The sequence below is a fragment of the Diplotaxodon limnothrissa genome, linkage group LG22 (genome assembly GCF_057381915.1).
Source record: "Diplotaxodon limnothrissa isolate DT_005_m linkage group LG22, D_limnothrissa_male_GT1.1, whole genome shotgun sequence".
Lineage (NCBI taxonomy): Eukaryota > Metazoa > Chordata > Actinopteri > Cichliformes > Cichlidae > Diplotaxodon > Diplotaxodon limnothrissa.
The window spans coordinates 5793892-6038796 of record NC_140616.1 but is presented as its reverse complement, the minus strand read 5'-3'; the positions used below and the strand labels follow the sequence as shown (position 1 = coordinate 6038796).

Below are 244905 nucleotides of genomic sequence, written 5' to 3'. Positions count from 1 at the left end.
ATGTGACTGCTCACAGAAACAGCGCCATTAAATCTGAAGAGTCCAGGTCTATGATCTCTGCTCGGTTCAGCCAAATGCTGCGAAACTGATTGTGCCTCAATACAAACAGATAATAACCCAACAGCTCCATAATCCAAACTACATCTTATCACTGATATATATGCATATACATTTTTTAAAATGACCTTTTGTGATTCCCATTGCGTTTCCACCAGGTATTATATTTAAACTCTTTTTACATTTTCTTCTCATTCCTGTTAATGTGCTGTGTTCATGTAAGCTTTACATCAAAGTGCACTCCTAAAAATTCCAATGACATGCAGATAAATGAAGCAATCTTTGCTTATATGTTTCCTTTTTAAATACACGATTTTGTTTTATTTTCTATGGAGAGCTGAAATCCTCATGTAGTAGCCCATATTTGTACCTACTTCACTGCTTCTTGCAGCTGCTTTTAAACAATCTGCACACTTCTTCCTCACTTCCTGATGAGTGTATCATCTGCAAAAGCTGACTTTCCTATATGCCTAAAGGGATTTGATCAAAGGGTAAGAAAACACTTAAAGACAAAGCTTACTTTTATATTCAGCAGTACTACAATCCCATTGCTAGATGGCGCCATTTGACAAACAAAACCCAGAAGCACATTCTGGAGAAAGCTAGTCCTGCAGCAGAGCTTAATGATAGTCTTTGAGGCTTAGACAGGTTTATGTGCAGAATTTGTGGTTTAATCATGAACAGTGGGATTATAGCTTGAAGTGAGTTCATATGAGAGGCAGCAAGTTATGAGAAAGAGTCTGTGAGGGCAGAGGTCAGAGGTCAGATGAGGACAAGAGAATCAGAAATAACAGAAAGTCTTAAAATCCAACATTATATAATATTCAGTCGTAGACCTTCGATTTAGACAACAATACTTAAATATTGCCTCTTTATTTGTTTTTATACATAAAAAAAATTCAACATTTCTGATTTTAGGAATTGATTGTTTCCTTATTTTATCATTGCAGCAACGTTGCAGAAAGAGAAGGACACACAGCTATTCCAGCTGATTTGGCTGGAATAGGTTTCAAGATGAATTTGTGGCGGATGAATAATTGTATCTGGATTACTTGGGGAAGTTATTTTCATATGAGTGTAAACATGAGCATAATTTAAATTACTTTTAAAATGGATTTAGTAAGAATGTGATTAAGTATAAATAACTTCAGAAAATATGTGATAACAGCTGTGAAGCAAATAGACGGCCTACAGTGAGGTAGTGGTTAAAGACGAGGCCCACAGACTACACACCACTAGCTCTTTGTTTCTGAGGTCATTCTGCCTGATAAGTTTCACTTCGAGAGAAAACCTTGGTTCCCTTTTTTTGCCTGGTTACTGTTAAGATGCAGCCAGCTTTGAATTCCTATTGGTCAGAGAGGAGCTACTGCGCATGCGTCAGTTTTATTTTGAGTGTGGTGGAGTCTAAGCAACAAACAGACATTTTTTCCTTCTTTGTTACAGTCAGGTCTATTAACACCACCCACTGAATTCTGCTGCTGACCCACATCTCAGAAATCCAAATCTTATAAATGAGACAGCGAGAGAGAGATAAATATATTGGATATTGTGGCAAATCCTACTCAAAAAACAAATAAAAAATATCAGATGAGGACAAGAGAAACAGAACTAGTAAAAAGTCTTAAAATCCACAAATATACAACTTTATTTTTATATTCCAAATGTATAATATTATGTCTGTAACCCTTGGATTCAGGCAATAATACTTAAATATTGTGGTTTTATGTGTTTTATACATACATAGTTCTACATTGCTAAAGTTTTTCTGATGTTAATCATTATTAGCTTCATTTCTTTATCATTGCAGCAATGTTGCAAAACCAGGAAGACAAAAAGCCTTGACTACCTGGCGCTTAAATTAGATAACAGCCTCTTTGTTTGTGTGCCAACGCTTGCAAATCAAACCAGATCCAGCTTCATAAACACAAAAACGAAACCTAACAGAGTCATCACGTGGTTTCTCAGAACAGCACAGATGGATGTGCTGTTTGAGTCCAGTGGTGGCGCTCTAACACCGTGAATGATCAGAAGATTTGCTGAAGTTTTCCGCTGGCGCTTCAACTTATGTCATTTCTTTGTTTGCAAGTCACAGCCCAGAAGAGCATCAGCTGGGTGTGTCACAGTGACAACACACACCAGTATCTGTGTGAGGGTGATGCTGTGTGAATCTAAGTTTAGGAAGGTAACAAAGAAACACAACCTCATGCTTCAGAAGGGTGTTGTGTTTTTATAACCTCTCAAAATAAAAACAGGAAATGCATCAGAACTCTGTCTGATTTTAGGTGGATTCCTTTGTTCTGGTGTGAAAACAATATACTTCTTCCCACTTTAAAGACAGGAGAAATTAAAGAATGACAGAAGTTGTAAGTTTACATATGTTGGCAAATTAAAAGATAAAGAGGCAAATCTCAAATTTAAAAGATGTGATGTTGCTGGAAGCTAAATGAGATCACTCACTTTGTTCATTTGTTCTTTGACATTTCACATTCTCTGAATTCATTTGAAAAACCTGCTCGTTTTCTCTACATAATTAAAGCTCTAGTTCATCATCGTCATGTTATAATGCTGAAAACAGCCTCTGTAATCTGGTTAAACTGGTTACTTTGCTGCTCTTCTGAGATAAAATATGAGAATCTCTGAATATTGGACACCTTTACTCTGACTGCTTTCTCCTCACATTGCAGCATTTAGTGTCTAACCTTACCCAAAGTTATTAAGTGTATACGTTTTTCATCACTACGTGTTTTTCTCTGGTCTGTCTATCCCAATATTTTAGAAATAAAATCTTTTCTTTTTTGCTTTGGTTTTTATATTTGACAGCTTTGTTGACTTTTCTAGACTTTAAATCATATTATAAGCTCATGAAATACAACAGTAACAAGCACATGACACCTCTGAGTATGTTCTAGTTAAAGAGTCAGCAGTATCTGATCTTGACCTCTTCTCATGTTTTCAGTGTGCAGGCTTTCATGTCACAAACTCTCAGGTTACACAGAGGTGGTGACCCCTGTGGTTGGCCAAGCTTTAAACTGCTGAACTGTATTTGATGGACCTCAACCACATAACGCAGTATTAATACTGCTTACAAATCAATAATCTCTTACAACTTAATTTATGATAAATATAAATCTTTTACTTATGTTGGTGCTTTGTGACTTTTATTTAAGCGTGATTTTGACTGCAAGACTTTTACCTGTAAAAACGTGTTTTTACTTTGGTATATTGTTGGATGCTTGTTTGTGGAACAATTCTTTTACACTTCTTTCACTTTGACTTGACCCCAAAAACGCGCATTTTAGGTTAACTGGTGATTAAATGAAGCATAGGTGTGGATGTGAGAGTGTATGGTTTGCTCTTTCTCTCTCTCTCTGGGCGAGACCTGTTAGAGTGTACCTTATCTCTTGTCCCAAATCAGGTGGAATAGGTTGCAAGATAAATTTGTGGGTGGATGAATAATTGTATCTGGATTACTCTGGGAACTCAAGGTTAATTGCATAGTTGTGTAAACATGAGCATAACTACTTTTAAAATGGCATTAGTAAGAATATGATTAAGTACAAATAACTCCAGAAAATATGTGATAACAGCTGTGACACAAATATACATGATTTGTATGTGTCTTTAATCCCTACGTCACTTTAGGTCTCTGATCAAAATCACAGATTAGGCGCTACTAGCTCTTTGTTTCTGCCTGAAGCCTTTCACTTTCCAAAATAAATTAGTAAATAAATAAACCTCGGTTCTCTCATTTTGCCTGGTTACTGGTGAGGCGCATCCAGCTTTGAATTCCTATTGGTCAGAGAGGAGTCACTGCGCGTGCGGACTCAGAGGCTGTAGTTTCATTTTGTGGCAAAATTCAAACAATAAACGGTTGTATTAATTTTTTTCTTCTTATACTGCAAGTATTGAATTGAAAATGAGGACGTTTATGATGCTGCTTCTTTACTGGACAGCGTCTGTGTCTGCAGGTAAGCTTCATAAAATGAAACTGTTCTTTAGAGATAGTGTTGCTCTCAGGTGGCTCAGGTGTTACTGTAAACAGACTCGGCTTGCATATATTCAAGAGTCAAGGTTTATTTTTATTTCGCAGGGTTGTTGTTGTTTTTTTTTAACAGAAATACACAGGCTTCAACAAGATGTTGCTTCTCGCCAGCATCTACAGTACAATGATCAGTAAAACAAATAAAATACAGCGATAACAAATCTAAAATAAGGATAAATAGCAATGACGCAGCAGCCTGCAGAGACACTGAGCAAACTCCAGTGTAAATAATCAGATTGATTCAGCTAGCAGCAGTCCTCTCACAGAGAGTATTAAATTAGATCAGATTAAGTGTGTGTTTATGGATTGTAAAGGGAGGGGCCAAAGTACATTTATCAGTCCCACAGTTTGTGCAAAGAAGCCTTCCAGCATCCTGCTGGTTCTACAGCTGATGCTCCGTCACCTCTTTCCAGATGTTGGAGGGAAAACAGGCCGTGAGAGGGCTGGTTTGGGTCCCTGGTGTTTGTAGCTGTTTGCAGAAAGCCTACAAACAGCTACAAACATCAAAACCTAAATGAGTGTTGGTTTACAAATTATTTTTGTTGAAATTAAATTTCCAATTGTAGAAGAAGAAAAATTTAAGCTGCTCATAATGTTTTATGGTGTAAGGTATAGGAGTGTAATATTAGCAAAAAGGGAAAGAAACAGTTGTAATCTGCACAATACTAAAACATGAATTCATTGGCAGCCTATGGTCAGGTTAATGCCATAATAAGGACTGTAAATCATTACTGATGCAAAATGAAAATATAATTAAATCAAAATGACCTACAAACACCAGTTTTTACAAAACGAATTGTAAAGGTTTCTAATATAAGATGATCAGAAAAGATAAAACATTGATTCATAAATCTATTTTTGTATTTATAGAGGAGACACTATATTGTTTTAAATTTTGAAAATACTGTGATTTTTAAAGCCGTGTCTCACAACATTAAACATTTCTTACAGTGAAGCACTCTCTGAAGTATTTCTACACTGCTTCCTCTCAAGTCCCAAACTTCCCAGAGTTCGTGGTTGTTGGGATGGTTGATGAAGTTCAGATGGTTCAGTTTGACAGCAACACCATGAAAGCTGTGCCCAAACAGGACTGGATGAACAGAAATATAGATGAGCAGTACTGGGAGAGAGAGACTGGGGGCTTTGTAAGTGCCCAGCAGGTGTTCAAAGCCAACATTGAAATCGCAAAGCAGCGCTTCAACCAAACTGGAGGTTTGTTCATGTTTTATTGTTTTTTTTACTGATATTTGCTGTTAATGTTTTCAGCATTAATTTTAGTCATAAACAGATTTGCATACATACACTTTAAAAATACTTCATTCAGATTAAAGATTTAAATACAGGATGACTCACGATGAATGTAAAGGGCAGATGGAGGGCAGCTAGTGAATCAGGAAGTGCAGGGGATGAGTAAAGAAGACGTGAGGGCAGCTGTAAGACGATGAAGAGTGAAAAGGCAGTTTGTCCAGATCATACCTGTGGAGTTATGGGGATGTTTAGGAGAGACAGCAGTGGACTTTTTAACCAGACTGCTTAACGTCTGGGGAATGGGGAAGCGGCAGTATGGCTTCATGCTGAGAAAGAGCATCACAGATGTGATGTTTCTTTCAGTGCTGATGGAAAAGTTTAGAGAAGGTGTTGCAAAGAAAGCATATGATAAGATGCCAAAAGATGAACTGTGGTGCTGCATGAGAAACTGAGGGATGGCAGAGAACTATGTGAGGGTGGCACAGGACATGTATCTGGACAGTGGTGTGTGTGGTTGGAGTGACAGTTGGGTTCAAGGTGGGGGTGGGATTACATCATGGATCTGCTCTGAGCCCCCTCATGTTTGTAGTGGGGATGGACAGGTTAACAGATGAGGTCAGACTGAAGTCTCCATGGACTTTGATGTTTCCAGAAGGTGTTGTGATCTCTAGTGAGAGCAGGGAGCAGGTGGAAGGGGTGGGGTTATACACTGGTGAGAAGAGAAATGAGAAATCAGTAGAAGCAACACAGAGTGCATGTGTGTGAATGACAGTGTAACAGTGTTACAGAGAGGATGCAAGAAGCAGAAATAGTGATGATTATTAATTTAAATGCCTGGGTCAACCATCCAAAGTAGCAGGCAGAGCACAACAGAAGTGCAGGGTGTGATCTGTGGTACAAGCAAGAGTGAAAGGGAAGGTTTACAAGAGGGTTTTGAGACCTGCTGCGATGCATGGTGTGGAGATGAAGGCACCGAGTTGGAGGTAACAGAGCTGAGGATGATTTTATTGGGAGTGACCAAGTGGCAAGACTGAGATGGTTTGGATGTTGAATGTGGAGCTGAGAAGAGAAAGACCTTGGAGGAAGTTCATGGATGTAGAGAAGGAGGATCTGCTGTGGCGACCCTTAAAGAGAGTGACCGAAAGAGGAAGAAGAAATGAAGAATTGTGAAGTCAAATGACGTTTTTCTCTCTTTCATTTAACATTTTGAAAACAGTATTTGTACTGAGCTCACATCTTACATAACTTGTCTTTAAGGATATTTATTATTATGTTTATTGAAACCAGTTGTAGCAACTCACTGCTGAACAGGCTTCTCTGTCCTGAAACCCTCCTTCTGTGGAAGCTGTGTTGAATCAGGTCAGGTGTTTTAGTCTCTGTTGACTTGTGTCTCTGTGTTTATATGTTGGACCTCACTCTGGTTCACTGTCGTCTTCTTCTCTGTTCTTCTTTCAGGTGTTCACATTGTCCAGCGGATGTACGGCTGTGAATGGGACGATGAGACGAATGAGGTGGACGGATATGAGCAGTTTGGTTATGATGGAGAAGACTTCATAATATTTGACCTGCAGACAGAGACGTGGGTCGCTCCTAAACAACAGGCTGTGGTGACCAAACACAAGTGGGACAGTAACAAGGCTTTTATAACCAGTGTGAAGAACTATTACACTCAGATTTGTCCTGAGTGGCTGAAGAAGTATCTGAACTATGGGAGGAGCTCTTTACTGAGAACAGGTATCACATGACCAGACTTAGTGTGATAATTTACCTCATTTTTATTAAGTAATACAACTATTTTATGACCAACACAGTTAAGTTCAGTGTATTTTCTCTCTTCCTCTCTGTCTGCTAATCTCATGTGTTTTTTTAAACAATAATCAAAATGTAATTTATCCGTTAAATTTCAAAACCATCACTTCAGCCTTTTACAATGTGTTTCCCCCTCCCTTCAAATATTTTTCTTATTTCTTTATTTTTATATTACAGAGTCTTTATTTGACTCTGTAATATCCTTCACATGGTACTATATGTACATTAATATGTGTTAGCATGCTGTTAATACAGAAACAGTGACCTGTGTGTCGCTTTACTCTCCAGTTCTTCCCTCAGTGTCTCTCCTCCAGAAGTCTTCCTCCTCTGCCATCAGCTGCCACGCTACAGGTTTCTATCCTGACAGAGCCGAGATGATCTGGAGGAAAGATGGAGAGGAGACTCATGAGGGTGTGGAGATAGGAGAGATCCTCACCAACAATGATGGGACCTTCCAGATGAGTGTTAACCTGGATCTGAGATCTGTTCCAGCTGAAGACTGGAGGAGGTACGACTGTGTGTTTCAGTTCTCTGGTATAAATGAAAACGTCACCACCACACTGGATAAAACAGCCATCAGGACAAATGAAGGTAAGAAAATTATCAGAAATGATGAAGATGTGTTGTTTGTATTGTTTTGTGTTTGAGCTGATGGGTGTCATAAAATATTGACTTTATTTTCAAAATCTAATTTGACTCATTTTATAGCCCACAATGGACCTCCTGTATGAACTCATGATATATAAACAGTCTAAAACAGAAAAAAACCCACAAACACAAATAATTTTTATTTATAATAAACTAATCAATCATGGTTTGCAGTTGTAGCACTGACACTTTAAATGTTTGGATTTAATATAATATTAGTTTAGTATTAGTATAAGTCAAAGAAGTTAAAGACATTAAGGACACAAATTTCAGTTTTGTCTTTCTCTTTATTTTCATTCAACATTTTTTGTTAATCATTGAACAAAAATTTTAGTGGTTTTTTTTTGCAAAACAATATTTAAAATTAATAAATCAGTTGTTTGCTGCTCTTCTTCTTTGTTTTTTCGTTTGTTTGTTTTTAGCCGCGACAGAAGTGCCCAACATCACGATCGGCCCCAGCTCCAGCCCCACTGCCGTCCCCATCAGCGTACCCATAGTCACTGCTGCTCTTGTTCTTGCTGGTGTTGCACTAATCGGATTCATTATTTACAAAAAGAAAACTGGTGAGTGAACCAAAGTGATGAATTCAGTATTTTTAGTGTTTTTCCAGGTTGCACATTAAGACAAGCTTCAGGTCCTGGTACAGCAATGATGTTTAAAGCCCCAGAGTGATGAGACTGTAACAGTATTATCACAGTGAGAAGGAGCCATTAGTAAATAAAGTAAAAGGTAAAGTAACATGGAGAGCTTTGTAATCCAGTTTGAGTTAGTGGTGTAGGGATCAGTGTTCCTGTATTTACAGCTATGATCACTGACATGTGATTCTTTCTTTTATTTACAGCTAAACCTTCTAAACCTTGTAAGTAAAATTCCCATGTAGACATTTTGAGCTAAAATCTGTTCACATAAAAATCTGTTTCACTGAATGTGAATTAGAGACTAAAATTAAATGCATGGAAACAAGGCAGATGTTGGAAATTAACAACAGCATCACCACAGAGCAGCTCAGCCGGTTGCTGAAGTTTTTATGTTTTGATTTTGTCTGTCTGGTCTGATTTTTGTAGACATGAAGACTTCACCTGAAGATGATGCTGAAAGGAGCCCTTCAGGTGTGTCTGTGCTTGGATTGGAGGATTTTTTTGTATCCTCATAAAAATTGTAATGTAGTGGCTTTATTTTTACATTTTCTAAATATGAAAGTAGAAGGTTAGATATTCAAACCATGTGTTCATATAGTCAGTTATAATAGTTTATAGTTACACAGCACTAAACAGAACAAAGCAATTAAAGCATCAGTACTAAAAACAGGTACCTTGGAAACATAGACGGCCCTGTCTCTGTTCAGTATGTTCAGTAATATTTTACAGTAACAAACTAAATCTGTGAATCACTGCAGGTCCTGTTACTTTAATCTGTTTGGCCACAAATGCTCATCCGTCTCTTAGCTTCAACGTTTCCCTGAACTCCTCAGGATCTTCATTTATTCTGCTCTCTGTCATTTTTCACCACCACACATCCTCATTCTTCTTCTTCTTCCATGGCCTGGATGTTGCCCAATAAACTTTTCTCCATGTTCACTAACTGAGATTTCTGTAGTGCTCACATAAATATGTTTTATAAGCACTGCAAAATTTTCTGACCTACACAATGAAACAGTGCTCACATATTTTAAAAAGTTAAATATTCAAGTGACAGAAACAGAACGATAAACACTCCTGCAACTGAGAAAACTTTCTCCTCGTGCCTGCGTTTGTGTTCATGCTGTTTGTATTTAACACTATCATCAACATCAACAGATCATTTTATTTTTTAGTTGAACATAATCATTTTGTTAATCATTTTGTGTTTTTCCTCCTCAGATTCAAAACCTTCTTCAGACATAACCATCAAAACTGAGCTGATGACAAGTACGTACAGGCTCTATGTGACACACAGTCTTAATCTTTGTGTGGTACTGCATGTTTTTACTCATGGATTTTTATACTTTGATGCATTTCGAATTATTAAAAACATTTCTGAACTGTTCAGCTGGTCTGACTCACCAGCTGTAGATTCCATCACCATCATATCACACGTTTCTTCTCCTACAGTCGATTGTTTTTGGATTTTAAATGCTCTTATCTAAACAAAACAACATCCTCAGAGGGAGCAACATACATGCTGAACATGGCAACCACTCGCAAAGATCTAGATATAACAAACTAGACATTTTTATGCTCTTTCTTATCTGGGTAAGAACCAGTCGCTTCCACTAAAACCTCATATATGATGAATAACGAGGCCATCTAACAGATTTTTACTGAGGAACAAGTAACTAGTTAAACTGTATCACTAGTGACATGATAGACGAGGAAAGTTTGTGTGGAGATGGTCGTGGCCCAGTGTGTGTGACAGCTCTTCTATCATGATGAGCTTTTGACCTGAATGTTTTTTTCTTTAGAGTAATTCTGACAAAGAGTGAAATCTGGAACAAAGGTAAGTGACGTCTCTGAACACATCACATGTACCACATACAGTCATCTTTGTGTTGTCCTGAATGCATTTAAAGAAACCCTGAATTTTTCACACTGACTGCATTTGCTGATGCATGAAGAATTTTTCATTCACTCCTCATTAATGAAAGCTGAATCTTTCTTTGAACAGGAGACACTTTGAACACTTGGACTAACTTCACTTGATGAGGATTCTGCATCACTGAACTCCTGAGAAAACATTTCTACTGTAATGGACATTTTTTATTCCAGCCAGGACACAACTGTCCTGACACAACCGCCCTGGGGCACGGGGTGGCTGTAGCTCAGGAGGTAAAGCAGGTCACCTACTGATCGGAAGGTTGGTGATTCGATCCCAGGCTCTTCCAGTCTGCATGCCAAGTATCCTTGGGCAAGATACTAACCCCAAGTTGCTCTCTGATGCATCCATCGGAGTGTGAATGTGTGTGACTGTAGTTAGAAAAGCACTAAGTACAGATAAAGTGCTTGTGAGAATGGGTGTGATTGGGTGAATGTGGCTTGTTGTATAGAGCGCTTTGAGTACTCCGGGAGAGGAGAAAAGTGCTATATAAGAATCAGTCCATTTACAATTTGTGACTGAAACATACACGAAGGAACCAAATTTTTACTTTTATGTCACAGGAAAAAAAGAGAATCACTATTTTCTGTGAGAAAAAATACTTTTTAGCCAAACTAACTTTATAAAGTGCTTTACAACAGCAAGTCCTGACCAAAGTGCTTAACATTAAGAACAGAATAAAAATGAAAAAATAAAATAATTAATTCATTAATAACAACAACAATTATAATAATATTAACAATAATTAGACCATAACAATAACATAAACACATAAAAATAAAACTACATAAATAAAAACACTGAAAAAAACATTACAAACTATTTACATTTTTTAAGTATAATTTTATACTGCAGGTCTCTTTTATGCAATAATAAGTAAAGATGGTCCTGAAGAAGAAAAACGACATCTGTAGGAATTATGTGTTTATTTTCCTCAGTGTTGGGTCTGAGTGTGTATTAACATTATGCAGTTTTAATGCTGCTTTGCTACAGCAGTTAGTTCTGCCTGTTTGATTTTAGTTTAACTCTGGATGACTTTTCTGACACAACCTCAAACGGTATTTGTGTTTTCAGCTGGAATTGAACCATCAACCTTTTACTGACAAGGTCAGAATGCTAACCACTGCACCTTTGCAGGCATCGTGATCTAAGGTCAATAAGTTGAAAATAATAGTTCTGTGATTTGCTGTGCTTTGAACTAACTGCAGATCAGTTCATTTACAGTCACTTTACAATCACAGTTTTTTTTATGAGCAACAACATGAGGTGTCTTGAAATACTGAGTTTAAAATTCATAAAAGTTGTCATAAATAATTTGTTTCATCTTTAATAAAAATATGAATACGCTGATGAAAGCTATAAATAAGGTATTGCAAAGAAAAGCTGTACTCTATTATTGCCATTTCTATGTTTTGTTCAAACCCTGTTACATGTGACAGTGATGAACAGTCATGACTTTAATGGTAACTGTATCATATATACTACACAGAAATGTATGTGTATATTTTATTACTGTTTGTTCTGTTAGATGGTCAATGCAGCTGCCAAAAATCAGGTTTACAGTGTGTGTGTGTGTGTGTGTGTGTGTGTGTGTGTGTGTGTGTGTGTGCGTGCCTCATGTGGGATTTATTGTAAAGATTGTTTTATGTTGGATGTTTCAGGTCAGCTGTGTTTTGATCTACAGAATCAGGGGAAAGAGTCTTTGTGTTGTTAGACTACTGCACTGTTTCTACACTTGAACATCTAAATAAAAGTTTTACATTGTGGTCGTGCATAATGTCGATTATTCAGAGTGTGGAGAGGAGAGTATAATAACATGAGTGAACAGAAACTTTGTGAATACGAGTCATGTTCCAACCTGACACCACAAATATTGAATTACTGAGTATGTAAAGGTGGGTGCATCACTACTTTCAGCCAAGGAGATGATGTACTTTATAATTTTAGTTTGTTAAAGATTTCTGTTCCAATTCTGGATGAATTGGGCTTCAGATCCAAGTGACAGCAGGTCAAAATGTTACCTGTCAGTGTCCAGCATCAGTCTGTATTCAGTTTGAATATTACTATAAACTTATATGGATGAGTTTATGTCCTTTATTCACTGTAACATTTAACTTTTGAGAGAGCAGGATGAAGACAGCAGAGAGCAAAAAGAAACAGAGTGGACATGTGGTCAAATTCACCGAACAGCATAAAGTTGTAGCTTCAGTATAAAGCAGTGTGTTATACTGTTATCAATTATGGATCCTAAACCTGCCCTTATCATAATAATAATAATAATCTTATCTTAATTGTTCTAAGATGATATTTTTGTTATTTTCTAGTTCCTAGTTAAGTGAGGATGATGCAGAGAGAGAGGACAGAGAGGTTGTATAAGAACAGGAAGACTGAGGGAGCAGACAGCGAAGGCAGCTGAAAAACAAAATTAGTTTTTCATGTATTTCATGGAGACTTTGTTTTCCAGTAGCACATGTAAAACATGCCAGTAGACATTCTGAACAGGGGATATTGGTTTGAATAGCAGCATTTTACAGGATTCACTCCAAACATGGCTGAACAGGATGGCTGCCACTACAACAATGTGATGGGCTACAAATCTGTTCTCCACGTATAAAACTGGAGTACATGATGCCCTGTGCTGTGTTTGCATGATAAAGGGAGGGTTCGATGAATTCAGAAATATTAATACGAAACAACTCTATTACCAGTTTGCTTCACGTACTGGTCTGTGGAGTGGCAGCGTGATTTTCCAGTGTCTGTACTGAATAATGCCACTTAAAGTACTTGATGATTTGGTGGAAGCCTCTGTGTGGTTAAGAGACTGAAATACTGTTTCTTATCTTATTGCTTTGCCACAAGTAGTTCTTTAACTCAACAAGTCTTCGCTTGGGTTGGGTAACTAAAGGCTCCGCCCTAAAACAGGTGGATGAGATTACAATCACTGATTATTCACTCTGATTCATTTTTAAACATTACAATACGTCATCCAACTAATTAGGCTGCTTATGAAGGTAACGTTTTAATGTGTATCAAATAGAATTGAGGTTTGAAAATGTGAAAAGGGTTGATGACATTTGCAAGTAGCATTTTCTCCTAATATTAACGACAAGGTGTTAAAATGCTCAGCCCCCAGTCATAATGCGTGGCGTTATGATTGGGGGCTGAGCTCCTTTAAAAGTCTGAACCTAGAACCCCCCCCAGTCTACTACATGAAGTCTTGCCCCCATAATTTTGATTTAGGGGCTTGTTGGACCAACTTCTCCTCTTATTTACTTATTTTGCTCTTTATGTGAAATAACAGTGGCATTAACCTACTACTGTAATTATGTTAGTCTTCATAAACTTTACACACTCAAAGCAAAAATAACCACACTAAGCTGTGTTGTGAAAGAGAAAATTAAACTGCAAATAGAATAAAGAAACAGTTCCTGTTATAAGATTTTGCTAATGAAATTGAAATTAACCGCCACAGAATGAATGCACAGTTTTTTGGGGGTAATTGTGTCGGGATGAGAAAAGTGTGGGCTTCTCTGCTCAGGCTGCTGCCCCCGTGACCTGAACCCAGATAAGTGGAAGGAGCTGGATGCCATGTTTGAACTTCAGCAGGACGTTTCAACCGTGTCTACACAACTGAATGCATCAGATTGCTGCTTTGTGATTGGCTGATTAGAAATGTGTGTTAATGAGCTGTTTAACAGTTGTACCTAATAAAGTGTCCGGTCAGTGTATATGTATAACCTGTTTTCCTTTTGAACCACTGAGGCGAGCACTTCACCACGGTTTTAGTCCTTGTAGTGTCAATAAAACACTGTGTTTGTCCTCTGGTGACATTTTATTTGGGAATGATTTCACTCTAAAGGGAGCCGAACAACACAGAGACAATAGAAACAATAGAAACTTTAAACTACAAAAAGTCTGAGCAGCATGACTCATAAACTAAACATACTTCTGTGTGGAAGCAAAGGCAGAAGCACCCGGCCTCTCTCCCCGCCTCCTTATTTCATCACATTTTGCAGACTTTACTTTCAGTTCTGCGGATAACATCAGTGGTTTATTTTAACCCAGATATTAGTGACGTTGGCACTGAGGATGGTTTTCATTGGCTGATGATGCAGCTTTGACCTCAGCTGTGGGTCTCCATGCAGACCCACATAGATAATAAGATATTAGCTGTTAGATTATCGAGAGGTCACCATGAAACTGTTTATTTTTCTGCTTCTCCTGGAAATACATGGCACTGTGGGACGTGAGTTAGAAATTTGTATCACTTACAGTAAAGTTTTTTAAACTTTGTTTTGCTAAGAAGGACACATTTAAGATTATTTTTAAAAAGGCTATTAATAGGTGCGTTTGCCCATGTTTAAATAAAAGCCATTAATATCTCTGCTAGTTCTGGGAAAATGCTTCAGGAAGCTTGATTAGCATCACTTTCAAGTCACAAACACCAAAAAGGTTTGTGAGTTTTAATCACATCAACGTATCAGTGACACCAAAGGACTTCCTGATTCCTGCGCAGTTCAGGGTGTGTCGGCAACATCACTAACAGTGTAACATGATCCATTACTCATCATCTGTTATTAATCACATCAATTTAGACTCTCAAAATAAAGTTGAACAAAAATACAATCTGATATTTTCTAATCTTACAACATTTGAAAAGAGCCAATAATGAGTTATTGATTATTTGATTCATAATTACATCGGTATTAGTCTCAAACATAGTAAAAAAAACCTTCGTGTTGGACTGTGCCATAGTTTTGTTTTGTTTATAAAAACTGCCCTTAACTCAGCACTGTTAGAATGATAATAGGATGATTAGATGAAATATGAACTGCATGCACTGTTTTTGAGTCTAAAACCTGAAACAGTCATTGTTTCTTACAGTGACTCGCTCTCTGAGATATTTCTACACTTCTTCCTCTGGAGTCTCAAACTTTCCAGAGTTTGTAGCTGTTGGTTTGGTTGATGATGTTCAGATGATTCACTATGACAGCAACACAGAGAAAGCAGAGTTTAAGCAGCAGTGGATGGAGAAAGCTGCAGAAGATGATCCAGAGTATTTGTCCCGCCAGACTAACAGGCTCATGAACACCCAGCAGGTCTTTAAAGGCAACATCGACACTTTGAAGCAGCGATTCAACCAAACTGGAGGTTTGTTCCTGTTTCACTTTTTTACTCTTAAAATGAAGCTTTTTATTAACCCAGCTGCTGACACTGAATAAAATCTCTCCAGGTTTTAAAGACCTTTGTTGTTACAGACTAGACTTGTAGTCAAGACCGCCTAAACCAAGACCAAGACAATACCAAGACCAGAGGGTATCGAGACCAAGACAAAGACAAAGACGAGACGAGACTGAGACAAAAAAGTCTTTACACTGTCACGTCTCTCACCCTCTCTTATTTTTCACATAATGATAGTATCCTATATCCTCGCATGTGATTGGCCAAAATATGGAGGGATTGGAGCATAGCTGAGCCACTGTGTGAGAGCTGAGCAGCGAAAGGAAATTAAGTGAGGAGCCAGCTCTCGCTCAATGGGAGTCGACTCTTCTGATTCGCTACAAAGCACTCTCTAAGCACGGCTCTTAGGGCTGATGCTTTTGTGCACGACACATTATCGAACGTTGGTTTGTGTGTCATGGGTACACAATCACTATCTGAGACAGCAAGACAGAGACAGCAAGACCAAGACAAGACCAAAGTCCGTCGAGACCAAGACCACGTAAAAGTGGTCTCGAGGCATCCAACTCTATTACAGACACAAGCTAGCTTGTTAGCGCCCTTAATGGAAGCTTAACCAGCCAAATTTTCAACATTATGCACTCCACACTGTATATAAATGCCACTTGTTTTGCACATATTCAACTCTGTATATTTTATATATTTTACTATTATTATTATTATTATTTTTTTTTTACTATTTAATTTGTAAAAATGTGTATACACACACACACACACACACACACACACACACACACACGTAGGAAAATATTTAGTATACACATCCAGAAATGCATACACTATTATATATTGTACATATATTTATTAGTTTCAGGTTGGCCATTCTTGTATTTTGCTCGTTTGTGTTGTTGTGTTTGCACATCTCTGTTGCTTGTGGGGCTCGCACACAAGAATTTCACTCGCATGTGCTGTGCCAGTGTGCCTGCACATGTGATGTGACAATAAAAAGTGATTTGATTTGATTTGATTTGATTTTAAAAAGCTGATTATGTGTATTTATGTAGTTTTTATCGAAGCTCTTCAACTTAACTCCCTCATCTGTGGGCAAATGTCAACTATTTCCTGCCCCTCTTGGTTTCAGGTGTTCACATTAACCAGATGATGTACGGCTGTGAATGGGACGATGAAACGGCTGAAGTTAACGGATATCATCAGTATGGTTATGATGGAGAAGACTTCCTATCATTTGACCTGAAGACACAGACATGGATCGCTCCAGTAATGCAGGCTGTAATCACCAAACACAAGTGGAACAGTGACAGATCTCTTTCAGGTGATCTGAAGAACTATCACTCCAAGCTTTGTCCTGAGTGGCTGAAGAAGTACGTGAACTATGGGAGGAGCTCTCTGATGAGGACAGGTAAAATCACATGACCTGATTTATTGTAATACTTTTAATTAACAGGCCACATCCTGATCTTCTCATACATTTATTACCACTTCATCACATTTATGCTTTTCATTTTTCCCAATTTCTGTTTATTTTACTATCCAGTCACCATCGCTGCAGCTTTTTACAGCACTCCCTTCACTCAGTTGTGTACTTCTTGTAATTCTCCCATTTTCTTAATTATTCTTTAAATGGCATGTATATTAATTTGTGTGTCTAAAACATTCAAAATACATCAAATGAAAATGGTAAACTCAGTATGAACTGTGATTTTAGATTTATTTTTTTAATTTTTTAAATCTCTCAGAGCTTCCATCAGTCTCTCTCCTCCAGAAGTCTTCCTCCTCTCCAGTCACCTGCCACGCTACAGGTTTCTATCCTAACAGAGCCGAGATGGTCTGGAGGAAAGATGGAGTGGAGCTTCATGAAGGTGTGAACAAAGGAGAGATCCTCACCAACCATGATGGGACCTTCCAGATGAGTGTTGATCTGGATCTTTCATCAGTCACACCTGAAGACTGGCACAGCTACAGATGTGTGTTTCAGCTCTCTGGTGTGAACGAGGACATCGTCACCAAACTGGACAAAGCAGCGATCAGGACCAATGAGGGTAAGACTGGAAAAAGAAGGGAGTAAAACTTTTATAAATACACCTTTATTTGATCTTATTTGGATTTTCCATTTGGCCCCATGTGAAAGGAGGAAACTGGAAGAAGCCCTTTTCACACATGCTTAAAACAAACCACGTGTTTGATAGAGATTAGGGAGCAACAGGACTAATCATTCAGTATTTGATTTTAATAATGGACGATGTAGGAGTGAAAAAAAAAACAACCAAAAAACTTTCATTTTTGGGCTTTAGTACAAAGTTAAACTGCTGATCCAAAACTTTCAACAAAAATCTAAAACAGGCAACAAACTGGTAAATCTAAAATACACTCAGAGAAATCACACGAGGGAAGACAAACAGACACTAAAACAAAGACTGAAGGGAGAGAAGAGTGTTTATAAACACATGAGGTAATCAGAGAGTGGGAAACAGGAGGGTGACGAGACACAGCTGACGTAAAACTAAACGGATGAAACACTGAGTGAACTTAACGCAGGGACAGAAACAGAGACCCTTCAAGGACCAATAACACTCTGTGACTACAACACTAACAAGAACTAAAACACAAACAGGTCTGAAGGATCCACTAATGCAGCACAGGTGAAAATAAAGATCAGACAAGTAAAGTAAGTCAGACAGGTAAAAACTAGAAACTTTAATTTTAATGTGTTTTTTTTAATTTTTTTTTCTGGTTTTATGTGATCTGTTTATAACATGGAAGAATCAAACCTGCTGTGATACTGTGTTCATTCACCTGTTGTTGATGACTGGCTCAGTGTAACTGCTAAACATCAAACTGTGATACAGTTTGATTATTCACTAATCTACATTAAAACATTGTCTGTGGTGTTTTATAGATAAAGGTCTGTTGTGGTCTTAATGAACGTTGGTCCAACAGTGAGATGAACTACAGAATGTAAATGTGTTGGTTTCAGGTTCTTCAGTCTTCCCTGCTGGTGTTGTTGTCCGGATTATGGGCATCCTGCTCCTCCTGACTGTCTGCTTCTCTGCAGTCTTTATCTGGAGGAGAAAATATAAAGGTGAGAAATATGAAACACATGTACCTTCAACAGTTTCCAACATTTTGATGTTTATGCTCTTATAATTTGATATGTTTCATGTCTGTTACTTCTCATTTGATAAAGTTCATAATGTGTAAATATTTGATATTCAATCAAATGTTTCATACAAGTGGTGCAAACAGTGCCTTTATTCTTATGTGCTTTTGTATGTTTTGAATAAATAACTGTGTTACTGTCTGTGTTTTCAGAGCTGCACTGACAGTAAGTATTTAATTTATTATATATATGTATATATATTTTATTAGATTTTCTTAAAAATAATTTTATTTGGTTTTTATATTTCAGATTTAAATGCTTATTTAAAATGTTTGAGACTTAAGATGTTTAAAAGATTTCTCTGTGTGTCATTCAGTGCAGCTTTAGAAAGAAATTTATCGCTCAACCATCTCAGCTTCGCATGAAGTCAGCCTCTCCCAGCTGAATGACTCAAAGCTACATCCAGGACGAGATGCCAGTCTATCTGAGAATGGTAAATGGTAAATGGCCTGTATTTGTATAGCGCTTTTCTAGTCCCTAAGGACCCCAAAGCGCTTTACACAACCTGTCATCCACCCATTCACACACACATTCACACACTGGTGATGGCAAGCTACAATGTAGCCACAGCCACCCTGGGGCGCACTGACAGAGGCGAGAAAGAGAGAGACAACCACACAAACTCACACGTGCAGGGAAAAATTAGAATTAAAATGATTAATTAATTTATGGTAATTAAATTATTTTAGAATAAACATTTAACCTACAAAAGGGTCTTTCTGTGTGGAGCTTACATGTTCTCCCCGTGTTTGCGTGGGTTCTCCCCGGGTACTCCGGCTTCCTCCCTCAGTCCAAAGACATGCAGTTAGTGGGGATAGGTTAATTGGAAACACTAAATTGCCCATAGGCCTGAATGTGAGTGCGATTGGTTGTCTCTGTCTGTGTGTTAGCCCTGCAACAGACTGGCGACCTGTCCAGGGTGTACCCTACCTCTTGCCTTAAGACAGCTGGGATAGGCTCCAGCGCCCCCAACGACCCTGAAAATGATCAGCGGAAACGAATGGATGGATGCATTAAACCTGTCATGCATCTTTTTATACTGTGGATGGAAACCTACACAGTTACAGTGAGAACCTGCAGGAACTTATGATCAGGAAGCTTCCTGCTGCATCCAAAACGGAGAAACTGAAAATAAAACAAGACGTTATTTGGTTTTAATTTACAATGCAAGTCAGATTCAGTTTACATAAAGTGTTTGCACTGAAAACCTTTAGTTTTGGTGAGAGAGATCACTGCAGGAGCTCTCAGGCAAAGCTGAGCACACACACACACACACAAGTGCTTTTAAGAAATTAAAGAAAACTGATTTGCTCACGATATGATTTACAGTGTAAATAATATCACAGAATATGATGAGCTTATGTTAAGATGAACTGAAGAGGAGGAGAGGGACAGGTGCTGCTAGGGCGAGACTCTCGTGGAGTCCTTTAGTGCTGCAGGCAGGCAACATGCTCAAATAGCGCACAACTTCAGGTTTTTTATTTCTATATGATAATTCTGCATTATTAAGCAATAAGAACAAGTAGTCTGATGTCCTGTAATCATTATGAAGCTATATTATTATATTATTATTACAATTACATAATCCAATATATATTGTATTATGAAATACAATGAAAAATTACATTTTTGTACAGAGTATCGGTATCTGATCAGTATCGTCGTTACCACCCTGAATTTTACTTGGTATCTGATCGGAAAGCAAATCAGTGGTATCGCACATCACTACAGAAGTCCACAGGAGCTCTCCTTTAAAATGAAAAAAGGGACATTTTAAAATTCTTTATCATTAAAAAAAAATCACTGAAGCAGAAGCTAAATATAACACAAACATAACAGTTTGCCTCCAAAAAGTGTCTGTGAATCTGGTACCTGTTTAATTAAATAAACTTGCTTTTGGCTATACACCCATAACTCTTGTGATGGGACTCAAGGACACTTGGAGTACAGTAAAAACAAAACAAAAAACAAGCCTTATAAGTGTTGCTGCCACAGAGCTGCCCTTGCTTGCTTGATCGCTGATCTAGAACTTTCTACGTGTGTAAGCGTGTGGGTGGGGGAGGGGCGCATTGACTGGGCAGGAAAATCAAAGCCTCCATGTTCCGTTTATAAATGGATGGAAGTAGAGCTAGCTAAACTGAGCTCACTAACATATCTGTACTGTATTACAGAGCACAACAACATCGCCTATAACGTGCAGTTTAAGCAAATTCAAGCAATGCAGACACATTACACCACCCTACGTCACTTAGCTTCTATGATGGCTGCCAGAGCTGTACCGTGTGTTATCGAGCATTTTCCCGATGGGCCGGCCTCTGGACACTGGATTGCCCAATCCATCAACTGTGACTCTCTCCTGTGTGCAGTTCCCTCGTTATCCCTCAGTGTATTTAAGCCCCGTGTTTCTGTCTGTCACTGTTGCGTTGTACCATCATCCTACACTGTATGTTCGGTCCATAAATCTGCCTAATTTATTTGTGTCTTTAGTTTAGTTAGCTTTTTCCTTGTTCAGCAATAAAGCTGTTTTTTTAAGTTTACGTTTTGTGTCCTGGAGTCTGAATATTGGATCCTTTTCCTGGCTTCCTGCACACAGCACATGACAAGGAATTTAAAAAATGTGGGATTTTATCACAGGACAAAAAGGGCCTGTGTCCGGAGAGATCTAGCAGTATACAAATTTATGAATCTGTCATGTATCAATAATCTTTACAGAGAAAATATGGGGAGATCAGATCAGTCACAGAACATTATATGGATATTATATGGAAATGAATATTATAAAATATCTTGTAAAATACAAGATATACATCCCAAAGATCACAGATCTGGCAAAAGGTCTTTAAAGATTTGTGTGGAAACATTTTATATAATAAACGAAAATCTGCTTATAGCTCCAATGGCAAATTGGCAGGCCTTCATGTCAAAATATGAAGGGTCAGACACAGATCCTTCAGTGGAGTGTTTTTGTGTTTGTTTTTTTATCTCGTCCTGCCTGGCAGCTTTTGCAATCAGAATAATGACCTGAACGGCGGTGCCAAACCCATTTGCTTCTCCAAGGTCAGGTCTACAAACACTCTATTGGCTCCTCTTGTTCATGTGTTTCTTTTATCTGTTTATTTATTCATTTCTATTTGTGTTACTTCAGTTATTACATTATATGTGGTATAGTGTGTCTAAGGCACGGGAGAAAAAAGGAAAGAGGGAAAAATCGAGAAAATATAATATTACTATGACCCTGATGAAGGCCACAAGCCGAAACGTGTTGGTCAGTCAATAAAGTTGACTGACCAACGCTCTTCCTCCTCACATGTGGTCACAACTCTGCTAACAAGAGCTCAGACTGTCCCTCTGATATCCTGAAATATGTCAGGATTTATACAATTACTTCAACTCCTGAATTAAACCATGAAATTATCACTGCTGCTGCCTAAAAAAGGAAGAAACATCTTCCTTTTTTAGTTTTGTTTCTTCCTTTTTTTGTTTAGTAAAATCAGGATCAGCTGATCTTTGCTTGATGTCATCTCCATTTTTTTCACAGAGTGTTTTTTCACATGTGTTGAGTTTCTTACACAGCAATTACACATCCGGAAAATAGAACCATGGAACAAGACAATGCCTGACTTGAGAAAGTGCTGCATTGGATTGAGTTAACTGTCCTAAAGCTCACTGCCACTGCAGTAGACACTGGACTACAGACTACCATCAACTACATAAGAAGAGGATGGCCCAATTACAGTGGTAATTAACCACTAAACATCAGAACTTACATGAAAGTGAAAAGTTAGCTATCAGAGGCTGATGCCTTTTGTCATACAAGGATGCAGGAGCATCATTCCAGGGTCACAGAGAGCAGACATTTTAAATAAAATATGCTGGGAAACAATGACTCATCAACTGCAGAGATGTGACAAATTAATGGGTTTGGTGGCCAAGGCTCTTGGTGGAGCTGATTATGTTAATAATAATAATGGATTGGATTTATATAGCGCTTTTCAAGGCACCCAAAGCACTTTACAATACCACTATTCATTCACTCTCACATTCATACACTGGTGGAGGCAGCTACAGTTGTAGCCACAGCTGCCCTGGGGCAGACTGACAGAAGCGAGGCTGCCATATCGCGCCATCGGCCCCTCTGGCCAACACCAGTAGGGTAAAGTGTCTTGCCCAAGGACACAACGACCAGGACAGAGAGCCCGGGGATCGAACCGGCGACCTTCCGGTTACAGATACGCTTCCCAACCCCCTGAGCCACGGTGATATAACTGCTGATACGTTATGTTTCATGTTAAGGAAACTGCTCTATAAGTTTTGTAAGTGACTTTGGTTTATTTCATTATCCTTATGTGATAACTTGCAACTTGCAAATTACATGAAGCTTATAGGTGAGTACTGTGAGGAAGATCTGTAATCACTCATCTGCCTGGTTTCCTGTGTGTTCGGGTGCTAATCAGTTCCTTACATCGATTCCACTTTCCCACACTGTCAAACTCAATGCTGACATCATCGTACATCCAGCTTGTTATCAGTGCTTACTTCAAAAGTCTGCATTCTGATGGTACGGTGGTGGCATCAGTGCCAGTGGAATTAGCAGCTTGCACATCTGAAAATAGCAACTGTCAGTACTGAAAGGTATATACAGATGTAATAGCAACATATAGTCTCATCCTGAAGTGATATTTTTCATTGAAGACTTTGCTTATTTCAGCAAGACAATGGTAAACAACAAACTGGAGCTATTACAACAGCATTTGCTGTTACCGGGTTAGACTTGAGTGAATTGTACACATATCAGTTTCATTGTTCTGGGTTGTTAGTAGTTGTACCCAGTGTTATCTTGTTTTGCTGTAGTTCCTCTGTTTCACGGTTCAGTGTGTTGTGTGAGGCTTTATTTCAGGCAATTTATTTTTATTTGGTAGGAAAGTGTAGAAAGTAAGAGGGAAGTAGGACAAGAATGAAGACATGGAGAAAATAGTCTGGGACAGAGTTGAACCGATGTCCCTGCAGAAGGCCTTTGGTAGATGGGTCACCTGTTCTTTGTCTGTTTTTTATGTGGTGTCAAAGTCTCAATGTTCAGCTGAGTTTATAAATAACTTCAAGGTGTATAGTATAATTAAATAAAGGTTATAAATAAATAAAATCATTTATATATATAAAAAATGTGTCTACAAACGTTCTTGATTTTCACCACACAATGGCCCACCCATTAACTTTATTTGGAAGGTATCAACATCCTTAAAGTCTGACACACAAACAAACAAGAAAACTCAGACTTTATTATGAAAACTGTTCTGTCTATAGGTGGGGTATTCCACCTACACAATCAAAAGTAAAGATTTGTCTTTTTTTGTTATTGCTGTTCAGTCTTGACCTTGTGAGCATGACTTGCATCTAAAGATTCAAAGGTTTAGGCAACAAAACAACACAAAATTAATCAGAATGTTAATCCAGAGGGAGGGAAACACAGGAACACTCTCGACATTCCTTAGGGATGGGACACCAGGGAAGACCTGTGCACAGGGAAACATACAATTAATTGCCAGAAGTCGTAGAGGACACGGTCATATATCTCAGCGATGGTTTCACTCACAAAGCAGGTCAACAATTTAGAGTTGAGTGACTGTCAGTCACTGCCTCAAGAAGGTGGGTGATGATCCACATGTGAGGAGGGCGGGGACTTGAAGTAAAGGCCGCCCACAACGATTACACACAGACACAAAGCTGCCAGAGGAATATCAAGGCAAGAGAATGATTAGCCTGACTGGACAAAGGGGCAGGACGAACTTCATGTGTTGTGATTCCTGGCACTTTTAAGACTACATTACTACTGTCCTGTACTGCGTATAATTGAAGTTTATTTTCTGTTAATGTATCGCACAAAATGTCTAAATATTTTGACTCTCCTTTTATTTTGATTTTATTTTGATGACTTTTTCACAGACATTTCAAAATGAATAAAGTTTTTCATTGAGTTACAGGTTTTTTGCATGTTAACTATTGTCTTTTGGAAAATGCTTATTCAGGCTTGAAAACTTCAAATATGTTGTGAGAAAAGTGCCAAACTGAAAAGAAAGCTGTAACAATCGCGGAATTGGTCAGCAGGGGGCGCTGTAACACTGTTTATGTCTCTATAACAGCTATCCAGCTTATCATTTTCAGGGTCGCGGGGGGGGGGGGGGGGGGGGGGGGGGGGCGCCGGTGCCTATCCCAGCTGTCATAGGGCAAGAGGCAGGGTACACCCTGGACAGAGGGAACCATTTGCACTCACTTTTACTCACATTCTATGGGCAGTTTGAAGTTTCCAATTAGCCTAACCCCACGGCATGTCTTTAGACTGTGGGAGGAAGCCTGAAGAGAACCCACGCAAACACAGAGAGAACATGCAAACTCCAGAAAGACTAGTGATCCTTAATTTTTTAGGGCTGTCATGGTTTTCAGTTTTATTTATACCCCAAATATATAAATATATGGGTCCCACCACTTTAAAACTGAAAATCATGCCAGCCCTAAAAAAAATTGTGCTTAGATAAATATTTTTTTGATTTTGTGCATGATTAATTAGATATCTGAAAGCATTTTCTGTTACATTTTACTATTTTTAATGATACGGTTATTAGATGTGATATTGAAAAATGTCACATTGGGTTATAGGGTGAAATGAAGTAAGCTAACCAACACTAGGAAAGTCAAGCAGCTTCTTTCATTTGGACTTTGCTGTGAGTTTAATTACCATCTGTCTCTGTTTGTTTTTTGAAACCCAGACTTGACTCTTAACATCCCCTAACGTCAGCTAGGAACGCACACCTGGACCAACCCAAATCATGAAATGAGGAGGGGGGAGGGGGCTCACTGAAATTAATATTTGTTGACCAAAACAAAACTAATGTCAGGAAACAAACACGTTTATAAGTAACTTGTGAAGTAAACATTATTTAATGGTGATATGTTAAAAAAAAAAAATTGTTTAAAAAAAAGAAGACAAGCTGACTGTTATACTGTTTTATCCACTGGAGGGAGCCCCACACCACAACTCGGTGAAATCATATTTGATATGCATTCTCCATCAGTCATTCTTTACCTTTAAAGACACCGTAACCTCACAGACTCCAGGGGCAGTATGTACCAAACAGCTAAATAGTGAACCCAGATTTATAACAACAACAACAACAACAACAACAACAACAATAATAATAATAATAATAATAATAATAATAATAATAGATTATGTCTACCCAGCATAACACAAACTACGCCTGTCATAACATCAAAAATAATAAAGACCAGATGAAACTAACTTTAACCCTTCCCTTTATCATTCATGGTTCATATGAAGATATTTTACTTTCACTTTCGTTGATAACCCTAAAGGGTGCGTTTACCCCAGATTTAAGTGACGTTTACTGTCAGAGTAAATTCTTATTGGCTCAGATGGAGCCCAGTGGTGACGTACCTCCTGGTTCTCCTCGTTTTCTCCTATTTTTGCGTTGATACTTGAGCTGGAAGCACAGACGCGCTTTTTCTAGACAAGCGAACACACAAAGTCTGTTGAAGGTTTGGATGTTTATGGTCACAATGAAGGCCTCCATCTTCCTTCTTCTCCTGGGATTTCAGGGAGCAGCGGCAGGTCAGTTTGACTTTTATGTTTTTTATATGTCAAATTTATGTAATTTGAAATACAAATGGACAAATTGTTTGTTCCCCAGAGACTTCCTGTACGCTAAACATGTAGTTATTATAGATACTTGTAGATAATATCAATGTTAAGAAACAATCGATCATTTTATACATCCCTAATAATGAACATTAAAGTTTAGATTAAAAGTTACGCTTAGCTAATATAAATAAATAAATAAATAAGGCAAATATTAAAACAAGGCGATTTCTGTCCAAACTATTTGATGATTTCCGTCTTTAAATTGTTCATGACGCGTTTTTAAAGGTTGTTACTCTGCTGCGTTTCCAAACAGTCCAACAAATAAAAGATGAGTGAGGAGGCTCGTTGATAATCTGGTGACAGTAATCAACACTGTTCTTTAAAAACGAAGAACCATTTTAATTTCACGAGGAAATAAAAACATTTTCACAAAACAGTTGATTATTAAAGTTCACTAAAGTGTATTTAACACAACGTATCTGTTAAAATTTAAGAGTTTAATTATTTAATTATTTGTTCAGTATACGCTGTATATGTAGAGCCACATGTTATTTGATGGAGTTTAATAAAAGGTAAAAGACTGCTGCTTTACACTGTATTGAATATTATTCACCAGCGTCATCGATGTAAATAATTTCTGTTTGAAGAACATGCGCACACATGATGCAACGAATTACGCCCGGATTTAAGTTCACTGTTTTTCTGATGTTATTGATTCAGTAACAGCTCAGTGATGTGACTTTTGTTGTGATTTGGCGTCATATAAATACAATTAAATAGAATTCAGATTAACTAAATTGCGATAAAAATTAAGTCATTATTGCTTTATAATATCGTGGAGTTACCAGCAAGAGTTAATTTTGGTATCACTGCTGAATGATCAATAAGAAGCTGCAGGTGAGAAATCCCTGAAAGGTTTTGCAACACACTCGCTCCTCCACCAGGGGGCGCTAATGAGAAGCGTTTTAAACTACTGTGTGCGTTGGTCAGTAATAAACAAACAAATCCATGTACTTTTGATAACTGAAAACTCTCCTGCAAACCTAATTACAGAATAAAATATAAACTCAAAATGCTTAAGATAATATTCCCCCAATAATATTAACTTAACATTAGCTTTTTATTGATAATATTGTTGATCAAACATATTGGAAAGTTTCTGTAACAATTTTGAATCTGCATTAATTGACTAAAGTCTGTGAAAATAATATAAACAAAGAAGAAGCATGGGAAACCCAGAAAATTATGAAAAAAAAAAAGTCTGGACAGTCACATCAAAACAATGAAATGAACTCATATAATTTATAATATAAAAAACTGAAACAAAAAAGAAAACAACTCACTTTAGAAGTCCTGCTGCTTGATTCAGAAAAAGGAAAGAAGAAACTTTACGGTTCATACAGCGGCTAACAAAAGCAAAACAGATTAAAAATAATGCGTACTTTCTTTAACACTGAAAATAAAAAATATAGTCAAATTAAAGTTATAAAGAGTTCAAACCATTAATCATGAAAACTGAATTAAACTAAACTGAAGGATAAAAACACCAGTTTTAAAACTTTAAAGCTTTCTGTGTAAATCAGGTTCAAACTAGAATCTGTTGCAAAACACAAAATTACAGTTTTGAAGAAAAGAGGATCAGAAAATGACATTAAACACTGAATATCTGTTCATAAATCTATTTTGTGTTTATTGAAGGGACAGCAGGATTATTACAGGATGTCTTTAATGTGCTGTAGTTTTTCTTGTTGTGTTATTTAAAAAATAACCAGATTTATAAATCTGTGTTCCTGAGATCTCACAACATTAACTGTTTCTTACAGTGACCCACTCGCTGAAGTATTTCTACACTGCGTCCTCTCAAGTCCCAAACTTCCCAGAGTTTGTGATTGTTGGGATGGTTGATGATGTTCAGGTTGATTATTATGACAGCAACACGGAGAAAGCTGGGCCCAAACAGGACTGGTTTGCCAGGAACACAGATCAGCAGTACTGGGAGAGAGAGACTGCAAACAGGATGGGCGCCCAGCAGATGTTCAAAGCCAACATTGAGACTGCAAAGCAGCGCTTCAACCAAACTGGAGGTTTGTTCATGTTTCATTTTTACTGATATTTGCTGTTAATGTTTTCAGTGTGTTTTGTTTACAGTAGTAAACAGGTTTGCACACATTAAATGTTTCATTCAGATTACAGATTTAAATTATTAACATAATAATTCATAATGAATGTAGAACTACAGTCTGTGAAACTTTAATTTAATTCAACCAGCTTTAAGGATCATGTTTGTATGAACTGATATAAACTGTCAGTTAACTGGTTAGTTGATCAAAATATTAAAATAATAAAGTAAAAATTAATTATATTTGAAGTTTTCTGTTTATATTTAGGATTTTTTGTCTCTGAAACTTTGATGGTTGTTTTTGCTACAATTTCTCAATGAACTGATTAATCAGAAAAAAATCTCCTGCAAGATCTAAATAATCAGAGATTTATTTGTTTTACAATTATTGTGAACTAATATTTGACTTTTAATAAAAACAATCCTGGACTGAAACTCTCCTTCAGTGGAAGCTTCTAGAAAGACCTCAGGACAGTCTGGTGTGTAGTTTCTCACAGTTAGACGATTCTGTTAGAACGATAGGAGGCTGCAGAGTTTCAGAGGATGGAAACTTAAACCAGGACCAGGATCTGAGTTTGCTGCTCAGGATCCATCTTACTGTGTTTGTCTGTTCCTGCAGCTCACAGGAAGTCGCTCCGTGTCTCAGTTTAATCGTTACAATCACGTTGTAATAAATAATAAAAAAGGAAATATGTCAGACACATAATTTATCATCCAGAGTAGATGGTAAATGTGCTGCAACGTCACAGTTTTTACATTTGCCTCAGATAATATTTTCAGATTCCATTAAACACAAACTGATGTTATCTTTAATATAAAAATGGAAAAAAGTGAAAGTAGAGACAGCTCAGTGAACATACCCTCTTTATGAATCATCTTAATGAACATTCATGTGAGAGTAACACTCGTAACACTTTAATGTGCTGAAGATCACTGTCACATATTTAAGTTATTTATGAGGAAATTCACTGTTTTCTGAGATGATTTTATAAACCAGCAAACGTCCTCATTAATAACTAAATATATTGAACTAAATGCATCAAATATTGTGAAATTAAGCAGACATTCAGGGGGCCTAATAGCACAATCCCCTAATAGCACAAGAGTTTAGTGAGAATTAGACCAAAAATAAGAAACACAAACTAACAGACAGACGATACAAGCTGAGATCTGACATGAAAATCAGATTTTTTTTTTTAAATTTCAAACTGATTTTTGTCTAATTTTTAAATGACATTAAGTTTGACTTTCAGTTTATGTTGAATATTTTTGGTCCCAGATTGAATTAATTTTTTACTAATAGACAACAGCCTGAAAATATAATGGGGAAATTAAAGCGTTAAAATGTCTTAAATTTCCCATAAAGTGGCTGAAGGTTGATTATTTAAGGCGGCGTTTTTAAATCAAGTCGCTGTAAAACTCAACGAAAACCCCGACAGAAAACGTCCTTACGAGCAACGAATAAAAACGACTGATTTTCTTCGGGCATTGAACTCCACTTGAGGCTGCGCAACGTTTACGAACGACGGGAAAAACAGCGTTCTTGGCCGTTCACTGAGCTCTGTGACAGCTGAGAGCGTTTTCAGGGCCTCCCGGTGGTTTAAACTCCAATCAAAGAAGGAGAGGAGACTGAATTTCACTTTGAGCATTGTGATCACATAAGTTTGTCTATTTTATCTACTGACACCAGCACCACTGACTAACAATGGCCTGTGAGGCCGTTCCCCAACTCTCCGAATGGTACTCATGTCATTGGTCAATCATCATGACAAATTTATGATCATGAAACTGATCACAGCCCATTGTTACTCAGTCATTATGCAAATGTACTGTTTATAAGATTGGAGAAACCTGCAGTCAGCTGAGACTGAAGAAGTCACCTGGATGATGATGAAACGTTTCTCCCATAAAACGCTTCGTCCAGATGAACAGAATCAACTTTTCGCAGGTCCCCACTTGTTTCAGAAAGAGAATTCTGTCTTTTGTTTGATGTGTTAGGTTGAAAAATCATCAGAAATGCATACTGGGATTTGTATTCAAGTAAAGATTGTGCCAAAGATTGCTACAGAATCGATAAAAGAAAGCGATCATCTGAGATGATTTGGTGTCTGCACTTCTTCTTTGATTGGACTTTAAATTAAGTAAAGGATAAACCACCGGGGGGCCCTGCAAACGCTCTCAGCTCTCACAGAGCGCTGAGAAAAGCGAGCTCAGGCCAAGAAAGCTTTTTTCCGCTGCTCATGAACGTTGCACAACCGAGTGACCTACAAAGCGGCCATCAGTGACCCAAGAAAGCCATCTTTTCCCCCCCCCCTTTTTTTTAAACATCTCATAAAGAGGTGTTTAAAAGCACATCGCTGTTATAAAATGCAGCTTTCTGACGGGCTTTTCACAGACTTTTACAGCATCCTGATCTAATAAACTGATTTTTACATAATTTCTTAACCAGACTGGCTGGAAAAGCGGTGAATTTTTCCTAAATGTAATGTAACTCTCCATGTTCATGTGAAAAAAATAAGTGATCATGCTCTGTGGCGTTTAAGCCCTCTCACATAGGACGCGGCACGCACAGCGCTCTGAAACCCATTCATGTCTATTATTTGCACCGAGCAAAGCTGTGGCTTGCCAACGGCTCTGCAGACCTCGGTGGGGGGAGAAGCATTGTGGAAACGACGCACTCGTCACTAGTTGGGATAGTTACAAAGCTTTCTTCTTTATGAATGAGCGATACATGTTTTTATTAAACATTTGAACATAATACAACACAGACTCACATAGATGATATAAAGTCAGAGAGATATATGTGCAGAGCGTAGCACGTCCCAGCTCCGATGTGAAAGCAGCGATGTTATAAAAGCAGGGACGAGTCCTCGTGTCGTCCTCACCTGTAGACTGTCTGCTCTCATCACAGCATCAGCAGCGCTCACGGGTCTCTGTGCTGCACATCCAATAATATCATCAATGTGAATGTTTTAATGTTTTTAGAAGAAAATTTTGATCTGGTCACGGCGCTGAAAAACACCAAAGTGGCCCAGAGTCAAAATCATGGTGTGAATTATTCTTTCAGCCAGATTTCAGCAAATTAAATAAATATTACAAATATTTAATGACTTCTAACAGTAAAACAGCACAAAGACCAACAGGAAGATTTCACACTGATTGTTGTCTCATTTTTACATGACAGTAAATCTGAGTTTCAGTTTATGTTGAATATTTTTGGTCCCACATTTCTTTAAGTTTTTATTAACAGACAACTGTAACAGTTCCTTCAGATACTTAAAAACCTGAAATTAAGGTCTTAAAATGCTTTAAATTTGCCATAAACTGGCTGAAAGTTTTCAGATTATTTAGGTGGCATTTTAAGACTAGTTTACAAAAATAATAACTCTTAACATACATTTTTTTAATTGGTCTCATAAAATTCACAGTTTCATGTCTCTTTGAGATCACCCTCATTCATCCATTATAAGATGTAGTTACCTGGACAGACACACAGGGGGCGCTAACATCATAGCATAAGGGTGTAATCTTCATTAGCAGCTTCTTCACAGCAGCAACATGAACTAAACATAACTTACGACATGGACGCCTACTTTCAAAAAACTGTCACAGGTTTATAACTTTCTGTGAAACTGGATTAAAAAATAAAGTTTAAAGTTTTTAGCCATCTTGTCTGAGCACAGAGTGTGACGTCAGTGCTGGTTGCTGTGAGCAGTGCTGCATCAGTTTATGTCAGCTAACTGGAGACAGAAGAAGCAACTTAATGGAAAACAAGGAAACTAAACAGGAGGATCCAGCTGTTAGCTGTGATGCTGGGAGCTCTTTATAAACGAGGACTGAGAGGAGCAGAGAGAGTTTGAGTCAGACCAACGAGCTGAGCACCGATGCTTCCCCCCCTCTGAGTTTGATTCTTCCTCCTGGGCGTACAGATCGTCCCACCCAGCCTGTTAGCAAAGAAACATCTGCATGCTGTAATTAGATGACTGAGCTTTGCAATTTGAGCGTCGGCGTGATTCTCGTGGCCTGCGCTCGCATCGAATCGCTGCGCCGAGAATAACCGCGCTGCTTGTTTCTGTTTTTTATTATTATCATTACTGTTATTATAACACGAGCAGAACCACAGCGGCTCGAGGCCACGAGGACGGAGCGCCGCCGGGAGTCGAGTCTGTGGAGCTTCCTGTTAAAGAGGAGAGAGCGTGAATGTGAACAAACATGGCGTCAAAGGCTCCACTTACACTCTTAGTTTATTTCTAGAAACTTCCAACAGGAAGTGATCACAGACATGTGCGACAGGGATAGAGAGACGGGGGACATAAGAGGGGGAGGAGCCTGACTCCTGTCTGTGTGGCTCACCTGAGCAGAGCGAGCACAGACGCGCTCGTCATCAGCTGTGACGTAACCCGAGTCTAAACTCACGTCACCAACGAGCCGAAGACGACGTCAGTGAAACAAAGTCTGTTTCCTGACTCTGAATATATTCCTGGCTGCGACCTCACGTCTTATCAGCCAATCAGCAGCAGGCGCGGTTTGAACGGTCATCAGTGGAGCAGCAGCCGTGGACGTGGAGCTCAGCTTAAAATCAGCGGCTCGTCTTAAACCGTGCGGTTTGATTCACGTTTCAAACGTCGCTCTGTCCGCTTTCAGACGCTGACGTTAAGCTGTCGTCAGCAGACGTCAGAGCGCCCGCTGCCGATTGGTCGCTCCTCCGACACGCCCCTCTCACAGCGAAGCAGCTGATAACAGGCGGTCACACAGGACGACCCCGAGCAGCTGATCCACAGCAGCTTCTTGTTTTTAGTGCAAAACAAAATTATTTTTGAAAATGAATAAACACAAAACAGGGAAACAAACATGTTTGATGTCAGTTATTAAACGTCTACAAACATTTATTTAAATGAAGAAACGCCGAGAAAGAAAAAATCAAACAGATTCTGTTGAATCTGTTTATCTGTCACAAACAGCAGAGTTTGAACAGCTTCAGGATCCTTCGAGTCTTTAACTGATCGAACGTTCGGCCTGAACTCACAGCAAACACAAGAAAGGAGGGACGTCTCCCAGTATCCTCGCTGTGATCCCAGTATCCTCGCTGTGATCCCAGTATACTCGCTGTGATGGACGTGAAACTTTGCCCATAAAACAACGAGGTCCATTATATCTCTGCTGGTGCTGTTAGTTTGTTCACGCTCAGTTTTCAGAGCAAATAAAACATCTTTCCAAAATAAATCAAAACCTTTAGAAGATTTTCTGCAACAGAAGCTTCACAGATTCGACCAAAAGTTCTGAACAAAAGTGCAAAAAGCAAAACGTGCGACAGCTTCTGGGCGACTCTTCCAGAAACTCCAGCTCACATCAGCGTCTGCTTTCAGTCCAGCTTCGAGCTCGTTTTCACATCAAGTCTATGAACGAGTTTAAAGAAACTTCTTGAACTTTGTTGGCAATCAGATGCTTATCAGGTCGCTGCAGGTTTCATCCACCAAACGGCTCCAAACACAAACTGCATCTGGTGACGTGCTCGTGTTTCTCTGGAATAAAGATCCAATAGATTTGTTTTTATTTTTAGAGCCACCAGAAAAAACCTGTTTTCCCAGTGGGAGTGTGTCACAGAGAGAACAGGACAGATGTTGAGTCTGAACTGTTGCTGATATTTAAATACGCTGTGACATCATCTCCTGGAGCCGCAGATGATGTTTAACTGGAGTTCTTCACAGAGAGCAGCTCAGCGTCTGTGTGGAACAGCTGATTTACCAACATCATCATATTATCAAACCAATATCCAGAAAAACAGATTTCCTCTTGGACAAACATCCTTGTTGTTCCTCATAAAATAAGTGTGAGGCTCAAACTGTGTTTGTAGACGAGAGTCTGTGACGAGGAAGCCCGGCGATGAGAGGCCAACGTGTTCGCGGGGATTTTATCCACAAAGTTACACACGAGGAAAACTCGATGCTGCGACTCGGAGAGAAAACGAACAGGTGTAGCGCTCAGGATGGAGGCGGGGCTTCTGATCAGCTGTTTGAGCCAGTTTATCTTAAATGTGCCATTTAAAGTGTGGAAATCTGAAACATTCAGCCCACCGTTTACATCGAGTTCATACGAGCTGTTTTTCTAATGTGACGTCTCCTGTTCGTCCACATGAAGCTGAAGAGCAGCCTGTCAGTGTCTTTGATGCTTTATTATGGAGGCGTCGAGCCAGCGCTGCCTCAGGGACACCAGAGATTCCTGCTTTAGTCAAAACTCTTCCTCTCAGTGAGAGCTGAATTTGTTTTTAACTCTTTTTGTAGGAGGGATCAGACTTAGATTCATTCTTTTGTTCCTCAGTGATTCACATCCTTAAATATGGAAGCTGTTGTTTCATGGAGATATTACAAAGGTCCGATTTGGAGCGTCTGTGATGAGTTCACGTTTATTAATATTCAGGTAAAATCTGGAAGCTTTGGAGAAACTGTTCACTGCAGCAGCTCAGACTTGACCTTCATTTGTCTAAATCAGAGCGGTGTCGTCAGCTGTGCTGCGATTAACTCTCTGCCAGTGACGCAGATCCTTTTACATCACCTGATTTTACTCGTCTGATAAAACACTAACAGGAAGAGGTGCAGAGAGGCGGAGCCGCCTCGTCTTCTTCCTCCGTGCAGGTTAAATCTGTGGATGTAGCAGCCATCAGTTTATTACAGCTGTTACTGTTTGTGTAGAGTTTTGACTGATGTAGAGAAATAATTACTGAAACTAAATTAGTTTAAAGATTGAAAGATGAAACGATGCTCCGTGTATCAGAGGCTTTGAGTCCAGCATAACTGAGTCCAGCATCATCGTTGTTCTGCAGCTACGATAAGAGCAGAAACAAACTGGACGCTAACAGTCGATCAGTAAATGATCTTTGTCAGGTTGAGTCGGTGTAGTTCACCTCTGAGTCGTGGTGGTGCAGCTGCTCGTTTTCTAACCTTCTGTCAGACTTCATAAAGAAAAGGAGACGACAGGTTAGAGACGACTTTGACGTTCAGATGTCAGACCGTCAGCACCTGCTGGATCCACAGCAGCTTCCTGACAGCAGCTCGACTCGCTCGCCGTCTCCCTGCAGCGTTCACGCACACGACAGGTGGTGTCGCTCGCCCTCTCCTCACCTGCTCGCTCCACCTGTTGATCCTCTGAGCTGTTTCCTGTGGTCACTCTCTCTCCTCCTCACTGGCTCCAAAGCTGAGCTGTAAGGTGTGTGGGCGGGGCATCAAAACAGCTGTCGGCTTCATCTTCCGCCATTTTATAGTTTTTGATGAGCTCACCTCTTCCGCCATTTTATAGTTTTTGATGAGCTCACCTCTTCCGCCATTTTATAGTTTTTAATGAGCTCACCTCTTCCGCCATTTTATAGTTTTTAATGAGTTCATCTCTTCCGCCATTTTATAGTTTTTGATGAGTTCATCTCTTCCGCCATTTTATAGTTTTTGATGAGCTCACCTCTTCCGCCATTTTATAGTTTTTGATGAGTTCATCTCTTCCGCCATTTTATAGTTTTTAATGAGCTCACCTCTTCCGCCATTTTATAGTTTTTGATGAGCTCACCTCTTCCGCCATTTTATAGTTTTTGATGAGTTCATCTCTTCCGCCATTTTATAGTTTTTGATGAGCTCGCCTCTTCCGCCATTTTATAGTTTTTGATGAGCTCGCCTCTTCCGCCATTTTATAGTTTTTAATGAGCTCACCTCTTCCGCCATTTTATAGTTTTTGATGAGCTCGCCTCTTCCGCCATTTTATAGTTTTTAATGAGCTCACCTCTTCCGCCATTTTATAGTTTTTGATGAGCTCGCCTCTTCTGCCATTTTATAGTTTTTGATGAGCTCGCCTCTTCCGCCATTTTATAGTTTTTAATGAGTTCATCTCTTCCGCCATTTTATAGTTTTTAATGAGCTCACCTCTTCCGCCATTTTATAGTTTTTGATGAGCTCATCTCTTCTGCCATTTTATAGTTTTTGATGAGCTCGCCTCTTCCGCCATTTTATAGTTTTTAATGAGTTCATCTCTTCTGCCATTTTATAGTTTTTAATGAGCTCATCTCTTCTGCCATTTTATAGTTTTTAATGAGCTCATCTCTTCTGCCATTTTATAGTTTTTGATGAGCTCGCCTCTTCCGCCATTTTATAGTTTTTGATGAGCTCGCCTCTTCCGCCATTTTATAGTTTTTGATGAGCTCGCATCTTCCGCCATTTTATAGTTTTTAATGAGCTCACCTCTTCCGCCATTTTATAGTTTTTGATGAGCTCACCTCTCCTGGGAGCGCTGCCCAACCAGCCGACCTGGTGACGTAATGAGTGATGTCACGACCACAAATCAGCGAGCAGTAAAATGACTATAAACAAGAATCACTTTGAATCCAACGTTTCTCCCAGAATAAATCCCAACGCTCTTAATTTTGTGTCAAAGCTGTAAAATGTGCTGTTTCACGTCCTCTTTAACTCGACATGTTTCCTCACTTTAACCCAAAAAACTCACAGCGACTAAATCCTCAAGTAAAAAAACTTTAATCAACTTTCCCTCGTACAAAATAAATGAGACGAACTGAATTAAAAATACTGACGCTCATCTCCAAAATCATCCACAGTACAGACATAATTACATGACCACAGCCCCGTGGTATCGTCTAGGCCAACATTCGACACTTTTCCAATTCGTCTGGTTAAGAAATGATGTAAAAATCGCCATTTAATAAATCAGGACGCAGTAAAGGTTGGCGAAAACCCCGCCAGGACACCGTATTTAGCGCCAACGGGCAGTGTTTGAAAGCCTTCGTGTGAGCAGCGAAAGAAACGACATTTTTGGCGGGGTCTTTGAACGCTGCATTAGACATCACGGGTGTGCGCGACATTTAAGAGCTGCGGAAAAACAGCGCTCTTGCTCGGTCACTGAGCTGCTTTACCCGGCGCTCAGTGACAGCTGTGAGGCGTTTTCTTAAACTATGCGGGGCCTCCTCATGTTTCTCATCCACTGTAGTTTAACTCCAATCAAAGAAGAAGGAGCGCAGACACCAACTCATCCCTCAGTCCGGTAAAGTGATCGCTTAAGTTTGCCTATTTGATCACCAGCAGCACTGACTAACAATGGGCTGTGAGGCCGTTCCTCAACTCTCTGTACGTGTTACTCAGGGCCACTGATCAATGATCGTGACAGTTTGCGTGTTTATGATCAGACACTGACCTCGCGGCCCGTTGTTAGTCGGCGGTGTTAGCATCAGGCATTATGCAGATGTCCTGTTTCAACGTTGGGGAAACCTGCAGTCAGCTGAGGCTGAAGAAGTCATTTAGATGAGCGATGAAACGTTTCTCCCGCTGAAAACACGACGTCCAGATGAACAGAATCAACTTTTTGGGACTGTTTGTTTCACAAAGACCGTTCTGCTTTTGTTCGGGTCAAAAACGCTGTTTTCCTCCATTCAATGTCTGAAAAAATCTGTATTAAAAAAAAAAAATGCTGTAATCATTTAAAATGCTTTAAATTTCAGCATAAACTTAGGGAAAGTGTGTAATCTTCATCAGCAGCTCCTCCTTTACAGCAGCATGTAGCAGTTTTGAGCACTAAGCTGAATGAATGGCGCGGTTTCATTCAGCGTTTTAAATGTCGCTCTGTCCGGTTTCAGACGCTTATCTGACGTTAAACTAAATCTAAGTCACTAAATCCTCCTGTGGGTAAAAACAACTTTAATCAACTTTCCCTTGTACAAAATAAACGAGACAAACACAAACTGAATTAAAAATAATGACGCTCATCTCCAAAATCATCTGTTTTTTTCCCAGTGTCTTTTTCTAAAATCTCCATTGTTAATGATGAGTCGTTTTAAAAATCTTCCACTGAGACAAAAGCAGCCATAAATGTAGATCCTCTATATGTTGATCACGTCTCTGTGTCAGTATAAGACTTTAGTGCAGCCTCTCTCTGGTTCACTGCAGTCTTTGTCTCTGTGTTTCTGTCAGGTGTTCACATTGTCCAGCAGATGTACGGCTGTGAATGGGAGGAAGAAACAGATAAAGTGAATGGATATCGCCAATACAGTTATGATGGAGAGGACTTCATAAGCTTTGACCTGAAGACAGAGACGTGCGTCGCTGCAAAACAACAGGCTAAGATCACCAAAGACAAGTGGGACAGAGACAGAGCTTTGATCACACAGTATAAGAATTACCTCACCCAGATTTGTCCTGAGTGGCTGAAGAAGTATGTGAACTATGGGAGGAGCTCTCTGATGAGGACAGGTAAAATCTATGACCAGAATTAGATTAAAAGTTATGTCTCCGTTTATTACTTAATATGATATTAAATTAATATAATAACACTTTGTATGGCATTTTAATACATTATTTAAATTATTTAAATTTCATTTAATTATATAGACTACATCACATCAAAAATAAATCAGTATGCTTCTAATAATAATAATCTTCTTCTTTTTCAAGTTGCTCCTGGTTGCCACAGCAGATCATCTTCCACAGTTTTAGCTCTGATATACTCATTTCTAATCCTTCTCACTCCTTATGATAATTTTAATATCATCAGTTCTGTCTCCTGTATTTGTCTCAGTGCCACCATCCTCAGATATTAAATCACAGCAGGTCTCACTGCCATCTTGTAAACCTTCCTTTCCACTCTTGCTCGTCTCCATCCACTCCACCCAGTCTGCACTCTCTTCTTCACGTCTCGTCTGCACTATGCACCTCTCCAGCTCAAATAAAAGTAATAGTAATAATACAGAAAGAATGAACTGTTTGTCTTTACTCCACAGATCTCCCCAAAGTGTCTCTCCTCCAGAAGTCTTCCTCCTCTCCAGTCACCTGCCACGCTACAGGTTTCTATCCTAACAGAGCCGAGATGGTCTGGAAAAGAGATGGAGTGGAGCTTCATGAGGGTGTGAACAAAGGAGAGATTCTCACCAACAATGACGGGACCTTCCAGATGAGTGTTGACCTGGATCTCTCATCAGTCAAACCTGAAGACTGGCACAGATACAGATGTGTGTTTCAGCTCTCTGGTGTGAACGAGGACATCGTCACCAAACTGGACAAATCAGAGATTCAGACCAATGAAGGTGAGTCTGGAATCAGGATCAGATGAGTGATGAACATGGGAAACACACACTTGAATTACTGCAATAACCTGTGGTTCATGTTGGATGAGGTAATCTGTTTGTTTAGGTTTTCTTTCTGTCAGAATAATTTTAAAACCTAAATCAGTTTAGACCAAGTTGTGTTTTTCCACCACATATCTTTCTTTCTACATAGCACTTTAATTCTTATTGTTTGCACTGAAGCACCGCAGCAAATTCCTAATGTTGTAAACCTCAACATCTGGCAATAAACCCATTCTGATTCTGATTCTGATTTCTGTTCTTGCTGAACATTGATGAATATAAAACATGTTCATGTGTGGCCACTGTTAAGCAATTATAATCTCTGTATTTACCTGACGAATGGACAGTTTTAGAAGATTTCATAAAAAATGGGGGAAAATGTATATTTTGAAACATTGCCAATAAATTTGAGTGTAGCAATGTATTGAAATTAAATTTAATGTCAGAACTTTTATTGTTAGAATGAAAACAAACATTAGTGGGACAAACATGTAGTGACCATAAACGAAGCTGTTGTACATGATTGTTATCTGTTTGTTGAAACTTTTTGTTCTCACCTTTTGTTTGTTCTGTGATCCACAGGAAATTCCATCTACATGATCATCTCTGTTGTTGTTGCTGTGGTTGTTCTTGCTGCCATCGCTGTGATCGCATTCATTATTTACAAAAAGAGGACAGGTGAGAAACAAGAACTTATTTACTTTTTTTCTGCATCATCTTTCTTTTCTTTTTTTTACACCTGAGCTACAGTTTGGTTGTCAGGGAACAAAATAACCACCAACTAAGTTATTGGAAACCAAACATTTCTTCTCTTTTCTTAACCATCAACTCTGCCAAACAAACACAACCAAGGCACACCTTTACCTGCATTAGAAAGGTGTGCCCTCTCCAGCTTCCTCCTCAGACACAATCGTTTCAGTTGCTTTACTCACAAAAATTATTTAGCTTTTTTTTTTCTTAGCGGCCAGGTTTCTCTTTCAGAACAGCATTTCCAAAGTTATTTTCTTATTTCATTCCTTTGTTTTATTTTATTACAGGTTTTGACAGTAAGCTCATTATAAAAACTGCCTGAGAGTAAAAAATGATCGTGGGTCGTTGAGCTCTTCTTTAAGTTAACAACCATCTCTTTAGTCTTCTGAACATTTAGAGACAGGTTGTTATTCTGACACCAGTCCACCAGGTGTTGTACCTCCTCTCTGTATTCACACTCATCGTTGTTGGTGATGAGACCCACCACTGTTCTGTCATCTGCAAACTTGATGATGTGATTTGAGCTGTACTGTGCAGTACAGTCATGTGTTAGCAGGGTGAACAGCAGAGGGCTAAGCACACAGCCCTGCGGCGATCCTGTGCTCAGTCTGAGGACTTTGGAGGTTTTATTTCCTATGAAGACAGACTGGGGCCTGTCAGTTAGGAAGTCCAAGATCCAATTGCAGAGGGAGGTGTTTATTCCTAGTAGGCCCAACTTTACCAGCTTCTGTGGAATGACTGTGTTGAATGCTGAGCTGAAGTCAATAAACAGCATTCTGACATAGGTGTCCTTTTTGTTGAGATGGGAGAGAGAAAGGTGAAGAGCAGATGAGATGGCATCATCTATGGAGCGGTTTGGGCGGTAAGCAAACTGTAGCGGGTCCAGATTCTGTGGAAGCTGAGTTTTCATGTGCCTCAATACCAGCCTCTCAAAGCACTTAGTGATGATGGGCGTAAGTGCCACCGGCCGGTAGTCATTGAGGCAGGACACAGTGGACTTCTTTGGCACTGGGATGATTTTTGAGGTTTTGAGGCATGCAGGTACCACAGCTGAGCTCAGTGATGTGTTTAGGATGTCTGTGAAGATGCCTGCGAGCTGGTCAGCACACTCCCGATGCACCCGGCCAGGTATGTTGTCAGGTCCTGTAGCCTTTCACTGGTTTACTCTGCGAAGTGTCATCCTGACATCTGCTGTGGACAGAGTACTTGGTTGTTGGGGGAGGGGGGCATCTTCCTTGCTGGCTCTTTGTTCTCTGCCTCAAAACGTGGGTGTTAGCTTGTAGCCCGTGATTGTTTGGATGCCCTGCCACATGCACCGAGTGTCCTTTGTACTTGTGAAATGTGTGTTGATCTTATCTGCATACTGCCGCTTCGCCTCTTTGATAGCCCATGATAGGTCTGCTCTGGCTGTAGTGTAAGCTTCTCTATTTTTTGGACTTAAAGGCAGAGTCTCTGATTTTCATCAGGTTGCGTAGCTTTGCAGATATGTACAGTGGAGAAAAACACATTAATAAGTGCAAATGTTTCAATATTTTGACTAGAATTGTACATGAGCACATTTTGTGTGCAAGATCAGAATATATCTATAAACACATTAGTGAGTAAGCCCACTGTCTGTTTTTAACTTTACAAATTAAGTTAATCCAGATTGCAAAATGAAAATATCAAATTATGTTTCCTGCCTTGAATAATACGTGAAAAAATTGTGTTAACATTTATAACAAATTACTAACATGATGTATTTTTTCTTTTTATTTCAGAGAAACGTCCCCCATCTCGTAAGTTAAACTTTGTCCTTTTTCTCTAATCTCTTGTCTACACTAAATTAAAAAGGGTTTCTGTACTTTAATCTAAGCAGTCTTTCAGGGCTGTTTCCTGTTGTGTTCGATTGTTGTAAAAGTGACAGATGAGAGCAGGATGTGGACTAACATTGTGTTTCTGACCTACAGCTGTAGAGAACCGTGAAGTCAAGGAGCAAATGCTTCCTCAAGCCTAAACCACAAACAGCTCTGCACACAGTGAGTTACTTCATATTTGTATCTCAGGTTTTAGCTTTCTTTTTAAACTAATGTAAAATACTGGCTGTAGTAAAATCTCCTGTTTGAATATATTTTAAAAAGTGCTTTCGTATAACTTTAAATCATATTAAAAGAAAAATGCTTTCAAAAAACAGTTTCATGAAATGATTTAACTAAATTTAAAAAAATTTGTTAATTCCCTTCAAAAACATATGAAGTAAATATTTGACTGAATCAGGAGTATTTTAGATCTTAATGAAACTATAAGTAGGTTATTTGTGGATCTGAACAATCCTAACATTTATTGTGTTTCTTTTTATCTCTGTAGGTTTGGAGCTGAAAGAAGATGTGGTTCAGCTCATTCTTTTCCATAAACTAGAATTCATTGATTGTTCACATCATAAAATCTGTTTAAAAAAAATCTAAAATATAGTTGCAGATGCTGGTTAATCAAGAAGTTTGAAAATGAGCTGGCAAATGTTTAACATAAACATCATAATGGTGAAACGAAATTATTCTGAATTTGTTGTTTTCAGTTTAAAAAAGTCTTTCTTTGAAAGATTTAACAAAGATGTGACCGCCTGGAAAGACATGAAGCAATGGAATCATCACAGCAGTTGTAGTACAATCATAATTAAGCCTCTGTATGTTCATCTTAACTCAAAAATCCAATAGTTTAGTGTTTCTGGGGTTTTCTTGTAATTTGGTGCATCACTCATGAATGCTGAGATTCCCTCACTCTCAGTGATAAAGGAATCATAATATATTTCTAAATTTTGTACATGTTTACTTATGTTTTTCGTAAAATTAGATTTAAAAGACAATCTTGTGTTGAATTCCAGGAGACCTTAAAAGATTTTTCTGTATGTCTGAATTTTTTTCTTAATTAATGAAGATTATGTTGTTTATTCTCTGTTGTTTGATTTAAGACATGTTTTGAGTTTTTTGATTTTAGAGTTTAGTTTAAGTTGAGATTCTGGAGGGTTGTGTGGGTTATGTTTTTAACACATTGGTAGATGTGTTTCTGCTTATAGTTCAGGATTTTTCAAGGTTTTCCTCATTCGTCTGTAAACTTTAAAAAATTAATTAGTAGAATATGTATCAGTAAAACGGCATTGCTCTTTCTCTCCTTTTCGTACTTTGGTTGTCAATAAAGTCCCAAATAATCCAAATTGCTGTGACTTTTTTGTTATAAAATGTGAATTTAGCTACAGTTTCATGAATACGGCCTAAATATTAATGGACTAGATACAATATAACTTGTGATAGTAGGTCAGTAAGCTCAGGTGTCATAGTGACAGCTCAGGTCCATTAAGTGTCCTTGTGACAAAGGACCCCACGGACACAGCGTTGCAAGATGGTTCAATGTTTATAGTTTTTTTTGTCTCCACTCTTGGTTGTGCAGCTTTGCAGCGGCTGTCTCTAGCACAACCCCAAGAACTGACTCACCTCCTTTTTGGTCTTGGGATGCCCTGCCAGCCTCCCAAGTGGTACTCCAGATACTGTACCTCCCTCCTTCCAACCATGCACTTCTTTGGGTTGGCCATGAGACCCGCCTGCCTCAGGGACTCCAGGACTGCACCCGCTCCACATTCTCTGCCCAGGTGTCACTGTGTATGATGACATCATCCAAAAAGTAACAGAATATGCAGCGTGACGCCACAGCACCCAGTCTAAAAGGTGCTGGAAGGTGGCAGGGACTCCATCCAAACAGAAGTGTGACAAATTACTACAAACCAAATGGATGAAATTTGACTGAGTCTAACCCCTCTGTTGTACAGGCGCTGCTGATGTTCCTGGGCCTGGAGCAAATTTTCCCCCACAAAATATGAAGCTTTGCTCTCTGGTCCAAAACATATTGAATCTCATTCTTAGCTGGGTTTGGACTTTCCTCTGAGTTCTCCTTAATTAGTTCCAACACCTCCTGTGGCTTCCTGCTGAACAATAATTCAAAGGGAGAAAATCCTGTGAAAGCCTGGGGAACCTCCTGCACTGTAAACAACAGAGGGTCTAAACAGCGAGCCCAGTTGCGTTCATCCTCATGAATGAAATTACAAATCATGGACTTTACAGTCTTATTCAGCAGTTAAACAGTTAAACATTCCATAATAAATATGCCTGGCAAAATATCTGCAGTTATTTATTGAAATGTGCAAACATACATGAAAATACAGCAAATAAGGCAAAAACAGAGTTTGTTCAACTTCTGAGCTTGAAAGTCAGAATTTGGTATGACCACCTTTATTATTCAACACAGCCTGAATTCGTACCCTGGATGGCATTACCTTGGCCTCCAGTAACGCTGTGAGGAACCTTGGAGTCATTTTTGGCCAGGACATGTCCTTCAACGCACATATTAAACAAATATGTAAGACTGCTTTCTTCCATTTGCGCAACATCTCTAAAATTAGAAATATCCTGTCTCAGAGTGACGCTGAAAAACTAGTTCATGCATTTATTACTTCCAGGCTGGACGACTGTAATTCATTATTATCAGGATGTCCAAAAAACTCTCTGAAAAGCCTTCAGCTAATCCAAAATGCTGCAGCAAGAGTCCTGACAGGGACTAGAAAGAGAGAGCAGATTTCTCCTGTTTTGGCTTCCTGTTAAATCCAGAATTGAATTCAAAATCCTGCTTCTCACATAAGGTCTTAAATAATCAGGCCCCATCTAATCAGGGAGGCAGAGCCTTCAGTTTTCAGGCCCCTCTTCTATGGAACCAGTTTCCAGTTTGGATTTGGGAGACAGACACTATCTCTACTTTTAAGATGATGCTATAAATAAAATAAATAAATATAAATAAAATTGATTTGGAATAGAGGGGGTATTGATCAGTTTCAGTTGCTTTGATGTTAATGAAATTAAAAACAGGTAAATGGGCAAGGAGTTGTTCTTATTAGATGTGATGTGTTTTCAAAATGTTACTGTTTTCTTACCACTACATATTATCAAGAGTCATCATCAAGTAGATTGGTTATATTATTATGTAGCCAATGAGCTGTTACTCAGTCTTTCTCCCAGTGTTTACCTTTCAGAAGACTCCCTCCTCTCCACTCACCTGCCACATTACAAGCTTCTTTATCAGCAGAGCTGAATTGGTTTGGAAGAAAAATTGAGTTGCGCTTAAGGACATTGTGGACTTCCTTTCTCTCTCTTCCTTTATTAATTTTAATGCCTCGGCCTGTATTAAATTGTATTTTTTCTCCCCTGAGGATAAAAAAAATCTCACTACTGACTGAATGACAAAGACACGGATAAAGAAACACATTTTAAAAGGCATATTGCTACTAGAAACAAACAAATGTTTTACAAATATGTTCAAGCTTAGCATAAAAAAGTTCAGAAAAACCAAACATTTTTCCTATTTTCTTATTTTTTTTCCTTCAACTTTTTAATGACATACCATCTAAGGTTGGGTGTTGTTTTGGTCACATGTTAAATAGATTTTATTCACAAACTAGAACATGTTACATTTCAAATAATGTCTCTTCAAATATATTTACATTTGTTTGTTCTAAAGAAGCAAACTTCTGCACAAAAAGGTGGATATTAAGTGCATCCTCATCCTACTGCGAGTCCAAAGCCTAGCTGGGTCATTCTTGAATAGGTTAGAGGTTAAAATCTCCAGCTGACCAATAACAATTTCAAAGTAGGAAAATTATGCATTAAAAAAATAAACGGTAAATGTTTGTATGTTATACCATAAGGTGTAGGCTGCTGCCAAATCTGGCACATGAAAACTATTCATAATAAACAAAATTCTATTCCATAATTTCACCATAAATCTTGAAATCATACCCGTTTCCATTTCAGAACCTTTTTTATTATATCTGCCAAGATATCCACATTTTGAGTACAGCGTTAAAAACTAGTGCACATCATATGACCCAATGCCTTTGGGCTTTGACATTTCCTCACACAAACTCTAAATAAGGGAAAACTTAGCTCATGGTATTATTCATTCAGTTCCAGCAGTTCATCATGTTGCTGGAATGAGCAGTAACAAACTTCAACTTAGAAACACTACTCTGAGAGCCTGTTCAGAATAATGTGACTGTCTATATGCAATATATAATCTGTCTTCAGGGCTCTATTGAAACAAATGTGTAGATCTCAGAAAGATTCTCTGATCAAACTGACATTGAAATCGAACTAGCTCTAGATAGTTTTTTAAATAATAAAAATTTTATTAGCACTATTTTCCCAATTCAGTAATAAGCATTTGCATTTTAATTGTTATTTATATTTTGTATATTGTAATATATACCAGATATATATTTAACTACAGCTGAAGATAATTATTTTGTCTCTATACTACTTTACCTTATTATTCTGAGAGACATGCCAATCCTGTTAACACACATGTGAGTCGGAAGGAATTTTTTCAATTGTGTACCTAATACTTTATAACACAGTGCAACACAACATAGTTAACGGGAAATATTACAGAAGTCTTGATTTGAAGTCATTTTAATAGGTACAATCTTATAAAGAAAACATCTTAACATTTAGTACAAAATCACAATTTTCAATAAATTTATTCTAATTGATTTTCTTGGAATTTTCTCTACATGCATCACAGTGAAAACTGTTTATAATGAGGTTTGTGGATCATTTCCAAAAACATCAGTATTGTTTTGGACAGTTTACAACATGCTGATCTGGATTTATTGATGAAACTCAGAACATTCCTTTTCTGTACTGATGGATCAGCTCCGACACGTCATCCTTACACACCTTTATCCAGCCGTCTTCCCTCATGTGATACACTAGACACACGAACAAACACACAAAATCCCCAAAACACAACAATGAGTAAACATATACACACACAACAACTAACATACAACTAATAAACAAATACTTAGAAATTGTATGAAAATGTAACATACAAAAAAACACTGAGTGTACTCACTGTTGACCACCCCTCCAGAGTAAGCATCTCTGTGTGTAGCATGTGTAATGCCTCGACGGCCGAGCTCATACGCCTCCTCTACTGTCATGTCTTCCCTATAGCCGCTGTCCACCACACCGTAGGCGTAACTATTTCCACAGCCAGTAGAAAACATACGACCAGACAGACGCGTCCCATTATCATCCACGTAGTACAGACCAGGACCCTGCAGGACACACAATGTTTTGTTTCTAACATTTGGTTCAGAATAAAATGGCAAAAATTACAGATCTGACCAGCAAAGATGCAAGAATAATTTCTCTGGCATTTAGACATCTGCCCAAGATTTATTAAAAAACATAATTAATTTGTTTAGAGATTTTTCCATTTGGGGATTTCCATCCTGTGACATACAGTGGCATGAAAAAATGTTTGCCCACCTCCTGATTTCCTTTTTTTTTGTATGTTTGTCGTACTTAAATTTTTCAGTTCATCAAACAAATTGAAATATTAGACAACGATAACACAAGTAAACACAAAATACAGTTTCTAAATTAAGGTATTTCTTATTAAGCGGGATAATAAAAAAAAAAAACAGACCTACATGGCCTGTGTGAAAACGCGATTCCCCACCCTCGTTATAACAATCATTAACTCTGGTGTATCGCGCATCACATCTTTGGAAAGCTGAGGTCAGTTTCTTCAGCCACACCCAGGCTAGATTACTGCCACACCTGTTCTGAATCATGAAATCACTTAAACAGAACTGCCTGACAAAGTCAAGACCAATAGATCCTCAAAAGCCAGACATCATGCCGCAATCCAAAGATATTCAGGACCAAATGAGAAGCAAAGTAATTGAGATCTCTCAGTCTGGAAATGGTTATAAAGCCATTTGTAAAGCTGCGGGACTCCAGCAAACCACAGTGAGAGTCATTATCCATAAATGGAGGAAACTCAGAACGGTAATGAACCTTCCCAGGAGTGACCGGCCTACCAAAATTAAGTTAAGTTCAGTGTTCATGACTCCACCATAAGAAAGAGACAAAAATGGCCTACATATAGGGGTGGGTTTTGATTATCGATTTATCGATTAAAATCAATTCTAGCTTGGATAACATGATATCGATTCATTAAAATCCTGAATCGATTTTTAAATATAAATTTATTTTGCCCGAAATGTCAGAATCTCGCAGTAAACCTCACAAAATTTCAACAACCGCCAAACAGCTAAAACAGTAAATGAGAGCAGGAACACGGATTCTGCACAAAGACGTAAACACAAAGCGTGGACCCGCCGACGGATCAGAATCAGTGAGATGTCGCCTTTCTCACCTGATGGCACGGACACGGTCGGGGCTGAAAGCTGACAGCTTGCTGATTATGATGCGTCTGTGGGTTTGCTCTTTGTGTTTACGTCTTTTTTGCGCTAGATTCACGATAAAATACACTTCATGCACAGCTCTCTCTCTCTCTCTCATGACCAGTTTCCCATCTAAAAATCTGTTTTCTGCATTATTCACTTGCTTATTACCCACAAGCCTACCATTGTTTACAGCGCAGTGCCACTGTTTTTTTTTTTTCTTGTTTAACTGACTTCTGAGAAGAAAGTCTAATTTATGCTGTTCAATACTAAACAATTTCAAACTTTATAAAATTAGGCAAAATTGCAAAATGCTTAGCTGTTTCTCTAATAAAAACCTCTGTAACTTCACTTCAGCAGCATCAGGTAATATTTATATGTTGATTCATGGTTTTCTTCCCTTTTTGTTCTACTGCAGAATATTTATAAGGTTATCTGCTATAAAAATCCCAGGCCAGGAAAATCTCCTTCATGTGTTTCTGTATTTTACCTCAGTTACTTTGACACAAAGGCATCTGCTGTGATGTTTGCACGTTTGATAAAGTCTTGCAAGTGTCAGTTTTCTTTTTATAGATATAAAAATATGGATATGTACTAAGTATTCACAATTATAATATTCCTGACTCTCTGAGGCAAAATTTCCCTGATTCAAATCGAATCGAATTATGGATCAAATCAATTCGGGACCCTACGAATCGTAATCGAATCGATTCTAGAAATCAGTGACGATACCCAGCCCTACCTACATAGCCAAATTCCAAGACAAAGACCACTGCTGAGCAAAAAGAACATAAAGGCTCAACTCAGTTTTGCAGGAAAACATCTTTATGATCCCCAAAACCTTTGGGAGACAAACGTTTAACTTTTGGTGTGTGTCTTGTTACATCTGGCATAAAAGTAACCCAGCATTTCAGAAAAGGAACATCATACCAACAGTAAAACATGGTGGTCATGTGATAGTCTGGGGCTGTTACTGCCTCAGGACCTGGAAGGCCTGCTGTGCTAAACAGAACCATTAATTCTGTTGTCTACCAAAACATCCTGAAGGAGAATGTCCGATTATCTGTTTGCGACCTCACACTGAAGCGCACTTGGGTTCGGTAGCAAGTCGACCTTTGAATGACTTAAGAAAAGTAAAATGAAGACTTTGGAGTTGTCTAGTCAAAGTCCTGACCTGAATATCTGATTGAGATGCTGTGGCATGACCTTAAAAAGGCGGTTCATGCTCAAAATGCAAATGCAAATCACAAATGCTTGATTGCAGTTGCTGCTGGTAAGAATAGCCCAACCAGTTATTAGGCTTAGGGGACAATCATTCTTTCACACAGGGCCATGTAGGTTTGGATTTTTCCCCTAATCATAAACACCTTCATTTAAAAACTGCATTTTGTATTATGTTTGTCTCACATTTAAATTTTTTTGATAATCAAAAACATGTAACTGTGACAAACATGTAACAGGGGTAAACACTATTACACACCACTGTACAGATATATAATCAGCAACCTGACTTCACCTATTTTAAACCTTATCCAGGTTAACTTTAAAGTGACATATATTTCAATTAAGTAACCGTTTCATCAGCAAGCAGCCATTGTTGATAACTGTCCACCGTGACAACATGAACAAGACAGGATAAATTTTTACCTCAGTTCCTCAGATGTCCAAGTCATTTCTAATATATTTTACTCATTAAACTTGCTGCCTTACTTGCATCCCACACATATATTACCTGCTTGTCCCATCCACAGATCATGCTTCCCATGGAGAGGCCCATTCCTCTGTAACCCAGCATCATGTTGGACAGCAGCTTAGATGCAGCAGCCACAGAGATCCGATGATTGTTTCTCAGCCTGTACAACCTGAGTGAAAGAATAACAACACAGGACCAAATCACTATCAGAAAAATCAAGCCTGACTTGTGCCTGTAGCCCTTCCTAATCCATTCTGCTGATGGGTAGCACTACCTTTGGAAGCTTTCAGGGTATTATGCAGCATTCTCTCTAGACATTTTGTCATTTTTGAAAATTTTACACACTGTTTAACACTCATTAGTCAAACGAACACTTACATTAATCTTTTTTTAAACTTCAAACACTTTGGAAAACCTTGTAACTTCCTTAAGTGTGTGGTGGGGTGTGGTTTGTGGCTCATCAGTGGGTTCAGGGTGAGGTGTCAGGGGAGGCTGGACATAAATTTAAAGACTACACAAATATAAATATAATAATATACTCTTGATTAGAATCTGTAAACTTGATTCTGACTGGTAGAATAGTTTAGAACAGAAAAATAAATTCAGGAGATTCAGGAACTGTAAGAAATATTCTAGTCTTTTGAAGGTTTAAAATATGGGGTTTGATATATTCAAACTGGACATACCTGCACTCTTTGGCCAGGAGTCTCTCCCAGTGCTGGCAGTCTGCAGCACTGCCTGACATGGTGCCCAGCAGGTAAGAGTTGATCTCTATCACCTTGTTGGCATCTTTTGATGCTGCACACACATGACAAAGGGACTGGTTCAGATACAGGAGCGCACTGAGATTCTCTAAACAAGCAATGCATGTTTTCCTGTTGTTTGAAGCCAGAATTTAAAGTTGTCATTCATGCACAATATTACTTGTTTCTCTTTTCACCAACGAACTCTGAGCACAGATTAAGCTTTTGTGAACATCATTTCTCTCAGAGAAGAAAATGAGTAGTATGTAGTATAAACTGTTTTCTGATACAGATCATCCAGAAACTTAATGCTTAGGTTTTGCTAAGTGAAATTCCACAATTTTTTTATGTATGTTTCTTAATACTAATTACTCTATCTCTGTGTGTGTACACTCTATGGGGGCAAGTTGCTAACACAGGTTGGTAGCGTATCAAAATACAGTTACTTTTCACTCCAGAAAATCATTCTCTGCTCCGTAGAAACATTTTCACAGAAGCACTACAGCTCTGAACATTTTTTTTAGAATTAACTGAAGAAGCTGTAAACCCTTCCTCCGCATGTCAATGTTGAGCCATGTGAGAATACAGTTAACTGTCCAGAGTGAGGGAGTTGATTTCCTTCTGGTATCTATGGTAAACCCTCCAACCACTAATGCACCACTTACATACTGTTAATCAGATACTACAAATACATTATCACCAACGTTAGCCTGTCTGATTCTGTTTGCTTGGAAAGAAATGGACACAGTACTTTGTAGTTATAGTTCAATTCATTATGAGGAAAAGCATTTTTTTGTAAAGCTAGTTTAATAAACAGTGGGAGTGCACAATCAATACTATAGAGCTCTAATTCTTTGAATTACCAAGGTTTGTTTGAAATGGTTGGTATTAGTATTGGTATTATTAGTTGTGTATTATGACCAGTTAAATGACAAACTACAGCTTAACATACTTTACTTGTTGATTCAGTAACATGGTATCCATTTGTGGACCCTTCTAATAGCCTGTATCGAAATGTTATTATTTGTTTTATTCAGCATGTTTGCTCTGGACAAGAGCAGAATATAAAGCAACAACTCCACAGACTGTGCCCTAATGTAACAATGTAGGATTAGGTAAATGGCCTGTATTTATATAGTGCTTTACTAGTCCCTAAGGACCCCAAAGCGCTTTACATCCACACACTGGTGATGGCAAGCTACATTGTAGCCACAGCCACCCTGGGGCGCACTAACAGAGGCGAGGCTGCCGGACACTGGCGCCACCGGGCCCTCTGACCACCACCAGTAGGCAAACATGGGGTTAGTATCAAGGATATTTGGCATGCAGACAGCAGGCAGCGTGGGATCGAACCACCGATCTTCTGATTAGTGGCTGACCTGCTCTGCCACCTGAGCTACAGCCACTCCATAGTTTAGGAGCAAACTCTATCAGCAAAATCAGTAAAATCTGGATTTAAATACTGCTTTCATCCTGGAAAAAACATTTCATCATTACACTAACCTTATGAATGAGGCCAATTATATCTTTGGAAGAATGCTTAACTATTTTTTAGGTTCTTGACACATGATTTCCACCGTTTACTTAACCTTTACTTTTGCTTTTTTCATTTATGGAATTAGAAATGAGAAATGAAAAATGTAATCACACATTTTCAGACATGTTTGTGTGGTTGGCAAACTGCAGACAGACTCTACCAGTTATTCATCATACCTAGGTAGTTTCCTGCTGAGGCTCTGGAGTCCACTGCCACGATGACTCCGTGCTTGAATTTGAAGGCCAGGGTGGTGGTACCGTGGTTCATTTCAATGCACACGCCTCCGTCATGGTTGCAGGACTTCAGAAACCCTGAAGGCTGTAATGAAACCAAAAAGGGAACTAATGGTCTCTAATGGTGAGTATACTAAACAGAAAGTAAGAGGCCATATCTAGCATATGAAAAATGAAATTAAACAGATCATAACTCCAAACTTTATCTATAGACCCTAACATTGTGAAGGTCTCTGCTTACAACACCAGAAGCGAAGAGACGCGTAAAGCTTTTTACCACCGAGTTTAATGTTTGGATTCTGTAGCTGATTTAAAAAGGGGGGAGAAATGTTGAATTATACTCACGTCCACACCCGGAGGAACAGCAAACTCCTGGGTTTTAGTGCCAAAGTTGTAGTGGTTGGTTCGGTCTACAAGATGCGTCAGTCCTGCTGGAAAGATCTGTTCACGCAGTTCACAATATTTTTTATAACCGCTCACATCAAAAATAGCCATCGTGTGTCCTAAAGTTGGGAGGAATTTAACTTTGTATTTAACACAAAATCAACCAAACGCCGGCGAAGTCGATTGATTCGCAGTACGAATGATTTCCTCGTAGCTTACGCGACAAAGAAATCGAAAGTGAAAGTTTTTTTTAAAACTCTTCATCGGTGCAGGCTTTTTTTTTTTTTTTTTCTTATGAAACAAAACATCTTCGAGCAAGAAGTAATGCTCTGATGTTTCCATCCTAAGTCCCATTAACCTAAAAATTGGAATTTTAATATTCTATCGAAGTTCAACGATCAATTTAGATTTCAGCCAATAGGAAGGCTTTATTCTTTTACACAATCAGTATCTAAGCGGAAGCGCAGCCGACAGGTTTTTGGGAAAACAGCGCAGATCAGGGACATTAACGCATTTGATCAAATACAGCATTTAATGTGTTTAATTAATTGTGTAGAAGTAAATGTAACATTCCTTTCGTATTATAACTGTTATTGTTAGTTCATGTCTGTTGTTTGGAGGATCAAATACCACCGTGTACTTAAAGATAATAAGAGAAAGAAACACCAGGAAGCATCATAGTGTATCATATATTTTATTTTTTACGTTTTTATCAGCAGTCAAACCCATAACCAGTGTCAGTCACATGTTTGCCACATTGATCATTTATGTTTAGATCCTGTGGTTCTGTGCTGAAATTCAGGCCGTTTCCATCTTCTGCACTGTTTCCTGCACAACCTCCAGCTTTAAGGGGACGACTTTCTCTGTCAGAATCGGTGTTGCTCCTGGTGGATATTTGTATTTTGTTTTCCTGGGAGGAAAAAGAAAGATAATCTTACATTTTCTACACAGGGAAACTGTTGTAAGCACAATACATGTAATCCAAATTCACACTTTCCCTTTATGTTCCTGCATAATAAGAGTGGACACCAATGTGCTGTTCTAATCACATATTGGGAGCTTGGAAAAATAATTTTACAGCTTTTACAACAGCCATCGTGTGCTGCATGTACAGCATAAACGAGTAGACGGTCATGGTTAAATACTCATGTCAAACTATAGTTTTGTTTTTTTAACTGATAAATTGTTAATTTTTAAGTTTCTTCTCCTTTTTAAGATGATGAACTAAGTCATACTGATACATGCGCACCTCTTGTCTTTGAACTGGGACTCCCGGTACGGTCTGATGTAGTCCACTCCTTGTTTGGTGATGACACAGATGTCGATGTTGTTGCCTGAGCCGAGGTCGTTCATGATGCCTGCTTGAATAGCAGCTCGCACCAGCTCCTTCGCCGGCTCCAGCTGAGAGAGGACAGAAATTGCATGAAGAAAAAAGCAAACGGAACATAAAAGAGAAAAAGAGTCAACTGTAAGCTTTAAAATCCAGCTGCAACAACTTCCAGATGGCTGCATGCATTTTCTAATAGTTGTGAAAGACACAAAGGACAGGGATGAACTGTTTTATTATACAAGTACAGTATCCTGTCACACTGCAGTTAAAGATCCACAAAAATGAATTGAAATAATTCTTTGATCAAGTTTAAATGAGCAGCTGTCATTTCACAGTATTTAAACCACTTTTTTGTGTGCGTGTTTTTTATTTCTGGTTTACCTCTAAGTCAGGTTTGAACCCGTCCTCTAAAATCCCAAGAGCAGCCAGATCTCCAGATCCTGCATGAACACAAAGCAAAGTCAGCTAAACACAGAGTGAATCAAATACCTGTATGATGTCATTTATATTAGTAACAACAACCCATTGCTGACATTTTTATGTAGCTCTTATATGCTGGACTGAACAGCCAGAGACAAAAGGATTATAGAAACACTAATCCACTATCCCAATAAAAAGACTAATACTGTTACTGAATGCAGTTATATCACATACCCATTGAAAGGTAAGGCACCTTATTTACACTCCCATATGGCCCCACAGTGTACAGGTGGTTCCCAGTACAATCCACTCCCCCGAGGATAAGATTGGCCCCAATTTGACCGTGGTACCTGAGACCAAACATATATGATTAACACAAACTTCTATTACTAATTTAAAAATCTTCATTAATGGTAAACTCACCTCCAAGTCCTAAAAGCACACCTGAGTGTGTGCAACACTCACCTGTAAAGCATGTCCTGCAGTATGTTAATGGCCATGACGACACGAGGGTTCCTCCCACTGTTCAGAGAGTAGATGGTGAGGTTGGACGACAGAAGGTCTGTGGTCTTTTCTGTATCTGCTGCTGTACCTGCTCCACAACAACTACAGACACACAGAGACAGAGAACAGATGAGTTAACAGACAAAAAACAAAACATAAAGGACGAATTAGCAAGCTAGAGATAATGAGAGAGAGTGAAAAACCAAACAATGACTAGAGAAACAATGGGAGGACCCTGTTCTTCTCCCACAGCAGCCATAATATCCCAGAATATCATCAGTAGCATGAAGCTATTGTAACCTACTACAGCTGCTTCGTTTGAATGTTTTATATGAACAGAGGATGCTATGTCATTCTTTTCTCTCCACATGTAACAATGTATTAAATTGCTTAAGTATAAGTTTAAAGTATAAGTGTCAGTTAATGGTAAAATGAGCTGTTCAAAGAATAAATGACAGCAGTTTACCTGAAAACTGGATGAAAATAACTGTGAGAGAGTCAGGAGGCATTTCTCTGCTAATGAAACTTACTATATATTTGGAGAGATGTAATGGATTTTAGCGCACATTTTGTCGGCCACCACTTCACCAGATGTAGCTCTGGTATCTGCTCCCAGCACCACCCCATCCTGTAGAAACACAGTCACTTGAATCATATGCATGTGCCTGACAATCATTATGTTAACAGCTCCATAAAGTAAATGTTCATAGGAATATTCTTGTAGAGCAGCATTCAAACAGCTTTTGCTTTTAGGCAAAAACAGACTGAAATGCAAATTTCTAAAGCAAGAAATAATTAAATCCAAGGTAAATATTTAGCAAATGCTGGAATATTGTTTGTCTACTGCATTTATTTTTCATTCATTCATATGTCATTCATTACATGCTATTGTGGGTTAGGGTTAGGCAGGCTTTGAGTGTAATGCTTTGGAGAATCTGCTCACAGCACCATGCCAGATAAGAGCCTTTGAATTAATAAAAATAAAACCTTTTGTAGTTTAGTGTTTAAGTTTCTCTAGTAGAATAAATACAAAACAAAGGCAGCCATGGGAATGAGTTAGTTTGTTATCCTTTTAGAAACAGTGGTTTTTGTATTTGGACTAAAACACGCAAAGTTAATGTTTTTGTTTATTCGTGTTTTTGTCAGCGCAGTGTCCCACAGTTATACTCACCTTGAACACCACTCCTGCGATGGTGGTGCCTGTTTTCATAGGTTTGGGAGTTTTTCCTCCATCAAAGAGACCCTTTAATGCAGCGTTTCTATAAGGAGGAAGATGAAGAGGAGAAAGGAGGGGTCAGGGGTGCTGAGTATGTGGTGCGTGTGTTTGTGCTGGGCTGGGGTAAAGCAACTTTTCAATAGCTACATTTCGAAAATATACTTGTAATAACCGTGAACAAAGGTCTTTGTCTCTGCGATTAATCTGATATAAAATCAGGAAACGTTAGTTTCGTTTTTGATCTCGATGTAAGTTCAGTCTTACCGACGGTTTCATTTGATTTCTGTCGTCACTGATTCAGTCTGCAGCTCTGAGAACATTAAAAGAAGCTCTTACCTTCCTGCGTTGTCGAAGTTAAAGCCAGGTGCGGGAGTTTCGAAGACATTTGCTAGCGCCATTGTGGAGGTGAGTGCGGCTCCTCTGCGCGTCTGGGAGCGCCTGAGGTCGCTGTTCTGAGCGTCAGCTCTTCCTCTCTTTCGATTTTGGGGTTAAAATGGAGAAACACTGCACGGACTCACGAGTCAAAGGAGTCAGCACTGGGGTAAGTAAACCTGCACCAGGGGACGAGTGTTTTTATCTAAAGATGAAACACTGAAGTCATCGTGTGTAAAACAGGAGGTTTGAACTCTAGCCGATGTCGTGTTTGAACAGGTGATGCGTTTACCTGAACACGAAGCTAAAACTAACTGAAACCACATCACCTGGTTATCTAACTAATAATGTTATCAGTAAAGGTGAACTTCTAAACTATGAGCTCGTTTGCTTTTAGAGTTTTTAATGCAGAAAACTGTCAGCTATACTTTCATTTTCACAGCCTCATCATTTTCTGAACTCCAAATCCCAGAATTCATAGCGTTGCTCAGTCTTCATGAATGAACAGGAAAAAAATGTTGTTATGATGCGGTGTACCTCAATGATAATTTAGTCATATTTGTTTAAAAACTATTTTTCTCCTCTCCTCCCTCAGACCACCATCCTGGCGGCCGTTTTTGATGGCGGGGTTGTGATTGGTTCAGACTCCAGAGCTTCAGTGGGAGAGTAAGGGGTTTATTTATGCAGTTTAACTGTAAATTAAAATAGAATCACACTGCAGGGACGCTCATTCACTCCCTGTTGTGGTAAACGTGGTAAAGAATAAAACTGTTTAATTGAAATTTAATCTTCACGAGTGGTCTGTGCTGATACAATTTAGTACTTTTGTTTTCATCTGTTTCATCACCACCAAAGCCAGTACCTTATTTTCCAGTATAAACACATCTGCACCAAAATTTTATTTGTATAAAGTTTAATCAAATCTGGTTTTGTAGTTTTTGTGTAATTTTACTGACAAGTGAAAAAATAATCACATACACTGGGTCCCAGGCTTAGGGTCTGTTTGGGTGCTTTGTCATCAAAGGGATGGACAGCTTGGACAAGTAGTTATTGTTATTTTTATTGTTATTTTCAAGGCCACATGCTTGCTTAAAGTAGGCAGGCACAGTTTGTATGTGTGGAAAAGTCTGGAGGTCACTATAAATAAGCGTGGAGCGTTGTGCTCCACCTTTAAAGACAGAATGTACGTGTCTTGGTCCTAGATGGATGTGAAACAGGTGCAGGGCAGGGGTATGTCTAAGGTAGCCATGGCACAGCACCAGCACCCCCTGAAATGGGTTGACCCCCTGTCAGTGCCAATGGTCTGTTAAACCTACAGTGCCAAACTCATTGGATAAGACCATGAATATGCTTAGTATACATGTAAGCAAGTATTTTTACTCAAGTACTTTACTGAAGAAGAAAGTGTACTTTATTGAACCCCGTGGGGAAATTCCTCTCTGCATTTAACCCATTCACTCAGTGAAGCAGTGGGCAGCCATTGGGCGCCCGGGGAGCAGTGTGTAGGGACGGTACCTTGCTCAGGGGTACCTCAGGGTAGCTGTTAAGGGGAATCGAACCCCTGACCTTCCGATCATGGGGCAACCACTCTACCTACTGAGCTATCCCTAACTACAGGTTTAATGTTTTTTTACTGAAAGTGTTTCTTATAAACCCAAGTAGTACGGTATAAAAAATGCTGGCAGCAGTGCCCCTCAGCACTGGAATAGGTGCACCTGTGATATAAATGTGAAAATCCTACATCACCTCATTGTTGAGTTATCACATTCACATACTTTGATGTCCACACCATCTGCTACAGCCACAGATTACACATCTCCATGCTGCAACTATGTGTGTCGTGTCTATGTCAAACACTGAAACACTGTTCATTCCAACTTTCTCCTCAGGGAGTATGTATCGTCTAAGGCCATCAACAAGGTGATTCAGGTTCACGACCGGATCTTCTGCTGCATAGCTGGTTCACTTGCAGATGCTCAGGTCATCACCAAGGCTGCAAAGTTCCACCTGTCCTTCCACAGGTATGTGCACAGCACAGGTTTAAATTACTTTGCTCAACAGTTCAAGTCCCATGAGGTTTGTGAGATCACAATAATAAGATAATGAATCCACCTTGCCAAACTTCAGACTTGTAGTGGACTGGTGCAAACACAAATGTTTGTACCAGTCAGCGTCTACAGGCATGACCAAAGTTGTTCTTGTCCCCAGTTGGTCCAGAGTTGTTAGTGTAAGCACTGCAGTGGCTTCAGTTAGACCTGAATTGGAAAGTATTTCTTTATTTGAAGAAGAGAAAAAAACTACAATAATGGATTTCCTCAGTGTAATAGACGCTGTTTTTAGGCTCATTTCCCAGCATGCTTTGGGAACAGTTTAATTTATGAGAGGGCTCCGTTGAGCTAACTATACCTGGTGATTGATATTGAGCCCACATTTCTTTATATTTTGCTGGAAAATGTTCTTGAATTATTCAAACATTTTTCTGAACATCACATTATTGTAAATACTACATTCAATAATGTTAAAATAACATTTAGCTGTGTCTGCTTGTTCTCACTCTTCTGCAGTGTCCAGATGGAGAGCCCTCCACGGGTGATGGCAGCAGCATCTGTGTTGAAGGACTTGTGCTACAAAAACAGGGAGGAGCTGCAGGCCGGCTTCATGACAGCAGGCTGGGACAAGAAGAACGGACCACAGGTAGGAGATCTCTGTGAAAACTGTCAGACATCTCAGAAGAGCTGATGATGACTGTAAACTGAGCAAGCTGCTGCACTATGATCTTCTCCATCTCTTTCCAGGTGTACGTTGTGGCTCTTGGCGGGATGTTGATTAACCAGCTTGTTACCATCGCCGGCTCAGGCAGCACTTATATCTATGGCTACATTGACGCTAAATACAAACCCAACATGACGAAAGAGGAATGCCTGCAGTTTGCCACTAACGGTACCGTCTTTTCACCATGTTCACATCAAGATGTTAAAATGTTTTGCAGGGAAATTGTTGATTGCATGAAGAGGAAATATATGAATCACAGTACAGGAGAAAATAAGGATTGTGCTCGGAAAATGTTTGCTGGGATTGTGATGAATTTAACATAATTGAAAAATATTTTAGAGCTTTGAACCACATCTTACACTCTTAAGCAAGAGCTTAAAAGAAATGAAAATGAAAGAAATGAAAGAAATGATCCTAAATTATGAATAAACTGGTACTCATCAGGTGTTTTCTGCTCTAAATGTGCAAAGGACTTACTACATGCCACACACAGTAGACTGAATCATAAGCTTTGTGTCAAAATGCAGTTGCAAAGGAGACTTTACATATAACTTTATATGTCATATGTAGTCTTTATATTTTATGCAAAAACTACTTTTCAAGGTTTCTGTATTTAATTATGAGGAAACAGATCAAACATCCAGAGTATCAGTACTTCTTTCTGTTACTCTTTATCACAAGCATTAAATTGGCATTAAAGTTTTTCTATATAAACTATGATATATAACATGAGACTGAAATTCAAATTTGGGTGTAAAATTGATTTGGTTGCTCCTGTAGTTATCAAATAGTTTTTATTTTAAAGGCACAAAAATTCAACCCACTCCTGTGAAGTTGGAGGGTCTGTAACACAAAAAACATCTAATATACATATATAAATCTTATATATAAACTCACGTTATTGTAAAAAAAATAAACAAAAATCAGCTGGTTCTCAGTGGGAGGCTTTCACTGGTGTTTCGATGTTATATAAAAATCAAACTTTGTGTTTGTTGGTGACACAGTTGTTAATGTTAGAAGTTGTATATATGCTGGAAACTGATGACCTCTTACTGTTCAACTCAACTAATATTTTTATTCCTGCCTTTCTTCTTCTCTCCTGCCCTGTTTTTGTTTCATCCTTCTCTCTCCCTGCTCACAGCTCTTGCCCTGGCCATGGGCAGAGACAACGTCAGCGGGGGTGTCGCTCACCTGGTGGTGGTAACAGAAAAGGGGGTGGAGCATGTGGTTGTACCTGGTGACAAGCTACCCAAGTTCCACGATGAGTGACCGCCTTCGTTCCTCCTACCATGAAACTACCAATGAAATCAAAGAGCGGTTATTTGGAAGCTGGACTTGTATTACCTGTTTTGTCTGTTTAGGATGTAACAAGTTAAACACTCAACTGAAGTCAGACACCTGAAAAACAAGTTATTTTCTACTCAGTGAAGACGTGAAAATCTAGAAGCACAGTTGGAAAAACAACTGTTTAATCTTTATTACAAAATTGCAAGCAGATTCAGAGATACTTATACCGAAATCAACTTTCCACCCTTTTATGTGACCTTTTATGTCAAAAGAAAAGAATAAAATATTTGCATTTCCATAATCATTTCTTTTTGTCTTTTCTTGCAATTGTTGCTGTTGTGATGCTCTTTAAATATTGTAACTGTGTATTTTTAAGTGATAATAGGATTAATAATAACTTTATTTGTATAGTCCTTTTTAAAACAGAGTTGCAGAGCTTCACAGTTTGAGTTAAAGCCACACATTGAATTAGACATGCTCAAACATACACATAAAAAGACACTTAATCAGCCAGAGGTTCACACATTTATTCCAGCATACACACAAAAAGATGTAAACTATTGCCCCAAATAAAGGAGAAAAGATTAAGGAAAAGAAAACCTATAAAAATGTGTTTTCACCAGTCATTTAAAACAAATCACAGAATAGTCTGAAGGATTGCAGTTTGACATGAGGTACGGAGGACTGAGAGATGCATGTGAAAAGTGAACTGTAGTAGAAGAAGAAAGGCAGAAGAAAATTAAAGTGTGTTTAAAAGTCCAAGATGATTGAATTCCAGCAAAAGTTTGATTTTTAAAATATTTCTGAGGTGAGGAAAATAAGTCTGAATGAGCCTTGAGCGTATATGAAATTCAAAATCCAGATGTTGGTGATGATTTGATGTTACTGGTGAGGGACCAGTGTACTGACCAACCTCCTTAGAGAAACTGTCTGGGCCTTAACAGAAAAGTGCAACTGTGTGTCATCTGAATAGCAATGGTAGGAGAGTCTATCAAAACCAGAAACCTAGGGGTAACAAATACACATAATCAAATAAACAGAACAGGTCCAGGGATTGACTCCCTGGGGGACTCAACATACAAGAGGTGCAGAAGACAACATACATCGATTTATATGATTTCTAAATGATCTGTTTGATAAATTATCTGTTGATAAAAGTAGCATCAGCAACACTATCAAAGGCTGCAGATAGTTGATCAGGTCTAAAATCTAATGTTCACCCTCATCTGAACGCGTTAGAATAACAGTAATTTTCCATAAAACTGTTTCAGTGCTGTTGTTTTGTCTGTAAACTGATTGGAATTTATCAAAGATGTTGTTTCCTTCAGTGAGCTGAAGGAGCCAATGAGCAACAACTTTCTCTGAGATTTTAAACATGAGTTTGGTAATTGACCTGTAATTATCTAAAACTTTGTGATCTAAGGAGGAAAGATGTTGGCTATTTATGCTGGCTGGAAAGCAGCCAGATAAGCATTGTTACTTTATAACAAAGAGAAGGCACGGGAAGATGACAGGTCAAACCTTTTCAATGAATTTAGGATAGTTAATGTCCAGTGGGCAGGAAGAAAAACATATGTGTGAGAATATATAAAAAAGATTTGTTGTAAAAATCAGTTTAAACTTGGACAACAGACCTGGGTGAGAAACTCGGGCCAGTTGACAGGGTACAGACTTGAACTACAACCTGATACTGTTGATTTCATCATTAAAGAAATGCAGATTTTGTCATAATCATAAGAAGATGACAGAAGACAGCAAACTGAGAAGGAATCTCCTATGGTTTCAAACAAGAACCCTGGACTATGTTTATTATAGTTAATTAGCTAATTAGCAAAATAAGATGTTCTCACACTCATGAGTTGGATGAGCGTGATTAGTAACTCCTTCGTGTGGAGGTAGTGAACGTGGAGATTCATTCTGCACAGTCTTCTGTGGTGACTGATGTGATCACTGATCCAAGGGGAAGAACTGATGACTGAGGCTAATCTGACTTTTAACTGTGCTATCCTATCCAGAACTAATGAACAAACACTATTAAACCAACGAACTAAGTCACTGATATCTGAAAAAAATAGTTGTGGATACAGTCATAATAGAAAGGAGAGCAGAAAGTCTGGCTGCCCAGTGCTCATTAAAGATATAAAACTAAACAAATTTGTCAAAAATGACACATTTCTGAAGTATGCAAATATTATAGATAAACCAAGAGTAAAAACCTTATCCACTGATAGAAGTGTGGCCATGGTTATGTGTGGGCTCAGTAACACTGCACTGAATTAAAAAATGTTAAGGAATTATGTGGCAGCGCAGTTAGAGAGATCACTGATATGTAAATTAAAGTCACCTACCAAAATTATTTATAAATTTAATATCACCAGATAAGAGAAGATTAGAGGATTCACGCAGCAAATCATTGCATAATGTGGGAGGTAAAGGGAGTAAATTACAATACAACATAAACCGACAGTGAGTGGAATACAGTTTAGGTATAAATACGCCTTTTTGGCTCCCCTGTTCAGCTGTTATATTTTCTCAGTGTTGACCTACTGAACTGCGTGCAGCACAATGAAGCTCAGCTGACTGAAACACAGGCTGTTACTGGTGCAGCTCAGTGCTGAGGGTGAACAAGCCTGACTAACTTTCAATTTCGATTTTATCAGGGAAAACATGGCGTCCGTCTAAAACCTGACTGCAGAAATCGTTTGGTAAATCAAAGCAAAAGAAGAGTAGCAAAAATAGAAGTTGAAGCATAAACGAAGGCTTTCTAAAACGTAAAAAAGTGAAATCAAACCGGAGCTGCTCGACCAAACGCTTCGGTTTACGTGAGGAATCAGACTGCTGTCGGTGTGTAGTTATCTCTGCAGCAGCATGTTGGAAGAAGCAGCACCAGAATGGTTGTCAGAGGAGGTGAAAACAGGAGTAAGTATAAAGTTTTATGTCTTTTATAGGTTTGGTGGACTGTTGGTGTGCGCAGTGCTGCGCTCTTTCTTATTTCGTGGGTTAAAGGCGAAAATTACAGCTGCGTATTAAGCGGAAGTAATTCTGAATATTGTTTTTTTCCTGTTTTATTCGCAGACAACCATTATTGGCATAGAGTATGATGGTGGGGTCGTGTTGGGGTCTGATTCCCGAGTGTCTGCTGGGTAAGTCGTGCCCGCGCAAACGTGCGCGTTCGCCGTGTGACCGTTTCTGCCTGGATAACAGTTCCTCCTATTTTAACATATTCACCCTTCAATGTGAACCTCTCCTTTCATCCTCCACACAGAGAGACGGTGGTGAACAGGGTGATGAACAAACTGTCTCCCCTCCATGATAAGATCTACTGTGCTCTGTCAGGATCTGCAGCAGACGCTCAGACCATGGCTGAGATAGTCAACTACCAACTGGATGTGCACAGGTAAATGCACAAAGTACTGAAAAAAGGCTGATACACTGTGATCCTTTCATAAGTAAGGTTATAATTTAATAGTAAGATTGTAAAAAAGCTTAAAGTCTGATTAAGCTTGTTTGCATCCAGTCCTAACCGTAACCCAGAATGTTGGGATGCTGTGTAAAATCTAAATAAAAAAACATTATGAATGATTCACAAGTCTGATAAACCACTATGTTATTCACAATTAAATGTATAAAAACATCACACAATTGAAGTGAGGAAGTAAACTATTTAAAAATATATTATCTCATTTCACATTTCTATGGCTGCAGAACATATGAAAAAAACATAGGGCCAAGTTTACCACTGTGTAGTTACCCCTCTTATTTTACCAACAGTCTGTAAGCATCTGGCATATGAAGAGAGCACCTGCTGAACTTTTGAGAGAGTAATATTGTCCCATTCTTCTATGGTAGAGCATTTTAGCTAGACTGGACTGCATGCAGGTCAGTTCAGCATCCAGACTCTTCTACTACGAGTGACGCTTTTGTTATAGCTTCAGTATGTGGTTCAGCATTGTCTTGCTGAGATATGCAAAGTCTTGCCTGACAAAGATGTGGTCTGCATGGGAGCATATGTTCCTCTAAAATCTGTGTATACCTTTCATCATCAACTGTGGCTGTAGCGGTTGTAGCTCAGTAGATAGAGCAGGTCAATAACTAATCGGAAGGTTGGTGGTTCGTTGGTGGTTCCTGTAGTATCAGGTAAATGATAAGAGGTAGGAACGTTTGTGCTGGGTTGTTGTTGGGAGGGGGATTAAAAATAATAAAGGATACTCACTGGAGTAATGGTGGGTCTTGTGTGTCTGTGAGTTATGCCTCCAGTTAGATAACACCCACAACCTCTAATAACGGAACAGTTCCTGCCTCCCCCAGTCTGCATGGCAAGTATCCTTCAGCAAGATACTAACCCCAAATTGCTCTCCGATAATTCCATCAGACTATGAATGTGTATGAACGTTTAAATTGAAAGCACTTAAAGTATAGAAGAAAGTGCTTGTGTGATGGGTGAATGTAGCAAGTTGTATAAAGTGCTTTGAGTGCTCCAGGACAGTAGAAAAGCACTATATACGAATCAGTCCATTACAGTGCCTTTTCAAATGTGCAAGCTGCCAACGCCACAGGCACCATATCATCAGAGGGTCAGACATTCGAACTAAGCCAGTAACAAGCCAGATGGTCCCTTTCCTAGTCCGTAGGGACCGGTGTCCATGTTTTCCCAAGAGAATTTCAAATTGTGATTTATCTGACCAGAGAGCAGTTTTCAACAATTTCTCAGTCCATTTAAAATGATCCTTGGTCCAGAGAAGATGGCGGCGTTTCTGGCTCATATTCACATAGGGCTCCTTCTTTGGGTGACAGAGCTTTCACCTGTGTTTCTGGATAGCACTGTGAACTGCTTGCTCAAAGACAGTGATTTTTGGAAGTGTTCCTAAGCCCATGAAGTGAGTTTGATGACAGAATCATGCCTGTTTTTAATGCAGTGCCACCTGAGGGCCCAAAGATCACAGGTATCCAGTACTGATTTTCAGCCTTGTCCCTTGCACACAGAGATTTCTGCAGACTGACTTTTTTTTGATGATATTATGAACTGTAGCTGATGAGATATTCAAAGTCTTGAATTTTACATTTAGGAAAATTATTTTGAAATTTGTAAAAAATAGTCAGCACTTTTGTTTTTGCTGATTGCTGAACGTATGCCCAACTTTACGTCTGAGTAACTCTGCCTCTAAAACATGTTTTTTTTGTAGCCAATCAAGTTACTGACTTGTTGCCAGTTTACGTTATTAGCTGTAAAATGTTCCTCTTGCTTTTTCTTTTTAGTACTACTTACTTTTCCAGCCTATTTTGACCCCATCCCAAACTTTAGCTCATTTTGAATTTGTTACTGCCATCAAATTCAAAATGAGCTAATATTTTTCATTAAACAGTAAACTGGCTTAAACTTTTAGTGTATTTTATAGGTTCTATTGTGAGTAAAATATGACTATGAGATTTTTAAACCATTGCTGTCTGATTGTATTTACATTTTACAATGCACAACAACTTTATTGGAATTGGGGATTTATAAGCTTATTAAAAATTAAGAAGTTTAAATCTATCTCTCAATATTTTTTAACTCTAAATACCTTTAGTTGAGTCACCTACATTCCAGTAAATGTTTTGGAACATTTTTTTTCTGGTTTCTTTATTGTTCAAACTAAAATGGTATTCAGAGTAAAAGTCTAGATATTATTGTGAAAAAAATGATAAATACTAACACTGAGTATACTATTTTCCTAATGAATATCTTCAAACTTTTTATGCTGAATATTTCTTAGAATTTAGCCTATTAGAGCGTGTAAAGGTCTGCCTGAAAAAAGGAAAATAAAATATATCATATTACCACATGTTGGTATTGTGTGTAGGAATCTGTCAGGCTTAATAATGTCAGGCTCCATTCAGTGCATCTAAATACATGCAGACACTTGCAAAACACGTGAGACCATACACTGAAACATTTAGAACTAAGACTTGGTAATTATCTAATTAATATTTAGAAATTGTACTTATCCTTCCTTATAATATTGTACATGGGATTTCCAGCTTTGGACCAACAGAGTTCTGTCATCGTCCTGAGTCTTTGACCCAGTATTTTTGTTTTCAATTTGTGATTCAGTCTTATGGAATTAAGAGATGTTCAGGTTCTAGTTCTGTATTACTACTCTGTCTTGAGTTCAGTATTTCTTAGTGCCTCTGGGTATTTTGAGTTCTTGGTTTTTTATGCTAATATCCTTTTTCGTGTCCTGTCCTGTCTCATTGTGTCAACTGTGTCGCCATGTTTGTTTACCTTCTGTGCCCCATGTCTGTCCGGCTCACTGTGTTCTGTGTCCGTTACTGTCTGGTTTTCTTGTCTTGCCAAATTTCTGTCTTTAGTTCTAATCTCTGTTTTTACCAGTTGCTATTCCTATTATCATATCGTGGTTAGTCTGTGTCTTTATCTCCAGGGTCTGTGTGAAGTCCACGTGTCTAAGTCTGGTCTCACTGTGCTTTATTTCCTGTTTTATTTTGATAGTCTTCTGTCTCGTGTATGTAATGTTCAGTTTGCTTTCTCGTGTATTTTCATAAAGTATGTATTATTATGTCTTCTTCTGTCAGTATCGAGGTTGGTGAGGACCCTCAGGTTCGCTCAGCTGCCACTCTGGTGAGGAACATCTCATACAAATACAGAGAGGAGCTGTCAGCACATCTGATTGTTGCCGGCTGGGACAGAAGAAATGGAGGGCAGGTCAGTAATCACATGTTGGTGGTTACAGTTTGAAAGGAACAAATAGAGCCTTTAAAACAAAGGTGTCAAACTCCAGTCCTCCAGGGGCGCTGTCCTGAAACTTTTCCATGTTTCCCTGCTGCAACACATCTGAATAAAATTAGTAGGTCATTAGCAAGACTATAGAACTTGAGTGCATGCTGAGTTACAAAGTCAGCCATTTGATTCATGTTGCAGCAGCTCATAAGTGAATGAACATGGTGCAATACAAGTACTTTTACAAGTACATTTTCCAAACACTTTACTTCACTTTAATTTACTTGAATAGGGTTAGGAGTTGCCACCTCAGCATGCACTCAAGTTCTATAGAGTCTTGCTAATGACCTACTAATTGTATTCAGGTGTTTTTGCAGCAGGGAGACATGTAAAAGTTTCAGGACACCGGCTCTCGAGGACTGGAGTTTGACACCCCTGCTTTAAAAGATCACTGGGAAAAGTTTCATTAATACATTAATGGTTCAGCAACATCTGCTGCTTGTTGCTAGGTGCTTTGAATAAGATGCCTTAATGAGCCAACACACTTGATGTTATTACAGGTATCATCCATATAAATGACATTGCTTTGTGATATGATCCCTCCTTTACAGGTGTTTGCAACTATGAAAGGGCTCCTGACACGTCAACCGTTTGCAGTCGGCGGCTCCGGCAGCTCGTATGTTTACGGGTTTGTTGATGCTGAGTATCGCAGAGGCATGAACAAGCAGGAGTGCCAGCAGTTTGTTGTCAACAGTAAGATTTTTTCTTTTGTTTTTTTCTACAGGGCTTCTGATGATTTGATGCTCAGGGGAAACCAGACAGTTGATGTTTCTTATACTGACAGCTCACAACACCTACTCTATTATGTCATGTTACAGCTCATAAATATGTTAATAACTTGCGTTGTAAAAATAATATTGTGTTGTTCATTTCCCTTTCTCGTAGCTCTTTCTTTGGCAATGAACCGTGATGGCTCCAGTGGTGGCGTGGCTTACATCGTCACCATCGATGAACACGGCACAGAGGAGAAAGTGATTCTAGGAAATCAGTTACCCACCTTCTTTGACCAATAACACATTAGTTGTCCTCACAGAAGCTGTGGCTCACAGTTTTGGCACAACTGTCAATTAACTCAGCCTGTGATGAAACCATTAAGGAGCGGTATATCTTTAATAACAAGTTGCTGCATATCTCACTAATATCCAAAGGTATTTCAAGTTTATATCAACAAACCTTTATGTTAATAAAACCCTGTCTTTACAGTTGATTACATTTTTGTTTCATCAAATGAAATAAAATTGAAAAATAAGTTTTGCATTAAATGATGTTTGATTTCTCTGCAAAATACAAATACATTACACTGCTGCTTTTGTTACTCTTCATCATTAAGGGCAACCTTAGCCTCTTAAACTTACTAAAGATTAATTATTTGAATCTTTTAATGCAATAAATGGGTAATATTTGGAAAATATTCAGAGTCCCTGATGTTCCATAGCTCTACAGGGTTAACACAAGAAGAATCCTTGGTTCAAACCTGAGTGGGAATTTTGTCATGAATGCATCTGGAATAAAAATATGTGCCAAATCAAATATGTGAATCTATCTGCATGTGTTGACCACTTGTAAATAAGGGAGTGGCTGAAACCCCGGATGTTCCTGAAGCCTCAATATAAGTAACAGAGAAATGTTACCATCTTTTATGAGAGGCCTCTGGTCAGAGAAACAATTCTCCAAAAACAAATCACAGATTTTCTTCATTTCACTCGACAGTAAAAATCTTTAAAGGCTGCTTTATGTTCTAAGGAAACATTAACCTTTGTAACATTCAGTGTCTCATACACTGAATGTTACAGTTGCAAGTTTAATCCAGGACAATGTCGGTTGTTAGTTTGCATGTGCAGTAAAAAAAAAAAAAAAGAACTGTCCTGCTTCAGTTGGTGTTGCTTTCTGCATTTTGGATTTAAGGGAAACCCCTCATCCTGTGAGAAAATGAAACTGAAAGTACATAAACCTAAAACTGTGGTCCTGCGACACAGCAGGTCATTTGAGGACGAGTGTTGCCGAAAAATGGCAGCGATCACAGCAACAACAATGCGCCAAGTCGTTGCTTTTACTTTATCACTTTCTGTCGACCTTTTGTTGTTTTACGCGTCAGGATTTGCGGTGTTTCACAGCGTCTTTGGACACTTTACGCGTCTCTGGCTCTGTGCGGCTCTCCGCTGGTTGGCTCTTATCGGCGTCTGCCTGCTCACACTCGGGGTTCCCAAAGCGCTGCTGATTCGGTTTATAACTGCGCACAGTCTGCTCCCCGCGGTGTTTGAGACCGGGACCAACGCGCTTTACAGAGAGGAGAGCGAGTGCGGCCAGCTGGGAGATGTACGCTGCTGGCTCATGTTCAGCGGAGCTTCGCTCGCTGCTGCGCTGTTTTGGGAGATCACCATCCCGGACACCGAGGAAGAGGCCGAAGGTAAAGAGCAGAAACAGAAGTCGAGAGTGCTTTTCATGAGAGTCGTCCGACTGTTCAGACCAGACTATCCCCTGCTGTTTGGAGGACTTGTGTTCCTGTCGCTGGCTGTCATCTGTAAGTATACTGTGATACTTCATCTCTAACAAAGGTGATGCTAAGATAATAAGACTGATGGGTCTGAACACAGAAAAGAATGTTGTGGCTGTAGCTCAGGTGGAAGAGCGGATCAGCCACTAACCAGAAGGTCGGTGGTTCGATCCCAGGCTGCTCCAGTCTGCATGCCAAATATCCTTGGGCAAGATACTAACTCCATGTTGCTCTCCGATGCATCCATCGGAGAATGAATGTTAGATACTTAAGCTTAGAAGTGCTTGTGTGATTGAATGAATGATACATGATTTACCAATGTTAAACACTAGGAAACTTTATTATTGTACATATTTTAAAATAGTATGGTCAATATGGGAGATGTTATCCTCTGAAGAGCTACGATTCTGTTTTTGGAACTAAATTTATTCTGATAACAATGATGGTGGTTTATTTTATTTGGGATTTTTATTTGTGCATCTCTTCTCAGGTGAGATGTTCATCCCTTTCTACACTGGGAGAGTCATTGACATCCTTGGAAGTAATTACCAGGAGAATGACTTCCTGTCTGCTCTCCTCTTCATGGGCCTTTACTCTCTGGGAGGGTAAGAGGCAGACAGTGTATTTTCTTCAGGTTTATTCTGTCAATCAAATGTAATATATAACTGACTTTTCCCCCCAATTTATTGATGGTTTGATTAGTTCTGTCAGTGCTGGCTGCAGAGGGGGTCTTTTAATTTGTGCCATCAGCTCCTACACATGCAGAATCAAAGTTAAGCTGTTCGGGGCTTTGACTCAACAGGAAATCGGATTCTTTGAGACCATAAAGACAGGTAAGGCTGTCATGTGCGCACAAAGGACAGAATAAGTAAAGAAGAAATTAAAATGACGAGGCCAAGGAAGGACAGAATGACTTCAGTAAAGGCTTTTATTAATTTTCCATGCAGGTGAAATCACATCCAGGCTGTCTAAAGACACTAACCTGATGGGAAGAACAGTGTGTCTGAATGCCAACGTACTGCTGAGGACTTTCCTTAAAACACTGGGCATAATCTCTCTAATGTTGAACCTCTCATGGAAGCTCACATTCCTGGTACTGATGGAGACTCCCATCACTGGCCTCTTACAGAACATGTATGACACACACTACCAGGTAAAAGCAGGTTTAAAGAGACAATAAACTGATACCGAATCCACATAGTCATAAGTGTGTGATGCCATGGACGTAACCTTAATTAAAATAAAACAAATGTGAGTGATTTACAAAGGTTTACAGTAAATTTGTTTCCTTCTCCTTTATGCTTTCCTCAGAGGTTGACCCTGGCTATGCAGGACTCCATGGCTTTAGCAAATGAATCTGCAAATGAGGTAGTGTCTGGAATCCGAGTAGTACGAAGCTTTAACACAGAAAAGCATGAAATCTGCCGCTATGGTGACCGCTTGATGGTCACACACACCATCAAAACTCGCCGGGACACTGTTAGGGCTGTTTACCTGCTTGCACGAAGGGTAAGATGTTTGTCTTTTGTGTCTTTTAGAGAACAGGGTGTGTTTGTACAAATTGTTGTGTATTGCCGTATTCAGCAGCATTGGTGTGTGTGTCTATACAGCTGACAGGGTTGGCCATGCAGGTCTTTGTGTTATACTATGGACGGCTTTTCATCCAGAAGGGACAGATGACCACAGGGAACCTGGTTTCCTTCATCCTCTATCACTCAGATCTTGGAGACAACATCAGGGTATCCCATAATGCTTTCTGTTATGTTATCATTCAGGACTTGTGATTACAAACTTTCAGGTGAATTAGCCTGCAGCATCAAAATTGAAGTTTCTGAGCTCCAAAAATTCCAAAATCACAAAATAACTGGAGACAATTTTTTGCTGGAACATAAAATCTAAATGCTACCTCACCAGGTTTTTAACTCATCCTCAGCACAGGCAGAAGAACGGTGTCAGATGACTGACAAAGTGTTGATGGTTCAAAGATTTTACACCATTTTTCACTATTTTAAGTATTTGATTGCAAAATATTATATCATATGCAATATTGAACATACATGCATCTCTGTTATTATTATTAAGTGATCCATTTACCAAAGACTGTCATCTCTCAGACGCTCACCTTCATCTTTGGTGACATGCTGAACTCAGTGGGGGCTGCTGGGAAAGTGTTTGAATACCTGGACCGAAAGGCTCTGGTCAGCACAGACGGCAAACTCCAACCTGATCAGCTGAGAGGACACATCAGCTTCAAGAGTCTCAACTTCACCTATCCTGCAAACCCCAACAAAACAGTGCTGCAGGTGAGAATGCAATACAGGCGGGTTGGTTAATGTGGGTGTGATTGTCCTATCCATTTATTCTGTTAGAATAACCACATTTATAACGTGTTTCAGGACTTTTCATTGGAGCTGAAGCCTGGTCAGATGATGGCACTGGTGGGTCCATCTGGAGAAGGAAAAAGTACCTGCGTGAGTCTGCTGGAGCGTTTCTACGAGCCTCAGCAGGGAGAAATCCTGCTGGATGAAGAACCGCTAAAATCCTATGATCACCAGTTCCTCCACAAGAAGGTGATTCATCATGAATCCTGATGCTTTTTGAAAGCTTCCGTCTACTGTCTGTTTTTAAAATGTCTATTTATTCAAATATACTAAAACACATGATTTTTAGATCATTATATTAATAATCTGTCTCTGTAAGAAAGTTGTCTCATTCTACATGTATAATGTGCTATGTGTGTTTAACAGATCTCTGTGGTGAACCAGGAGCCTGTGCTCTTCTCTGGCACCATCAGACAAAACATTGAATACGGGCTTAAAGGCTGCTCATTGGATGAAATCAAGGACGCAGCAATGAAAGCCAACGCCCACGACTTCATCATGCAGCTTGAGAAAGGCTACGATACAGGTACAGGGTTTAAACTTCCTCTCAGGCTGTTTTTCATGGCTGCATGCAGACCTGCTTTGCATGAAGTTCTTCATCACTGGGACATCAGAACATTGTAGATTCACTCTGTATTATAAGATATGAATATGTTTGCATTAAAACTTAATCTGTGACTTTATGTCCGTTTCTCAGAGGTGGGTGAAGGTGGAGGTCAGTTAGCTAAAAGTGAGAGGCAGCGCATCGCCATCGCTCGGGCTCTCGTCAGACGGCCTCAGGTCCTCATTCTGGATGAAATCACCAGCTCTCTGGATACTGAGAATGAAAATAAAGTATGTTGCACATTTGAAGGTCTCGCCAGCAGCCAGAAGCTTCTAGGTTTACGTTTCAAAGATGGACTCAAAAATTGAAAGTTTAATGTGCTTTTAACCCCTACATGATGAATAGTCAACTAAACTCAAACACTTATGACTACATGTTGTAACTTTAATACTACAAAAGTCACAAACAGTCTTCAGTCTTCTGCAGGCGACTAAATCAGAGAGCATTTTGATTATCTGCTCATTGGTCTTGCATGTTTGAAAGAAACCCATCATAAACATGTATTTATTTCATAACAAAACAGTCATTTATTTAACAGAACATGCTGTGAAATATTCTTATTTTTCTGTTATATTAACTAATGTTATAAAAATTAATTTCTTTTAAAATGTCCTACTAATAGGAACTGTTTTTTGTTGTTTGTTGTCTGTGCTTTCAAATAGAAAAGATAATTCACGAGGTTTATAACTAATAATATATTTTCTCCTTCTGCCTCTGCACAGATTCAGCAGTCCCTCGCTAGCATCCCCAACCAGACCCTCCTGGTGATCGCTCACAGGCTGAAGACCATCGAGAACGCAGATCAGATCGTTGTTGTAAGTGGTGGAAAAGTTGAAGAGCGAGGGACTCACAGGGAGCTGATGGACATGAAGGGAAGCTACTACAAACTAAGAGAGGAGCTCTTCACTGAAGGAAACTGAGTCTGTGCTGAAGCTCGATGTCCTGAGATCTTTGTCTGTAAAACTCTGCTGCAAACAGATGTGTGAGAACGAGCCGGAGGTTATGTAAATATTGAATATATGTTGTTTTGTATATATTTGGTAATAAACCTTTGATTAAATTATACATATGTTTGATTTTTTTTCTTAAATATGTATCTTCATGATATAATCTTGTTCCATTTCCTGGCTTTTGATAAAGGTGAATAAATGTTTAACACGTCAAACGTATGAAGCCATAAACCTTCATTTATCGTTAATCAGAGAGATCAAAGGTTACTTTATTTCCCTCCAAAAACATCATAGAAAATTAATCACAGACTCATCTAAATGTGCTGGATTGTTTTCCCATATTTACTTAAAAAAACTTTCACTGGACATTTAATGGCTTCGGCCATTTGATAAATTTTTCCCAATGAAGGAAAAACTGAGATGGTCACATTTTCAAAATGCCACAAAATCGGTGCAGCTGAAATTAAAATAATAGTAACCTGTTACGTTACTGTGACGGGAAAAACAATTAAAAAATAATAAGTAATTGTACTAAACACCCAAATTACATTAATACTCATGCTTGTAGTAATCTAAAGGTTTCTGTGATTACATATCGGTGCCTCTCCTGTTCATCGCGTCTCTGGTATCTCTGCTTTTGAAGGATCTAACTGCATTTTTTGCCCAGAATGAAAATGAAAGAATTTTAGATACATGCCATCAAATCTAAGCGAGGGTTGGGTTTTATTGTTCGAGCTGATGGAAACTCCCCGAGTGTCAGAGCTGTTTTTACTGGCAGGGAAGTTTCTGGAAAGTTGCCTGATGCCATAAACACAAAACACAGCAAAACACCAACCCCCCCTATCGACAAAGATCAGGCTCACCTGAACCAACCTGTCGCCATTTGGTCATCAGTCTGTGAATCCACAAAATGGCGGCTGAGGTCAGGTGACTCAAACAGGGTCAGAATTTGTTTCTTTTGATCATTAATGAACTTTAAAACTTAACCAGCGCTGTGACTTTAAAGTTTTATGAACATGTTGTATTTGTACTGCAGCCCACAGCTAAATGTGTTCTGAAACCTTGTTAACACTGCATTTATAAAAGATGACATGAAAACTCAAACGATGGAAACATCACTGCTGTGTCTGCTAACGACAGGACATTTAAAACAAGTTTAATCATCTTCATTTTTAGCTCGTTTTGGTGCCATATTTTCCCCTAACATTAGATTAACTTATTTTCATTAGCGTGGAGGTTAATATTCTTGTTCAGGAGTGACATTTGGTCTTTTATTTTCACCTAAAACTCCGCGTCACAGTCCATCTGAAAACAAAGACTTTTCTTCGATGGTTAAACTCTGATAGTTTGGAGTTCCCAGGTTTCTGCTGCAGGTGTGACTCATTGCTAAACTTGGCTGTTTCCCATCCACAATCCTGCACCGCCTGCAGGTTAGGAAGGCAGGAGGGCACAAACTCCCATCCGCCATCTTAGGCCGACACTGAACACTGAGTCACAAAATGGCTGACGAGTGCAAATAAAGTTAGACACTCAGTAAAATGACAGACGATTCCCCACACAGCGTTGGCATAAAACCAAAGAGTTGTGTGTTTGGTGGAGACTCAATGTGCACCTATAAATATGTTTATGTATTGTATACACACATGTGTGTGTTTCTGTGTGTGTTTCTCTGCGTGTTTGCGCCTCGAAGCTTTTGCCTAATCACGTCAGCACCACACGCTGCACCACACCACCGAGGTGGAAAGTCCCCGCTCTTCATGCTTTCACTTTCTTTTTATTTGATAATGCTTTTTATTCTGTGCCAAACTTATCCAAACCACAGACACGCCCAAAGTCTTGTGACCAAAAACATTATGTCTGCGAGTCTCTTTTAAAAACAATACATACACCAACAAATTATTATCGACATTAAATTGAACGATATCGATCATGTAGCTGCAGAGGATCGCTCTAAAGGTAGAAATTTCCTCCTGGTGTTTATGTGGATGTTACTTTGGCACGCACCACCCACTGAAACACTGCTGCAGACCGAGTGTAACTGGTTTTATTTTTGCTTTGTGCTATGAAGGCTGACGAGGTTTAATCTGACACAGACAATGATGTCACTTTTCTGGAAGATGCATCTAGAAGAAATATAAAAACACTCTTGTTAAAATGTGCACTAACAGCAGCGCCCCTCCACACATCGAAAATGTGAACTGAAGCACAAACTCACAGATCCCAGTCTGAGCAAGGAGTCAGATCCACAGAGGGTCGACCTGCAACCCACCCAGACCCAAAGCCTCCATCACCAATGTCCAGACACAGCAGGACACCTGCAGAGCTCCTGTCTCCACCCATGCCCTGATGCTTCACAGCTGCACATTATTGCATATTCTTAATTATAATCATTATTCCAAGTGAATCTGTTTGTTTATTCCAGTACAAAAACACCAATCAATCATTTATCCAACTAAACTGATCGTGTAGTTACAGAGAAAATATTGTGTTTGCAGGAACTGGTGCATTGGTTTGGCAACAATAACAGACAGCTATCAGGCGCCATTTATGATCCTGGTGACTGATTTTATTATAATGAATAGAAAAAGAATGATTGAAAATCACATTTAACAGACATAGTTTGATGAACCCAAACTGAGTTTGACGTTTGGTGGATTTGTCACCTGACAGGTTGTATTTGTGTTTGATTCTATATTTGATATTATTTAGTTCAGTCTGCAGGCCAAACAACTAAAACTGAACTACATGGATGTTTTTCTGTGTTGACTCTGCTGAGTCATCCTCACAGACTGGACTCAGTATAACATTACACTCACTTCTCTCTAAATCAAATGCATCAAATCAGCCGATGCAGCACGACGCGCAACAGAATGACACCAATGCAGCTTTACGTCATCACATGTTGCTTGAAACATGAGAACGTGAGTTTGAACAAAGCAGAAATGAGCAGAAAAGGATTAGAAGAGACATGAGGAGCGTGCTGCTGTATTAAACCTGAAAAACTTCACTGATCTTAGAGAAATAAGGTGATTCTTGACAATTATTTTGATCTAGTTTTTCCTGAAGTAATAACAGCTGCATATCTTCACTGTGGGGTATTTTATATTGTTTTACTGTCAGGTAAACCCCCCCAGTCTTCTGTGAATCCCCCAAATTCCCCAGATGATCGCAGGAGTTGCAACATTTAAGGCAGGACATTTGTAAGATTACAGTCGAGAAGTCGTTTCCCAGCTTGATAGCAATGAAATCTCCAATCAAATACATGCTGTGTCATGCGGTCAGCTGGGGGAAGTCCCGGCAAAAATACTGAAGCACTGATCTGAGATCTGCTGTTGAGTCCAGAGAAAAAAACAGAACACATGACCTGGATCTGTGATACAGGCAGAGTAAGAGCGCCGCGCCTGGCTGTATCTGGCACTTTACCAGCAGACATGTGATTTACTGTAAGTCAGTTTGGTAAAGTTCGGGACTCTCAGAGAGCTCAGCACTGAGAGGACTGACTGCAGATGACTGACATCTAGTGAGAGAAAAACAGCTGAACATGGAAAACAAACTGCTCTGACTCATAAACCACAACAAGTGGTTATAAGCAGCGCTGCCACGCTTCTCACACCCGTCAAGGGTCTTTGTTATAAGATTTATTTTTCCCACGCGTGGGAAATTTCTTATTGTGTTATGATCAGTGACAACAGTGTGTGAATCCACAGCAGCTCACAGAAACCCAACAAAACCAGATCAAACAAGACAGAGAAAGCAACTTTTCCTGCTTATAACTATAATGTGATTTATGTGCGTGAGTCACTTTACATATAGTTAAGCTCTCTATATGTCAGCAGCTCTACAGATAGACCCTCATTATGTTCTTGGACTCTGTGAGAGGGCCTGACACAGAAGCTTTATTCAAAGGTCACACGAGGACAGGCAGACGCTCAGGATGTCGGGGCTGGTGGGAGGATTTACTTAAAAATAGAGCTGTGATAAAGAGCATTAGAAGACCAGCAGACCCCCAAAGTGCTGATCTGCAGAACTTTCACCACAAAACCGAACACGTGACTTCCTGTAATTCAGCTGCTCAGCTTCACTCTGTCACTCTGGCTGGGTTATATCTGGGCAAAATATTAAAATAATAGATATTTAGTTTCCCACTGAAAATATTGTATTAACACTGTTGTATTACTCAAACTCACACTTCTATTTGAAATTCTTACCAAACTGCCCAGAAACACCAGACAAAGACAAACTGGGACACCTGTGGACCAGTTAGATTGAGCTCATCTGGTTTTTATGCCAGTTCACTGGAACTGATTCCAAAATCCACAGACTCCTGTTTTAAACGTTCTTCAAATTATTTCGTAACAAAAAATTTGCATTATAATAAACAGGATGCTGTTTTTAGTAGCAAATATTCTTATTCCAGCTTTGTATTATTACAAATAGATTCAACAATTTCTCTCCAACATTCCCAACCAGATCATTTTGTTGATCACAGGCTGAAGACCATCGAAACGCAGATCAGGTTGTTGCAGTTGGGAGCTGATGGACGTGAAGGGAAGCTACTGCAAACTGAAGCTTTTCTCTGAAAGAAACTCGCCACAGTAACAAACTGCTGAGTCTCTGCTGAGATCATTGTTCTGCACAACTGTGCAGCATAAAGCTGTGTGAGAATGCACTGGAGCTTATGTGAATATTTAATAAATGTTGTTTTGTGTTTACTGCAATTACAGGTGAATAAATGATTGACACACATACAGGAAACACCATAAACCTTAATTTATGATCAGAGAGACCAAAGGTTGCTTTATTGGTACTTTATATCCCAAATAAAGATTAATAAACAGCATCAGAGATTAATCTAAACGTGTTATGGAATTATTTTTTATGCTTTGTGTCCCACATTTATTTAAAATAAAACCTTAAATACATTCACAGGACATTTAAATGACTGCGCAGTGAGAACAATGGATTTGGCTGAAAGGTGATCCTGTTTCTTTTACTGAAGTAAAAACCGATGGTGCCACTAAATGGGTGTGACTGTAGTTTGATGCAATGAATCAAAGAACGAAAGAAACTGATGAATGCCTTCACATCTAATGGAAAGTCCCTGACTATCAATGCTGTTTGTTTTTGGAAAACTACCAGATCTCCTCCCACAAACAGCACAACACCAACTCCCTCTGTCGACAAACATCAGCCTCAGTTTGACGAACACGTGTCGCCATTTTGTCACCGCTCCACAGAACGTCACCTCAGGTCACAGCCGGACATCAGTCAGTGTTTGTTTCTACTGAACGTTAATAAACTTTTATCATCTTTAAAGTTTAGCCAGCGTTGAAGACTTTATGAATGTGGTTTTCACAGCTAAAGACAAGCTTCTGAACAACACTGGTATATTTAATATATACCTGTAGACGGGTTTTGCTGCATTATTTTTCCCCAAAACTTTGGAGCTACTTATTCTCATTCGCTGAAGTGTAATAGTACTTAAACTCTGACAGCTGCCAGGTTTTGGGGCAGCATGACTCATTATTATATTTGGCTGCTTCCCATCAGGAGTCACGTACCGCCTGCGGGTTACGAAGACAGGCGGGCACAAAATTACAGACCGCCATCTTAGATTGACAATCAACACACATCCAGTCACAAAATGGCCGACAACCATGTAAAGAATGATAGATACCTAGACTGATGACCACAAAAGAAAAGAGTCGTGTTTATACTCAAACGTGTGCGTGTAAATATTTTAACGTACGTGTTTTTGTGTGTATGTCTTCGTATGTACGTGTGTTTGCGTCTCGAAGCTTTTGCCTAATCACTGTAGCGCCATATCACCACACTTCAGAGGCGGGAACTCCCCGCTCTTCATGCTTTCACTTTCCTTTTTGTGTAATGCTTTTCATTCAGCGCCAAAACTGACCAAACTAAAAACACGCCCAAAGTCTTGTAACTGAAAACATGACGTTTGTGATTCTCTGTCACAGTTTGTGTTTTGGTTTTGTTTTTTGCAGTGCTTTACATCAAACAGCCACATAATTAATATCACTAAAGTGAATAATACTGATAATCTGATTTCAGAGCTTTGTTCTGCAGGTAAATATTTCCTGCTGGTGTTTATGCAGATGTTTCTTCGCCACGTTCCACCCACCGAAACGCTGCTGCAGACCGAGTGGAACAGGTTTTTACTCTGTGCAGTGAAGGCCTGATGTCTAATGACAAACACTGACATCATAAATTTTACTGAAACAAATATCTCAGAAAATCATGATGAAATATGAAAACACTCATGTTAAAATTTATGCACCTCCCCAATGGCAGCGTCCTCCACTGAACCCAGCACACTTCAAAGAAACTGACCTGATGGCGTTCACCCGACTCTCAAACTCACAGATCCCAGTCTGATCTGATGGATCAAGGTCAGATCATCTGAAGCCCACTGTGTAAACTCCAGGACCCAAAGGATCAAATGCCAACGTCCAAACACAGCATGACACCCTCCACGGGTCCTGTTTCCATCCTCGATGGTTCACAGCTGGACCGTGTTAGGATCTGTTAGGATGTGAGGATCCTAACATGGAGGATTTAAACTTCAAGTCACCAAGTGTGTGCTACACCATTTTCAGTCTTTAAAGTATTTCCTACCATGATATGGTTCATTTATTCTCCAACAACTTTTCATAGTTTTCACAGGGTCGTGGAAAGTTCTTGCTTAATGCCCAAAGTGTCAATGCAGACAGAGCAGAGTAATTTCCTTTGGGCTAAAAATGACTGAAAGCCATGTTTGATGATATTTAAGCATTTTTAGAATATCAGTCGCAGATAAAGACGAATCATTTTATTGTCATTGTGTCTTCATACAATAAGATTTTATTTTGCAGGTCTCAGCACAGAAAAGATGAGACACTAAGCTCGCCCTTTTACATGCACATAAACACGCACACCTGGACATACACACAAAAAAGAAAGACTCTATATAAAGCAGCGCTATCAAACTCCACCATGTGTGCGGGTCTGCAGAATAAACATGAGCAAAAAGTCACAGAACTGAAATGGATTTCACAGCTCTGATCAAGAAGCTGTCTCTCAGTCTGGTGGTGTATAAAGAGTCCATTTCCAGGGTGGGTGGGGTCTGCAGCGATACATGTGGCCTATTTTTGGATCCGTCCAGCGAGTCCAGCTGTTGAAGTTGACTTTGAACAATCCCCAGTGCTGTTCTCACCACCTGGGCCAAAGTCTTTCTGTCTCGTGGTGCAGCTGCTGTACACTTTCATACTAAGACAGAGGATGCTTTCTGTTGTTGCTCTGTAGAAGTTCAAAAGCAGCTCAGAAAGTCTGGTCTGTTTTAGCTTCTTGAGGAAGAAGAGCCTCTGTTGGGTTTACTTAGCAGTTTGGTTTGATTCGGTAGCCTTTAACCAGGAAACAATGGAGTCAAAAATTAAATCAGCTGTGCAACAGAAAAACAACATTTTTGGATCTTTTGTATATTTTATATTTTTAATATCCAAAAAAACTCTGGTTGCTTATCTCTGAACCTTCACGGCCCGTGTAGGATAAAGAAAATACTGACTTCACAGACTGGTTTCAGCATGCATTACACTCACTTCTCCCGCAACTGAAACTAATAAAGCAGTCGATGCAGCACAAAATGACACCAGTGCGGCTTCATCATCACGTGTTGTTTGAAACATGAGATCATGAGTTTGAACAGAGTAGAAATAAATGGAAAAGGACTGGATAGAATAATCAGGAGGAGCATGGCGCCATATAAACATCACTGATCTTAGAGAATAAGGTGATTCTTGACAGTTATGTTGATCTGTGTTTTTTCCTGCAGTAATAACAGCTGCATATCTTCACTGTGGGGTATTTTTATTGTTTTATTGTCAGGTAAACCCCCCCGGTCTTCTGTGAATCCCCTAATTTCCCCTGGGTATCGCGCCATTGCAACATTTACTGCAGGAAGTTCGTAAGGTTACAGTTGAGAATTCGTTTCAAAGCTTAATGTTAATGAAACAATATCCAGTCAAACACGGTCAGCTGAGGGAAATCTGGGAAAAAATACTAAAGCGCTGATCACCAGAGAGGAAAAAAATACCAAACAGAAACTGATCGTCCGTCAGCAAAACAAAACCCATGACCTGGATCTGTGACAAAGCCTTTAAAGTAGAGTAAGAGCGCCGCGCCTGGCTGTGTCCGGACCTTTACCAGCAGACATGTGATTTTCAGTAAAAGCTGTGAGCCTGGCAGTTTGGTAAAGTTCGGGACTTTCAGAAGGCTCGACGCTGAGAGGATTCACTGTGCACGACTGTCATCTAGTGAGAGAAAAACAGAGCTGAAAATGGAGAATAAACAGCGATGACTCATAAACCACAAGAGGTGGTTATAGGCAGTGCTGCCATGCTTCACATGCCTTTGAAGGGTTTGTGTTGGTATGTTATGTGAGGATCAACAGGAAACCAAAATCATGTGAGTGACAGGAGTGTTTGAAGCCACAGCGGCTCACAGAAACCCAACAAAGCAGCTCAGATAGGAGGCAGCAAGTTACAGAGAGCAGCTCCTCCAGTTAATGAAAACACTGCTGTAATTTATTTTTGAGTGCATGAGTCACTTTATATGTTCAAACTCTATATTTCAGCAGGTCTACAGATAAAAACTCCATGATTTTGTTTGACTCTTGAAGCCTCGACACAGAAGCTTTATTCAGAGGTCACATGAGGACAGCCAGACTCTCAGTGTGTCTGGAGTTCAGCAGCCTGGTGGGAGGATGATGTCATTTACTTAAAATAGAGTCGGGATGAAGAGCATTCAAAGACCAACAGCACCCCGAGTGCCGATCTCCAGTATTTCACCAGAAAACCGACCACGTGATTTCCTGTAATTCTGGCACAGCCGCTGGGTTGGTGTTGGCAAAAGATCTGAATGATAGACTTCGACTGTCCCAAGTGGGAGGAAATAAACCTGAATTAAATGCTATGAATGTTGTACTGACACTAATACTCTGGTACTGGAACTGGTGTTGCTCAGACTGCAAAGCAGTTTGGTTTTATGTCAGGACACAGTAACAGTGTGTGAAATGTTATCTCATTAAAACTGTTGTCGTTACTGGTTACTGGAGGAGCAATAGCACCTCATTTGTTGATCCGAGACATTTTTCGAAACAAGACAACCACCTGATTTCCTGTAATTCAGCTGATCGGGAGAACCATCAGCTGCACTCTGACTGGGTTTGGTGTTGACAAAATGTTTGTACGTAGATCTCGAGTGCCCCCCTGTGGGATCAAATAATAGTGAATAAAAGGACACTAACACTCAGGTGTTGTTCAAACCAACGGCTTTTAAATTAAAACCAAACTACTTGAACAACTTCAGGAGCTTAAAAATGAAGCTGACATAAAGTGTGCAAAACTATTGTTTCTGTATAGTGCAGCAGATCATGTAACATTACAGGGAACTCATTCACAGGTGGATACGAGTACCAGAGTGAATCCACCATCTGACCGGGGCCTTTCTGTGGAGTCAGCATGTTCTCGCCTGTTTGTGTGGGATCTCTGTGGGTACTTCGGCTTCTTCCCACAGTCCAAAGACATTCAGTTAGCTAGGCGCTAACTGATTATTCTAAATTGCCCATAGGTTTGAATGGTTCTGTGTCTCTCTGTGTTAGACCTGCAACAGACTGGTAACTTGTCCAGGGTGTACCTCACTTCTTGCCCTTTAGCTGATGTAAGATACCAACAAAGTCAGAATAAGTTTTTAAGTAATATATTTGACCTCCTTATAGTCAAAAGCATGGATATCCAGAATGAAACCTCTACATTTTTATCTAGTGGTTGAAAGTCTGTAGTAAAGCATCTGTTTCCTAAGATGGAAATTAATCTGAAAATGTAAAAATTAAAACAGCTACTAGGATTTTTCAAATTACTGGAACAAACAAAATTGTGGACATGTATCTGCTTTTGAATGATTATTTCAATTATCTACTTAATTTAGTGCAACATGTTACTGGCCCCTCACATAACATCACATGATGTATTCTAACTTTGTTCATCTCAGTTCCAGTAAAACTGAGGTTCTTGTGTTTGGCCCTGACAGTTTCTTCTACGGAGGTCAGTCAGTACATCGGTCCTCTCACCAGTAACATCAAATTACCTGCTAAGCACCTTGGTACCATCTGTGGTCTTGGATCTCACATCTCAAAGCTCATCCAGCCTTGTTTCCTTCACCTCAAAAATAAATCAAACCTTTACTGTCAGTTTTAAATTCTTGGGGGTAACTGTGACCGAGGACCTGTCCTGGGGCAACCATATCACCTCAGTTGTACGGAAGGCCCAACAGCGCCTCTACTACCTGAGGAGACTGCGGAGCGCACACATTCCCAGATCTCTGATGTTGAACTTCTACAACTGTGCCATCAGCAGCGTTCTGACGTATGGATTTCTAGTGTGGTTCCCCAGCTGCACCAAGGCCGATCAGCAAGCACTCCAGCGGGTGGTGAAAGAAGCTGGCAGAATTATTGGAACAAGTCTGCCAGAGATCAGTAATATCTTCCCCACTCGCTGTCTGAGGAGGGTGCACAGTATCCTGCGGGACCAACATCACCCTGCGCGCCACCTTTTCCATCTGCTGCCCTCAGGGAGAAGGTACAGGTCTATACAGGCCAGAACATCCAGACTGGCCAACAGCCTGTATCCACAGGCTGTGAGGCTCCTGAACTCTCTGCCCCCCTCTCACGGACAATAACCATATCCAACTTCTTAATAGCAATGAACTGGTCTGCATTGGTGCATCATATCTTTATTCTCTTCCCCCTCCTGCCCCCCCCCCCTCTTTCTTAAATAGATAACTATCATATCTGATATCATATCTCACAGTACAATAATATTGAATGGGTTGCATTGTTGTATTTTGTCATGTTTCTCAGGTCTTTGTCTGAATTTCTACGAACATTATTGCTAAGGATTGTCTTATTGCATTGGAGTCACACTGGGTTAAATATGTACACTTGGGTTTTAAGGGGTATTTATTATTATTATTATTTTTTTTATTTTTTTGGGTTGTATGGAAGCCCCAAACGCAATTTCATTGTTCTTGACAATGACAATAAATAAATAAATACTTAAATACTTAAAGTTAATCACCTGAAACTTTTAATTCACCCTTTAATTTTCTCCTGCCTTGATTATTGTTACTCACTTTTCAATTCAATTCAAATTCTTTATTGTCCCAAAATAGAAATTAGTTTCACATCTCTCAGTCCTACATAGTTTATCGTCTCAAAGAATCACAGCATCGAGACCCCTAAAAAAACTAGCCGACACACCTATTCTTGCATCACTTCATCTTCCAGTGAAATTCAGCGTCCACTTTAAAATCCTGCTAATTTGCAAAGCTCTACATGGACAAGCCCTCTTTATATTGCAGAGGACTTATCACTGCAGCTGGCCTCTCTGATCCCCCAACCAGGGTCTACTAACTGTCCTACTGATTTTAAAAACAGAAGCAATTGTGGTTTTAAGGTTGTGGTGCCCAAACTACGGAACAACTTTCCTCAACCTACCTGGTCGGCTGAGTCTGTGGTTAGTGTTAAATGACTGCTGAAAATACATTTTTACAGGTAAGCCTTCCCATAATCTTTTCACCTTTATTTTGGGCCATAGATTACAACAATTTGCATGTATGGAAGTTAAGAGGATGAATAACAGCCTGTTTATAATCTTGAGGGACGGATGATAATCAGTGAACTGTTGTTACTGTAAACACACACGGCCCAACATTACAGAAAACGTTGAGTAAAAAACATGGATCAAACATCAGGAATATTTATGTTATCAACCGCAGTAAGGATGATATCAATATTAGCTGAGACATGGGACGGGATGAGAAACAGAAGGATTTATGTAGCTTTGATATTATTAATTTTTCCAATAAAAACAAAAAGTTTTCAGTCTTCATTATGCTGAATGGCTGTGGCATTTTTGGATTCTCTCTACTATTACAATCGCCTGAGAGGAATAAGCAGCCCTTGAATCTTTCAAATGTGATGTTAAAAGAAAATAGAAGTTCCTCTAAATGAATGAGGTGGAGCTGTGTTGTTTTCCATAAATGCTCCACTATCAGCTTTGCTGTGGTTCAAGCTGCGAATCTTGGTGTTCATCCACGAAGCGTAATTGTTAAAAGCAGCATTTCTCATTTTAAAAAGAGCTTTTCTGTGTAAAACAGACAAACCCTAATATTAACAGAATCTACAATAATGTAAAATATTTACATGAGAAAAAGGAGAAGCAAATTTATCAGCAGTAAGGTGATTAAAAATCACATGTGGAACACAGAAAATCCAAATTAAGAGACAATAAAAAAAGCATGATGAGAATAAAATGTCCACAGAATAAAGAGAAAAATAACCCAGAGTAATAAGAGGATCTGAAACATGTCCTTTGTTATGTATAGGGCCAGCACACGTTGGGTCAGCTTTAAAGATTACATCAGTGTGAGGACCTTTCCAACATATTTATCTAACGTTCATCTATGTGAATGTTAAAATCTCCAACAATAAGCAGTCTTGACGGGATCAATGTGGAAGACAAAGAGTCACAAAAATCCTTCAATAAGGAGGTACATGGACCAGGTGGATGGTAAATAACAACAGTAAAACAGATTATTTCTTCCATCTTTAAAGATCTTAGACTCAAATGAAAAGGTTTTGGAGCTCACAGCACATAAAGCTGCAGCCAGGCACCACATCCTGAAGAATATGAGCTGAAGAATAGAAGAGAGTTTCACAAGGGAAGTGTGTGTTAGCCAGAAACAGGAAATCCATCTCCTTGGACACACTATAATCATTCAGAATGAAATTGAGGAGGCCCCGAGGCAGACCCAGGACACGCTGGAGAGATTATATCTCTCGGCTGGCCTGGGAACGCCTTGGTATTCCCCCGGATAAGCTGGAGGAGGTGGTTGGGGAGAGGGAGGTCTGGGCCTCTTTGCTTAGGCTGCTGCCCCCGCGACCCGGCCTCGGATGAAGCGGATGAAGATGGATGGATGGATGGAAGATGAAATTCTTATTTGAGTTCCTGAGAGGAGATGAGCTGGGATCTTCACTGATGACAGCTGGGCAAAGAACACGAATCACCGTGCACATAAAACTCATCGGTGGGGAGACCACAAGACCTGCAGAATTTTTCCTTCTGTGCTGATCAAAGTTTGACTGAGGTAAGTGCACTTGGGACAGAACGCCTTTCGTTGCAGGTCGATTTTATAACTGTATGATCATATGTCTTTAACACTGAGGTGAAGAGAGGCGCAAAGCTAACAACTGATCACTGCCTGGTGGTGACTTGGATCAGGTGGTGGGGGAGGATGGAGAGGCCTGGTGTACCCAAACATATAGTGAGGGTGTTTGGGGAGAATCTGACAGCATTTCAAAGGAGGCTGAAGATATTGAGTCCAAGTGGACTGTGTTTCACACCCCACTGCCAAAGCAGCTACAGAGAGCTGAGGCGGGTGATGGGCGCCTGTCTGGTCAGTAATTCCAAAAACCAGATGGTGAACATCAGAGGTGAAGGGAGCTATTAAGGTGAATTATATTTATCTTATCAGGCTCGGTTGTGTTCTACTGTGAATAAAATATGTATTTATGAGGCATTTTATTTAAATTTTACACAGTGAACCAGCTTTTGAAACTTGTTGTATACTTCCACCCTCACACATGGTCACAAGTTCTGAATAGTGACTATAGGTCACTGAGAGGCCACCTGATACAAGTGGCAGAAATGAACCCCCTGAGAAGGATGGCTGGGCGATAGAGTGAGGAGCTTGGTCATTCATGGAGGCCTCAGAATATCTTATTCACAGTATAAACTACATACAGCACTTTGTAAAGCACACAAACGCTGATGATTCTCCCATTTACACAGAAATACTGTACATGAAAGCAGGACACGACCCAAACACAGCCTGAGGCACAGCTGCTCCTATTTGAATAGAAGTATGTTGAACAATACCCACGTATAGTACCAATACAACATATTAATTGCATTTCATTCTTCTCCTTCTTTTTTTTTTGAATCCCGCCAGGGGGCACTCGTGTTCAAATCTTTTGGCAAGAACAGTCCCACCAGTGTACTGTTGACACGTCACCAGGCATGAAATCAAAGGGTAATCTGGCTTTATGGTGAAAATGAGTAGGCTGGTCATTTAATGCGTTTCCCACCCTTTCTTTTAAATAAACGAATCTCCCAATTACAAACAAACACACACACACACACACACACACACACACACACACACACAATGAGGTTCCAGTGTCTTGACTTAAAAACAAGCGCCAAACCAAACTGTTCTCGTTTTGTTTATCTGTGCTGTTTTTATTTGTTAAAAAAATGTAACTATATAGGATAAAATTAAACTTAAAATGTTTCACACATTTATTTTAAATTCAGAGTTACACAAAAATATTTACACACGTAGCATATTTGTAGCGTTCATGCACCTATAGCACCTTATAAAACCACCGTATCAGTTTTACTTCATGATATTAAACTAATTTATCCATAAAGGTTCAGATATGCATTATATCACATCATCACATCGCATAGTGATGGACTGACATGACGTATTGTAGAGCAGGACCTTAGCATTGCTGAGGTCCCACAAAAACTGGCAAATTTTTCCCAACAAACAAACTCTGTTTCTCAAATCAGTGAATACAACTGCTCAAATGTATATAGACATTTATATAGACACAAAAGGAGAAAGTGTGACTGTAGAACAGTGAATAATAGAGCCTGAGGTCCAAGAAGGAAGCCAGGCAAGCCTCAGGTTTCCAAAATGTTTAGATGGGAGTAAACAACACTCAGGCTAAAATAATGGGAGTGCTCAATATCATTTCTCCTGAGACACTCATTAAAGCTCTGGTGAAAAAAGTTTTAAAAAGACTAACAGACTACAAGAAAAAGAAAACTGGGTGATTACAAGGGCCATATGATCTCTCAGGCTGAGACGAGGAACTCACTGCAATGAAAAAATACATTAAAATTCTCCAGCATCAATGGGACAGTGCCAGAAATTACACCATAAGTGACAACATAATTTTAATGAGAGACAAGAACATTTAGTATACGATAAGATGAGATGATAAGGTGTCATAGAACATGTCTAAATCAGCAGATGAATCTAGGCTGCTGCTGCAGTGATACGGATGGTGCACCGGTCCCTCAAGGTAAAAAGCCACAAGGGACCAGTATGTCCATGAGCTTTAGTAACCAAAAAAACCAGGATCGCGATACAAGCGGCAGAAATAAGCTTCCTGGGAAGGGTGGCCTCTTTCTTAGAGAAGGGGTGAGGAGTTCAGTCATTTGAGAGGCGCAACACTAGTCCTCCACATCGAAAGGAGCCAGTCGAGGTCGAAAGTTTTAAACAGACTGCTCCCAACTGTCCAGCATAAGTTACCACAGTGATTTAACCAGGTAAAGCTGGGCAGACACTGTGCCATTTTTTTCAGTCGCGTTATTCAGCTTCTGCTCAAACTGTACGATTGACTCACAGGGGTTAGAAGTTCGTAGGTCACGATGCAGAGGCTCACACTATACGGCCCGATGCTCTGATGCGACCTGACCGCTCGCACTGTGCGTCCATAGCATGAAGGTTATAACACAAAATCTGTCTTTTCCTCTCTGTCTTTCACTCACACAGACACACACACACCACCATCACCTTTGCTAAATTGCTAATGAAAAACATTGACCAGGCAGCTGCAACTGAGCAGCATCCAACTCTTTTCACGGTTGTTGTGGTCGTGATAACTTTGTGAGGCCACATCGAAAAGGCTCGGATGAGCTTGCCAAAGTTCTACGACCTGGGCATCCATCGCTTGTGTCCAGATCACACGCTGCACTGTTGTGCTACTCCGTCTTTTTCACTTCAATTTCTGTGTTTGCACATGCAAGAGAGGTTGCGTTGACACCCTCATGAGGGGCGACAGGATTTCAAACAGGTTTGATTTTCTTGCGATCCCGATTGCTGATCGGGAGCTGGTTGTGAGGTGTTAATCGCTTCTTGTTACCCCATGTATACAACACGATGCACGACACACGATTAAGGTGAAACTCGGGTCGATCCCCAAAACGGTCGCACGACTGAAAAATCTTCTCACAATGGGCCAAAAATCGCACAGTGAATGCCCAGCTTTTGTGACACTGTAAACTCTGACTTTAAGCTAGTTTACGTCTCTGGCAAACTGACAACATGGCTCAGTTCTCACACTAAACAAAGTCGCACTTGCTAAATCAGGAAAATAAAAACATGTGGGTAGCAGCATGAAGCATTCCCTGAGCAACCTGGGATTTATAACAAGAACTTTCTGATTATTAGAATTTACTGAACGTTACAGCAGCTTACAGCATCAGAACACTTTTTAAGTTACATACTTGTTAAAATTATTAAGTGATTATGATATAGCTTACTTCCTCTTGGGCTAATAATGGGGCAAATAAGTGAAAATGAAACACTACATGTACAAAGGCTAATCTACACCATGGAGCCTAACTCTGAAAAAAATAGAATTTTTCAGGGTTCTTTTTTTGTTACTGCTGGCTGCACTGAAACATGAAAATCCATTTGTTATCCACTTTATGAATGAGGCCTGTTTTCCCGCAAAAGCCTAAATCAAGCTCAAGTCTATAAACTGCGAGCAACAAACTAACCAACCCAGTGATGCCACATTCTGTACTGGCACAAGATGGCGCTAAACATGCTTAAAATCTTTAAATTAAAACACTTTGTAATTCCAGCTGTTTTTTTAGTGAAGCGTTGTTTGTGAATGAGGTGATTCTTCATAGTGAACAACAAGAGCCGAGTCCCTCCGAGCAAACCCGAATCTTCAGCCCTGCTGAGAATCCATGCAGGCAGGGCCGGGGCTACGGCTCCCCACACCCTCCAGCAGATGGAGAAACCTTTTGAAAACAAGCGCGCTGATCCAAACAGGTGTGCACACAGGTGTACACACAGGTGTTCACAGACACAAACCACACCTCTCTTGGCTGCTACCTCAAAGCACATTGTGCGCTGTCGGTCCTGCGTGCTGCACAACAACATTCAATATTTAGTATTTACTGTTATTTACACTCAGATGGATTAATGTGATGGTGCTGTGTTTATTATGTTTCTCTCTTTTTTCCTCTCAACAGGTGATCCGGGAGGTTTTTTCTTTTCAAGTGTCCTTTCTCACTGTCCCTCTTCCCCTCTGTTTTTCTTTTCCTTCATCTTTCTTTCTCCCTTTCCTACCCCCAGCCATGTCTGTCAAATATTCAAGCTAACATTGATCACAGCATAGAGATCAGATTGTTTATGATAGATAACTAGCTAGCAGCTTTGTTGCTACCAACACAGATTCCTGGAACTCAATAAGTTATTTATTGTGAAGCAGCGGGCCGGAGTTTGCTTCAGTTCACGTCGCTGCTTCATTCACACTGAATATGTCGGCTGGTTCAACATGACGGGCAGAGCTTTGAAACTTTGGCACAAGACTGTTTTTAAGATGACTGAAACACTTTTTCACGTATTGTACCATTTGCACTGTGCGTTAGTAAAAAAGTGTTGCTTTAGTGTATTTTGGACCCATCAAGGAAGCGTTCGCAAATGTGGGAATATTTTGAGTTGGCGACACCGAATAAGATGAAATACATTTACTCTCAGTGTTTAGTCAAATATACTCGTGCACACTAAAGACATCCTAAACAACTCTGATGACCCATTTTAACATTTTTATTGTAGAAAAAATAAAAAACAAACATCAGTACTTGTAGGCTCTGCTCTCTCCTTTGTAAAACTGAGATATAAAAAAATCATTCACTGCCTTCAGACTTTTCAGTTTTCATACAATAATACGCGAGCTGTGTCAGACATATCAATTTCCCTTTGGGATCTATACATTTATTCTTATTCACAGTGTTATATTATCAAGGGGTTCCTTTCTTACTGACTGTAAATAAATAAAAGATGAAGATAATGTAGGGAAATAAGACAGAAATCTGGAGTGAAAGCAAAAATAATGACACGAGTACAGACTTTCCATATAAACACATCACAGCACATCAGTCACACCCACTGCTTCATTAACATCTTCCCTGTCCAATATGTAATGTATAATCAATGACAAATCCATTTCTCAATGCTTTTATAAAATTATTATTTTCTAGATGAAATTATTCAGGCAGGTGGTTTTTTTATATGGAATACAAATAACAAATATATAAAATTATAAAATTAAGTCAGATTGGGAGGACATTTGAGTGATTCTTGCAACATTAGTTACAATTCTAGAAAATGTTTGAAAGGTGAATCACATATGTGAGGCTTTATGTGGCAGTGCAACAACCACTGTTGCCACTAGATGTCGCCCACCTTCATTTTCATGCACTTTCATTTTTACTGCTGCACCTAATGAGGAATGAGTTATTTACTCATTAATCACAGAGCTAATGCACTAAATCAAAGCTCTGAAGACAACTGTCTGCAACTTTGTGATTGTGACAGGACAGCAGAGCATGTGGTCTCCTGCTTTCTGATATATATATATATATATATACATATTACATCTATGTATAATTAGGGGACCACGTCAACTGTTCAGTGTATAAAATAGATTTAGAGCAGGAAAACTGAACTTTTGAAGTATTGAGGATAGAAACTGGATAGATGTCATGGAATTAAACTGATACCATGGTTTTATAAGGTGTTATAGGTGCATGAATGCTACAAGCGCTGTGTTGTTGTAGCTCATTGGTAGGTGGATGCCAGTTAACATGATGGAGCCATAATATGTGATATAGATCCTCTAGACTTCAGGAACAAGATATACCTGTGTGCCAAGTTTGGATGCTAAAGTTTAGGAGAAGTTTCTAGATTTTTTTGTAATATATTTCAGATCTGTCACTCTAATTCTTTTTCTAGATTTACCCTGTATCCAATGAGTGTGCTGTTAATGGTTCAGAAGGATGACTGAACTACAGGAAATCATATGATTACATAGTTTTATGGTAAAAATGCCTGAGCTTTGAAATTGGGGTACAGTTTGTCTTCTACTGCTCTTCATTGTAACTATATTTTACCCATTTACACATAAGTCTACAGCACAGAGAGTATAAAAGATGGACTAAAATATTTTAGCATTTTGCAATGTTGTGTTTTTGGAACCAGAAGTTAGCGCAAACAGATGAAAGGTTAAAGAGCGAATTTAATGATTCATTTAGTTACAACTCCAGCTTTGACACACATCATTACAAACTATCATGATAAATATAACTTAATCATTATCATCATTATAAATTACAGGGGTGCAACGCACAGCCACACATATCAGCTAATCAGTGCCAAGTAATACACTAATAAAATAATGTAATTTCACTCATTAAAACTGATGCACAAACCTCTTCGGGTAACATTAGTCGGATAATCCATGAATCTAACTTTTGAGAGGTTACAAAACTGCTAAGCATAAATGATTTGTTAGATATAAGGCTATACTGTTAAGCAGGGCAATAACTGCAGGACAGACAGAGGCTTACACCGCACAGTAATTAGATTATTAAGCCTGGGTGTGAAATATGGTCAATGTGAGGTGATAATAAACTGGAACTGGTAAAGATGAGGTGGCTGACCTTGAGACTGGGAAGCCAGGCGGAATAACAGTGGTTTGTGCAGTTGGTGGAACAGCAGCCGTCCAGGGACCAGGTCCAGGCAGACTAATTACGCATAATAATTAAGACTGACTAATTGGAGGAACAAGTACCGATGTTGAGAAAACACGTAGGTCCTTAGCTTGTGTGGTGGCCACGGGCGAAAACTCCATGATAAACTCGTTGTTATTCCTGAAGTCCAGCTTCAGACGGGTATCGTCCTGTAACACTGAGTAATGTCCACACACAGCATCGCTTGAGGTTAGCAAGCTGCTAGCAGACAGGCTAAAAACAAAGCAAACCAGGGTAGCCTACGTAGCAGACAACGTCAGGAAACCAGCCTAAAGGGGCGTGCTGGGCAGCAGCCGTGACGCCGAAAGAGCTGAAGAAGATGTTACAGTCTCACCGCGACCCAAGATTTAGTAAATCCATAAAAAAACGTTAAAAGCCGGACAAACTAGGTATCCCCGACAGAATTTGTTTCCCCTGCGTCGGGAGCACACGCTGGACTGTCCAAATCACGGACAAACAGTATCCCACATTGTTGGTTTTTAGTTTACAAACACTTCTTATAATGACTAACTACTCCTGACATTTTTGAGATGTTAGCTCTTTATACAACGAAGTTATAGTGGGATACAAATAATACCAGGCTGATCCTGCCACAATTTGTTCCCCCTGTGTAAATCACGGACAAACAGTATCCCACATTGCTGATTTTTAGTTCACAAACACTTCTTATTATGAAGCATTACTCCTGAAACTTTGGAGGATTTAGCTCTTTATATAGTAAAGTTACAGGAGAATAAAAATAGTTATCAGCCAAAAAGGTAATGGTTTATTAAAACAATCCCATCTGATACCCCATGAGCAATAAATATATAATTTTCTGTTGTAACCCTCAAACTGAATGGTAATGTAACGATACTAATTTTTCACTTTTTCACAAAATGAAAACATCAGTACTTCCTGCGTGCTCCCAGCACAGGGGAAACAAATTCTGTCGGGGATACTTTGGCACGAAACCGGTAAGATGGACAAAGCGGTCCGGAAGTTACGTCAATTAAAAAAAGCTATCTTGGCTCAACAACAACAAGAATATTCCATTCAATTTTATTTATACAGCCCCAAATCATAACAACAGTAACTTCAATTCGCATTACACACCTCACTGCAGTTTGTATTGAGCAGAAGGGTGGAACAGTATGAGGTTTTTCAGGGAAAACCACATGCTGGTAAGTGTAGAAAAGCTTACTGAACCATCAGACCACATCATCCACATAACAGAGAAGTGACAAGTTTAAGAAAGCCCTGCAGAGCCCTACACAGGAAGTGGTGGCACTTTTGATTTCTTTCTTTTTCCTGCCATGGGCATGCTTACTGTTTAAAATAAACAGTGAAAAGAAAAGAAAACAAATGAATCATAATAATAATTTCCACTGTTATGCATTTAATATGTACATTTTAGGAGTTGCAAGTTCATTGGTGCTTCACTGAGCACAGCAGTGGCGCACAAATTAGAGGGGAGACACTTGCTTGTTGAAGTTAAGGGAATCTATGACCGATTTACAAGCTCAATAAAACTGGATCTACAGAACATTATTTTTTCCTTTTTTCAGCTTTAATTGTTTAGAAATGTCTGTGTGAACAAATATGTATGAAAACCCAGCCACTTTTACAGTCAGCCAGACATTAACTTAGGCTACACCAATCTTAAGATGTATATTTACAGTATTTTATATCTTAAGTCTGCAATTATTTAAGTTTGTTTAGAACAACAAAGTTCTCATAAGCAGAAATGTTTTCTTTTTCTTCTCCTAATGTTCATTCAAAATTCCATCACAGTCTGCCTTTCTGCAGACTTTCAGCCATTTGGGAAGGAAAATCATTTGTCCTCATTTAGTTTAAAAATGTTTTCTCTCAGTTTAACTGAAGCTGATTTGAAGCATCAGCAAAGTTTATGAAATCAGGTGGTTAACTTAAAAAAAAAAACAATGGCTGAGATGCACTGGAGCGGTAAATAAAGAAAAAAAAATGAGCATAATACTAAAGAATAAGATAATACCTTTTTAATTTATCTCATTTTATTCTGAGCTGTAATTTGACCAATAATAAAGATTTTAATTAGTTTTGAGAAAATATGCTGATTCTAGAACATAATATTATTTTGCTATTATTAGTCTGTCAAAGCCAAATTGTTTGGAATAAAAAAAATAGAAAACTAGTATAAAAACTACTTTTATTTCATTTTCCATAATGCCTGAGCTTATTTAAAATAAATAAATACAGTTTGCACTTTTGGAGTGACAGTATGCAGGAAACCAGGAGCATAAAATATGTTTATTTTAAAGTTTCACATAGTCGCCATCAGATGGAGACATAATACAATTTAAATACCAAGTGTGACTTGTGGTCAGTAGATGGCGCCATATGTTTTTCTAAACAGGTTAGTCGGTCATGCCCACATCAAGTTTCAGGTTCAGGCTTTTTCAGTAATCAGAATATCGTAAATGTGAGAACACGTGCACACAGATGAGCTCTAAATGGAGAGACTGTGAATGTAAACATCAAAACAAAGCTTCACATGGCTCATTCACAAGAGGGCGCCGCATCATGCAGCTCCACATGATTCACTAAAAGCTTTGAAAAATAAAGCAGACAGACTCATGTTTTTATAAGGATAATAAAATGTTTAATTTAAGGGTCCATAAACAAATGCAGATACTTGTCTAATTTCTCTCTCATTATCTACATCTTAGCCTTTTGTTGGTAGCTCGTGCGACTTCTCCATTCAGAGCTTTTCTTGCTGCTGTGTATATACAGACTATGAAGATGCATCAGGCCTCTGCAGCCACAATGGAAGCCCCGAACGAAAAGTTAAGCCTCAATATATGTGGGGATGATCCGTCCGATTTTGTAGGCAGCTAAGCCCCTTCGAGTGTTTAGTAAAGAACTTATATGTCTAAAAATGAGAAGTAGGCCATAAATGAAACTAAGCTGCAATGAAGGAGAAACTCTGGTTTGTGTTTGTGGGGTAATAATTGCAAAATCATCATTAGGCTGTAACACAATGAGTGATGTAGTAGGGTTTCAATGGCAACACTATTGTCTTTGGAACAACAGGTCAAGGTTCAAATTTTGCATCCAGCAGGGGTCATGAGGCTTGCCCCCCCCCCATGCTACCCAAGCATACCTCAGAATATGAGCAACATACATAACTGAATGCCAGATTAAAAGCAAGGTAAAAAGGGTTCAGTAAGTGTAGTTATTTGATATTCTACAGACTGCAGCTGTGAAGTACAAGATCTGCTTGTAAGGCCTGCAAATAGACTCATATCCAGATGGAACTACAGCGGGGAGAAGACAGTTGTTAATAAATATAAATGTACTGACATAAAAACATTCATAACTTAGTTTTAAAACACAATTCAGAAAAGTTTAGGATTTAGATAACTGAGCTCTCAAAGATGTAGATCAGATCTGTTATACGAGCTCCTGTTTTACAGGTTGGACACAGACAGACTCGACCACACAGCAATTTATACACTGAATGCTTAAGTTCAAAAACAGATAAAAGGTCAAATTAATATCTGTGTAAAATTCTAAATAAAGATCTTGTTTGTTAAACTTGGAAACATGATTAGACTTGCAGATATTTCCCCTCCTCTTAATGACTTCAATGCACAAAATAAAAATATATCCACACCAGAGGAGAGCTTGTTGAAGGCTACCGTAGCGTTCCTTTTCCACTCTGTAAAGCAGTGGTTAATCAAACATGTCATAACTGTAAGTCTCTGTTTTAATAATTTTCTGTGTTTTAGACATTGTGTGTTGTGTGCCAGTTTTTCAGTGCTTTTTAATGTTTGACATGTAACGTTATAGTGCTAATGTTTTTGTTTCACCATTCCTGTGCTTCGTTTCTTAAACATGTTTAGATGAATCTGTATCTCATTTACAGACAATATCTTTCTTTATTGTCTGTAAATGCCATCAATCTGCAGATGAACATTAGCTTGGATGATTAAAGCTGATATATTTATGAACTTAAGGGCTTGTGCAGATTAATGTGCACTGTCGCTTTAAATAAAGTAAACAAAAACACAACTCAAGTGTCTCAAGTCTGAAAGCTCTCCCTAAAACTGAATCTCCATCATTTTGATTTACGACTGTGGTCAGAAGTTTACATTCACCCATTGTGGGCATAAAGTCAGTAATTTAGCCTTTTAATAACTTATTTGAACTGTGTTTTTTTTTCCCCCACGGTGAAATGATTGTACAGCATACATCAGAATCAGAGGATCAGAGGATGTTGTCCTCATTTTGGACAACATCCGCCTCTGACACCACCTTAAGGGAGTCCAGCTTCATTCCCACAACATTACTAGCCTTGAGTCTGCTGATATCTGCGACCCTCAGCCTGCTACCCCAGCATGCAACAGCATAGATGATGACACTCAGCCTTACTCTGTTCTTTCCTGCAGGACTGAATAAACAAGCCAGTTAAACTTTCTACCAAACCGCCGTTGGAGAGTTTCAAAGGTTTAACAATTGCACTGTTTTGCATATTCCTGTGAGAGGTAAACAGACGAGGAGAGGAGGCACAAAGGGATGATAAGCCTGCATTCACACCTGAGGACAACCGTTTTTCTGGCTGTTAAACAGACTGAAACAGTTCTGTCTCTATGTTGTCTTTCACTTTCTTCTTTCTCTGTACTTTGTATATTGTAACTTTCTGCTGCAGCCTTAAAGAGTGTCCAGCAGCAGTTCACAGCTCCACCCTTCAAACAAAACTAGCAGCCTCAGAGGCATATGCTCCAAAAGAGATTACTCGTGTAGGATTAAGCATGATAATCTCATCTCTTGTTCATGATTATCTTTGTTGATTTTGCTTTGGTGTAGCTGGTTTATGAGCTGAACAGTGAGCAGAGTGCAGTGAAAACTGTTCTAAACACATTGATCAGAGCACTTTCATTTCATAGACTCCCGTCTTTATCTCCACCCAGGAAACCTTCCTCAAGAGAGAGACCATCTCTATTCATTTGGAAATGTCTCACCTCTCTAGTCACGACTACCCTTTTGTTTTTTTGTGAAGTGTCCTACTCAGTTTCACACAACTCCCATTGCATGAATGCCTAATTAAGCTACTGTTGTCTTCCTAGTCATTACTTCTTGCAGGAGTCCAGCCTGTGAGTCTTTCAGTTTCAGGATCTCTGCTCTTTAAACTGCTGAAAGTATCAATGAGTAAATCTCAACGTGAATGTGATACAATAAGAAGCTTAGAGGACTTTCTGTATCTGTGACAACAAAAGTGAAAGGGATGTTAGAGAAAGTGTAAAAGCTGCTCTAAATGAAAATGTAAATGACACTCAACAAGTGTGTGTGTGTGTGTGTGTGTGTGTGTGTGTGTGTGTGTGTGTGTGTGTGTGAGAGAAGAATCAATATTCATATTACACCTTTAGGGCTGTGATCATCATCCTAATATCCTCCTGTTGCTGCCTCGACAGGATTGCGCTCGTTTGTATCCTCCTGATTCGTATCTTCTAACAATGAGACCGTTTTGAACCTCTGGTGGGGATTTTGTACCTAATGCAGCAGTGCAAAAATCTTCACAGCTGCATGCATGAGTAGGCCTACCCATTCATTTCAGATATTTCCATTCAATTATACACTCACACTGAAAGTGAAGCATTTACAACACTTTTCTAGTCTTAGAAAACTATTTCCAGTTTATAAGACCAGTTAAGCTAAAATGTGTTATATGAAGCTTATCTGGAGCACCTGGAAAAAAAACAGCAGGAACAAGAAGAACAAAGGCAAACAGCCTGCATCCATCCAGTCTTTGCTAACCCAACACTGACATACAAGACTGACAGAATGTATTTAAAGTTTGTCCTGTAACTTAAAAACATAGAAAACTGTGAAAACCTAAAAACTGCAAGATATAATATGCTGTATATTGATGTATCTTTTACCTCAATATCTCCACACCTTAAAATGGTGCTAATATGGAAACTTACATACACCTTTGTGGTCCTTGAAAAGGCGCATTGTTGTCTTGAGGTGCATTAAGCCCACATTTGTGTAGACGGTACCTGTAGGGACAGAAACAGACTTCTGCTGAACCCCAGGTTCTGTGTTTCTGTCACGGCTGTCGAGGCGAGCCGTGTGGTGTTGGAAGGAAAAGGACCCAAAATGCAGGCAGTTGACTGATAATGCAAGTGACGTTTATTTACATGTAATAGGGTGACAGAGCTGACAGTGAGAAATGACTAAAGAAACCTAAACTGGAAAAACTAATTAACAAACCTGAGAACATAAGAAACGGGGTGTGGCGCAGAGAGAGGAACGAAACGCCATGGAACACAGACAAGCACAGACCGACACCCACTCACACACAAGCAAATCAGGTAATCACACACAGGAGGGAAGAACAGCTGATCCCAGTACACAAAGACGATCTGGAGGATACAAGCTGAACACAATGACAACAGACACAGACCTTCAAAATAAAACAGGAAATCCAGAACACGAACAGGGCACAAGGGGAGGACACAGAACAACAAAATCAGAATAACTAGAACAGAAGAAAATAACCATAAAACACAAAACGCTGGGTCAACGACCCAGCACCATGACAGTTTCTGTGAGTGCATGTTAGCAAAGTGAAAAATGAAATAATAGAGGCATGTGCATCAATAACACAATCAGCCCAATGGAAACAGTGCAAATGTGTTCAGCTTTGCAAAGCAAACAGTGGCACATTGGGATGCAAATGAAAAAAGCAGCGAATGGAAAATCAGCAAGTCATATGATTCTGCACATGTGAGCCCGGCTGTTGACATAGTAAGCATGAGTTAGCATGTGGGTGACATGAGCGTTTGTAGGGAGAAGGATGTTTAAGCGATATCAGCACAGAAACGCTGCTGAACGGGAACCTGAACTGCACAGTGAGCTTCTGTATCCGAACACTGCTCCTCACATCAGCAGTAAAAGGAACTGTTGTTGCTAGGGAAGGCTTGTCAGCCATAATGAGTGAATGGACTGAAGCAGAGAGCTGTACATACAAGGTTACGCAAACACGGGGACAAAACCCAGGCACTCAGAAAGCGTTTATTGTAGTGCAATCAATTTAACAACATCTAAGATCCCCGAGTCTGTCTTTTTGTAAGGAATGAAAAAGCTTCCCTGGCAACTGTTTCTGGACTGATTGCTCTCATGTGACAAGATTACGCAGTCAAACATGGAAACAGAGGGGGGAGTGTGTGTTTGTCAGGGAGAGAGCAGGGCTGATGAGTCAGAGGAGGCTGATTCTGACGCAATCCTCCCTCCTCTTCCTCTGCCTACATTACTGCTTCTTGAAGGCTGATCCTTCTTCCCCTGCAAGAAACAAACATAAAGGCATTAATGTAACTGACCTACTCTTTACCATCGCTGATTCCATATGTTATGTAATTCTGGATATACTTCACAGTATTTCTTCAGGTTATCATTATATGAGCCTGAGCATTAGTCTTATGCATTACATTTGGGAGATTATTTCAAGATATCTCCAACTTTAGACGTACACTCTACTTAAATCTAATGCTATGATATCTAGAGGTACACCTAGTTTAAGTGTACAGGCCTGTGGATTGTTGATTATTTGGTAATTCAGTTCTTTTTAGTTAAAAAAAACATTTCAGATATCCACAGGGACATTATTTCCACATCCACAGTGGTTATACTTACACATCCATGTTATTTGTCCATGAACAAAAATGACTCACGAGTCGTTCATGAGGCTTTCACTTTCACTAAATACAGTTTCACTTTTTCATTCTTGAAAAAAATCCTACGGTTCAAATGGTTTTCTTTTATAATTTTTCAGATAATTTCAGATACAAATTAGATTTTAACAGGTAAAAGTTTCACTTCAGATGTTTAAAATTAAAAGTAAAACTTTTTAAGATAAAGTTGCAAATATGTATAAATGTTTAGCAGTGGACAGAGGATTAAAAAGCTCCACTGACTATTAAACTTATGACATCAACAACAACATGTGTCTCAGTCAAAATTATATTCTTTATAGTGAGAACCAAGAAAGACAAAGTCAGTAACTGTACTATAAATAGAGTATCTGTATTTTCTATGAGATACTTATCAACAAATACTGCAGTACATATACACCACCTATCAAATTTCAGCTTGCACTGGTGAATGCAAGTGTTTACTTTTAAAATGTGATTTACAAAAGTTGCAAGACTGATAAAGAAAAATTATGTAAACAAATTTATGAAATGTGCATCTTTGTTGTCGTTATCAATATTGCCTCTATAAGCTCACCAGTAAAAATATTTGTTTAACAATAAACAGTCAGTCGATACAAAGATATGATCACATACAGGATGTGCAGTTCAGTTTCCATCCACTGTGCAACATTTTCAGGCCGGTTGCACAATAATCACACCCTTATTGTGCAGATTGAGTTTTTATCTAACATCCAACAGATCACCGGCTGTTCCCTGAGTGTGCCTGGGGGAACATGGTTTTAAATAACTGCTGTCTAAATGAATTACATGCTAACTGAAATCTGGGATCAAAAGATGTTGCTTTTATTATTTTGATAACACAGTTACGTGTCTGATAATCTCATTGGAATCCAGCAGTGAAATGATAACTCCACTTTAACGTGATGCAAAAGTCTCGACTCATCAGGGACTACTTCAGTGAAGCTTATTGTCCATTTTCAAATCTTATTTGAAATACAAATACTAAGGTGCACATAACACTCCACAGGCACATAATACCTGAAAAATAACAAGACTAGAGAAATACCAAAAACATTTTTCAAAATTACATTAAAAAATAGAGACAAAAGCGGAGATGATGGATATGCGTCTAAAGAGACATACATACTAGATAGGACAGGGTAGGGGAAGGAATAGATTGTAGTTTAATGTCAGAACAAGTTAAATTGTTGTTAAAAAACTATTTATATAAAATCCCCAGTTTATCCCCTTTTCCTGCTTTAATCTGTAAAATAACACTCATCACTTCCAGCTGAATCCCACCTCCTTCCAGGGAACACTAAGTGCAGAACACAAGAACGTATTTTATGGGTAAAACTGCTCCTGGATCAGCGTCGCTCTCGCACACTGGGGGCATTGTTGGCAAGGCGTCTACGTGGGATAAGCGCATGCGCCATGTTTCATGGTGCAACGCAGACGCAGATCGACAGCAATCACGATCAGAAGAAAAAAACAGATGTCAGTATTTTTCTTTGACAAACTCCGACAAATGAGATGTGGATTATTACGGCGATCATAAACGGATTACAGGTGCAAGAGTTCGGCAAACAGCGCAATCAATAAAACTGCAATCGTTTTTTAGTCACGTGGTCACGCCTGGCCAATCAGAATGAGCCAAATCCTACGGAAAGTATGTCCTTTGTTCGGATATTTCGACAACTTTATTCGCCTAATTGTGGCGAATAATCTGCGCGTCTCTCTGGATATGGACACGGTGTTTTTATGAGCTCGGGCTCGCGTTGAACACATTTTATCGCGGTGTTTGCAGAATGCCACGTGTCCAGATTTGATGAACGGGCACGAGCCGTCACATGACTCCCCTCCCCCACCCTGCGCAGGGAATGGGGGAAGAAGGCGGACATGTTTGAGGGAAATGTGTTGGTTAAAAAGTATCGAGGTGGAAGACAAGAAGATAATTTGAAGAAAGGTTTCGCATTATTTTGGGATTTATCATTGGAATTTCTTACTTACTTTACATTCCAGACTTTATTGACTTATACTCAACATTCATTTTATATTTTTATATATATTTTTAAAAATGTTTAGTTTAATGTTTGTTTTTACAGCACAATGTTATGAAAACGTTAGAAATATTTGAATCTGTATTAATATGTGCCAGTGCTGTATCGTGTATTTCAGTGACATTGCAGAGAATTTGTAACCTTGGTGTGGGGGATGGGCGCAGTGGTTAGGTAACCTTTTGTGTGTCGTCGTTTCAATGAGTTTAAGTCGTTTTTTTTTTTTTTTAAAAAAAAGAAGCCGCTTATATAGGTTTATTAAGTACGATTTTTGTACTATTATCTTGATGTTATTTGGTCTTTTATTGTTTGGTTGAACCACAAAGGTGTGGTTTGATGGTTTAATCTTTAAAACAATAGTCCAATCTTTAATTTAATTATTCCCTTGGACTGTATTGGTTAACGTAGTTGTAAATATTTCGGTTGGAGCTTGATTTAATCAGGCTTTGGATGAGGTTGTTAATGAAAACTGCTGTGTCATTCAGGCGTTGGTTTCTGTGACTTTCTTATAGGTGTTCGTGTTAGGTTTTTATTGCTGATGAAAGATGTAAATGATGGCTTCAGCACAAACATCGTTTAGTTAAATTATGTGTAAGGCCTGATCTGCGCCCTTTCACAGCGTGTAACTGCGGGTCGTGGAGGCCTCGTTTTACAGGCTTGGCTGGTCTGACTGTTAAAATTGTGGCGCTTTCTTCACCAAGTGTTGGGATCTTACACCGTTTGCGCGTGTAAATCGAATATACGGCGTTTTACAGGTTTTTCTTGACATTGTGTGTTTTGAGTTGAGGGTTATTTGATCATATTACTGTCTCTCAACGTGCTTAAAGATGGCGGCTGTGCTTCGTTTCCCTTAGATAAAAAAATGCGGATGTACTGTTTAGTACAACGCTCGTGGGAAGAAGCCCTTGGCTCTTCGAGGGTACGCGTGACTGGATGCAACAACCAATAGGCTTCATGGTATTTACCCTGAAAGCCCGCGTTACAGCAGCTTTGACCAATACCCGTCGTCGCTCTCAACACGTTGACGTAATGTAATATGATATGGAGCAGGCTGGCTTCCTTGCCCTCGCTTTCTGGAGGGATAATAATGGCGGAGCCAGTTGCATACAGTATATCTTAAAGGCTGTAGAAGGGTGGACCAATAGTGTTGTGCAACTTATTTGACGGACAGGAAAATCTTGCGAATAGGCTGACATGAATTGCAGGTTGGAGAGTTTCAGTATCCAGGGGTGTGGTCATTTTAACTGACGTCGTGAACAGCCAGTAGAAATCCAAGGGGCGGGGACGTTTTGGGGTGGTGTGTCCAATGGGTTTTGCGACGGGTCTATAAAAAGCCGGGTGTAGTCGCATAGTCGCCATTTCAGCGAAGCAGATTTGAAAGAGAGCTCCGTGGCGGGGAACGGAGAGATCTGACGACTGGAGACGGATCCTGGTTTGAGTGTAGCTAAAAACAGAATCCGGATCCATCCCGATGGAAATGGCTGTTAACCCGCCCATTGACAGGTATCTACCGGTATAACTGACTCTCAGCTTTCCATCAGTCGGAATATTGTGAACATTTATGGTTATTTATTTTAAATATAACGGAACGGGCACCCTGTTTGCTGTAATGCCAGTTGAAGAGAGGTGGACGCTGAGTATGCTACAGGAAGGACTTTATCGTGTCGTTACAGGCATTAGAAGTGACTTTCATGTGGAAGAAGTAAGGTTGTTTTGGGCTTTTTAACATAACAAACTGCGACTGTTGAGCGCTGTGCCGGCGCCATTTTCGGCTGCCGTTGGCCGCTCTCTCACACTGTCTAGCAGTTAGCATTACTAGCTCTAGCCTGAGCCCAAAGGGTTGCTCATGAGACGCGTAAGTATCACGTTTGGTGCTGTATGTCTGCGTTTATTGACAGTGACAATTGACAATGCTGACCTGGCATCTTTTAAGAAGGCTTTATCTAATGTATAAATGTGGCATTTGTGTAGCACAAAACCATAGTTAAACTTGATCGTTGTGCAAGTACATACGTAGGGGGGTCGGGCGCACCGCCACGGCAGAGTCACTGCGTGTTTCGCTGGTTTGTTGTTGTAGCCATGTGGCGGTCATGGGGTTGTTGTGATCGCCGGTGTAACGACTCCATTGTAGCATAACGGCTAACGCTCCGTTATCAGTAGCACCACTACCAGTTATTTATGTATTATTAAAGTAGTATTGTCACACATACAGAGAGCCTGTCAATGTCTCTGGTAAATGTTATTTTTAATGTAGGGTTATTAGTATATATGTTGGGTGTTTCCCTTGGTTGCCTGGTTACAGCGCACACTAGCCCCAGTAGTTAGCAGCTGCTATCATTTTGAACTAATCCGATAATGCCAAAAAACTGTCTCTAAATATGATAAATTTTTAATACTTTAATGGAGAATCTATTTTTTGTCTCTTAATTTGTTAAATATTTTTTGGGCCAACATGTTTTTTGTGTAGTGCTGTTATATTTTGTACATGATTATTTCCCTTTTTAATAATAAAGTACACTAACTGTCAAATGTGTTTCCAACAGTTGTATCATTTAAAATGACTGGTTTACAATAGCTTTGCACTCCTTTTGTTGTATCATGTTGCTAATTCTTCTTACATTTTGTGTGTAGGGTGGATCAGTGCAAACATACCTTTAGGCTATGCATAGGAGACTTAAGCTACTAATCCCATGGTTATATTACTTGCACTGTTTGCTTAAATGTGGAACTTAAAAAAAAAAAAACAATTTTCTGTTTTGACTTAATGGTAATGGTGCAGCATCCAATAATACAACACCAGCTGTTTCAGGCTTTTGGTAGAAACCAGTTTTCAGGCGGGTGACCTTAAATACCCCCTCTGGCCTTGGTTAGTCTTGTAAGTCTTGTGGTTCAGATGGTGGGCCAGTGAAGGTGGATCATGGTGAGTCAATACTTTGCAGCACTGAAAGAGGACAACTGAATAAACAGAATTGCTGGTTTTTACATTTTTCTTTTTAAATTAAAAATACTAGCATTAGTGTCACTGTAGATTTGATGCTAATGCCACCAACAGTCCCCATCCAAGTAACCAGACTCTGAAAATACTGCACAGTTAATGACATAAAATACAACTACTGTTACTTTATATCCAGTACCCGTAACTATGCTGTTTGGCTCTAGAGTGTATAAGGATATGCTTTCTTTACACCTTAGTGTTATTAAAGGTACACATGGAGGCACAATGGTAAGTCAGGTCAACACCAGAGTTCAACAGAGATGGTCTTCCTTCGCTGGTGCAAAGTGTCGTGTTACGTATTGGTAATGTGACTTTTGTATAGAACTGTTTTCTCCTGTCATCTAAACATAACTCTGAAGTCACCAGGCGCTCATAGGTACAGTCATGGTTGCAGAGAACGAGTTTAGATAGTCGGTGTCTCGCACCTGTCAAACACAGAACAACAAGAAGTAGGAGTGGCTTAGTGTTAATACTGTGACAAGTTAATGTGTACCCTAAGCTCTGTTTATATATAATCACAATCCTGTGTTAATGACTAATGGGTGGCTTGTGGTAGACAAGGTTAGGAATTAGAATTTGTGTGTAAATTTTCTACACTATTCCAGTCATTACAGTAACATGGCAGCTTAAACTCCTCCCACAATCTAAGTTGTTGTTTTTTTTTTAAAGCATGGAAATGGGTGTTGGGTTTAAGTCTGAGTGAGACGTGTAGAAGAGGAAGTGCTTGTACCAGTTCACCCAGTGTGAGCGCTCAGGGTCAGGCAGATGGGTGCTTGCTAACAAACGTGTAGTATCCTTTTTGACTTTGTATCAAATTTGACATGATAACAGGAAGCATACGTCAACAAGGGAACACTTATTTATTATGAAAGTTGATTAGCTTACATGGTAATCCCAGGATGTACAGCACAGAATATTCATTGTAACCTTTCTATAATGAGAAGAAAAACTTAATAGAATTTCATCATCACAGCTCAAACCAAAATACTCAGTTCCTTTGTAACTGTGCTCTCTGCAGCTCCCATGTTGGGCCCGATGCCAGTATGTTGGGAATAATGATGGATCAGAACTGTGGCACAGCTGGAAAACGCATCCGAAAACCTTCACTGCTCTACGAGGGCTTTGAGAGTCCTGGAATGCCCCCCCACAGCCAGATGACCCCTTCCGGGCCCCCGCAGCCCCCGGTGAAGGACCCCAACCGCCAGGGGAGGATGACCAACCAACTGCAGTTCCTGCAGAAAGTCCTGCTCAAATCTTTGTGGAGGCACCACTTTGCCTGGCCCTTTCACGAACCCGTGGATGCTGTCAAGCTCAGCCTGCCGGTGAGTGTATAGTTTCAGGTTTCGGTTCCTGTTTAAAGAGTGAAGTTTGAATGTTTCCTACCCTGAAAATGCCTCTCTTCCTCCAGGACTATCACAAGATCATAAAAAATCCAATGGACATGGGCACAATTAAGAAGAGATTAGAAAATAACTACTACCGCAGTGCCAGTGAGTGCATGCAGGACTTCAACACCATGTTTACCAACTGCTACATTTATAACAAGGTAAATCTGCCCTGGTCAATATAACCAAAAATTGTAAAAATATATAGTATAAAATATTTAGAGCAATACTACCCTTGTATATTATGTATCTGTATATAATTATGTCTTTAGATGTTGCCTATAGTTATTAACTATAGTTAATGAATGTATTATGTATAAAGTGTGTTAATATCATTGTTTTAAAACCATTTTGTGTGAATTTCCTTCACTGCAGCCGACAGATGACATCGTGCTGATGGCTCAGTCTCTGGAAAAGGCGTTCCTGCAGAAGGTGGCTCAGATGCCTCAGGAAGAGTTGGAGCTGCCTCCCCCACCTCCACGCAGCAAGTCTGCAAAAAATGGCAAAAAAGGGAAAAACAATGCAGGTGAGCAGATGTGTCAGGCCAGCAGCTGTAGTACACTCAGGACAAGATCAGTCACTTCACAGCCTGATTCTCCTCTTTCACTCTTTCAGTCTCTGGAGGCGTGACAACAGCTCATCAAGTCCCAGCTGTCTCTCAGTCAGCATACTCGCCTCCCACTCCAGAAACGCCCGACTCAATCCTCTCCACCCCACCACAAACCATTTTGTCCAAGAGCATGCCCCACGCCTTTCAGACTGAGCAGACCATGCCCACAATCACAGGTCTCCTGCCCACCCAGCCCACGGCTAAGGTAACTGTAACGCTTGACTTCTTCTATTTATATTTTTGGAATGTGTTCTAAAATTCATGGAGACTAGACATGAAACGGGATTCCTCTGACTTCCTCTGTTCTTCTTTTCTCATCTACAGAAAAAAGGTGTGAAGCGGAAAGCGGACACAACCACTCCGACCACCGTACCCATGCCTATAATGAGCACGATGGGCGTTAGTGGCATGGGGCTGGGGCACAACTCACCGCTAACCCTGACCTCTCTGAGGGTGGACCACAACAGCGGCATGGGCATGGGGATGGGAATGAATATCAACATGAATATGGGCCGACCAGCAGTGGTTGTAGGCACCAAAGGAGCAGGAGGGAACAGGAGGGGAGTGAGCGGACGACCCATCAAACCTCCTAAGAAGGACTTACCAGATTCTATCCTGCCGCCGCCGGTGCGCCGCAGCAAGCTGAGCCCTCAGATGCGTTACTGCAGCGGCGTCCTGAAGGAGCTGCTGTCGAAGAAGCACGCCGCGTACGCCTGGCCGTTTTACAAGCCTGTCGATGCCTCGTCGCTCGGTCTTCACGACTACCACGACATCATTAAACAGCCCATGGACCTCAGCACCATCAAGGTACGCATTCATTCCACAGACTGAATTTATCACTTCTGAAACTGAAGTTCAGAGACTGTTTATCTAAAATCTTTTCTTTTGTTGTTTTAGCGAAAGATGGACGGCAGAGAGTACCGTGAGGCGCACCAGTTCTCCGCTGATGTTAGACTGATGTTCTCCAACTGCTACAAGTACAACCCTCCTGACCACGATGTGGTGGCCATGGCCAGAAAACTCCAGGTGATTTTCTTTATTTCAATGATTAAAAAAATTAATTGGAACTTTTAAATTCTCGCAATTTGAAACTTCTACTTCTCATTTTCAGTTGCATTTTTTTTAAACCAAACCATTTTCTCTCTCCAGGATGTTTTTGAGTTCTGTATTGCTAAAATGCCAGATGAGCCTCCAGCACCACCGAGCTCTTCCTCGTCTTCCTCATCCTCTTCATCCTCCTCTGAGAGTGAGCTCAGCAGCGAGAGTGAGGAAAGCGACAGCAGCCCAAGCTCCGACTCTGAGGAGGAGAGGGCGAACCGTCTGGCAGAGCTGCAGGAGCAGGTGTGTACAGCAGCATGTCTGTAAACACATGTTCACACACCGGTTGTTCGCAGCACTGATGCCATTTTATCTTTTTATTTTTTTGATCTTTCAGCTAAAAGCTGTTCATGAGCAGCTCACCGCACTCTCACAGGGCCCCATCGCCAAACCCAAGAAGAAGAAAGACAAGAAGGACAAAAAGAAGAAGAAAAAGGTTGAGAAAGAGAAGCACCGGAGGATAGAGGAGGATGTGACACCTGTCAGGCCGCCCAAGACCCCGAAAATGACCAAAACTCCAAAATCTAAGAGCAAGAGTGTGCCCTGCCCCGTGATGCCGATGAAGAAGGCACCGAGCAAGAAAAACAACAAGAGCAAGTGAGTGCTGCCACCTACTGGACAGTTTATGAGTTGACTGCATTGTGCACATTTTTATTTTGTTAAACACTCCCTGCTTTCCTCCAACAGATCCAAAAAGGCCAACGTCATCCCGCAGGTGGCCCACGATCCCCTCGTGAGCCATTTTGACTCAGACGAAGAGGAGGAGACGGCGCCTATGTCGTACGACGAGAAGCGCCAGCTCAGCCTGGACATCAACAAGCTGCCCGGCGAAAAGCTCGGCCGTGTCGTTTACATCATCCAGTCCCGTGAGCCGTCGCTCCGAGACACCAACCCCGAGGAGATTGAGATAGACTTCGAGACGCTGAAGCCGTCGACGCTGCGGGAGCTGGAGCGATACGTCATGACGTGTCTGAGGAAGAAACCCCGAAAGCCTTACAGTTAGTGAACCTCATAAAACATTGGGAAGAAAATGAATAAGCACTGGGTTAGTTGATCTTTGGTTAAAGTTCTCCAGCTCATTGATGTTCTCGTCTTCTGTCTGCAGCGAGTAAGAACAGTGCTGGAAAGTCGCGGGAAGAGCTCGCTCTGGAGAAGCAGATGGAGCTGGAGAGAAGGCTGATGGACGTCAGCGGTCAGCTCAACTCTGGAAAGAAGCCGATGAAGACCAAACGTAAGTCGTCCATGGTTGAAGAGTGAAACTTTATCAACAACGACTAAACTGGTCCCGGTGTTGAAAAATGACCAAAAACTACAGCCATGGAGCATAATGTAGTTTTCTTGTTTTCCTCTGAACACATCTTGATGTTGTTTTGTTTTCTTCCTCCAGCCGAGAAGCCTGCAGCCGACACCCACACCCAGCCGTCGCGTCTCAGCGCCAGTAGCTCCTCCTCTGACTCTTCTTCATCATCCTCTTCGTCCTCGTCCTCAGACACAAGTGAGTCAGACTCCGGCTGAGAGACAGACTCTTCATATGAAAAGATGTCCCGTTGGACTCTTTTCCCCCCGAGTGGACTGAACTTATTTAAAGCTGCTGACGGAGCTGCAGGAAGGGCTGGCGAGCCCGGCAGAGATGGAGCGTTCCCGGCGCTCAGCTCCGACATGAAGGAGGTTCCTGCTCTCCTCCCTGAAGAACCGGCCTCGGCGGGTGGAGTGAGGGACGCTCCATCTCCTGCACATAAAGAAGATTGAGGCGTGCGTTGGAGGGATAAGGGTGCTAGAGCCAGAATGTGTCTAATTTCTGGAGATAATTTTCCCTTCTCACCGTGCTCCCTGTCTTTATGCTGTATAGACGAGGTGTACAGTACTCAATACATTTCTTTTATAAAGAAGCATTTTATGGAGCTAATTTATTCCCTCATTGTGGGAACAATGAAACTGGCATGAGCGAAGTCGTTTTTGTTTGTGTTTCTTTCTTTTTTTTCCGAGTGGATAAAGAGGGGAAATATTTGTGTGTGTGTTTCTGTGCGAATGACGTCGTGACGTTCTTCATAGTTTTGACGCAGGCGTTGAAAAAGTGGGTCTGCACACAGAAGCACCTTCAGAACGCATGAGATACAGAGGAGCTGACGAACATCTGCACACATCTGTTGGAGGGGCATGAATGTTTCTGTGTCGGCTGTTTTCTCATCCTTTTCTCTGTAAACGTGTTGCTTTTTCTAATGTGACCAATCTGCTAATAAATTGTGGGGGCGTTTCGTCCTGTGCTCAATAACATCTGTTCCTCTGATTTCTTTAATTCAGTCACAAAAACATCGGATCAGAGAGGTTTTAAATCCAGAAGTTTGTCTTTAAACAATCGGCCTTCGAGATCGACGGCAGCTGAAAGTTTCAGTTTTATTTGACTTTACTTTGTGTGATTAAACTTTAGTACAGCAGGTTAGAGACGGCGAGTTTGTTTTGATCGAGTAGACGCCGACGATGGATTCGTGTTGTGATGATGCACTGTTTCGTTTTGTTTGTACTACTAAACCAGTTTGTGATTTTTAGGGTAAGGTGTGTTTTCTGTTCTTCTGCAGCGGATTATTTATTTAGGAGGAATTTTAAAAAGGAGAAACTTTTCATACTGAAAGCAAACGTTTGTGGACAGGTTACGTGTCGGGATTGTGGAGGTGTAGATAACCTACAGCCTCTGAGCATGTTTTTGTTTCCCTTTGATTCCTTTTTTAAAGTATTTTCAGTCTGAAGTTTGTCAGAACCCTGAAGCCTGTGTACTCCATCGCTTCACCTGAACATCTGTACATAAATAAACTGAGACGTCTTTTCACCGACTTTGGCAACGTTTTATTGACATCCTGAGTTCAAACAACACGACATAAAAAATACATCAAAGTTTTCAGTTTGGCGATCAAAGAGAGGCGCAGATTAAAGTATTAACTGCAGTTTGTTTATTCTTTTGCTGAAAGAACTTTTTAACCCTAATCTGGACTTTTTAAAACAAACGCTCTCATCACAGAGGGGAACAACACACAACTGGAACTGAGCATTAAAATCGAGTTCCTCTGAATGACGTTCTCACAGTGCCTGACTTCATGTATCCTCACATGTGCAGCCTGCATCCTGCTGCAAGCAGTTTTCCTGCATATTAAAAATCCTGAGATTCTCTGACATGTTTATATTGATTATTAATAATTATTACTAATAATAAAAGGGAACAAGAAGACAAAATCCATTTAATACTCCAAAACAGTCCTGCTGCACTGTGTAACCCCACAGACCAGCTGAAACTTCCAAACATGAGTTTTTTGACAACAGATAAAAGTCCAGAATAACACAGAAGATCATTTAAGTATTTGGTGTCACATTTAAAATCTATTCTTAACTTGGGAGTCTTAATAATATTAAACAACCTTTTATTAACATTTTATTAATGATATATTTATATCAGCCTTTAAATGTATTCAGTAATGATGCTGACAGCTGGGACAAAAACATGTAAAGATATTTTTGTGATATTTTAATTGGATTTTATGTAAATTAAGGTGTTTTATCTGTTGCAGCCGAATTAGTTTTTGCTCTTAGTCTAGTTTGGCTCATTTTTCATGAAAGCTCCTTGAAAGATGAAAGTGAAAACCAGATGAAGCAGTCAGAAGTTACCAGGCAACAGGATCTCTTCTTGGAAAATAAATAGAGCAAAGAGGACACAGTGAACTGGACTTCAGCACATCGCTGACGCTGCTGATAAATTTCTTTTTCATTTCTCAGGAAAAAGCTGGACTAGAGTTTTTACAGACACTTAAAAGTGCAAGAGTAAAAACAGACAACAGAATTATGACGGAGACGATTGTAAATCAAAGCCATGTGTGGCTAAATATATAAATGTTCCTCTAAAGGTTTCTGCAGCACATCAGTGTCAGATTTACTGATCATAAGATATTTAATGAGAATATTTAAATAAATCTACCCAGTAAATGAGGAAAATTAACTATATTCTAAACTATAAACGTTTCTGAGTTCTCACTGCGGTGTAGACTGATGCGTTGAGTGTTTCTTCTTCAGTCATCTTTCTCACTCACTATGTATTAACAGACCTCTCTGCATTGAATCATACCTGTTATTAACCTCTGTCTCTCTTCCACAGCATGTCTTTATCCTGTCTTCCTTCTCTCACTCCAACCAGTCGTAGCAGATGGCTCTGCCCCTCCCTGAGCCTGGTTCTGTCAGAGGTTTCTTCCTGTTAAAAGGGAGTTTTTCCTTCCCACTGTCGCCAAAGTGCTTGCTCATAGGGGGTCATATGATTGTAGGGTCTACGTTACAATATAAAGCGCCTTAAGGTGACTGTTGTTGTGATTTGGTGCTGTATAAATAAAATTGAATTGAACAGACTGATAACAGAGATTGACTGCCCTCCAGTGGCCACAATACGTATTTACACCACTGGTATCCTGCCACATGTAAATACTTCCGGTATTGTGGCAACCACAAGAGCACCTGGCTTTAGCCACTGTAAGGTGAGGAGCGCCACAGTAGGCGGAAACGTGTGACTTCGACTTTAATAGCGAAAATTAAATTGCGTTTTGACCACATTGACAGAGCAGAGAAAATATACTAGACAACAGATTAAGTTGAAATTATGAGATAAAAACATTTTGCATGTAAAAAAAAAAACAAAACAGTTTAGGTTTCAGCAGAAACAACACGTTACACTTTGCATGTAATAGATTTGGGGAGAAAAGTCTTTACAAAAAGATACTTTACAAGATACTTTTGTAAATTGTATGTATTGACATACAATTTAATAAAGGCTAACTAAACTAACTAACTGGGCAATAAAAGACATGAATAAAGTGCAATGTGCAGTAAATGGAACAATTTACATTGATGTTACAGACAGTGAAAAGTAGTGAAGTGAATTTGTTCAATAAGAAGCAAAAAACAAATACATTTGAAAGTGACCGCTACATAGGTGTCAAAAGAACACATTTTTCTTTACTCAAGTAAAAGTATAGATACCTCTGTTTAAAAAGACTCTAGTAAAAGTATTGACTCATGTTTTTACTCAAGTGGAAGTAAAAAGTACAGGCTCCAAAACATACGTAAAGTACAAAAGTATAAAGTAAGGTAAAGTAAAAGTAGAAACAAAAAAGTAGCAAAGTAAAGGACAGATACCCCAAAAGTCTACTACTAAAGTACAGTAACAAAGTATTTCTACTTCGTTTCTTTCCATCTCTGATGCCAACAATAAATCATATTTTAATGCAAAATGTGGTTTAAAGACTCCAGCTCTCTTACTTAAATATTCCCATGTTGTAACGCATGATCAGTGTAAGCGGACTTGTTGATTCCTACTAACGGTGAATGACTCTGTTCCAACCTTTACGATCCACTTGCGCGGTTTGCAAGTCACGTGTTTCTGCCTACTATGGTGGTGACGTGTTTCCGCTTACTGTGGCGCTCCACAGTGGCTGCGCTGGTATTTAAACAGCTGTAAATGACATGTTAGACTATAATCCGTGAAACATGTTATGAAGGAAATTTCTTTGTTAAGAGTGAAATAACAACAAATATAACATAAAAGTGGCCAAAAGTTTGGATTGATTATAATGTAGAAACAATAATCATACAGTCATAAAGTTGCCTAAAAACAGGGCATTTATTTGTTTTGTGTAAATCCTGTTCACTACAGTCTATTTGACATTTTAGGTAAAGACGTTACACATAAAAACATACACAACATTTTTGGTAGACGGTCACTTTTTGGCCCAACACCGGTATCGATTTCAAAATAAAATGCCTGTATTGGCTTTTATTTTTTTTACTGATGATGTTGGGTTTTCATTACATTAAACACTGTTTACCTTTTTTCATCGTTTTTTATCGCCGCCTGATGGACAAACCTGAAACTACAACAACAGCAAACTGTCATGGCGGCTGCCACAAGGCTCATCTCAAGGTTGACGCTGGTCACCGGTTAGTTTATGTTTTATTACGGATCCTTCACAGAGAAATAAACCCGACCGTTTCTTTTTGTCTCAGATGTTTTTGCTCCGTTAAACCGGGAGAGGTTTTCTCCGTTATCTCCGCAGCTGAAGGAAACTCGCGCTTCATTAAACTTCTCTGCGAGTTCAGAGGAGCTGTGAAGTTTCAGACTGACGTTCAGACTAAGGAGATTTATTTTGTATCATGTGAAGCTGTTCAAAGTATTCAGCAGCAGCTGATTCATATATAATTAGACGCATCTGTGCAGCTCGGTTATTGTTGCCGTGGAATAAACTGACGACAGGAAAGGCGAAAGGATCGTTCATATAGCCCACTCCTTCTTCCGGTCAGTTTCTCTAGCAAATATTCCCAAAGATAACAATACATTATTTTTAATGCACACTAATTAATTATTCAGAGTTTAGGCTGCTTTCAGGTTATAAAGAGATTAAAATTTAGGCTCCAGCTCAACATCTGATGCATAATAAATTTCACCTGTGGAGAAAATGTGAGTTCATATTGTGTTTTAGTGGAGATAATGTTTCTTATTGTAGCTCAGGTTAGTTTCCTGTCATTTGCTCCTCGTGTTTAAGTCATTTGTAGTAAATCGCAACCTTTCATTTTAAAACAGGAAACGCAAACATCAGAAACGTTCATTTCCAGGCAGGCAGCACATCAGCAGCTCCTAAACTATTAAATGTGGATGTTTAATCAGAGCAGGAAGCTTTGAGCGGACCTGAGAGCCCTGCAGTCGTGTTTTCTCGACTAACTCTAGTCCAGATGTTTTTGTGGGGACTTTTGTTTTCATTTCAGAAACATCCTGAGCTCCTGACGCCTCAGACGCTGCTGTTTCCTCCTCTCTGCTCCTGCTCTGACTTCACGCTCCTCTCTTCCCACCCAGGTGGAGGCAGTGGGATCGGGCGGGCGGTGTGCCAGCGTTTGGCCTCTGAGGGCGCCTCCGTGGTGGTCGCTGACATCAGCGAGGAGTCGGCCAATGAGACGCTGGGGAGTCTGCAGAGCAACCTCAGAGGGCAGGTCCACACGGCGGCTGTAGTGGACGTGTCGTCTAAAGAGAGCATCAAGAAGCTGGTAACGAGCGTGCAGGTGAGAACAACGCTCCTGCTGTGCGTTCGTCTTTTCCTCCTCCTCCTTCTTTAACGTAAGCTCGTTCCTCCTGCAGACTCGGTACTTCCAGCCTCCCTCGGTGTGCGTGAACGCAGCCGGCATCACTCAGGACGACTTCCTGCTCAACATGGAGGAGGAGCAGTTTGATAAAGTCATCCAGATCAACCTGAAGGTAGGCGGCGCTGACACCTGGCAGCTTCTCCTCCATCTCACACTGCAGGCCGAGAGACGACTGAACACAGTTTAAAATGATGCGAACAGCAGAACAGTGACGGGCTGTTTATTTGTTTCCTGTTAGTGATTAAATCCACTCGAGCTCACAGGTAAAAATATATTTGAATCTTGTGTTAGATCAGAGTGAAAGGATTCATTTTTCATTGTTCTCTCCCAGGGTTCATTCTTGATCACTCAGGCGGTCGCTCAGGCTCTGGTGGCCTGTGGAGCGCCCAAAGGATCCATCATTACTGTGGGCAGCATCGTGGGAAAGGTGAGATACGAGCAGGCGCGGTTTGGGTCACAGTTTTGTACAGAAACATAAAAAAATGAGTCAAAGTTGGAGATTTTTGTTCTTTAGTTTAATTTAAAGGGAGAAAATAAAATAACAAAAATAATTAAAGACAGAAAAAAAATCTCATTGGTCATTATTCTGTTTACACACACAGAAGTAAAAAAACACCCGAACATAAACCTGTAGGCAGGCTTTGAGTTTACAGTCTGTATAAACTGCCCTGTTTATATCTCTGGTTCCAAACCTGCACATTATTAATAAAACTCTGATTTTTTTACTCTGAGAATGAAGCTGAGCTGACAGCAGACTGAAGTCTCAGCAGTGACTCGTCCTGCAGCTCCACTCTAGTCGAGATGCAGTCAGTGTCCTGTGAGACGATCGAGTCACGACAGTTTCAGCGTCAGTTTATTTTCCTGCTTGACTTTTCTTTGAGTTTCTTCGCATCTGTTTAAAATTAATTGTATTTACATTTTATTTTTACATCTTAATTGATATATTTGTGTAAATAAAAGCTCCAACTCAGAATTGGATCTTGTGTTTGTGCTGGCTTCAGGTAAAAGTGCAGTGCATCATCCTGCAGATGATGTCTACTGAAGTTTTTGTTGCCTTGAAGTTTTCAAAGTAAAAGATGCATGAAAGATATTGTATTCCTGAAGCAGCTTTAAAAACCACTGCAGGTGTTCCTCTCTCTGCGGGTCCTTTATGGTTTATGTGGCCTTTATCTCATGTCTGTTGTGGTTGTTGTTTGCAGGTAGGAAACATCGGTCAGGCTAACTACGCTGCCTCTAAAGCTGGAGTCGAGGGTTTAACAAGGACCGCTGCCAAAGAGCTCAGCAGGTAAAACAAAGTGATGCAGCGACGCGCATGAGCTGACCGGAAACTCACCTGTGTCTCCGCCTCTCTCTCTCCAGGTTTGGGATTCGCTGTAACTGCGTGCTGCCAGGGTTCATTACGACTCCAATGACAGATAAAGTGCCAGAGAAGGTTATTAGCAAGGTACAACACGCACGCACACACAGGTGCACACACGCACACAGACATCCACACAGACACACACAAACAGGTATCTGCTGAATGTGACGTGAATTTAGTTTTTTCCTTTTTTTAAAACAATTTCCTGGAGTCTGATCACTGCAGCGAGCTGTTAAACATCATAAAAACTCGTAAAAATATTGTGACTGAAACAAAGCTGCCAACATATTCATTTACTTCCTGCTCCTCAGTGAAGCTGCAGCCATGTTTGTGTTTCAGATCGAGTCCTTGGTGCCTCTGGGAAGGATGGGCGAGCCGGCGGGTCAGTTTCATATCACTGATGCTTTTCACTGTCACTCTTCATCCAGGACATCAGATTCATAGATGTGTCGTTCTGCTCCGGCCACACCGACACCAGCTGCGTTTAAATGAACACAAAGCTGTTGGATGAGTGGGATTTGTCCAAACATCTATATGGAACATGAGAACATCAGTGTTTCTGCATTTTAGAGTCATCAGCCACTTTAACGAGTGTTAAAATAGGACTGTGCTAGAAAACAGGAGTCACACTGAAACTGTCACACGCGGTGAAACAACCGTTCAAAATACAGACAAAATGCACTTTTTTGCGTTTTTCTCAGAGAATCACGAGAAACAGATCAAACATCTGTTTCTGTTACACTGCTTCATTAGGATGATGCAGTTTCAGAGTTGACACTGTGACACTCACAGCGGGGAAACAATGATTGACGAGTTGAACTTTTTCAAACAAATGTGTTTTTCAATTCTGAAACAAAAGTTTAGAGGGCTCAAAAATGCTGAAACAAATAATGCATATTAAAAAATGCATAATTTCAGCCCAGCTCTCTGACAGCTGTAACTCAGAAAATGTTGGTGGCATGAAGGTGAACGTTTGCATGGCCTCATAAAACAAACTAAAGTTAATTCATTAAAGAGATCAGCTGATGGGCTCTTTGTGTCCTCCAGAGGTCGCTGATGTCTGCGCCTTCCTCGCCTCGGACGACTCTCAGTACATCACCGGAGCCAGCATCGAAGTGACAGGTGCAGTTTCTCTATAAACTTTTCATTTCACATGACAAATGTTTTCAGTTTAACGAGAATACCAACACATCAGGACTCGTCTTTCTTTGTCAGGCGGACTTTTCATGGGTTAAATCAGCCGTCCGGCGAGCGCCCGACTGAAGACTGTGAGACTAGTTTCTACGTAATTATTATTTTTTGACTTGATTTTGATTGTGTGAATGTTTTTGTAATTTTGATGTGAACCTGTCACACGTTGTCTTAATAAACACTAGAATGTAATGTTGAATCTGAATGAAGCTTTAAAAAAGTTTTAACATGTTTGTGTGTTTTTGGGGCACAGCTGGGATTTGAACCAGCTGCTTTTGAGTTTTTAGTGTCTCCACACCATCATCACCACCAGAGCCTCCTCAGGCTTCCTGTCTTCTCTGAGAAGGTTTACATAATAACTCTGGCTTTAAAAACATTGTTGGAGGTCAAAGGTCAGCACACACAGTTTGAACCTGAAGGCTGAGCGTCCTCAGATGTTGCAGGTGTTTAACTCTGAGCTGCGAGCCGAGGTGCTGGCAGGCCTTTCAGGGCTGTTTGTTTCATAATCGGAAGCATCTTTGCTCCATCTGTGCTGCAGTTTTTCTGTCTTTTATTGTTGAAACCACAGCAGTTTCCACTTTGAGTCGTCTTCAGCAGATGCTGTTTCTCAGCTAAACATGTGAGTTTGGAAACAGGACCCATAATCTCAAAGACGACGTACCAGCACATTACGTCCCCCTCTGAGTGACACAGCTGGGCTTGACTTGGTTTTAGAAGTTTAAATACAGCTGCTGAGAGGAGGAGAAAACAATAACGATGCCAAAATCTGTCTGCAAAACACTCGAGCAAAGAAAAACTGAGGTTTCTGTTTTTGTCTTTATAAAAAGTGAAGCTAGCAGCTCTCCAACAACCTGTCTTTTACTCACAAACGCATAAAATGTCTGAAAGCATTTTGAAATAATTACTTGCAGAGAACAAAGTTACGCTAACGAGGTTAACGAGTTAATCCCAGTTCTTTAAAAGTCTGTGACTAGTGATGAAACCGAACTGATGCTGATCTAGAGGAAAACAGGGGCATAATTTCAGAATGGCCACAAGATGTCGCTGTTTCACCTTCTAGTAACAAATAGAAACAGCAATCACTAAAGTAGACCATAATAAATATTTAATGGAGAGCACATAAATAATTTGAAGTTAAGGATATTTTGTTATATTACCAAGAAATAAATTAATATTGTCACCAATGCAGATTATGCTACTAAGGATTTGGGGAAAATACATTAAAGTAAGTCAAAAAACAAAACATGAAGCTGATCCAGAAGATAAATTAATTAAAAAACGCACAGAAATAAAAACATAATTACCAAGAAAACCTGTAGAGCTCTTTAAACTGCTAAATAATAAAGCATTTAAAATACATTATTAATAGACATCGTTCCCTATGTTGTTGCCTATGAACAAGTACTTTGACAAATAGCGACACCTTGTGGCCCTGTGTAGTAAAATCATGACAGCAGTTTGGAAGAAAAACAAGAGTCAAGCAGCTCTTTTTAAAAAGATTATATATTACAGAAACAAGAATTTTAAAAAATTACTTACAGACATTATAAAATACTTTTCTTTTTTCAGCACCATATTTTTATGTTGAAACGGCTTCAACACAATAAAAACAAACAAATAGTTGAGGTCATTCTCTCTGGAGGAGGGCAGATTTTTTTGGTTTTGGCTTTTTCGGTCATCCATCCTCCGGTTTCCTGCTATATATATTTAAAAAAGCACAAACAAATAAAACCAGAACCCCAGAATTAAATCGCCCCATCATTTTTCACTTTCCATCCCACGGAGGCGGACGACCTTCGCCCCCCTGCCTCTCTCACAGCCTCTCTCTCCCCCGTGGTGGTTCAGTATCTTTACCATCACAGCTCAGATCGATGCAGACTTTAAGTAAAAAGTTGTTCCGCGATTGCAAACCTGCAAAAGCCAACAAGTGAAACAGCAGCAAGGACAGGGACGTGACAGAGGTGGAGAGTCACCGTTTAATCATTACAGTGGAAGCAGGATGTAACAGCACAGTACAGTCGATGCAAACACTAAGACGGGATCTTACAGTAACGTGTGGCCACAGATTCTTATTTTTATTCCGTACAAAAGGAGTTTGAACAGGGCGGAGCACCGCGGTGAGTTTGACCTTCAAGTGTCAGCTGCAGGAAATAAATACAAACCACATGTGACTGAAATATTGGTTGGTTCTTGTTTTTTTAATCTCAAAGCACCCTGTTAGTTTTAAATAAATACAATAGAATATCACTATTTCTGTACAAATGGTATGTAATGCACATCTTCCCCAGGTACAAGCTTCATGAATTAGAAGAGACTACAGGAAGGAGTCGGAGTGGACACTACACCTTTGACACGTTTGTGTAATTAGCACCTTACCACACAGGTCAGTAAAAGCGTGCATTTTTATTTGCTGCTGCAGGAAAAACAGGAGGAATCTCTGAAGCTCTGACATGTTTAAACACTGATGGAAAACAACAAAGAGTCCAGACTCAGCAAACACCGGAGCGGCGTGGTGTTAGCGGCCTCGGTGAGGAGTGATTTAAAGAATCGGGTCTTTAAAAAAAAGGCACCAGCAGCATGCAAATACAACAGCACTGCATTTAGCACAGTTTACAAAATGAATGGCTTTGATTTCACTGGTCACACGTCTCTCCTGCCTCGTGCATGCATCACATCGGCTCAGCGCGGTCTCGCTCCTCTCGGGTGGAGGAGGGATTGTCCTGCACCTCGCCACACGTTAACCTCGGTGCTCAGTTCCCTGTGTTTCTGCCGGTGTCGTTAATTCTTTGGTTCCTTAAAGTGTAAAAAGATCTGAATGTTACTCTGTAAACAGCATGGCTGAAGAGTCGCCCCTGATGACCTCACAAAGAGCCTCATCTACAGCTCAGGGGAACGTTTCTGACCTCTGGCTGTTCTTTTATGCTCACGTTTGTCTCCTGTTTTGCTTTCATGTGATTTTAACTGCATCACAGATAAAGGCGGCTGCACGGGAGCCTCTCACAGCCTGAACGACCGTCAGTCATGCTGCCTGCAGAGTGAATGTAGATTAGAGAAGTGGGAATGAGTGTGACCCGTTTCTGGGAGGAGATGTTGGATGGGGAGGTAGAGGGGCATCAGACCTCAGGTTGCCGGCTCGCTCTCAGGTCGGTGACGTTAAAGAAAACACTGTTTTATGTTGAAGAACGCTCCCTCCTGGCTTTATCTTCGTCTCGCGCGGCGGGTCGAAGGTCTCCTCTCCGCGAGTTTTTCAGATTTCTCTCCTCTTTTTTTTGTTTTTGTGACGTCCATTAATTGTTGGGAAGATGTTGGTTTCCCCGGGCACGCACTTTACTGTGAGCGCGTGTTTGTCTCACAACAACTGCATGTATATGTAAGTGTGTGTGTGTGTGTGTGTTTTATATCATTTACAAATTAATTTACAAATTACTGGGCATGAATGTTTTTTTCATATATAAGTGTGTCTCTAAGTGTGTGTGTGTTTGCATGTATTGTGTGTGTTTGTGTTCTTAGGCTTGGAAACAAACAGGTCCCACTTCAAAACCAAACTGCTGGTTTTTCTCCCCAAAGTCTGACACCTTGATATCCCGCAGAGGAAGATGCTCCAGCTGTGGCGTGCTGATCTCCAGGACCGTCCTGTCGAAGCCCTTACGATACTGAGGAGAGACACAGAGACACACACGTCAGGAAACCACAAAATGAAAAAGGTTTATAAAGTTTGTGTAAGTTGGCACATTAGGCTGAAGTTAGAGCAGACGTGGTTCTTCTCTTTATGTAAAACAAACTCTCCCGTTGTACCCGCTCAAAAACAAACAGCTAAACACTTCATAAAATCCTCTAAATGTTCCTCTTGTGTTTTGCAGCTACATGTGAAACCGTTTGTCATCATAGTGTAATTAGTGATCGTTCTCAAATTTAAATCAACCCCAAAGATCCCATAAAATGAAAACTGTCTGTTATTGATGAGGAACGTGACACAGTGTGGGGTTAAACTCTCGTGCTTCTCCAACAGCTCAGTCACACGACATAAAACTCCAACCTGTTTGTGACAATAAGTAAAAAAGCGGCTGCTCTCAACTTATGAATGAATGTTTTTGATCTCAAGGCGACCGCCTGGTGTAAGGCGAACTGTCTCCAACCAATCACAGTCCAACTTAGACCGACTGCAGTCACTCTCAGACAGATTGGTGAAGGTTTGCCAATAATTTTTGTTCATCTACAAACACAATTTGCCCAGATGCTGCAATTAACCTGAGTCAGTCTGCATCGATGAGCACAGCTCGTCTGTTTTGTGTTTCTTTGCAAACAGCAGACTCGACTTATCTGGTTGCATTTCTGGTTTAAACTATGCAAAAGTCTCGAGTCTGCTCTTATTTCTTCATGTTTGTCTCGCTTGGAGTCAGACTATCTTTACATTTTTTTAAGTGGTCAAAGTTTTTCTTTGCACATCGTCTACTTTTTCATTACTTTCAGTTCATCCTTGTACCTGAGCATTTTCAGAGGGAACAGGTCAGAGTTCATAGATCGGTGTTAAACCAGTTAAACATTCAATCGAGAATAAAAAAGGCACCTGACTCAGCATGAATCAGTGTTCTGTCTACAGAAAACAGACAACTCTAAGCAGTTTGTTCCATTTCTTTGGCTGAATCTATGAAAAATTAAAAAAATGACACACTTTAACAGACAGAAAATCGTATTTTGTGATTCCCAAAGAGCGACTAGTTGAAAACATATCTCAGCATGCTGTGCAGTGTGTCCTTAAAAAATCTGAGGAAACTGGACAAGATCAAAGTAGTGGTGCTAAAAAGTCCTAAAAAAACTATAGCAGCACCAAAGTTGCACAGAAGTTTTCAACTGACTGTGAGTTGTCGTAGACCTGCTCTCTGTCTGCAAAGCAACCATTTCCAAGGTAATGAGATCGCAATCATTTAAAAACACTGTTTTGTCTAATGTGACTGCAACATCACAGAAAAAGAGGCAGCTTAATTTACTAGGACTGGATGAGGGTCAGACTAACTCTGGTCCATCATACATGGTTACGATGGTCCAGAGGAAAGATGTGACAGCTCCTCATCACCTTCAGTGACACGGAGCCTTTAACAGGTCTGGATGTAGTTTTATGTGTGTGAACTCACAGAGCAGCCATCGATCACGGCTTTGATGTACGGGTTGGTCTCATAGCTCAGCTCCTCGTCGTTGGCACCCAGGAAGTGCAGCGCCCTTTGGTAGTTGTTCTCGGCGCTTTGGTCGGCCCAGGCCACGGAGCGGTGGCAGTGGTAGGTGAGGTTCTGACGGGCCTGGACGCTCAAGAGGCGCAGGAAGCCCAGCTGGACCACGCCCACGGGATCACCGTTGGAGTCGACGTAGGAGAACTGGGAGGAGGATGAGAAAGGAGAGGAGAGGATTTAATGATAAGACAACAAGCAGCAAGGAGGAAAAGTGTAAGATGAGTGTAAGGATGCAAACAAACGAGGGAAAGAAGGTTAAACATGTCAAGAACTAAACTATTAAACTTAATTACTAACCTTACTACCAGTGGAAAACTGACTGTACCACGATCCTGGAGTCTCTTTGTCCCAGGAGCTCATCTCCACCTGTGACCACAATGATCCACGTCACACATTGTAGTTAAAGTTTCATTTAAACTCTGTTTTCACACAGACAGATAAAAACACCTTTTTTTAAACCTGGGCGGCAAATTTCCTCAACATTACTGCTCTGACATCTTAGTTTTGTTATAAATGTTAAATATTTTTTTTTTCTTAGATAAAATGAGAAAATAGAAACCACCACAAACGCTTCGGGAACCCAAACATGTTGATTTAACCAAATTATTATGAGTTTAGTTAATAATAATGTTTTTTGGCAGAGTTGTTGTTTTTTCCAGATTGCTGGACTGACCGTGTTGACGTCCTTGCTCGGGTACAAACACGTCTCTCCAGCACTAAAGTTACAGAAGACCTTGAAGGAGTCTCTGGAGCAGCCCTGATTGGGGTCGATCCAGTACTCTCCTGCAGGGGGCGACAGAGAAAAGAGGTGGGAAAATGTAAAAGTCTGACTTTGACTCTTAAAGATGTTCATTCATCATCGTCCTGGTACTGATATAAGTGCCAGGATCAGCTGCCAGGTTTGTTTTGGGTTTTGTGGTTTGTTTCCGTTACCGTCTTTGAGGTCGGGCTGGCTGAGGTTCAGGTCCTGGCAGGTGCGCGCGGGGCTGTCCTGAGTGCCCATAGGGAAACGCATCGTCTCGATCTCTTGACGGAGGGAGTTGAGAGAGCCAAAGATCTCCTCCATGCCTTCGCTGCCCATCAGGAACTCTGTGCCGGCGGTGTCAGATGCCGGCATGTCAGGGTCAAACTCCGGCGCCAGCTGGCTGGCATCGATGGAGCGTTTGGACTTGGGACTCCTCTGGATGGGCAGCGGCTGAATGACCTCACCAGGTGGGCCCTGGGAAGCAAGTTTACATCATTAACTGCAGTTCAGAGAGCACATGGAGAAGATTTAAATGAAGAAAGGTGGAGTACTAACAGGAGGTCCAGGAGGTCCTTGTACTCCTTTTTCTCCCTTTGGTCCAGCTCCTCCCTAAATCCAGCAGGAAAAGGAAAGAAGCATTACATCATCACATCGATTCATCTTTGAATTTTACTGACACTGCACTCATGTTAGCGTGGTTACTCACAGATGAACCCTTAGCTCCTTTGATACCTTGAGGACCCTGGAAAAGATGTCAGACTTTAATAAAACGGCTTCAATGACAGGTTTGAGGAGCAGGAGGAGGAAGAATGACGTCATGTTCCTGAAATAAAACAGCACAAATACTTACAGGAAGACCAGGAGGACCAGCAGGGCCGAGGGGTCCGGTGCCTCCAGGAAGTCCCTGTGTTACAAGACATGAGAATCATTTCCATAAAAAAGAGTCAAATAAAATAAAGGTTTCACTGCCTGCTCTTCATCGTGTGACAGAGGTCAAACTTACGGTCTCTCCTTTGGGTCCAGAGGATCCCTGAGGCCCAGGAAGGCCTCGGTCTCCCTTCTCTCCCTGCTCTCCCGGAGGTCCGATGAGACCGATAAGACCTTGGTGACCCTTCTCTCCCTTGGCTCCGGGGTCTCCACGCAGGCCGGGCAAACCAGGCGGTCCCTGCAGGAGGAGAAGCAGAGAAAAGAAAAGAAGAGGACGAAAGCAGGAGGACAGACGAGAAGAGGAAAGATGGAGGATTAAAGAAGGCAGCAGGAGCAAAGTGCAGCGTGACGGAGCATCAAGTGCAAACTTTGTGTTTGCTCTTACCAAAGGTCCAGGCGGTCCTTTCTCTCCAGCAGCTCCTGGTAATCCTTGTCCACCCTGAAACACAATTATTAACACACTTAGTGAGTGAACAGCAACACATCAAACAACAAGTGTCACACACAGTGAATTTGTTTAGTTGCTGTTTGAATAAACCCAAAAATGACTGATACACTGAACTGACCACTGATCCTGGGAGTCCTCGAAGACCTTCGGTTCCTGGTTTTCCTGGTTGACCCTGAGGGCCGACAGGACCCGTCTTTCCTGGGGGACCGACTGCACCTGGATCTCCCTGTGAAGGGTGACGCCAAAGAAACGCGATTCAAAGATTCCTTCTTTGCATCAGTAAAAGTTATGCATCACAAAAATAAGATTGATAAGAATCTGAGAAAAACAGAGTTAATCATTTATTGTAGAATCATTATTAGAAATAAAGGGTCAGTAATCAGATGTAAACATAGTTTTGTCTTATCATCTGAGAGCTTTTACTCACTGTGATCTGTGCAGATCATTTAGTAACTGAAGGACTCACCTTGGTTCCCTTCTCTCCCTGACGTCCCTCTGCTCCTCTTGCACCAGCAGGACCCTGACATGTAAATGAGGTAACAGTGCATCAGTGAACACAAGTGATAAAATACTGTATTCCTTCAAAGTTAATAAGCTTTCACTAAATCATAGGAATGAATTGTATTTTACATAGAGGCCATTTAAATACGACTGCAGGAAAGAAACAGAATAAATGTTTGATGGTGTCCAGGATGCTGCGCTCAGGTTGGGTGTTTGGGTGATGATACTCTAAACATGACTGGTCAGTAAACACAACCTTATATGCTCAGGTAAATAAAATGTCAAACTGCAAAACTCTGTGATTGTTTTCACCCTTTTTCAAAAGCTGGAAGCATTAAAAAAAATATTGGCTGCATGAAAAACTTGCTACTTAAGTGATTTTTCACAGCAGCAGGTTGCCATCAGACTGAGTGATCTTACCCTCTTTCCTGGGGGTCCAGGAGGTCCGTTCTCACCAGGAGGTCCGGGCGTGCCCTGCGATAGGAGGCAGAATGAAAAGATTGATCCCTTGAAAAATTATATAAATGAAACTTGTCTGTTTTGGATATTTACTAAAACAATATATGAAAGTAATGAGAAAGTGGCCACTTTCATGAGTATTTTATAAGTTTTTACTATTTCTTTTCCATATGGGTGAGGAGCTGGATCATTTCTAATCCTTCATTTCTGCATCGCTGCATCTTTTTTACTCACAGGTTCTCCTGCTTCTCCGTCCTCTCCTCTCTCTCCCTTAGCACCATCCTGGCCCTAAAAACAAAGACGATGATGTCAGAGGTTTTCTTTGGGTTGTTCGGTTCAGCACGAAGCTCAAACGTGCAGTGAAGAGGCTGAACTGAACTGTCGGCAGCTGTGGAGCCACATTTAACATCTCTGCAAATAAATAAACGTGAATCATTCAAAAACGACACTTACTCTGGGTCCAACCTCACCAGGGGGGCCGGGATCACCAGGGAAACCAACAGGACCCTGAAATTAATACAAAAAGATCAATGATTAAACACAGTAAAGAGATCGGTGCTCACTGATCTGTGCGGCAGTCTGTGTATGTTCTGGTGTGTCCGGTTCTCATACTGGGTTTCCTTTGGGCCCGTCGTCTCCTGGTCCTCCTCGTCCTCCGGCAGGTCCAGCAGTTCCAGGTTGGCCCGCCTCTCCCTTCTCTCCGCGCTCTCCACGAGGACCCTGTCCACAGAAGTACAGACCTCTTTGTTTGCTCATGGATGATATTTAGATATCAGCGACAGCATGACCTCCTGATGCATCGGCTCAAAAAAGCATTAAGATCACATCGTTCACCTTCTTTCCAGCCTCTCCTACGATTCCAGGTGGTCCGGCCTCACCGGGCTCTCCCTGTGGAACAAATATCACATATTTTAATCCAGTTTTTCTGTTTTTGGACACAAAGCTGTAAAAATATTCCTTCAGTACTGCACCTTCTCTCCAACAGCCCCAGGATTACCAATACCACCAGGAGGACCTTGAGGACCCTGAAAACAGACAAAAACTGATCAAATAATTTCCATCAACAGTTACTCGGAGGAAAAAGTATCAGATAATCTACTTTAATTAACCCTGAACATGAGTTTCATGAGAATTTAATCTGCTAAAATTAACTTGATGGAAAAGGAGCGAGTTTCACAGAGGTTCAGTAAAAGCTCCAAAAACTCACGTCAGCTCCGCTGGGTCCAGCAGGGCCACGGGGTCCTGGAGGGCCTGGAGGACCCTGGAAACATAAAGAGGATTTGGTTATTATCATCATGTTATTTATTTTGTTGCATACGTCATTACCAGTTATTACAATATTCATGTGTTTGTGAAACTCACCATAGGTCCAACATCTCCCGTCTCTCCTTTCTCCCCAGATGGTCCTGGCAGTCCCTGCAGAGCAAAGGTCAAAGTTCTGGATTAGGAGCTTTGCACAAGAGCGATGCTCGAACTGCACGAGTATTTACATCAAATCCAACGCAAAGAAAGGAAGTGTTGCTGCTTTTTGACATTTTAAGGTTTTTACCTGGAGTCCGATGGGACCTGGGGCTCCTGGGAAGCCTCGGGTTCCCTCATCACCTTTAGCTCCGAAAGGACCCTGCTGCCCCCTCGGTCCAAGATCTCCATCAGCACCCTGCACCACAGAAGAAGAAGAACAAGGACAAAAGCAGGACATAAGAACAGTTAATGTGCTGTTCTCCTGACTGGATGGATCTAAACTAAAATCTGGAATAATCTTGTATATTCATCACATAACTACATTTTCATTTTAACAAGACCTTTATCAAATCTGTAAAGTAAAAACTGCAGCTATCATCAAATGCATGCACTTGAAATAAAAAAGAGTTTCTACTCACAGCTGGACCAGGCTGACCTACAGGACCGAGCGGCCCGGGTGGACCAGGAGGACCCTGCAAATAACCAGAAACAAGCACATGAACACAGAGAAACAACAATCATTAGGGGAGAAACAGCATTATTAGATCCTGATCGTTACCATCAGAGGTAAATATTAATCTCTGATTTAAGTCACTCACATGCTCTCCTTTGGCTCCTTTGGCACCCTTCTGCCCAGGCTCTCCAACCTCACCCTGAAACAATAAATAAAATTCATTTTATTTTACGCTCTGAGCTATTTTGACTCTTGACACCTTCTGAGGTGAAACATTCACCCTGCAGCTTTCCAAGAATCTTAAGCTAAGGTGTGATCTCTGTTACTTAGAGTTACTGGCCTTGTCTCCGTCCTCGCCAGGAACTCCAGCTGTTCCAGCAGGGCCGGGCAGACCCACAGGACCCTGCACTCCGTCCCGACCTGCTGGGCCAATGGGCCCTTTCTCACCCTGAGCAGGAGAAAGAGAGAAATCAATAATTGATTTTCATCATTAGCTGGACAGACTAAATTTGATTAACACATCCGGAAGACTCACAGGGACTCCCTTCTCTCCAGCTGGTCCAGGTGGGCCCTGAGGGCCTGGTCTGCCAGGAGGTCCGATGGGTCCAGCAGTACCAGCTGGTCCCCGCTCACCAGGAGACCCCTAAGAAATACATGAGGTCAGCACCAACCACAGCAGGTTTTCATTAAGTGAATAATTCATTCTTAAGTTGGAAGAATAAGTAACAGATTTTAAAAGTTTTTAAAAGATTTCTATCTCCTAGTGAGAGACTTGAAAAATTAAACAAATACAATGATGGTTAACATCCAAACTCAGAGTACGTTCTGTTCTCCTCACTTAACTGAAAGATCCAGACTTGCATCCATTATTTCTGCACTATGAACATTTCTTTAAATGAGTTGTTTTTTAATATGAACAGAAACCTACAGCAGGTCCAGGAGGTCCAGCAGGTCCTTCGCCTCCCTTCAGTCCTCCACCACCCTGGAAGAAATGACCATGCAGGAATAATCAGGACTCTTATTCTAATGACTGAGATAAGAAATGTTTCTTAAACACCTGGATCCTGGCTTGATGACATATGCTGGATCATTTATACTCACAGGGGTTCCAGGAAGTCCTCTCTCTCCTGGGAAGCCTCTCAGTCCTGGAGGACCATCTTTTCCAGGCCGTCCTGTGGGTCCAGGGTCCCCCTTGGTGCCCTCTTTCCCTGAGGGACCAGGAAGCCCCTGCTCACCAGGTGGACCTAGAGGTCCGGGATGGCCACGCTCGCCCATGGGGCCGGTCTCTCCTGATGGGCCCTGGAAGATGGACATGGAGAGGGTTGAGAGAAGAAGAAAGCAATGATGGAAGGAAGAATGCAAAGCAGCAGGGTGTGAATATGGAGAAGTGAAGTGTGTAAGTTGGCTCGTGATGTGATTTACTGTAGCAGTAACAGTATGTGCACCACGATGAATGAACTCACCTGAGGTCCAACAACTCCAGGAGGCCCAGGTGGACCCATTTTACCTTGGAAACCCTGCAAGACACAAACTCAGTTAACAGTTTATCTAGAAAACACAGACGCTCCGATCTGAAAGGCAAAGACGTGTCCACTCACAACCATCATCACAGTCTGTGACTGAGATGAAGAAAAATCTGCTGTGATGACTTTTTTGTTTATTTGACACAAAACACAAATAATTCTTCTCCATAAATACAGATTCAAGCATCTCTGTGCATTAAATTTCACAGATCACTACTTCAGACAGACAGAAGACAGCAAAGCTGGGAGGAAGACATGCAGTCAGTGGTCTGGATTAAAACCCACATCTATGGATTAAGGCCTATGGGCCACCTGCTCCACTCAGTGAGCTCAGGTGGAGGCACCTCTAAGAAAGAAAAATAAATAAATAAATTAATAAAAAATACAAATTTAACTTACAACTTCTCCTCTCTGTCCGGGATGTCCTGGCAGGCCATCCTTTCCTGGTGGTCCCTGTAATAAAACAATAAACCAATTTTATCAAACTGTACAAAGTACCTCATTTTTTTTTATTAATAGCTCAGTGATATCACCCTGAATTTGTATCATTACTAAAATCAGTCTGTGAGGAACCGTAAATGAAAACGTTTACTTACAGGAGGTCCCTTTGGTCCGGGGAAACCATTGGCTCCCTGAGGTCCTGGCAATCCCTGAGAAATCACATGTGGTAAAGTAAGAACATTAAATATTTGACTCAAATTTAAAAGTAAGTTTTTCCAAGCAGGACACACTTCTGTGAACTTCAACACTCACCCTCTCTCCAAGAGGACCATGAGGTCCATCACTTCCTGAGGTTCCCTGACAGGAGCAATAAAAGAAGAATGAATTAAATACAAACTCTTCTTTTCTTTATTTAAATTATTTACAGGCAAAAATCAAAAGCAATAAATGTAAATGGCATCGAGGGTTTTTAGGCAAGTCTTGTTTAAAAAAATCCAGCTCTGACTTTTTTGTTCAAATATTTATATAAAGATGAGATACGAGTAATTTCTTTCACACATTCATGTAAAATATGAAGTGAAAACAGGATTCATCAGTAAATCACAGTGTGGGCAGTTTGTTTCAGGTGTGCAGACGAACCTTTGCTCCTGGTTTCCCCGTGGCCCCCCTCGGCCCTCTTTGCCCTCGGGGGCCCTGATGGTCAAAAACAGCACGTATAGTTAAGTTACTACGATACACTCAAATCATATGAAGCAACAATTAAACAACTCTGAAAACTGTGTTTCTGCTGATCACCAGAGGTTACACTGATGATGGGTGATGTACTGATAGGTTATTCTTTAACGCTGTGAGCAGAGCAGCTTCTAAACCCTGAGCATAATAAACAGAAAAAGTACCGTCGGGCCTCTCTGTCCTCTCGGACCTGGTTTGCCGGAAGTACCCTGAAGAGAATCAGACAGACAGTTAACATTAAACATTAGTTAACATTAGAACTTTTGTTATAACCTGAGAAACTTTATCCTTGTTAGGTTTAAATGTCTGAGTCTTCCACAGAGACGTCGTCTTACCCTTGTTCCCTTCTCGCCGTTTGAACCAGGGAATCCTGGGAATCCAAGAGATCCCTAAAAATAAACCAACATGTCAGGATCAGCTGTTCCATCAGGATCAACCACTGATTCAGTGCTAATGAAAGGCTTGTGCTTCTCTTACCTTTGGTCCTTGTCTTCCAGGATATCCAGGAACTCCAGGTACACCGAGTTTACCCTGGAAACAAACGATGACGTCATTCATCACAGCAGGTGTGACTGCGTTTTCTAACCTGCTCCACTACAAACCAGCTGGTTATGACTGATTAATGCTGGCATGTAGGTGAGAAACCTGAGAAGCACTCAACATGATGCACAGGTGTAACAGTCACATTATCTTGTAATAAAGTTCATGTTATAAAGTTAAATGTCAGGTTTAATGGAGAAATTCACATCAATAAAACATAAAAAACTCCTCAAATATTTAGAAAAATTCAAATAAATACTTGTTTCAGATCCCAGGTACAGGTGAAATATAATTCTTACACAAGACTGCATAAAAGTATTAAATGATGGTCTGAATAATAAAAAATAATTACTTTTATGCAGTCTTGCTGTAATGAAACAGTTCATACCTTCTCACCAATCAGTCCAATAGCTCCAACCTCACCGGGGGGTCCAACACGACCCTTTGGCCCCTCCGGGCCGTCCTCTCCTCTGGGCCCTGATACTCCAATCTCTCCCTGTAAGAGATCAGAGTGGAAACACAGCTGTGAGATTAAATCTGTGCTGTACACAAAGCAATAACTCAGAGCAAATATTAACATGGGTTAGATTAAAAATCTGGACCATCCAGTCCTTCATTCAGCCATCTAGTGTTACATTAAAGAACCAGCCAACTGACCAATCAGCTGCTTCATTATTCACACTTTACCCTCTCTCCCTTGACACCGAAATCTCCTTTAATTCCCGGGAAGCCGTCTTCTCCCTGGCAACAAAAACAAATAAAAACACAATGAATAGATGTACATGACACCAACCTTGTTTTTAATTATAAAATGCAGTCACATGATATCTCCGTTTTCCTTTTTTAATCACCAGATGTGCACATTAACACGATGTTATTGTGTAAATGTGATATTTATTCATTTACCTTCTCTCCTTTCTGGCCTTTCAGGCCGCGGATGCCTTGTTCTCCCTGTGATCACAACAATTTCATAATCAAATCATTTGCATTCTAATAAATCACATTTAAAAATTTTCTTTGCTAATTTGTTTTACGACACATTAAAAATTAAGTGCAGTGACCTTGACGCCCCGAGGACCAGGATAGCCGATAGCTCCCTGAGGACCGTTAGGACCCTGCAGACCAAAGAAAGCAGGTTTACAGCACAACACACACACTGTGGTAACTACGACCACAAGGACAAACCTAACAGAGGTTACAGGTCTCCTGTTAGGATGGATAATAATAGTAATATGAATGAAGTAATATAAAGTGATGGAGTTATGGCACCCACATGGTTTCCCTTGGTGCCAGGAGGCCCCTCCTTTCCTGGGTGACCCTGTGACATGAAAACAGAGAGTTTAAGGCTTAGAAACGACATCACCCAGCTTTAGGTGGTTCAACTTAATAAACGATATAAAGAAAGACAAACATACAGGAGGCCCATCAGCTCCAGGCATTCCTGGGAGACCTGGTTTTCCTGTGGGACCCTGGAGAAGGAGACAAAGTGTATATAAGGTCAATAAATGCTCCTTATTTGAAACGCCTCATATCTGCATGAAGCACACTTTTCTGCTTCGTCACTGACGAGTACGACAGACTCACATGGTTGAAGTGTGAGCGAGAGAAAAGTGCACTGATACAGAGAACGAGTGTTATTCTATGAGACTCAGAGTGCTGATTCCACTGCTCGGTGGGGAAAGTGTCGATGTGAATGAGGTAAGGCTGCACAATTTCACTTTAGTTTCAGAGATATTCATGCTGTCACTGTCACAGCTGGAGTGTCTGTGGGTCACAGCTGTATGTGGTTGTCGGGTTATATGAGAGTGACTGCAGTCTTCATGCAGGCAGCTGTGTGCTGTACTGTGTGTGCATGAGGTAAACCCTGCACTTCATATCAAACTTAATTTAGAAGATTCATTTTTAAGTGGAATAGCATAAGATCGTCATCTCTGACAACAACCATCATATTTTCACCTTTGTGAGATGTGTGAATTTGATTGGTTACTATAATTCTTAAACATCCCACAGACTCCTGCTGTAACAGGTGTTTAAAGATCTCTTCCTGACAACAGCACATCCTACTCTCTTTGTTTACTTTCTCAGTGTCGTCACTGCAGTATTTAAATGTCAGAGTTGGAGAATAGAGTTGAATAATGCAATGAATTAATAATATTCCAACTATTATATGACTGTTTATTGTTGAATACTTGTTTAGAGCCAACTTTCATTATGTAAATGTACTTTAAATAGAGTATGATGAATATCTAAGGTCTTACTTTCTCTCCTGGGGGTCCGATGGCCCCCTGAGGTCCCGGCATTCCCTGCAAAAAACCCCAAAACACCGCGTGACCTTTAATCAGTTTATGTAATTATTACAATTTGAGCATTAATCTTTCCTTTTATCTTTGTGTGCATGTTCCTGCATAGCTATTCCCATACATTATCACGTATCAGGTACGTCATAATGACCAGGTGTTCTCTCTCTCACCTGAGTTCCTGGGGTTCCCTGCTGACCTGGAGGTCCTGGCTCACCTTGGGGACCCTGAGAGACAGAAACAGAAGAGGAGAGAATAACGATCAGCGCAGGGCAAAGTGAAGGAAAGAGGAAGAAGAGAGAATCTGTCAGAAACTAGCTAAAAGAAAAGTTTTGTGTTAACATTATGAGTTCTGATCTTAAATGTTCAAATACACACGATAACAGGATAACATGGAAACTGTTACTGACCAAGCTTCCTTTGGAACCGTGGGGTCCATCGTTTCCTCGAACACCCTGAGAGAAGATCGAGAGGAAGAAATTAAAAACGATTCCCCATAAATGTCTAAATGTCAGCTTCTACTCAAAGCATTCAGGGAACAGGAACTGAAAACATCATCTCTGGTGCTTTGCTCAGCATCACTCATAGAAAACGAAACATCTTGATGTTGATGCAGGTTTGTCTTTGTGGGCATCTTCCTATTTAAAGTGCAGTCGGCTAATTTTACACAAGTCTTTGGAAAAAAGTGCACAGAGTATTTGTCTGAAAGCGCTGGTTTGTACTTAAACATGTTATAAAATTTCAAAACAAATGTGAGAGTGTAAGGTAATAAAAAGTGTTTACTGTGTTTAACATTACATATTTAAAATCTGTAAGAAAAATACATGGAACAAGAACACTGATGTTCCTGCTTCTGTCATATTAAACTGATGGAATAAACTTCCCTTAAAGCTAAAACTTTACTTTAGCAGAACAAGCAGAAAGTTTAAATATATCATGCATTCATTTTTTTACATGTTGGTATGTTTTGAGGAGGCTGTGGGAACATCACATGTTCATTTTTAGATTTGGGATGAAACCAGGTTACTGGCTGTTGGTTCAGGTGGTGCTGTGGGTGCTCAGTGGTCAGAGTGGGGTAAAACAATGCAGCCAAAATAACAGCAGAAGGCTGGGCGTGAAATCGCTTCTACTCACAGGAGGTCCGGGGATTCCTGGAGGACCTTTGGGTCCAAGCAAACCACGAGGTCCCTGCAAACACACAAGGACACACAGGCGTCATGCAAACCAGGATCATTCACTCACACATACTATTGTTTTTAATGGAAATGAAAGGAAAAACATAAAGAAAGAGAACTTATAAATATATAAAGTATAAATACAGAATGAGCTATTTAAAGAGGTAATCTGCATTCTCCTTCTTTATCAAATCTAAAAGACTGACCCACAACTAGCTGCATAAAAAACACAACTCCCTATTTCAGTGATTCTAAAAGCACGTTGGCTCCTCCTCCATCTTTGTGTTACTGCACTACATTATTAATTACAGTAAAGATCCCTAAAATATCATAAAGGTGTGATGATTATGAAACAACAGGTGCAAAGGTGACCTTGTTATGTGAGATATAAAAACAGAGGCATGTATTTTGGGAGACCATTTAAAACACAGACAATAAAAGCACGAGTAGAATATAAATAGAAAATAGTGGGAGGTGTAGAATCAGCTGGGCTGTGACTGAAACACTCACTGGTTCACCTGGGAGACCCCTGGGTCCAACGTCTCCATCATCTCCCTGCAAACACAGAAGAAGCACGTTATGGATGAAAAGATGCTGATCAGCAGTGACACAATATCTGGATGTAATATTAATATTATAATATTCTCAGATCTGCGTACCCGTTCTCCGTCCTCTCCTGGGCCCCCTGGTGGTCCCAGTGGTCCAGAGTCACCCTAATAAAATATAAGGATGAAGCAGATGTAAATAAATGATTCTCCAGCGGTAATAAAGATTATAACTGAAAAACAATCATTGTTTTTGAGTTTGTTGGACGTACCCTGTGTCCTTTATCACCAGGCAGACCAGGAAGACCATCGAAACCACGGTCACCCTGTGATAGACACAGACATGAACATTACTATTATCTCACTGTAGAAAGTAGAAATGCATCAGAAACGATCTCAATACAATAACAATGAGCACACAGCTGAGGCCTCAGGATCCATGAGAAAGACTTTGATACAGCTGAATAATCAGGGAGAACAAACTGACTGTGTCGAGGTTTTGGCACCAAAATGACACCAGTATTTAAATTTTAATATCAATTCTTATTGGACCAATAAAAAAGCTACAGAGACAGGGTGGAGGCTTCAGGCTGGTGGTGTTTAAATAAAGGCAGTGAGGGTACCTTAGTTCCAGGCTCTCCTGGCATTCCTCTGGCACCATCAGCTCCAGCACGGCCCTGCGAGGAGCAGAGGAAGAACATGTTTAAGTGAACCTACGTTTAAAGACAGCTTAAACAGGAGCACAGGTGAGCGTCTGGATGGACAAAAACTGGCTTTTAGAGGTTTTAAAACTTTCTGGTGACAGCCTGAACTGCAGGCCTGAAACGACACCTACTCTCATAAAACTTAAAAAATAAAATTTACAACGACAAGTGATACACACATCTTGATAAAAATGTCAGCTGTTCATACTCACTCTTCTTCCTGCTTTGCCTGGAGGGCCCATCATACCGTGGGGTCCCCTTGGACCCTGAAAATAAACCAGGGGCCCGTCAGAAGTGTCAGTTATAACTGTGATCTCACAGACATGAGCTGAAAAGGTTCACTTAGAACACAATACAGGAGTAATAATAATAAAGTCATTAATAATTTTACACACAGCTGTTGTTATTTACCTGAGGACCGGGGTCTCCAAGCTCTCCCTTCAAACCAGTACTTCCTGGATTTCCCTGAAAGAGACTCAATCGTCTCAGTCTCATTTTACTAATGACGATGTCATATACACTTAGAGAACAGACCGATTATTATGATCCAAATGAAAGGTAGCATACCAGGGGTCCAGGGCGTCCGGTGAATCCCATTGGTCCAGGAGGCCCCTTCAGAGCCATCTACAGAAAACACGACAGCTGCTTATAGCAGTGATTCAGGAAGAAACTCTGTTTGCATATTGATTTATGTTCCCTGGATAAGATCATCGTCTTAACGTTCACAGAATACATCATCTCTGTTCTGTGTTCTCTTACTGACCACATTAAAGTCTTATTTTGATTCTGAGTTTTCATAACATAAATAGAAAAACGAAATAATTAACAAAGTGCAGTTTTAATAAAATATTGGAGACAATGTCATTTCACAAAAGGTGACAATACCAGGGCGAAACAAAGCATCATAGATAGAAAAGCTGAAATAAAAACTCATATCTGACCCTGGCTTGGGATAAGATGGCTGCAGCCTGAGCCTCCTGTGCAGAAACGACCGGCCCCTTGTCTCCTCCACTCTGCCCGAAGCGGAACTGCAAACACAGAACGAACATTCAGACTCAGACCTGATCAGTGACAGTGACGCAGGAATTACTCTAACATATATATAAAAAACAAGGAATAAACATTTGAATAAACAAACAACTCAACATCTGAGAGCATTCCTATAGACTGTAGCTGTGTTCAATGAGGAAAACCCGAAATAATCCAACTTTGAAAGACCCAAATCTCAATGCTTATAAAAAACCAACACTGACAATAAAGAGTTAAAACACATTCAGATCTGGTTTAAACAAAACATTTGCCCAAATATGACTCATATTTATAGCTATTCTGATAGTTTCCATAATCGGTAAAGGCTGAAAGGTTAAAGGTGACTTACAGGCAGCATGAGTGAAGTTCCAGGAGGTCCAGGAACCCCATCAGCTCCAGGAAGACCAGGCCTACCAGGAGTGCCCTGCAGGATATCAGAGGGGCAACGGTGAGTCGGCCAGTATAAGAATTTAAAAACATAATCAATTCAGCTCCTTTTGTATAGCACATGTGTAACACACAGATTCAGATGCATGCCTACAAACCTTCAGATAAAGGAAAAATACTCACCCTCTCTCCGGGGTCACCGACAGAACCAGGAGGTCCAGAAGATCCAGGAGGTCCAGTGGGACCCTGCCAGATAAAAATTAAGAGTTTAAATATTTGTCGACAGAAAGTGAGGATTTATTTTTTAAGATGGAGAAAAATAATATTAACTTACAGCAGGTCCCTCAGGTCCTGGAGGTCCTTCAATCAGCATCCCCTGCAAAATCCAAAATAAAGTAAAAAGACAGACAGACAAACCCTCCACCATCAGGTGTCCTCTTAATGTCTACTCCATTAATCCTCTAATGAGCAACACTTCAGAACGTTTCTTAACTGGCCTCACAAGCTACAGCGCCACAAATATCTTTGTAAAGGTAAATGTGTATAACTACAAGGTTAACTGGCCACTTTGTTAGGTACACAGGTCCAGCTGCTTGTTAACACAAACATCAAATCAGTGGTCTGAAAAAGAGAAAATATCCAGCGAGCGCAGTTCTCTGGGAGAAAATGCCTCAATGATGTCAGAAGTCAGAGGATAAGGACTGCTTCAAACTGACAGCAGGCACAGAAAACCTAATTAATCACCAGTTACAACCAAAGCATCACTGAATGCAAACTGTGTTGAACCCTGAACAGATGAGCAGACCAGGCTGTGCTCCTGTGAGCTCAGAACAGGAAACTACAATCAAAACTGGACAACTGGAAAAATGTTGCCTGGTCTGATGACAATGCAGGAAGATGAAGCACAGAGCTCAGATTTCCTCAAACTGTTTTTTTTTTGGATAAGACAGTGAGTTTACTGTATTCACATGATCTCCACAGCCACCAGACCTCAGTCCAACAGAGCACAGAGGATGTGCATTACAGATGTGCAAATCTGCAGCAGCTGTGTGATGCTATCATCACCAGAGTCTCTGAGGAATGTTTCCAGCACCTTGCTGAATCTAAAGAATTAAGGAAGTCCAAACTGACTGTAACAAGCAGCTCCTAACAAAATAATTGGTGAGTGTATTTCTTGGATTACTGTGAAGAGCAGGATAGTAATGGGAAGGTTGCCAGTGCAATTCCCTGTAGCTTCTGGTAAAACAACCCCCCCCCCCCCCCCCCCCCTCCCAAAACACCCGGTCAGGTAAAACTGTTGAATTGACTCACAGGCTCCAAGACAGCAGGCTCGCCCTTTTCTCCTTTCTGGCCTCTAACAGCAGCCTGAGGAAAACACACATGCAGTCAATAACAAGTACGTACACACACACGAGGCAGAAAAAGTGTGCACAAAGTCACTGAAAGCAGATTTCAGTGTTTTGACTGCATGCACATACACATGTGTCAAACATTATCGTACTAGAGTTGATAAAAGAGTAAAATAAAATGAAAACCTGCTCTGCTTGAATTAAAGTGTAAGTTTGTATCCAAATACCATTGATTCAGCAGCTCTCCAAACTGTTGGTCCATGACTTACAGACGTATTTATGCACAGATACAGAATCCTCTGAGCTGGGCACCAAAATACAAAGACATATACTCAAAACGACATTCAGGGCAAAAGATCACCTCTGAATGCCTCTTTATGGAGCATATGTGACAGTATAAGTTACTGTAAGGCTCAATACACACACTGTAAATTAAAACCCATTTCAACCACTGCTGTGATAACTTTGCCTTGAAATGCATTCGCTGTCCGTTTCTCTGTGACTGACTGAGTTTGCAAGCTATAAAACGGAGACTGTGAACAAATTTTACATGAATGTCGTCCACTCTGAATTCACGGTTTGGTGAATGATGGTTGATGCATCCAGTCTGGATAGCTGAGATTTCTAAACTCCTTAACTCCATGTTTGAGGATCATCTCTGTGCCAGTTCTCAAAGCAATGTTCAGTGTTTGAATTCAAATTAGCAAATTAGCTACCAAAACATCAGTAGCTGAATTAATGTAAGGCTTAATGTAAGATAATCTCTCTCTGCAGTGCAAACTCAAACAAGTCACGTGACGGGACACTGAATGCAATTTCACGATACTTTGTAGAGCTGGTTGAAATGTTTTTTGTGTTTTTGCCTCTGAAGCAAAGCGACTTACGCCTCCCTCGTCTGTCACAGCGGACAGGGCGGGGCCAATGTTGCCATCAACCTCTGCAGTCTCTGGTGATGGTTCATTGTAGTCTCTGTAGTTATAGTCGTACTCCTTAAGGCCCACGTCCCCAGTCTCATACTCCTCAGTGAAGAGCTCTTCTCCAGTACCGCCCGCCTTGGCGGCGTCTACCTCTTCTCCCACCAGTGCTGGCTCCACCTGAGGCTGCGACGAGTTTATCGTAGCCACAGCGGGATGGATGGAGGGGCACGAGAGAATGATTCAAGTAAAGGAAAAGAAAAGGTGCAGAAAGAACGAGGAGAATAGTCAAAGAGAGGGGGAGAGGTGTGCAGGACGGGGAAATGTTCAGGGTGGAATTGAAATAAAGAATGAGAGGAAAGCAGCGGTGGAAGAGGAGCATACAGAAAAAAGTGAGTCTTACCTTTTATAAATAAACAGTCACAGAGGGAGAGAACACAAACAGACATCTGGCAGACCGTACAGGCTACAGGCGATCGGGTTTATCCTGGAAACCCTAACTCTTCCATTAATCATCTGAAGTTTAGTTTATTCTGGAATAATTTCACCAAAGCTTTTTAACATCAGTCCTCGTGATGACCGGTGATCAAATACGTTCTCACAATTGTAAAAGTTTGAGAAGTAAAAACACTTTTAATGGTGATGTTTGCATCGTACGTGCACACACAGAACTGATGTTAAACACTTTGTGAAGACGAGCTGCTACGCAAAGCAAAAACTATGTTATTTCTTTTTTTTTTACTTACCATGTAAGTTTAATAACAAACAAGAATCCAGTGAATTTACTGCACAGTTTTCTAATATAAAAAAATCCACATTGCATTAATATATCTGACACACCCTCCCTGATAATTATGAATAATGTCGGTATTTGGTTTCTAAATCATATCCTGGTAAAAAACGCAGCAAAAATCGAAACTGGAAAACAAAACAAAATCAAAAATGTGATGAATTTGCAAATCATCTAGATCTTTAGTACAGTTAGATTTTCTCTCAAACAAGAATGCATTTAATTCATCTTTTTTTGCTGTGGTCTTAAGCACATATCAGATATTCTCATGTGGATCCTGTTTTCACAAGATTCTTGTTCTTATGTCGAGATAACGACAATGATGGATCTCGAGATGAGAACAAAACTCTTGCTGTTAGGAAAAACGGGAACCACGTAAACATATCCGATGGTACACTCGGATGATTGCGGTGCATTCTGTCTTGAAAGAGGTTTTTCTTATGTCTTGTCACGTGACATCGATGCCAACAAAACAGTGATGAGTGGTTAGAAAAGTAAACGGAGAAACAAAGAGCTTAAACTACTTTGTTACACTACAAAGACTGGGCTCACCACCACACAGGAATCACATCCTCCTCTCCCTCAGAGGTTTTATTAAAACACTCATATGTGAAGTTTAAGCTGTTCTGTGGACTCTAGCTTGATTTGATGTGTGTTTCTGATAAGTGTGTCATCTTCTTTTTACCTGTACAGCGTTTTCTTCTTGTCCAACCACCTCACCCTCTGGCTGTGTGAAGGTCTCCTCATAGTAATAATCGGTCTCTGTAGGGGTGTGGCCAGCCTCAGAATATTCAGTGTCTACATCCTAATTGGTCAAGTGGACAGGAAGTGGGGGAGCAGGGAGGAAGTAAGCAAATTCGATTGAGAGAGTGTGGTTAGTTCAAAGTCTTCTGGTTCATGATGAGTTAAAAGAAGAAATGAGACATGAAACTGTGGTTGGCAAAGGCAAAGAGCTTTTTAGCTGCAACTCACATCTTTAAAGTTTAAAGAACCATTTTTGAAAAGAAATTTCAGGTCGTTTCAGAATCTCAGTGACTATAAATGTTGCCTTACGCAAGATTTAGAGAGTCATTGAGATAACTGTAGTGAGATTTCTTTTCGTTTATTCGCTGAACCATTTTTGCTTTTTAAAGCTCACAAGCCAAGACTTAAGAAAGGGTGAAATATGATCGTATTGGTGGTAGAACTGAGAGCTTCTAGCTATCCCATCAGGTGAAAACATCATAACATGATGCTCTGGGATGAACTAGTTTCACCTCAGGATGAGACAACAGTGAAACAACCCCATTTAACAGCCTCACAGAACACGATTCAGTGAAGTCAATCACTGCTTTCCACAGCATGGAACATTTACTGAAATTCTGATTTTAAGCAAAGCATAATGGAAAGTTCTGTGAAGCTGCTTAACTCACATGAGATACAAAATATGACAGCAGACAGGGAGACGGAGATCAGGGAGAAAACACAGGTACGCAAAAAACAACCAAAACATAGAGAGGACAGAGTGACAGGGAGGTCTGATGTGTTGCAAGTGTGTAAAATATGATAGTATGTGTTGCATTTATGTGCCATAGCAATCCATGCTCATTCATTAGACCCGTATGTTAAAGGTTTCCCCGGAAAGAAAGAAACAGAGGGCTGGAGTGCGTTTATGTTCTGACATCCAGTTTCAGCAGCTTGAAGGTAGGAGTGAAGTAAAGAACAGTGAAACCGTTCGATTAGCCATGCTTCCCTTTGCACCGCTGTACCATATCATATGTGGAAGCTGGTGTGATCATGGAGATCATATGATATATGAACAGACAGCTTGGTATGAACCAGCTTCCATTCTGAAGGCCAGATTTTGCATCATCGAGGATTTGCATCAAAATTACTGAAAGTTCAAAGAATTCACAAAAGAAAGCAGAAAAAAAGAGGTTTCATAAAACTTTTGCTGCAGATCCTGGATGATGGAAAGATCTGGAAAAGAGATTGGAAAGATGGGACATACGACCCGGGCTGTTCCAACCCAAACATCGGCCTCCTGCTGTACCTGCTGATAACGGTTGGTAACTTTCTTCGGTGGGACTCCAGTTCCGCTCAGCGCTGTGTTGCCAAACGGTGGGAAAGGTTTGTGCGATTTTATATCCGGCACTTTGTTGACTCTTGTGGGTCTGGCTGGAGTCGGTCGGACTGGGGCAGATGTTGCCACTGACTTCGTCGGGGGGGAATCCCTGACGAAGTTATTCCCCCGTTTGCTCACCGGGGGGACTTTGGTCACAGCTTTAACGTCTTTGACGTCTGCCTTGCTTTGGGTTTTTACTTTTGGAGCTTTAGTGGCTGCAGATTTTGTAGGTCCTGGTTTTGATGCTTTGGTGGGTTTAGGTGCCTTGGTGGCTTTGACCACAGTTGTTTGAATTTTTGTTGTAGTTTTGTGGTTGCCATTAGCCTTAGCCCCACCATTGCTGTTACCTTTTGCTTTAACATCGGTGGCCGTTTTGCCGTTTCCATTGGCTTTCTTCTCTGTTGTGACTTTTCCATTGCTGCTAGCCTTCGAGGTAACAGGAGCTTTCTTCTCAGCTACAACCTTACCATTGCCATTTCCATTTACTTTGACCTGAGGTGTTGGTTTGGCTCCAGTTGTAGCTTTTGCATTACCATTTGCTTTCTTCACAGCGCCAGTTTTGCCATTGCCATTCTTCGCTGGGGCAGCTGTGGGCTTAGATTTGGTTGGTTTGATTTTAGACAGGAGGACGTCTGCTGCAGTGGGCTTTGCTTTGGAGGACTTGGAAGCTTTGGTGGGCATAGGTGGCTTGATGACGAGTTTATATGATCCAGACTTGACGGGCTTAGCTGGAGTGGGCTTGGATTTTACAAGTGTGGGTTTAGCAGGTGCTGTTTTTTCAGTGACTGCCTTCTTCTAATAGCCGTGATTATTGTTTGGTTGAGATGTTATTTTGTATGTAAACGTGAATATGGACAAAGACAATGAAAGAGAGTAGAAGATGACAAAGATACACGGAGATGGGGAGGGGGATGAAAAGCACAAACAAGGGATGACAGAAGGAGAGAGAAAGACAAGAACGCATGTTTTGAGAAACAATGACATAAAGATGGCTAAGGCTCGGATGATTTACTGAGACTGTACAGGCATTACTGGATACAGCACAGAAGTACACTGACACCACTTAAGCATTAAAAATGGAATTTACACCAAGATGGCCAAACAATATGAAATATTTCATGTCTATGAACCAATTTATTTGAGTTTGTTTTTGCTGATCTCTCCAATAATGCCATTCCCAATACTAAATAACAAAGCAGCATCTTCGTGCTAATAAGAACTGAGGCTGTGGTTTGGCAGAGGCACTGAGAGCGTGATGGGGCAGGTAAAGCTGGCTGCAAAACACTCACACATACACACACAGGTACACGCAAACATACATAACGCTGATACCAAACCTGCTGTGTAGTGATTAATGCACCAAGCAAACTGTAAGAGAAGGCTGCTGCAGTTTAGTCATGCAAAAGAAGTTGCAGGGACGGCGGTCTGGCATGCAAATGCGTGTTAGTCACATAAAACCACAAAGTGTAAAGTTGTGTAGATCAATGACTCTAACCACCATGCTGCTACAATAAAATACATGCAAATCAAAACTGTATTCACAAACAATCGCCTACAAAAATACGTTATGAAGAGAAAACAGAGGAATATACCCTCCTCACAAAGGTCAGGGGAACAACCATGAATGCATTTACTAACACAATCACGTGCACTGACATTCTTGTATTTACACAGACGTTGATGTAGAAACTTTTGGTGCAGAAGCACAGTAGGTGCATGCGGTAACATCCTCCCAGACAATGAAGTAATCATGCAAAACAGTAACAGGACATCAAAGACTGTGTGTGTCATTAAACCCCATGTAGTGAGCGATCACAGGAAAGCTTCTGTAAGTGAAATAAGCTGATTACCCAATGTATGACAAACCACACCTAGTATCTGGTAACATGACAAACATGAAATCCACTGCATCTGTAATCTAACATGTAATCACTGTAATCCAAGAATTTTAAATATCTTAACGCTCTCTTAAAGTCCAGTTTATATGATTATGAAATCATATAAATATCAACTTTATCTCACAGCAATTCATTCAAAAATCTCCCTTTGAAGGTGTTTGACATCATTTGTAACCTAAATAAAACAACACAGCTGCACCCTCACTGCCCCAGTGCCCCCACCTGGCCACATGTGAACACACAACATATATGACAACATGTAAATGACAAAAATAATCCTGTGTGATGGGGATGGAGGTAATCACATGTCTGCATTAACGAGAGAAGCTGATGTAATAAAACAAAAAGGGGGTGTGGAGTAATGAGCGCAGAGCGAGAGAGGCAAAAATAAAACAAATAATTTATCGTGTAAGAAAATTTCGATTACATCCCAGCACTTGTAAACCTAATAATACAGGATGGATTATGAGCCAGTTATGGTTTAAATGCCTCTCTCTCCCTCTCATTCTCCCTCCCTTCCACAAACCCTGCTCGTGTTTTCCTTCACTCTCGCTCCCTCTTTACCTGTTGGTTGGGGGCCCCAGGTTGGGGAGAGGGGGTCGCGGAGGAGGAGGCAATGCCTGTTGTTTCCTCATAATAATAAGGGTATTCATGGTCATCCTGCTCCTCATCAAAGTACTGAGACAGATGGAAGGAACGCGAAAGCGAGAGGAAGAACGCATGAAGAGGAGTTTAGATTTCCACGGGGAGGTTGAGAGAGGTTTTAGAGGCCATGTAGGGATAAATGAAGGTTAAGATGAAGAGTATGTGATGCAGCATTGGGGACGGGGGGAATAAACAACAGTAGGAGACAGGAAACAGGATGATGAGAAAACACAAATCTTTGACTTTTTTCCCACTCATCAGAATCTGTGTCAAAAAGTGTTTAACTATGTCGGTACACAAGAATCTGGATGAATGAGAAAACAGCAAAAACAAAGCAATAGTGGAAGCCAATGAATAAAATCACAGAGATTTCTATTCATCCAAAAAAGAAAAAGTCATCTCAACAGCATCAACATGACAGGGTTTGGGAGTGTCGGAGCTCTGAAGTGACCGATAATTTATCCTGATTTAACATCAGACAAACTTCTAAAACAAAGTCTGTGTACTTTGGATGGATGCAGACGATGCAGTCACTGCCAGCTCACAAATATCAGTTTGTTTTACAGTGAAATTAATGAATGTAAGCTTGCAAAGCCTATAGTACTTAATGTAACGTGCACAACCAGTCTCAGTAAGTAAAGAGGCTCCACCTTAAGCCATCGTGATGCCAAATTCTTATACTTGAAAACCAATCAGAATTTAACACAATTCTATGTTCTAACAGGTCCTTTTCTTTCAACTCATTATATATAAAAAATGTCAAAAGACACTGATGTTTGCTTGTATCATCCTCATTCCCCTACCTTTCTGTGTTCCACTGCTCTAAAAAGTCAACAGCATAAAATCATAAAAGTGTAAAAAATGTAAAATCACAGCTCTGGGATGGGACGATGACAACGCCTCTGCTTTACGTCACCGAATGGGAGACACAGACTGTGGCGGTGAGGAGGAAAGCGGATGGATACAAACTGTTGCTGATGACGAGGATGCGAGAGAAAGACAGAAAGGGGGAGCAGCACTTTGATGACATCATCAGATGACCCAAACTGAACCCGAGGACTTCATTTTCAGACGAACTTTAGTAGATTTAGTTTGTAGTAGATTTAGTTTGACAGCTAGACTTTTTAGAATTTGAAAAACTTTTTCCAGAAGGTTTAAAATATATTGTTTACTTTTTTTCTGATCTCAAGATGTTTTCAATATGTTGTGTTGTAACATAAATAAAAACAATAAAGAGTTAATAATCCTAATGATAGAACTTTAACATAGGCAGTGGAACTGATGGATATAACAGAGATATATTTGCACTACTTTGCACTTAAGGCGGATGTTGCACAAGGATCAGCGATATTCACTGACTGCTTAAAGTTTATTGTAAGCATTCAGCAGGCCGGTCAGTTTTCGCTCCTGTTCCTGCTTTTTATCTTTCAATAGCTACAAAATACATTTTTATTTAAATTATTGGGATTCGGTGAAAAGTTTTCTTTCTACAGGAAGTGTCACAGAAATCCAAAACAAAGTCCGAGATTCTGTTTGGGCATCTTTTACCGGAGCTACAGACGAGCCCTCAGTTTTGTGAATGAGCTGTAACCTCCTCAGGACTTTATATTTACTTTGTGTTAACAAAGCACCACGAATGCGACTCTAACAAAGGTTACTGTGGGAAGATTTTTTGATATTAAATGACTAATGAATTGATGTCTGTTTCTGGACTTGTTCTGTTGTGGTGTTACTCACGTATGTGTTGGGGTCCTGAGCTTGGGTTTTGGGCAGAGGGGAGTCACAGTCAGGGCTGTAGTGTTCACAGAAGTCATAGGCAGCTTGAGGGTTGGAGGCAATCATCAGCTGCTGGATGTCTCCCTGTGGAGGAAAAAACAAACACACAATTAGAACTTGTTCCTGTGACCAAAACACAAACAAATGTGTGATTTTCCTGCTGAAACTTTGTTGCCACCCAGTCAGTAACATCACAGTTTATCTTGATCGAGCTCCTCACCTGGAACACCTCCTCGTCCAACAGGCGGGCTCCAAACACTGTGATGCCATTGGTGTCAACCACTGCCTTGTTGCCCCTGGGCAGAGGGCGGGTCATCTTCTTCTTGCAGTCCAGCAGCAGTGTCACATTCTTCTTGGAAACAGAGAAAGCAATGCGATGCCACCTACAGACGAGGAGGAGGAACCACAGGCAATTCAATGAGCAACGTGAGAACAGCCCTAAATAAACAGCCATCAGCAACCCCACAAAAAATAATATTGAGTTTCCACACAGCAAACACTGGTCCCATTCACACCTACACCACCACAATCATGTCATTTCAACTGGTCACAAACTGGTTGTTGTTGCTGGTTACTGACTTGCCATCAGCCAGGTTGACGCCTTTGAAGAGTGGGTAGTCCTCGGGAGCTGGCTTGCCGCTCTGGTCCTCATACAGGAAAACAGGTGAACGTCCCAGTTCGATACCCAGCTGCTGGACGCCCTGCTCGCTGTAGATGGAGAGGAGGAAGGCCTGGAGGCCAGCCTGGGCTTTAACCAGAGCCATGACGGAGAAATTCTCCGGGAAACGACCTGAGGATGAGAGCGAGGGAAGTATTAACCATATTTGTAGATGAGGAAAGATGACAAGAACGAAGCAGATGTGCAGACTGGAAAGAAACATAGAGGCAGAAAGTGGTAGAAATGTGAAAATAACACTAATGAACAGCTTTAATTTATTAAATACACATGTCAGCATGAAGTGGTTACATAATGTCACGCTCTGATCCCATGTGGAGCTGGCATAGATGGTGTATCACATAATGACAGCTGGAGAAAGAAGGCTGAACATCAGCTTTGACTTTTGAGGATTTATTCACAGCCACATAAGTGCTACCGTCTCCTTTCTGCCCTCACTCCGGGGTGTCAGGCAGCTTCTAAAGTTAATTTGTTGTGGGTTTTCCACATACTTTAACTCTGCTCCTGCACTGAAAACACATAATTATACTTAATATCCACGAGCATCACGCAGAGGGCTCAGCTGCTCCACGCAGCTCAGTGCAAACAGATACCAACCAGTAAGGATAATTACAGGTTTCCTGTCTGGAATTCATGGTAAATATTAAATGCAAAGCTGTTTTTACACTGTGAGGTGGGACAGGTTTAAATAATACTACCTTAAATGTTAAATTCCTTTCCCCCAAACAATCTGAAATATTAAAATAAGATAAGATCTGCTATATGGCGGTAATACTGTGCAATATTGATACAGCTAGCAAAGATAATTATTACAACAGAAGCTGTTCTGAGCTAACATTGGGTATAAGATGCAAAACTTCACGACATGGATGAATTACTTTCTACACGATCAGATTTATGGCACATTTATGAACGAAAGAAAAATACTTTTTTCTGTCTGCATGCAGACTGGGTTTGTTTCTTTGGATGGCACCTATGAGGAATTACAAAAAACAAACAGTCTCTTCACAACATTTAACTCTCGGCCTAAAATGTTCTTACACATATAATTATAATGTTCATACTTTAAAAGATTCCTTAAATGCTTTACAATAAAAGCTGTTGTTCTGCAGGACTGTGCAAAAATCTCCCTTCACTTCTTTAGATGTTGCCAAAGAGACATATTTGTTCAGTTTCTAGTCTTGAGTAAAAGTTCTGCACGATTTCAGGAAGTCATGCTTTTTATCTCCTTTTCTGTCCTTGTATCCGAACATTTTCACAGGAATGTTTTTGTTTGTTAAACCACTTTAAATTGACCTGTGAATCATTCAAGCGCATAAAAGGCACCAAACTCGTGGGATAAACTAGAATTGTGTTTAAAAATAACTCAGGCACTTTGTTACCACCAGACTGTCATCAAAACTCAATTTGTTCCCATTTGAAATAGTTGAAAAACATAACAGAGTTTGACTTAAAATTTTTGTACCAACAAGAGCTGCTTTCTAAAAATATATCACTGCATGATGTGAACCTTGATGTGAAAAAATAGGAAAGTAACCGGTCAAAAGAAAACTATCTGGAGCAGTGAAGCATTCCTGGACAGAATAAACCCAGAACTCAACATTATCGAAGCAGCGTGGATGCACTTTAACGGAGAACAGCATCCGAAGGAGAGCTCTGAATGTCCTAAAGACTTCTTAAATTAAGAGTTCAGACTGTGTTGAAGAATAATGATAGTCATATCAAATATTCAAGCTGTTTTTGTGTCATATATTCATACATACTGTGCATGTAGGTTTGCACATTTAATAAATTGTTGCACCCATTTTGCATTTTTTAAGAAAAATACCGTGTAAGCCGAATCGATGACATATCAGGTGTATTCACCCGTGAACGGCTGAACTCTGCAGCTTTACTTTAATCATCTTGAGAAAAGTGTGAGAGAATACCTCTGATAATGTCATTACGTTTTATTCTTACATCATATTATAGAAGTCAGTCACCTCAGTAAGTAAAGTAAAACAACAACAAAAAACAATTAGGTTGTGTATAAGGTTAAAAACAATTCTTGAGGCTCTTTACAAACCAGTCAGCCCAAAGACTCTAACACTTTGACGCCCAGCCGGGTGGAGGCCTACCTGAGAAGAGCTGCTTGGTGGGTGCGGAGATCTGGGCCTTCTTGGTGATGCGGAAAGCATGATCGGGGCTGCTGGAGCGACGGGATGTGCAGAAGCCAGGGACCTTCTTCACACCCTCAGGGAGAGAGGGAACCTGCAGAGCCCGTAACACATCGACCGGGTCTAATGACAAAGAAACAAGCAAAGAAAACAGTCATTACGGTTATTTTTAAGACGTGACGTTCACTAAGTAAACAAGTAAAATCTTAAGGCTGATGGTTTAGTTGCTAGAAATACTGCAACATGACTCTAAATCAGCACCTTACACACAGTCATCATTAACACAAACTGGTCTGTGGAGCTTTCAGAACAATGGAAACTAAAGAGATAAAATCTGAATTACAGCTTTTTCTGCACAGAGTACTTAACTCTTTTTCTTGAGTGAGAAAAAAACAGCCTCACACCTTGAACGATTACTCCACAGCAGACCTAAATATTGTAAGTTCAGCTGTTTCCTCTAATAGCTTTCTGGAAGGCTGTCCACCCTGTAAGCTGTATAGAAATAACTGAAAAGACCTTTTTAATATTACCAAATATTTTACAAAAAAGGGCAGTTTTATTTTTCATTGCAGTCATTCTTTGCAATTTTCCCCAGAGAATCAAAAAGGTTGATCTCAAATGTTCTCGAATCACTAATGTGATATAGGATCAGGTCCAGCAGATGCCCACAATGGCCGCCACTGTACATTTAGGTTTAATGTAAGAAAGGAGGCCCTGTGTCAGAGCGAGCGGGCGGCGGTCCAAGCCACATATATGAAGCAGTGCAGGGCAGGTACAGGAAAGCTCAGTTTAATGCAGAGCGTAGACAGTGGCGTCTATTCTGCTCGCGCTTATCGAGCAGCTGAAACAAGCGGCTGTTGACGTGATCGCGCTGAGTCAAACGAAGATTTGTCTGACACCACACAATCATTTCACAGTCCCCCCCTGACACGTACACGCAGGAATGCACGCGCTCGCTCGACAAATATTCAACACATACCTGAACATCGTACAATCACACACACACAGCCTCACATCCCGTCTCCACATCGGAGGTCAGTCAGTCTGTTTCTGCGGCTGACTTTCTCACATTGCTCAAAGGCACTGTGTCATTGAGGAACCTCTGGGGTTCAGGGTGTGAGTCCCTTTATGATCAATTTTAACAAACAGAACTGTAACAGCAGAAGCAGAAGTGCTGCTCCCTGTACATCAGGAATATTTCTGCTTAAAACCAGAATCTTTGAAGTATTGATTTGTATTATTGGCATGTTTTAAGGCTGGATAGTTTGATATTTATAATACTTGGTGTTGAATCCTAAAAAGGCTGCTTGTTGGCAGCATCAGGGAGACGTTATACTGTCACTGTAGCAGGTCCAGAAGTTTTTTATTATATACAAATGTACATGATTCTCATTTAAAGACTTAAAAAAATAACAGTGAAGTTTGTTTCTTATGAAATGCTCAGAGCTGCTGGGTACTCTGCTGTCCACTTAGATAGAATAATAAATACACATGGCACAAGTGCTGCCAAGGCGTGAAAACAACTGGCCTGCATAAAAACCCAGTGAAGTCTAATTATAAAGCATATCTCACAGAGGTTTTAAAGTGAGGCAGTTCCATCCTCCCTCAGTGTTGGCGAGCCTCTCTGTGTTTGAGCTTACTTTACTGTTAACAACCAATTAAACTCATTTACAGCCAGCCCTGCTGTGGCACCTCTCATAATAAACTTACAGCATCACTGACACGTTTCTCTGGTACAAAAAAAATGACAGAAAAAAAATAATTTTTTGAGATGTATCATCTTCTATATGACAAGTTTCTTTTACTTTTTTCACCCTGCAGCCACATTAATAAACCGTCATTTCCACGTACTTCAAATAGCGTCCTATTTATAGACAACCTGTAATTATTCCACCCTCAGCATGTTTAAAAAGCACAGTGGACCATATAACAGCATGGCACTCACTCAGGGCCACTGTTACCACTGTGGACATCACAGCCAAACATGTGAAAAGCAGAGAAGTGAAAAATCACCGCACAGTGTGAGACATGTGTTTCCTAAACTAACGATCAGGCACAAAGTTCATCAGACTTCCGAAGACAGAATCAGGAGTAAAGTTTCACATTCAAAGTGTGAACGAGAGAGTCAGAAAAAAGAAACAGTTTGACTACATCAGCATCATAAATGACTTTAAGTTGGCACAGATCCTCAGTGTCACCTGTCTGCTGCTGTCAAACATAAAGATCCACAGTCGGCGGCTCGTACTGTGACACTGTGAGGCTATTTGTTGTGTTTATCAGCCATTTATGAGGTTTACACTGTGGTTTCCTCAAATCACACTCGTCCCATCAGAGGTGCATATGTTTAGGTGACACCCAGTTTATCAGGGGCACAGTTTATGAGATCGTGCCCACAAACTGTAATATTTATTCAGACAGAGCAAACGGTGCATTAATATTGGCTCCTCAACCACAGCCCATTAACGTCACTCTGCTTGAAGTTAGTGAAAGTGGAAACATGAGACAGGTTAAAACAGAAAACACATATGAAGAAGAGTCCTTCAATAATATAAAAAAATTCTAGCCTTTTCTAATTTTTCATTTCCAGACATAGGTGTCTCGACGGCACTAGCTGTACATGATATAATAAAGTAAAAAGAGGTAAAGAACAAACTGGAGAAAACTAGGCTCCATACTTTCCCTGACTTTCAATGGAGTTTCCTTAATTAAAAAACTTTCCAGGACCTGGAGGATGCTGATCTGTTTATCTGCATAACTTTGAAGTCTTTTGCAGATCTTTGCAGCAAAAAGACAGAGAAGAGGTTCAGGCAAAAGTGGTGTGTGTGTGTGTGTGTGACAGCAGACAGCTTGGTTCTGTGATGGCAGGATACTGGATCGGATTGCACCCCGAGCTCCCCCAGTACGCCCAGTACAATGTGCCGCTCTGTTCCCGACTCCCTGTCCAGCTCACATTTGCAGACGGGGCCCTTCCTGCCTAAAGGACCACAATCAGGACAAAAACGCACCCACAAAAATAACACGCTGGGCCACAGAGCTACACACAGAGAAAATTGCACCTATACGTGAGACGAGGAGTGGCAAAAATGAAATTAGACAAGGTAAGAAAACAGACGGCCGAGGGGCACAAGCTCTCCTTCTTCACTTCTCTCTCCTTCCTCTTCCCAGTTCCTTGCTCGTTCGTACCATAAGCGCTAACAGATGGCTGCAGCCTTTTGATGTAAATGTGGGCTAATTACTCTGCTGTCATTAAGACAGGAAACGGGGCTCCCAGCCACCTGAGAGCACATTACAGTAGCCTGTACAGGTATACCTACTGACAGCCTGAACATTTAGAGAACATCTATCTATCTATCTATCTATCTATCTATCTATCTATCTATCTATCTTGAACACAGCAAGTGTAAACACTGAAAACATCTATTAAGTGAAACTGAAAACTGCCACAATATATTTTAAAAAGATTATCAGACTCGGTCTGTGTGTTTTATCCTTAAACCATCGAGTCTGGAATAATGGTTTGCTGTTCAGTGTATAATGAGCCTGGAGCATGGAGTAGATGTATTTTTGAACAGGTGCCCCACGACTGAAACAATCCTGTCCCTGTTACACTGGGAGCCACCCAGTTACACACAAACCACAACTGACCAAACACGCAGACCACAAGCTTCTTCCACTGTGATAGGAAACACATGTGATACTCAGGGTGGCGATCACACTGTAAAATGACTCGTGCAGCTAAAACTGCAATAAGCTCCTCCATGGTTTCAACTGCTGCAATTCCCCAGAGTCACCACTAGATGGAGCCGAAAGAGACTTAACTAACTGTGACATGAGCACAGTCAGGCCTGTTGAAGTCCCACATGCCACACCAGCACACATATGTGTTTACATGTACACACTCAGTGCAAACAGACACACTCACAGGAGTGTGAGATAAACTGCTAACAGGAGTCGGTACACTCTGCTAACGAGCAGCTTCATTGACTTAACAGAAAACACAAAGCAGCTGGACACGCAGATTAAACTCTGTCTGCACATAACGTCAGAAAGAGGATTACTGGGGAGGAAAGCATGCACAGAGAAGGAATTAAGCTCATTGTGTTCCTCATAAAGAGCACAAGACCTTAAAAAACTCCAAAAATATTAAACATTAGTAACAAGCAACTCATAGTGACACGTGTCCGATCCATCCACTCATTCTGTACAAGTGCTTCTTGGATTAGAGTTTATCGTGACGTACAATGACTCAAAGGACACTCTGGATACGTTTAAAAAGTTTAAAACATCAAAATAAAGAATAAAAGAAATAAAGACAAAATTATGGGTTAAATATTAAATATCAATATTAAATTAAATATCACAGTAGCTTTGTTTGTTGAAACTGGTTTACCAGGTGACTGAGTTCACTTGCTTCCCTCTCCACTGCTTTGTGCCTAAGATTATTTGTGTGTGTGCCTGTGTGTGTGCCTGTGTGTGTGCCTGTGTGTGTGCATGCCCTTTGTATTTCTGGTACAGCTGTGCCAAATACCAGACACACACTCCAGCTGACACTATGACCTCTCACCTCTCACCTTTACACAACTACAACGTTGTCGGACACAAAGAGCAAGAAAAGTGCTATATTGACAATGGACACACACACACACACACACACACACACACACACACACACACACACACACACACACACACACACACACATGTACACAGATAAGCACTTTAGAGTCACTCATATAAGAAAATTCTTTAAAAAATTAAAAATTAAAACTACTTTCAAAAACTGTCTCATAAAATTTGTTCTGTGATCACCAGCTGTGTCTCCATCCAGCCTGCTGACCACGGAGGCTTGCAGCTCAGGCTCCAGGTTATAATTTCCAACATGCTGCTCTATAGTTATGATTTATTTATAATGCCTGTGTATACAGACAGAAAATCCATTATGAGAAGCCGTGCCGTAGAAAGGGAGTTATTTGAATTGACATGATTTATTTGGTGTAAGTCAGTGTGTGGCTGTTTGCAACATAAATGTTACACCATGTGACACAATCTGTAACTGAAAGAGAGAAAACCAAAGCAGGACTCGCCTTTGTACCACACGGATGTCAGTAAATCCTCCCTGAAAACCTGAAGGAGGCCAAAAAGAGAAGAAACTGAACAGACAGTAGCAGATAACTGCTGCTGTCTGTTCTGCTGTCAGCAACTAACACTGGAGGTAACACACATGGATTAAGAATATCATAATTCAATAAGAACAATTAATCCCCTTAAAACATACAAGTTATTGCCATTCATCCTACTCTGATCCAGAAAGCAAGTCGAGTTTGTGAAGTTATTTGAAGTAGAAGATGATAATGTTATTTTTAATATGAGTATCTGCCACTGTACCAGTACATATATGAAAGAAAATAAGAAAAACCTTTGTTGTTACGCCCCTCTGCAGCCCCTGATCTCCTCAATGTGTTCAGCTGGTAATAATTGGCCACGCCTACTCAGGTGTGAATAAAAGCATACCTGAGGCAAGCTTCCCAGGAGCTCACTAGTCTTTGTCTTGGTGGCACCAGCCAGTTCAGCCAGCCTGCTGTGCCATTTTAAGCTAAAACCTCTTCTCACTAACACTCTGGTATTCGTCTCCTTTTTTTATTTTGCAGCTTTTGAGCCGGGTCGTAACATTTCTACTAAACTTGGTCTTATTTTAAAGGGCGTCTCTTTTGCTTTCTTTGCTTATCCTGTCATCTATGATGGTCCTTTAAAGTCAGCGCTCAGTGAGTGTTAACTGTACTGTAAGTCCAATCATTCCTTTGAGAAAACAAACAAAGCATCTCTTTGTCTTTATACTTAAGCTCATATACTTTGTTTTCAGCTTTTAATACCTGCCTCTAAGTTTAGAGTATCTGCACTAATGAATCACAGTCTCCGTGTGGTTTATAAGTAACTGCAGGGCAGTGCCAACATTTACTGTACGGCAGCTCCCCGTGTGCCATTATGTGGTCTGTGCCAGTCTGCGTGTGCGTCCCCGATGATGCCAACGTGTATCATGCAGAGTCTTGTGTGGTTTCAAAGCTGCAGGCCGCAGTCTCAGTTTGGATCTGAGGGTGACTACTGACACCACAAGGCCTACCCGGGACCAGAAGGCCCCGGAGCAGGAGGCAGTCACGAGTGAGTCCCTGTAACTTACTATCACACAGAGCAGACAGAGAGAAAAGGCACAAATTAGACAGCAGTCTTAAGACCGTTGGTGCCCCTGTGCTGAATGAGAGGCCTTCACAGCTGAGCTCTGGATGTTCTTCACAAGTCTGAACAGCGCACATCACAATCTACACTTTTAACTGAAAAGCACTCGTTACACTGAACACTTTTATAACAGAGAAAGAAAAATGAGCATCAGTGCCAGTCCATGTGGGTTCACACAATTCTCTCGTTATAAAAGCTGTTTGTAGACTCCACACACATAAACTGGATCATTTCACAGAGAGACCTTCTGAAAACTGCTACTGCACATTACCCACAATCTATATTTTACCATTTAAATGCTGTAAACTAACACAGATCTGAAATTATCCACAGTAGAGATAATATATTTACCATAAATCAAACACTTTAAGTAAGAATGAACCAGACAAAGAGGCGATAAGAAAGAGAGGAATGGGAGCAGTAAGCAGTTGGAAATCCCCTAACAAACACACACACACACACACACACACACACACACACACACACACACACACACACCCTCATCGTGTGTTCTGTGGCAACAATTTAGCTGCAGGAACACATGTGAGGCGTCGGCGGGTAAACACCACTTCAGGGGGAATGCGTGAGAACTTTGACTCGTTGTAAAGTTGTGTTGAGATTCTTACTTATGCGGGAAGATTATGCCTTCAGGACTGCAACATTTAAAGCATTCAACCCTCAGAACTCCAAGAAAGAAGGGGATAAAGTCTGAAGACACCTCTGTAAATCTGAAAACACCGACTCTGAATACTAGAAATTCTGTCGTTATTATAGAATTAAGATCTAACTCTGACTTTCCCTGTCTTCCACACAATACACGCTGGGATAAACTCCATAAATGCCACTCCACCTGTGAGCTCAATAAAGACAAACAGATTTAGAGGCAGGATTAAGTGGGACAGCTGGTGGTTACTGCATTAAGAAAATGTAAAGCCCCAAAAACCTTCAAAGTGCTTTTCTGTCATCGTTCATGCTTCAGGGTAGCATTTTCCAGTGAAGTCTAAAAACATAACTGGTTAAAGCCACAATTTAAAACTATTTTCAAATGCATAGACAGCATTGATGTCTGGAAAAAAGATGTACATTAACATTACATGTAAAATCACACAGCTGCTCTCCATACCCTCCCACATCAACTTCCTTGAAGCAGCAAAATAACAGTGACTAGGAATAGCATCCTATACAGACAGCCTGTCATTATAAAGTTGGCACGCTCTCACGTCGTTCTTGCACATCTTCTGCTCAAACAGAATGTCTCCCAAGAACGACTATCCCCACGCACAAACCGCTAAATCATCACCTATAAAACTGTGGAAACGAGACCAACTATCTTCAGCTCGCTCCAGTCTGCAGTGCTAATGTGGTTTTGTCTGAGAAAGGATTTCAAATATTCACCGTCTGAGGGGATGTCGTGAGTTAGAAATGAGGCCTGAGAGTGTTTCAGCATATCTCAGCTTTGACGTATGCATGCTTTAATCTTGTCTAGACTGAGAGAGTAGGTCAGCGTGTCACACATTTTGTTACAATACTGGATTCAATAACGCATCAATCCAAGAGTGAGGACAACCTGTGGAGGCTCGAATCCAGGAAACACAGGAAGTGTTAAAGATGAAAAGGAAACCGTGCACAGTGTAGGCTGCGCTGTGATATCTGTGTCACTGTTCAGCTTCCACTTTGTTAATAGTTTTTGAACTGCTGGCTATTAGATGGCATTCTGACAGGCATTAAGAACATGGGCTGTGTTTGCCCTGAACTGTGCATTTCAGGCAAACTGCTCTCACACGTCGTGTTCTACCACCAAAGACACTTTACATTACATATGGTTAGGTTTAGATTTAAGCACTGGTGGAGATTTATTCATCCCAAAAGCAGACATGGAATGAGAGAGCGCATGAGAACTGCCTGCAAGGCTCAACTTAGGGCACAAGTCAGCTGAAAGTTTAATGTTTTACAAAGTCTCTGAGAAAAAACGAAACCAGATATTGTAACTGCCAGTTTTTCCCCACTGTGGTTAGACAGAGCTCATTATCTCATTTTTAAAGTGATGGCTGTTGGATGTAAAATGTAGATATTTGATGGGGGAAGGGTCCTGATGTCCAAGTCTAAAAACTCTGAGAAAAGTGTGCAAAAAAAGTACAACAGAGGAAAGAGGATAGATGTGTCACATCAGGGGCCCAGGGGAACATGATGACAGGGCAGGAGAAAACCAAGGGCACGGGGTTAATGCTGCTAAACTGAGTCACGTGCGGCTGAAATACCACACACTTCCATTCAATCACAAGAATGAGCTGTCAGGCTCCTGCTCCACCGCCACATATAGTGGCTCTATTCACTGGCAGTGAGGGAAGGAGAGAGAGCAGAGTATGTTATGTTTAGCCTGAGTGAGACAGACTGCCCTTTGAGGAGCGGTCGCCTTTGAAATGGGGTTGAGGAACATCCATGTCAAGAAAATATTGGCCTCTGAATTTCTGCTTCTTTGAACAAAACTCTGCTTTCATGTGTTTCTGGGCGTGTTGCTCTCTGGGTGATGGCGACGTCTTCATTCTCTCAGGACACATCTGAGAGCAAACATCTGGGATTCAGACCATCTTCACCCCTCTGAATCTGCATTTCACCGCCGCAGTGTGGCGCTGTTACAGTTTACTCTGACATCTGCTGCTGAGCCACACCACGCACACAGAAACGCGCAACAGTCCGTGCACGGGGCCAGTGCGAGCAGGAACCCCCACACGCGCACGCAGCACAGACCTGAGAGGTCGCGTGAGTGTTTTACTTGCGTCACGCTGACATTATCACAGAGCAGGTGATTATAAAACTTTTTTCCTACCAGCAAACGAAACCCTGTGATTTGGTGTATAAGCGCTCACAGCCTACCCGGGCTGCTGCACACAGAGGCACATTCATGCAGATGAGGCATACGTTTCCACACCCTGAGCTGGACACAAACAGCCATAGCTTGCAGACGCACATACGCAAACACAAGTGCACAAAGCGCGCACACACGCGCAGATACTGCTCGCTTTCAATTCCGAACCCCGACGACCGAGCTGTTCCGCCGCATAACAACCTATTCATGAAAAGCAAAAATGTCTCAGGCTCCCGCCTCCAAAATACACACGGGACACGGCTGGAAGGTGCAATCGCCTCTCGCAATCTGAAATTGGAAACGCGGCCAAAGAATACAGTGGAGGAGGCGAGTTATACCACAGAAGCCCCCGCGGTCCGTAAACTGTGCCAACAGCCAACCTGTTAACGTCCAAAGCAACAACTGCTTCAAATTATAAAAGTTCATGAAAACGCAAATAGAAAGTGAAAAACTATTTTTTTTATTATGAAAATAGTTGCAGTTTGCGCTAAAACAGCTTTTTTGTGCCACGCTTTTAAAAAAAAAGAGTTTCTTTTCAGGTAAAACTAAAAAGCATCAAATGCACGATTTTTGTCTGAACTAATCCAGACTATAAACGCGGATAAATGGATTCTGTTAAAAATAACTTGAGACGACTAGCGGTCTATCAAGGAACAGCAGCGCATACGGATCATTCCTTCATGAAGTCCACAGTTTAAAATCCCAAACTAAAATAATCCTGGAAAACCAGCCGGGTGTTGGCTGGGAATAAAGTTCACTTTGTCTTATTGAGATCCCTCAGAAATCCCTCCTCTTTGAACAACCAGAGGCAGTGATGGATGGACTGGTGCACAGGCTGAACTGGTAAACACATTCATATGGTTCCAGCTGGTAGCCCAGTGCACACTGAATCCAATATTTAGTCAGAATAAAAGAAAAAAAACCTAAAAATACTAGAATCCAACAAACCAAATGTTTTATTCGACAAAGCTCATCAGAAACTACCAAACAGGACTTTGTACCGTTTTATCTCATGCCCCACTCCGGGTAGGGGCACAGAAATGAGCACCATCCTGTCAGAACTATTCGGAACTCTAGATAACAAGGTCAGGTTAATACAGAGCACATAGAGTTCAGATCGGAGGAAAATCACAAAGAAACTGATCAGATTAAAACAAACAAATAAAAAAATATCTGTATGTTTCGTAACAGGAACAGATGATGACACCTGTCAGAAGTCTGAATGCAGAGAGGAAGACAGATTCCACGAATGGGAAATTAACAGCTTCTTTGAAGGCATTATTTTTTTAAATTGATAAAGGCCGTTAATGGTCATAGAGAAAGACAGAATGCCCGAGAATATACGTTCTTTTTTTCAGATTCAGAATCGGACACCTCTTTATCACCTGATCAATATTTTCCGACCAATATCAGTTCGATATCAGCAGTTAGTCGTTAGTATGGTTCAGATTCAGGTCCCAAAGAGAAACACAAGTCACAAAAGAGCGTTTTAGGAATAAGTCCTTTAAGTCCTCAAAATATAAACGTCTAAAGACGTAATTCTTGCATGCAGCAAATACCAAACAGATTTAGATATTTGGATACCGTGGGGCCCACTGATGGGGCACTACTGCCCTCATTCTTCTGGGAATAAGTAAAGAAGCACGTCAGGTGCGCAAACGTCCCATAACGGAGAGATACAGACTCATTACGGCCACAGTTTATTCAAACAGATGGCGTTTCAGACAGAAAAAAACAGGAAACCATATTTTAAATGTTATTTAAAGAATAAAAATAACATCACCAATAAAAAGTGGAAAATCTGTCTTACCTGCTTGAACCACAGTTGTTTGGCACAGGGCGAGCGCCACGGTTACCAAGGCGAAGGAGGAGAAGTCCATGCGCCATGGTCTCCGTTTCTTCCGGAAGGGACAAGCTCCAATATCCATAGTGTTGCAGTAGTTCTCCGGCCTGGGTCAGCTGTAAATGTGGGATATGGGGGAAGTTATCCTCTCACAGAAAGCCAGCCGACGAGAGGAGCCCGACTGACCCTTCTGTGAGGAAACAGACAAAAAAGCACGCCTCTGGAGACGTCTTTACCTTTCTCCGGAAACCTTCCTTAATGAGTTACCTATATTAATGCACCAAACCTAAAGACTAAAATGGGTTTGGGGTGAATAAATATATTTGATATTGAAGTTTAATCCCTAGCACTGAAGCCCCATTGACTCAGATTGGGTACGAGTACCCAAAGTGGAGAGAGCAGAGAGAGACCTGGAATCACGCTCTCTCTCCCTTCTCTCTCTTTCCCTCTCTCCTTCTTTACTTTCTCCCACGAAGAGTGAGAGCGGTTGTGTATGTGTGTGTGTGTGTGTGTGGAGAGAGAGACAGAGGGGGAGAGAGAGAGAGAGAATGGCAAAGGTGGAGAGGGAGGGAGAGGGCGTGCGTAATAGCGCGCCGGGCGCACGTAGAAGTACGTGTACGAGGAGAGTCTGGGAGTGGAAACTGGGTCTTTTCTTATGATCGAGCTGCAAAGATGTTTCAGCTTTTCTGTTAACTCTGAGTTATTAACTCAGTGTCAGTGAAACCTTTTTGTCTTCGTCTCGATTCCCTCTGAAAAGCCCAAATTACTGAGATGAGTATTTATCTTTGCCACTTCCTGCTTTCTGCGTCTGTACCTGCGACAGGTAAATGCAGGCTTTGTAGAGCAAGCAGGGCTGTTCAGGTAAACTGAGGATGAGACGGCTGCTGTGCAGAGTAACTGAATGAACGTTGAGTCAGCCAATCAAACGTCTGTCCGCGCTACTAGCCACGCCCCCTCGGCTAAATCCTCGAAGTTCTACCCTTATTCTGATTGGTCAGCCCCACGTGGCCTTGTTTTGCAGGTGTTGGATGGCGATGGGAAACTGAAGAGTATGATGAAGCCTGATGCTTAAAAGGAAAAAATGTTTGCATGCAAGAAAACATGCAGAGACTCCAAAGTCTCAAGGCATAAACCCAAAAAATGAATTTAGTACTGGAAGAATTCTGAGTTATGCTTCAGAGACACTTGAAGAACGTAAACCTGATGGTTTTACATTGTACTCATCCATTTATTTAACAGCACAAATGTCCAATGAGGATCACTCATTACTATCCATTAATTCCCATCCAGATTTCAGCCAGTCAGGACTCCACCTCTATCTGTCTGCCCTGCATGTGCATCTTGCAGTAGATGGCACCATGTGATGGCAGCCTTTCTTCCTCAGATTTGATTCAAGCTCAAGAATGATTCACTCTCCCTCCTTTCCTGCGCGGTCCAGACGAGGATGGAAAGAACTAATGTACATTTCCAGCCTTTTAATATTTGTAAATACTGTACATCTGATTATCGCAGATTTTGACCTTAACTGTGCAAAAAGCTGATGTGGTTTAGGATGATTTAAGAGTCACCACAGGACATTTAAATACCAAAGTTAACACAGTTTGAGTGAATCTTTAGTAGCTACCCTCCTTACTCTTGTACCTTACTAACAATATCATGCAAAGATGAAAATAACTGGCATGTTTTTAATGGCTAAGGAATGCTGCCTTAAGACATAATGAACTCTTTGCCAACAAAACCACAACCTGTCATCTCCAAAATTACCAGAGATGAGTCAAGAGCAACTGAACATCATAAATTTTAAAAAATTGTAGTACAAAGACACTGAAGTAGATATTTTACAGTATCTAACAGGTGTTTATGACGTCCCGTGCTGCTGTGTAAACTGCTCGAGCACTTCTCACATTTCAAATTAAAAACCTAAAGTAATAAATATGTGTTCAGACACCTCAGCTTCTTCTTCTTCTTCTTTTTTTTTTTTTTTTTTTACATGCACGGGGTTGAAATCGTCTCTTTAACAAACACAAACCCTGTTAAGCAGTAATATCAAACACACATTCCTTTCATATAAAATCAAAGCTGCTTTCATTGGCCTACATGTGCTATACGTATATTTCAAAGCTGCCTGTGTGCCCTGCTGTAAACGCTCCACACAGCCATGCTTACTCACTTTCTTTGAATGCAGACTTCACATCCAAAAAGCAGTAATCAACTGTAATTATCTCTTGATGTTCCATACTGCTCGCTCTTTCTCACCACCTTTCATTTCTTCTCTCCTATTTCTGTGTGATTCTCTGAGGGCAAAACAGGGGTGTGTTTGCATTCTCTGCTAAATCCCAGATAACTGGCGTCACTACCAACTGTTCAAAGGGCCTGGTGGAAATGGCAGCACACAAAGGAAAATAGGGTATAAGTTATTTACTTAACATGCAAACAAAACAATTTTTCATCACCACAATGTCTTAATTCTTTTTGATGTTCTGCTAATGTTAAACCTAAAATAGAAAAGAATGCTTTAGATCTGAGCAGCATCACAGCTCAGGTGACTTTCAGTCAGTTTGATATGATGTCACGTGTGTTGACAAATGAATGATAAAGGTTTTCCTTTATTAAATACTCGTACTTCCAATCACAAGGTGACCTACTGCCCGCTGTTTTAATATTGCACGTTTATATTTAAATGCAGAAAAAGAGGAAGTGTGAGCAGATCCATTCCTAAATTACAGGAAAATTATATCATGAAATCGTCACCAGGCATGTAGCAAAAGTCTGTTTTAGGACTCCACTTCCTAAACTGGAGCTAAATGGTGTGCAGACTTTTTCCCTTCCCCCTGAGTTTTTTACTAAAATACTTCAAATGCAGCAGCGAGCAGCATGGCCCAAACTGCATGACAATGTCTGCGTTATTCATTTGAAAACACTGTAAGTCTGACTCAACTGAAGAAAAATGAGATTCAGGTATTTCTTACAGTGCAGATAAGAAGTGGACTATGGCAGCAGACTAAACATAAGCATGCTACGAGTGTACATTAAAAACTAAATATTTATGTCAGTGTGGCAACTTTGCTGAGTGTGAGGGTGATGTCTGGAAGCAAAGGCATTTCCCAGGAAGTATCTGTGGCCCTAACACCATAAACCATTACTGTAACATTAAAAGATGAATGCGGATCCGGGTCGTGAAAAACAAGTTGTAAAAAGGTTTGTTTTTACCACAACTTTTATAAATAAAGTTAGAATGTAAAAGCACAACCAATCACATTCCAGCAGCCTGTGAGCTGCATGAGAGCGCTGCAGAATATGAAAGTGTGTCATTGCAGTTTTCAGACTTTGTAGAGCCTCACTGGGGCTCAATGAGGCTCCACAAAGTTCTGTAAAGAGTTGCACAACTTTTTCTTAAATTTAATAAAGTCATTAAAAACGCTTTAGCTAACACAATGTGCACACGGTTCAAAATGTTAAGTTGACAAAACTTCTATCTTGTTTCCACTTTTTACTTCTATCAGGTCAAGTTGGTCCAACTTTTCTTCAAGTTGAAAAACTCCTCACATATTTTTACAGTTGGTGGGTAAACCTCATGCTTGTGTTTGGGGCACATTAATACTAGAAAGTGTCAGTTTATTCTTTTACATGTTTTACGATTTTATACTGATCATTTATAGAAGAGCAAACATCACCCAGAAAATGTGCTGAGCAGTCAAACCCTCCTCAAAACATCTCCCAACTCAGACTGACATCATTTACAGAAGAGCCTGAGCTTTCCACATACAGTACATTAAATATGTAGAATCAATAAGATGGAAAAACATGGGGCTCATGTTAACAGTCTGATATCCACATGTTGCTAAAGCACCTGAATTAATGTTAACATCATTTGACATTATAATCACTCAGCATCGAGAATACATTTTTAAGAACGTTTATTTCTAAAAGTCTAAGCTGAGTTCCAAGAGGTTTGTTGGACAATAAAAAATGCAGTTTAGCTTTAATCAAGTTTAAATTCACTGTTTATAGGTTTTATTCTTGATTTATAACTTTAAGGCAACCATACTTCAGGGTCATCACCAGTGACGGCTGACACTGCAGTACAGAAACTCTGAGGGTGGATGCTGCCACAGTAGCAGTGGTTATATATCATGGACAATGCTGGATTTGTCTTATTTATTTATTCTATTTATTATTTTTTAAATCATGGGTTTAAACAATGATTAACTCCACCATCTACATTTGAAAAACATGTATAGCAATGGGACTCTCCCTGGCTCAGATTAGGCCTTTGCTCTGCATTCAATGAATATTGGGCGACTTTATGTGACATAAATTTCTGCATCCTCTTGTTATTTCTGATCATTTAGTAATATTTATTACATTTGAGTTAAAGAACATAAAATAATTTAAAATCACAGTTCTGGTGATTTACTTTTGGCTCTGGCTTAAAATTCTTCTGAGGGCATCAAACTTGTTCAGTGATGAAAAAAACCCTGATACTAAATTTCACGTGAAGAGAAAAAGGACACGCTTTAAGTACCGTGTCCGTGTTTGAGCCTGTGTGCAGCAGTAATGACTGCTAAAAGAAGAAAGCGCACTGCCCTCTCATAAGAAACTACAGGGGTGAGCTCTGATGAGAAGGGCCGGCCATTCTGTGATCACTCAGTGAAACCATCAATAAGCCTGCTGCATCCATCAATTATCCATCAAGAATCATGAGGAAAATGGGCCCGGGCACTTTTAGACCTAAATATTATTACATGAAAACCAAGGAAAATATAGCTTTCCATGTTCACAGATGCAGAAGAAGAACATGAAAGTTTTCTTTGTTGGAATAAAAGTGGAGGTCAGCAGAACAGCTGCAAGGCTGAAAAATCAGAAAGAGTTGAGCACAAAATATTAGTAAATTGAATGCATTTAAATGGCATCTAAATACCATACACTCAAAAGTTACTCTATCATCTACAGTCCAGCTTTACTGAGCTGTTATTTTCTCTGTAAGAGTATTTGTACTAAATCAGAAAGTCCAGGAAACGCTCCCTCAGTGCGGCCGCTCTGGGTTTTATTTTGGCTTTCTAGACACACTGGATCGAGTGTTTTTGAGGACAGACTGTTTGTTTCTGGCTTCCTTGTGCTCTGAAAGTAGATGCCACGGGCCGTAAAAAGAGACACCCCAAGAGACATCTGTGGTATGTGTTTGCTTTTAACTGTACATACAGCTTTGATTCACTTAACCTAAAGCATTCAAGTGGAGAGCTTTTGTTGTATTCATGGCTGAATCACAGACAGAAGACAGAGTGGTGTTCTTGTTTGTTGCCCTTTGTTTTTCACTGAAGTGTTGCTTTTTGTTGCCAGTTTTCTCATCTTAAAAACAAAAGTTTCTATTCTCATCCGCACAGGATATAATAACAAAGTTTACTTACAACAATAACTCGTCGGTTGGGTTAATGTTGAAGAATTAAACACAGATCCCAAATGTGGAAATTAGTAATACGACGAGGAACAGAAATTTAACAGATTAAAAACAGCAAAATATGGTCTTACATGTTAATTTGGAAAAAAACAAGCTATAATAGTTTTGTTAACCACTGAACATGTACGCTGTATTCTGACATCCAAACCACCGCATGTATCTGCAACTAAATGCAGGTGCTTGAGCAGGTGCTTAGGCTTACAGAGGCACTGTGCACCTCTGCAGGGCAGTTTTGGATTTAAAGAGTAAACTGGAGGAAACACTAAAACCAGGACAACAGCAGGAAATAAAAGAAAAGCAGTTCATTAAGTTGTTTAGTTACATTTCTTACACAGATCAGCATAATGTGGCTTTAGTTGTTAGCCGGTGTTGCCGTCACCTTGTGAGAGTTTGTCTGTATGTGTGTCAACATGGAAAAATGTTGTCCTGGAGACACCTGGAGTTGTGGAAACTACCACAAAGGTGGTTTTGAGTACTTTGGCCAGTGTCTGTGGATAGATTTTGTCATGGCAATAGAAACTGTCCAAATGGAGCTCTGAAACTTCACAGGTGCGTCGCTGAGATACAATTGAAGTCGAGGTCAGTGGAAGGTGTGAGCAGACAACTTACTGAGTTTGCAGTTGGTCTGATATCATCACAAAGTTGTCTCTAGTGGTCTAGACTAACTACCCGTACAGTCAGAGCCTGGGCTGCTGGACATTTGAATCACTGGCCAGCACGACCACAGAGTTTGATGATGAAAGTAGTGTGATGTGAACTACAGGGTGACAGAAAGACTGATGGCCTCAGACATTCGGTCACCGCGGGTGGTGTTGCCCGGTCTTGTTATGTGGTGCACGAAGCAGCCAGTTTACCCGTGTAGGAGTAAATTTCTATTTACAAGGCAAAATAAATGTAATAATGTGCGTGTATATGTTTACAAGCAGACATTTGATTTGTGGGTTCACCATCAAAATTATAATCAACACATTTTATCTTTTACTTTCTTGTGGCAGCTCAATAACATCTCATTATTTTGTTGCTTTTAGAGCATGAAAAATTGCAAATTTGGGTTTTAAAACGTCTTGTTCAGCTTTAGTATACAGTGTGTTTTATCCAGTGTGACCACACCCTTTACCAAGTACAGCAGAAGCGAGCGTTCCCTTGCAGAAGCACAGTCCGCACAATCTGCTAAGCATCCATGTTATGGAATGACCACAAATTCCAAAGAACTAGGACTGCACGTATTCCTTCACTCGCAGCATGACTTCATCATCCTCAAACAGACTTATGGCAAATCCCCGTGACCACTTTAACAAGAGGTGAGGCTGCGAAAATACCCTGACATCCAAAGGCAGGTGCTTACAATGTTCTGTCCAGAAAAAGGAAATAACCTGTGAGGCAGGTCAGTGCAAACCCTGTCATTACTCAATTAAGCTTCAATGTCAGCTGAGCAGGGATTAATGAAGCCTTCTAATTTTCCAGACAGAAATTTAAGGGTTTTAAGAGCCCAGAGGCCACAAGGTTTCCCTGAGGGTGCGCTCCATCAGATGTGGCCACCCACTGAACAGATTTCTCACAATTCATCCAATCAGACAGCAGAAAAGTCTTTGCTGGCTGTAATGCTGGTATACAGCTGATAAAGCCACATGGTGTGGCAGCATCTGAGTCAAGACAAGCAAGGGAGACTTCAAGGATAAACGAAACCAAGACAGGGAAGTCTGCAGAGGGAGAGCAAGAGATGGCATTAGCTCAGGAGATGGACTCAGCAAGTGGCTGTGGGCAGCTCGCCCTCTCTCCGCTCTGCCATTTCCAAAAGGAGAACCTTGTAATTACAATAAAGCGACCATATTATATTGCTGACTTCCTTGAAAAGTCTGTATTTTACTGGGCAGGGCTGCAAATGCACACACACCCTGTTGGCCACAACACACTGAAATAGATCAGAGCAGGGGCTCGCTGGGAGGAAAGAGTAAGGGAGTGTACTGATACTCTCGGTACCAGCAGTGGCTCCAAAGAGTGAGTGTGTGTGTGTGTGTGTGTGTGTGTGTGTGTGTGTGTGTGTGTGTGTGTGTGTGTGTGTGTGTTGAATACACTCCACTCGTCTTACTAAAACAGTATGAAGGTGTGCTGAGTCAGGTCAGTAAAAAGGAAAAAAAGGAGGAAATTTATTTGGAGAATGGCTCAGTGATTTTGAATCTGGCCACCAAACACACCCAGCTAACCGCATACCTCGAAATAGGCAGGGGAGGAGGAGGGAGGACAACGAGGGGTGACGGTGGGGCAGACGAGGGAGAAGGAGGTACAGCGAGGGTGCACACAAGTGGGTGTGTTTTTCTCTGTGGGGTGAGTGTTTGCGTGCCAGCTGATGTATAACAGAGCACATATGTGTGCAACACAGAGGGACGGTTTATATATGAGCACACTGTATATTTATAAAGTACACAAGTCCTTTGATGATATTCGATAAACTGAACAGTAAAGAAAATAAAAAATACAAAAGGCGTGTGTGTGCCTTTCTAAGCATTTCTATTCCATTACTTTCTTTCAACACTTAGCAATTCTTTTCTGGGAGTTTGAAGGCAGCTTCTTTAGTGTTTGACGTTAAATATAGCAATAGGAGAACTCCAGGATTTGGTCAATTTAGCACAATTATTCACTGTTAGAAGGTAATTTGCCCAGGTGGTGCATAATAGTTGTGCTAATAAAAGGCAACTGAAAGAACTGTGGCTATAGCATGAACAAGAAAGAGAAGGTATGCTATACTGAGCCATAAAATTATATATATATATTTGAGCAGCCGGTTTCACCTAAGGAATATTAAATTGTCAGGAGCTGAAAGTCAGCCCACTACAAGCCTTACTGTGCTTCACAGGGGCCACAGATCCACATCTAACCGACACTGAAATGGCACAGAAAAACGTGCACATTAGTAGCAGCGATTCATTTTTTCTCTCATAAATGCCAATGAATATTGTCTAAGCCTCAAATAACCACATCTAGATTTGCATCTAAATACCAAAATCCCTGAAATGAAACAGAGCCAGAGATGGTGGCGAGCGATAGGACTCACATGAAGGCTGAGGAAACTAGTGCCTGGGAGGGGACGTTAGGGCCGTGGAAAGGTACAGGCAGGAAAGAAAGTCACAGCAATGAATAGAGAGGGAGAGCTGGTGGTGAGGGGCACACAGGCATGCAGAGGGTGAGAGGCAATGAATGAGGGCCATTGATAAAGAGGGAAAGCGCGGACAAGGGTGAGGGGAGGGAGAAAGAGAGGGAGGGAGGAGGGATCAAAAGGTATTTACACATCGAGATTCCAGAATAAAACTGAGGGAGAGGGTGGCTGCAAGGATGGGCAGATGCATCTGACCTACTGACTAAAACACAGGGTGGAACCTCGGCGACTTTGACACAGCAACATTTTTGTGTCGCTAAAGCTGCACGTTTTCCACAAATGAAGTCACCCCAGCAGCCGGCAGACAGAAGCCTTCAGTAAAGAAGAGTTTCCCTCAGAATGAGAGCACAAAGGTGACCTCAGTCAGTCCTAAAGTGCTAGTTCCCATGAAAACACAAATAATCCTGCGGTGTGGTCATGGTTATACTGTTCGAGCACAAATACAATTACATATTTTATGAAGGTGGTGGATATGTAGTGCCTCTCCAGGAGACTTTCAGAGGCCCCAAACTGCATTTTCTGTGTTTTTTCCCACTAAAGTAAAACCTGTTTCCAGAGAAAAGTTAGAGCTTTGTGCTGGATTTAAATATAATCATAATGCAACTTTAAAAATAAAAAAAAAGATAAACCTTTTAAATGTTAAAATGTAAGCGTTTTATGGTTATTTTGAGTTTGGTGTTTAGGACAGATGCAGGTTTACCTCCATGTTTACCTCCTTTGGTAACTGAGGAGAGCAGATGCTGTAGTTGTAAAGTTTCCCTGTTTTTCCACAATGAGCTAAATGTTCGTAAAGTATTTTACAAAGTGGAGAATCCTTTTCCATGTTTACTTTAAAGCTAAAAACAACATATCAACTTCATACATTTCTGAGTAATCAGGTTGGAATATTTTCCACTATTTTCCTTCTCACATGTGACTCAACAGGAAACAATCCACCTCAACATGTTTATACAGTTATAAATGTTCTGCTTCAAACATTGTTGGAATTGCTACTGAAAATAAAAACCTCAAGATGCTGGAAAAATGTAAATAAAATCAATGAAACAAAGTGAGAAAAATATTTTCTCATTTAAATTTTACATCTCACAGAATTTGGGATGGGAGCAACAAAAGGCTGGAAAAGTAAGTGGTACTAAGACACAGATGGAGAAAATGCAGGTTTATGATATTTACACATCATTGTGTTTATTTACATTTCTCACAGCATCCCAACAGCTGCGTAATTTGGTCACAAACTGGGTATAAAAAGAGCATCGTATAGAGGCAGAGTTTCTAAGAAGTGAAAATGGGAAAAATTTAATCAACCGGCAAAAAAAAATCTGTCTACAAATCGTGGAACAATTTCAGAATAATTATCCTCAAAATGAAATAGTGAAGTCTTTGAATAACTTATCATCTCTAGAACATGATATCATCAAAAGGCTTAGAGAACCTATTTAGAAATGACTGAGGAAAAGTGAAAAATTGTTCTACAGTCAGACAAACTTAAACTTCAAATTCTTTTTGAAAAATGTGGACGCTGCATCCTCCAGACCAGGGGTCTCCAACTCCAGGCCTCAAGGGCCGGTGTCCTGCAGGTTTTAGATGTGTCCTTGATCCAACACAGCTGATTCAAATGGCTAAATGACTTTAACATGTCTTGAAGTTCTCCAGAGGCCTGGTAATGAACTAATCATGTGATTGAGGTGTGATCTAAAACCTGCAGGACACCGGCACTTGAGGCCTGGAGTTGGAGACCCCTGCTCCAGACTAAAGAGAAGGACCGATCAGGACTGTTGAGCAGCTATAATCCTCTCTCAGACAAGAATGGGATGCATTTCCCAGAAGTCCTGCAGCTGGACTCCTCTGTTCCCAGATGTTTAGAGACTGTTGTTAAAATGAGAGTGGTAGACACAAACTTCTCCAAACTTATTGGTGCCACCAAATTTCAAAATGAGTAAATAAGTATCAGTTTATGAATTTTCCAAATCATTGCACTCTGCGTTCACATTTTTCCAACTTCTTTGGGATTGGGGTTGAACTCGGGGTGGTTTGGTGAGGCGGCGCTGCCTGAAAAATGTTCTAAAAGCCAAGTCAAACCCATGTAGAACTCCCTAAAAAGAAAGAAAACTAAAATGACTGAATGAATATCATAAAAATTAACAGCAGTGCAAATAAACCTGTGTAGGAACCTGGTTGGTGAGGTATTACACTTCCAGCAGTACAAGCTGCAGCTCCCTGTGAAAGACGGAGCTGCTGACTGGCTCTACAAAGACAGGGGAGCACTTTAAAGATGAAAACAAGCTCGTCTTCTTCATTGTAAAGAATGAAAGAGGAGAAGCACCAAGAATGTGAGGCATTAGGAGTATTTGGTTGGTTGAAGGGACAGAGGGCAGTGAAGCCCAGCTGTAACCCCTGACTAGTCAGCTGGACTCTGCGAGGTGGAGGTGAAGGTCAGTTTGCCATTAGGTCGACACTTTGCTGTGCCTGACCCAGCTGAGCATTTCAAAGAACGATGGAGGAGCCGCAGCTGAAGCGCGGAGCTTAAAGGCTCCTTTCACACCAGCTGCTGAACTCAACTCCTCCACGAAATGCGTTAAAATTTCAAGATGGCAAATGAGAGAAACAGTCACCCTGAGTGAAAAATGGAGGAGACAATAAAATTTGGTTATATTAAGGGATTGGTTATATTGGTTATAATTTGGCATATTAAGGGATTTAGCTTCAGGTTTGGTAGCAATTACATAAAAACAACATAAACCAAGCACAGTTAGTTTGGAAAATTAGCATCATGCTGAGTCTTAGCAGGACAGCAGAGAGAAGTTTCTCACTGGTGCATCTGTCATTATTTAAATTGTAGATGAAAGATTGAAGATGAAAACCTCAGTGCATCATGGGAAGCCCCTGCAGCCAAGGCCTAGTGAAGCATAGCTATAGGAGGGCTCAGGGTCACCTCATCTTTAAGCCTGATCTTAGTAGAGTGAGTGTCTGTCTCCTGAATCCAATCAAAGACTCTGAGTAGACATTGAAAGATAAAGTTCATTTGTTTTTCTACAATGTGGGAAACCATCAGCTAGCCTCTGGGGGTCTAGCCTCTGGGGAAAAAGGCTAATTTTTCGGGGCCTCCAGACATCCGGGACGAGATTTTCCATTTCTGTTACAATCCTCAGTATGTAGATGATGCTAATCTTGTGCAGTTCTGGCCAATATAATCCCTTTTTTAATCTCCACATAAATTGTTTACCTGAATGTAATGAACAGACATTTAAGCATGAGTGGTCAATAGGACTTAGACTACAAGAGGAACCCAGAAAGCTTCGAGTGCCAGTTTCACCAGGATTTGACACATTAATAAACAGAATCAGTTTGTGGAGATTGCAGTTGATGCTGGATTGAACAGACAACTAACAGACTTGAGATGCACCCGTCGGTAAACCAGGTGAAGTCAGTACAGCAACCAGGTCGTGTTGTTATCTCGACACGAAGCTTCGATGTACTTGAACATTTGTGTGTTCAAGTAAAAATAAAACATTTCCATTAAGCTTTGATTTAAAGCAGACACACCTGCATATAATTTAACTTTTATTTTGACATGTTTGGCATATGATAATTAAGTATTATATTATAGTATTGTAAGTGTGATCATCGTGCTATCGGCCCATGTTTGCAACAACCTGTGTTGCAACAACAATAAAGATAACTCGGCTCACTTTTAAAGGCACGCTCTGCAGATTTACTTAACCTGAACTTAACAGCTGCTTCCACCGACGAGTGAAGGCTCAGTCCCACTCTCACAGAGCTCACTGACAGAGGGACTCCTCAGCCTGCCGAGGTCAACGAGGAATGCATCGAGGAGGGGGGAATGTACCACAGGGGTGTTGAAGAGTGGGTGGGGAGGCAGAGGAGGAAACCTAGAGGGGGGAAACAGAAGGGTCTTTTGTGAGACAGGAAGCTGCTGAGACCAGGGCCTTCTCTCTGGTACAGTAGACAAATCTGGGATATGAGAACGATGGCGAGAGCAAAGGTGAGGTGCAGCGAGGAAGGCAGATAAGATCGAGGACAGACGACAACAAAACGGCAGATTAAAACAGATCAAAGTGTAACAAGTGAGGTGGAAGACGAGAACACAGTGAGAACCTAAGGTGGTAGAAAACCTACATAGTGTGATTTATCATATTACTTCCTCTTGTGATACAATTATCGATACACTGACTTCAACAATAAATGTTTTTATTGCAACAGTCAGTTAATTTAATCCTACTTGTGTTGAGGACAAACTTAGATGGGAGAAAATAGAGGACAGAGGTGAGAGGTAAATCAGAACGCTTACAAACTGATAATAGCAGCATCACTGCACCACAGTACTGTTGTTATGTATTATGAACCCACAGTTACAGTACTGTAACTATTACACTATGATTCCCGCCCCTGTGTGTTGGTGAGACTTGGCTGTCCTACAGACAAAAGATCAAAAAGAGGAAAACAAATTACTAACTTCCAAAACATGAGGCCGAGCATACAGATGCACAGTATTGGTGCACAGACACAGTTAATGAGGTCAGGGAAAACCTGCAATGAAAACAATCTGAGCTCATTCCGGTCTGTCTGTTCATCAAAGAGCTTTTCATCTTTGCCTGCAGCTCAGTCCCATCCGGGTCATTACTGTACGAGCAAAACAGCCGAGGATGCAGCATAAATGAAAAACGACCCTCCCTCTTCCTTCTTCTGTCTTCCAATCCACGTTTCCCTCCTTCCATCTACTGGTTCCCCCTCGCTGACACATCGCGCCCCTCTCACGTTCAGGCAAACAGTCAGGAGCTCGTTAATCTTCCCACACACAGACTTCCCACTCTCTCATCATTACAGTGAAATTAAGAGGCGGAGCTTCGTGATGTTATTTCCATTAGAAATGCTTCAAATCTTCCATGCACACTGGAACCCATCAATCGAGGGTCCTCCTCGATTGGTGGGTTGAAACGTGCAGCTCTACAGATTATTTTATTATTAAATTTTAATATTTTAGAAAAAAATGATCAATTTCTAACTGAAATCAATAAGATGATGGAGTTTGTCCATGACTTTAATAGATTTACTACAGCTGATCCATACTTTGGTAGTATGAACATTGCTTGCATTTGTTTGCCTTCACTGACCAATCATGTCGCACTTCTAGAAATGTAAAAAAAGGTAGGAAGAAAATCTTGTGTTATTGAAATTTTATGTCTATTTCCCCACTTTTTTGGTGTTTAGATGTCTTAATATAAAAATTTAAGGCTGAATGATTTTTATAAGACAGATTATTTTGGAAAGTGACACAAAAACCAGTAGAACCAGTTACTTGAACTGAGATGGACAAAACAGGCAGTCACTACGCTTAAAGGATTAGATTTGATTTTCTCTCCTGGTTTAGGTTTTTTACCTTTACTGTAAAATGGAGAATACACCACAAATTGCACGTAAAACGTAGCTGTTTAAAACGTTTGGGGCACATTTCTTGATTACGTACCCAGTTGGCACCACCACGATGTCTTCCTCTCAGCCTGACATATATTTATCTGCCATGTTCCTTTGATTTGAAAGCAAAACCAACTATCCTCAAATGTAGAATTATATACTTTGTGTGGGACCCGTTCTCAGTTTCACCCAGATTTAGCTCTGCTCAGGAGGCGCTCTCAGGCATCTAAGTGCACGCTGGCTCAGAGCTGGTCTGTGTATGCCCAAAACCTAGCATATCATTACGCCTGAAAGAACATGGGGACAGTGGCTGACCAGTAATTTGGCTTTTATAAATGTTGTCACCACTCATTCCAACGTTTCTCCCCGTCCCAAAAGTCTGAACTGTACAGACACAACATAAAAAAGACAGAAACATGACTTTAAGCTTGAAACGAGACAGAAATAGTGTTTCCAAGAATCTAACATGTACCACCCGGTGCCCCCTAACAGAAAAGTTTAATTTAATCACAATAAACTGTGACGACTATATTCAGCGGATGGTTTAGCAAGATAAATGTTTTTGTTTTCATTTATTTTACTTTTTCAGAGTAGGTAGCTTACCAAATGTGACCGCCCTCTACAGCACCATAATGGACCCCGATGATCCACACCACCCGGTTTCCCTTCTGTCAGCAGGGAGGTGGTGCTGCAGGATCTGTGCGAGGACCACCAGTTTTGTAACAGCTTCATATGTGAGGATAATAAACACTCAGCACTCGTTCTCCCAGACTCCTTTGCAGATCCATACACATTCATCCTCTGTTTGTTCATTCACAGTTGGTGAATAAACAAGAGGACACAGTAAAATCCGCAAAATACATTAGATGCCACTACCCACGTCTAATCATGTTCATTCTTTTATGTGCTGTCAATCACGCACATATTAAAAACTTCATCCTAAAGGCCACACGAGGTTGGCTCCAACAGTAACTACAGTTACAGACTTTTCTGTTAAAATGAACTTTAACAGGGAAAATAACCTGTTAACATCCAAGTAAAGGTGGAAGGTTTAAGTCCCTGTAAATACATTTCCTTCTCCTTGACACCTGTATGTATACAGATGCATTTCCAGGTTTGAAAAATGAAGCCATTTCTGTTTTAAGAGATGTCTTCTGCCCGATGAAGGCATCAGGGGCAACTTGGGGCTCAGCATCTTGCCCAAGGTTACCATGAGTAGGGGAGCCAGGGTTTCAAACCATCGACGTTATGATTAGTACACTACCCGCTCTCCCTCCCATTTATGGGCTCTCTCACTAATTCTGGGTCATAATGAATTAAAAATTAAGTATATTTTTCAAATTGCGGTCGCACCATGTTTCCAGATGACAGACTGTCTTGCGTATGAAACTACACACCTAATGAGGACACGGTTTGACAGTCAAAGCTGCCACATCTCGTCACATCCAAGTTTTTGCAAGCAAAATCTTGATGGCGTAAACGCCTAAAGCTTCAGAAATCTTTAGGTGATCGTCTCGTATACCGTTTTGTTTCCTCTGCAAAGCTTCACCTCAGAGTTAACTGGAACTTTCTGGTTTGATTTGCCTCTTGGGGCTTTTTGAGGTCTCTGTCGTGCGATTATCTGACACGTGTGTTTTTCTGTTTTCATGAGTGAATATGATTCTGGGGCTTCAAGATGTGGAGTCAATCAAACAATGGACGTCACAGTGGTGATGTTATTTCTATATACAGTCTTTCCCACTAATACATGTTTACTTTAACTGGCTTCTAAAGTAGTTCATCCACTTCTAGTTTACTAGTGTTTGTACTTTGTCTTATAAATAGAGAGATGATGTCTTTAAATGATCTTTTCCTACTTGTGTTCTGTGGTGTAGGAAGAACAGGGTCATTGCTTTTGTGTGTATGCTGGTGCAAACCCCCAAAAACTACTAATTATTTGTCCCTGCAGTCACCAGTATTAGTAATGCTTAACAAATCTGCAGTAAACGGAGCTTTAGCATAAAATACACAGAGTTTAAGATGGATTTTAAGAAAACAACAAAAACCATGTAAAAAAGCTCAAAGGGGATTATAGTGTTTATTTTACTGTGTAGGCCGAACAGAAAATAACAGTGAGCAGAAAACACAACTGACATGTACTCCTCCTGCGTAATATTTGCCTCTCCAAAGAGTACACAGGCTCAATAAAGCTCTGTCCTCCTCAGGTGTGTGTGTGTGGACGATGTGTGGGGTATTCTACCACACGGGATCCACAAAAAGTGACTTCAAACACATCATGTTTATTCAGCACAGGGAAAAAACATTTACCCGGTGAAAAATCGACATTCGCTAAGCAGGAATTAGGAGGAATCTGACCCCTGGCATAAAGGTGTCTTTCTACAGCCCTCAGCCTCAAATAGAAGACAGGAGAGGGGAGGGGTGAGAGGGCGGGAGAGCCAGGAGGAGATTGGGGACAGAGCAGGAAAGAAAGTGAGACAAAATGCAGGCAGTCAATATTAGAGAGTGGACGAAAAGCAAGACAACAGAGGCAAAACTGTGATGAGGAAGGAAACGTGAGGCAGGAAGTAAAGCAAACTCTGAAGATGCTAATGAGCCTTAGAAAAGGTTAAAGGCCCAGGCAACAGCATAGCTGCAAAACACTTAAACAGACCGCAACGCTAAAGGTCAGCTATAATTAAATGCTGTTATTTTAATTCACTAAAAGTGATGTTTCAGAAGTTTCAAAATGCTGTGTTTAGTGTCAAAATACAACTTTACGGGAAAATAGTGACTCTAACCAGGTGGAAACCTTTTTTTGGAATCTAAATAAACATCATTTGACAAATATATTCCTGGATCAAACTGGGAAACTGACTGTCTACCACTCCAAGATGAGAGGTTATAGGGTCTTCTCTAAATAGAGGCTGCTGACTTGGCTGTACTGAGCTCCCAGAACAGACACCTTATTGTGCCTGCGCCCTCTGCTGGCAGCAGGTGGTACTTCAGGAGCCGGTCAGAGTGGCACACTTGGCTCAAACATCTGTAGCATTCAAAGTGACGCTCGGCATCCTTCTAATCTGTTTTAGTTTACTTATCCAAGTCAGGATAACCATGACCAGCTAGTGATTTGAAGCTTATTCACCACCTCTCTGCTCTGAAGTGATGGAAAGTGTTACAAACTCTGAAAATCTGACCCATATATTTCAGCTTTTAAAAACCTCCAGTCTAATCTGTAATCTTTGGCATAAACCAGATTGAAAAACACAGAAGCAGCTACAGTATTATTGTTATGCTTCTATGGTAATGTGTGGTTTCCCATGTTACAGATCCCTCAGAGGGAGAGTAGTTACAGGTATGAAAAGTGCCCATGAATAACTAGCGTTTCTGAACAGGCTTATAAAAAACAGGTGGTCTAAAATAGTTGATTTATCTGACTCCCTGCAAACTTCTATTGATTATAAACATATTCAGGATTAAAGTTGTTGTGACCATGACCTAAAACAAATCCTGATGGCTAAAGCTTCTCTTAGTCAGGAGGAAAAGGAGATTTTTTTGATGGACTGTCAGACGAGGGAGGAGACAGAAAAAAGGAGGTGGCACAAAAGTGAAAGAGCATTCCCCTGGCTACATCTCTAAGAGACAAACTCACACCCACATTTTTCTTAACATTTAAATATGCAGCAGAGAGAACAGAGCCACCAGTGTCGGGTGAAACCTATCAGCAAAGCATGCTCTGATCTTAGGTCTGCTGCATCCTTATTGGTCAAGGTGTGCAAAGTAGGCCGGGAAAGAAATGCAAAGCAATTTTACCACGGTGGCAGAAAATTGGACAGGACAAAAAGGTTAGTGCTCCCTCTAGAGGTGGAAAGATGGGAGTGCGGTGCCAGTGGTCACTCGGGGCCCTGGGGTCCTGCTGGACTGAGGAGGATATCGTTTCCCGAGGCAGTCGGAGCGGAGGCGGCACGTTCCCTTACATCTGTGGTCAGTCGGTGTTTTAAAAGAAACTGAGTGCACTCTGGTAACTTTTATCATCTTATAGACTTAAAAAAAAAAGACAAACACTATACTCGTACAGTATTAAAACCTTTACTCATGATACAACAAACAGAAACGAGATTCAGAATTAATGACTGAAAAAAAAAGTTTCATTTTTTTTTTCTTCTTTCAGTCCCCAAAGCACACAATAGTCAATCAGCTCCACATGTACGATGGAGTAAGATACAAACAGGACAAAGAACAGACACAAGAGAAAGAGAGAAATTAATAACGAGTGACAGATTCTTCCATTCTGATTTTACACTTCTCGTATTTGTTTAATACTTTGTAATAAACAAAAGATGAATAGCATAGATTGAAAAGACTGATACAAGAAACGAGACAAAGAAACTGTGTGTGAAGTTTTTAAAGTGAAGAGTAAACAATTAAGGAAGATTCTAGATCTACTGGAAAATAGTTTTCCTGCTTTTCTTCTTGATCAACAACCGAACACCTGATCTGGGTTCTTTAAGTCCCTGCCCTTCTTCTCCTCCCTCCTCGGCTCTCTGACCTACTCTTCGCGGTTCCTCAAACACAACCACCTTCTCCTTCAGTGGAGAAATCCAGTTCAGCTGATCCTTCCTATCAAGTTAATGCAACCAGATCCTGCTCACCACACCTATGCATTTTAGTGGGCTATGCACTGTTTTCTCTAAAGTTAGAACCCTATTTTCTCCCTCATAATCTAAAACAGACTCTGAAAAGCTTTTCAAACGTCCACTTTTAGCCAGACAGGTAACACCCAGGAGCAAAAATACCAAACCAAACCCAGCTTAAGAGCAGGTGGAGGACTAGGCTAGGCTAGCCCTCTTAAATCGTTCCTTATCCTAATTTCACTCATCGATGCATTCCCCTCTCCTTTATAAACCAAAGCAGATCTTTTCAGGCTATTAAGCACCAATGCACAGCTTGAGCACCCAGAAGGGTCCACAACACTGATCCACTCTCTCCTGTGACCAGCACGTCCCCTCTCCACACGTGCTATCATTCAACTCTTATTAGGGCCCCCGTTAGTAAGCATCACAGACAGGCCGAGGTGGGCATCACAACATATGACATGACAGACAAGCGCTGGGGACTGAGTGGCCCTGCATTTAAAAATGGCTGCAAACAGCTTGGCAGTGATAAATAAACCAGTGAAGGTGGTGGCGGTTTTGAGGCTGCACAGCACACTCTTTAGCACTCACTGATCAAACAGGAGGGGCCTTGGCGCCTGGGTTAAAACGTCCAATCAGACACGGTGATCAAATCTTCAGTCACAGCCCGCAGGGGGGAAAAAGCATATTTATAATCAACGTCTTTATTCTCAAAAGCGAGTCATTTCAAAATGTAACAAAGATGGCGACAACAATACTGCTACACAGTCAAAAGGTCACAGCATGCGTCTGCCTTGAGTGCACAAGGTTGCAACGACAAACATTTTTGGCGGTGCGGCGCAATCCCGAGGCCCCTCGGTGGAGACCACAGATCGCCGCAGCTCTGCCGTCAAGTAAAGTAAGCAAAGAGGACAACACACCACGGGATCCCTTCGCCATAGCTCTCCAACACTTTGTCCCACGATAAGCTTCACATCCTTTTCAAACGGTCCGAGTCCATTCAGATGGAAAGCCCAACAATTTTCAGCCCACGTGGGTGACTGAATGTTAAGTTAAAAAAAAAAAAAAAGGCAGTGGAGATGGGGCAGTACAGGAAGGAAGGAGGCTGGGCTGTACTGACAGGGATCGGGCCAATGAGCGAGTTCATCACCCCTCCAGCCTGGCTCCCTTTCCTGCACCATTTTATTATTTCACGCAACTAATTTATTTAACAGCGCTCAGCAAGTCACAGCCAAAGCTACAGTTTCTGCCAGTCAAAAGGCGCAGCTGCAGAGGATTCCATACACATGTGCATAAAACCTTACACACATACCTTAAAACAAAAGCTGAAAAACAAAAACACCCAACCACCAGCTTTTGCCAAGACAGCCTGAAAGCTTGAAACGTCTTAGCACGTAAAACCTGCAACGACTGTATCGCCGTTTTACTGTTTCTGTTTATTGTCTTCTAAATGCTAAGCTCATAGCAAAAAGTAAAGTAAAAAATAGCATAGCACAACTTAAATACATTGCTGTTATATGGAGGGATGGGAATACCTAAATGATTTTACTGCCAATTAATATTAAGTTATGTAACAGACTAAGCTAAAATGAACTAATGCCAGAAACACAACAGATATATTGCATGACAAGTTGAACCACAATGAGTATACAAGTTGCATATTTTGACTTTTGAAGAATCACCAACAGAAATCGGCGTCCGTTCAGTCAACTCTGCATGTGTGTCTAGTACTTAATGTCAGCTAGTGAACCCTGCAGCACTGTGACTGGCTGTATAATGATTCCCATCCCAAGGTATAAACACAGTGCAGTAGCAGCAGGCTTAAACATTCAACAGAGGAAGCTCCAAAGCTAAAATCCTGCAGAGAAAGTTTCAAGGATATCAACCAACCAGAAGAGGAGATTATTCACACCATCACACATCCTGAAGTCCGCATACTCTCTGAGCGGCACACTGAGGGAAAAAAAAAGCTTGTTTAAGGTAAAACCTAATCCACAGCCCAACTGTCTCAGGATAACCAAACCTGTGTCCAGACCACAGATTTCAAAGCTCAATGGCTGCAGAATCACTCAAGTCTCTATTATTTCATCTGAACCACCTCAAGTCACTAAAGCACTGAGACCATACTACAGCTTATACAGTACAAGAATGCTGGTAGATGCTCGTGCATCTCACCTAAATCATGAGCTTATCACCATCCCGCTTTGCTTGCTAATACATAACACGAGTCAGCAATGGTGCATAAGAGAATGAGCTTTCTCTGCATGTAGGAAATTAATGGACATCTGGAGACTACTTTGTTGAGTTGATCGTTTGTATGCAAGGAAAAAGAAGAAATGAAACAAAACCAAACTCTAAGGTTAGACCAACTTATATGTTAAACACAACACCTGTTTTACAGGTCAACTGCCAGCCTCTATGTCCACATCACATGGGGGAGGCCGCGGATCCTCTCTGAGAAGTAGTATTTGGACTATTTGCAGGGCGGGAAGCTCTTTGCTCATTCTGGTAGCTGGCAGACCCCAAAATTCAACAGCTACTTCCACTGCTTCCACCAGGCAAACTGCTTCCTACAATTACAAAACAAACTAACTCTGGCTGTGACTGGTAGAGCACAGAGCCTTATCAGCCACAGCCAACAAGTACAAGCACTTTGCTGGTATTCATTTTCCAAAGTAAGGAGACTAAAATAAAGGCCGGGGTCATAAAAAAAAAAATGAAAACGAAAACTTCAAGTGGGAGATTCAGTTTTAAGCTAGAGTGGAGAACGGCTGTCTGATTTGTCTGTGTACTTGCATACTGTAATTGCATTGATGTAAATGTGCAAGTCTTAAATGAAAAGACCGTATTCGTTATTTAGCACCTGGTAGAGGACACTTGTGCCTCTTCCCTGTAGAATGATACTGCAAAATGTGTATCTAATTTCTATTCAATGTGGTGACTAAAAAGAAGGCTAAACATACTTCAGAATGTCAACACTCTTTTAAATACTAACAAAAATGGCAGAAAATCTTTATGTGTACCCCAGTATTGCTCGCCTTTGAGCACGTGTAGACGGTTTAATTCATAGTTTTAATATCTCCTGATCGTGTGGTAGCTGCATTTGACTTTTCACTGTAATTCTCAGATTCAGTTGCTCACAAATTTCAATCACAGTAAATGTCAAGTGCCATTGTCAACAAAATCCAGCCAACCAATTACCAAGAACTACAGGAAACATTGGCAGAAGTTGGTGCAAAAGCAGCATTGAGGTGTGGTTTGGCCCTGGGCTCCAAAAGGTTCAATGGTGAAGGTTTAATGGTTGTCACATGGGAATCCAGTCCAATGTTGATTCAACAGCTAAAAATAGAGCTTTATAATTTGTTTGGTGGAGCCACATCTCTGACGTTCTCAAGTGTGAACAGGCCTTTGTTTTCACATGACTCCATTTTTTCTATTATTTACATCTACTGTACAAAAGGTTGCAAGCACCGAGCCCATACACAGTGAATAAAGTTTTGAAAGAGTAGGTAGTAGGTGTAGGATTTCCATTATATATAATCACAAGTTAATTCCAGGAGAAACATGACATACACGAGGATCTTTGTAAACATGGGGGCATCTTCACCGATCTCCATCCTCAACACGAGATCTATAACGAGCTGTGGGCTGCAAAATTATGCCAATGGACAAATTATGCAAATCTCAGCTGCTGCTTTTTGTATTGCACAAACCCTGCTTTAACAGAGAGTATGGGTGCAGCACAGCATGCCTCTCAAACTACAATAACTGCTGGGTTAATTTTCTGAAGAGTCTCCCTGAGCTGCAGGCCACTCAGTTTAGACAGACCGTTCAGTTACATGCAGAACTGCTCAGGGAGAAATTCAAATCATCTTCCTCTTTTGTGTTCAACACACAATCGATTAAAAAAATATTTTTGCTTTTAAAAAAACCCAAAAAACCCAAAAAAACCCATAACAAATGGAGATGTTCAGCTGTGCTGCGTCAAGACAGTAACGGTAATATAGTCAGTATATTAGAGGTTAGCATCCAATCCAACATCCAATCTGATTATTATTTGTTCAGGACGTGACCGAACTTTTATAACAAATCACCACATGGGATTTGAAAATAACACAACAATAAGAAAATCCTACACTTAGTACCTTCAAGTTCATCTTAGATGTCTGAGATGGTCATTTCTAGGAAACAGAAACATTTACACAGTTACAATTCACAAAAGTGCATAAAAATGACCACCAGCAAGAGGAGCCGTTAAATGAATGGGAAGTTAAATGAATACTCTTTTTTTTTTTTTTGCATGAAGCTGTACTTCCTGTGAGCCTCAAGCTGTTTAAACCATCTGCCAAAGTAGAGAAAAGGATAAAATAAAACTTAAAAAGAAAAGAAATTCAAGTCATTCTTCTTACAAAGCCCGCTGTGCGCACCAGGGCGGGAAGGACCATGTTTGGCTGTTCAGAGTCCTCCCAGCCCCCTTTTTCCTGGATTTCAAAGCCTTGGAAAAAGCTCTCATTTCATGAGTACAGTACTTCAAAATAGAAACTTAAACAAGTTTCAGCATGAATAAAAAGCATTAAACATTTCAATTTTTACAAGATTGGATGAGCTTGTTGGGAGGGTGTTTCTGCCTGTCCATTACAGGGCACCTCCTGACAAAAAAAAAAAACTTTTGATGATGGACAGTTGATTGAAATGCTATGCACCTGATTTCAAGCTAAAATCAAACATGAATAACTAACCGGCTAGTGATGGATATAATATGCAGAGGTGCAACTGGCAGTAACCCAAGTAAAAACGGGGGAGGTACACCAGTTACACAGAAGCAAAAACCCACTGCGAGTTGAAGATGGGAAAACGGAAGGCTAACTTAAAATTAAGACATTTACTGTATATATAAGATAAAAAGGGCGTGTATTCCTTGAGTCATAACCCCTATGGAGGAAAACTGGATATGGGAAAACAAGTGAAAATCTGTGTGTCTCAGTATTAGGAAACTTATTTTCACAGCCATATTATCTGTGTATTAGTTACATCATAGGTCAATCCATGGTTGCAATCTGCATGCGTGTGTGTGTGTAGACAATTAGCCAGGGTGAATGTGTGTTCTTGTGTGTCCACCAGCAGGTGCTGCAGTTAAGTGAGGAAGAACAAGAAGAGCCAATGACCCAACACAGAGGGGTCGTGTTGGTAATCCTGGTGTGCACTGGATCCTGACCGGAACAAAGCTGGCTCCTCCTCTAGGTGAGCTGGTGAGGCGCCTCTAGCATCTCCATCAGGAAGGTGTCAATGGGCGTATCACCAATCAGTTTAAAGAAGAACAAGTGCTCCAGGCACTTCAGACCGATGGAGCGCAGTGCCGGGAGCCGGAGGAGGAGCTTTGCAAACCTGTATAACAGAAGGAACGATGAGGGACAAAAATGGCCACTGACCTGGTAATGTCTTAAAATCAATTAAAATGCACGAAAAATTGTGAATAATTTTTCAGATTGCAGAACGAAAGCATCCTGGATAATCTGTTAATATAATGTATTTAAGCAGAACTAACAGTTTGTGAAAACAATGTAGCTTGCCATCACCAGTGTGTGAATGGGTGGATGACTGGATATGTAAAGCGCTTTGGGGTCCTTAGGGACTAGTAAAGCGCTATATAAATACAGGCCATTTACCATTTACCATTTAAAACACGAGTTGGAATACATAAAATATCTGTCCATAATCACAATATCTAACAGTGTACAGCTCAAGTTATGCTTATAGTACACAGAATCTGCCCCCACTCTTGCATTGAGTTTCAAGTAACAAGATCAGAATCAGAATACTTTATTGATCCCTGGGGGTATCAGCAATACGACTACTTTATGCCAATCCGAGTTATCTCATACAACTAAACTAAAAAAATGAATTATAAATTGTTGTTTCATTTTAACAAAGTCAGTGGATTTAAGAGGACTTGATTAAATGCTGCCCAGGATTCTTGGCTGTTTTATAACTTTTCTGTTTTCACACTATGAGCACAAGTAAATTTGATCAAGATACAACATTCAGTTTGTTTGGTAACAGCCCAGAGACTAATTCAGAAAGGCAGACTGTATCAGCTGCTCTGTGCAGCGGTGATGAGTGTACGTGGGTATGTGTAAACAGCAGAGCCCACAGTGACTTCACCTCTTGTCTGTAGTCACATGTGCAATATCTTACCTTCCCTGCTGATCGGGATATTTCTGTTTGCAGTAAGACTCCAGAGATGCGTACACCCTCTCTCTTAGGAGCTCCACCTCACTGGAGTTGGACAAACCCTTAGCATCTTCAGGTAAAAACAGAATATTTTCATTATTTCAACAGTTTAAAATTTCTTCAGTTTTCCAGACTTTAATGAGTCTGTTTTAGTTTTCCCAATGACACTTTCACATGATTTTCAACATTGCACCAGCCCATGTACCTGGATTGAAGAGAATGATTGCTCGAAGGCAGCCCAGCTCTGTCTTGTCCATTTGCATGTCTCTCATTTTACTAACAAGCTCTGTCAAAACCCTGAAGAGAGGACAAGAGATATGCAAAGAGAGAAGTCCCAAATGGAGACAGTAGGAAAAAGCCGGGAGAGAGAGGGGGAGAAAAAAGAAAGGATTGTGCCAGTGAAGAATAAAAAAAAAAGAGGGGGAATCGATAAAAATAGGAGAAAATACATGAGAAAAAGACAATATTAAGTGAAACAGAGAGACCAGATGGCAAAACCACTGCTATTTATGGTTACTTATTAATATAATGACTGTAAGTTAGGCCATGGCTGAACACTGCTGGTTCTGCAGCTGCACCGGTGACTGAATCTGTCCTGTCATGAAAATGGCTGGCAAATGTCAAAATCTACAATGACTGGAGATAAAAATGTTTTTAGTAATTTCTTGTTTAGTTTAAAACTTTAATTTGTGTCTTTCCCTCAACTGCTCATGGAGCAGAGACACTCGGGTCAGAAAAATATTTTTCATTTACCAAACACAGACACATAATTTGGACCAAAGCTTTTGAGAATAAACCCAAAATGTATTTAGTGAAGGGAACATATCCGGTTGTTGTCTCTGTTAAACAGTTTTTTTTCTTTTTTAACTCTTCATTTCAAGTACAAAGCTGTGGCTGTGGGGACAGCAGACCCACCCATCTGCTGTTAAAGCCTCCTGTTTGAAAGGCACAACCAGTGAGAGGAGGTAAAACGGCTCGCTTCAGGCAGTGGATGGACTGAGGAGCTGCACAGAGGCCGAGGTGGAAATAATCCCCTGTAATTCCTAACAGTAATCCTTTTAACATAATTTAAGGTAAAAAAAAAACTACTTTTCTAGGACTGTCACCAGCATTTTGATGAAATGCTCACTTTTAAAATAATTTCTTAAAATTAAAAGTAGAATGGCTATTTTTAATTTTTCACAACTGCATGAATAAATGCAAACAACTAACAAAAACACCGCCTAAACATGAAAATGTCACAATAACAACATTTTCAAACATTTCATTCAATGCATTTATCAATCTTTAGTAGATGTTGCGTTTTGCAATCTAAACTATTAAGCGTTTCCCCTCCAGGCAAACGAACTGAGTGAAAGAGGAATGGGATACAATTATAGAGTAAGAGGAAGAAGTGATGACTGTTAGAGACTGCTTATTTGCTTCTCCATCATCCTTGATCAGAAACGAACATCTGTTTTTAATGACAGGGTTGTTTTTGTTAAACAGACACCACCTTAACCAACATTACGATGCACTGCCAAATCAATTGTTTTATGCACGGCAGCGCTCTGGATAAATGCCTTTCCCCCCCCTTTTTACTTGAGAAAGTGGAGGAAATGAGGAGTAATTTATGGGGTACACCCAGAGTACGTGTCATTATTTTTATACTACGGGTATTTCCCATCTGATGACAGCCAACAACACCTCCACTATAAATTAGGGGCTCTAAACTTTAACCGAGGACTTCGGTAATACAGTATTTGCTGTTCACAAAGGCAGTCCACACATTTAGTTTCACTCTGCAGTCGTCTAACCTAAATATACTTTAAGTTCTAAGAAAATGAAGTGCCAAAGTGCAAAACATTCAGTGACAGGATGCATTCAAAGCCACAAACAACACATGGTGTCTGACAGTACGCCGATCATTTACAATTTTAGTAGGTGATGTTCAGACTTGTATCCTGTTGTAAGAACCTGGCTTGCAGCTGTAAGGCTGCAGGAAAGTCTGACAGCATCAACGTTTCCACGTCGTTTATTTGTTTGTTTTAAGGTAGACTTAAAGAGGAGGGGTTCAAGGAAAGTGTTTGTGTAGTGGGGTAATTACCTGTCAAATATGGCCCCAACCTCGGCATTGTGCGCCCTGTGTATTCAATCACAATGTGTTATTACAATGTCATTACACAGTTACAGTACAGTACTTTCTGTTCTGAGCCCTTCAGCTGTACAGGTAGTGCACAGGTAGTCCACGCTTACATGTGATGTGACATGGTTGTATTAAATGCGATGTCTGGTTTAAGGTTTGCTTTATTTGAAAATTTATTGTGCATGTACTGTTACATGTTGCTAAATGTGGACCTCTGGTAGAAATGTGATGTGCTTTATTACATTATAGTGTGTATATAGTATTCAATGATTTGCACATGTATTAAAACAAGCACAGGCTGTAACAGATTTTATGAGCCAAATGCAGGACAGCAGAAAAACATCTTACAGAAAGGGCCCTTCAACGTTTAAATGATTTTTCTAGCTAAATGTTAACAGATCTGCAAAGTAACCTGAGTAAATGTCACTGAACTGTGTCTGTTGGATGAAGAACAGAGGCTTGACGAGCAGAATACAACATTTAGGACAACAAATTAACCACACACAAAAAAGGAAAATAAAACATCAGTAAACAGAAAACACATTTAAAACAGCACAAACACAACAACAAAGTAAAGCAGAGATGCTTTCTACCTTTGTCATCGATTTATTTTCACATAAATGTGGAGTGTATGTAGGCAAAAGGTCACTGTGTGCTTCTTTTCTGTGTGTGTGCTCATTGCGTCATCTTTCCTCTTGGCCATCTAGTCAGTAGCAGCATAATAATATACTAAATTTAACTGTTCAGTAGCTTCTTTGAATGAGGTCAGCAATGACCATAATTTAGTATTCAACTGAATGAAACACTGCTAGGCAAGGACTGGGTCTGCTTGCTCTAGGAAAGGGTCATTGACCAGGAAAGCAAACAGGAAAGGATGTGCAATAATCAATTTACTTTCTGCCTGTCCAAACTCAAAAGAAAGATGGTACCTTTCAAAATAAGACACCAGAGTCATGGTACTATTAAGACTTACATCTTTTAAACCTACATCGTATTAATCTGGACCTGCTCAGCTTTTGTGTTTGCTGAAATTTGTCCGTTAGTTCGTGTAGTTAAATGATGTGTTTTTCAGTTTGAGTTTTGTGTGGAGTTTCTTTCTTTTCTTTTTTTTTAAAGAGCTTGTGGTATTTTACACTTCAGGGCCATTAAAGCAAAACGTCTACAGCGAGTAATGTGTTACAAAGAAATATCCACATCCTCTTTCATAAAATATGGTTCAGTAGACTCAAACAGATGCTGATGCCAAGCGGAAACAGAAGCCTGCTGCTAGTAGAGAGCAGTGCTATGAGAAAATGACCTTTGAGCCATTTGCAACAAGCCCAGCATGATTTGAACTAAACTGGATTTGAAGCCAGGATTAACCATTTGTAGCAAATTAGTAATCTATTAATGTGCAACTACTGTGAATTAAAACACTGTGATCAAGCCAAAACTTTAGATAAGATTAACCAAGAGCTGCAATACGCATACTGTTTTTTAAAATCGAGGCAAAAGCCGTCTGACATCCCATCATGACATGAAACACGTTATTTCACCTTACCTAAGTATTAAATGCATCAACTGCAAACAAACAGTGCACCATTTTGTTCTGGGTCCTCGTCCAGCAAACCTCTCGGCTATGAGGGGAAAACCCCCGCTCAGCGCAGCCACACATGCCTGGGGTGCGACTTGGCGGTCAGTCGGGGAAATATACCTCCTTCATGAAGCTGGCAACTTTTCAATCTTTGGCCTGCGGTCATAAACGCTACGTGGATTGTGATCTGATGGTTTCTTGTAGACACACTGGAGTTTGCACCAGAACTTTAATCATTTATAAATGTGCCAGAAGGGTCCGTTTGTATATCTGCATCCATATTAAAGCCCGATAATTCAAAGAACATAAAGTTTGACATCTTTAACTTATAATTAAATCTGTTTATGCATGTTAAGCCAGTCGTACTGAAATTGTGTGTGTGGGGGGGGGATAATAAAAAGGGAAGATTTAACACCTTTTAACATACTTACGGCCTCTAAAACATTCTGCACAGTAATTAAATTATAGTCACATATTTTTAAAGACATTTCCATTTCATATTTGCACATAAGATTGTACATTTGCCAGCCATTACCACATTACCAGATTATACAATGAGTGATATGCCACTGAGTGTGCAGGAGTTTGCATGCATGCCTATTGCTAAGTATTAGTCACCAGCCTCCCTGGCATGCGCTGTGATCCTACAGGCAGCACTACAGAAGCAAAGTCTCTCAGCCAATTACAGCCAATGCAGAACACAGCAGCTGCAGCCAGCCAAAGATGAACACTGTAACCTCGATTCTTGTTCACTATCCAGAGAAACCAAAAGGGATTTCATTTTGGCTTTCCAGGATCTGCTTATTTTACTATGTAGTACATGATTTTATACTGCATACATGTAGACGTAGTACACTTGAGATTCAAAGTAGAACGGCTTCTGAAAATGCACTTATATAACAAAGCTAAAACCCTCTAGTGAACACAATGTTTTGGTTTCATGCCTTCTTCTCCTTAAAGCTGCAGAGAGTCCCAAATGTTGTTTGTGTATCAGAGTTGCACCATTTGTGTTTCCATACATTGTGGCATTACCTGTCAAAGATAGCTCCAACACCTGCACTGTGGGCACTGTTCCTGTGGACATGCAGGCCTGTGGCAAGTAAAATCCCGTCCTTCACCGAGATGGAGCGATGGGAGAACGATGCAATCAGGAGCTCATTCCAGCCTGTTGAAAAGTTGGTGTCTCAGTATCTTTAATGAGGTTTATTTCATGTTTAAAAAACAAATACATTAAACTGCAGTGGCTAATACATGAGACAGATCCCCAGTTCAAGACTAAGACACACAAACCCAGCCTCAGTGGGTCACAAGCTACTGTGCTCCTGCAAAGCCCAGAAAAATGGGAGCGATCAGGCAGAACACTCATCATTAAATGTGTGCAAAATCAAAGACACGGATCCATTCAATGTGACAACACATCAGAAACAAGAGATTACCCAAATTTACTGTACTTCACAAAGCACAAAAAGCAGAAAATGCCAAATACCCTTGCAAAAATAGTGTGCAAGTTTATGATTAGCTTTTCTTGGCTGTAGTGGCTGCTGTTGTAATAACTGCATCAAATATACTGCTCAATAAATAGATAAGTAAATAAATATGGGAACACTTAAATGAAACATGATTGATGAAATAATTATTCAAGTTGAAAATCTTTACTGACACAGTGTGAAATTTATTGAGAACAAGACGTAACAATGGATCTTGAAAACCAAAATAATGAAATCAAAATAACATCAAAGAGTTAAACTTAACATTGTTAAATTGTTTCCTGAATTTCTTTAATAAGCAAAAGTGATGTTTGCATTCTTCTTTGATGCACAAGTGAGGCTAAAAGCTGCACTGGAAGTTTTAAGATCGGGTTACAGGACAATATAGAAAATCCTGAGAACTAAAGATTATGTAAGATTAAAATGTTTACATTTTGATGGATAGACCATATGGTGTACTTTATATCAATCCATGCATGGTGAAGATCAAACTGTAATGCCATTGTTACAAAGAACCACAAAAAATGTTCATTGTTTGCAACAACCGCCCTGTTATTTGTGCATTTTTAAAACTGTTGGAGTATATCATGATAGTTTTAACTAAGAGTAAAACCAGTAGAATCTCATCTGAGTTATTAAACCGGATCAAATCAGTCTGACTTACCTGCACGTAGCAAGATGACCTGGTCATCCAGGGGCAGCTCTGAGAAATGAGGGATCCTCTTGGCCCACTCCACCAGCGTGAAGAGCTGCTTGTCTGCTGCCTGGCAGATGTTGGTGACTGGATCGTTGGGCTGAAATAAGCAGATTTACAGTATTAGTGGTAGTGATTTCATTGCAGCTTTAATGCATTACTATGTGCCTGTGAATAATATTAAAACTAATCTGACATCTAACAGTAACTGTATCACGCAAAGCTCAAGAAACACAAACGTGTAACTGCTATAGAGTTTGTTTAAACTCAGACTTCCTTTGATAATTATTTCTATTGTTAAAAACATCTAAAGGGTTTATTTCCACCCCCAGGCTACTCACAGAGCTGCCGCCTGAACTTCCATCTGCATGCAGCTCTGTCTTCTGCTCTACGGCCATCTCTGCTTCCAAAATCTTCTCTACTGGCATCTCCTCGTTGACTGCACTGGTCGACTCCACGTCACCATCTCTATCCTTGTTCCTCTGCCGCTCCTCTTGGACAGCTGCAGGACAAGGGAGAGAGGAACACAGGGGAAAACAATAAAAGGCAAGAAGGTTGGAAGGGAGGAAAAAGTAGGAAGAGCAGAAAGGAGAAAAAAATGCAGGTGGGTAAAATGAGTGAATGTATGTTATTATGAGAGGAGGAAAAGTACACAAGCAGAGGAATGGCCGAGAAAGCAAATGATTTGGGTAGGCAGGCAAATGTGGAGAACAAGAATAAACAAAGAATGAGCCAAGGTAAATAAAGTGAGAGATGCAGAAAAGGAGATTAACAGATAATGTGTGAACAATGAGGGATAAAGATTGGTGTAGGAAGAGGTGAGCATACAAAAGGAAAGAAGCAGAAAGATTCAAATGAATTTGGAAATATGAAAAGAAACAAACAGCAGGGAGAGAGAGGCACATGTATACACAGTTCATAAAAAGTCTCTCATACTGTCTTTCATACTTCTTTCAGGTCCACAACTAAGGCAGAAATAGACCAATTAAGACATACCACATAAATTATTAACAAACCATTTTATAGACAATAAGGAAGAAATTACAGTGAAATCAAACTCAGAGTGTAAGCGCTTTTTCCTAGATTGAATTCCAATTCCAGGCAATTAACAGTTAATGGCTGGAACAAAGTTTTTGGAACTATTAAATCCCTGCTGTAATAAAACTAGGTTTCTATTTTCATAAAATTCAAGCAATCTAGTTATTGCAGACAGTGCCCATGTAAATACAATCAATATAATTCCATGAACTCTACTTTCCCTTTTCATGAGGTATTAAAAAGCTGTGTTTAATAAAAATATGGTTTTATATTCACTTTAGATGACCCATTTCTGTGGGAGTTTTTTAATATACACAGTAACCAGATTTTTTTTAAAAGAAATAAATGCACAATTACGTTAAAATAATCAAATTCATAGTCCGTTACAAATGATTTGCAGTCAAATGTTTTGACAGTCTGATATCCTACAGACATCAGCAGATGCAGATTATGTGACTTGGCCGCTTTGGTTTGTTTAAAGTACCAGATTTATGCCATTGACCTGAATTTTGTAATATGATTTTTTTTAAATAAAGCCTGTTTCATAAGTGTACAAGCTGACAACCAGTTGCTGTTGTGGCAGTCCTAAAGCCATTCAGCTGCCACTCCAGTGATTCTCTTGTCCACCATCCTGGACTAAAGCTGGCGACAGTAGTTCTGGTTCTGCTTGCTGGGAGATCTGCTGTGAGCTGGAAGGCTACTGAAACCAGAAACCGCAGCAGGTGGAGGACTGGTTATCTGCCACTACGGCTAGCTCACTAAGGCGGCAGAGCAGAACAGAACCGGGACTACCAGTGCCAGCTCCAGTATGAGACAGTGAAGTGGCGTCTGTCTGCAGTGCAAGACAACAGCTGGTTGGCTAATTAAAAGAATCTGGATACGTATCCTCACAGTATTCTTACTACGGTACTACCAAGCATCAGTTTATTCTTAAATAAATGTTTCCACACGGTTGAGGACCTCTTCTGTAAGTGTGACTCTACTGGGCTGCACCTGGTTAAGAGCAAAGAATAGGTAACTTAAACTAGTGTAACGATGACTGAACGAGTGGGCATACTCAGCAAACTTTCCCTGTAACCATGAAGGTTAAAAACACATGGGGAAGTAATTCAAGGCTGGCACTGGTCCTCCTCTCAGCACTGGCAAGAAACAGTGGAAAAATATTTTAAACTAGCTGCTCCTAATTGATAGGCAATGTAATATCTCTGCTTCCTGCTCACTCATACAGGCACAGACACACACCCCTCCCTCCCTCTTCTCCTTACATCTGTCGTTCATCTTGGCCACTACAGAAGGAGGGTGGGGGAGAGAGATCGAGAGGAAACAAAAAGAGGAAGAGAGGGGGAAAGGGGTTAGTGTTTACAAGGCTTACCCACCCCCATCTCCCTCTCTACCACTCTTTACTCGCTCTTTCTATCCTCCATCGTACACATATTAAAGCCTTTCCAGTCATGGAATATGTAGCATTGCTGCTTTATCAAGCTCATCAATTAGATTTGGATGATTTGTGACATTTAACAGGCAAGAATAGAAAGCAGAGGAAGTTGCATATAATTTAAGAGATCATTACAGTCCCTTTAAGATACAAGTCTTTTCCATAATCAGCACGATTTGAGATTAGCTCTCTAATCTGAGTGTCAGGCAGAGATTACACTCCCTTGCAGAAGTACATGCAAACAGCTGCAGACAGAGGAAGAATAGTTACTTCTATTCAAATTAGAAGGAGCGCTGACAGCTACACAAAGCTTTGCGTATAACTTCTAATGTTGAAATTTGTGTCACGCGGACAATCATGCTGCAGCAGATAGAAATACAACATTTGCGTCAGCAACATTTCCAGCAGCTTTACTCAAATTTGCAGCGACCGAATGATGCCTGGAATCACATGGAAGCTTGTTAAGAATAATTTATTTTGTTGTTATGACTGGTGAGGAAAATATACAATAAAGTTATCTCATATGAATTGGTTCTGATTTTTTGCATGCCTTCCATTTTGATTGCTCTGATTGGACAGATCTAGTGGGGTTGCCATCGTGTCTGTTACTGTTAACTGACCTGCGTTCTTATACAGGCACGAGACCAATTTGTTAAACCGTCATCAGATTAAGACAGAAGTGTGTTTTTAAATAGTTTTTACACATGTATTGCAGCCCTCAACTTCTCTATATTGTTATTTCACAGCACAAACCACAAACACAGTGAGCGTGACTCACTGTCGTTAGCTTGCCACTTCCCTTGTAAAAAGGTGGACTGTGGTGATGTGCAAATAACTCCGGTACATAGTCCAGAAGATTTACCTCTACTGAAATGATGTCATTAGTGCTGCCTACTGAACACACTAAGCAGCATTCTCACCCTAAACCACATGGAGTAGTGCTAACGTGTGAAAACAGCTTTAATTAAAGGAAGAATATTTGAAAGCAGATGTGTTTAATTGTATTTTTATGGTATATCATCTCTCGGCTGGCCTGGGAACGCCTTGGTGTTCCCCCGGATAAGCTGGAGGAGGTGGCTGGGGAGAGGGAGGTCTGGGCCTCTCTGCTTAGGCCGCGACCCGGCCTCGGATAAAGCGGATGAAGACGGATGGATGGTATATCATAGCTCTTAAAATGTTGGGTAAAGTTAAAAAATTAGGCTCAGAGTTAGGCTGCAGAAACTGCAGATTATGCAGACATTAGGTCCCACAGAAAGCATGCTGCCTCGAATATTCCTAAATCTGTGCCGTCTTAATACTCCACAACCACAGTGACAATATCAGCAACAACAGTGGTGACATACCTTACATTTAACTTGCATTAAGTCATTATCAATGTTCATAAAATTTGCATTGTACAACGCTAAGGAATTCAGTGCTAATCTAATAATAGGACACGAGAAAGCACAGGGTGCAATATGGTTAGCTTACTTACACTGCTCAACTCTAAGACGCTTAGCAGCAGATAATCTCAGATGGGCCGGCTTGAAATGGATATAACTTAACTTTCAGTGTTAAGACACTTGTACAAGGCAAGATACAGATTAGTAGATGTTTGTAAAGGTTTCTTAAGGACAGCAGTGAGAATTCTGAATGGCGTTTGATGTTTCGTGCTAATTGCCATGTCATCCATTTTAACATTGTTATTGTTTAATAACTGTTAACAAGGCATGAAGTCTGAGGTAGTGTTCAGGCTGTGTCAGACTGAACTACAATGCACACAAAAACACAGCAGAGCAACCACAATGGAAGAAATGCGCACTTTGATAACTTCACACAAAATCTGGCAAAGCACCAGTTTTGAGCAGGGTTGTACCGAGATGTGAGCTTATTTATTTGTATTTCAGAAAAACGTTTATTTCCTCTTTTCACTTCTTTGTTTTCACTCTCCGTTCCTTCACTCGTGCTTCGGCTCACTGAAGCTGCTCTCCATTTCTCTCTCTCACCCTTTGAATGGGGACATTAGGGGCCAAGATTCAATGCTGTGTTTACAAACAGTAACCAAAGATTTCTGTGGCATACTTTAAAGTAACCAAACTGATTTTTACAAACTATTGCGCAGTGTGACTGTGAGGGGCTGGCTCAATTGCTTCATGTTGGCTACTCCACCAGTCAGAAATGATCACTGCTGCAAACCCCACCCATTACATTTTCACAAGTACAAGGCAGGGACTTTTTTGGAAGTTTAAAATGGAACTTAATTTAGATGCTGGTTCCTGCAGCAAAAGCACCAAGGCCGAAACACAACACTGGGCCAATTGAAAGCGCCTTTGAGGACATTACTCTTGGCCTTTTGTTATACAAGAATAGATTGCAAAGCTAAATCAGCAACACTCTTGTTCAACTATTAACAGTAAAAAACCTTTTAAACCTTTAAAAAAAAAAAAAAAAAAAAATTGGCGATTTTATAATGGATTTTAGGACACTGCAAGTTGTAAAGGATGCAGAAAGTATGTTGTGTGTGAATATTTGGCTCTTTGTGTATTTAACCTAAACTTGTTTGGATAAACAGGAATAACACAGAGAAGATTAAGAACAAGCCGATTACAAGGCCTTTTCCTGCTGGCTCACCTTCTCTCTTCATGCCCATGGCCAGGCACTTCTGATAGCGGCAGTACTGGCAGCGATTCCTCTGTCTCTTATCCACAATACAGTCTTTATTGTCCCGACAGGTGTAGGTCAAGTCTTTTCGCACAGTTCTTTTGAAGAAACCTTTGCAGCCCTCACAGCTGTAGACTCCATAATGCTTACCTAAGAGAAAGGGGAAAAATTGCTTTTAATCATAGATGAAACTAACTCAGAGGCAACACAAAGAAAGTAGCTGTATTTTAGACGTCTACTCACCAGAGGATCTATCTCCACAGATGGAACAAAGACGTTTCTGGGAAAGCATCGGCCCAGGGCTGTGAGATGACAGCTGTTTCAAGCCCAGTGGAGGTTTCACATCATCGGAGCTGCTCACTGCATGAAGCCCCGACATCGACACTGTTGAGTTGATCTGAGAAAGCAACAGAAAAGATGCAGAATGCAATGACAACCAGGCTTTTTATGATACATTATTCACTATTCCCTTTTCATCTCTGTAAGAATCCAAAGACTGTGTTTAATATTACGATCTAGACTGCACTATAAACTTTAGAGGACACTGAAAATGAAACATGGGCCCTTTGCAACTAATTTTTTAACCTACTTACTCTTCTCTCTCTGCCATATGGTTGAAAACAGACAGCTATTAGAATCTTCCATGTAAATAACAAAAAACAGAAAACAATATAAATGGGCTCATAACAAAGAACAAACATTCCTGATATCAAAGACAAACACTAAAGCAAAAACAGCATTTTTTAAATACTTTGTGTTTAATGTTGAGCATATACAACGTGAAATATTTTGAATGACACTGATTTACAGAGTAAAGTTGGTTTAGCCATCACTTTAGCTGGAGCAAGCTCTAAATCCTACAAAATGACGGATACATCCACATGTACTGAACCATACTAAACAAAGCAAAATGTCACCTGGGGGCTGCTAATTGGGCCGTAACCCACTGACGGTGTGCCAGGTAGGCAGGGAGACCCCAGCGAAGAGCTGATAACAGAAAAGGGGGAACCAATGCTGCTGATGGGGCTATTGACCCCGGCAGTGGTGATGGGAGGCAGGGAGGTCATGGAAGCTGCAGCTGAGGGAACCAGCGGAGGGGAGCGCTGGCCCGAAGGTGGGGAGGACACAGACGAACTGTCTGGGCTGTGGGAATCTGATAAGAGACAGCAAGATGAACAACACAGTAAATTTCATTATTCATAATAACAGCACACAGCAAAAATGCCTAAGTCTATGGATGGCTTTCTCTGTGATGTTTCATCAGTTAGATGTGTGTGAAAAGTATGGAAAACAAACTGCATTACGTGAGAGCTTACACTAAGAAAATATAAAACAACTGCTTAACACTTTAGTTCAACAATACCTAAAGTAACTTAAGCCTTTAAGTCATCAGGAGCTCCACAATATTGTCACATGACAAAACTAAAAACATTATTTCTACAAGGGATGTTGCAACGTGGATCAAGCTTTTTTATAAGCTGCTTTACAACCATGCAACCCCATCAGTAATGTCCATCCACCGTTTGCTCTTCCTGTCATATGGAGTGCAAGGATCAGTGCCCCAGCAAAGCTCAGTTGAGTCACTTGTTTACATTTGGGTCACACGTCACCAGCAGGTAGGATCGACTCCTTCACAGCTTGGTTGTAGTCAACAGTTTGTTTTGGCCTCAAGTGGTTTCCACCGTTATCAGGAACAGCTTCCCTGCATAATTTGCAAAGCACTGTGCTTTGTTGGAGCTTGCTGAAGACGCTCCTTTTTTGAGCGGTAAATTATCATTGGATGCAGACACGGGGCTCCTACTCGTACAACAGATGTGCCCAGGCTCATCTCATTTAATTATATCATGATGTCCTCCTGAGACCCAGCCTATTCATTTATGTCCTCTGTAATGGAAATTTGTTTTTGGTCTATATCTTTTGACTTATTACTAAAGCTACCCTACTAAGTCCTGATGTGCTCAATTTAGGACATCCTTACCTTTCCAGTGATATCTCGTGTGACTGGGTGGCCTCTTTTAGCTCCATAGAGGCAGGAAATTATAAAAAAAAACAAAACGTTAAACTGAAAGATACTTTTTTTCTTTGGTTCTCAGGAGGATATGCCATTTCTATATACGTAAAGATACCTGTGTTATCGTGGATGAGGTGATATAAATTTCCCTTTGCTTTTAACATTGACTTTAGGGCGAAATTAAGTCAAATCGAACTCAGTAGTTATTCCTTACATTTCTAAAGGAAATAAAAATTCTTACTACAGCAATTTGCATGAGTTTTAGCAGAAATGTGTGTTTGTTCTATGTTATTGGTGCAATATGTGAAAAATATGAATATTAATATGAATAAATGTACCTCATTTGTCTGAAGACCCTATTTGACTGTGCAATTTCAATCAGATTTATTTTAAAAAAAACAATGACACAAAATATTGTTGGAAATAATATGTAAATTGTGTTCTTCCCCATCATCATTCCTTAAACTAGTCTGTCCCTTCTACAGCTGGCTGTGCTGCATTCTTGCTGCTGTGGGCGATGTACTGGCTGCCGTCTGATGTAATCACTCCCCCCCCCTTTTTTTCCCCCCCAGGAACAAAAATCAGGGAATCACGTTGTCTCATAAATCATCTACTGCAGGCCAGGAAGAAAACAGTTATTTCAAAAACAAATCAACAAAGTCAACGAATTGTGCCTTACATTACTCAGATTTAGGGCTGAACGATTATGGAAAATAATCTAATTGCGATTTTTTGCCCCAATATTGCGATTGCGATGCGATATGCGATTATTTTTTAAGGTCTTTGTCTTCTGTATTATTAAACAAAGACAAGCAATACTATGGAACTCCAAAGTGTTCAAAATTAAATAAATAAATAGGTCAAGATGAAATAAATAACTATGTGAATAAATAAGACACAGATATGTAATGTGAGAATGATATTGTGAAATCATGGAACACATTTTGAAAACAATGCTCATTATTGTGAAATATATTGCATTCTGCTATATAAATTTACTTATTATTGTGAAATATTATTTCATGGTCATTATTTTTCACAATAACAGAGATTATTCCTGAGGCATTTTATTTATTTCCAGCTGTTTTTAGTCCAAAATGACCTTTTTTCAAAGTCAGTCTTTATTTCAAAATCCCGTTTTTCCCGATGGCCTATTTATTTCATAATGCGACTTTTCAGCAGAATGACTTTGTCTGTCAATCAATGTAAGTGGGCTGGACCTTTGCACCTATTGGCTTATCGTTTACCATCGACTAGTTTTCCTGGATACCGGCTCCGCGGACGGCTGCTACAGCTAGCAACAGCGTGCTAGGTCAAAAGTCACGGAGGATGGCGGACTGGTGTGAACTTCAGCCAGTTCTGCTCATTTAAGCAAATCAGAGAGGGATCATTTACCTGTAGATACTGTTTTGAGTCGTTTAGATGATGTTTCTGAAATGTCTGGATGATAATTGCTCTTCAAAATCTTAGCATCGATGACAGCATTGTCGAAGGTTTAAGAGCAATTCAGCACCGTGTTCGTTTGGAATACGCCGAGGAAGAACAGTCTTCAAATGTTGGCCGTCCACGTCTAGAAATCCCGGTGCAGCACTCAGGACTTTAGTGCTGTCCGGGATAACCATCGGGGTAATTGCCGATACGTTTTCTGTGTCTCCGAGCACAATTAGGAGGGAAATGACGGAGGAAGGTCTAAGGTAAGTTTATGCTGTAATTGAGCACCTGTGTGATTCTGTACACAGCATTGTTTAGATGTTGACCTTAATTATGACGTTTGACAATGAATTATTATCGCTTACTTTTTTTTGTTACTGTCTAAAGTGGGGCAGCTACGGCTAAAGCTATCGGCGCCATCTCGGCGTTGAGACACGTTTAGCAGTGTTAGCTGTTAGTGTGTTAACTCGGAGACTGGGGTCAGTGGAGCCTGTAGGAACCTTTTACACAGAGAGTAGACCCACCAGCTTTCCACAGTCTACTTACTTATCACATCTTGTTAGACAACAGGGTCATTAGTGCTTTAAATAGTACATAGTTGAATGTTTCATTGCTGTTTGCAGTTGATTGTTCTCTGATAATGCATAACAAGGTTGATGTTAAATAGCGAGTTTATTGAAATGGTTTTGTCTATTTCAGCAGCATTATAGATATACTTTCTCTGGTGTCTTCGGCAAAGCTAAAACAAGAATACATTTACATCCTTGGTTCTTTCAGCATTAATTGGAAAACTTTGAGATTTGCTGTGTGTCTCCCAAGCCATTCTTTTTTATCCCACCTGTCAGGTATAGATGGCAATACTTTAAACAAAGTTAAATTTGTTATACCTGAAGAGAACCAATCCTGACCTAGAATGGGTGAATGAATAATTAGTTGGTAGCCAATGCCTAAGCAACTCACATAGGCCCTGGCAGACTCAATAAGTCCATCTAGGAACAGCTGCAGGAAACACCTCTTCAGTTTAGATTTAAAACATGTGCATGCTCTTTCAGGTTGATGAGGATTATGGTGTGGACTGGACAGGACAACATAATCGCCGCCCATCAAATGAGATCACCATTCCTGAGATTCAGCTCCCAGATGCACTGAATGAACAAGACCCTGCTGTGCTACCAATACTTCAGAATCACTTGTAGAAAGACATTATTACATTTAATCAGTTTCTATGTCAGGAGGATTTTTTTTTTTTTTACAGCTTTGTAGCTAATACTGACTCAAAACAGCATAACCAATTTCATTTTCAACAAAACAGTGAGTGGCTATAAAACAGGATTTGTTTTATACAGCTGTCACTTTAATGATATTCATTTCTTGGTTGGATATACAGTACATGTCAACTCTGAGCAGATTTAATACAATGAACACAGTAAAGTAGTGTAACATCTTAATTCAAATAATTTTTTCTAGAAATTTTTTTTGTATCAGTAGCGAGTATAAACAAAACATATTGTGTAATTTATAATGTACAGTGAACAACTGATTTTGATATCTGAACTCTTCATCAGTTTATATTAAAAAAGCCATAAATGCACACCTGTAGTGTGTATTTTTCACTGTCAAGTGTATTAAAAAGAACTAGAACTCACTAGATTGTCCGTTTCTTTGAACACTGAGTACAGTAATGTGATGCAAGAAATAAGAAATGGTCTAATTTTACCATGTGGTTATGGAATCAATCGTAAACCAGACCAAAACCTGAGTCAGAGTTGAGACACACCTGAATGTCCATTAGAAATGACTCATAGGTACAGTAGTGTGCAGGAAGACGTAGTACTTCAAAACCGGTGGAAGACTTTGGAAGATTGCTGTTGACCACTTCCACAGTCATTTCTCGGCAAGACTTCCCATCCTGTCCAAAACTTGATGAGGGCTTTTTGTTGTGCACAAGATGCTGCAACAGAAGATTGTTTTAAACTATAATGACATCCTATATTCATTATTTTGAATCTTTTATAGAGAAATACCATAAAAGATGACCACTTACATACAGGGCACCAGACATTTTTGCCCCACTCAAATTGCTGTTGTAGCTTTTATAGATATTTTTATGTTAACAAAGCTAAAAGTAGTCTACATACAATTCTAGTGCAACTGATAATGCCACCACTTATGTATTGCATGGAGCAAATAACAAAACAAAATTATACTATAGTGTAGAACTGGGCGATATAACGATATGTATTGCGAAATAACTTTTTCTCAATAGAAAAATTAAACTATTGTGATAGACCTCACCGCTCGTCCTTTTATAAAAAAAATATATATATCGTGATATGAAAAAATCTCATATCGCCCAGCTCTACTATAGTGTACTTTGTTAATGACCCAAGATCACTGGACTGTATGTAATTTACCAAAGTATAATCAGAGAAAACCAATGGCAAAATACCTATCGCAGCAGACTTACCATTTTCAATGAAGGACCGAAGGTAACCTGCCACTCTGCATTTATCCTCGAGAGCATTCCTCTTCTTCCTCATCTTCATCTTCTGTGGCAGGCCACAGTCATTTTATAGCTTTACTTATCTTGTAGTCTTAAGAGCATCAGCAACATTAGGTGTATTTTTATTAAATGTAACCCAGCTGTTCAACTAACCCAAGCATACAAAACAGTATATTGGTGTTTTGTGTCAACAATTAATGTTCATCCTTCATAAATTAACCAAATAGCTTTACTATTCAGATGTTAAAAGATGTGACCTGACCTTACCTCACAACAGGGAGCAGTCTCTGATTCCCTTGGTAAGAAAAGAGGAATGATGTCTGATCTTTCTGTCAGAAGCGGCCATACCATGGTTTCCTTAAGCCCTTTCCTCAGCTGCTTGACTTGACGACTTGTTTGTGTTATGACCTACAACGGTGAGACCAAACCAAAACTGAAGTTGGAGTCTGTAAAGTGACACACACTTTAAATGTTAAATATTTAAAGAACATCCACTGTACTAGTAAAAGCATTTTCAAATTATACCCACTTACAAAATCACTACGTTGAACTAAAATTGCTTTCTTTTCTTTCACATAGATTACTTGTCTTCCATATTAGCACAGAAGATAAGCCACTTTAAAACAGTCATGAATAACTATTACCTACAACAATGTAAATAGTAATACAGACATTAACCCAGAAGACAATTATTTTCTCTTACCTAATTTATAGAATTCTTTGCTATGATAAAAAACAGTATTAAAAAAAATCTGTGACTAAACTGTTTAAAAAGCTCATATTTGGCAGACAGACAGACTAACCAAGCAATAATAACATATCGTTACTTACCCTGAACAGCGTTTCGTGGAGTGGAGCTAGCTGTGATAGCGTTAGCATTTGCTAACGTTAACCCTGTGCGGTTGTGATGAGAACTTGGACCAGGGACCACTTCATCTCCAGTACACTGCTGCAATACTCAGACTGAGGTGAAGACGTTCAATCTAAGCGGTTAGCAAGTTCTTTGAGTAACTCAGAAACGGACTTGTTTCCTGCAGCCATGCCCTTCACAAGAATTGATACACCTGTAACGTTATTCGCGCCCAGTGTTTTGCATTTGTCGGTGCCTTAAGTTTATTTTGAGCTGCATACTGCCGCCAGCTGCATAGGAGACGCATTGCACCATTAAACCTAAATCGACAATTCATGTGCTATTACTTATGTCTGAGTAAAGGAGCAACCAATCACACAACTGGCTCCGCCCTGTCTCTCTTGATTGACAGACAAAGTCATTCTGCTGAAAAGTCGCATTATGAAATAAATAGACCATCGGGAAAAACGGGATTTTGAAATAAAGACTGACTTTGAAAAAAGGTCATTTTGGAATAAAAACGGCTGGAAATAAATAAAATGCCTCAGGAATAATCTCTGTTATTGTGAAAAATAATGACCATGAAATAATATTTCACAATAATAAGTAAATTTATATAGCAGAATGTAATATATTTCACAATAATGAGCATTGTTTTCAAAATGTGTTCCATGATTTCACAATATCATTCTCACATTACATATCTGTGTCTTATTTATTCACATAGTTATTTATTTCATCTTGACCTATTTATTTATTTAATTTTGAACACTTTGGAGTTCCATACAATACATCATATAGTATGGCCAATACTATATTACATTAATTTTAAACTGTTCTTTCCTGGAAGACAGACCTCTGTTATGATGACATGAGGTGATGCATGAATTGATGACTGACATTTTTATTTAACTTCTTCAATCACAACAGTATATTTGAACATACACAATAGTTTATTTTTAGCTTACAAACATCTGAGCATAAAGTGCTGACAAGGAACCCTGGTGTAAACATTAAAATGAAAGTCAGTACAATGTGCAGATTGCAGAAATATACATAAAAAAAATCAGTGGCTTTACCACACTCAGTTTTTCGACATCTGTGAACTACTAGACAGTCATTCAATTAAAAAATAATATTAAATAAATAAAACTAATAAATAAAAAATACACACATCTTACTGATCTCTGCAGTCAGTAACATTACACATAAAGTGCAAACATAATAGCAATTGTATAAACACACACACAAACACGCCTTTAAAGTTTAAAGGCGTGAAATTGGACGGTCTAGCCTTCTGATTAGCTAATCAGAAGGCTAGTTCTGATTAGCGTCACCGCTGTCTCGGTGGAGTTTAATAAACTCGGCCGTCTGCTTCTTGCTATCTAAAATATAACCAGACACTGGTGTAAATTCTCGACTGTCTCATACTTCTGTTTAATAAGTTTTCTGTTTGACGTTTAGTCAGCTGTGTGAAAACCAAGGAGGAACCCACCCGGGGGATTAATAAAGTTTTATTTTATCTAATCTAATAACTTTAATCTCAGCCAAACCGATTTACTCACGAACAAACAAAACACTGAAAAAAGCCCAACAATAACATTTTTAGGTTGTCTAAGTGACTTATATATTACGTTTAACCCGAGCAGCGAAACTCCGCGGTGATCTGAAAATGATGTGCCGGGAGTTGTGCCGTTCTCGGCCGCATCAGTAACCCTCGAGCTCCCGGCTAGCTGTCGAGCTGGTGGGTAGCAGACGCCTCTGAAAACGTCGAAGCACTTTTGCAAATATGGGATATCTTGATAAACCGAGCAGATATTTGATGTTTACACAACTACTTTCTCGCCTGAAAATATGTTAAAAGTTTATTTTGTGACCCAGAAAGATTAGTAATTTTAAAACTTAGTAGCGGCCGCCATTGCTGGAAACTGGAGTTTGGCTGGGCCGCGCTATGAATTCTGGGATATGGTAGTAATTTGGACAGCCTTCGGCGCGTCGCTGTGACGTAATCGGTCTACAAATGTGGCCTCAGGAGGATGCAGCCCATGAATTTGGACATGTCCAGAGTATAATCGCAGCCTTTGCGGTTAGAAAATTGCACTTGATCATGTCGCGATATTATCGCAAATGCGATATATCGTTCAGCCCTACTCAGATTTGTGTGTGTGTTTAATTTTAAGTGGTGCATACTTTCTCAGCTGTTCATGTATTTCAGGGGAAAATAAATAAATAAATCCCCATTACTGGCACGAGTTGTTATTACTTTCCTGGCTTGGGAATAAAGGTTCAAAGTGCTGATAGTCTGAAACGTTTTGGATCGAGGTTAATGAAAAACAGAATCAAAGAGTGAAGAGTGCCTTCTTTTTAGCACAGTAACAACTTTATGATTGCCTCACAGTGAATTATATACATAATTTATTTTTTAGCTTTGACATGTTTTTATAGTACATTGGTTAATTCTATTCCTACATTAGAACCGGCAAGTTGAACACCGATTCAATCAAATGGGAGATTTTATTTTTAACAGTAAAACAATTATTAAAACCTACTTACTTTTAGAAGAATGGCAGATGATATTTTGGACACCACACACTGATTTATTTAAAAAAACAAAAAACAAAACACTTCTACCTGGTCAGCTGTGTCAGATGTAACACATAAATGGTAAACGGCTGTATTTGTATAGGGCTTTACTAGTCCCTGAGGACCCCAAAGCGCTTCACACATCCAGTCATCCACCCATATACACACACACACACACACACATCTGTTTAAGCTTTAGCACTGTGATGTTTAAGCAAGTCTTGTTTTAGTTTCTGTTCCTTCATACCACATATCTTTCATAGCTACGATTTTACAACAGATAATAATGTAACATTGATCTATTATTAACACTAGTTTCCAGATGCAAGTCATCTAGACAATAATCCTGTCTGCAGTGCTGAAAGATTAATCTTTGCACATTAGTTCTTCCTTTTGCTTACCTCTGCTGTCTCCCATGATGGTGGTTGGGGCACAGGGGCTGACTGACAGCTACAAGCCGACGTGCTTCCGTCTCTAACAGCCCGATATCAAACTCTAGACCGCGGACTGAGGCCCGGGCCGGAGTTTTTTTGGGAACCCAAAAACGGCTCTGAAATTCCAACAGAAGAAATAGCACCGTATAAAACAGGAGTGTGACACAGAGGGTCCATTTGGGCATAAAGATGCAAAACAAAACTATCGTGGCTCCTATCTTTACACGGCTGTGAATTCTACCTGTGCTTAGCATTAGAAATATTTGCGTATTTGATGCATTTTAGGTGATTTTACGTAACGTTACAGCTGGACGTTTTAAAGCAGCCAGCTGCTCAGCTGATGCCAAGATTGTCTTTTACAGTACAGATCGAAACACCCGTGTTATATTCCGCAAATAAGCAGCATGCTGATCCCAAAACACTGCTCATCTTATCTTGGTTCAACGAGGTGAATAAAACACCCCAAACCAAATGAGATGGAGCCCAGACAGATGGCAACAACCCATCGTTTCTCCACGCTAGCCAACGTTAGCCAAAGCTCGTAAACTAACCTAGCTAACTTGCAATGTCTGTGACTACCGAGAAGCAGAGTGGCTTGTATTACATCAAAATCAAGTGGCATTAGACCGATTAACACTTCCGTTAAAGCTAACAAGCTCTGGTAATAAATTGCGTGAAAAGCATAGTTTAAGTTGGCAAAACAAGCCTATCGCTAAAGCTAACTACACTTAGCTACGTAACTTGGCTAGCATGCTAGTTACCACGAAAGCTTCGAAGGAGAGCGAAACTACCGAGAACAAGCCACCCCATCACCCAGTCCTTCTTCCCCTAACTATGCAATCTTTTTAAAAAGATGCTGAATATTTTAAGTAAATATTTCGTGCAAATAAATGGAAGTTACTAACGGTTTAGCGGCTCAGCTTCTCCGCATGAAAAGATGTGGCGACTAGGCCTCGTGTGTGTCTGTCTCTCCCCCCCACTTTGCCTCGTAGTCAACCCTCCCTCCCCCTGCAAGGATGAAAACATGATGATGATGGTGGAGGATTTGGCTTAGTGCTCTCTCACAGCTCAACGCTGGCTTCCCTTGCTTCTTAAAGCAGGACGTGGACTGTGCGGAGTGTTGTGCCCCACATGTCACTGAGTGAGGGAGACAACATCCAGCGAGAGGGTCAAGAGGTCAAGACTAGTTCAGCTCAGTATGTCAGCTGCATAGATGAAAAGGTTACTGGCAGACACTGAGAAATCAATGCTAATCATAATAATCCTTTATAGCCTTTGTGGTCAGATTCAGTATTCAAAACACTTAACTACCTAATTATTCAAAAATATTCTTTTGTTATTGCAGGAGGTGCAGATATGTAAGGCATACAGAAGAGACTGATGGTTGAAAAAGAAACATGTTAGTGGCTGCTTTGCACCACAAAGGTAAAAAAGAAAAGATTTTTCTTTGTGTTATCAAGAAAAAGCTATGCATGTCCCAATACAATGCAAATTCAGCTGTGTTTACCACAAATGTACTTTTTATTCATTGTAAATATATCAGCTGTGAAAGTTATTAATAGTTTATATTCTCAACAGCTGCATTGGCAACAACAGAGAATGTTCAAGCAGATTTGTTTTCTGTTATTGATGATCTTTTTTCCCATTTTCCTTTTCAAAAGGGGTGTTGGAAAAGTCTGTTGCTTTATGTAAAAGGGAAATAATTTAGAACTTGATGAAGCATCTACAATCAGTTTATATAAACATAAAAGAAACAGCAATGAGATCTGAGGAGAAGTCACATAATTTGTAATGATTTCACAGTGCTAAGGTGACTCAAGCGTAGATGCCTCTATTCATACATTAACACTAGTTAAATGCAAGATTTCTTCTTGATGGAAGAAATCCATCAGTGAAGAAATGCTGGCACTCACAATTGTCACAGTTTTTGTTGCTTTTGCCAAAATTAATGTTTATATATCTGTCATACATTAGTCTTTTGGGAATGTTTATCAAGGTAACAGCTTAGTTTAGTTAGCTTACTCAGCTTTTAGTTTTTGTGTCTGAGATGTATCGACATTACTAGCTGGCTGAACTGGCTGAGTTCAGATTTATTAGTTTAGAATGAGTGAAAAACGTTCCCTGTCATGCTTTTCTTGCTTTCATGTGGTCTGCCAGCCTGTGCATTTTACCTAGATTAATTAATTATACCATCAATGAACTGCAGTTTTGACATTGCTTACATTTTGACATAAAATATAAGAAATAATCCGTTACATTTTGAAATATTAGAGCCAGAATGTGTGTGAATGTTACAAATTTACAAACCCTAGTGCAAAATAGTTGGAACATTATGTACTTAATGTAAATAAAATCAGAATGCAATGATTGCAATGGGTGAGAACAGGATGATTGCAATGGGTGAGAACAGGCATCAAACTGGAATAGTATTTAATGCATGACTAACGAGGATTATAAAAGTAGTCAGCAAATTTGATAAAGTCTGTTTAGCATGAAGGGATATAAAGTACACACTCTTAATTCACCTTTCACGTCATCGGTTTAACCTGATGTCAGTGGGGATTGAACATTTATATGGAAATTTACTGAGAATCAGTCCCTGTTTAAACTGGCTTAAACTGTGTGATCCGAATGTTTTGCCTCCATTTTTACAATTTCTGTTTTTATTAATGCAGAAATCAGCAGTGAGATCAAACCCAGTGTTATACAGCAGTGTTATACAAAAGCCTGCTCCTGTGTTCACAAACTGTGTTTCAAAAACAACTAATGGAAAACCCATGATTCCCAATTTAGCAGGTTCTTCCTTCCATCTGCTGTGGCTGAATTCTTTAAGTTTGTTGGTGCTTTGTCACCCTCAAGGGGACTAAAATGGTATGACACGACAACAAAAAGCATGATGTGATAAATATGCTCCAGATTTTATTGCAACACTGACAGATACTGTTTTCCAGTTGAATACTTTTAAGAGAATAATGTGTTTTGCCACATTATCTCATAAACTTTGTGGAACTTTTCTACTGTTTGTAAGTTAAATTAACTTCATAAACATTATAAATAATTTTAGTGATTTAAATAATGAGACAAAACCAACAACCAGCAAAACCTGTTATCCTTACTTATGTGTGAAAATAAATTGTAATATATTTGTCAGTTTTCAACAGGAAAAATAACTTAATTAGTTGATACAATAACATGTAGACTTAACTGAAGAGTTTACCACATAACTCCAGAAGAAGAAACACATCGAAACACAAAGACAAATTTTTAAATTGTAGTTTTATTATTGGTGCTCTTAATACAATTACACACATGGCAGTGATATCAAAGATAAAACACAGACGAGACACATAAGAGCAACAGCTGCATTTCAGTGGTTCAGGAGATTTCCTTTTTTGTCTGCTAACACAGTGACACATTATGTTTTGAGTATATCTCTGTAATCTGAAATTTAATACTGATAGTATGAAATTAAATCACGTCAATCTACTTACAACACCAGCTGGAAAACATCTGCACTCAGTTGCTTCGTCTACGTCCCACAGTCCTCTTCACATTCATCAGTTTTTGTGTTTGGACTGTGCATTCAGTCTGCAATAAAAGAAATCCATTTCCAGTTTAAATGCAGTCAGAATTTCGTGTTTTGTCACTGAGCATTCAACCTGGTAGAAAAGATCCTGAAATTACTCATAAAAGCCTGAACTTTGATCTCACGCTCAGTCTTTCAAACCTGTGCCACAACACAAAGCACTGCAAACGAACTGTCCCAGTATTTTAACCTGCACTGTACAGTACATCTGCATGAGCAACTGCATGCGTGTGACCACATGTGTGTAAGTGCTGCATGAGGGATTAGCCTCAGTGTGTGTCCACCAGTGATTAGCCTGGTCAGTGGGCCTGTTGTGTATTCACTCAGGCCATTAGCATATTAATGCAGCCTCGCTCTTGATCTCCCTCCCGCCCTCTCTCTCTCGCGCTCAGCCTCTCCCTCTCTCTTTCTCTTTCTCCATACATATTTCCAGACCGAGTTGTCGCTTCCTGCAGCTTCAATCTATAAATCTTACCAATTTACGCCACTCGTGCTGTGAAGCAGCGAGCAAACTCGCCACAGAGATTTCAAGGTGCTTGCTCTTCTTTTCCCTCCAAAAACTGTCCTCTTGTCCTTCTCTCCCTCCCTCTCTCCGTCAGATCCCTGCCTTCTTTTTTCATCCCACTCCCCAGCTTGCTCCCTCTCTCCCTCCACCTCATTCAAATCCTTTACTTTCACTCATTTTCCCTCTTCTTTCTCCAAGCCTGGCCCCTCGAACTTTGTCAAACAGAGGGAAACACACAGAAGCAAACTCACAGGGGCAAACACAGAGGAGGAGACTACACACACACACACACACACACACACACACACACACACACACACACATATGCGCACACAGAGTAACACACACAAACTCCCTCCCCTCATTCATTCTACTTTTCTGTCACTCTCACCCCTTCCAGTGCAAATTTAGCAGGACCCTCTCTAGACTCTGGTGCTGAAGTGCGAACCGGACACATTCAACTGTACTTAACGCGGTGAGAGCTATTCAGTCTTTTCTGCTCCACAGACAGACTCTTACCTCCTTTCCAAAATGGGACCCTCCTGATCTGCACTGCCAGGCATCTCCAAGCATTTAGACTTTGCACCTGTGCGGAAAGAAAAATACATATTAGTGAAACCAAATGTCACCGGCAGCCAACTGGCATTGATTTAATCACATCTCCGAGAAAGTTTGCATTATTTAGCAATTGTGCACATTATTTGCGTTTTGTAAATGGCCAGATTAATTCAAGATGAAGTTCTTTCTCTTTACTATTCCTTTGGCTGCTTTCCACCTGCTGCCTCTGTTTGGTGCCAGTGCTTTTCAAATCAGTGATGATATTAATTATTCACCAGCTTCTCTTCACTGCACACCTAGATTGACTGAAATATTTACAATTTAAGAGCTTGTCATTTGTCACAAGTGAAACCTTTGAGCAGTTTTCTAAATAATGCTCCCGTGGGGGGGAAAAAGTTAAGCTGACCTCCAAAAAATGTCAAGAGAGGTTCTTACGGGCTTTACATTTACATAAACACACACTCTGCTCCTTTCTCTGTTTGTCTTTCAGTGTCTTTCACTCGTCCACCCGCAAAGCCGCCGGGTTAGAGCCCATCAAAGGTGGTTTCTCCCTCGCTGATTTTCAGAGGTCAGGGGCGTGATGTCCATCCACAACTCCTGGTTTCACAAAAGCACATGCAAGAATTGCGTTTGGACAATCAGCTCCGGACCTCCATCCTTTTCTTGGTCATCCGTAAGTGTGCACACTTGGACACTCGGGTGCATAGCCTACTTAAAGTAGGCTTCAGTCCACTAAGGCCAGAGACTGATTGGTGTTGGTCCACCCAAAAAATATTTTCTCCACTTGTTGAGCTTTACTTTCATAATGGAGGATGAACAAAAAAAACTAAAAGGATTGTGAGCCCATCACACAGGAATGAGCGGGAAGGCGAAGAGAAAAAAAAAGAAGAGAAAAGAAACAGAAAGCTTTAACTCATGCTTGTCCTCTGTGCCGGTGACACCATGATGAACGAAGGGGTCACCACCCGGGGGCAGGCCCGTCCAAAGGGAGCCAGCGATGTGACCTTGTACAAAAGAAGAAGTGAATCCCCCAACGGTCACACGGATCAAAGAAGACAAAAGCCTGAGATGATAACTCAGCACAGCAGTGGAGCACATTATTATCAGACACATGAGCAGAAGCAGTAGTAAATTTCACAGAGTTCGATGCAGGCGGGTGGACGTGGGAGGGCCTGCAAACGAAAAACTAAAGCTCTGACCCGCTCTAATCTGATTTGCCGTACGCAACATTTTCTCTTTATCTGATTCGCTCCGTGAGGCGTTTTCTCTTTCTGTGGGACCCCATCTTTATCCAAATGATGTGGTCTTTGGTGAGGCCTGGTCTATTCATGGGAACCCCATGTGCTGTGTGCCCACCATTGAGGTGCAGAGTAGCATGGCCACAAAGGATGGCAGCATTTCAGAAGGTCCTCTCCTTACAGTTGAAGTCTCTGTTCAGGATAAAGTTTGTGGTTAAACCACAAAACCAGAAAATCCAACAAATGTAGTAAAATTATAAAAAAGTGAAAAAAAGGTGTTAATTATGGTCTAAACTGCTGAAATAAAGAGGAAGAGAGTTTTATATTGCAATATTTAACTTAAAAACATTTGACGTTGGTCTTGTTTGTAAAGTAAATGATTTGTGTCACGAATTAACATCAGACTGAGCGCCTGAAACTTTTTCCATGAAACTGACTTTGCAATAAAGTTTATCTTCCTTGACTAATACCTACATTTAAAATATTTGTCCTACACTTTTAAATAAAATACTGTGCTTCAAATCTCCATGAAGTGCTGGTATTAAAACAGGCCTGAAGGCCCAAACTTTGCTCTTCAGCTCCTGTTAGCACACAGGCTACTTACAGGTGTAAATTTAAAACAGTTTAAATCTGCTGGAAGAAAAAAAAAGAGAACGAAACAGCAAAAAACCCAAATAAACAAAGAAGGAAAAATACAAAAACTCAACAACAAAACGCACACAAAATCAAGAAGACAACAGTGCAGTAGCACCCAGTGTTTGAACCCTTCGTGGCCTAAAATCTGGACGACCAATTACAGCAAAAAGCATATGATGAAGTCCCTCACAGCCACAGAGCGTTCATCCTTACATGTGCGATGGACATCTCCGCCAGTCAGTCTTCCTCCCTCGGCTCTGGGCCGAATTTCAGCGGCGTCGCTGTCGACGTCTGACCGCACTTGTTCCACTTCTCCATCTTTCACTCTCTCTGCCTCTGCCTCCTCTGATCCGGCGTCCTTCTTCCTCTCCTTCTTCAACCCTTTCTGTCCGGCCCTCCCTCCGCCTTTACATTTCCTTCGCCCCTGTCTTTCTCAATTTCCCCGCCCTCTCTCTCTCTCTTTCTGTTTCTCTCATTCTCTGTCTCTCGCTCTCTCCCTCTCCTCATTTCATGCAGCGCTGGGGTTACCTAAGAGACTGGGCCTCAATGGAGAAAATCTCCTTTGGTACAATGAAATGGGTGAGAGGCAGAGAGGAGGGGAGGGGAGAGAAATGAAGGGTCTGGGGGGACTGGGTAGAATGAGGGGGTGCTGGACACAGGAGGGGAGGGAGAGTTGGGGGTGTGAGAGTAGAGGGACAGTGGGATGCAGATCTATGCAGGGATGTAAGGGGGATACGAAATCCCAAAAACTGAATAAGTGGCTTTGCTTGATTTCGCCTCAATGGTCAGTGCTTTGCTGGTTGCCTGTGATGCCCCCCCCCCCCCCCCCTCACCTGCTCTCCACTCAGCCTAGTTTGTCTAACCACAAAAAAAACAAAACAAACTACACTCATTTGAAAAGTTTGAAGCTAAATTTCCACCAAAAAACATTAAAAATGAACCTAACATGATATAATGCTCTTTTTTTAAAGGGAAATTAAAGTTTGACCTCACTTAAATGTTTTTTTTTTTTTTTTTGCAAAGCCACCATTGCCACAGATGAATACCATTTTGATAACCATGAGATTGGAGACCTCGGTGTCAGTAGTCTCCGTTTTGTTTGTTTATTTGTGTCTTTGCTGGGATCAGAGCTCCCTTTACAAAGAGTGTTTCAGCAGCATAAACTCTCTGTTCTCCAGCACAGTGCAGGCCCCATTCAGCACGAGTAATTACACTGTTCCTCTTACATCTATTCAGTGTCTCTCTCCAAGAGATGTTCCTCCCCAAAATAAAAGAAGTCACAACACATGCAACCTTGTTTAGAGGTTAGTTACTGATTAGCACAGAAACTGTTGCAGTTCATTTTCCCGGTGCACCTTATTGAGCTCTTCAGCGATTCTTTTCAGTTTGTCGCTTGTCTCTGGGTTGGCAAACAGATCCCCCGCTGCTCAGCTCTGTGTCTTTACAACTCTCCCCGAGCCCCTTTTCTCATCGAAGGATGTGAGAAAACAATGGGGCTAATAAAAGAAGCAGAGATAATTACAGCACGGCAAAGAAGTTTGCGCTCCTACGCCCCAAAACCATAAATACCGCCGGTGTAAAATCGGATATGTGGGTGACTTTAGGATGTCTTTTTACACGCTTTTCTGTGCCAACAGCGGAAACTCATTCTTATTCTCATGTATGTCCTGTGTGCATGCCAGGGTGAATCTGGGATCTCTGTGTTAATGACTCTATCAGGCCCTGATACCCAGAGGCCCCTGCTGAGGGAAAGGATCCAAAGGGATTGGGGTGTTAGAATGTGGCACAGAGGGTGGCAGAGTTGGGTTGGGGCGCGCTGTGTGTGTGTGTGTGTGTGTGTGTGTGTGTGTGTGTGTGTGTGTGTGTGTGTGTGTGTGTGCGAGAGAGAGTGAGTGTGTGTGTGTGTGAGTGAGTGTGTCTGAGGATGTGTATGTGTTTCAGACATGGGAGGGAGGGGAGGAAGGGGGTGCGGGCAGATTGTCCATGGTACTCACCCCTCCGGGCGGGGCTGAATGAAGTTATTTCCAGGCCCCTGTCCATCTGTTACCGTGGCAGCAGTGGTGACCAAGGTGTTGCCATGGCGAGGTGGACACAAAAAGGCGTGGCGTGGGAACGAGTCCAGGGGTCAGGAGTAAGGGTCAGGAGGTCAAGGGTCACAGCCAGCTGGACAGCACACAAGAGGAGGCCAGGGTGAGAAAAGAAGGAGCGAAGGTTTGATTTTCGTTTTCTTTTTCATCCTTTCTTCTCTCATTTTTTTTCACTCTAGAAGGAGACATCCGAAGAGTGGACACCAGTGGACATTAACATTGAACTGGGGTGGTGAGATAAAAAGGTGGAGGCGGAGGGGTGGGGGGTCGCTGTGGATGAAGGGAGTGAGAGGGGCTGTGGGGTTCACAGAGCAGGGCTCCCACAGCGTCCAGGCTCTGGGAGGCAGCGCTGCATTCGGCCTTACTGGTGTCTAATCGCACATTGCATTTGACAGGCAATTGACTCTGGTCAATGTACACGCAAATGCGACTATTGAGAGGATGTGGCCGGCTGCATGTGAGTGCGTGTCTGTCTGTGTGGCCGCAGTCTGCACTTTACCCGGATAAGTGATACCTCAAAAAAGACAAAAGGCCCTTTGGACAACATTTCATTCCTTTCGTTTTAGGCCTCAAAACTGCTCGCAGACAATGAGACAAACTGAAGGGAGGTAATGAATCAAACTTTCACTCAGCATGGGAAAACCATTTTCTACATGTTTTTCCCATCTCATATCATTACCTAGAACTTTTCTTTCATGCACAAATTGCTGCCCATGTACTGCAGCGAGCGGCCAGCAGCACCTTTAAAAGTTAAAAAAATGGATTAAAGCTTATCAAAATCGAATGAGGAGGCTTCTTTGCAGTGAAGGACTATCTGTTAAAGACTGTTTGCACAGTTGGAGCCTCATTTTACTGGCATCAACTGTGAGAAAGTAAATATGTGTGTGAGAGAATAATACTGAAGGAAGGCATACATGAAAAGCACAACCTGAGACCAGAGAATTTGGTTTGTTAGCAAATGTCATGTGTTTCTAATAAAATCTGCTCAGTCAGAAGTTTTTGTATTTCCTTTGGTAATGTTCAAATATGAGCTTGTGTTGGCGGAAAACTCAAAATTTAAAATGTAAAATGAAAGTGCTGAAGATAATTTGACCTTCAGTTGTTCATAGACACTGCACACAGTTCACCTTTAACTTCACCCCATGATTTTCTTTCTGTAACAGGCAGGTAACCAAATATCCAACTCAGTAAAAAGGACATGAAGTTGTTTCTAACTTGGCAGCTCACTCTGTCCAGGCAGCTCCCTCACCTGCACCAAATGCCGTACTTCAACAGTCAGAAAACTTTTCAGCTGGAGCCTCTCCTGCTGCCTGCATGACAGAAAGGACAATACTTTGATGATGTCTGACGTTCACGTGTGAAAATACCTTAAACAATATATTTTTCCCCATTTTCTCATTAAAAAGATTTTAAAATGAAAGGCTGGAGTGTGAAAAATATCAAAGTTCAATGTTTGATTTCATAGATTAAAGTCACAGTTAACACATTTTAAGTAACACCTAAAAACACCCTTGTGAGACTGAGGCCTTTATCATAGTATTTATTACTATTTATCTTGTAAAAGTGAGACTGTATCACAACAAAAGGTGTCTGATAATAAAGCTGGTAATGATGAAATGAGAGCTACACCAAGATGGATACACTAATACTGTTATTAAAACTGAATCATGTTCATAACCAGGGACAAATAAGGCATTAGACTGGTTTTAGTGCAGACACGAAGCAAAAAGGTTTGCATGTGTTGAGATGCTTTTGCAGTTGCAGCTCTTTTAAAAACACACTGTTACTCCCCTGGCCTTCAACCCAGTGTGAGCTGTCTGTGATCTTATGTTACTTTTATGAACTCGTTTATTGTTTAGCTTCTACAAATAAAACATTGTACTAGCTAACTAGCTAACTAATCAGCTGTTCTTGCAAAATATACCCACTCACATACCTGCCAGACTGAAAGATGTGAACATACAGTCTACAGGTCAGAACTGGCCCACCAAAGGCTCCAGTCTGGTTCACTCGATGGGTCACACAAGTCATTAAAAACTCCAATTTTTCAATAAAATGCACTGCTATTCCTGGCGTTCGTGTTGCTAACATGATTAACACAGGAGCAGTATCTTTACTGCTCCACATGAAGATGTAAAAACTGTTTAGTTTAGATTACACATATTCTACATGTCATGTGAAGGTGTGTGTGACACTCTTAGCTCAAAATTATTGAAGCAGACTGTAGAAAACCTGAGGTCCAAGTTGGAATTGCTCTTTCTTTTTTTCCTTAGAATTCCCAGTTTGTAAATTCATGAAACATGGTATTTTCAGGATGTATCTGTAATTTTTATAGGTCATTGTGAAGTGTTTTAAATAGATGGGCCTACGTGAGGTCAAATTGGACTACATGAACTGGACTCTCATAAGCTTTCAACTATGGCAGCAGCAAAGAGCGAGAGATTGAAATGTCCATCTGCCCCGTAGCGAACGAAATCGACGGCCAACCTCGAGCCGCATCAGTGGATAACACATTATGACAACGTGGATAAGAAGACGCTTACAATGCAATTACACACACAAGAACACACACACAGACACACAAATACATAGAATAAACACATAGGGCCCCTTTAGACTTTAATAGTTGCCGGGATGAAAGGAGTGCGGGATCCATACTCCTCTGCAGCCCACATTAATAGGATTAGGAGCAGGCTCGGGAGGACGTGGCAGGCCAAGTCCACTGCTCCGTTTGACACCTTTTGTCCACAAGCCCTGAGACGCAGATCACAGCAATAGGATGAGAGACAAAAGCTTTTGAACATTGTGTTGTAGCTACAAAAATGTCCTGATGGGAGAACGCTGAGCCTCGAGGTCCACAGCAGATAAAACGAACAGACGGCGATTTTGACAACTCAATCAATTTTCAAAATGGAGAAAACACGTTTTCACAATTTAAATCCATACAATGCCTTCACCGGCAAAGGCCTGATTCTGATAGTGATGTTTATACATTATTAAGTATTGGAAAGTTTCTGAGATGTGAGTTCTTTACTTAAAAGTGAGAGCAGATCCTTTGGTAGGAACATGTACTTCTCTTGTCTTGCGGCTTCTACTCCATTGACTTATTTCAACCAAACCATTAGAAGAACCACTTCCTGTGCACCACAGGAAAGACATCATATACTGGATCACAATGACAGCATGCATGATGCCTGGTATACAGTTTAAAATAGTAAATTCTGTCATAAATGTGTAATTTCAGGTGTGAAGTTTTTCTCTCTCACATAATACATAGTTGTGTTTAAAAGCTCATTAAAAACACAGAATTTAATTTTTGGATATTTTGGCATGTATGGTCTGAGTTCATCATTCTCCTTAAATGTTTGCTTTAAAAATTCAGGAGTGATGAGTAAATATCCTGCAGCAGACCACAGGTGGAAGCTGGGGCAGTGACTGTCACAGTCCTGGTGACTCAGGGTGTGTGTGTTTTTGAGTTTGGGTAATATTTCTTGGTTTTGTATCAGGTTCAGTTTTTGTGCTTGTGTTACTTTCTTGCTCTTGGTGATTATCTTCTACTTCACTGTCCAGTGTTTTCTTGTTTGTTGTGAGTCTTGTCTGTGTTTCATTCCCCCAGTCACAGTTTCAAGCTCACGTGTGTTGTCTGCGTCTACCTATTTGTCATGCTTCTTGTTTCATTTTGATAGTCCTTGTCCAGTGTGCTTTTGCTTCCCCTTTGTCTCGTTGTGTCAGATTTGTCCCAGTTGTGTTCCCATCTGTTCCCCATCCTCTGTTTGTTGTTATGTTTTCCATTTTTGCTGTGCGTTCCTGGTAAGCTTCATGTTCTCAAACTACATCATGTAATGTCAAGTCTCATCTAGTTGTTAGTAGTCAAGTGCAAGATTTTTAGTTCTCGTTCATCTTTTGTTTGTTTCTATCATCAGTCATTTACTTAGTTTTAGTTTTTATTTTCCAGCAATAAAGCTGCTGCCTTTAGCTAAGCTTTCTGTCTCCGAGTGCTGCGTTTGGGTCCTACCCTAGCCTGCCACACAGCTTACAATGACACTGACATGTCTGATGGTTAAATTTTGCTATTTAAATTATAAAGGTGTGATCTGTATATGAGGCGAGGAAAGAGGTATACTGTGTAGTCACCATATGGTTTTGCTCCATTTATAGTTGCATGCCCAGGGGAGTAAATATGTGCAGATAGACTCAGCCACAGTCTCAGAATCAACCTTAATGTGTTAAAAAGCTCCACAGTGAGTGGAGCAACATAAATACACAGTGTTCAGTTAGGGAAGGACAGCAGATATTGGTGTGAATGTGCTGGTCGGTGGAGAGATGGCACGTTCTTGTGTGCTTTCACATCCATTTTAGGTTTTCTGTTTTCCTAAACTTGCTGCAGGTCTCTGTTAATCCAGTGACAAACTGGTGACCTGTCCAGGGTTTACACCACCGTTTACCCAGCGTCAGCTCGTCTAACCAAGTCCAACCATGACCCTGGTTGGATAAATGGATGGGCACAATGGTTACATGATTGTAACACAATGTTTCATGTTTATCAATATGAAAAAAGTCACTATTTGTCATATCACAAATTCAATAAAGGAATGCAAGCACATTGACTGTGAGAGTACATTGAAGTTTAAGAAAGAATGCAATGGTGCCATCAACCCTTAAATATGAATGCAGATCTCTGGTGGATCTTCCTCCAGTGCAGGGGTAAGCAACTCCAGGCCTCAAGTACTGGTGTCCTGCAGGTTTTAGATGTGTCCTTGATCAAACACAGCTGAGTCAAATTGCTAAATTACCTCCTCAACATGTCTTAAAGTTCTCCAGAGGCCTGGTAATGAACTAATCGTTTGATTCAGGTGTGTTGACCCAGGGTGAGATCTAAAACCTGCAGGACACCGGCCCTCGAGGCCTGGAGTTGCCCTCCCCTGCTCTAGTGTCATGTATGAATAAATCTGGGGCACGTGACTCACCTTTACAGGATTTATCAACTTATTTTGAAATGTTTTGTTTTAATTTCTCTCATATTGATATTCAGGTCGTTGTGTTGCACTGAGAGCAGGCAGCAGCTCGTCCTCGGTTTGAGCGATTATTGACATTCCCGGCGATCTCCTCACATCCCGTGCCACAGCGAGGTGACACAGAGATTCTCTGTCCTCTCTCCTGCCACTGCGCTCTGGGAGAGCGACCAAAAGCAGTTTTACAACCAAGAGCTGCTGACGCTCACTTCCTGCCAAGAATAAGAAAGAGGAGGTTCAAAGTCATCTGAGGCACACATACCAACAGACATGCAATGACGCACACGTACAAACTTGTTTCATGTGTTTATAGTTTAGTGATGGATGTGTTCATGCTACACGACCTCTTCATTCTTGTTTTTCTTACAGCCTAAACTTCCATAATTCCTACAATAAATGTTTGGAGAAATTTCACTGAAGTACAGGTGGATGAAACAAGTCCATGCCTGCTCTTTGGTCCTATAGAAGCGAGTCCCGAGTCTTCAAAAGCCCATCAGTCACAGGGACACATTCACTGATTAAGGAATAAATCATTTATAATGAGTAGAGTAGGTTAAAAACAGCAGCAGTGATGTCTCTAACCTATGGCTAAAGTCCTAAAACCAGTTTGCCAATCATTCCAATCCATCTGCTGGATGGATGTGCAAAGTGTGAAAGTTGCAGAAAGTCATTAATATTCAGTTATTTTAAAAAATAAAATACATTGTTATACCTTATATGGTGATACCAGTGCCTTTAAATATCCATTGGGATCTGTATTCAATTCATTTAACTTTGAATTCTGCATGATAAATTCAAGTGTTTGTTTCATTAGTGGTGTTTAATGCTTCTATGACCAAAACTAAACACGTTTTCAGAGTGACTTTCCTGTTCTCATTTGTTGCTGGCTGTGGAGTTCCTCTCTGCTGACTTGGAGCGCTGTTGTCAGCATAAATGTTTCACACTACATTTCTTCTTTGTAAAAAGTAAATTAAAACACAGGAACAAATGTTTCTGTTACAAAACCCAAGTTTTTGAGCTTATTCAACCTTTACTTCCACTTTTTAAGAAGAAAGGCTGAAGTTTTCCTCTCCTTTGAGTCTTTGTATTGATCAAAGCTTAACAAGTCTGAGACCTAATGAACAGTCAGAGAAATAAAAACAAATTTTGCACAGATACAAAGAAAGTAACTCTACTGTCCTGATTCTGGTCGAGGCAAAAGGTAAATTTACTATCATTATCTTAAATATATTTTTAAACACCAGAGTCAGTCCTCTCAGATGTCTCTGTCTGTTTGGACTGGCTGTTAGACTGAGTTAATAAAGACTTTATCTTATATACCCACAGAGACTGCTGTGGTTGCTGGGAGAGTTACGATGCACCTGCAAACATTTGTCTGTCTCTGGTAGGTTACATAAGAGTCACTGCCTGTGGTGTCAAGTTCCAGCTTCAGTTTTAAAATGTAATGTCAAAATCACAAGACACACATACAGGTCAGCACTGACCCCAGCATCCATATCAGAGACACAAAGGAGGGGAAGGAATATCTGAACTGAACAACTGTCTGCTGCACATGGCTCACACCATACATCTCTTCCCCTCTACAACAACAGCATCCTACAGCACTGCAGAATAAAAGACTCAAAGATGGAATAAAACTTTCATCAGTAAAAAATTCAAAAGATCTAAACCTAAACATCCCTGTTAAATATCAAGGAAATTATTTTCAAATTGATCCTTGTCGTGTTGGCCACATACATGATTTCATATGTCAGTAGCAAAAGTCATTTATTATCAGGGTGGACACCTTAAAATCTAGACACAGTCTGTAAGTTACCATCACGTGGATGGTTAGCTTTTGGACTTTTCAGAGATTCATTTATCGTTTTTAGTGTAAAAGTTTGTTGTGGACACAGAGTATCACATCATGTAGCAACATGTTTGCACCACAGAGCTAAAGTTTCTTTTTTGTGTGTGTGAAACAGTAAATGTGAATAAATCTGATCATCTTTTGAATGCATTCTGAGGCTTTGCTTTCTTTAAAAGCTTAAACTTATAATTTAATGTCTAATAGATTTTAAGGTATGCGTTGTGTGTGGTAAGGCTCAGTTCTTGACATCCTCACTCTTTTTTTCCTCAGCATTGAAAGAGGCTGATGAATCAATAAAAAAAAAAAAAAAGAGTAGCAGAAATGTCTGAATAAGAGCCAGCAGCCAGAAATGATTACAATGGAAGAGCTTCAGAGAAAGGAAAGCCTTCATGTCATGAAGTCATGTCTTCTAAAAAAAAAAAAGAGTGTGTGTGTGTCTGTGTGTGAGAAAGCATGAAAAAAAAGCGCGGTGCATGTGATTATCGGACAACGGCCGGACAGAGGCCACACAGGGCAGGCCGCAGACGGACGCAGAGAAAGGGACATTTACCTTGAACTCCACTTGTCCCGTCTCTGGGGCGGGGTCAGGTATTGTAGCCGGGCCTGACAGGGTCAGGAGGGGACAAGAGAGGGAGACAAGGGGAGGTGGGTGGGGAGCAGGGACACAGGCTGGCCCCGGGGTCGTGGGGGCTACCCTCATGGGGGGCCAGCGAGGGGGAGGAGGGTAGGTATTGGCAGATTTTCGAGGGGTGCAGATGCTCAATATGCAGATGTCTAATCGAATTGTGCTGCGATGAATTGGTTCTCCCTCCTGATTTGCATCAGGACAATCCCCAGCAGCAGCTCAGGGGTCAGCGGAGTTCCCCTGGACAAAATGAGCAGCCGGCTGCAGACGCCCCTGAGAACGTGTGAACTTGAAGTAGACTTTACTCAGTGACAAGGATATTGATTGATTCAAAGGTCTGTCTGTCTGGGAGTGCGTCTGACATCTGTCTTTCCCGTGTTTCTCCAACTATGAAAAAAACATTTATTGTTTTTTAGTGTTTGAACTGCACTTTGGATTTGACTAAAATAGCCCTAAAACTAATAACAGTACTACGAGTGTGTGAGTACAACCAGAGAGAAGAGAATCTATCTCTATCTATGTAGCTATCTACAAACACAATGTAATTGGTAATATTTTTGTTCCAGAAAATGTATAAAATTGTGGAATGGAAGTATTTAGCTGCTGTACTGATTAAGATGTTTATCAGCACATAAACTCATCAGATTGATGCAAATCAATAGGAAAAAACAAAGCAACAAAATAACTGTTCAAAGGCACAAAAAACTACATCTGTGCTCTTCTAGTAAGAAAACATGAATGTCTGTGTTTGATTGAGATAGTTTTCCAACTTATACGGAATCATGTTAACTTAAATAATTTACTTTCCCCAGTTTTAAATCTAAATATATCAGCAAATATAGATGAATATCTACTTATTATTTTACTGGATCATTATTCTGACAACAAGAAGACTGAAGCTACCTTTCCTCTGATAGGTATAACTCCCCTAGAATAAAACACAACAAAACAATAAAAGACTAATTTCAGTGCCACACTGAATGTTTGCCTTAAAAAACATAAACCCTCTGAAAAGCCAGAGGTGTGGAAACACACTGACAGCCTGTTTCCTCTGTTGGGACTTTCGCTATGGCAGAGATGTCGGATTTGTGTTGCCCTCTGGTGGTAACATGGAAAAACACACACTGAGCCTGAGGATTCATTTAAATGAAAATTGTCGGGTGGCATGTGTTTGTTACAGGTTTCATTCACTCTCACACATTTAGTGTGTTTCTGTTCATGACATCTATTTTCATCAGCTGATTATGCATCATATTAGAACAAGATGAAATTTGAAAAATATAATTGGGAAGTCAAAGAGTAAAAGAGAAGTATCAGAAATCCACATAGCAAGTTTAACATTTCAGTTAAAATAATATAAAACCAGACTGCACTTACACATTAGAAAACAGTGACTCCAAAAGTCCAATAGTCAAAATTACAGGGCTTAAAATAAGTCTAAAATCTAAAAAAGTCAGTAGATGTCATTGTTCAATACAAACAAATGAATAATGTTTTAAAAATGTAGTAAAACTGGAATAAAGCTAGAGGCAGCTGATGGAAACATCTCCACACTCAACATTCACCTGTGAATAACTCGTTACGGGTGAACACAGACTCTCTGGCTATTTATAGTTTTCTTCTTCAAAGATGAAGGTGGGAAGTATGTTAGAATATTGTGTTTGTGATGTGTGAGCTGTGGTAACGTAACCCCCACCAAAAAACACATAAAATGTAACAGTTTGACAAATTAACTATGAAAGTTGTTTAACAAAAGTGTACACAGTTGGTATCTCAGCATGCATTAATTATTGGTATGCAGGCTGGAGTGTCCGTTTGCCTTGTTGTGAGGAGCTGTAAAGGCAGAAACACAGTGTTAGTGAAGACACTCCTCTTTGTCCTCTGTAAAGATACTGATGATACTCACTTTAAAATTACTAAAGTATTTGATTTGCTTGAAAGTTCTGAGACCCTGGTGACAATATTAAAAACAATATTAATCAAAAATGATTATTATCATAAACAACGATGAGACCTCATGGTAACACTTGGTAATGTGGCCTGTGACTGAGGGATTAAGTCCCCTCTAATTATACCTAATTCTATTAACTTACAAACACCTGAAGGTAAGTACAGTAGAATATGGGGGTAAAACTAACTAACTAAATAATATAGGTATATAGGTAAATTTAAATCATGCGTAAGTAATTTTAAATAATGCAACACATCCACTTTAACAGGAAAGGAAACACAAATTATACTGAAAATAATTTTAAGTACAACATAAGTCATTTTAAGTAGTGCCTAATGATAATACTGGGGAAATGCAAAAAATATTTTCCCATCTTCCATCATAAGTACTCTGTTGTTAGTTTACTTAGTTCTTGTAGACTGTTTTAGACACAGTTCTAAAATAATTAAACACAACTGTCTCCTACTGTTCTTTGTTTTTGTCAATTCGACTCTGAAAGTGATGATGATGAAAATAAGAAAAGCCAGAGCAACAATGATGAGGATAATAATGTTTGGATCTCTGTTGAACTAAAACAACACATTGGCATTGTTAAAGACTGCTAAATCTCATTTTAGACTTACCTCAGTTTGTTCTGATCATTTCATTGTCAAGTCTGGTTATGATGTTGTCATCAGAGCGCTGAAACACACAGTGGTATCTTCTCCTGTCTTCAGATGTGACCGATTAAACATTCAGATCGACACTTGTGTAGAAGGTCCCATCATGGTTTGGGATTATTTCTCCTTTTTTCACACCATCATTAATCTCTTCACCATCTTTCCTCCAGAACATCACGACCCTGTTAGGATAGAAACCTGCAGCATGTCAGGGTTCCTGGGTCGGTGACCCAGTATTTTCAGTTCATGTCCACTGTTTATCCTCTGTACGTTCCACTTCCTGTTTTGTGTTACGTTACTCTGTGTGCATTATGTTCTAGTTCTTATTCCATGCATCGTTAGTTCAATTGTGTTCAGCTGCTCACTCACCTGTCACCTATCAGTCATTGTTCAGCCAGTGTATTTAAGTCCTCAGTTCTCTCCTGGTCAGCGTCGCGTCATTAATGTTGTCACTGCTGTCTATGCCCCATGTTTGCCTTCCAAGTCCAGATCAGTCAGCCGTTCAGCAAGCCATCTCCTGTTTTCGTCATTCCTCCCTCACAATAAACACCCTGCATCTTCACCGTGAGTCCCGCGTTTGAGTCCTTCTCTCCACATCCACTCAGCAACCCCTGACACAGCATGGCAGCTGACTGGAGAGGAAGGAGTATTCTGGAGGAGAGACACTGGGGGAGGAACTGGAGATTCAGAGAAATTGAAAGAATAAAGATATTTGTGTTTATATGATCAAGATATAATGTCATTGTTTAATATTGTGTGTTTAGTGGGGTAATAACTACTGGCAAATCTGAAAAAGTCTTTGTTTGTGGTTCTGAATCATGTCTATAACAAATTACAGTACGTACAGTTGCAAGAAAAAGTCCAATTTCCTATATTTCAATATTCATGTGACTGTAAACACAATCTGCTTTTCACAAAAAAGTTAAAATTCATATCTGCATTTATCTCCATCCCAGTCATGTTTGGTGGCAACAGCCTGCAGCCTTGGAGTAATCCATGTTAGAGTCTTCAGGGCCAAAGATATGAAGGCTTCTCCATCATAACTGTACTGTTGATGAGCAATAATATCCCCGGTCTCATCGTTACATTCCCAACCTGCCATCTGTTGAACTACATGGACACGTGAGAGACCAGCAGAGTAAAGCAGAAAGGCACAATGAAATCCCAGATCACCTGGAGTGATCCTGTCCTGCTTCATTAGAGTCTAATTAACAAATTTCTCCTTTCTCAAATTCTGTTTCTCTTTAAATCACGTTCAGTTTTTTAAATGGTCTCTCCATGCTGAACTACTATGAATAATTTTGTTGTAAGACTTTGAGTTTTACTATGAGGTGCTGAAATTGTATTTACCTATTCTCAAGGTGGAGAAAATGTAATCAGCCCCAGAAAAGTCAGGTTTACTTGAGTGGACTGTATACATAGAGCCCTGTTTTAGTATTGTAATTTGTGACTGATTAAAATGCAACTTTATTTACACCATTGTTATGGAGACACATTTAATTCATCAAAAGCATTTAGCGGGTTACTGAATGATTACCACAATGAATAATACAGAAATATTTCATTTTTAATGATTATAACCCAAAACAAATGTTTCACTGAAAACTGTCTGGAGTGAAAAGCCAAGTTAATTTAAATAGTTAATGACAAAAATATTCCTTAATTATACTACAAGAAAGTATGTATAAAAACAATGTTCCTAATTCAAAGTCACATTGATTTTATAATTTTACAGTGAAACACTAGTTGAAGTATTTCTCCACTGAAACCTCTGGAGCTCAGAGTATTCCCAAGTTTGTGGCTGCACTTGTTGATTAAGTTCAGCTGGTGTAGAGCATGTTCATCAATGACTCATTTGACTTTCCGCATGCGTGTTCAGTTTAGTCAATCAGCCAGCCGGTCCAGTCCAGTCCAGTCAGCCAGTTAGTTCAGTCACCCAGTCAGTCGTTTCAGTTGATGTTCTGTTCATCCAGCCTACCTACAATAAAACACCATTATCCTGCACCGTGAGTCCAGCGCTTGGGTCATCTCTTCCTCGCCTCCACACACAACCCCTGACATTTACAAACAGCAGGGCAACAGTAGCCCAGATCAGCTGATCACAACCTGTACATTAGAAAAATCTACTGCAGCGCTCAAAAACTGTATTACAGCTCACTCTATGATTTAAAACCTTTGAAAAAGAAAAACAAAAGAGGTACTCTTAGAGTTTTTCGATTTTTGGGATGGAAACTGATGTATCATGCTAAAAACAAACAAAGGAAAATTAAATACTTTAATTTCTAGACATAAAAGTCATCTTATGAAAATGAGTGTTAAACCATGAGCAATACGGATAATGGAAAGTGAGACCACATTGAACCCAATGTTTAGGACAGTGATCTCTGTTTCACAGGCAAAACTACAGGCCTTCCTGAAAATGATTTCCTTTAAGGAAAATTGCTTTCTATAAAGAGAATACATAATAAAATGCACACACCTCTGATTTGGCCTCAGAGCATCTTAATTATAATGTTAAACTACATGGTGGCATGGGAAGAAAAATGTACTTATTTAACGCAACTTCATAAATCATACATTTCTAACAAAAATAATGACAGGACTACTGTTTAAAGTATTTCAACAACTTTATCAATTTTTGCACGTGGTGGGTGCTTTGGTACTTTGGTATCTACCTTAGAGAGAAAACATGAGTTTGTTGCATGTTCCTGCGGGAGGGGTGATTTTGATGACAAGCCCTTTTGAAACAAGTCCCATACTAACCTGCTACATTTCCCATCCATGGCTTTTCAACCCTAACAAATAATAGATAGCTGTTGGTACAATCTCCTCATGAACATCTGTTAACAGAAGGGATGCAAAGGTTTACAGGGGAGGATGTTTTTGATGTCAAACCTTTGAAGACAAGATTGTTTTAACACTCATCACACGTACTGACTCAAGGCTTCCATCTTAAAAGGGTCTTTACCACCTGTTTTCACTGACACCTTTCCACATGCACTAGTAATGATGCCTTGTACAGAAGATCATGCACACATATGAGCACATCCATACACATGCACAAGTTGTGTGGGGTGGGTGGGTGGGTGGGTGGGGGGGGAGGGTGAAGGAATGGTGCACAATCTACTGCTGTGGCCAGTGCTGCTACATCCATTAAAATAGGTGTTAAATTAAGGATTTTAGTGTTCCTGACATTTAAACTCACTTACACACAAACACACAGTGCACATGAAATGTCTAAAATGTGATCATATCTGCAAATTTAACACAACAACCCAGGAGTAACAGAAACGTCTTCATTTTGTTGTGGAAAAGTGTGGCGTTGAAGATAAGAGTCTCGAATGTAGGACTGCTTCCTGGTTTTATGAAATATGGTAGGTGAAGCATGTTTACCTGAATAAAGACTCATTTCTAAACAATTCAAACTATCACAGTCATGATTACACAATATCACATAATGACTTCATTCTTTATCTTGTTCTTATTCAAAGTATCATTAATCCTTGCACAGAATTATTATAAACTTTATGATCCCATATATCTTTGGTGGCTGTACATGTGTTTTTAATTCATCAGCTTCCTCCGCAACTTTTTTATTTCATTATAATTTTATTGGTTGGTAGAAACACAGCCCCCTGTTATTCTCTTGTGCACTTCTTCTTTATATAAATACCAGAGCCTTATTGTCTTACCTTTTTCCACAATGTCACCATTTGCTTGCACGGTATCACATGACCTACCCCCATAATCTCCACCTCTTCACTGCAGACTTGGAAAAATGCCCATCTGGCTAACCAAGCAGCACATTCAACCAGAATAACTAGAATAAGGCAGGTATTTACTTGTTTTCTTCAGAATGTGCTCAAGATAATTTTATTTCCTGTTTATGACACTTATCTGCAGGTTTAACAAAGAAGATCTCTAGTCACTTTTCTGGCTGCATTCCTGGGCATTTGTGTTTCATACTTGTTCATCCTCATGACTTTCCATGCAGTCAAACTCCCTCATCACTACTGTAGTCCAATCATTTTCTCACTGCATTTGGTGAGCCAATCAGCCTCTGTTCTGTGTGGTTTCAATGTAAGGTTTCTTCTGTCACCGTTACACCTTTCAGACTGTCATCTCATGTGATCCTCCGCATCTCCACTTCATCACGGTCACTTAAACAGCCTTATCAAAGCCTCCCCCTTCTTCATCTTCACTACCACCAGTGTGTAGACTCAAGGGAATCCTGTCCTGATTTCTTTCATTGTAGGGAATCTATGTTGCTTCTATGTTGTTTCAATAGAGTCTAATTGACTAATTGCTTATTCCTCAAATTCTTTTTTCTCCTTAAGTCATACTCAGTTCTTTCATCCCTATTGAACTGCAATTAATAATTCTGTTGCAAAACTTAGTTTTTCATCTCTTCCTTTTCTTTTTCCACCACAGACACCATACCTCAGCAAATAAACGTCAGCGAGTGACAGCTACGCAGACAACACCATCAGTTTTAAAATATGTACAGCAATATTTAGAAAATTCAGATCAACTAGATCTATATGTGTTTACTCAATTATTTTTAAAACAATTAATCTTTCGTTCTCGTTCTTTCGGTCACTACCCACAGCTCGTGACCATAGGTGAGGGTAGGGAGGTAGATCAACTGGTAAATTGAGAGCTTCACTTTTACGCTCAGCTCTCTCTTCACCACAACAGACCGGTACAGCGTCCGCATCACTGCAGCCGCTGCACCAATCCATCGATCTCTCGCTCCCTTCTCCCATCACTCATGAACATGACCCCGAGATACTTGAACTCCTCCACTTGGGGCAGGAACTCGTCCCTGACCTGGATTGGTCAGGTCTGGGTTTCTCTGTTTGGGCTGCTGCCCCCGCAACCCAGCCCCGGATAAGCGGAAGAAAATGAATGAATGGATGGACGGATAATCTTTCGTTGCTAACTATTGTGTGTGCAAACAACCTGGAAAAAGTTCAAATCAAAGCAAGCGGGAACAAATGTTGGAAGGTCGCTAAGCTAACATATCTCAAAAATAAGATATAAGATAACTCTTTATTGTCATTGCACAGTCATACCTAGTACAATAGTACAACAAAAACTGTCCTATGTTGGCACTATGTACAACACAACACAACACAACCAACACAACACAATGGATAACTTACCTTAAAGTAGCAACAAGAGGTATGAGCAAAAGAGTGACTTAATAAATAAAAAGAAAAGGACTGTGTGTATGTTTTTCGCACATTATTATTATTATTATTATTATTATTATTATTATTATTATTATTATTATTATTATTATTATTATTGTTGCCCCCCCCCCCCCCCCCCCCAAAAAAGTCCAGGGAATGGAGGGAGGAGGGGGGCAATAACGATAACATTAATTAGAGCTACCATTTGCAGAACATTGAATATTGAACATTTAATATATTCAATATATATATTTAATTTGAACTGCATTCATAATCAAGTCAAAGTCAAAGTCAACTTTATTGTCAATTCTGCCACATGTACAGGACATACAGAGAATAGAAACTTCGTTACTCTCAATCCCTAGATAAAATAGAAAATGAACATTTAAATATAAGAGTGATTAAAAATGCAAGTAAAATATTTTAAAGTAAAAAAAATTAAATAATATAATACAATTTTACATATAACAAGAAAGCTATACAATATACAATATAAGGGTAAATGACATTGAGTGCAAACCAGGCAGAGTAGTGCAAATAGGCAAATAGTGCAAATGGAGATTTGGTAATGTACGGTATGAGATAGTGTAACACAAAGTCTTATGAGGTAATGGCAGTCCAATGCTCCACAAAGTGACTGGTAACTGGTGCAGGCCAGTGAGTGAGTCAGAGAGTGTGTGTGTGTGAGTGTGTGTGACAGAGTTCAGTGAGACCGTGGAGGAGAGAGGGGAGAGGGGGCAGAATCGGGAGGGAGTTAAGCTTCCTGACAGCCTGATGGATGAAGCTGTCCTTCAGCCTGCTGGTCCTGGCCTGGAGACTCCGCAGTCTCCTCCCTGACGGCAGCAGCTTGAAGAAGCTTTGCATTGGGTGCGTGGGATCAGCCGCTATGCAAAGGGCTTTTTTAGTGAGACGGGTGCTGTAAATGTCCTGGAGGGAGGGGAGAGAGACACCAATGATCCTCTCTGCCGCTCTCACTATGCGTTGGAGGGTTCTATGACAGGACGCATTGCAGGCTCCAAACCACACAGTGATGCAGCTCGACAGGATGCTCTCGATGGTGCCTCTGTAGAAAGTGTGCATGATGGGGGCTGGTGCTCCTGCTCTTCTTAGTTTGCGGAGAAAGAAGAGACGCTGCTGTGATTTCTTGGCCAGTGCTGTGGTGTTGTACGTCCAGGAGAGATCCTCTGTGATGTGCACACCCAAGAACTTGGTGCTGCTCACTCTCTCCACAGACGCTCCGTCAATGGTCAGAGGAGCATGTTGGGTGTGCATTCTCCTGAAGTCCACAACAATCTCCTTTGTCTTCTCCACATTCAGAGAGAGATTGTTGTCAGCACACCACGTGGCCAGGCGTCTCACCTCACTTCTGTAGTCGGTCTCATCCCTGTTGCTAATGAGACCCACCACCGTTGTGTCGTCCGCAAACTTGATGAAGAGGTTGGAGCTGTATGATGGAGTGCAGTCATGGGTCAGCAGAGTGAAGAGGAGGGGGCTCAGCACACATCCCTGCGGGGCCCCCGTGTTTAAAATGATGGTGCTGGATGTGTTACTGCCGACCCGTACTGTTTGAGGTCTTCCGGTGAGGAAATCCAACAGCCAGTTGCACAGTGAGGTGTTGAGCCCCAGCTGGACCAGTTTTTGAGTGAGCTGTTGGGGGATTATAGTGTTGAATGCTGAACTGAAATCTATGAACAGCATTCGAACATATGAGTCTTTTTTGTCCAGGTGTGTGAGTGCTGAGTGGAGTGCAGTGGAGATGGCATCATCGGTTGAGCGGTTGGGCCGATACGCAAACTGGAAGGGATCCAGGGAGGGGGGCAGGACAGTCTTGATGTGTTGCATGACTAGTCGTTCGAAGCACTTCATCAGGATGGGAGTAAGTGCAACAGGACGGTAGTCATTAAAGCAGGAGGGAGATGACTTTTTTGGAACCGGAATGATTGTGGTGGCTTTAAAACATGTGGGGACGACAGCCTGGATGAGTGATATGTTGAAGATGTCTGTGAAGACATCAGTGAGTTCCACTGCACAGTCTCTCAGTACACGACCAGGAATGTTGTCAGGACCCGGAGCTTTACGTGCATTGATCCTGCTGAGGGATCTCCTCACGCTGTCCGGGGACAGAGTCATCACCTGGTCACCAGGAGGGGGTGGGGTCTTCTGTGCAGTGGTGCTGTTTTGGACTTCAAAGCGAGCAAAGAAAGTGTTCAGCTCGTTCAGCAGGGGGATAGTGCTATCACAGGTCTGTGGTGGGGGCTTGTAATCTGTGATGGTCTGAATGCCCCGCCACAGGCTCCGTGAGTCTCTGCTGTCTTTGAAGTGATGCGATATTTTCCTGGAGTACTGTCTCTTAGCCTCTCTGATGCCACGGGAAAGGTTGGCCCTAGCTGTCCTCAGGCTTGCCTCGTCTCCATCTCTGAAGGCAACATTCCGAGCTTTCAGCAGCCTGTAGACCTCTCCTGTCATCCATGGTTTTTGATTGGCCCGGACAGTTATGGTTTTCGTGACTGTTACATCCTCAATACACTTGTTGATGTAGGCAGTAACAGTCTCTGCGTACTCCTGGAGGTCAGTGGTGTTGTTATAGGTGGCAGCCTGCTTAAACATGTTCCAGTCTGTGGTGTTGAAGCAGTCCTGTAAAGCCTCTGAAGACCCTTCTGGCCACACTTGTATCCGCTTACGAACCGGTTTGGTGACTTTAACGAGCGGTCTGTAGGCAGGCATTAGCATGACAGTGATATGGTCTGAGGCGCCGAGGTGGGGGAGGGGAAAAGCTTTGTAAGCTCCTCTCTCGGTGGTGTAAACAAAGTCCAGTGTGTTATTTCCCCTTGTTGGAAAGTCAATGTGTTGTTGTATTTTTGGAAACACGCACTTTAAGTCTGCATGATTGAAATCCCCAGCCAGGATGAGAAAAGCATCAGGATGGGCTGTCTGCTGCTCACTGATGTGCTGGTACAGTTCATTCAGTGCCTCATTCCTGTTGTTGACATTGGAGGAGGGAGGGATGTACACAGGAATATAATAAAAACCTTTTCATCTATAAATGCAGTGAGTTGTTAAATAAATATGTACAATAAATGAGGAACTTTTTGCAGTCAGCAGATAAAATTAGATCCCGTTTTTAAAGTACAGTAAAATTCAAAAGCTTCTCACATGCACCTGGCCATCCACTTGATATAAAAGAAGACGTGATCCATCAGGCCAGGCCACCTTCTTTCTTTGCTTTGTCATCCAGGTCTGATGCTCACGTGCTCATTATTTTCCTGTCTACTGAACTTTTAGCAGTGGACAGGGTTGAGAATGGAGTCCCTGACTGGTCTGCAGCTTTGCAGCCTGTTTGTTTTAAGTGGATAGTGTCTCAGCACATTAGAGACTGCCTTTGACCTCCACCAGTTTGCTTATAAAGCAAATTAGTCCACAAAGGATCCCATCACCCTTCAAAGAGCACTGAACCATGTGGACAAAAGGAAGAGCTACGTGAGGATGCTCTACCATAATCCCAGACATCCTTACCACCAAACAGGACCACCTCCTCTTACTAGAAATGAAGAACGGATGGAATCTGCCTCGATCTTCAGGTTTCTGCCCACTCTCATCTCTGCTGATCTCACCTGGATCCAACACTCCATAGCCCTGGTAAAGAAGGCTCAGCAACAGCTGCACTTCCTCCGTGTCCTGGGGAAGAATAACTTGGACCAGAAGCTGTGCTGGCCTTCTACCACTCCTCAGTGGAGAGCATGCTCTCCTACAGCCTGGGTGTTTGGTATGCAGAGGCCACTACTGAGAACAGGAAGGCTGAGCAAGAGGTAATTAACACCACCCAAAAAATCTTTGGGTGCCCTCTGCCACCGCTGGAGGCCATCACTTCAGGAGAACCACGGCCACCACAGGTGACCCACCTTGTTACCGCCACTGCTGGATAAGTGGGTGGCCACCTGAACTAACACTGCCCTCTGTCTCTGGGCCAGGGGCACCGAGAGTCAGGGCTGATACCCTCTCCCGCCTGCTTGGGGAGTAGGTTCGGCCTCCCCGGCCTCAGTCAGGCGATGGGCGTATGTGGTTGGGGGTTGTCTGTGGTGCTGCTTCAAGGGAGGTGGACGCACAGGACCGGTTGGTGGTGTGCATGTTCGACTGGTGACTGGAAAGCCGCAGCCGCGTGTGAACAGCAACCGTAGAACCAACCATGGTTCTGTTACAGTAATAAAGCAATAGACCTTTCAGCCCAATTCTATTGTGTCTGGACAATCCATCATATAATATTGAATCAAATGAAAAAGCTTCTTTTTAAAACTTGTTTTATGAGTTTTAATCTTTTAACTTTATGCACATTCCATCAAGCAAAAATTAAATTTTATGCAACAATCTTTGACTTGACGAGATTTGCTTAACATTCCTGTGGCAGCATGCTCGGACCTTGCTCAGATTTGAAGTATAATTTTATGCTGTAGAAAGATGTTTTCTTCCCACGCAGTGTACTGTGGACGCTCAGGTTTTTTGTCACTTTTTACTGAATCAAATTCAAAGTAAGGTCAGTACTTCAAAGCTTTAAATGCTGGATGGTCTTACGCTCTCCCATACTCCAAATTATCCATTGGTGATCTACACACATCTGTTTCTACCACGGACATCGCATGCGCTTACATCATTGTCAAGAGACACTCTCACAAACAATATCACCGTTTAGTATTGCAGTAACGCAGGGAGCTTATATGAAAGTAACAGTAATCTAATTACTTTTTTACAACAGTAATCCCTTACTTTACTCATTACTTGAAAAAGTAACTTGATTACAGTAATGTTATGTTATTTTAAAAAACATTTTTTTTAGCAGTTAAAGCTACATCAGCTCAACTGTTGGATTGGACCACATGGGCGAGCCTTTGTTCCCCATGTGCATCCGTGAGTGTAGCCACCCATTACCCAGTTGCTGGTTAACCACTGTTCCTCCCTTGGACCACTTTTGATGAATACTGGCAACTGAAGACCGGGAACACCCCACAAGATCTGAAGTTTTGGAGATGACCCAGACATCTAGCAATCTACTGTTCAGAGTTCTGTCAAACTTAATTTTTTCATCATCACTCCGCCACAGTCATTTTCTTCTTTCTGTGAGCCAACCAACTTCTGTTCATTGTGCTCCTCTGTCATTAGATTAATAATGGCACAGCATGCCTCTTCCACATCGTTACCTCATCCTTGTTAGATGGAGATCATCTTCCAAATTTCCACCTGGTTCATCTCTGCTACCACTGAAATCTTGACTCCAGCAAGTTCATAACATTGTTCAAATCCAATCTGCTAATGAAGGATAGATTAGTAACAATATTTCAATAAATCATGTTCATTTCCTTCAAATGATCTCTTTATACAGAGGGGATGTTCACTCTGCTGCAGGACAGATAAAATAAAGAAACTTCTTTTCTCCACCTGTTTTATAGACACACACATGCATACAGGCATGAACAGGTACAAACACGTTTTAACCCTCTTTAATTGAACAAAAGAAGCTGCTGGCAGTCAAATTAAAATAGTATGAGTAAGAGTGAAGGCTTGTTTGGTTTCTGCTGAAGTTGAACACACCTGAAAATGTAACCTGAACCAGGAAATACCTTCAAACTAAACAAGCCTGTAAAACCAGATGACTCTTGTTAGTTCTTCAGTTTAACTCCAACACGCTGAATATGGCGGTGAAGCTAATGATCCTATTCCTTCTTTGTCACCCTGCATCTGCAGGTAAGATCATGATCCACAATCAAAAAATATTAAATTTACTTGGCAATGCTATTCTTAGTAAAATGCAGCTAAAATGTCTCAGCAGACAGGTGAATCTAACTGTTCAAGTTAAAAAGATTTAAAACTGATTTGCAACAGACATGACAAATAAATGCAGTACTCTGATAAAAAATTATTTGGCTGTTGGACAATTACTTTTAAAAAAGACATTAATGCTCTGACATGAATAAAAGATTAAAGGTTGCTGGTTGAGTTCCAGCTGGAGAAATGCCAGGGCATCTGGTGTCAAACTCTGCCAAATCAGATACTGCTACCTCCTGTGGTGATTTTTAAGTAATAAATAATAATGAGAAATTGTAGACAAAGGAGATTTGACCTCTTCTCAAGGATTCACAAGAGTCACAGTTTCTATAGGAGATTCAAGTAAGGTCTCCTGAGTCTCCTATATATTGTCTTATTGGAAAGATTACTGGGATAGAGATGAGTTAAAACGAGAAAGACTGATACTGCTGTGTGAGCTCCATTCACACGTTTGCATGAGTCCAACTGTCATTTCCTGTGTGAATAACTTGTAAACAAGATCCAGGTTCACCATAACCAAAATTCCAGAATCAAACTCACTAAAACAAATGTTACAGAGCAGTATAAAGTTAAGAGAATGTATTCATTATTCAGAATACTGCATTTGAAATAACAAATTATTGTTTTATATTTGGTATGTTTTTTAATTCCAAGAAAATCAGCAATCCTTGAATATGACTTTAGTGGACATTGGGGGATTTTTTTTTTTAAAGATTTCAAATTAGGGATTGAAGGATGTAAAGATGAGAAGAATCGTTTATCATGAATTGGAGGTGTATAGAAATATTGAAATAAGGGGGGCATTCGAATGCGGTCCGTGTACTTTTCGGTATTTGAAGTTTCGTTTCAGGTTTTTTAAGTTGTGCCAAAACTTTACCGTTTTTTACAGCACCATTCACTCCCTCAATATTTTATGTAATAAACTGAACTAAACATTTTTTGTTTGTTTGGTGTAATTATTATGTATTTCCAATTACATATAAGTAAGACTGGGCACGTAGAAAGAAAAGAATAAAACCAACATACAACTTCCTTATCCTACCACTGAAAGAAAAAAAACATACCCATGCCTGATGCCAGCCAAACACGACAAACTGGTTTCTAATGAATTTGCATATGAATTGACTTCACTTAATATTTCATTCATTTCATGTAATTCTACTCTATTTATTTTAGCACAATATCTTTTAATCTGGTTAGACAGGAATACTTTCTTTCTTTGCGAAGCTAGATCATGTGCACACAAAATCTAGACATTTATTGAGTTATTTACTAACATCATATACTTTTGTCCTACAGTGAGCAATATTCTGAAGTATTTTGTCACTGGATGCTCTGGACACCCAAACATCTCAGAATACATGTATGTTGGAGTGCTTGATGGCATAGAAGTGGTTTATTGTGATGCCAGCAAGAAAATATTGGAACCAAGACAGGATTGGGTGAAAAAATTATTTGATGACAAACCGGATATCTTGGAGTTGTTCACGCAAGACTGTTTTGAGGTCCACGTAATCTTTTACACAAGTTTGATTTCTGATTTGAACCAACATTTAAACCAAAGCGGAGGTACAGTATTTTCTTTGATTCTGTCATATCATCATAGATATATCTAAACAAAACTGATTAATGTAAAATTTATTAAAAATAATTAATGACTTAAAAATTGTCAGTGTATTTTAAACTTATTGTTACTAACTTGTTTTTTAAGATGGACAGTGATTTTATATTGGATACTCAAATTAGGGCTATTGTCCAGTTTTCATCACTTAAGGCACTTGACAATGGTAAGACCCATTTTATCCAGGCCGCATTTTAAAACAGTAATCCATGTTTTTTTTTTCATCTCGTTTGGATTACTGTAATGTACTGTATTTTGGAGTAAGACAGGGTCTTCTCTCTCGTCTACAGCTAGTTCAAAATGGGTCTACTCGACTTTTAACTGGAACTTGCAAAAGAGAGCACATAACTCCCATCCTGGCTTCACTCCATTGGCTGCCTTTATATCTTAGAGTTAATTTTAAAATTCTTATGTTTGTTTTTAAATGCATAAATCATCTTGCCCCACCTTACCTCTCTGAGCTTCTTCATCCTTAATCACCCCCCCACACACACACATGTTTCTCAGGTCAGCTGACAAGCTGCTCCCAGGTTCAAGAGGAGGCTCAGAGGGGACAGGGCCTTCTCTATTGCTGCTCCTAACCTGCCCCTGCACATTAGAGAGGGCCCTTCATTGTCCATTTTTTTTAAAAAACGCGTCTTAAAACCCATCTTTATTTCTTTTTTCCCTTTATAAACAAATTGCATGCTTGCTTGATATTTACAGCCTTACTTTTGGGCTTCTTAATTGAGACCAAGAATCTTGATGTAAAACATACATTTACTTGTCCTAATTACTTCATTGTTCTAAATCTTAACTTTTTAAAAACTAGTTAGATTTAGCTGGTGCCTTTATAACATTTAACATTTTTTCTGCTTCTTACAGTTTATAGTCTAGATATATATCAGCTGACGTCTGGGCTGGAATAGTCTTTACCTCTAGTCTTTAATCTTTTTCTTTTAATATTGAATAATCACATCAGACCTCCTTTTGATTCATCTGTGATTCTAATTATGGTCCAATAGAGATATCAATAAAGGTTTACAGATAATCTAACATGACTCATGAGCACAATGCAGACTTTGAGAACAGAAATGCATCACAATGTACAATTAACACAGATAATTACAGTCTTTGTTTTTCTTTGTCTTTCCAGGTGTTCACATTTTGCAGTGTATAATTGGTAATGAATGGAATAAAAACTCTGGCGAGGTGACAAGCTTTTTACACTTCGGTTATGACAGAGAAGGCATCTTCGATTTTGATCTAAATACAAAGACATGGATCCCGCTGAAACCAGAGCTTTACAGTGCAAAACAGATGATGGGTGGTGACAGAATTACATACGCAGAGACCCTCCTCCGTGACGTAATACCAAACACATTGAAGTTCTTTTTGGACTATGGGAGCAGCGCCTTGAATAAAACAGGTAGAAGCCTCGTTGAGCTTAAAGCCAGTTTTTCCATGTCGCAAAAGTGACTCTTTATCTAGACAAATCCCTTTGGTAACAATCATCAGACCAGAGGTTTATCCACTACGTACTTATGCAAACAATCAGAAAAAAGCTGTCAGCCTCTCAGCATGACAAGCTCCAGTCTAACAATACACAGACATACCCTGAAAACACATGGTCCACACAGGTCCCAGTAGGATCATGCTTAAGCAGAGTTAATCCTGATTCCAGCAAACAGACATGGGAGAAGCTTTTAGGACAGAAGTTGTGTGAGATGAAAGGACAGGGATGACTTTTACTTTGCCTTCAAATGATATCCATTTTTGGTTGCCTTGCTTGCACTGATGGAATGCCAGTGATTTATTTTGATAATTTTGGTCATTTTCCCATTTTAACCTGTTGGTGATTTTGGCTGCTGGTAGATGTTAAAACTGATAGTTGAAAGACATTTACACAAACTATGGTATAAGTATACCATAATACAGCCTTATACAGCTGCTGAAAAGCCGGTGACTCTTTGGCTCTAATGACTCAATAATTCAAAAATTTGATTTGAGTTCCAGCCAGACATATTGTCTGTTGCTACTGTGTTATTTTTTCATCTAATATGTACACTAAACATGCTTCTCTCATAAAATATATTTTCTTAATATCTCCTTATTAAATGTCTTCATCTTTGTTTTTCATTCCCGTTTTTCCCAATTTTTCCTCTTATATTTACTTCCATCCATTGTCATGCCATCTCTTTCCAACCTTCCCTCTCTCCAGTTCTTCCCTCAGTGTCTCTCCTCCAGAAGACTCCCTCCTCTCCAGTCACCTGCCACGCTACAGGTTTCTATCCTGACAAAGCCATGATGTTCTGGAAAAAAGATGGCGTGGAGATTCATGAGGGTGTGGATCTTGGAGACATCCTCCCCAACAATGATTGGACCTTCCAGATGAGTGCTGATCTGAATGTTTCATCAGTCACACCTGAAGACTGGAGCAGATACGACTGTGTGTTTCAGCTCTCTGGTGTTGAGAACATCATCCAACTGGATAAAACAGTAACCAGAACCAACCAGGCAGAGAGAACTGGTAATGATAAAGTTGTGAGAAACGCATTTAATTTATTTTGTCTGCAGATACCGTAGTTTGATATTTGAATTTTTTGTCCTGTTTTTTGTTTGGACACTGATGTCAATTAGTTATTACCAGAATAAAAACTAACGGAGATCATAAAAGAGAATAAAAAATCCTAAAATTTTAATTTGATTTAATTTTCAGTGAATGTATCTCATAAATGTATTTTCTGGTTCCACACATACAAGCTGTTACTGTTGTTAATGTTAACAAACTACTTTTTAAATTTCACTGTTAGACCCTGAAATCCTGACAGTGATTTTTGAACTTCCATATTTCAAATTAATCAAAGTGTCTTTAATCCATAAAACCTTTGGTTATTAATTTTTTGGCCTGATATTTGGGGAACTGCTGCTGAATATATGTGGTGTTATTCAAATGAAAACAAGAGCTTAAAAATGTAACAATATAAATTTAGTGCATCTGCTCTGCTTAACGGAAAAACATTTTCTTTTATCTAGGTATAGTGTTTCAGTCATAGTACTGGGTCTATAACCCAGTGTGTGACTTAAGTTTGTGGTTTAACTTTACATTCTTTGATTTTTTGGTTTTCATGGTTTTGCTTCTCTTTATTGTTTTCTGCTTTTGCTATATTTATAGTTCCTAGTCTTTAGTTTTCTGTCTCTATGCCATCCCTGTGCTCCACGTTCCCTCTCTCTCTCCCCCTAGTCAATCATATCTCCATGTCACAGTGTCAAGTCCAAATCCTAGTCAATATCTCATATTCCCTGTTTTATTTTGACAGTTCCAAGTCTTGTGTTCAGTGTTGTCAGTTTTTCTTCCTCCCTCCCTCATTATGTCAGATATACTCCAGCTATGTTTCCCTACTGTTTCCGATACCCTGGTCATACTTTGTGTATTTAAGCCCTATGTTTCCCTCTGCCCGTCGTTGCGTCGTCCCATGAGTCCTGCATTTTGGTCCTACTCCTGCCTGGCATAGCACCTTTACATGGTAATTGTATGTATAGTTACACCAGACTCCTATAGAGGTTATAGTTTAATCACCTCCCCTGACCTCCCCTATGTTGTTTATAAAGTTCTTCTATTCTAACCTGCTTAATCTGCAAATTTTATCTTCTGTGTTTTTCAATGGAGCAGATAATCCCTCTGACATGACAGCTCCAGTCATTGCAACAGTGGTGGTTCTTCTTATTTTCATCCTCATTGCTGCTGTTGGATTTGCTGTTTACAAAAAGAAGAAAGGTGAGCGAGGAGTTGAGTTCATCAGTCAGTGAGCAGCTGCAGTACACGGCTCAGTTAAATGATTTCCTCAGCATAGTATATGTTAGACTTTTTTTCTTTCCTATTTAATAGAAAGTTTGATTGTAAGGAATTTAAAATCACAAAATCCGGACATGAAACAATGATTTATAAATATTTTATTTTTTTCTGTAGACATTACAGCTCCTGAGAACAGCACTGAAGCCTCTGTGAGACTGAATCAAGAGACCATCACGGCACCGTCTATATAGTGTTCTATTTTTTTAAATTTAACTCTTGTGTTCTTTTATATAAACTTGATTTTGGATTTTTTTTTTTTTAGAAAATCTTTTTTCATCTTATTATTTTGAAAGGATGTTTGGAAAGAAGCTTCATGTTTATGATTCATTTATGTAGCCACGAGTGGTGTGAAAGTGGAGAAAAGTTATAATAACTCTAAGGGTCCGTGTCCAGTGCGGAACTAGGAAATTTTCAGTGGGTTGGCCAGGATGGATCTGTGATCATTTTGCGTTGGTATATGCAAAATCTCACAAAAAACACAGAGCTATTTAACCTTTCTAAATGGAAGTGCCTGCGATCCCATTTGCATAACAATTTTTAAATCCTGGTAGAATTGCAACCAAATAAACTAGAGCAAAATGTTTTTTGCATATAAAAGAAGAAGTTGTAGTTACATATCATGCATTCAACTTGTCCCAGGTCGCCATTTCCTTGCACTAATGGCTTTGCAAAAATTGAGTTAAAAGCACACACAACAACAAAAATGTTATAATCTGGAAACTTGCTGGAATAAACGTCATGTTGTCAGCAGGAACTATCACATGTCCACCATTACCTGAGAAGTGATGTCATTGTAGTTCTTTTCCCACCAGGGCCTTTCAAAAGGTTCACCGGTGGTATTAAAAGTCATGTTTGACTTGATGCCTTTCTGTATAGTTCCTGGGACACTTAAAACTTAAACTGTACTGTTGGAAATAGTTTATTTTGATGCATATTCTGTTTTTTTTATTTAATTTTGCAATTATTATACAAATATGCAAATTTGCAAATATCTATTTTTGTTTATTAAGCTTTAGGATATAACAGTTATATTGATGTATAGCAACTTAAAATGCTACAAGAAGTGTCACTACAGCATGTAAAAATGTAAAGTTAAGCTCTGGCATGTTCGTTCTATGGTGGGGTTAAAAGGGTTGGACCTAAAGCACACATCTCTACAATATTTGGAAGGTAGTGGTGGAAAAGATGAAATAATATATCTTGCATGTAAGTTTACATTAAATAAATCTAGCACAATTTGCAGGCAGTTCGACTCTGTATTACTACTATGCTGAGAGGACAGATCCTTCAAGTACAAAGTGTCAGCACCAGAATGTAACTGAAAATTAAAGTCAGTATTTCTTTTCTTCACTTGTATAAACATGGAGTATTTTGGATTAATAGAACTGTTGTGTTTGTATGCTTTATATATTTTTGGTAAGTTAATTTACAGCATTAAATCATATTTTATAAGGATGTTGTGTGTTTTTTAAGAAATGATGTGATGCTATGTTAGAGCCGTTACTTTATATACTGGACACCGGATAATGTTTTGACAAGTACAGTGGAACCCCGGCTTACGAAGACCCCATTTAACAAAAAAATTCAAGTTACGAAGGCA

General features: G+C 40.3%; 12 protein-coding genes across 17 annotated transcripts; 8 read left to right on the top strand and 4 right to left on the bottom strand.

Annotated features, from left to right (window-relative positions):
* The first annotated feature begins 3973 nt into the window (after positions 1-3973).
* On the top strand, positions 3974-10868 carry LOC146609275 (class I histocompatibility antigen, F10 alpha chain-like). Its single transcript, XM_085346298.1, has 10 exons — positions 3974-4025; positions 5051-5311; positions 6803-7081; positions 7445-7747; positions 8227-8367; positions 8646-8663; positions 8869-8913; positions 9664-9711; positions 10245-10279; positions 10448-10868. Exons 1-9 carry the CDS (start codon positions 3974-3976, stop codon positions 10247-10249), a joined length of 1152 nt encoding a protein of 383 aa, XP_085202424.1. The 3' UTR covers positions 10250-10279; positions 10448-10868.
* Positions 10869-14569: 3701 nt separating this feature from the next.
* LOC146609274 (class I histocompatibility antigen, F10 alpha chain-like) lies at positions 14570-18897 on the top strand. The gene is made up of 6 exons (XM_085346983.1): positions 14570-14621; positions 15260-15526; positions 16698-16976; positions 17314-17616; positions 18552-18656; positions 18887-18897. Exons 1-6 carry the CDS (start codon positions 14570-14572, stop codon positions 18895-18897), a joined length of 1017 nt encoding a protein of 338 aa, XP_085203109.1.
* Positions 18898-26228: 7331 nt separating this feature from the next.
* LOC146609264 (class I histocompatibility antigen, F10 alpha chain-like) lies at positions 26229-243496 on the top strand. Of its 2 annotated transcripts, XM_085346277.1 has the most exons (9): positions 26229-26358; positions 28212-28472; positions 38464-38742; positions 39270-39572; positions 239149-239418; positions 240606-240878; positions 241671-241979; positions 243123-243227; positions 243420-243496. In XM_085346277.1, exons 1-9 carry the CDS (start codon positions 26292-26294, stop codon positions 243494-243496), a joined length of 1944 nt encoding a protein of 647 aa, XP_085202403.1. In that variant the 5' UTR covers positions 26229-26291. The 2 variants fall into 2 exon arrangements, with proteins under 2 accessions (XP_085202403.1, XP_085202404.1); XM_085346278.1 differs by lacking the exons at positions 239149-239418; positions 240606-240878; positions 241671-241979; positions 243123-243227; positions 243420-243496 and adding exons at positions 40197-40292; positions 42125-42142; positions 42314-42382; positions 42711-43545.
* On the bottom strand, positions 46960-53443 carry psmb8a (proteasome 20S subunit beta 8A). The gene is made up of 6 exons (XM_085346460.1): positions 53191-53443; positions 52789-52930; positions 51019-51130; positions 50372-50501; positions 47298-47502; positions 46960-47151 (listed from the first exon to the last, which is right to left on the bottom strand). Exons 1-6 carry the CDS (start codon positions 53338-53340, stop codon positions 47063-47065), a joined length of 828 nt encoding a protein of 275 aa, XP_085202586.1. The 5' UTR covers positions 53341-53443; the 3' UTR covers positions 46960-47062.
* Positions 53918-57120, bottom strand: psmb13a (proteasome 20S subunit beta 13a). Its single transcript, XM_085346459.1, has 8 exons — positions 57036-57120; positions 56655-56742; positions 56014-56111; positions 55445-55585; positions 55214-55329; positions 54941-54999; positions 54479-54630; positions 53918-54139 (listed from the first exon to the last, which is right to left on the bottom strand). Exons 1-8 carry the CDS (start codon positions 57095-57097, stop codon positions 54028-54030), a joined length of 828 nt encoding a protein of 275 aa, XP_085202585.1. The 5' UTR covers positions 57098-57120; the 3' UTR covers positions 53918-54027.
* Positions 57187-61368, top strand: psmb12 (proteasome 20S subunit beta 12). Its single transcript, XM_085345735.1, has 6 exons — positions 57187-57240; positions 57667-57737; positions 58961-59092; positions 59636-59765; positions 59867-60011; positions 60985-61368. Exons 1-6 carry the CDS (start codon positions 57193-57195, stop codon positions 61110-61112), a joined length of 654 nt encoding a protein of 217 aa, XP_085201861.1. The 5' UTR covers positions 57187-57192; the 3' UTR covers positions 61113-61368.
* Positions 63786-69089, top strand: psmb9a (proteasome 20S subunit beta 9a). The gene is made up of 6 exons (XM_085346667.1): positions 63786-64049; positions 64206-64273; positions 64396-64527; positions 67701-67830; positions 68457-68598; positions 68791-69089. The coding sequence occupies exons 1-6, from the start codon at positions 63999-64001 to the stop codon at positions 68916-68918; spliced, it is 651 nt and encodes a 216-aa protein (XP_085202793.1). The 5' UTR covers positions 63786-63998; the 3' UTR covers positions 68919-69089.
* tap2a (transporter associated with antigen processing, subunit type a) lies at positions 69913-74350 on the top strand. Its single transcript, XM_085346666.1, has 11 exons — positions 69913-70426; positions 70890-71004; positions 71102-71232; positions 71347-71552; positions 71711-71908; positions 72010-72138; positions 72514-72702; positions 72796-72969; positions 73147-73306; positions 73478-73614; positions 74107-74350. Exons 1-11 carry the CDS (start codon positions 69913-69915, stop codon positions 74302-74304), a joined length of 2151 nt encoding a protein of 716 aa, XP_085202792.1. The 3' UTR covers positions 74305-74350.
* Positions 104114-112710, top strand: brd2a (bromodomain containing 2a). Its single transcript, XM_085345809.1, has 12 exons — positions 104114-105306; positions 107817-108120; positions 108207-108344; positions 108559-108709; positions 108799-108998; positions 109118-109600; positions 109691-109819; positions 109943-110134; positions 110229-110488; positions 110579-110889; positions 110997-111122; positions 111279-112710. Exons 1-12 carry the CDS (start codon positions 105275-105277, stop codon positions 111404-111406), a joined length of 2454 nt encoding a protein of 817 aa, XP_085201935.1. The 5' UTR covers positions 104114-105274; the 3' UTR covers positions 111407-112710.
* Positions 115801-122174, top strand: hsd17b8 (hydroxysteroid (17-beta) dehydrogenase 8). Of its 2 annotated transcripts, none has more exons than XM_085346781.1 (9): positions 115801-115858; positions 116769-116971; positions 117048-117164; positions 117384-117479; positions 118252-118337; positions 118412-118496; positions 118752-118794; positions 119460-119534; positions 122023-122174. In XM_085346781.1, exons 1-9 carry the CDS (start codon positions 115813-115815, stop codon positions 122139-122141), a joined length of 870 nt encoding a protein of 289 aa, XP_085202907.1. In that variant the 5' UTR covers positions 115801-115812; the 3' UTR covers positions 122142-122174. The 2 variants fall into 2 exon arrangements, with proteins under 2 accessions (XP_085202907.1, XP_085202908.1); XM_085346782.1 differs by lacking the exon at positions 122023-122174 and adding an exon at positions 119628-119681.
* On the bottom strand, positions 123110-162529 carry col11a2 (collagen, type XI, alpha 2). The gene is made up of 65 exons (XM_085346780.1): positions 162412-162529; positions 151466-151627; positions 149252-149462; positions 148893-149055; positions 148634-148756; positions 144282-145148; positions 142935-143054; positions 141430-141645; positions 140508-140561; positions 139531-139572; positions 139380-139442; positions 139159-139233; positions 138722-138808; positions 138348-138404; positions 138192-138245; positions 137993-138046; positions 137700-137753; positions 137349-137402; positions 137191-137244; positions 137042-137086; positions 136491-136544; positions 135767-135811; positions 135530-135583; positions 135318-135362; positions 134475-134528; positions 134333-134377; positions 134121-134174; positions 133966-134010; positions 133747-133800; positions 133448-133555; positions 132997-133050; positions 132855-132908; positions 132684-132728; positions 132427-132480; positions 132100-132144; positions 131943-131996; positions 131746-131799; positions 131287-131340; positions 130925-131122; positions 130752-130805; positions 130359-130466; positions 130164-130271; positions 129969-130022; positions 129789-129842; positions 129458-129565; positions 129271-129324; positions 129116-129169; positions 128880-128933; positions 128743-128796; positions 128521-128628; positions 128362-128415; positions 128143-128196; positions 127870-127923; positions 127415-127468; positions 127067-127174; positions 126886-126939; positions 126577-126738; positions 126424-126477; positions 126280-126315; positions 126129-126182; positions 125762-126047; positions 125502-125611; positions 125126-125194; positions 124736-124972; positions 123110-123256 (listed from the first exon to the last, which is right to left on the bottom strand). The coding sequence occupies exons 1-65, from the start codon at positions 162527-162529 to the stop codon at positions 123110-123112; spliced, it is 6186 nt and encodes a 2061-aa protein (XP_085202906.1).
* On the bottom strand, positions 180206-209104 carry rxrba (retinoid x receptor, beta a). Of its 4 annotated transcripts, XM_085346691.1 has the most exons (13): positions 209040-209104; positions 208102-208250; positions 199240-199475; positions 198566-198719; positions 198293-198472; positions 195513-195533; positions 193551-193711; positions 193180-193309; positions 192061-192193; positions 189417-189452; positions 187536-187627; positions 187295-187400; positions 180206-186484 (listed from the first exon to the last, which is right to left on the bottom strand). In XM_085346691.1, the coding sequence occupies exons 2-13, from the start codon at positions 208115-208117 to the stop codon at positions 186337-186339; spliced, it is 1413 nt and encodes a 470-aa protein (XP_085202817.1). In that variant the 5' UTR covers positions 208118-208250; positions 209040-209104; the 3' UTR covers positions 180206-186336. The 4 variants fall into 4 exon arrangements, with proteins under 4 accessions (XP_085202817.1, XP_085202819.1, XP_085202818.1 ...); XM_085346693.1 differs by lacking the exon at positions 189417-189452; XM_085346692.1 differs by lacking the exon at positions 195513-195533.
* Positions 243497-244905: the final 1409 nt, after the last annotated feature.

Coding starts and splice junctions, on each gene's coding strand:
- LOC146609275 (XM_085346298.1), top strand. CDS start 3,974: ATGAGGACGTTTATGATGCTGCTTCTTTACTGGACAGCGTCTGTGTCT. Junction 4,026..5,050: donor GACAGCGTCTGTGTCTGCAG/GTAAGCTTCATA, acceptor CATTTCTTACAG/TGAAGCACTCTCTGAAGTAT. Junction 5,312..6,802: donor GCGCTTCAACCAAACTGGAG/GTTTGTTCATGT, acceptor TTCTTCTTTCAG/GTGTTCACATTGTCCAGCGG.
- LOC146609274 (XM_085346983.1), top strand. CDS start 14,570: ATGAAACTGTTTATTTTTCTGCTTCTCCTGGAAATACATGGCACTGTG. Junction 14,622..15,259: donor AATACATGGCACTGTGGGAC/GTGAGTTAGAAA, acceptor TGTTTCTTACAG/TGACTCGCTCTCTGAGATAT. Junction 17,617..18,551: donor AGCGATCAGGACCAATGAGG/GTAAGACTGGAA, acceptor TGTTGGTTTCAG/GTTCTTCAGTCTTCCCTGCT.
- LOC146609264 (XM_085346277.1), top strand. CDS start 26,292: ATGTTTATGGTCACAATGAAGGCCTCCATCTTCCTTCTTCTCCTGGGA. Junction 239,419..240,605: donor ACATTTAAACCAAAGCGGAG/GTACAGTATTTT, acceptor TTGTCTTTCCAG/GTGTTCACATTTTGCAGTGT. Junction 243,228..243,419: donor TGTTTACAAAAAGAAGAAAG/GTGAGCGAGGAG, acceptor TTTTTTCTGTAG/ACATTACAGCTCCTGAGAAC.
- psmb8a (XM_085346460.1), bottom strand. CDS start 53,340: ATGGCTATTTTTGATGTGAGCGGTTATAAAAAATATTGTGAACTGCGT. Junction 50,502..51,018: donor CTCCTGGCCAAAGAGTGCAG/GTATGTCCAGTT, acceptor TCTTTCACTCAG/GTTGTACAGGCTGAGAAACA. Junction 47,152..47,297: donor CTCTGGAGGGGTGGTCAACA/GTGAGTACACTC, acceptor TCGTGTGTCTAG/TGTATCACATGAGGGAAGAC.
- psmb13a (XM_085346459.1), bottom strand. CDS start 57,097: ATGGCGCTAGCAAATGTCTTCGAAACTCCCGCACCTGGCTTTAACTTC. Junction 56,743..57,035: donor AACTTCGACAACGCAGGAAG/GTAAGAGCTTCT, acceptor TCCTCCTTATAG/AAACGCTGCATTAAAGGGTC. Junction 54,140..54,478: donor TCCCAGTTCAAAGACAAGAG/GTGCGCATGTAT, acceptor TTTTCCTCCCAG/GAAAACAAAATACAAATATC.
- psmb12 (XM_085345735.1), top strand. CDS start 57,193: ATGGAGAAACACTGCACGGACTCACGAGTCAAAGGAGTCAGCACTGGG. Junction 57,241..57,666: donor TCAAAGGAGTCAGCACTGGG/GTAAGTAAACCT, acceptor CTCCTCCCTCAG/ACCACCATCCTGGCGGCCGT. Junction 57,738..58,960: donor TCCAGAGCTTCAGTGGGAGA/GTAAGGGGTTTA, acceptor CTTTCTCCTCAG/GGAGTATGTATCGTCTAAGG.
- psmb9a (XM_085346667.1), top strand. CDS start 63,999: ATGTTGGAAGAAGCAGCACCAGAATGGTTGTCAGAGGAGGTGAAAACA. Junction 64,274..64,395: donor GATTCCCGAGTGTCTGCTGG/GTAAGTCGTGCC, acceptor TCCTCCACACAG/AGAGACGGTGGTGAACAGGG. Junction 64,528..67,700: donor TACCAACTGGATGTGCACAG/GTAAATGCACAA, acceptor TTCTTCTGTCAG/TATCGAGGTTGGTGAGGACC.
- tap2a (XM_085346666.1), top strand. CDS start 69,913: ATGGCAGCGATCACAGCAACAACAATGCGCCAAGTCGTTGCTTTTACT. Junction 70,427..70,889: donor CCTGTCGCTGGCTGTCATCT/GTAAGTATACTG, acceptor ATCTCTTCTCAG/GTGAGATGTTCATCCCTTTC. Junction 72,970..73,146: donor ACCAGTTCCTCCACAAGAAG/GTGATTCATCAT, acceptor TGTGTTTAACAG/ATCTCTGTGGTGAACCAGGA.
- brd2a (XM_085345809.1), top strand. CDS start 105,275: ATGGAAATGGCTGTTAACCCGCCCATTGACAG. Junction 110,135..110,228: donor TGGCAGAGCTGCAGGAGCAG/GTGTGTACAGCA, acceptor TTGATCTTTCAG/CTAAAAGCTGTTCATGAGCA. Junction 110,489..110,578: donor AAGAAAAACAACAAGAGCAA/GTGAGTGCTGCC, acceptor TTCCTCCAACAG/ATCCAAAAAGGCCAACGTCA.
- hsd17b8 (XM_085346781.1), top strand. CDS start 115,813: ATGGCGGCTGCCACAAGGCTCATCTCAAGGTTGACGCTGGTCACCG. Junction 118,338..118,411: donor GCTGCCAAAGAGCTCAGCAG/GTAAAACAAAGT, acceptor CTCTCTCTCCAG/GTTTGGGATTCGCTGTAACT. Junction 118,497..118,751: donor CAGAGAAGGTTATTAGCAAG/GTACAACACGCA, acceptor TTTGTGTTTCAG/ATCGAGTCCTTGGTGCCTCT.
- col11a2 (XM_085346780.1), bottom strand. CDS start 162,529: ATGGATATTGGAGCTTGTCCCTTCCGGAAGAAACGGAGACCATGGCGC. Junction 139,443..139,530: donor CAGGACCTGAGGGACCTGCT/GTAAGTTAATAT, acceptor TTTATCTGGCAG/GGTCCCACTGGACCTCCTGG. Junction 125,612..125,761: donor CCAGCCCGACCTCAAAGACG/GTAACGGAAACA, acceptor CGCCCCCTGCAG/GAGAGTACTGGATCGACCCC.
- rxrba (XM_085346691.1), bottom strand. Junction 193,712..195,512: donor GGCCAAGATGAACGACAGAT/GTAAGGAGAAGA, acceptor CTTGTCCTGCAG/CTGTCCAAGAGGAGCGGCAG. Junction 189,453..192,060: donor GTTGGAGCTATCTTTGACAG/GTAATGCCACAA, acceptor TTGAATACACAG/GGCGCACAATGCCGAGGTTG.